Source organism: Thermobia domestica, chromosome 6 (genome assembly GCF_964235325.1).
Source record: "Thermobia domestica chromosome 6, izTheDome1.hap1.1, whole genome shotgun sequence".
In the NCBI taxonomy this organism is placed as follows: domain Eukaryota; kingdom Metazoa; phylum Arthropoda; class Insecta; order Zygentoma; family Lepismatidae; genus Thermobia; species Thermobia domestica.
The window spans coordinates 248,762,526-249,050,883 of record NC_137459.1 but is presented as its reverse complement, the minus strand read 5'-3'; the positions used below and the strand labels follow the sequence as shown (position 1 = coordinate 249,050,883).

General features: G+C 36.4%; 2 protein-coding genes across 5 annotated transcripts; one reads left to right on the top strand and one right to left on the bottom strand.

Moving 5' to 3' along the window:
• Positions 1 to 55,155: 55,155 nt before the first annotated feature.
• Positions 55,156 to 57,329, bottom strand: LOC145687490 (uncharacterized). The gene is made up of 2 exons (XM_081760950.1): positions 57,081 to 57,329; positions 55,156 to 56,736 (listed from the first exon to the last, which is right to left on the bottom strand). The coding sequence occupies exons 1-2, from the start codon at positions 57,327 to 57,329 to the stop codon at positions 55,156 to 55,158; spliced, it is 1,830 nt and encodes a 609-aa protein (XP_081617076.1).
• A 17,202-nt stretch (positions 57,330 to 74,531) lies between these two features.
• Positions 74,532 to 287,417, top strand: Nipped-B (Nipped-B cohesin loading factor). 4 transcript variants are annotated; one of them, XM_081762740.1, is made up of 32 exons: positions 74,532 to 74,678; positions 80,133 to 80,245; positions 168,331 to 168,499; positions 182,613 to 182,728; positions 189,221 to 190,117; positions 202,849 to 202,985; positions 204,176 to 204,404; positions 206,765 to 206,929; positions 207,894 to 208,070; positions 210,529 to 210,719; positions 211,835 to 212,066; positions 214,987 to 215,222; positions 217,015 to 217,281; positions 219,880 to 220,095; positions 221,001 to 221,207; positions 221,923 to 222,166; positions 226,461 to 226,753; positions 227,930 to 228,175; positions 228,967 to 229,093; positions 231,040 to 231,209; positions 231,601 to 231,903; positions 233,601 to 233,835; positions 236,500 to 236,654; positions 237,034 to 237,231; positions 239,137 to 239,233; positions 247,786 to 247,976; positions 249,156 to 249,464; positions 250,738 to 250,884; positions 253,517 to 253,737; positions 256,432 to 256,606; positions 259,677 to 260,015; positions 285,350 to 287,417. In XM_081762740.1, exons 2-32 carry the CDS (start codon positions 80,182 to 80,184, stop codon positions 285,554 to 285,556), a joined length of 6,960 nt encoding a protein of 2,319 aa, XP_081618866.1. In that variant the 5' UTR covers positions 74,532 to 74,678; positions 80,133 to 80,181; the 3' UTR covers positions 285,557 to 287,417. The 4 variants fall into 4 exon arrangements, with proteins under 4 accessions (XP_081618866.1, XP_081618867.1, XP_081618864.1 ...); XM_081762741.1 differs by lacking the exon at positions 74,532 to 74,678 and adding an exon at positions 74,713 to 74,992 and having other exon boundaries at positions 239,167 to 239,233; XM_081762738.1 differs by lacking the exon at positions 74,532 to 74,678 and adding an exon at positions 74,713 to 74,992.
• The last annotated feature ends 941 nt before the right edge of the window (positions 287,418 to 288,358 follow it).

The following is a 288,358-nucleotide window of genomic DNA, read 5'->3' as shown; positions in this document are numbered from 1 at the left end:
CAAATATTTCATTTTATTTTGTTACCTTTTTAGATATCAGAAGACACAACCAAATGAATCAGTGTCTTGTGTTGTAGCTGAAACATTACTTTATCTTATAGTACAATATTTATAATATGTACCGTTTCATTGCGCAGTAGTTAAAGGAATAAGCTATAATATGTACTAACTTCCGGGTGGTGATCCACCTTAAAAAAGCTTAGCATAAAACAAAATTGCTTTCATTTACATTTCAATGCGATCATGGTAAACCGTTACGATATGGATAGGAAAATTTTTGTGTTTGCAACAAGAAACATCTTCTCTAGAATTGTAAAGGTCAAGTAGACCAATATGTTTGTTAAATATCACGTGATACGGACAGATTAAGTAAAATCATTATTCCACACTAGTACGTAAAAGCACAAATGACAGTGGAGATTTCACAGGAGAAGAAATTTACAAAACCTGGATAAAGCGCAAAGAAACTTAATTGATATACAGGGCTATTGTAAATTTGCTTCCCGATTTCAAAGGTTAATAACTCACGTTTGTTTAGTGACAATGACATGCAGCTTATGTTAAATGTGAGAAAACTCAAAATTATTTTTTGTTTATAAACACATGCGTGTTATATTCCTTGTCAAAGTTGCTCAAGATGAGTGCCGTTTGTAATTCAACATACATCAGTTAGATAGGCTAATTCTTGGCATACTCTTTTTTACATCCCAGAGTCAGGAAATCCATCTGCTTCTTAAATTCGTTCTCAAAGTTCAGTTAAATTGTTAGGTAGGGGTGACTGATACACTTGGATTTAACATAACCCTAACTTCGTTGAAAATTCCGTTTTACATGAAAGTAGAGAATAATAATAATAAAAAAAAACATTGACCTATCTTCGTTTCCTGCTATCTAGATTCACTGTTACCCTAGTTACGGAATGCACAATTACACATCAGCTTTACCAGCCACGTAGTGTTTTCCCATTTTTTTCGAAGAACTTGATTATCATGAGTCTCCTTTTCTGTCACGACTTGGTTGTCTAAAATTCTCAGATGAACAAATCATAGCTGATGTTTCAAAACATTTGCTCAAACTGCGGGCCTTTCTTGGTCTGACAGTGAGCAATTGGTTGGTAAAACACAAATACTGCATTCCTGATGACGTCCAGTTCAATAAGTGCAACTTCATCAATAACCCTTTGACGAAGATTATCCAGTGGCAGATTATTAAAGTGTTTGGCATTGTTGAAATACTCGGATTTTTAGATAAACCCAGAAAATGTAGTCTAGTGGCGATAAATCAGGGGAACAGAGAACGAGCAAGCCACCCAACATCACCTCTTCTGCCAACCCGTCATTTAGGAAAATCTGTGTTAAAAAATTACCGTATATTTACACCGTTGTGCGGTCCTACACATCTTGCTGAAACCATCTGTGAGGAAAATTGTCTTCTGTAGTGTCTCTCATTGCGGGAACTATTTGATTTCAAAGCATCTTCTCTCACAGTTCAGAAGTTCAAATTGTTATTAATAAAAAAAAAGGATCAATTATTTTATACTTAGCACTGCCGCCCAGGTATTTAACTTTTCAGGATGTAAAGTGTGTTTGGAAGGACCAATGAGATTGCTGTCAAATCAAAACCTTCAATTATGTCTATTAACCGCTTAAAGGTCGAATTTATTTTAGAGAAACGTCCCAAAAAGGTCATATTATTTTATTTCATATTTTAAATCTATCAAAAATGCGTGCTAACACGATTTATTTTAATTGTCATTCAGAACCAAATTTCGAAAGTTATAACCCCTCAAAATACTACTTCTGGATTATCCAGAGTTTTTTCGAGCACAATTGAAAATAAAATAATTGTAAGATTAAATGAATTTGCGTGTTGAAAAAATATGTTTTATTTAAACAAAAGGTTTATCTGCTAAGTCCTGAACAAAATCATGGCAAAATTTCTATCGTCTTATAAGTTGAGGCTATTTAAAACGTGGAAACATTCAATCGGGATTATCCCGAAATATTTCGGGCACTGCAGGAGTAATACACTGCCGCCTGGTGTAAAAGTCAATAAACCAAAACAAAAGACGGTTAATTTGCTTGTTAAGATTTGCTGCCTGCACCTTTTCTTCTCACAACGAAACATTTCGCTTAAATACAGATTCGAACGGAAAAATATAGTTTCAACGTAATAACTCGGGATAATCAAGATTTACATATTACCCTTGAACGTAATAATTCGCGTAAAACCGTTAAGCGGTTAATGCAACCGGTTAGGTGGAACGTGCCTTCATCAGGGAACACAATGCTGGTAAGAAAAGTAGGATCACCATTGATTTGTTTCATCATATCTTCACGAAATTCTACACGGTTATCAAAGACATCTTCATTTAGCTGGTGTATCAGATGAATTTTGTGTGGGTGGAACTTCATTTTCTTCAACATTCTTTTCGCGTGACTAATGTCATATTATTCAGCAGCTTTATGAATGCTAAGTTGAGTATTTTCAACAAATGACTGCAACATCAAGCTGTTTGCCGATTTCGGTCGACCAGGATTGTTACAATCCTTTGTACTTACCGTTTTCTCGACGCGTCTTACGATGCACTCGACAGTAGATCTCGAAATGGGATTGTTTGGAACACGAATCTTTTCGTTAAGTATTACCCTTACTTCAGCACATGGCCTTTGGTGGTTGCCCCATCCTCGTATCATTGAGAGCGTTAGAATTTTACTTTGAGAGCTCTAATCCAGTTGAAATACAGCTTGAGCATTCAGAGGTTCTCTGTAATAATGCTTAATGCTACCAATATCTAATGGTTTCTACGTTGTTGGACCGTAATTGACAATCGATCATAAGTATTTACAGAACATGACATAGCGGTGTCACATATGTGTCTTCTGGTCAAATGTTATTTGTTCCACTAAATTTATAAGAGCACATTTGCTCTCTTAGATCTACCGATCAACTTTACATGTTGATATTTACTTCCACTTCTCAAATGGAATTATATGCAGTTTCAAATCAAATCGTAATTATGCACATCTACATAACCATAACAACAAAATAATTATGTCCTTTTAAACTTTAATAGATCCACCGATCAACCTTATGTGTTCGCTTTCAATTTTACCTCTCAGGTAGAATCACATAATCTGTATTCAAATCAAATCGTAATTATACATATCTACATAAACATGACAAAAATGAATAACTTAATTTTCTTTTGACACTATGTCCGATTATTAATTGAAACTTCATGTCCCAACGGAGAGCTAGAGTTAATCAACTTTCATAGTGTCCACAAGCTCACAGAAAAATCTCAGTTCTTGAAGAATATTGTTACAAACGTGTTCTAACTATTTTTTTGCAAGTCTTAGTACCAACATCACACAGTATGTCCAGTTCTTGAACCAGCTTTTCATTTATCAATCTCAGGTACAACAGTATTATTATTTTTGCGATTTATGTGTTATCTAGGAGGACAACGAAAAAATACTTAAACTAAAAGTTGCGTATTTTCGGTCGCACTATCCGAATCTGCATTAATGTCGAGGATTTCTATTTGGAATTTTGGGAAGATGAAAGCAACTTCATTTTATGTTACTTGAACAGACTTTTTAAAATGATTGGACACGTACTTAAATTGCAAGTGTATTTCTCGAGATATTTAGTTTATCCTTAGCCTTAGGTGACGTACGTGCGTACGATGATGTTCGTTTTTTTTTTTTTTTTTTTTTTGCTAATACAACTCCATCTAGTAGAATGACGAAAATGAGCTTCAAGTAAACGTTGTTTATTTTCGATCGTAGAATCAGAATCTGCAATAAAAATAGGGGATATCCATTTAAAACTTTCAATTTCGCTCCCGACGCCCTATGATGGGACCCCTAGGGCCACTTGTTGTTCACAAAATTTATAGGTCCCTGACATGGGTACAGTGTCCCGTAACTAGATCTGTCACATTTTTGTCATTTCGGAAATATTTTAGGTCGCAGAGTTAGGGGACGTATGTACGATGATATTCATTTTTATGCGATTGAGCGCCATCTAATAGGGTAACGAAAAAGTGTTTCAAGTAAAATTTGCTTAGTATTCATCTGAAAATCAGAATCTGCAATAAAAATGGAGGTTTTCTATTTCAAATTTTCAAGTTGGCCCCTGGGACACTTGCCGTTTACAGAATTTTATAGGCCCCAAACATGTGTACATTCTTACATAACTAGATTTACTATATTTTTTGTCCTCTCGGAAATACTTGAGGTCGCAAAGGTAGGGGACGTACGTACGATGACCTTCATTCTTTTGCAATTACAGTGCCATCTATTAAAATAACGACAAAGTGCTTCAAGTAAAAGTTGCTTAGTTTTGATAGCAGAATTAGAATCTGCAATAAAAATACAGGTTTCAGTTAGAAATTTTCAAGTTGGCCCCTGGGACCTTATGATAGGACTCTGGGGGTACTAGTTGTTTACAGAATTTTATAAGTTCCTGACATGGGTACATTCTTGAATAACTAAATTTGTCGCATTTTTTGTCATTTCGGAAATATTTGATGTCGCAAATTTAGGTAAGACACCCTGTATATATATATACAGGGTGTTTCAAAACAACACCGATTACGTTTGGGGGTGATTCCTGACACTAAGATAAGACGAACACTGTAGACCAACCTAGGTGCACAAATGCTTCCTTTCGGAGTTATAGGCTGCCGAAACTCTGAAAAATTGAACTTTAAAGGTCCATAGCTCCAAATAGCTCCAACACTATGGGACATACTGTACTGTAGTCTGGTCAAGACTTCACTTAGGAACTAATATGTGCACTATCCAAAAATACATGTTTCGGAATCCTGCGATACTCACGCAACAATTTTTGTAGAGGCAGATTGGATATGGGCATATAATTTGCAATACTCACCAACTACCTCTATAAAAATTGTTGCGGAAGTACCGCAGAATTCTGAGACATGAATATTTGGATAGGGCACATACATAAATATGGAAAAATCTTCTATTACTTAATCAAAATTTGATCAATAATCTAGGAGTTGTTACCAAGTGGAAATACAATATGTATCTTTATATTCTATTTGGAAACATTCGTTAAGATTCAAAAGAAAAGTAACATTTTATGGTTATGACACTTGTGCTAAGGAAAACAATGGTCAATTCATAATGAATTTAAAGAGAATTGTTACAATGATGATGTGGGATACATCGAAGTATGCTCCCAGTCTAAGAGCTCAGTGTGGGAGATCTGGGTTCGATTCCGGGTAAGAGCTGATTTAGTTCGAGATTTCACATTAATATGTAGGTCATGTCTCATATAGTCTCTCTGCTAAAAGGGACACCAAACGCTCAACTAAACAAGCCATCAATCTTAGAGCTCATAAGATTGAGGGAATATATCATATTTGTGATCCGTGAAACGTTGAAATTAATCAAAATACCATACGTGGAATAATTTCTTTAAAACAAATGGATCGAAGTCACAAATCTGAGTATAAAAGGTGACTTCTCACTGAACCATCGTGACCCATGATTAAACTTGGTGTGTTTAGTTCACAAAATTTTCGCTTCGAAGTTCCTAATATAGGGTTGAACCATTCTCTTTTATATTCTAAAAATCATGAAATAGAATAAACAATTCCTTGAAAAATATTGACTGGCTAAATCTTAAAAAAAAAAAAAAACGACAAAAACTAGTTGAATTTCCCGTTCTTCCCAAGAGAAGAAGCAAGCTTTGGAAATACTATTTGTGAAACATTGAAATTCACTGCCCCAATACAAAATTTAAACACAAAAATATCCATCTATATACAAGAGAAGAACCATCAAAGAAAGAGAAATCTATAATAGATTACATATTAGTGCCTAGAGAAAAATGGAAAGAAATCAAGGATGTAAGAGTTATGAGAGGACCAGAAATAGGGAGCGATCATTATCTTTTAGCAATGGAAATAATAGTTACTAGAGAAGAAACAAGAAAACCAGCCATTAGAAAAAGGAAAGTTACAGAGAAAATAAAGATTAAGAAATTGGCAGAAGAAGACTCTAGAAGAGCATACACACAAGAAACAGAAGAAGTATTCGAAAGGTTACTACAAAAAGAAGAAATAGAGGACGTAGAAGAACTTTGGGAGCAATTTAAAAAAACAATCATAAAGAAAGCAGTACAGGTATGCGGGAAGTCCAAAATTGGGGGATCACAAATTAAAAGAACAGCATGGTGGAATGAAGAAATTCAAAAGGAAGTCAGAGAAAAGAAGAAAAGATGGAAAAACTATCTATCAACGAAAACGGATAACGACTATGAGAGATACAAAGAACAGAGGAAAAAGGTTAAGGATCTAGTAATAAAAAGTAAAAAGGAAGCTTGGGAAGACTTCGGGAAAAGATTACAGGAGAATTATCAAGGAAACATAAAGTTATTCTATGGTACACTAAAATCAATGAGAAAAGAACAAAAAGAGCCAATAATTAAAAGAATATATGATAAAGAAGGGAATATATTGGTTAAGGAAGATGAGATAATAAAAAGATGGGGAGAATACTTCGAAGAAACACTGAAAGAGAAGGAGGAACCAATACAAGAAAGAAATAGGAGAGTCGAAAATATAAGGCAAAAGTTAAGGAAATATGCGCATAGAGGAACCGAAAAACAGTCACAAGAAGACGACAGACACAAAACAGAAAAGACGGAAAATAACATCCAACAGGAAGAATTGGAAAGGGCAATAAAGAAAATGAAAGCCGGAAGAGCATCAGGACATGATGGAATTGCTCCAGAAATGATAAAGCATCTAGGTACGTTTGGAAGAAAAATGCTGTTAAAGTTATTTAACTTGATTTGGAAGAAGGAACAAGTACCCAGTGATTGGGAAATCGCAGTGATAGTACCCATTTATAAGAAAGGTGACAATAAAGACTGCAATAACTATAGAGGGATTTCGCTCCTGAGTACAGTAGCTAAAATCTTTGCAAGGATTCTTGATGAAAAACTAAGGAAGGAAATTGAACCGCAATTGGAAGATTCTCAAAGTGGATTTAGACCAAACAGAAGCACACAAGATCAAATATTTTCGCTGAGACAAATCATAGAAAAAGGAATAAATCAAAATAAAGAAATACATCTTTGCTTCATAGATCTAACGAAAGCATTTGATACCGTCAGAAGAGAAGAAATATGGAAAAGCCTCAAAAATAGGAATGTAAATAGTAAGTTAGCAAATGTAATTCAGCGTTATTATAGACAAACAAGGAACTACGTCAGGACATGTAATGAAACATCAAAAGAATTTTACACTACATCAGGAGTAAGACAAGGCTGTGTACTCAGCCCTATTTTGTTCAACCTTGTATTAGATGACGTTATGAAGGAATGCCGCAAGAACAACAAATGGTATGAAGTAGGCTTCTGGAAAATGAAACCAATAAAAATTGCTGAATTAGCATTTGCAGACGATGTAGTACTAATAGCCAAATCAGAAGAAAATTTGAATTTTAACTTAAAGTTGTGGGAAGAGCACTTGAAAAAGAGAAATTTAAAAATAAACATAGGCAAAACAAAATCGATGATAATTTCTAAAGAAGACAAAAAGCACCACACCAAAATCAGAAATGAAACAATAGAACAAGTGGATAACTTCAAATACCTCGGAACCTGGATAAATAAAGAAGGAAAACTAGACACAGAAATCTCAAACAGAGTAGCAGCTGCAGGAAGATGTTTTAATGGGTTAAAGACACAGCTCCTGAACAGAAAGGAAGTAACAAAAAGAACAAAAACAACAGTATTCAAAACGATATATAAGCCAATATTAACATATTCTTGTGAGTCTTGGACCTTGAATACAAACCAACAAAAGAAACTACAAGCAACGGAAATGAGATTTCTGCGAAAAATAGAGGGTAAAACTAGAAGAGACAAGATAAGGAATGTAAAAATAAGAGAAATGCTTAAAATAGCTCCATTGGAAGATGAAATACAGAAAATAAAGTTGAGATGGTTTGGTCATTTAACAAGAATGGATGAAAAGAGAATAGCGAAACAAGTATACGAGGCAAAAGTTATAGGAAAGAAACCAAAAGGAAGACCGAGGAAAACATGGCTGGAAGATATTCGAGAAATCGCAAAGAACAAGAAGGTTCCATGGAAGACGGTGCAGACAACAGCACAAAACAGAGATGATTGGAAAGCTCTCTGGAAACCCCTCTACACTGGAAGGTAGAAGAGGACGGCTTAAGTAAGTAAGTAATGTAGGTCATGTCTCATATAGTCTCTCTGCTAAAAGGGACACCAAACGCTCAACTAAACAAGCCATCAATCTTAGAGCTCATAAGATTGAGGGAATATATCATATTTGTGATCCGTGAAACGTTGAAATTAATCAAAATACCATACGTGGAATAATTTCTTTAAAAAAAATGGATCGAAGTCACAAATCTGAGTATAAAAGGTGACTTCTCACTGAACCATCGTGACCCATGATTAAACTTAGTGTGTTTAGTTCACAAAATTTTCGCTTCGAAGTTCCTAATATAGGGTTGAACCATTCTCTTTTATATTCTAAAAATCATGAAATAGAATAAACAATTCCTTGAAAAATATTGACTGGCTAAATCTTAAAAAAAAAAAAAGACAAAAACTAGTTGAATTTCCCGTTCTTCCCAAGAGAAGAAGCAAGCTTTGGAAATACTATTTGTGAAACATTGAAATTCACTGCCCCAATAGGATACGGCTTTCTAAAGGTACGGGAGAGGTTTGTGAAATGCCATCGAGTCTCATCCTAAACAGGGGCGTCATTTAGGAGGGGCAGGAGGGGGCAATTCCCCCCCAAGAGTTTGAGGAATATATATATATTAATAGATTGTCCACCAATATACTAGTACAAAACGTGAACGTCTTATGACGGTGGTGCTCTTGCCCCCCTCAAGCGAAGTCTGAAATGACACCCCTGATCCTAAACGAAGGCAAAAATCCAACCTACATCTCCTTGCGGGAGAAAGCGAGCAACGTCTTTGGCGGCTAACGTACGTGGGGACCTACTTACTTAAAAGTAATAATAATAATAATAATAATAATAATAATAATAATAATAACAATAATAATAATAATAATCATATGAATAACAATGAACAAAAAGTGGTAGGTGGGTCTTGTTTCAACTTTTGTTTTGAGACCAGTAATGTTTTCTACCGTAAATGAAATTCCATCATACCTTTGCGCAGTTAACTTCTCGTCTATTGCATTCGTACAATGTTAATTTATACCAATGTCACTTCCCTCAAAAGTCACCTCTGTTACTGACGTTGGTTGTCATTCCGTACCAGTCTTCGCAAAATTTCTGAGTATAGCAACGAAACGCAAAACTGCAGACAGTCATTATAATTGTTATGTCCATTATCGCTACCAAATTCGCAAATTTTGCGTTTTGTTAACGCAAACGGTTACGGAATGTGCCCGGTTATCCCATAAAGTATTTTTCGTTCATCAATTTGCATCACGAAATATGTATAGTGATTTTGCTATTTGTTTTTAAATCCATTAGTGTATTTATTTTAACCTTACAAAAACCGTTTGTAATCAATTTACTTTGTAAAATAAATGAAAATTGATAATTTTCTTCGTAGCATTTCACTTTTCCCGCTAAATATTACTCACAATGCTCACCACAGTAATAGAAATTAACACATTCTCCAATCTACAATACTGTCTGCGAGTCTCATTTCGTAATGGTTGGCGCAAAATACGCGGATTCAACTCAATGCAAACAACGCAATAAGTAATTATAACTACAATAAGAATAGCAAAGTGAAACACAAATTGTGCATTGCGTTGACGCAAAACGTTACGAAATGATGCACCGAAATTCTCAAATAGATCCATAATGGCTGCTATGTCATTATTCTTAACTTTGATTTACTCACTCCGCCTACAGAAACCGCTCCACAGAGAGGAAACCTACTTAGTTTCCATCCCGTACCTCGCTAGTATACTGTTACGGGAGGAAACTACGTGGGTGCGCAAGCAGTTACATGTTTCTCTCTGCTGGCAGATGACTGCGGTTTTCCGAAGTTGTTAAATCATCAGTGTTTACGAAAGTGAGAAGGATTGCGTTCTGAGCGTTAACGGCTGCCTTAGTGTGTATTCATGTTTGCGAAAATATAGAGAAACTAGTACCATGAGAAAAAGATATTAAACTGTAAACGTATTGTTTTAAATTAATTTATACGTGTTATATTAACTTCCTCTATTAATGTTGCAGGGCTACCGCCGGTATCATCAGTTGCTCACAATGCACGCCACTACCTTCTTGTCAATAGGAGAGGAAACTGTCCTAAAAGGCAGATGAACCACTAGGTGGTCAACGGCATGGAGATATGGAAAGGAAATGGGAATACTAACATATTAGTTTTTTCCCAGGAGAGACGAAGGAGGGAAATAAATAATGGTGGTTCTTCCTGAGTTAAAACATTCCGGAAGTAAAATAGTCCTCTGTTTGGATATCTGGGTGGGGACTACTTTCGGAAGAGTCATCAGAAGAGCAAATAACAATAATAGCTTTCGTTTCAGCATGGAAACCTGGAACGTACGAACTCTACGACGTGAGGGTAAACTTGAAAATTTAAAAGTGGAAATGGACAAAGGTAAAGTGGACATGGTGGGATGGCCAGGAAAAGATGAGATAGTATCGGGAAATTACAGAATATACTATTCGAGTGGCGATAAGGCAGAGAATAGTGTCGCGATAGCAATGAAGAACGAAATAGCAAGAAGTTTAACCAAAATGGAATACTGATGGACTGCTTGATGTTTGTAAAACTACATGCAAAACCAGTGGATATTGTGATAATACAAGTGTATATGCCAACAATCGATCATGATGACAATGAAGTAGAAGTAATGTATGATGAAATTAGTGACATATTGCATTAGGAAGGAAGATGTAAGATCAACGCCATAGTAATGGGAGGCTTCAACAGCGTAGTAGAAGAAAGAGCTGCGAATAAGGTAGTGGGACCATAAGGTAGTGGGTAGAAGAAACGAACGAGTTCAAATGCTTATCGATTTCTGTAAGCAACACGATCTGGTTGTGATGAACATGTGTTTTAAGAAAAAAAAAAAAAAAAAAAACAAGCTGTACACTTGGAAAAGTCCAGGAGATAAGGAACGCTACCAAATCGATTATATTTTTGAGCAGCTACGTTTCAGGAATAGTGTACGAGACGTGAAGACAATGCCAGGAGCGAACATTGACTTGAATCGCGATTTCCTGTGACGAAAGTGCAAACCTGGTTAAAGTCGATTAAGAAAAATGGGAGGAGAAATCGAAAATAGAACATAAAGCGACTAAGAAATATCGAAGATGATGTGAAAGAAGAGATTGAAGAGAAATTCTCTGCAATGGGCGATATGGTCGACAGTATAGAAAACAATTCGAGAAAGATTAAACAAATTCTACTTGACACACTTCACAATCGCATTGGCCGGATGGGAAGAGCACCGAGGATACCACGAATAACTGAAGCAATGGTTAAGAAAATGGAGGAACGAAGCAGGGCAAAACACACGGACATCAAGGAATACAGAAGGCTGAATAATGAATTGATAAGAGAGACAGACAAAACCAAAGAAAAGTACATGGAACAGATATGTGAAGAAATAATGGAACTTAACGGCGCGGCAGATATGATCTGATGTACCAGAAAGCACAATAATTATGAGGGAAAGTTAACAAAAGTATAGGAACGTTTGGCATCGAAGATAAACATGGTAATTTCCCATACTTTAAGATGTTTCTCCCCTTTCGTAATCATCTGATGCTCTCGACTGATTTCTCCACTTGAATTCAACAATTTGTAGTGGGATGCTATCAAATTCGGGTGAGCTTTTACATGTCTACTTACCAAATCAAACTTTTCGACAAAATATGGATGCTATCCGATCATTTTGTCTCAAATTCTAAATTTGTGCATGTGACTGTATCTCTTTCTCATCATATTTGCATCTCTCGTTCTCCAATGTCATCAGCTATGGCATGAGATGGCTTGGGATCAAAATTTGAAATGATAAAAGTGCTATACCAATAGGTTCACTCTCACTAAGCATTTCATTAAATGTATGTGTTTTCACACTGAAGGAGAGGGGGTATCCGTTCTTCCTACCCTCCTGAAGTGACAATATTTATTCAGACTCTGCAAAGTCATTTCAGATCAAACGACTGAAAGAGTGTTCTTTCCAACAACAACAGGATTAGACTTTATTTTTATTTTATTTTATTTTATTTTATTTATTTTTTTTTTGTTTCAATTTATCTCCACAAATAGGACAAGTATCAAGTAATATGTTTGCCATAAGAACTACACGTCTAAGATTAATTTCATCTGGAGAAATGATGCTGTAGACTGTAGTGGGAATTTCACCCAAGTGTACGGGAATTTTCAGTGTCTGGCGGTTATGCCGCCCGCCTTCCTTTACAGCTAATTTGGTTGCATACTTCCCGGCAAATGCTTCGGACTCAACTGGTGGAGCACTTTAGCCGTAAATCTCCATATGGCTGTACCATCCAGAAGTGTCCCTTACTGTACAAGGTTTAAGCAGTCTGTCAGAAGAGAGAAAGAGGAAGAGAAAACATGCATCGCCCGAATGGAATTGGAATCCAAGACACCATTAGTTCACTAATAGTCACTTTGTAGATTGCGCCAATAACAGGGCAGGCAGAAAAATAATTTTACATATGATTTCTAGGGTTTAACTTAAAGTTCTCGATAGAGACAGCTACTGATATAGGTAGAGGTAAGGAAATTCGATAAGGCTGAAGACTTATCAAACTTCCGTTTCGAAAATTTACTATCCGGGACTCGAATGCCTTCGAATATTTGAGATTGTCGTGAAACAAACCTTGAGAATTTTGGGTGGGAAGCTCCCTATTACAGGCCGTCCTGTCTGTCTATTTGTATGTGGCATCCGACGGTAATTTTCAAACGGATTGTCCAATTTTGATGGAACTCATTTTAAAATGCTCCGTTTGCTTTCACCAGACACCTATTGTTTTGGTTGCCATACAACAAGGGGATTTTTTTTCCGAATTCAAGTATTTGTTCTTACTTTGAGCGTAGGCATGTGAAAGCTACGATAACTTTCGAATGAATTGTCCGATTTTAAAGGGGAGTGGTCTAAATACATATGACAGGTATCTGTTGCTCTTGGTTACTTTACGACATTTGATTTTGTACATAAGATGCCGTGCGACTCTGGGGCATTACCAACCTCAGATTCAATGGCTACCTGGGAGGGGGAAGGGATGCGGCCGAAGCGTGTTGCCAACAACACCACATTCATCTACGACTGAGATCAAGAAAGTTTGGAGAATTAACTCCACATTCCCTATATGCCCTCATAGCATGGTGCTATCCACAAGGGAGAATTTTACATAAGACAGAACAGAGACTAAAGGAAAACGAAATGAAATGAAATCTTCCAGTTTAACCTCCAATGATTATGCCTTTTAGGCTAAGGGAGAATAATGATTAAGTGAAGTGAATGATTATTGAATAATTTGTGGAATAAGAATTTGGGAGTAAACGGGAGTACGCCGAGAAAACCCACGGACACGATTTTTTTTTTTCTTTTTTGCACTTTTCTGAAACTGTCTTTGTTATGCAACTACAATCTTAATGCCGTGGTGTAGATAATGTTTAGCTTCTTAGGTCACTATGTTCTTACGTACTAAGCTCGGGAATGAAACCAGACCTCTCGCGCACTGGAGATCAGCATTTTACGCAAAGAACACGCATACCATGTATATACAGGGTGTTTCAAAACAACACCGACAACGTTTGGAAGGTGATTCCTGAAACCAAGGTAAGACAAAAAGTATAGACCATCTTCGGTGCACAAATGCTTCCTTTCGGAGTTATAGGCTGCCGGAAACATGAAAAAAATGAAATTTAAAGGTTCAAAGCTCTAAAACAATGGGACCTACCGAATAAGATAATAATCACAGTGCGTGGTTGCATACCTCCTCAAATCGTACTAGGAAAGACGTTGTGCAAGATTTCACTGGAGACGTCAAGTCGCACCGGACTGATCTCGCTCAAATTTTCACTATAGATAAGGTTCGAGACTGGAGCGGATTTTATTATTTCACTTTGACGGAACAACATAGGGTAGGAGGAGGGGGAGATATATAAAAATCAATATAAATAAAAATAAAAGTGACTAAGTTTGTGACTTAATAACTCTTGAACCATCCGACCGATTTCAATCAAATTTTCGACATAGATGATTTTGGAACTAGAATTTTTTTTATAATTTCACTTTGACAATAGAACCTAGGTATGGGGGAGAGGAGGATACATATATATATATATATATATATATATATATATATATATATATATATATATATATATATATATGTGTGTGTGTGTGTGTGTGTGTGTGTGAAATTAATAGAACTTAATAACTCTTGAACCACTCGACCGATCTCGATCAAATTTTCAGTATAGATGAGATTCGGGCCTGTGATGACTTTTATTATTTTACTTTGACGGTGTAACATAGGGGTTGGAGTATATATATATATATATATATATATATATATATATATATATATATATATATATATATATACCGGGTTATTATAAATGATGGACCCATTTTTAAAAAATCGTAGTAATTAAAGAACAAAGCCAAAATAAACAATCTTTATACCAATGGAAAGAGGAAGATTGAAAGTTTCGGTGGGCGATTATGGTTCCGGAAGCGGGCGGTAGAGTTTGCGCGGCAATAGGCCGCCATTCGCGCTGAATAGGTCGCAGGGGAAATGAAGACCTGGCTCTAAACTTCTGGCCACCGAGATCTCCTGATCTCACCCCGTGTGCCTACTTCTTATGGGGTTATGTTAAGGAAGTTGATTTCGTCCCACCTCTACCAATAACTCTGGACGATCTGCGGAATCGTATCGCAGCTGCCGTGCACTCAGTAACAGTAGATACACTTGCTCGTGTGTGGGACGAGTTCAGCTACCGCATTGATGTTTGCCGTGCAGCAGACGGTGGACACATTGAACATTTATAATGTATTGAAAAAAAAAACTTTGAAACTTCCAATTTCCATTGGTAAAATAATTGTTCATTTTGGATTTGTACTTTAATAAATACACATCTTTAAAAATGGGTCCATCATTTATAATAACCCTCTCTCTCTCCCTCTCTCTCTCTCTCTCTCTCTCTCTCTCTCTCTATATATATATATATATATATATATATATATATATATATATATATATATATATATATATATTTATATATATATATATATATATATATATATATATAAATGAAAGTAATTGTCTTTTCGACCTCATCACTCTTCAACCAACCTTCCGAACTCGATGAAATTTTCATCATAGATGAGGCTCCGATCTGACAAGGGACCATTCCGATTTGGTGAATTCAATTGCTAAAAATGATTGCTTGTACTGGGTTCAGCACGAAATGAGATAGAGAAAAAGAGGCAGACCGTATACAGGGTGGGAGATAAATGAAGGCGATGTGCGAAGATATAACGTAGAAAATGTCTACAAATGCCATGTTAATATTGAGACAAGTACAAGGATTGAGGTCAAATATTGGATATGAGAAATTCATGTAGAGCTCCACTGAGTAGGTGTAATATGAATCATGGGGGAAGGGGCATCGGAAAAGCCGCCTTGTTAGACTTAGCACAAAAAGACTATGCGGAAAAGGGGTCATGTGACACATGGCTATTGACGCACTCCGTCTATTGAAATCAATAGTGGCCAATATAGTTTGAGACCTTTGTAACAGGAGGCCTTCCACCCTATGGCAATGTATCAATACTGTCGTAAAGGTGACGTGAGTGAGGAATTAGAGACCCTGTAGTACGGTCCATGAGCACGTTGCATGCATGAGGGATAGAAAGAGATATAAACGAATCCTGGGACACCAAGAAGAATGTTAGCAAGGTGTAACAGAATGAGAAGTAGTTCCACTGGATGACTGCTCCGGCGTGGTACCTTGCACAAAGACAGCTGTCCCATTCAGGATTCTGATATGTTAATGACCCTCCAACAAAATGTGCCGGTTGTAACACTAATGACTTTTCTCACAACCAGTTACACGCAATTAGCATTTAAAACACTGTTCGAATTACGCCTATTTAGTGGAGCTCTAAATGCATTCCTCATATCCAACATTTGACATCGATCCCTCTACTCGTTTCAAAATTAACATGGCATTTCTAGACATTTTCTACGCTCTATCTTCGCACTTTGCCCTCATTTATCTCCAACCCTGTATACGGTCTCCCATAAAACACCCTCTTTTCCTCTATTTCTTTTTGGTGCTGACTCCAGTGTTAGCAATCGTTTCCAGCAATTGAATTCACCAAATCGGAATGGTCCCTTGTGAGATGGTTTTGTCATTTTACTTAGCGGTGTTACTTAGGGGAGGAAGGAGGGGGAGGAACATTTATAAATGATGGAAAACGACCAATATTAGTGTCGAAACTATTGTGTTCGGGGTCGTTGAGATCCGCTTAAATCCCAATACAGCACCGCAACTTGGGGAGGGTATATATATTAGTGTGGTCCTTAATTTTTGATTTCCTAATTTCTTTGGACTCACCCCCTAAAATGGTTCCATATGGGACTAAATTAAGGAAGGAGAAAAATTAACTCCATTGAATAATATTAAGTGGTGCCCCAAGCGACCTAAAATTTTGAATCCGATTACAGTACATAATATATGGGAAAAATCTGGAATAAAATCTTGTAATTTAGAAACGGCTTTAGGGAACGCAAAAATACCCTGGATAATGGAACTAGAGGAAAAAACACATCTAATGTTGTATAGTATTGTCACAGCGGTCATTTTGAAGTCCGCCATCTTGGATTCAGATCAAAATTTTCAAATAGGAAGAGGGTCATGTGACATATCTTTTTGCGGTGGCGTTTCACCAGAAACACAAATCTGGCACTATTTTAAAGATAGCCTTAGTCGTCTAAGAATTATTACCTGTGAAAATATTTCTCTTTTTCACATGTAATAACTCTTACACAACTAAATGTAAAGACATGAGTTTGGCTCGAAAAGAACAAGAGGGATATGCGCGGCTTCATTAGAAAGAGAAACGCAAAAGAAAAATGCACTTCTGAAAATGATTTGTATGAATTTTACACCAAAATACACGGAGGTAAGCATTTCAAGAAACGAAGAGGAAAACCCAGTTGAGTATGTAAAATAAAATGTAAATATGTGCCTGTGTGCGCCCGGACCCTGCAAGAGATGTAAAAGGGGAAAAACTAATTTTAAAACTCCAAGACAGGTTGCTGTTCTTGATCGATACAAGTCCACTGATAGAACGAGAATACATATTCTGACAGCGACGGCAGAAACATTAGACCATAATGTAAAGGAACTAGTAATAAATATGCATCGATGCTGAGAGAAAATCCGTAGCGAAGTTGCATAAGACCACGAAAACAATTTTGGAGTGCATCAAGTGCGTTAGTTGTGCAATGAGACGGAAAACTACTGCCGAATTTGACTAGTAGAGAGACTATCGACGGGTTATCAATATTTATTACAGGAGATGCTCATGAAAGGCTAATTGGTGTTCTCAATTTGTCATCATGAAGAGGAGAACGAACATATTATTTCTACTACAGTTCATTAGCTTGAAGAATGGAACTTGGTAAAGTTCGTGCAGGCAGTTTGTTGTCACACTATTCCCTGCAATATGTGTCATGTGAACGGTGCTTTCATTCTGCTAGAGCAGATGCTCCAAAATGATCTTCTATACCTTCCTTGTAGACACTACATTTATGAATTGGTTTTAAAATGTGTATTTGACAAGTGTTGTGTTTCGTTTGCATCTGGACCGGACGTTCCCCTATTTAAGCATTTTCAGAACGATTGGTCTAAAATAGATTGTACTAACTTTATTCCAGAATTGATGATGATAATGACGTAAGGAACAACATTTCAGATGTAAGAAATGAAGTATTGAATTTTGCTATCAAACTTGTAGAAGCAGGACATCGCATAGAAGATTACAGTAAATTTTTAGAACTGACATTCTTGGATGGCATACCTTCTCGAAGAGTTAGTTTTCTTTCGTTTGCCTGGAGCAATTCACCATGCAAGGTAGGTGGAAAAAGCAATATACTGTTTAAAAATATTTCTCTTTCGCCAACATTTTCGTTTAACGAAGCAAATAGAAACGGGTCTTCGGAGAGCATGAATTTTTCTGATACGACTATATGTCCAAGCTTGATTTAAATGTGGTCAAGTATCCCATTCATCATTACAAGACCTGCAATTTGTGAAAGCTTTGTACAGTTATAGGCAAATAGATAATGAATTATCTGAAGTGGCTCTTTCTAAATTTTCTCGGCATCTCTGGTACTTGCAGGAGGAATGCGTAGCATTGGAGTTTTTTGATGATGAAGTTAACATAGTGGAAATCCAAAAACAAAAATTGGTTAAAGAATTAAAACTGTAAGGAGAAACCGTGAAGCAGCAAAGAGGCTTGACGCAAGGATAATACAATAAAAATTCTTGCGAAAAGAGAAATCAGTGATTTTGATACAACAAACAATTTTTTCTCCTGAGATTTAAAATACCCAAAGGGTTTCTTGAGTGTGATCCGATTTCATGGTCAGATAACAATGACTATCTTCAAGGAAAGACAATAGTTATATTCATCTCCATAATAAACGATGCAGCAGAAAGGGGAGTGAAACTAACAGAAGATTACAACATCATTTTTACGAAAAACGAGTATCAGAAACAGTTTCTTTTGCACATAGTGAATTCTCATAGATAATCTTTTCCTAGATGTGACAAAAGTGAACTGTGTAGTATATAAGATTGAAAACCTATTGAAAACTTACCCCAAAGCTACAGTACTACATAAATAAGGGATATTTCAATTTCTTCCATGTTATATTTTTTTTTCTTTTTCCTCATAATGGTCTATGAATCATCTTGATGGAAAACTTATTGGTAGTTCATGGGGAAACAAAGATTTAACTTTCTCTAGGAGTTTGTTTCCAGTTTATGTAAAATACTTCCAAAATTCTTACAAATCTGTGGTCCATAACTACAATAAAATAACATTACATCGAAACATTTCGTTTTTCATACGTAATATCTCTTACAAGATTATTGGTAGCTTAAAAATAATACGAGATTTGTGCTTCTGGGAAAACGCCACCTCAAAACGATATGTAATATGACCCCATTCCTATTTGAAAATGTTGACCTGAATTCAAGATGGCGGACTTCAAGATGGCCGCCATAATAATGCTATACAAAATTAGGTTGTTCATTTCCTCTAGTTCCATTATCCAAGATATCTTTCCATTCCCTTAAGCCGTTTGTAAATTACAAGAGTTTATTCCAGCTTTTCCTCATATACTATGTATTGTAAACGCATTCAAAATTTTAGGTCGTTTGGGGCACCATTTAAAATTATTCAATGGATCTAATTTTTCTCCTGGCTTAATTTTGTCCCATATGGAACCATTTTAGGGGGTGAGTCCAAGGAAATTCCTAAATTTATTTTTCCCCATATAAATAAGGACCACTCTAATATATATAAAAAATGATCAATATCAGTGTCGAGTCCATGGTTTCCGGTGTCGCTGAGATGAACAATGACACTTTCAATCCCGTTTACATCCAAATTCAGCTCCGAATCTTGGGGGAGGAGAAAAGAAAAATACATAAATTGATCAAAAATAACCCATATTAGTGTCGAATCCATATTTTTCGGGGTCCGTCAGATGAATGGTGACACTTCCGATGCCGTGTTTCGCAACATGGAGGAGGGGGAGGAATATATAGGGGAAAAGTGAGGCAAACGGATATGCTAATGAGATATGGTTGTAAATTTTTATGCATGTTATATTTGGAAGATAGATACATATGGTATTGGAAACTACAGTATTTCACATAATAGGAAAAATTGTAAACGAAAAGTGGTAGTTACATTTAGTCCACGAAGAAGTCGCAAGAAAAAATAACTCCAAAGTGTCCATATGCCCCCGACAATGGGGCATAAGGAAACTACAAAGGGGGCAAAAGGACACTCTGCACATCTGTCATCAGAATCATCATCACAACGCATACACACAAGGTACTGCCCATCTCTATTGGAAACACATAAAATATGAAACTAAAAATGACATCTGAAAAACTGAACTTAATTTTCCCCCTTTCTTTATACCTTACTACATTCAAACAAACATTACTCATATCGAATGGTCGTTTTGTTGGTGAATTGGATGCTTCACTCTTTTTAGATATCGTCGGCAGGAAATTTTTCTTAGTTTTTGGATTGGAGGATTTATTTGCAGCTTCACGCAGAAACACAATCATGACACCAGGATTGAAAAGTATTCTTGTTCCAGCATTGTTCTTGTTGCGGTGCTGTCCTAATGACGTTGCACTAGTCGAAGTACTTAGGTGCGAAATGTTCATGGTTTCTGGCGAAGCGGAATCGCAACTTGCTTCTCCTCTTGGTAGATGTACACCACCTTCATCTCGCTCTGTAGCTGCAAGATATTCTCCATCCAATGAAGACCCATTTGCATCAGACTCTACGTGCTCCAGGATGGTGCCTGTTTGAGCAAAAATTTTTAGCCTTATCTCTGGTTAAGTTTTCCTTCAGCCAGTCGTACACTCCGAGTTCTATGAAGTGGCAGAAATCCTCTAATTCAGTTAGCACCAGCCATTTGTGTGTTGTTGCTGAACGGATGCTTGTAATTATTTGCCATAGCAAAACAATACACTAAAGAGCGAATCTCCGTCGTAATCAAACCAAATCCAATTCCTTCAAGATCTAATAAGAAGGTTTCTAGTTCGTTTCCTACATCAATCGAAAATGTGGTGTGCTGTCCTAACTTAGGAAACGTCTCTATCAGAAAGAAAACGACGCCGCAATGTATTGCGAGGAATGTTAAATGTCTTTGCTGCTGTTGGCAGTGTCATTGCACTTTCCTTAACATCGTTAACTGCAGATGACATAGACTCCGCGTTCCACTGGCATCTGTTTGTTCTCTTTTTCCGGTGCCGAACCATGACTAAAAGAAAAATGAAAGGCTGTGTCAATTACCGATGAGTTTGTTTAACATTTTGCTAGACTTAATTGCTTATCACAGTCTCTCAAAATAACTGTAAATGTCATTGTCCGTTTGCTCCCACGACATGCTGCCCGTCTGCCCCAACATACAGATTTCCAATGAAACACCAATTTTTATCGAAAAATGGCACATGCTATCCCACGACTAGGTTGCAGCGTGGCATGATCCATGGTGCAAACTATATCTGATTCTTACGGTTTTACGCCCGCTTGTAATACCTTAGAACCTTACGGTAGACCTCGCAAATATTATAAATAGTGATTAACGTGTCGTACCTGATATATACAGATGGTGATCAGAAAAATGGAAACAACTGAACGAAATTGCAACTTACCAGATTAATATGGTGTCGGGCCACCTTTCGCCTTCAGAACAGCCTCGATGCGACGTGGGATGCAGGCATAGAGGTCGTGAATGGTAGCAAGTGGAAGTTTACACCATTCCTCGTGCAGGGCATCGGCCAGTTCTGTGAGAGAGGATGGAGGTGGAAATCGTCGCCAGAGTCATGTTTCCAAGACGGACCACAGATGTTCAATTATGTTGACATCTGGGGATTGGGCGGGCCAGGGGAGGTGTTGAACTTCATCCCGATGTTCCTCAAACCACGCTGCAACAACGCCAGCTGTGTGAATGAGTGCATCATCATCCTGGAAGATGGCGTCATTGTCCGGACACAACATCCGGACCATAGGATGCAAGTGGGCTCCTAAAATTGCGACATAATCGTTGGCAGTGATTTGTCCGCTAAGTGTGACCCCAATGAAAATCATGATATGGCGGCCCACAGCATCACCGAACCGCCGCCATGTTTCACACTTGGGCGGAGAGACTGCAGATCATAAGCTTCTTTGGGCGTTCTCCACACATAAACACAGCCCGTGGTAGGGAATAGGGTGAAGGATGACTCATCCGACCATATCACACGTTTCCAGTCCTCAACGGTCCAAGTTGCATGGTCGCGGCACCATTTGCGGCGTGCGAAAGCGTTATGGTGCCTGAAGAGCGGTTTGGCCCGTGCAACACGACCCCGTAAGTTCATGTCATGTAATTCGCGGCGGACTGTGATTGTCGAAACAGGATGGGGGAGGTGCTGATTGAGTTCCTCCGTCACTTGCTCCGCAGTGGCACGACGGTTCTGCGTGACAATGCGCTTTAATACCCGGCGTGACCTGTCACTCATGATTTTCTTCCGCCGACTGTTCCGCTTCCCCGATGCGGTTTTCCCGCGTGTGTTGTGTAGGCCGTCATCACCTTCGACACTGTCCCACACTACACACCTAACACAGTAGCCACTGCCGTCACACAAACTCCACATAACCGCGCACCAACAATTTGCCCTCTTGGAAAATCTGAGAGGTCTCCCATTTTACACTACCTCCGTCTGCTGCAGCCACTGGACACTGCTGTGCCACTGCGCCTGACGTAGTATGGAGACCGACCTAACACACCACCACCAGCGGTCCGGCGCTGCGGGCGCAACGAGACCACTGCCAACCGATACATCTGACGTGTTGTCAACTACAGGTGTTTCCATTTTTCTGATCACCATCTGTAGATGATCACTTGATGTCGTCCTATCTGCAACTGTTCTGACTTCAAGTGGATTTGTGGACACAGTCAACCTATCAACACACAACCTCAATCGCCAAGTACACTCACTTTAATGTTGCTACTTTCGTATTCCGATAATATACCGAAATGTTACGACTTGTCCGTTTGCCCCACTTTTACTATATATATATATATATATATATATATATATGTGTGTGTGTGTGTGTGTGTGTGTGTGTGTGTGTGTGTGTGTGAATGATCGAAAATGGCTGATATTAGTGTTTAATTCATAATTTTTTGGGGTCGCTAAGATGAACAGTGACACTTCCGATCCCGTTTAAAACCAAATTCAGCTTCGCAACTTGGGGGAGGGGAGATACATAAAAACAATCGAAAATGACCAATATGGTTGTCGATTCCATAGTTTTTGAGATTGCTGAAATGAACAGTGACACTTCCGATCCCATTTACATCCAAATTCAGTCCCACATCTTTGGAGAGGGGGAAGGAAAACTGATCAAAAATAATCCGTATTAGTGTCGAATCCATAGTTTTCGGGGTTGCTGAGGTGAACGGTGACACTTCCGATGCTGTTCCCCGCAACATAGAGGAAGGATATATATATATATATATATATATATATATATATATATATATATATATATATATATATATATATATATATATATATATATATATACACTAATTGTTGAGTTTGAAAGCCGGTCTCGAAACTAATTTGGGAGGAGTGACAAACAAAACTAAATTAGTCAATATGCATCTGACATATAGGCCTGTTTTCATTTTCGGACCGTAAAACTGAGTTGAGTTGATTTTGAGTTTAACGTCCCGTTGAGCAGCGAGGCTATATGAGACGTGGACCTACTGATTAACGTGTAATCCGAACCACATGAGCTCCCGCCGGGAATCGAACCCCGGTCTCCCACGTCAAAGGCGCGTACTCTAACCGCTTAGCCACGGAGGAGCTCGATCGAAAAACTGACATTTGTCTACTTTCCAAATATGGAGATAACCTTATATGTCAGATACTTATTGATTAATTTAATTTTGTTTGTCACTTCTCTCAAATTAGCTTCGATGGAGATGACCGGTTTTCGAACTCGATTCATATATATATATAATGACCGATGTTAGTGTCTAATCCATAGTTTTTGGGGTTGCTGAGATGAAAAGTGACACTTCCACTGTCTAAACCCAATTTCAGCCTCGCAACCTTGGGGAGCGAAAGATATATAATGGTGATCGAAAATGACTGTTATTAGTGTTGAATACATAATTTTTGGGGTCGCTGAGATGAACAGTGATCTTTCTGATATTTAAATCGATGCCACTAAGAACGAAAACAGCATATTTCACGGGAACGAAGCACAGGAGATACGGATTTGTGCATTTAAATTTTCATTTTAACCCAGTGAAGCGGTTTGTGTGCTGTTTGTGTTTATGATATATATGACTTGTTTGTGTGCTGCAGAACATTGCTACCGTATCTCTATTTTGTACCACAAATTTAATACTTTGAGACATGCTAGTGTACTATTTCTGTTTATGCACATTATTCCCATTTTTATAAATCGTTTTCTTTCAGATTCACTTTAAATAAGGTTTGCACAGTGAAGAAAGAAAAACAAAATCAAATTTCGGTTTAAAAAACGAAACTGTAAGTCGATTTTGAAAACCGATTTTGAAAGCAGAAATCGAAAACGGTTTCCAGAAACCGAAAATTGAAAATCGATTTTAAAAGCTGAAAACAAAGTTTCGAAAACTGAAACCGAAACTGGATTTCCAATTCCGAAGTTGAATTCCGGTTTTGGAATCCGAATACCAAAAATTGATTTTCAAAACCGAAACAGAAAATCGGTTTTGAAAGTTGAAATTCGATTTCTGAAATTTCAATTCTTTCAAAAGTCGATTTTCGAACATGGTAACGGTAAAACGCGTTATGGTTCATAGCAGCATTCCTAGCTAATCGTCTTGGTGAGATTTGGAGATCCATATGGACTGCAGCAAGGATGTCGGGAGACAATTTATCCTGAACACGGCGCCTGATCTTCTGACGTTTGGAGTGGTGAGGATGAACTTGCCCATTCCTTTGCAAACGAAGTGCCAAGTGCCGAAATATTTTTCAGGCTGCTGAGCACGATCGGCAAACCGTTCACCATATAGTCTCGCAGCCTTGCGATAATTCTGCCGACATTCACCCACACCATTAACATATCAAAGGTTTTGATATTCGAAAACATTGTATTGGTTCCCTCAAGCACACACAATAATAGGCAATGGGAGCTGAAATCAACAAACATTCAACTGTTTATCTTTTAACAGTTACAATGAACTGTTTTATATCAGAACTTTTTCGTTTCTTTTTCTACTTCGTCACACTGAGAAAACTGATTGAGTTGAAATTGACCTTATTGGTTTATTTTAACCCAACAAGGTGGCTAAAACTACTCCGACCCAAATAAGGTCAAACGTTTAGTTAAATTGGGTTGAAATAATTTCAACTCAACGTGTAGTTAAATGTAGGAGTCCAACCCAATGACCCAATTGGTGTGAAATCACATAACCAGTTAATAAGTTTAACCCAACTTGGTGTACAACATGACCCAAGAAAGTGTAAATTCCATAAACCCGGTTATGCGTTTGACCAAACGTGTAGTTAAAAGCAAACAAGCGGGGATCGCTTTGAGGAGTGCAAATAACCCAACAATGAGGTAAAATTGACCACAATGGAGTTAAAATATGACGAAATAGTGGATTAAATAATCAAGGTAACATTCACCGTTACAGGATTTATTTAACACAACATATGGTTAATGTTAAACCGTCAGTGCTTACGAAGATGACCCAACACTAAATGACTACCCCTTAAGCCTGTTACTTGAGTTTTTAATCTACGAGCGATATCGCCTTTCGAGCATATCAGGTATAATTATTTACTGGTTTTGAGTATTTGCATTGCTCACAGCCAGTACACAGTTATTTCAAAGCTTTTCGCAGTATATATTCAAAGCTTTCCGCAGCAAAGCTTTTGGCATTTATGCCATGTAACAAGTAACGTTCTACGTTTTCTGTAATTGGTCACAATAATATTTTTTAAACTTTTGAATAGTCTATTTACACCAGTAACAGTTGTGCCATCTGTTGTTCTTATGTGGTAGGACATAAGAATAACAAGGAGAAAAGATGCCAGCACTGCTGTTCATGAATTGTGGTTTCGATGCAATTATTTTTTCGGCGCTATTTTCTTCCTCTGTAGCCTTCGCTTGGGCCGAAGCTAACGCTGCTATAGTAATCGTGCTCTGTCAAGATATAACTCTGTATAATTTCGAGTAAATAGACAGTAAATAACAAACATATGTTGTAATTTTTGCAGTACTAAATTGTCCACGTAAATCAGCTTACTTTAGACTATGTGTTTCACGCATCATGACACTTTCCGTTAACCAGGTATGACCCAAGTGTTGGTTTAAAATATTCTACAGTAACATATAGTCATTTTGTTGACCCAACGGTTAATGCAATCGGGTTGCAAGTGACCACCGATTGTTCCCAAACAACCCAATTTGGTTTAAGACTTTTTAACCACACTGCGTGATCACGTTTCTACCTAATCATTTTTTCAGTGCATATGGTACCAAGTAATGTCGTTTTCCTACTAATAACCATCATACAAAGATTTCTTCTTTTTTATCTCTTATTTGTACATCTTCTTCGTATACTTCTTTTTTTGGACAATACTGTGCAAAATGATTTTATTCGTTGAAATTCCTACATTGCAGCCCCTAGCTGGACATTGATATCTAAAATGTTGTTTTCCGCATGCTACACAACCATATTGATAACGCCCGCATTTTCATGTGATATTGTTTTTGAACGAAATCTATTGATTTCGTGTAGTTATCTTGGTACGAAATTTGTATCTTTCGTTGATATGTTGCAGCACTCCTTTATAGCGAGAAGTAAAAATGCTTTTGCACACTGATTTAACAATGCACATCGTACAGATATAGCAAATCAGGTAGAATTGTTGGAAAAGGAAGTAACCATTTGGATTCAAGAGTGGAACAAGTGAGTGCTGTATATCCGACTGCATTATGGACCTTTATTCGGGCCTAATTATCTGTTCCATACTGGCAGTATGTGGTGAACGGATACAAAAGCTTTGAAAACATTGTCAAGCCTGCATCAGGAATCATAAAACTCGTAATGGCGTAACAAGAAGGAAGGGAGATGTAAGGGAGCATTCCTCCCCCAATTGCAGGTGGGGAGTTTAAAGGCGCCCAAATTTTTGTTTTGCACAAATTAGTACTAAACTGAAGAGTGCAAAGCATTTTCCGAAAGTAAATCTAGAAAGTTAAACATGCGAATATTAGTTCACATCCTTAGGGGCAAAGGGGTAGTCCCGGACATTTTAACACATTGAGCTGCCTCTTGGTAATAAAATGTAAAATTGTTCCAAACTAAGCCTGAAATATTTATCTGAAATGTCAACTTTATTGCCAAACCGAAGATATCGGCATAAATAATGAAATAAACAAATGACAATACATATAGCTACGTTTCACATATTTGGAATATTGGCGGGTACCACCGGAAACGTAAGACATTCGGAAAACATATTCTACACTAGAAGGAACAATAACAAAACCTACCCACGAAGTTAACAGTAGTAATATGTGAAATGGATATCTGTTGATTCGATAGAGGTGCAGTTTCATGAGCCCAGGCATCGCAGGATTCACACTACACCCAGCCTTCATTGAACATTTCACCACAAATTACGCATTCAGTGGTGCTTTCCTGTTCGTCTGGTCGTATTTTCTCTTTGTCAGTATGGTGGTTTATTAGTTTCTTGCGACCTTCCTTTGGTAGATCGTGTGCTGAAGTCACTTTTCTTTCAATTTGCGTTTTATATCGTGAATATGTTAATATCGCACTCTCTCCAGTTCTTCTGTCTCATGACGTTAGACGCTCTTGCGATTTTACGGCAATGATGAAAGCTGTTCACTAATGGAAAGTCTTTTATTAGTTGTTGGACGAGAAGATTCTTATTCTCCGGTCATATGTGGGGAACGTGGATCAGCTGCAACATCTTGCAACATAACAACTTGCAACACGATTTATGTTTGTGGACAGATAGTCGGTGTCTGTGAATATCTGAGGGTTCAGTGGATATATTCCGGTGTACGCAAAATCAATTGAGAGCAATATCCATGCGACATATCTTTCGGTATAAATCTGAAATTAGTTGCGCTACATCGTTATCAGTTATCTTTACTCCAGCATTCTTGCGCATCTACAGTGAACAAGCTTAATTGTATGCGTCTTTAAACGGTTTCATAAAACACCTGTTAATGGGTTGAGTCTTATGAGTGCTATGTGAAGGAATGCTGAGCAATGAAAACTGTGATCCCTTGCATATTGAATCAGTTTCAGTTTCTTATGGCTGCCGTGTCCATCAACAATTAGAACTTGGTTCTGAGGGGAAGGATGACAGAATTTTACTGAGTATTGCAACCAAGTTTTAAAAAAACCAAAACAAAAACAACAACAACAAAAAAAAAACATCGCTCGTTATCCAACCAGTACTTTGTGCTACAGCAATACTGTGGGGTGGAGCATCAACCATCTGTCTCTCACTCATTCTCTGGTGCAGATATATGAAGAGGGGCGATACATGTTCTGGCCAGACTCATGCAGAACATCAATGTTATATTCCGACATCTTTCGCCCGACGTCAACTTACCCACAACTCGTTACTTTACGATCACTTCGTTAAAAATAACAATAGGTATAAAAATCTTCGCCGTGACTAGGATTTGAACCTAGGATGGATAACAGTGTGGAAATTGAAGCACTTCGAGGTGGGGGGAAGTTAGTATGGGCCTAAAATATACTTGTACTAAGAATGTACTCTTGCAGCAGTGGCGTACACTTGTTTGATGCCTTAGGCTACCACTAACCTTTATAAAACCTGTACATTATTATTATTATTATTATTATTATTATTATTATTATTATTATTATTATTATTATTATTATTATTATTAGAAATAAGAAAAATACTTACCCCATCCTTTTATCAACAAATATCATTTTCTCTTCACTACATTTCGCATTGGATAGATGGTAACCCTACTCTCCAGATCAAATGGAAGTTGTCCGAGTAATAATGAACGCTGAAATAGGTGATTAGGAAAGAAGGAGCCTCAGTCTGTAAGAGCTACGCAAACTAGTGTAAAACAAAAAAAATCGTTGCGTTAACTCAAATCGCTACGGAGCAAGGATCATGATGTTTAAAACAATTTCGAGAGACTCCCAAAACGCACTGCCAGTACTCGTATAATTTCCTTTTATTCTTCACTCACGCCCAAGAAACCGATTTCTCTAGAGGCAACTGCTTTTACCTGGCGGCCTGTTCGTACGCTGTGGGCAGAGGTGGATCGAAGGGGAATGCTCTGATACGATTCTTACTGTAGTATTTAGAGAGTGGTTTCTGCTGCCTCGTCATATTGAAGACCTCTTAAGTTTGCGAGACAGGCTGCGTGCAAAGAATTCAGTGTATCTTTCTAAATACATACAATTCTCAAAAACTTTTATCATTGAAAGAAGTTACTAAAGTATAAAATTATTAATATAATTTAGTTTACATTATAACTTTATTTTGTAATATTCTAGGGCTGCTGCCGGTAGTCCACAAAATATGCCACTGTCTTGTAGACTGTGTTAATTTCTCAACACATTCCAACAGAAACTTGTACTCGCAGGAAAATACCCCTGTACAATATGGAACATATTATAATTTCCCAGTTCACAGTATTTTTCTCACAAAAGACTTGCAAAATCAGTTTTTCTAATGTACATAGTGTATAAAGGATCTTGGGTATCCTCTATGAGAGGTATCCATAAAGTGTGCTCATAATTGTAAGTTGTGTAATCACTAGAACACCACGTTAAATTTAAGTTACAAATATGCATAACTACAATTATTATGAATATTCATTCAAAGTAGTTAACCTTCTAGCTTAAAAGAGGTGTATTATACCAAAAATGTAGAACAGATATTTGTTTAAAGAAACTGTCTTATATTCATTGTTCACAGTAAAATAGTTTCCAAAAAACATAGAACTAAACCTGAGAGACTCAAACACACCTCAATCTGTTCACTGTTCAGGAGATGCTACTTTTCAGCGTTTCGGATAACTCACTGTACCAGTGGCGTATTTAGGATTTTGTTAGGAAAAAAACGTGAAACTCGTATGTCGGCGGAGAATCTTACCTCCCAGGCAAATCCGAAATGACGCTCCTACAAACACACGTTGAATATTTGTAATCTCATTTCAACTTAACTGGTTTCAATTTAGAGAAAAAATGGAAATATTTAGATTCATCTGTGTAAGTTTTTAACTGAAAGAAAATGTTGAGACAAGTTGAAGCTGAAGTATACCGATTGCAGTTGTAATGGCAAGAATTGTAGACTGTTGAATCTTATGTGATATAATCCACAGAAAATTTTAACAATCTAACCTTTTATTCTATTCATAGAAGAAAAAGAAAGCATCTTCTTGACATACCTAATTTCCCGGACTACGTATTTCTCCTCTTGCTTTTCTTTAATTCAAACATTTAGCTTTCTTTATAATTAAACGATGTAAATATTCCTTAGCTATAATAGCTGAAGTCACCTTATGTTGATATCCGTGCAAGTTGGTGTGTAACATCAGTTTCGCTTATCAGCTTCTCTTACTTTTGGTGTTACTGACGACGGCCGACTCAAATCACAACCTACGACGGTCGAAACTATGATAGGAGAAATGAAAGAAAGTAACAACTAAGAAAAAGAAACAGAAAAATAGAATGGACGAAAGATAGAAAAAAATGAACACAGTTCTGACATGGCATGAAATTTGACAAATACAATATTATTTGTGAACAAAGAGCATAAGAAAATGGAAAATCAATGACATTTTTAGAAATGGTGAGAAGGATTATTGTTGTAGCCCTACATGGAATGCGAAAAACCATCAAATTTATTTCGGGAGGCGCTTGAGCCCCATAGCCCTCCCACTAAATTCGCCACTGCACTGTACTAAAACTTCTCGGAGTAGATTCTATTTCGACACAGAGTCCTTATTAGTAAGTTGAAAAACTGATGATTTTTATTTGTATATAAATTTAATTTTTGTAATTACACATGAAGGTTGGGGTCATTACCAAGTTCCCCCTAGAAAGCACAAAGTGAACGAGGTTCCGGGGAAGTGTTCAGAGGTGCCTTCGAATTTCCCCTCTTTCCCCTTTAATTACCACACTGATGGATAACTGTACTACTTGTAAGTCTGCCACGTTACCCCTACACTATCACGCAACATGAAACTAAATGCCAAATATTACTAATTTCCGCATTGGAACGAACAGGCTTCTTCTTGTAAGGTTGTTTACACAAAAATGCAAATGAAATTCATTTATTTGATGACCTCGAGAAAAATTTGTGGCCATTAATAAGCAAAATAACAAAAAATCAAAAAAAAATTCAGAAATAATAACATATTATGCAGTAATTTCGCCCAGTAAGTTGAAAAGTAGGCGAATAATAATAATAATAATAATAATAATAGTAATCACCTTAACAGTATAGTTGTCAATTATATTATTATTATTATTCGCCTACTTTTCAACTTGCACAGCGAAATTACTGCATAATATGTTATTATTCTCTAATTTTTCCTGGATTGTATGTTATTTTGCTTAGTAGTGGGCACTAATTTCTCTCGAGGTCATCAAATAAATGAATTTTATTTGTGCAGTTTGGTGTAAATAACCTTACAAGAAGAAGCCTGCTCGTTTCAAAGCTGAAGTTAGTAATATTTGGAGTTTATTTTCATGTGACAAGATAGTGTAGGGATAACATAGTGAACTTGTAATCAGTACAGTTATTCAACCTAGGTTCAAATCCTGGTAACGCCGAAGTTGTTTTTTTAACAAAGTGATCATGAAAAACCAACTTCTCATACTAGACGAACAATCTTTAAGAATGTGAAAGCAAACATATGTATCATCATAGAGATGATTTACGAATGTTGGTTGGGAAAGGACAAGGAAATTACCAAGACATTCGAAACACTTCATTGATCTGCAGCTCCTTTTGCGTTATCGTTCTCAGAAAGAAACCGCACACCATTTGTTAAGCAAAGTTTGAGTAGAGCAATCGGTGGAGTAGTGGTTATCGTACAAGACTTGCAAGTGGAAAATCTCGGTTGGTTTCCTTGCCAGGTAGTATCGTTTTTTCGCATAAAATAATGGCTGCAACTGTGCGAATTACATCGTTATATCCGCAATAGATAAAATCAACACTGGATGTTCGGAACAGATAAATCTTCGGTGATGACTAGAAAATGGCCCTACTCTTTGGTTATTTCAGAACAAAATTTTATTTCTATTAGTTTGACACAAAATTTGTTTCCGTCCTATAATTCAATCTGCTTTATTCACATCTGAAATTTAAACCATGCAAGGTCTCCTACATCTACAAGGAATATTCAACTTTCCTTTTAAACATTTGCAACTTTTCATTATGCTACAGTTTGGAATTTTTAATATAGTGTGTTTCCGATAGAAATTTATCAGTAAAATAGCACTAATTCATTTTCTCTTTCTTTCTTTTTTTCGTTTCTTTCCCTTCTTTCTTTCTTTCTTTTTGGTCATTAGTAGTTAGTCTGGAAAGGAAGGTATGAGCTACACTACCTACTGGGTTTATTAGAATGTATTTCGGATCACTACGTCCAAGGAACACTGCCGAATTTGCAACCGAACCACGCGGAAACAAAGCATGTGTTAAACGTTTGACATTATCCTAGATTTCTCTCGGAGATCTACAGTTCCACTGGAAGTTGAATATTTTATTTGACCATCAAGTTTCGTATTTATTTTGAAAGTGACTTAATGAATGTTTGAAGCATCCTCGATTTATCCGTATTATTATTATTATTATTATTATTATTATTATTATTATTATTGCATCATTTCTCGGATCTAGGCCTGTGCAATATGTCGATATCCATATTGACATTCGATGTAGCAAATATATAGACATCGATATGTCAACATCATAAATTTTTGATCGATATTCGGAGGTTGAGTATAGGTACCTCTAAAACTTGCAATGGATGAAGACATAAAACTGAATTTTTACATGTGGTAGACAAACACCGTGTGCGTGGGTTTTCTCGGGGTTCTCCCGTTTCCTCCCACTTTCTTCATTCCACCATTTCATTCATCTCTCATCATCACCGTCTCCTTTAGCCTAACCGGCATAACCGTGGGACGTAAAACTCAAGAATTTCATTTCATTTTGAATTTTTACAATAATGTCTTCTAATGAAAATATCTTTATGACCACAAATTGCAATATAAATAAATTCACTTGCAAATTTGCAATATTCAACCAACTTAAAAAGTTCGTTATTGAATTATCTATGTCTGTGTGTCTGTGTGTTTATCTGTCCGTCTGTCTGTTATTTGCGATTTTTTCAATTTTGAACATTGCATTCAATAGAGCATCAAAAACTGTGAAAGTGATTAAATTTTTCGCGCCACTCTTACGGTTCCTCAGATATTGCCCCAACAATGGCCAATTTCCTGATTTAAGGAGCCATATGTCGGGAACAGTCCGTCATAGAGAGATCTTATTGGCGTTGGTTAATATTTAAAAGGATGGTAAATATTTTGGTACCAAATAGTAACCGGTGGCCACAATCCAACTGGCCACTGGTTTGGCCAATGGCCAGTTGGCCAGTGGCCACCAATTAATATCGATACCGAAATGTTTACTATCCTCTTAGGTATTGATTGACACCAATGTCATCTCTCTATGACTTACCGTTTCCGTGATATTGGCCAAAAATGACCAATTTTTAGCTATTTAAGGAGCCATAGCTCCGGAACCATAAGTAGTAGAGACGATATTGATGTTGACCAATACCTAAAAGGACGGTAAATATTTTGGTACTAAATTAACCGGTGGTCACTGTCCAACTGGCCACTCGTTTGGCTAATGGCCAGTTGGCTAGTGCCCGCCAATTAATATCGGTACAAAAATGTTTACCATCCTCTTAGGTATTGATTAACACCAATATAATCTTTCTATGACTTACCGATCACGTGATATTGGCCAAAAATGGACAATTTCTAGATTTTTAAGGAGCCATAACTCGGGAACCATAAGTTATAGAGAGATGGTATTGATGTTGATCAATACCTAAAAGCATGGTAAATATTTTGGTACCAAATAGTAACCGGTGGCCACTGTCCAACTAGTCACTAGTTTGGTCAATGATCAGTGGCCGCCAATTATTATCGGTACCAAATGTTTACCATTTTCTTAGGTATTGATTAACACCAATATCATCTCTCTGTGAGGTACCGTTTCTGTGATATTGGACAAAAATGGCCAATTTCTGGATATTTAAGAAGCCATAGCTCGGGAACCATAAGTTGTAGAGAGATGATATTGATCAATACCTAAGAGGATCATAAATATTTTGGTACCAAATAGTAACCGGTAGCCTGGTTTGGCCAATGGTCAGTGGCCGCCAATTATTATCGATACGAAAATGTTTACCATTCTTTAAGGTATTGATTAACAGCAATATCGTCTCTCTATGACTTGCCGTTTCCGTGATATTGGCCAAAAAGGGCCCGTTTCTAGGTATTTAAAAAATGAAATATTTGTTCTTTACGTTCCACGGTTATGCGGGTGAGGCTAAAGGGGGCAGTAATGATGAAAGATGAGTGAAATGGTAGAATGAAGAAAGTGGGAGGAAACGGGAGAACCCCGAGATAACCCACGAGCATGGTGTTTGTCCACCACAAAGTCTACACGGCGCGAGCTGGGATCGAACCAGAAACCCCAAGCACCGGAGGTGAACGCTCTACCACTGAGTCACCGCACCCCTTCTAGATATTTAAGTAGCCCTAGCTCGGGAACCATAAGTTGTAGAGAGATTATATTAATGTTGATCAATACCTAAGAGAATGGTAAATATTTTGGTGTCAAATAATAACCCGTGGCCACTGTCGAACTGGCTACTGGTTTGGCCAGTGGCCATCAATTAATATCGGCAAGTAAATGTTTATCATTCTATTATTGATTGATTAACGCCAATATCATTTCTCTATGACTTACCGTTCACGTGATATTGACCAAAATATAGTTCCGATTTCGGGAGATTTAAGGAGACAAATCTCGGGAATGGTAAGTCATACAGAGATCATATTGGTTTTGATCAATATCTACGAAAATGGTGAACATTTTGGTACCAAATAGTAACCGGTGGCCACTGATTAACTGTCTACTGGCCAACTGGCCACAGATTCCAAGATATTGGCCAATAAATTTCGAATTACTAGATATTTATGTAGCCATACTTCGAGACTGTAAGTCATAGACTAATTTTTGCGAGAAAGAGAAGGTGCGGATGAAAAGATTTAGATCTAGAAACAATGACAGTTATCCTTCACGCTCCATCTCTAAATTCTTTTTAAGTTCGTTCTGTCAATGCTCTTGGAGCATTCTCAACTGGTTTATACTGTAACTTCTTAGCCGCCAGAGTATTCCTGTTCCAGAAAAAAAAAGCACCTGTTAGTAGCAAGTGCTTCAAACTTTGACCTAGAATTTATGTTAAGAAAGTTTTTTTTTATTCCTCTCTCTCTAAGGTTTCCATTCCTTTTGGAATTTGAGACCGCCTATTGACAAAAAGTGCACGCATGACCAATACATGCCGACATCCTCTTAGCAAGAATCAGAGATTTTGAAAAAGGAAACGAGTTGTTAATAATAATAATAATAAAATTATTATTATTATTATTATTATTATTATTATTATTATTATTATTATTATTATTATTATTATTATTATTATTATTATTATAACAATCGGGTTTACAACTAGGGTCCCATCTCTTATATTGCATGTGAGGGCAGCAAGTCTGCTACGCTGCTAGTGTCCCTTATTCTGTGTTTGTCTCTACGTTTAGTGTGGATGTTTATTGTTGTGCTGTTAGACTTTTATATTAAGCCTTTACATTATATAACCTTTTTCATTTTTACGAGATTTTTTTTTAAATTAGAGAAACTACTTTCCTCTGATATCTATTTCTTACTATTGGTCTCGTTTAAACTGCTTAAGTAACGACATTTTGTAACTTTTTATGTCATCCATTGCCCTCACGATAAAAAATTCGTCATTCTTAACAATTTATTTTATTCTTTTATTCGCAGTTTGCCACACTGCAATATTTGCAACAAAATTGAGGTTTCGTCCAACGCTTTTCTAATTCTCAACCATCCCAACGACCCTGACTTTTTGCTTGCCTACTATTGCAGGAAAGGGAGGATTGCAAGAAGTAATGCACTTTTGGAGTTGTCCATACAATGTTTCTCTCCTAGCCGAGTCGTAAGCCATTCTACAATCAATAAATAATTGATGTACAGGGTATTGTATTCTAACTTCTTTTCGAGTATTTGGCGAATGATAAATATTTGGTCGATAATTGATCGATTTCGTCTAAATCCGCACTGATAATCTCCAACAATTACATCTTTGTATGGGGTCAATCTTGCTAATAGAATATTTGAAAGGATTTTATAGGACGTTGACAAAAGAGAAATGCCTCGATAATTATTACAGTCAGTTTTATCGCCTTTCTTGTGAATTGGAACAATGATTGATTCTCTCCACTCTTGTGGCAATTCTTCCTTGTTCCAGATAAGGAGAATGAGTTTGTGTATCTTGTTCCACAATTTTTCGCCTTCTGCTAAAATTAATTCAGCTGAAATTTCATCTACACCCGGAGATTTGTTGTAGATGGCATGTATTTGTAATTTTAAACGACCGATATTAGTGCCGAATCCATAGGTTTCCGGGTTGTTAAGAAGGGACGTATGCGAACCGTGACAGTTAAATATTTATGAAAATAGGTACCCTGACTATTTATGGATCCCTAACCATCGTGGTGATAGTTACTCAGTGCAGAAATGCCTTGTTTATCCATTACGTATAATACATATATGAAGCAATGACCAGGTGAGACCATGCCGAGTTATACCATATAAACGCCGGAAAAAGGCATAGAATGAAAAATGTGTGCAGGTAACCTGGTACCTAAGGAAGGGAACACGTGGCCTAGAACAAGGCAGTGGTGTCACACAAGCACTGTTTCCATCCCAAAACAAACTTATAGTTTTTTTTTTTTTTCAAATAGAACTATACCATTTTATGGCATTAAAACAATTGGCATAAACGGGAAAGGAAATATAAATTGCGTTTATCAGTGATGCCGAATAAGGGAGATATGAGGCTCTAAACTTGAGAAAGTGTGGGCTCCATACAATGAAACGGACAAATGTACAACAAAAACAAGACTCCAGAAGGAACAAATGTACAGTAGGGAGTAAAGCACAGCATGCACAGCATACAGTGACTAACGGGCTTGATTCGTCATATCGATTGTGCGGCTATGGCGGAAAATGTACGTATTTTGACATACTATCTATGGATTTTTTGTTGTATGTATTGGTGTATTATGTTAAAATATTTGCGTCTGAATATTACTGGTAAAATGAACGCAGTGTGTTTTGCCCTTATCGTTGTCCCGCATGCTAACGCTTCCTATACTCTCGACTGACACCTATCACAGTTCATTCTTTGTTAATCGATTCTGATGAACCTTCTTGTCACATATTTATTACCTTTCGTGCCACATCTTTTCTGTACTCCTTTCAGGCAGTACGATGTCGTTTCTGTGGTTTTAAAGGCAGGCAGGATTTTATGTAGTGAAGACGGTTCGTTGATAGCTCTCGCGAACGGTTCAAAATATCAATTCCACGCAAACACCATTAGAATTGCTGCGCTGCAGGAAGACTTGCTGTTAACATTTCCGCATTACTGTATGTCACATGAGACTTCTTATTTTTACAGCTACCCTAACATGTGTCCTTTTTTGGATGAAGCCTGTATCAAACCCGTTAGTCACTGGATGATGTGCATGCTGCAGCGCACTCCCTACTGCACATTTGTTCCTACTGCAATCTTGTTGTTGTTGTACATTTATTCGTTGCTCTCTACGGACCCATAACTTCTCAACTTTATAGCCTCATATCTCCCTTATTTGGCAACACTGATAAACCACTTTTACTTATTCTCTTTCACGTTTTATGCTAATTGAAGACTTTGGGGCGAAAACCCCTCAAGTCCAAGAAGTGAAAGTGTAAAGGAGATAGCTTTACAAGGGTTTCTCGTCATCCGATTTTCTACAAACTTGGCACATATATACTAGACCAAAAACAAATCGACACGTACTTTTTTTTTTTTGTTTGTTTCTTTCGGAAAATGGGTAGAGGAGGCGAAGGTCTCTTTTTAGAAGAGGGTTCCATTGATTAAAAGAGCCATCTTAAAGTAACGAAACTCCACCGATGCAAAGATGACTTCAAAGTAGGAAATACGTGTTTTGTTGTCTATAAAGGTAGTGGGGGCAATGGCAACCTTCAAAATAACAAAGGACTCCGCACAATCCTCACGGAAATCGGATTTCAGTGGAATTGCTTGAAACCGTGATATGTTGTAAAATTCTCAATGGGCACAATCACAAATCATTACCGGTTGGCCACTAGAGGACCACTCTTCTGAAAACATCCGAAGATAAAGACATTTTGGGTTTCGGTAAAAATGACTAAAACCGTGATATGTTGTAGATATTGTGATTCTGAAAAAAAAAGTCTTAATGGGCATAACCACCAATCACTGAACATTTGCCAATACAGGGCCACTTTTTTAAAAATCAACCGAAGATAGTGAAATTCTGGATTTCGACGAAAATGACTGAAACTGTGATATGTTGTGATCCTGAGAAAAAGTCTCAATAAGCATAACTACCAATCACTGACCGTTTAGTCACTACAGGTTTTTTTTTTCTTTTAACAGAAGGTAACGGTATTCTGGATTTCGGTTGAATTGCTTGAAACTGTGATGTGTTGTAGATATTGTGACCCTAAGGAAAAGTATTAATGGGCACAACTACTACTTATTGACCGTTTGGCCATTACGAGTCCACTTTTTTGAAAGCAGTCGAGCCGAAGATAGTGATATTCTGGATTTCGGTCAAAATAACAGAAACCATGATATGTTGTAGATATTGTCATCCTGAGAAAAAGTCTCAATGGACACAACCACAAATCACTAATCGTTTGATCACTACAGGGCTACTTTCTTGAAAACAGCTAAGTATAACGATGTTCTGGATTTCGGTAAGGTTGAGTAAAACTAAGATATTTTGAAGATCTTCTCATCATGAGAAAAAGGCTTAATGGACACAACAATCGAATTATGATCGTTTGGCCACTACAGGTCCAGATTTTTTAAAACAGCCGGGTATGACAATAACTTTGATTTCGGTGTAAATGAATAAAACTATATGTTGTAGATGTCGTGCAGAGCGGATCCAGGACGGACTTCTGGGGGGGTTGCAACACTGCTAGTCAGATGTACTTTTAAGAGCTCCAAACTCTGGGATTGGTTTTATTTATATATAAAATAAGAAAGTTTCCTCTTCTGGGAGGTGATCGTCCCGATCGCCCCCCGTGAATCTTCCCCTGATGTCGTGATCCTGAGAAAAATTGTCTAGGGTTTTCCAGAGTTTTCCTTTGTCCCGAAAGATGAACATCTTAATGTTGTATATGATTAAATGATGTTAGCCGCTACTCAACCCAACCCTTTTCCAGGTTGTGGGATACTACTTTTCAGGGTTTCACACAATTCTACCAAAATTCCAGAGTATCCTTACCCTCTGTTGTTTTTAAAAAAATGTGGCCCTGTAGTTGCCAAATGGTCACTGATTGATGGTTGTGTCCATTGAGGCTTTTTCTCAGGATCACAATATCTAGAACATATCACGGTTTGTAGCAATTCCACCGAATTCCAGAATACCATTTCCTTCAGCTCTTTTAAAAAAAAATGATTCTGTAGTGGCCAAACGGTCAGTGATAGATTGTTGTGCAAATTGAGACTTTCTCTCACGATCACAATATCTACAACATATCACGGTTTCAAGCAATTCCACGGAAATCCAGAACAACGTTACCTTCTGCTGTTTTCAAACATGTGGCCCTGTAGTAGCCAAACGGTCAGTGTTGGTTGTTGTGATTGTTGAGACTTTTTCTCAGGATCACAACATATCACAGTTTCAGTCATTTTCATGGAAATCCAGAATTTCACTATCTTCAGTTGTTTTTTTAAAAAAGTGGCCATGTATTGGCAAATGATCAGTGATTGGTGGTTATGCCCATTAAGACTTTTTTTTTTCGGAATCGGAATCTACAACATATCACGGTTTTACTATTTTTACCGAAACCCAAAATGTCGTTATCTTCGACTGTTTTCAAAAAAAGTGGCACTGTAGTGGCCAAACAGTCAGTGATTTTTGGTTGTGCCCACTGAGACTTTTTCTCAGGAACACCATATCTACAACACATCACGGTTTCAAGCAATTCCACCGAAATCCAATATCCGTGAGGAATGTGCGGGGTTCTTTGTCATTTCCAAAGGGCATTGCCCCTGCAACCCTTTTCTCGCCAAAACGACAAAATCCGTATTTCCTACTTTGAAGTCATCTTTGCATCGGCAGAGTTTCGTTTCTTTAATTTGGTCCTTTCATTCAAGGGGACCCTTTTTTGAAGGGTCTAGTGCATATGTGCCAAGTTTGAAGAAAATCGAATGACGAGAAACCCTTGTGAAGCTATCTCCTTTACACTTTCACTTTTTGGACATGACGAGGTTTTGCGCCAAACGTCTTCAATTGTTTTAGTGCCATAGGATGGTGTACGTTCTATTTGAAAAAAAAAAACTATATAAGTTTGTGTTCGGATGACAAACCTGCTTGTGTGACACTACTGCCATGTTCTTGGTCACATGTCCCTTTCCTGTAGGTATCAGGTTATTTGCATTCATTTTTCATTTTCTGCCTTTTCCCGGTATAACTCGGCACACTCTCAGCCAGTCACTGCTTGGTATATGTACAGGGTGGTCCAAAAGTAGGTATACATCCCTGCATTGATCAAGTGTAACATCTAGTTTCTGGATTTATTTGTTTCGACCATTCCGGGCTTAAGTTGTACGTAAAAGAAAAGGTTAAGAACAAATAATAAAGAAACTATGTCTATCTGTTTGATAACAATAAGAAATGATATAAAATTCAGTACGGGACTGTATACCTACTTTTGAGCCACCCTATATTATGCGTAGCGGGTAAACAAGACATTTCCGCACTGAGCGACTATCACCACGATGATTAGTGATCAACAATTAGTCAGAATACCAATTTTCATAAATACCTAGCTGTCATGGTTCGCATACGTCCTATGTAAGATGAATATTAACATTCCAATGCCGTTTAAGCCCAAATTAATCTCCTATCGGCATCAGTTTGAGGGGTAGTGCGGGGAGGGGTAACGTGCAAAAGGAATCGCAATCAACTTATAGTGGTTGCAGGATGTTCTCAAATATTGCAACCCTAATTTGACTCATTTTCTCACCACCTTATCTTAAGATGAAATTTTGCATAGCTACAGAAGTCGGGTCATACAATATTCCACCCGAGCAATCAAACATGCTCAGGAGTTGTCATGCACAGTATACAGGATATCTTAGTAAATTACGGTTAAGATTGTGAAAATGCGATAAACTTCTAGAATTGATTAAATGTGAATGTATTTTATAACAAATAATATAAAATAATGAACTTCAAAAATAGGAAAATTAATGCTTTTATAAAATGCACAGAAATCCAGTAATGGGGATTCCTTTGTGGGGGAAAATGAAGAAATGGGTCTAAGACTATAAAAGCATTGAGTGCAGTTGAATATAATGGATTGTAGCGAACAATTTAGAGCAGCTAATGTTTTTTAGTCTTATGTTAGTTCCATTCCTTCATTTTAATGTAGCAAGAGAGAAAAAAGTTTTTGTGTAATTATCAAATCTTCGGATATACTAATGTAAAAAGACACTGAGTCTCAGCAAGCATGTAGGAAAGAAAAACATGCAATAGAAGACGTCCTTTAAATTTTTTTAAAAAATACTAAACTGTAAAAAATAATATAAATTGTAATAAAAGGTGAAAAATAATTCTGTTGACTAAAACTTTACTTAGCATGGAAAAGTCTATTTATGCATGACTAAAAAAAAAAGCATGGAGAACGATCTCATATACAATCAATTTATAAAATTTTCAACATGTAACATTAAATGTGTTATCTTTCACCAAAAAAAAATCCATGTTTTTCTCGAGATAGTACTTTTCCCCTCACTATAAAATCGGTATGCGCAGCTTTTAAATACCTCGTGATTTCATTAAACATTTTAAGAGTATTAAAGGCCCAATACCTAACAAAATCGATAAACGAATTGTCTTTCTCTTTGTAATTCACATGAACAAGAGACACTATAAAAATACCATAAAGTTTAACGAAAAGAAGAAAATAAAACTATGTTCTTTCACAACTTGAAGTTTATGGCTATTAGCCACATATTTACAAATATATGAGCTCTGCTATGTGTTGCTCTGTGGCTCATTGGATCCGTACAGGACTCATATTCACATGACCAGTGTTCGATTCTTGTTGGGCTTTGCCTTTTTTCATTGATCAGGTGGGACAATAGGATAAAGAAAAATATTATTACAATTTTAGGTGTGATTTGAATTTCTGCTTTTTCTTTTCTTTCCTTTTTCTCTTTTTTCTTGTTTTTATTGTCAAATGAAAAGGATGAAGTAGGATTTTACAAGCCTAAATGCCGTTCTAGTTTTCTCTATTAACAAAAACTAGGAGTAGGTTTACAGCCGAAAACCAAATTAAGTTATCTTGTATTATATAGTCTATAAACAGCCATGGTCAACGAGATGGATTTCAGTTACGTAGTGTGTAGTCAGCACATAGGCTTCCATTATCTTTACTTCTGGAACAAAATATTAAAAAATATTTTTCTCTTTAGAAATAAAATACTCGTTTTTAGTTCTAAATAAAACAGAGAGCGTAATTAAAAATGCCACTATACCATTACATTTCGTTACATAAATAGATGGAATAGATGGAACATTTATACTGGTGCTTGAATATGTCGAAGATAATGTGACAAATATTATGAACAATTCTGTAATAAATTAAGCAAAATGAAATCTTTGAGTTTTACGTTCCACGGTTATGCCGGTTAGGTTAAAGGAGACGGTGATGATGAGTAATGGATGAAATGGTGGAATGAAGAAAGTGGAAGGAAACGGGAGCATCCCGAGAAAACCCACGCACACGGTGTTTGACCACCACAAAGTTCATTTGGCGGGGGCCGGGATCGAACCCGGGACCCCGAAGCACCAGAGGTGAACGCTCTACTACTGAGCCACCGCGGCTCCCAATAAATTAAGCAATTATTCGTACTAAAGCAGACTACAATGAAGTGTAAGTTATTTGAAGTTGGCAAAAATCATCTTCCCTATATGCTGAAAAGCAAGTTTCTTGAACAGATACGTGATATTTTATCATGAAATATACCTAGGCACATCTTGAATTCGATTCTCGACAAAATCTGAAGTATACTAAGACCTTTAAGCCTTGAGGAACTCTACATAAATTTTACATCCCATGGCTATAATATTGCCGTTACAAACTGATTAAAGTAGCGATAAAACCATAGAATGGCTCATTGAACCACTGCCTGTTTCCGGATTTGTTTATAATTCAACATAACTAATTACATTATTATTACATGTCGGATTTTAAGTCAAAACCTAACTTTACTTTGCATATATCTCAGAAAGAACAAGTAACGTCCGTTTTATTAGCGAATGTATCAACTGAATAAATTTAATAATGCCTCAAAAGCATACTTTGGTTGTTAAAACCTATTTTTTGTAGGAACATTTATATCAAACTTCCATTTAAGGCTTTCGAATATTTTTTAAGGTTCTACAGAATTTCTATTGTTATACGTATATAGGCGTTTGTTCTGTTTGATGCGAATAAAATTTGATTATGAAGAAAATGGTCTGCAGAGCCAATTTTAGAATATTCGTTTTTAGTTGTTGTTCTAGTTGATTTGAGTCTAGCGTACCGTTCAGCAGCGAGGCTATATGAAACGTAGATCTACTGCTTAACGTAGAATCCGAACCACGAGCTTTTGCCGGGAATTGAAGCCCATTTTTAGAAAAATTCATCTGATCGCAGTCAGTTCTTCACATTGGGGTTTTATTATATTTGGTATTGGTAAGTGGTGACGCTACAGGTTACGAATTTCGTGACATGGAAGTTATCAGACCCGAACGGACTCAGAAACGACCAAACATTGTTATAAATATGCAGAATTTGTGAGGCTGTTAATGAAATTCTATCTCTAATGGATCGCGCAGCTTCCCGCTACTCTAATGGATCCTCTCAGGTTCCCGTGAAACGAGAGAGAGGCAAAATTTCTTCAACACTGACCTCGTACAGGCTCTATTTAATGGTCCCAGCCTCTGTAACTTAGCTGGAGATTATAATTAAATTTTACATCCTATTGACTAGACTTGCCTAATTTTTCTCCTGAATTCCAGGACTAGACACACACAATTTAGTCGATATGTGGTGCCATTTTCGGCCCTGTAACCCGGGATATTCATTTTACACGTTCCGATCCCCCGGGAGATTGAACCGCATTTATGTCAGTAGCTCACTTATTAATCAAGTACAAGACATTAGGCTCGATCCTGTTTGTTTTAGTGATCATTATGTTGTTATTATGAGAATAAATTTATCAGTGGCTAAATTTTTGAGAAGAATTCCACTTTTGTTGTTGGATCAAAAGATCCAATATATTTCATTCAATCAAAATTTTCTTGTGCGTCTTATATCTGCAGTACTACACTTAGTGTAGCCAAACCAAAACTATCATTAACTTAGCATGATGCACTTATTCCGTAAAAAGTACGAAAACTTGATTTGGGGGCCATTCAAAAATTTTGTGGCATAGGATCCAACAGATCCAATACATTTCATTCAATCAAAAATTTTCTTGAAACTCCTTCTATCTGGAGAACTACACTTAGTGTAGCCAAGCTGAAATTATCACTTAACTCAGTATGATGTGCTTATTCCGTATATATATTCTTGTACGCCTTATAGGCTATCTGGAGAACAACATATAGTGTACCCAAACCCAAAGTATCACTTAACTCAGCATGATGTGCTTATTAAGTAAAAAAAAGATACGAAAACTCGATTTCGGGGCCATTAAAAAATATTGTAGCCCGTGATAAAAAAATCCAATATATTTCATACAATCAAAAATTTTCTTGTACGTCTTATAAGTGAAGAACTACATATAGTGTAGCCAAAATCAAACTATTACTTAACTCAGTGTGATCTGGTTACTCCGTGAAAAAAGAAAAAAACGAAAACGCGATTTAGGGGCCGTTCAAAATTTTGTGGCCCCTGATCCAAAAAAAAAATCAAATATATTTCATTCAATCATAAATTTTCTAGTACGCCTTATGGGCTATCAGGAGAGCTACATACAGTGTATCCAAAACAAAACTATTACATAACTCAGCATGATGTGCTTATTAAGCAAAAAAAAAAAAAAAAATTACGAAAACGCGATTTGGGGGCCGTTCAAAAATGTTGTGGTCCCTGATCCAAAAAATCATATATACTTCAATCAAAAAAAAATATCAAACTATCACTTAACTCACAAGTCAGTATGATCTGTTTATTCCGTAAAAAAAATACTAAAACTCGATTTGGGGTCAGTTCAAAAATTTTGTAGCCTTTGATCGAAAAAAAATCAAATATATTTCATTCAATCAGAAATTTTCTTGTACGCCTTATAAGGTATCTGGAGAACTACAAATAGTGTAGCCAAAATCAAACTATCACTTAACTCTGTAAGATGTGCTTATTCCATTAAAAAAATACTAAAACTCGATTTAGAGTCCGTTGCAAAAATTTTGTGGCCTCTGATTAAAAAACTAATTATTGGCTAAGATCACAATCTTTTGGTGCATTTTTTATCATTCCTAAAATTCTTGGCCAAGATCGCAATGTTTTGATTCATATCTTTGACCATTCCTAAAATTATTGTTTTAACACCTTTATACTTATGGAACCTGACTATCAACATTTAGGGAGGATGGTGGATATTAGTTTCGGATGGTAGATATTATCAAAAACTTTCAGTACTTTTTTTTCCTTTTTCTGAGACTTCAAGGGGGTCCGAATAATGATGAGAATCTTGAAATTATTTTCATTATTTCGATCACTGGTTCTTAACAATGGCTTAACGCCCCCACAGGCGTTTTCCTTTCTAAACGAGGCTTGGAACAAACAGGGGCGATTGGAGGGTGTTTGAGATTTCATGACATGTTATAGACTGTTTTCTTATTATTAGACGAAAACTATGACTTATTTTACCAATACACACAAACATACACGTATAAATATACAGAAGAATTGTGTATATATAAAACAATTATGTTCTTTATGTTCATTATTTGTCAACTGATTTGACTGTATTTAACACTTTTTCATTATTGAGATGGCAACATCGAATTAAACAACAAACATTTTCACACACGTTTTTGCGAGCGGAGGCAAGACCGACTGCGATGCTAACTCCATCTCTGGACGGAGAAATAAAACTCGTGAAAGTCCTTGGCTGTTAAAGTCACACTATCGTGGCAAATTTATGTATGTTTGGGAAAATGAGTCAAAGAGATTTCGCTTACTAAGTAAACCATACTGTATTCAAGGGAACCAAGCATGCAATATTCAGTACAACTATTATTCGAGGCTTCTTAAAGAATACATGCAAGAAAAGTTACGATTCGTCCCCAAATTAAAAAAAAAAAAATCCAAGTCCGCTTATTATCATTGCACAAAGGATGAGTGGGTTCTTTGTCCAATGCAAATTGTATTGATGACACGGAACAATTAAACATCGCACAAACTCAAAAAGAACCACTCAGAGGTAAACAAAAGTTGATTTCTTCTATTAAAATTAATGATGGTCGATATCTTATGTTAAAAGTACAAGTCTATTCCCAATTTGCTGAATATTATAAAACCCTGTATGCAATACCTAGGTTTAGGAATGTGGATGAATACCGTTTAGATTTTATTCCTACAATCTTAGATGTAGATCATCAATAGTATCTAATCAGTCCCTTTACAATCAATGTAGTAAAGCTCTCAATTCAATTAGAGAAACGTAGCAATTGAAGACTTTGGGGCAAAAACAGGTTAAGTCCAAAAAATGAAAATGTAAAGGAGGTAGCTTCACAACGGTTTCCACTCATAAGAGTTTCTTCCAATTTGGCACATATATAGTAAACCGAAAATAAATCGACACGTATTTTTTTCTTTCGGAAAAGAGGTTAAGGGAGGCAAAGATCCCCTTTTCAAAAATGGGCCCTCTTGATTAAAAGGGTCAATTTAAAGAAACGAAACTCTGCCGATGCAAAGATGACTTCAAAGTAGGAAATACGGGTTTTGTGGGTTTTGCGAGGAAAGGGTTGCAGAGGCTATGGCCCTCTTCGAAATGGGAAAGGTGCCCGCACAATCTTTATGGAAATTGGATTTCGGTGGAATTGCTTAAAACCATGTTATACTGTAGATATGGTGTTCCTGAGAAAAAGTCTCAATGAGCACAGCCGCAAATCACTGACCGTTTGGACACTACAGTGTCACTTTTTTGAAAACAGGCGAAGATAACGATATTCTGGATTTCGGTAAAAATGACTAAAACTGTTATATGTTGTAGACATTGTGATCCTGAGAAAAAGTCTCCTTAATGGGGATAACCACTAATCACTGATCGTTTGGCTACTACAGGGCAACATTTTTGAGAGCAGCCGAAGATAGTGATATTCTAGATTTTAATGAAAATGACTGAGACTGTGATATGTTGTAGATGTTCTTATCCTGAAAAAAAGTTTCAACAGGTTCAACCAGAAATCACTGACCGCTTGGTCACTACAGGGCTACTCTTTTGAAAGCAGCCGAACATAGCGATATTCTGGATATCGGTGAAAATGACTGAAACTGTGATATGTTGTAGATGTTCTGTTAGTGCGAAAATAATTCAAAAAAAAAAAAGCTGAAAGAAGGAAGAAGAGGTCTGCATCATAAACAAGTATTTCAGATACTAGTATGAAGAGGAGGAGGACCGGATCTCCGGTAAAAGAAGACTCTTCAAGTGCAACTGATATTTCTGGAGCAAGTGATTCGGAGTTTGAGCCAGTGGCATCAGCCTCAAAGTCAGGAAAACCACAGAAACGTCTAGATCTAAAAGCCGTTGCTTCAGCTGCTTATAGAACAGTGGCTTCGAGGAGACAAGTTGCTTGCTCTTATAGTATCTGCTACTTTGGAAGATGTGGGAATGATTTCACATGCCAACAAAGATAATGTTGTTAATAAAAACAAAGTGGCGCGAGAAATGAAAAAAACTTCGAGCTGAAATTGAGTCTACATCAAAACCAGATCAAAAACCTATCAGTGGACTTTACTTTGATGGGCGTAAAGATAAAACTTTAGCAAAGGAGCAAAAAGGAGATCGTTTTTACCGAAAAGATGTCTTTGAAGAACATGTGTGTTTAGTAGAAGAACCAGGGTGTGTTTATTTAGGGCACACAACGCCCTCAATTGGAACTGCCGAGGAGATTAAAAATAGTATTTTTCATCTCATTGTAGAGAACAACATTGATTTGTGTGATATACAAGTGATCGGATGTGACGGCACACCGGTAAATACAGGATGGAAAGGTGGAGTCATCCGTTTGATTGAAGAAAAAGTCAGCAAACCATTCCAACACGCAGTTTGTCTTCTTCATTTGAACGAATTGCCGTTTCGCCACTTATTTACAACATTAGATGGCGCCACGAAAGGTCCGTCAAAACTTTCAGGACCAATTGGAACAGCCATACAAACCTGTGAAAATCTTCCAATTTGTAAGTTTGAACCTATCACAATCCCCTGGGTGAAAGAAATGTCAGGTATAACAGATTTAAGCACGGATCAACAATATCTGTTGGATATCTCTTCAGCTGTTTCGAGCGGCGTTTGTCCTCGCAGTCTAGCGAGGAAAAAGCCTGGGCCACTTGTCCAGTAACGATGGTTAACGACAGCATGCCGTGTTCTTCGGCTGTATGTAAGCACAACCCACCCCTCTGAACAGCTGCAACTTCTTGTAAGGTATATAATAAACGTGTACGCACCGGTGTGGTTTGAGATCAAGAAGAAACCCTTGATAACTGACGGAGCCCGACACCTCTGGAATATGATCCACTTGTCCCGATTTCTTCGAGACCACTTGAGAAATCTGACTGATAGGGTCATTCAACAAGAAGCATTTTTTTCTCACCCTGAAAATCTTCTGCTGGCTTTAGTAACGGATCAAAATCCAGACATCAGAAGTCTTGGCTGGAGAAGAATTAAGAAAGCAAGAGGATTGACAAATGGAAAGAGAATACGAACTTTTGTTTTAGCAGTCATCAATTTTAATGCAGAGCAATACTATGAGATGATTGATTGGGCTTCATGCTCCCTCCGCGAGCCTCCGCTGACTAAGAAGATGACAAATGAAGAAGTAGATGAATAAATTAAAAACAAAAAAATAGTAGAATTTCAAGACTTCCCCTGTCGCACCCAAGGTGTCGCACCCGACCTTTTTTCAACTTGCGGCACACTACGGGTGTTACTTCGATTCTCGCGGCACACTGTAAATATAAAACACAGTGGTATTTTTTCTGTGATTATTGATCTCCTTCTCACAGAGAAGAAAGCTCTATCACTGTTTTTTCCCCGTGGTAAATCATTATGCTTATTTTTCATTCTAATTTAAAAATAGAAAACAATTGCAATGAAATATTGGACTCAGGTTTTTAAAAAATACGCTTTCTCTTTAAAAATTGTATCCAACCTTTCACTAAGAAGTAAGATCACTAAATAATGATCGAACAAACACATCTCTTCTACTTTTAAAACACAAATGTAGGTAATTTTTCGAAAGGATTGGATGATATTTTAAATTTTCAAGTTTACATTGTTCTGCCACTGACACTTTGGTACTGTTGAAGTCTGCAGCAGTAAAGAAGCAATAATGGTCATAACAATGATAACAAATACTTTTTTCAACATTAGAAATGTACAGAACAGTAACCCGGTATGAAACTTAAAATTGTAGATTCATAGTAGAGGTTCATAGTGATGTGAAATACAAATATAAATTTTCCCTACATTTGCAATTTGATTGTTACAAAATTAATAATTTTGTTTCTATTCCTCGCGGCACACCAGTGTGCCGCGGCACACCGGTTGGGAAACGCTGGTGTAGAGCGACTTGTGAAAATTGTTACAGAGACTGCTTCTTCCGTTTTCGGCGCCAGCGCGCGTGAGGGCTACATCAAAGCAAAATTGAAATCTAGAGGACATATGCCGACATTTCAAACAAAAAGTGACTATAAAGTTAAAGAAGAAAACTAAAAGAAAATCCTAGCTAGCCTCTTAGTAAACTTCTGTTTACTATGATAACTTGGAGTGGGTGGGTGGGTGGAGCTCGCAGTCCAGCTACCTCCTCGTGGTGAGCTCTGGTTTATTTTCATAGCACAATTAGCAATGAAAATAAGCGAAGAGCTGGACAGAGACTGAGAAACGGTAATAAATTTGAACGCTGAAAAACCGTGTTTTAGTGTTTTATATCGAGAAACTATCGAAAAAATTCAAACTGAAAAGAAATTAGGAAAAATCCATAGAAAGAAAGGAATTATAGCCGAAAATCACTTTTCTAGCCAAAAATAATACGTAAATAACATAGGACCCATTGAGGCACAAATTTAATATATTTGCCAGGAACAAATGAGAAATTACTTTAACCTACAAATAATTACATAAAATAATCAATTATTAAGAATTTTGTGAAATGGTTGTGCGTGGTTGCATAACCAAAACTTCAAAGTCGATGCGCGCCACCTAAATGACCTCCAAAAAATCTGAAAAAAATCTGGCGTCTTTTTGGTCACAAATGGCCACTTTTCCGCACTACCCACCTTAACATTTCGAAAAAAAGTTTTTTTTCGGTACACCCTAATATATATATATAGTTCGCGCGGAAAGTATTGACGCCTAAACTGTTGTCACTCGCTGGCAAGAAACACTCACTTGTTATGTTGCTTACTGTGAAATAACAAGTTTCAACTTGCTTTGGTGGTCGACAGGATTACTTGGCGTGTACACGTACTCTTCGTATTTCGTGTAATTTTGTTGCTACTCTGCGTTTTTTTTTTTTTTTTTTTTTTGTTATCTACTTTCTTTGTGACAAAATGCCTTACTATGTGCTGAAACCTGGTGAAACTGAGGCGGTCATTACCCTGTCTGAAGCTGGTAAAAAATCCAAAGATATCTCTAGGCAAACGGGTCTAAAGCTGAGAAAAGTAGTATACAACGTTTGGTGGAACGCATTAAGAACGAAGAAGTCAAAATGCCCAGTCCAAGACCAAAGTCTGGTAGGCCTAGGAAAGTGTCTCAAAGGACGCTAAAGATCATCAAAAGGCAGCTCCAGAACCAACTTTCTTTATCAGCTAGGGAATTAAAAGAAAACAATCCTGAATTGCTTGGTAATGTGACCCTTCGGACGGTGCAGGAGAAAATTCATGACGACTCGGGGCTACGAAGTTACAGAGCTTGTCGGAAACCCCTTCTTACAAAGAATCATCGAAAAAAAAGGACTAGCTTTTTGTAAAAAAAGATAATAATAATAATAAAAAGATACCTGGACTGTTAATGACTGGAAAAAAGTGTTGTGGACTGATGAAGCCACGTTTTTGTCAGTGACTATGGTTGCCAGCGTATGCACCGTCCTCCTGGTGCTGATCCCACCCTTCCCCCCAGTACACCTGTCCATTTGTAAAACACCCAGTCAGCATCATGGTCTGGGGTTCCTTTAGTTATGGTGGTGTAGGATAATTAGTTGTAGGGTAATCAGTTAGACCATGAATCAGTTTGTCTATTTCGAGCTATTAAACGATGTATTGGAATCGTCATTTGCAAAAGTGGAACGTCTTTTTTTATGCAAGATGGAGTTCCTTGTCATACAGCCAAAAGTGTGGTATGTTGGCTTAAAGATGCTTCTGTCCCATTTTTTGAAGATTGGCCAGGGCAAAGTCTAGACTTAAACCCCATAGAAAACCTATGGTCTATCATGAAGAGACGTTTACAGTGTAGGGACATCTCTACATTGCCTCTGCTGAAAGCTGCCATCAGGCAAGTTTGGGACAATTTGCCACTCGTTACCCTCCAAAATGTCGCCTTGAATGTTCCACAACGACTGAAAGTATGCAACAAGAAGAAAGGAGGTTCAACAAAATACTGACTATTCGGTAAATATTCTAACTTTTATTTTGTAGTATGTTCGGTGTCTTTTTATTTGTGGTTGCAGTTTTCACTTGTGTCGTTGTGTCGCGTCAATACTTTCCACGCGAACTATATATATATATATATATATATATATATATATATATATATATATATATATACAGAGAGAGAGAGAGAGAGAGAGATAGATATAGATATAGATATAGATATGACACCAAGATAGGACAAAACGTATAGACCAACCTGGGTGCACAAATGCTTCCTTTCAGAGTTATAGGCAGCAGAAAACTTGAAAAAATGAAATTTAAAAGTTCATAGCTCCAAAACTATGGGACTTATTGTAGTCGGATCAAGACTTCACTTAGAAACTAGTATGTGCGCTATCCAAAAATGTATGTTTCAGAATCCTAAGGTACACACGCAGCAATTTTTATATGGATAGTTGGTGAGCACTTCAAATTATATGCACGTAGGCAAACTCCCTTTATAAAAATTGTTGCGTGGGTACCTTAGGATTCTGAAACATGTATTTTTGGATAGCGCACGTAGTAGTTTCTAAGTCAAGTCTTGATCCGACTACAGTAGGTCCCATGGTTTTGGAGCTACGGACCTCTAAAGTTTTTTTTCATGTTTTTGATAGCCTATAACTCCGAAAGGAAGCGTTTGTGCACCCAGATCGGTCTATACTTTCTGTGTTATCTTGGTGTTAGGAATTACCTCCCAAACGTTGTCGGAGTTGTTTTGAAACACCCTGCTGTATATCTATATCTATCTATCTATCTATCTATCTATCTATCTATCTACATATATATATATATATATATATATATATATATATATATATATATATATATATATATATATATATATAGTAAAAACTTGTTCAAAGTAGAACCTGAATATAATGTAAACTTGCCTATTGTGAAGAAATGTCATGGTTAGTTTCTACTAAATTTGATTGTCCTAGCAATTATCAAAAAAGTTATGGCCCATTGTGCAAACCTTGTTGAACCCCCTTTATACATCTAGTCCAATATACGTATAAAATTGAAAATAACTATGTTTGTGACTTCATAACTTTTGAACCACCCAACCGATCTCGATCAAATTTTCAACATAGATGAGGTTCGGGCCTGGGATGGCTTTTATCATTTCACTTTGACGGTGCAACGTAGGGAAGGGGAGTCATGGACTGTATCACACAAACGCTGGTTCGTTCTTTAATAATTCGGTTTAATAATATTGTTAATATTTCTTGCAATTCCCGAGTTAAAATAAAATGCACATTGAACACTACGATGTTGCAGCTATAGGCTACGCGCTCACTCACACACTGCTGCTATGCACAGTTTCAACAAGCAACTATACCTTGCTTCTTCTTCTTCTACAGATAACAAGTTACATTGAACAAACATCTTTAAACAAAACTAAACAATTTAAATAAACAAATTAGGACTCAGAATAGCCCCCACCCTTGAACGATCTAGTTCAAGATACACAAAAGAAATGAATTGGTACAAAATTTGAAAGAACTGTAAAAATTGAAACAATATATAAATGGAAAAGTTCTGTTACTATAAGTGGACCTGTGTGCTTGTTTCCTTGCGACACACGACAATTATTACTAAAGCGCTTACAATATGCAACAGTTCGCTCAAGTTTCACCAACGATGAACAATTGTCAATAATGGAGGTATCAACATAAACATGCATACAAACTATATGTTTTCTTTCCTCTTGGTTGACTAACTTTGAATCCACTGTGAGCCACTTCACTGATGGCAAAAGAGTTTGAATCTTTGCTACACGATTCGCGACAAACACTTTCCATCTGCTTGAATCCGAATTCAGCCACGATAACACAACAGTAGAGTCAGAATAGGCAATTACATCATGCACTTCCAAACGTAATGAATTTAATATGAGATTCATCATTTTAGCTAATAGCAATGCACCACAGAGCTCTAATCGTGGCAAAGACACTTGTTTGATTGGAGCAACCTTCGTTTTCCCCATAACAATGTTCACACTCACTTGGCCGTCTTGAGATACAGACCTCATATACACCACTCCACAATAGGCCTTTTCGGAAGAATCACAGAATCCTATTAACTCTCTTCTCGTAGCTTGAGTGATACTGATACACCTATTGATTTTGATGTTTTTCAATAAAGAAAGCTCTGAGTAGTAACTCCTCCATTTCTCAAAATCCATTCAGGAACTGGACTGTCCCATTCTAAATTTAGTTTCCAAATTTCTTGCAATAATATTTTCGCAATAATAGTAGTTGGAGAAATCAAACCTAATGGATCGAACACCTTTGCACTTTCTGATAAAATGTTACGCTTAGTTACAACTGACTTAACTGACACAAGATTGACATTATACGAAAATACATCATTTAATGGGTACCACTGAATTCCTAACGTTTTCACTGAATTACTACTATCAAAGTCTAAACTGCTCGTCGCTTATTCCAAATGAGAGGGTACGGAGTCCAAAAGGTTGGGACTGTTAGATGCCCATTTTCTCAGATCAAAACCTCCTTTCTGCAATAATACGCTGAGTTGTTCTCGTAACTGAATTGCTTCACTAACTGAGTTGGCACCACTGATTAAGTCATCAACAAAAAAGTATTGCATTACTACAGCCGCTGCAATAGGAAATGATTGTTCTTCATATTTCGCTAATTGCTACAAACTTTTCACCGCTAAATATGGTGCTGAAGCTGTACCATAAGTTATCGTCACAAGTGTGTAATCTTTGATCGGAAGATTAGGTTTCTCACGCCACACAATTCGCTGGAAGTCTCTATGCTCTGGTTGGATTCTCACCTGTCTATATATTTTCTCAATATCAGCAGTCAATGCCACATTATGTTGTCTAAAACGCACAAGTAATGGAATTAAGTCACACTGCAACCTAGGTCCGACAAGTAACTTATCATTCAATGACACATTTGATGAAGTTTTACAACTACCATCAAAAACTACTCAGTTTTGTCGTAGAACTGGAATCTTTTAGCACTGCATGATGTCGTAAATAACACACTTCACTGTTTGGTTTCAGTATTTCACTTTCTGGAATAATCTCCATATGCCCAAGTACCTCATACTCGTGCATAAAATCTACATATAATTGACGCATTTTAGGCCTCTTCTTCAAACGACTTTCTACTTGCTTAAGACGTTTAATTGCCACTTCACGTGACTCACCAAGTCTTGCACTGTTGTCACGAAACGGTAACTGCACATGAAACCTACCTGTCTCATCTCTTTGATGGGTCTTCTCGAAATAAATTTCACACTGCTTTTCTTCTGACGACATTATTTTTTGTGTAGGAATATCTTCCAATTCCCAAAACTGTTGCAAAATTCTTTCACTGTTGCACTGGATATGATATATTGACGCTGTGAATTCTTTACGTCGCACTTGATCGTCGCCAATAAAACCAAACAACACCCATCCTAATTTGGTATTCACTGCTACGGGAGAACCATTAACACCACTACACACACCCACCAATAGTAATTGAGGGTAAATATCTGCACCCAATAACAGATCAATTCTGTCAGGAACATTAAAATTCGGATTTGCTAATGTTAACTTGTTAACATGCGACCACTGCTTGCTTTTATGAATATACCGTTTTGGTAACATACCTGTTACCTTTGGCAACACTAGCGCTTCTATAGAAAACTCTGATTTAACATCATAACTTGATGTAAACACAATATTAACAACACCTTTTGCCCGAGCAACATTACTGGAACTCAGTCCCGAAACATGTACATAAATCGGCTGTTTTTGTAAACCGAGTCGTTGTATGCAGTTTTCTGACACGAAGCTTTTTTCAATGGCTGAATCTAACAAGGCTCTCACAGGTTGTAAATTACCATATGAATCCTTCACCATCACTACCGCAGTTTGTAATAACACTGCATGTTGCACATTAGTTTCACATGTAAAATGAGTCCCCACTGAAACACCTGTGTTCTGTTTATTTGGAAAATGAAGTAAAGTATGATGACGTTTGCCACACTCAAGATACAATGCTGATTTGCAACTGGACAGTTTATGATTAGATTGTAAACAATTGAAGCATAATGCTTTGTTTTTCACTAAGGAATGACGTTCGTCAACTGACAGCGAAAGAAAGTCATCACATTTATGCAAAGGATGATTTTTACATTTGCACTGGCAACACGAAAATTGAGCTGAAGTATGGTGCGCTATTGTTGATCTTTTATTACTCTTGTTTGGCTCACTGGGTGGGGTCGATTTTGCATTTGAAGTGCTACTTGCTAATGCGCGACACCTATGATCTATGAATTTCACCAATTGGTCAAATGTTTGTAGTTCACTGTCTGACAATGAAAGTTCCCAATGTCTTTTTGTTTCACTGTCTAGCTTCTCTGTTATATGAAATATAAGCAAAGGATCCCATTCGTTTACTTTTATGTCCAACACTGATAACGATCGCACACACTCAACACTTGTATCCAACAACCGACGCAACGTGCCAGCTGATTCTCGCTGCACTTGACCTTGACTTACAAACCGCTGCAAGATAGACGTGACTAATTCTCGTTTATTTTGATACCTTACATTTAACAGGTCTCAAGCTTCTTTATAGTTATCGTCAGTTATTTGTATTGATTGAATAAGTGTTGCTGCTTTACCTTGCAGACTAGTTTTTAAGTATTGAAGTTTTTGTGCACCCGTCAATTTTTCATTATTATGCACTGCTGCGATAAACAAATCACGAAACGAAAGCCAATCATTTAAGTTCCCGCTAAAGCATGGCAACTGCAATTTTGGAAGTCGAATTTCTGTTCTGTTTTTTGACTATTCAAATCACTAGAAGAAGCGTGAGATAATTTACCCTGCACTCCCACTAATTTCACGTTAAGCTTTGTAAGTCTATCTTCAATAGCAGCAAGCTCTTCTTCTTGCACCAAATAAATTTCTTCTTCGGCACACAAGTTACTGGCTAGAAACAAAAGCTCATTTGTTTCACGTGACAATTCACTCACTTTGTTTTTGTAGACCTGAACTACACTAATGTCTTCCTGTTCTGTTATACTGTTTATGCAGTTTTCAGCACGAGTGACCTTTCCTTTTAAAACACACTTTCGGGAATTGTAAGCTTCCATTGTCGTCCACACTGTTTTTTCTTTCTTGTTAATACACAAGTCTTAGCACGTAGGTCACATAAAACACATAAACACGTATTAACATCCGGCCCGGAGGACCAAATCTTTATGATGGACTGTATCACACAAACGCTGGTTCGTTCTTTAATAATTCGATTTAATAATATTGTTAATATTTCTTACAATTCCCGAGTTAAAATAAAATGCACATTGAACACTACGATGTTGCAGCTATAGGCTACGCGCTCACTCACACACTGCTGCTATGCACAGTTTCAACAAGCAACTATACCTTGCTTCTTCTTCTTCTACAGATAACAAGTTACATTGAACAAACATCTTTAAACAAAACTAAACAATTTAAATAAACAAATTAGGACTCAACAGGGAGATATATAAAAATGATGGAAAATGGCCGATATTAGTGTCGAATCCATAGTTTTCGGGATCGCTCAGACGAACAGTGACACTTCCCATACCGTTTAATTCAAGATCAGCCCGCATTGCACTGTATGTCCAAAATGAAACATATTCTCTCCGTGCGAAGAACGGGCAATTTGCTATTGAAAATTTCGGTAGAAACTATGCGTATATTTTGCAAATATTTTCAGAATATTCCACAATAGACTTATTTTGGACTTTTTGTTAAACTTTACAAAACCTCATTTGGTTGTATACAAATCCACTTGAAGAACAGTGATGAAAATTTACAGTACAACTATTTACAACGTTTCATACTATAGATAAGAAATGAAATTTCAATACACTAGAAACTATGTGCTTTTAAAATGTTCGAAATGGGTGACAGTATTAATTTCCACTAATAATTGTAAACTTTTGTAACTTTATTCTGTATGTGACCACACAAAAAACTTCTGAATTTCGAATCTTTCACTGTAGAAAATATTTTGTGAAATGTAAGGGAAACTCAGAAGCTTTCTTCGCGAATTTCTCAATATTGATATATGGAGGTGAATAATATGTTTAATATTTGTGTTTAAAATCCAAAATATACTTTGGCTACTACCAGTGGTGAGGCTTGAGGGGAGGGGTAGACAGCGTCTATCCTTTAGAATTTAAACCTAGAATTTAATCCATTAAGCCTAAAATACTAACTTAAAATTTTGCAATTTAAAGGTTCTGAACTTAAAATTTCCTATAATTTATTCTGACCGTTTTTTAAAAAATGCTTCCATATGAAAGACAGAAAGCAAAGCGTCTCGCGAAACCTTGAACATTATTCCTCTGCTGCATTCATTTAACTTGCATCAAGCTATAGAAGCATAGGAGAAACAGCCACGTGAGAAGTTAAAGTCCAAAGACTTGCGCTGTGTAGTAGTAGTACCTGCGAAAAGACATTTGCAGTTCTGTCTGCATTTACAGGGTTGTCTATCTTGTTTATTTTAAGCTGGATTTGTAAGTGACAGAAACAGACTGCTATTTCTTATTTGTTTTTATTTTAAACCATCTTTGGAGCTCCCTCTATAAAATGTTAAATTGTTATAACATACCCTTGAAGAATTAGTATATATATTTTGCCCCTATGTGTCTTCAACATCAGAATAATAATAATAAAAAAGACTCCTAACGAAAAGTTGAGATTGGTAATTCTATCACTTTTATGTTTTTCGCTAGTGACAAGTACATTTACATGTCCCGGTCAACACCCCCTGAGACCCCCCTGGTTCGAATTAGAAAAAAAAAAGATTCGTCTTGGTCTGAGGCCTAGACCAAGGTACCCGTGGCCAAATTTTGGTAACTCGGTCCACTAGTCTGATCCTCAGACCGCACACAGGCAGAAAGACAGACAAACACACAAACAAACTCTATTTTATTTATATTAGATTCTTCGCTCAATAATTGTGCAGATGAAAGATTTTAAAAGTACAAAAATCTTGCCATTGTAGAACTAATAAATTATAGAAAATTTAGTATGTATCAACAAATTCTTCCATACGACAAACTGAATGACTTTATATCCACCGTTCCAGGGATGTAATGGAGGGTATACGCGGGTATACGGTGTATACCCACCTCTAAGTTTTGGAAACTATCGTATAACCACCTAAAATTTAGGAAGTACGTGGGTATACGCTACATTCGATTCATAGTATACTGACTTAATTAAAAAGAAAAAATAATAATAATATACTTTTCATGTATTGTATTTCAAAACAAAAAAAATCACTGAAAAGCTAGTCGTCAGGCTGTGGTCGCGAATCATGTCTGGATTTTTTTAAAAAAATGTTTGCGTTTGCGGGATGTGGGAATCAAGTTTTCTGAGAATTCCTTCTGTAATGGAAAACATCACTCTGAGCTGCAGTCATTTTTCCTCAAGATGTCACATGCGCTGTCCTTACCTTCTCAAAGTTGACCTCTGGTACCATAATAAAATAAAGCCAAGCTGTTTCTAAATGCTTTTCTTGGAAACTTAGAATTTCTTTGTTTCTAAAGATCAGTGGGAAATAGAGTTGAGTGGTGAGGAGGGTAGGAAAGACCTAGCGTATGAGCATGCCACATCAAAGTAGGGCGTATATCCAGATGGTGGCATTGAAGTTGTTCGGTTTTGACATAGCAATGACCACAGTTTTCACGCCCTCTTTGATCCAAATTCGAAGTCTACCTATTGGATACAATTTGAGCAACGCAATACGGGATGGAACCAGTTTCTTTCCAATCGTGTAAAGAGGCTCTGAAGAAACGAGTGTTTATTTTAGTTCAAGGGGTAAGAGTAGTGTTGTAAAAAAACGTTTTTTTTTTTCTGTGAAGTTTTTTTTTCAATAAAAACATCGTTCTTTTTCATGTTTTTTCAAATGTCTGTTTTTTTTCTGGCAACTATTATTTATTGATTTATGTTGCAGATTATTGAAATAATCAACAGAACTTGAGTCAGAGCCCTCGTAACTTAAAAATCGTTTGTTTCTTTGTACCTATACGAGCAAAATTGTGTGATTATTCCTTCCGGACCCAGGTCATTTTTGGCGTTTTCCTACATTTTCAGTTAGTGACTTATTGCTCAAAAACCATTCATTCGATTGATATAGTTAATGCCTTGTTTTTTAGAAAATAGATGTGGCTATTTTTGGTGTAAGTTACATTGCAGTCTTGCCAACGGGTGGGAAATTATTGAGGGAAATGTAGGAGTAAAAATTTACAAAAAAATCCCTAACCGAATTTCATTTTTTTGTATCTAGCACCACTGCTGCTATATGGGTTCAAGTCACTTAAAAAAATTCTTTGGCGTGTTGACAAGGTCTAGTGAAATCCTGAAGTTGGTGGCTTCAATTCAAAGAGGGAAAGAAAAAAATTTCTGTCATCATACACATGAAATTTTGACACTTTTTACGCCTCAGAAGCAAAAATCAACAGATATCCCGTTGCTACAGCTTCTCTAATTATCCTATTGAAACTTTTTATGTTGCGTTCTGTTGGCCAAAGAGGAAGCTTTCAGGTAGTGGTACATTTGATTCAATGTAGCCAGCAAGAGGGTAATAATAAAGGGAAAAGGGGAAATTTTCCGAATTTCTCACCTAAAATCGGGAATTAATTGTTTTGGCTAGAAACACTGCCATCAGACAGACGAAAACTATCTGAGAATAAACCTTGATACTCCAAAAACATACCCGACAAGTATCATGGCGATATCTAACAAAGTAAGCATGAAATTTTAAAAAATATCTCTTTCTATCTCAGAAATTCGCCATTTTCTTACCATTTCCAGAAAATGGTTTATTATAAACCTCAACTGTACTTCTTCTAATTATTCTAGTGAAACTTTTTATGGTGCGCTGTGTAGATTAAGTACGAAGCTTTTAGACACTGGTACGTTTGTTCGAGTGTAGCCAACAAGAGGGAAATAATAGAAACAAAAAAGGGATTTTTTTTTCAAAATTTGCCCCCAAAGTCTGGAATTAAAATTTTCTGTAGCTTGTAACACTGCTATCAGACACACACAAATTATCTTAAAATAAGCTTTGGTATCCCTGTAATATATCCTACAAGTATTGTGACGATATATAATAAAGTAAGCATGTCAATAAAAAATCTCATTCTACCTAAAAAAATCAGTTATCGTTCCAATTATAGAACAAGGTCTAGTGTAAACCTCAACTGTACTTCCCCTAATTATCCTACTAAAATTTCTATAGTGCGTTGTGTAGCGCAAAGACGAGACTTCCAGATACTGGTACGTTTGTTTCGATGTAGCCAACAAGAGGGAAATAATAGAGACAAAACAGATAATTTTCCCAAAGTTTCCCTCTAAAATCCGGAATTAAAATTTTCTGTATCTGGCAACACTGCTACCAGACAGATGCAAACTATCTTAAATTTGGCCACCTGGTGTACATTTGATTACATTACTAAACCGTGTTGTTGTTGTAGTTATAATCTCGACTAATAATAATATCGTTGTTGTAAACAATAAATTTATAAGGAAAATTTTCTCTCCTTTTACATCTTAGTTCTAACACTGTTGGTGAGAAATGCAGGGTGTTTCAAAAGGAATATCGGGGTTTTAAGTCTTCGTAGTACTTATTACATTTTACGTACAATTATAAGCAATGCATCCAGTAAAAGAGCACCTCAAACATTCTTTGCTACAAGTGTTCGATGTGAGATTCGTTCGTCACACGGTACACATCTAGTCGATAGGCGAGAAAGGCCCATAAATTTTCCGCAATATGGGACAAAACACATTCAATTTAGGGGAGTCTCGTTTCAACTGTACCATCTCCTGAGGATTTGCTGACGGCCAGATGCAAACATTATGAGTGTTCACATTAGCTCCTAGGTGAAATATCGATTTATCACTGAAGACGACACGATCCAGAAAATCTTTATTGTTATGCAGCAATATTTCACTTGCGAAATTGGCACGTAAACCGTAGTCTGTAGGCTTTAGACCTGTAGCAACTACAAACGATAAGGACGTAGTTGCAAGCGTCTCCTTAATATTCTTCACACAGACAGTTGCACTGTACAGATTCAATCTTTATTAAAACACAAAAAGCTTTCTGCTCTCTAGTCTCCATCTTTGCTACTTGCTCCTTCTAACGGCAGACAGAAGAAACAATGTATGTACATGCGTGCGTACAAAACTGTTTGAGTTGCTCTTTCATTTGATATAATATTTATAATTGTAAGTTAATTGTAATAGATACTACAAAGTTTCAAAACCCTAATATTATTTTGAAACACCCTGCATTACTTCAAATTGTGTCATCATACATTCATGTCTTGTATATACATATACAAGAAGTGCCATTATTATCAACTACCAACTTTCATCATCATACACACGGTCGGCCCTAGGCAATTTGTCACCCCGTGCTTGGCATAATTTGCCGCCTCCCCCTTTCTCCAGAAAAGAAATCTTCAAAGTCATCATTTTGAGTATGCTACTTCAGCATGAACAATGAAGGGGAGGGTAAGTGCAGTTGCACTCAGAAAGACTTAAATACTTACTAAAAATGCAATCCCGTTTTGTCTGTTTTTTTCTTTTAAATATAAATCTATTATGTTAGTGAAAGATAAAGCAAACACACCTGAAGAGGAAAGATGGTAATCCTTTTTATAGAATTCAATATCCAGCTTCAATCTCAATGTATCAGTTTGCAATTTCAGTGCAACTAGCTCTTTTATCTTTATTTCTTGATTTTTCTTCTACATCTGTTAACATTTTTTAAAAAGCTTGTTTCTATCTTCAATGATAAGGAACTTGTTTCTGACAAAAACAAGATTAGTTGTCATATCAAAACTGTGATAACTTACTAAGTGGAACAGATATTCGCTACTATTCGAGAATTGGATTTTTGCATTTGAAAACAATCAAGCAATTGTGCTCGGATTGATTCGACTATTTGCTTTAACATTGTCCATGTGACCTTAAACTAATGCAACCTAAACAAATGAAGGTAGTATTCAAATAGGTCAACTTAGTAAGTGTAACTATCATCATCATGAAGTCTGTTTCCAACAAGAAATATTTAATTTAAATAATATACTTATAACTAGAGACCGGATGTTAGGCAAAATGTTCTTTAATGTTCTTTAATGCTAAAGATATGATCAAAAATAACATTTTAAATTTTATATCGGGAATTATAGTTTCGATTTAAGCCAACTTCATTTTGCTTATTTTGCCTATTTCGGCCCTCACTGCCTAAATAATTGCTTTAGTGCCTAATGTTGCGTATTCTATGCATTTTCTTTGAATAAGACTTAATTGGGAAATACATATAATTTATATACTGTAAATAACACAAGCACATGGTACATTACAATCTCTCTCTCTCTCTCTCTCTCTCTCTCTCTCTCTCTCTCTCTAGCTTCGTTTTTTACATATAGAATGAAAAGAAGACATTAACAAACAGGTATGTTGCTATATTCTTTGAACACTATTTATGACGAATCTATTTTTTAAATTGTATTGAGTATTTATCTTCATTATTTCGAGTTACATTTTAGTGCCTATTTTACTGCTTTTTTTTTAGAATTTTAAGTGCCTATTTGCCTGCCCATTTTCCAAGTTTTTAATCCCTAAACATCCGGTTTCTACTTATAACAGATTTTGCCGGACCCTCCAAACTTGCCGCTCTATGCAAATGCATGTGTTACAGATATGGCAGAGCTGGCTTTGCATATCATATATATCTAGTCGACAAATTATTTATATATGATATTTAGAAAAATACTATTAAGCAAATTAGTATTAGCTTTTACCTTTAGACAAGTTGTTTGAATTTTACACTGTTCGTGACATTATTTTCGTACATATTAAAGGCCTGCTTTCAAGAAAAAACAAAATTTCATTTCTACTTTTATTTCTTAGTTGATATTGATGAAAACTGCTGAAATCCGAATTGTTAATAGGTATTTTATTCATGTAAATTGTAAAATATTTGTAGCGTATCAGTGTCTAGCGTTTAATTTATGTTGCATTTTACGGTGATTACACCTACAAAAAAATATTTCATATTTAAATAGACGTAAGATGCATTACAAATGACTATTTAAAAAAAAACGAAATTTAGGAAAAAAACGAGAGGCAATGTTTTTTTTCTAAAAAAAACGAACGGTTTTTTTTCTATTTACAACACTAGGTAAGAGGAAATTAAATGAATATATTTCACCAAGAAATCGAACAAAAATATCGAAACAACGTGACCTATCGTCGGTCTAGTTGAAGCTATCACCGCCGTTCCCAATACCATGAAATACAACAGCGAACTTCGGATTAGTACTGCTCATTCTTAGCCGCAATTGGCATCAAAGAAAGTGGCGATTGATTTTCATTAATACTCAGCAGCTAGTACTAGTAGTAGTTTTTCCGCAACCAACTGGACAAAAAAAAAAAAAAAAAAAAAAAAAAGCCTGGAGTAAAAGTAAACATTTCTCTTTGTTCTTTCGGTTTCGTTCAAAGAAAAAATATTTGAAGAAAATTTAACAGGAGGAGGTAGAAAACAAGTCAAAAGAGACCTAGCGTGTGAGCATGTCACAGCAATCTTTGAAAATTTCAGTAGGGCCGTCACTTGTAGTAGCCGAACTCCATTTGCTTAGTAGTGTTCAAACTTTCTTTTTTGGTTTGATGAATTAAGTGTTGCTTTGCAATTTGCAAGAGATTCAAAAAGGTGTTAGAAAATTGGTTAAAAAGGAAAAGGAAAAAATTGGTTAAAAAATTCCGTTGGCGAAAATGTAAAAACAAAGTTATCGAGAAATAGGGAAGAAAACTCTAAAGAACAAGTTAATTTGCCAGGTACTACTTCAGAAAAAGACATAAGTACATTTATTTATTAATTTATTGATTTCACATTATAAAGGTTGTTATGGCAACTCCGGCTTGATGACGAAGATATCAGAGGGTCCTTCATTAAAGACATTGCAAAGGAGACTGACTAATTGTGACCTACAAGTTACAAGGAGACAAGGAGACTAATTGCACTATTCCGATATTTGCGTGATGCGAATGAAGAAAAACCTGTCAAGATAGCTGATCTGCAAAGGGTTTCCACACTTTCTTCACCAATTTATTATTATTATTATTATTATTATTATTATTATTATTATTATTATTATTATTATTATTATTATTATTATTATTATTATTATTATTACAGGAATCTACACCTGTGTGAACGGCCCAGGTTCAAATTTAGCTGAAAACAGCATTCCGAGTAATTCTAATTTAAAAAAAAAATTGATAGTCAGCCATCTTCACTCTTCTTTCCAAGCTTTTCTTTGACAGATTAAGTGAATGCTGGAATAGTACATCAGCTTATAAGTTCGGGCAGCGTCCTGTGCAAATCCTTTTGTCTGACAGTGTGCACAAGTTTTAATAATTTAATAAGCAGTGATGGAACACCTTTCATTATCTGAGAAAATGTCTCATCACGGAAGTTGTAATCTATTTAGAAGAGCTAGACTTGTGGGGTTTCTTATTTGCTTCCTCGGTTTTAATTTCTAAAAAATCTTAAAAATTCAAGTTTGAATTTAAAAAGTGGAAAAGCTCCCATTTTTTTAGTTTACAACTTTATATCTTTTAGGAAAGACTTAGGAGGAGAGCATTTTTTTATCTTTATCTATTTTTCGTTTTTCCAGGGTATGTAATTCTTTTATTTTATTTCATTTCATTTATTTAAGAATCACCAGATGCAGCTAACAGGCCATTTTATACCTAGGTACTGGATACCTAACAACAATAATAACAATGGAAAGAATTTTGGAAGATATCGGCCATGGCCTGTTTAGTAGGTACTATCCCAAGATTTGCTTAGTAGGACTGAGGAAAACCCCAGTCAGGATGGTCGGCAGTGGGAATCGAACGCACGACCTCCCGAATGCGAGGCGAACGCTCTAGCAATTGAACTACTTCGCTCGATAAGATTGTCGTTTGCGATTTTTTTCTTTTTGAATTGCTCCTGCGGGAAACTTGAGCCTCGACCCGAAATAAATTATTGGACTAGAGTTCTAGATGGGTATATCTATACTACCCGACTCTAACTTCGGAACTGGCATTATGGTCTTAAATTAACCTGTGATACTGTAAGTAATCTTTTTCTTAGTCTCTGGTTGATAGATTAAATGGTTCGATAACTATTCTTCAAAAAGTAGCTTTGCATCCACATTTTTATTTTTGTTACTTCACATACATATCTTGCTTGTTCGAACCTTAATAGCACAAAAACTAATAAGTGTTAGGGTAAGCGTTGTGGTGAATTTCAGAGGAAACCACACCTGTGTTGTCTGAAAATACCAAGTTAGAGAGTATGGGGAAAGTAGATACAGAATTTCACAAATTAAGTCAAGGTCTCATAGCTAATTGTGGATTAAATGTAACAAGGTTTAATTAAGTCTTGCGTAATTCCCAAACATCTTAAATGTGACATTTTTCGAAAATACAAGTATGATGTCCCCTGAAATTCACCACACTACAACTTCTTCTAACAATATTAGTCTTTGAGGAATTAATGCTCAAAGTTCAATTTTCTGCACTTTCCCTTGCTTGTAACTTGAAAAGGGTGCCGCTTTCGAGTTCGGTGTAATAAATTTTTTCTTACTTTTTTCGTGTCTAGTTACAATCCCCAAGCACTGTAATAGGAATTATGAAACACCTCTCTCTCTCTCTCTCTCTCTCTCTCTCTATATATATATATATATATATATATATATATATATATATATATATATATGTTTGTGTGCGGGTGTGTGTGTATGTGTGTGTAACAAAGGATAGAGCGTATACCCACCTAAAATATTAGCATTACATCACTGACCGTTCCTAATATTTATTGCTCAGATCAGCTTAAGAATGAACTTACCAAGTTATGTTCCGATAGTGACCAACACATTTCTCTTACCGAATACTTGAAATATATTCTCAGTAATGAATTTCAAAGCGTATATCAGGAAACAGCAAAGCTGCTAAATATAGTATTGAGCATTCCATCAACTTCAGTTGATTGAAAACATTCAATGAGTGCCCTGATAAGAGTGAAAACTTACTTAACGAACAGCATAACAAATTCCGGACGCTCTTCCTGAATTACGGACACTCTTTTTGAATTACGGACACTTATAATAAAGAATTTGGTGTGGAGATTTGTAGGATACCTGAATCCAAAGAAAGAGCTATTAATATTTTCGCCGAAATGAAGAACAGGGTATGGAGCTCATTTACAAAACGGTAAGGTATTAGGTAAGGTATTTGGTATTAGGTTAGGTGTTTTACTTCTATCACTTTTTTTTACTTTACAGCTCATTTCTAAGGTATTTAGACATGACTATCCCTAAAGAGGGCATGGGGAAGTAATGGCCCCATTTCTAGCAAATGTGGTACCATTCAGAAATCTATACTTCGGGGAAAAATACTATACACCAAATTTCATTAATTATAAAATTTTATACTTAAAAGAACAGAGCAAACATATATTGAAAACTTAAACATTAATACTATATTTATGAATTATCAGGGATCGTCTTACTTGGAATAGTGATTAGTGTATATCACCATCCTTAATACAGTACGAAATATCAGAACTAAAAATAGAAGTAAAAAACAAATACCCTACACACACACACACACACACACACACACACACACACACACACACACACACACACACACACACACACACACACACACCTATATATATATGTTTGTGTGTGTGTGTGTGTGACTGTCTACCCAGTTTTTTACAGCACGCTGCGCCACTGGCTACTACATATGTTTGAAATTATGGAAATGACTTGAATGCAAGTTCTGAATTCAAGGTTACTTATTATTAATTAACATATAAAAATTCACTAACAATTCATTCAAATTGAAATCATTTCATATGTCAATGGAATGAGAAAAAACACTGGTAGTGGTTAGTCTTTGAAAAAGACGAAATTGGTTAAATTCTGACCCATTAAGCTCCTATTCTACAACTGTTTGAAGTTCGAAACTGTTATTATTTACCTTATTTACCTTCATTTTTAATATTCCTGCGAAAACAGCAGCTTGCTTGTGTCTCTTCACCTCTCTCATTTTCGTACCTTCATTCTCACCGTGGTGATTGATCCGATTGGGTAGAAAAGCATGATTAACTCAACAAACTCATTATCATCAAAACGCCGAATACGTATTTCAGACTTTGACCGTTTCTGATTTTGAAAGCGCCCCTATGTACACTATAAATCATTACTCACCACCTTGTATATTACATCGACATTAACAAACCACATATTGTAACTTTTTTTTAGTAATAAGTAAAAGCTTTTTGTGACTCTTATGGAAACATTTTGGTTCCGAGCGGAGTAGGGATGGGCACAAGTCGAGCTAAAAATCGACTCGACTCGAATTCAAGTCGAGTTTCGGGTCGAGTCAAAAGTAATTTTCTCGAGTCGAGTTCCGAGCCGAGTCACTGGTTTTTAGGTCGAGTTTTAAGTCGAGTCGAGTTTGACAAATGGCTTGCTTGTTCAGCTCGTTTTGAAATCATGGCCTGATTAGACTGGATAGCGAAAGCCATGAGAAATATATACAGTAATGTGGAATAATTTTAGTGTTGCTCACGAGAGGGGACACTGCTCGCATCTCGTCTCGTCTCGTCTCGATAACGAGACGACAATAGGCTTTCATAACGAGACAGCCTCAAGTGTGGGCACCAATATAAGTATATACTATAGTTCTCACCATCAAGGCTGAGACATGCATGATCGAATTTTTGAGCCCAAGCAGAAGCACAACCCGGGTGGTGATGTCAACCGGTTGGGCTCGGCTTAACTGAGCGAACAGCTCGAGCTGGATGGGTTGTTATGAGCCATCGGCTCGGCTCAATTGAGTCGATGGCTTTAGCCATCTCGGTTGAGATGAGCCATCGACTTGGCTCAATTGAGCCGATGACCCAAGCCGGCTCAGTTGGGATTACCCGCCGACTCGGTTTGACTCGGCTCAGGTACGCCATCGGGTCGAGCTGGCTCGGTTGAAACGAGTCCATCGACTTGGTTCGACTCGGCTAAACTGAGCCGGCTTGGTTGGGGTTAGCCATCAGCTCGGTTTGGTTCAGGTCTAGCCGGCCGGTTGGGATGACCTATCGGTTTGAGTCGACTCGGTTGGGTGAGCTGTTTGCTCGGCTCACTACTTGGTTCGGCTCGATAGTGAATGAGCTGTCGTTAACAACCCTAATCCGGGGCATAACTTTAAACAATTTTTGGTTGAGTTGAGTTGTTGAGTTGATTTTAGTTTAGCGTCCCTTTCAGCAGCGAGGCTATATGAGACGTGGACCTACTGATTAACGTGGAATCCGAACCACATGAGCTCCCGCCGGGAATCGAACCCGGGTCTCCCACGCCAAAGGCGCGTACGCTAACCGCTTAGCCACGGAGGAGCTCAAACAATTTTTGGCTTCAACCCGAATACTCGCTCCTGGAACTCAAACCCAGAACCTCATGAGCGATGTCCTTGAATCCTAAACTTCACGACTATCGAGGTCGGCAGTCAACTAGTTTTTAGTATTCAGATACAAACCGCCTATCCTTCATGTTCCTACACGATGTTGTTATAATAATAATAATAATAATAATAATAATAATAATAATAATAATAATAATAATAATAATAATAAGTACTATTAATAGTAGTACATTGATACATTGATAATAGTAGTATCAATAATGTAGTATCATTGATAATAATTATATTGTCTATTTAGGGTATTTGAAAAGAGCTGAACACAGCTGACTCGTTTTGGCTCGTCTCGAGTTTCGAGTCGAATTGGAGGAAATTTTTCGAGCCGAGCTCTCGACTCGAGCTCAAAGATGTCTGTGTTGAGTTGAGTCGAATTTCAAAGAAAACTCGCGCGTGCTCATCCCTAGAGCGGAGCGATCAAGATAATTTTAAAAAATCTATTTGTTTGCAAACCAAGAACAATATTGATTTAATAGGGCGCCAATACTTTTTCGGGGCGATGCGTCATTTAGGCCTACTCATTTCTAACACTTTCCCTTTCTATTTGCTCGTTCATCGCCCTCTTGCTATCAGCGCCTGAGGGGCCGCTCCGCTCACCCCCATCCTAGTTATGGCTCTGCCAACAACTCTAGGATAGATGAAAATGGAAACGACTAAATTCATGTAGAATATTCTTATTAGGCCTACTAACCCTACAACACAATTGATTGACATGTTTACACCTTAGCGAACTAGTTTGTTCTCAAGATTTAAATATTGAACATCATGGCTAAGTTGTCTCATCTTTCAATTATAAAGTTATCAAAACTAGAAAGAAGCACGAACTCTCTGTACGGGAAATAATGATGGATTTGAGTGCGGAAAGATGATGCTCTAAAATGTATGATGCTCCATGTAAAATGATATCTAAAATGTATGATGATGATTTATGATGCTCTAAAATGTAAAGATAAAAAAAGAATTTTAGGAATGATTCAAAAAAGAGCACCGAAAGATTGGGATCTTGGCCAATAATTAGTTTTTGAATCAGGGGGCACAAAATTTTTGAACAGCCCAAAATCAAGTTTTCGTATTTTCTTACGGAATAAGCACAACATCCTGAGTTAACTGATAGTTTTGGTTTGACAACACTATGTAGTTCTCCAGATATAAGACAAGAAAAAATTTTTGATTGAAATATATTGGATCTTTTGATCCAATAATGGATGAATGGCTGCAAGAAAATGACCAAATCAAGACAAAATGAAGGAAAACCGCCAACAAGTATATTAACGAAATCGTTTGGGAATGGTTCGCTAATGCAGGATCAAATAATATGAATTTATCTGGATCAATGCTGCAAAACAAAGCTCCTAAAATGTATTGCATTATAGTTTAAGGAACCATAAAGTAGTGGAGTGCAGTGAAATACGGTATGAAATCTAGTGTTCAAGTGTAATAAATAATTACTTGATTGGTAATTGTATTACGGGATTTTACATGTATCAGTATAAGAATGAAATCAGCGAGAATCTATTCTCCTAAAAAGACATGCATTCCTATTGTTAAAAACTTAAAATTAGTATAATTCAGATTTATAGTAATCTTTGTGAGCAATTTTATGTAATGTGGAAACTTTAAGAATTTGAAAAGATAGTTCAATCTCTTGCGATTCCGTTTTGAACAAGTTGTGCTGTATTTGGCTAGCTGGGGGCTCGGCCCCCACATAATCGCGTTTCTTATGTCTCAGCCTTTGCATCACGAGTGAATTTCATTCATTTGCTCTTAACATTTCCTAAATTTGGCCCAGCTGGGGGCTTCGCCCCTGACCCCCTCCTTTACTCAACCTACAGCCTCGCACCTTTTAAATCCACAATTCTACCGAATTTCAAGTTTCTTTTCCTATTTCAACTATCTAAAAATAAGATTTAGTATCTCAAGAAAACGCATATTTAAATTACATGGGAATTTCTTCATCTCCTTTAGACCCCTAAAAATGGTAAATATTCACTTTTGGCAATTTTTCTATGAGAATTCTGGAAGGCTACAATTATGCCAAATTTCATCATTTTAATCCTGCCGGAGGTGCCTAAACATTTTGGGCTGTAGAAAATGTCACATATACATGGGGAATATTTCAGTTCCGCATAAGAACACCCTAGGATTGGAAATTTTTATTTTTACTGATTTATTTAGGAAACGATAACAAAAACGTACAAGCATACCGAATTTCAAGCTTTTATTTCAATTCCAAGTATCTAAAATATGGGATTATAAGTCCAAAAAAGGACCATTTAAATAACATGGGGAATTTCTTCCTCTCCCCTTTAAACCACTTAAAATTTAAATATATTCCGTCGTTTAGTCACGGAAAGCTACAATCATGCCAAATTTCAACTTTACACATCAACCAGAAGTGCCCCTTAAGTTATGTCAGTTCTTGTAGTTTTATATATGGTTAGTATATATAAAACTGCCTAGACGTCATAAACGTGGGATGTGAAACTGGAAGGTCTCTCTCCGTTTTTTTTTTCGCAAATGAGATAGATGGAGTAATGCATATCCAAAGTACTCTTAGCGTATAATACTATAACCATGATACGACGGATTTCGAATGAGTACGAACAAAGTTACAACAATTTGGGGCCCCGGCGTAGCGTAGCCGCTAACGCTGGCACCAAAGGTGCGAGCGGTCCCGGGTTGGACTCCCGGTGGGATCACTCGGTCGAAAAAGTGTAAAACGCCTTTTCAGGCCAGCCACTCTGAATGAGGTTTTCCTCATTCACACCAGGCAAATGCCGTGGTAGTACCTAACTTATAGGTCCCAGGCCGCTTCCTTCCTTCCCCCATCCTTTCTTCCTGCCCTTTCCCCGGATTGTGTGCTCGCCGAGGGACGTCATCCCTCAAAACGTGAAAGGCTAAATGGCCTTAGATGCCGAAAGCCCAGAAATCTAAATCCTAAAATCCTAAGAATTTGAAAATGTAACTTTTACGAAAAGTCTTTATTTCGGAAAATTGTTTAATTTAGTACCTCATTCAATTGCATAGATGGTTTTCAATAGATATCAAGATCAAAACGCCGATTACAGCAATTTGATATCTCAAATCGTTCTGAAGATACGGTAAAAGTCTTAAAGTTTGCAATACTGCTTAAAATTATGTAATTCCCAGAACTAACTGTAATTACACCTACTAAAAATTCTTGTTGTAATATTATAGCAGCAAAGTATATCTAAAACAGTTTTAAAAAGTTCCTGCAAATACGCCATTTTAAGCAATACATTAAATTTTACATTTTTTTCATGATTTTGAGTTTAGCATCTCTTTCAACAGCAGGGTTATACGTGACGTTGACCTACATCTTAACGTGGAATTCGAACCACATGAACTCTGCCGGGAGTTGAACCCAGATCTCGCACGGAAAGGCACGTACGCTAATCGCTTAGCCACGAGTGATTTCAAATTTATACATATTCAGTAGTTATAAAACGTCTCTCCCAACGGAGAGAAATGTTTTAAAATTTGTACATTGCTCACCAATCTATGGTTGAGGAGAGAAGAAAGACATCTCCCGAATGGATTCAGATATCAAATTGCTCTAAACGGCATTAAGATGGTTTTTATGTCTGTCGAAAACCATCCACAAAATTGGATGAGATACTTATCTCAGCACTTTTTCGAAATAGAGTCCTTTGAAAAAAATCGAGTTCTCAATTTCTTGTAACTTTGTTTCTAGTTGTTCGAAGTCATATGACCGTGGTGTTCAACATTAAGGTACTTTGAATGTGTTACTTGCGCCATTACTGTTGTATAACCCTCCAAAATTTGGTTGGTTTTCGATGTTTGTGATATAGTATTGTCCTTCGTTTGCAACACTACATAACAAGTGTGTAATTGTATGTTTTTCTTTTATTTGTAAATTTGAAATATGTAGTAACCTAACATAGTGTCACTTAAAAAAATAAAACTTTATGTTGGTTTGGTACAGGGGCGGATCCAGGACCGACTTTTGGGGAGGACGGTGGGTTGTCATACTGCTACTTTTAAGGGCTCCGAACTTTGGGATGGGTTTTATTTATATTTATAAAATAAGAAAGTTTCTTCTCCTGGGGGGGGCGATTGCCCCCCTCTGGATCCGCCCCTGGTTTGGTAACACTGTCATCCTTGTGGTATCACAGAGTATGCCAAGCAGTCCCCTGTCGATATTTGCGTGGTACAAAGTTTTCGTGTGGTTTTGTCTATTAGTTTAAACGTTACAAGGGCGTATCAAGATAATTTGTCCACTATATATATATATATATATATATATATATATATATATATATATATATATATATATATATATATATATATATATATATATAGATATAGATATGCATTCGTCTATCAGCAACTGACTAATCATTGCACTGAAGTTTTAACAATAGATTGCTGTTCTCATGTGGAATGTCTTAAAGTTAACATTGTACTTTGGGAAAGCGTTGCCCTACCTGAGCGTGTACTTTTTATTCTTTTCAGTGCGTTTGCAGAGGGAAAAAAAGTAAAGAACGACATTTTACGTGCGTTAGAGTGATCGCCGGAGTATTTTAAGCAAAGTAATGAAGTAACAACTTCACCTTATTTTTTTATGCAGCTGGTACGATTTATCTATCAATAAAACAATTATTACATAATTGTCACATGAGTATTCAAGCCTTCGAAGTGAATGAAAATAATAAATAATACCGTAAGGTGTTCTCAAGAGCGTAGCAAAAGATCACTCCGTCCTAATGCGCAGTCTGTAATCTAACATACTGTTACGGCGAAAGGCCAGCAATGACCTCTGGGAAAGCTGATGGGACTAATTTCTTATTATCGGAGAGGTTTGGTATCACAGCGCTTGTACTGGCATGAGCAACCTGAATAATTCATGGATTTTATACGTAAGTACTGTATTCACGACGAAACTTTGTGTAACTCTCCTCTAAATGACATATCTATTATTGTACTTCATTCAAGAAGAGCATTGATGAACTACAACTGCTAGCGAAAGAATTTTGAATGTGGAGTAAAGCGGCAGCACCAGTATTTGGCGCGTCTCCCCCTGTTGAATGTGAGAAAAGTGTGTTATTGTTGTGATAATATTATAGAATATGATGTTTGTGAATATTACAGGCATGAAAAACATGCTGTATTATCTTAGGATCAAGACCGGCCGAAAAGTAACGAGAAGTGTATATGTGGTGAATATGTAAAGGTGCGTATAGTTCATTTGTTGACGGCTGGCGTAATGTATCCACGAAAATAATATGTAAACATATATTTTTGTTTTATGGCTTTGACAGTGATATGAAAATGTTTGATTTAGAGTGATGTTGTGTTATTAGTGCAGTGCTTTGTGCAAGGCGCAGTGGAAACGATAGTAGTTGCTTAGCGAAATTTTCAAATTTTATCTCGTCCCGGGCTATGCAGTGGCCTGTGCTGTTTGTAATGGCAGCTCTGGTGGCAAAAGTATGAATCAACTCGGCTAGCCGTAATTTCTGTTTCATGTTATTTTGAAAAGTGAGAGAGCTTTTTGTAGCATTATTGTGACAAAATAGCTGTATTATCACAAATAATAGTTATATCCTACGTAAGCAGTAGAGTGAGAATTGGTATTTGTAAACGATGTCTAAAATTCGACTCTGTACGTAATTCATACTTTGATCGCTAGATGGGGTGAGGCAACTGTAGCGACAGCGACAAAATGGGAGTCATTGACATAATGGCTGTGGAGCTTACCAATGAAATTGTGTACGAATATTTTAAAGTTTCCAACATATCATGATTACCTGAGCGGTGTAGGTGAGTTATAATATCCGGAAAATATATTGGTGGATGATTTGCGAGCGACAGGAAATTAATTGAGTGACCAGCAATTGACCTACTATCTATTTCCTGTTGGTTGCCAGTGAAGTATTGGCATGTATTTGCATGGAATATACACAAATTTGTTACGAAATTATGCATAATTTGTTCTCTAGTGTAAATATTTTTACATAAAACTCTTCTAGTATGCTTATTAAACACGAATCATACACATTCCGTGTTCTATACGTGTTTTCATGTTCGTGTATGCTGTAGTAAACATTTGATCGTAAGTAAATAAAGACCAACGCGTCTGAAGTTACACTCGTATGAGTTATACATGTACGAGAAAAGTTAAGAAAATTGTTGAAATATCTTTTATTTGTTTATTATTAATTATGTGTAAGAGATTATGTAGGCTTAAGAAATAATAGCAGTAAATCTAGCTGTATTTTTTTTCCATTTTTTTGGAAAATAAAATAACCGAAATTTCGATAACTTCAAAAAATCTTGCAATAAATTTCTGATAACACACTTTAAAGAAATTATAACAATATGAGGCGAAAAATATACGTGACATAATTTGGTCGTACTTTTAGGTCATGAGTATATTATTGTCATTGAAATTGAGTTTTTGTTTTGGGAGTGAGTGAGAAGTGTTACTGGATGTGGGTGACCTTCGTATTTAGTTACTGTATTATTATTTTTTTATAGAGTAGCTTTATAGAAAACAATTCGCAAAAACACTTTAATGTACATGTACTTGTAGGAACGCGTAAAGGGGCTCGTTTCAATTTAAGTAATCCTCATGCAGTAATCAAATCCACTTGATATAATTTATGACACACGTATTTAACCTTGCGTAATTACTTGGAACATAACTTCAGATATAAACTTTATTGTACAATTTGAGTCGTTGAATACTACTTATGGAGCTACGTACGAATGTGAAAGACCAAATAAAACTCTGGGCCATACATTACTTTTGATATCTTGATACTATTGTCTAATTTGATACTTATTGTTGGAAAACAATCTAGAAGCTTCCTTTTTTGCATGTTCTTATTTTCCCTTTTTCCCTCGTATAGCGTAAGGGTTAAATTTGTAAACTGCTCGAGATTGAATCCTCAATGAATTTCCTCTATATACTATTTGTTAGTGAATATAGTGAATCACTAGCTGTTTTTAATAGTTACAATTGGTAGGCGAAAGTTGTACGGAGGAAATGGTGTCTTTATATATATATATATATATATATATATATATATATATATATATATATATATATATATATATATATATATATATAGTTTCCTGGTAGTCGTTTTTATAGAGGCAAAATTAGTGGGAAACAATTTCAAAATTTATCGCTTCTTCCACTCTGTCTTCATACACAAATTTTATATCTCATCCACGAATGTTAGCCAATGCATTGTTGTTGAAGATATTCGAGCAGCTAGACCGCCATCTATATGTACAACTGTCCGTTTTTTCTATGTTTGATAGTATGTTGGACCGGGTGGTAAGGAAAAAAAAGTTAATTTGATGCCATATTCATGACTGCACTTTTAAGTGGGATTTGCAAAGGCTTTAAACATAAATAATACGGGGGTATATAGCTTGGTTAAAAAAATGTTACGCATTCATCGCGATAACCATTTTTTAATGTTTGTCTTATATTTATTGTGTCAGCTGCACAGTTGCGATTTAAAATAGTTTATTGACCTTATAACTGAATACATTAACTTTTCTAGATACGTATAATTTCAGATTTATGGATGTGTTTATAAAATGACATCTAAACAATACAAATATTTTTACCCTCTCATATAGGTAGTAACGATAAAAGTTATTCATTAATGTTGTTTTTATGGGATTATGATTTGCTCCGTTCTCTTTGTACTTCTCCGAACATTTGTAAGAGATAGTGCAAGTCATATCTCGTAATTGAATTTGTGCAGTTTCGGCGTTGTTGTTCTGAAAATTTCTTCGTTTCACTGAGTTATAGATCTTGTATGTTCATTTCAAGATTAGCTTCCTTTTCCATTATCAAAACTATGTCTGACGTGAAGTTGTAGTTACACATTGGGTCTGAATCACAAGTACTTCCGCACAGTGTTTCTTCCAGACACGTTTTTTGGGGGGCACTGACCCCCGGAGCTCTGAGGGTGTCCCCCGGAGGAGACCAAAAAATACTTGTTTAATATAATAATAAATAGAATAGTACCAGCAGTGCCCCCCTCTCCCCGGAACCTTGTTTCTGAAAGAAACACTGCTTCCACAGGCGCAAATGAATTACGGCACTTGTCTTTGAATTGTAGGGAAAAACACCAATTGATTATTTCCCTTTTGTTAATGCATGTATCTCTTCGTTGTAGTTGACAGAGGTCAGAAATCTTATTTGTTATTGTCCTCATTCATTTGTGATGTGTTGTCGAACGAGAATTAGTTCCATATCAGGGGATAGTATGTCCATAAGATTTCCATTAATGTATATTTCTTCATCTTCCATTAAATTGTAGTTTGTAAGAGATTCCACTCTGAAGTTATGGTATATACGCGGGAAATAATCCCTTGTACTAAGAGGAAATATTAAGTGCAAGGGTACAGTTTTTTTTTTTTAGCTTCAGAACCACGTGCTCCTAATATCGAATATAAGTTAATATTTGTGAAATATATTTCATATTCGTTTCAAAAAAAACTTTGGACTTCTTTTTTTAAAAAAAGAAAAGTCTTGATATATTACGTTAACTTTCATTTATATTTGAGTAAATCCAAACATTATTGTAGTTTTGCGGTTTCTCTCTTTAAAATACGAACCATATGTGAATAAATTCGTACTTTCTTCACTTTTTCTTAAGAACTTCAATTTCGCAGAAGGCTTTTGTATACACAACGAATTGTTAGTGTTATATCCACCACCAATATGATTTCATGTTCTGCAAAAATGTGCTTGTGTCTTCGGAAAGTATCGATACTTTATGTGCCGACTTCCGTTTATGTTCTTTCCTCGATGCTTTATGTGCCGACGTACGTTTATGTTCTTTCCTATTGAGGAAATTTACTTAATTATTAGGATTACAGGCTAAGATTTCTCAGGGAAGGACAGCTCTCATGATGACTTGTAAAATCTTGGGCATATATAATATCGGTTAGGTAGCTTTGGTCTTTGTACATATATTGTTCATTGTAGTAAATGAGGTTACGTTTTATGTACAAGGGCACTTTTCACATGCCTTGCATTGGTGAACTGTGTCGTCTTTTTAAGTTCAGCAACTGATAAATAGTATATTTCTTAATTACATTGAAGTGCCTTTTCAAATATATATATATATATATATAGGGGATTTCGCAGAACTGATCATTTTTACCTATCGATTTCGGTCTTCTGGTTTAATATATTTTCCAAATTTTACGAAATGGTAGTTTATATTTCCGTTTGCTATTTTTTTTTATTTTCCATTTTTTAAACTATTGTAGATAGATGTAATGCTCTGTGATATTTATTATAGTACTTGATGCTAACACATTTTATATATTAAGCCATGAACATTAACTTGCAACAAATCATTATACTCTGTTCACCAATATGAAATGAACCTGCGATTTTTGACTAAACGATTTTTATCGCTGAATTTTAATTCGAACTTCTTCTGTATATGGTTACTAGCAGTAATTTGGTACTTTTTTTTCCTACTGACGGAACTATTGACAAAAAAGGCAGCATATAAAGTCCATATTAGCCATCTAGTATTACATGTTTGACATACTACATATATGGTATGAGTATGTGAACAGGTTGTAATGGTTGTACATCACAGTAGGTATACACATGCCTGTGTGAAATATTTATTTGTCATTTCCTGTAAGTGCAGAAACGTTCTTTGTCAATGATTTGATTTTGACTTTAGCGTCCCTTTCAGCTGTAAGCTATATGAGACGTGAACGTACAGTTTAATGTGGGGTCGGAAGCACTTAAGCTCCCGCCGGGAATCGAACTTGGGTCTCCCATGCCGAAGACAGTACGCTAACCACTTAGCCACGAGGAAGTTCTCTTTCCTCATGAATATGCAATTACTTTGTGTGTTCAGACAGATAGCTTTTGGGTGAGTGATAAGCACATTGGTTTCCATCGCCTTTACTAGCCCTGTATGGACTGTAGTACTAGAATTTTTAGCTTAGCGACTGTGATTCTGTGCGGAGAGGGGATATGATTCTGTTTTATTTAAATGTAGAATTAAGATGAAATTGTGAGGCTCTTTTGGTCAGGTAACAACAAGAGATTTTATGTCGTTGAATTTTCTTCCGTGGTTGTGCCAAATACTCCGATATTCATTTAACATTAGTAGTCGAGTAGAAATTGGATGTTACATGTTTGTGTATCTGAATCTTAATGGTATTCACTCTACTGCTTACTATTTCATGTTGAAGTTCCACTTTCAATCGTACATAAGCTTTTTTTATGGAAATAGTTGATCGTTTTTTAAATTTGTTTGAACATGATTTATAACGCAGTATGATTCATTTACTTATTTTCTGTTCTATTTTAGAGGACATGTTCCACAATGTGCGTGAAGTAATATTCACAAATGCAGCACAATGAATGGTGAAATACCCAGTGTTCCAATCACCACATTGGCTGGCATATCAAGTCTTACAGACTGTAAGTATTGCATTCATTTCTTACGTCTTTTAACTATCAGTGCCTTTAAGAAACCCGGTCTCTTACACCACTTATCCATATTATGTAACTGCGTAATCTGTAACTCTTAATGATTTCATTTCACATTTGTATTAGGAAAAATTCGATTCCAATTACTCTGTGATAGTACTTAAAGTGCTTTAATTTTTAGTCGGTTATATATGTAGATCTTTGCAATGAATCCAACTACAGTAAGATAAAAGAAAAAGTTAACTTACTACACGGCGTGCGATAATGCGTATGTACCTCTTGAATCATGGGCTTCGTACTGAAAATAATTGAAAACGGGATTAGTTTTAATAGAAAAACGTCAAAACAAAATTAAGTTTATAAATAAGCACAGAAATATGTTTATTTCGAAAAAATACAAAAAGTTTTGAAATGTTGTATTAGCACATATTAATTACACTACTGTAGATAACTTTAAATTTGCCGATATTTGTTAGCCATTACGCAGCGAAAATTCAATACGAGCATTAATAGCCTTTAAAAAAGTGATCCCTCGGTAATTACGATCCTTACTTGTTTTTGTTGTGTGTATGTTGATTATTGGCGGTATACTGACTTGAGTTTTGGGATAGTGCAAGGTTAATCTAGTTCTTTGAAGAAGATTCATATTTTTTTTCTTAAATCTATTTATTTATTTATTACTGGGAATACTTACTGTCTTAGAGATTTTTTTAAAAAAAAATTGTATTCATACAAATCATATATATTTTGCAGAAAACTACGCATCTTTGCAATATTGAGTGAGTAATTTTGGACGACAGTGCTATTACATTTATTAGCAGCGCTGTCATTATTACGAGTAGAAAAAAGGATATAGACTTTCACTTTCCCCTTTTTCTACTCTAAATTTGTCTACGTTTTATTTTTACATGTTGTAATTTTCATTCGCAATCCTAAATACGTACTTGTTTGAATATATGTGTGTGAAGTCTCCGCATTTAGATAATTTGCTGCTCAAATACCACCTGGAATACAGACTATCAACTTACAGGGAATTGTGAGTGGTGATCTAAACGTTCAAGGCTAGTTATGATGCTATACAATTGAATGTTCGAAAAAACCCAATCCCCTTTTCAGAATCCTTGTAGTTAAATCAATTTAGGAAATTGTATATAATAATGATAAACATTTTATTATATTCGGATGCAGAATTTGTTCCTTTAAATGTTTCACGTACATTTTGAAGGATACGTCGAAATTACTATGGATGCATATTAATTTGTAAGCACAATCTGGAAAGCAGTACCTAACTACGCCTGTGCATATTGAAATACATACCTTCATTGAAGTTTCTGTCATGGAAGTAGTTCGCTTATGATATACTTTGATTTATTCACAGTTTCTTTTTTTAAATGATGGAAACTCAAAGGACTTATCCAAAATTTGTGCTCCATAGTGCATAGACGTTCATTTAGTCCGACCTCACTCACCCTCGCCATCGCAGTGGCAGTTGGCCCTCGTCCTCACTAAGGGAATTGTCCATTACCCCCGCGAAGGGAATTGTTCATTATCCTCGCGCACCCTCGCCCTTGGAGTGAAAGTTGTCCCTCGCCCTCGCGAAGGGAGTTGTCCATCACCCTTGTGCACTCTCGCCCTCGCAAAGGGAGTTATTGATCACCGTCGCGCACCCTCGCCCTCGTGTTGGAAACTTGTCCTCGCCATCGCAGTGAAAGTTGGCTCTCGTTCACCCTCGCCTCGCGAGGATGGTTTACCATCGCCCTCGCTCTCGTACTGGAAACTTCTCCTCACCCTCGTGCACCCTCGCCCTAGCAGTGGCAGTTGGCCATCGCGAAGGGAGTTGTCAATCGCAGGGTAAGAAAGCCCTAATGAGGATCAGATTCTCCATTTTCCAGCCTATTTGCTGAATTATTTCCTTAACATACGTCCTAAACAAAGAAAACTAAACATACCATCGTATAACTTACTCCGGATCACCTAAAATGGAACAAATCATTGACTACTCCACGCTTAATATTAATATGAATATGTTAAGAGAGTTTCCTTTACATCTTTTGGTACAAACTAGTGTTGCCCATGAGACGAGACGTTGCGAAAGATAAGGTTTATCATCTCGTCTCGTAAATTTTATAGAAGTCTGCTCTCGTCTCAATTCTCGGAATCTTCTTTATTGTCTCGATTCTCGACGGCTCACTTCTTTTCTCGTTCTGTGAATTTACGTACAAAATATATTTCCTTATCTAGATGTTCTCAGAATCCTTCTGCGTCACAAGAGGCGTAAGAAGGGTGTATATAACAACATTTAAACCATATGTATTATTGAAATATATTGTGTAATGATTTGAGTATCTTTAATCGTTCATAAATGCTCTTCATTGTGATCAATTTTTCCAATTTATAGGTTTTAGGTACGGATTATTTAACACTAAAATAGTGTTTGAAACCTAAGACTTGGGTGAACTAGTGTTGCGCACGATCTTCGAAAAAATTCTTGTCTTGTCTCGAAGTGCATAAAGGTGATGAGGTTTAAATAAGTGTTGTTTTCAATATATTGTTTCTTATAATTATTAACATATAAGGAGACAAGATTGAGCTAGTTATTTGCACGAAATTAGTTTGGTGAATTGCGTTTACAAATCCAACACACACACACACACACACGCATGCATATATATATATATGTGTGTGTGTGTGTGTGTGTGTGTGTAATATGCGGGTGTGTGTGTGTCTTTGAGCATATAAAACTTGGTTTTGGGTGGGAGAAGAGAAGAAAAAAAAAACATACAAAGAAATCGCACTGAGGCTATACCATCCGGGTGTTCATAGACGTATCATGTCACTTAATGTCTATTTTTACAACAGAAGTTGGAAACGTAAAAAATAAACTACTGCTCAATCAGCTTAACAACATATTGCTTGTTTCCAGAAACTTAATACAAACTATTCATTTAATAATTAAGCGCGAGCCCAGTCCAAAATGGCCATGTATGTATGAACAAAAGTCATTCCATCAAGTCTTTTTCCGTTTGATCTACTGCATTCTGTTGGTTCTCTCACTGATTGTGTTTTTTCAGATATCAGCGCTCTTAAGATTATGTCATTTACTGCTGAATGACGTGAGTGACTGTCTGTCTACCAGTACTCTTTAAACATGACAGTGTAGACACTTCTCATCTAAAAAGTCTCTAGCACAGACAGGTTGGGCAAAAATGAGATACACTTGCTTCTAAACATAGCGCTATTCCTATCCGGAAACTTTTCATGAGAAACATGCCCATATTATAAATTCATTTGCATTATTATTTTTAATAATTATGTAGAAGTACACAAGAGAAATTGTCTACTGCAATTAAATGAAAGGAAGAATATGACGAATCTATAATCTTGCTATGACGCCAGCTTTTTATCTAGGGGACATGGCAGATGTTATTGTAAATATTACGGTACCTCCCTTCAAAAATAGTCAAACAGCAAACTCCAAAATAGTTGTTGTTAAGGAAGCTTGTTCTTCTCCCTCGCGTGCCCTCGTTCTCGGGAAGAAAATTGTTTTGCCTCGCGCACCCTCGCCCTCGCAATGACAGTTGGTCCTCGCCCTCGTGAAAGCAGTTGTCCATCGCCCTCGCGAAGGGAGTTGTACATCGCCCTCGTTCACCCTTGTCCTCGTGTTGGGAATTTCTCTTCGTCTTCGCAAAGGAAGTTGTCCGTCGCCCTCGCGTCATTGGGGGCGAGGGAATTTGAGGGTGAGGATGCCCTCGCGAGGGTGAACATCTCTGCCGTAGTGGTCTGCAACGGGTGGCCAAGTTACGCGATAATAACCTATTCCTCACACGCTTACCGTTATATTTCGTAATACATTCTAATTATTTGATAGCTATGATGCCCAAATTTCGATATTGTGTTGGGTTTTCCATAATTTGTATATTGCTACACCCTTAATGGATTACACCGCACAGTTCATTCATTTAGTGAAGATAGTTCACTAATATGCGAGTCTATGAGAAGAATGTGATTGAAAATAATCACAAGATCGAAATTTATTTATTTGAGAGTTGTAACACATGGATGAACTAATTTCACTATCAACAAAAGTGTAAGGTCCCAAAACTCAAATAATAAGTTGGGTTCAAATAATAAGTCTTCTAGCTAAAAGCATAGGCCAATATATTCGCTTTCTTTTCGTTCAGAGTGGTTCAACGACCACAGTCCTAACGCTTCTACCTTTGATGCAACGGTCCCGGGTTCGATTCCCGGTAGAAACATTCGTTCGAGGTGTAATGGCTTTTACAGGTCAAGTATTCTGAATGAGGTTTTTCCTGGGTTTCCCTTTCATATCAGGCAAAGGCCAGTATGGTACTTAATATATAAATCCCAGGTCGTTTCCTTCCTTCCATTTTCCCCGGACAGTGTGCTCACCAAGGAACGTCATCCCTCATACGTGATAAGCTTAATTTCATAGATGCCGGTAATGGCCAGCAATATGTATATAAAAATAAATTGATAAGTTTCATGCAGATACAGGGCGAGCGATATTGATAGGATATATTTAAAATATATTTGTGGAGCATGTTGAATGCAACTTTTATTACCAACTATGTAGAACACATTGCCAAAGGACGATGAACATTTACATCCCTTACATGGGCACTACTTTGAGGAGAATATTCTTTGGTCCTAACAGTCATGTTTAGCATGGCTACTATCTCCTTTTGGATGCTTTCCTTCAGTTTATTGATGGCAGTGAGCTTTGTGGTGTACACTTTCTTCCTTAAGTGGCCCCACAGAAAGTAGACCTGTGGAATTGGATCGGAGGATAAGGGTGGCTGATGGATATAAGCATATCTGGATGTGAGGTGTCCCGGGAAGTGTCTTCGAAGAGTTGTCATTGACACTACTACAGTATGACTGTTGGCTTCATCTTGCTGCATCCACATGACCCTTAGACCAAGCCGTCTTATTTTGGGAATGAAAAGTGTTCGTAACATTGGGTTGTACCACTTGGCGACGGTTTTCGTTATGTTTATTCTCAAAAATGATAGGGACCAGACATGACTCACTGCACACCACAGAGTAACTTTGGCACTGTGCATTTGCTTGTAAGTCAACTGTTGCGGAATTGTTCTAGCCCAGAATCAACAGTTTTGTTTATTGGCATAACCACTAAGGTGGAAATGAGCTTCGTCGGGTGTTTGCACAAAGTCATCACCTTTGCTGATTAGCCAATCACAGAATTTGATTCCTTGAACTTTATCTCTTGGTCGAACAATTTATGCACTACATTTAGCTTGTACAGATGCAGTTGTAAGTCCTTTCTAAGGATTCACCGCACACTGGTACGTGGAATATGTACTTGACGACACAATTGCCGAGTTGACTTCTATGGACATTGGTTCATGGTATTGGAGATACATTCTATGTTTATTGCACTAAGCGACAATTGAGGTCTTCCAGGGGACTGTTTTCTGTTCGCGTTTGGTCCTGGGTTCGATTCCCAGCGGAAGCCCATGTGGTTAGTATTCCACGTTAATCAGTAGGTCCCGTCTCATATAGCCTCGCTGCTGAAGGGGACGTTAAACTCAAAATCAACTAAACTCTGTTCGCGTTTGAGGTCTCACGAAAGTTGTGAACTGCCGGCAGTATCACCTTTCGGATGGTGCTACCCATTTCTTAAAATGTTATTTGAAACGCCGTTGTGCTGTGATGATGGAGCTTCCACTACTGAAGAACACGTCTACGAGTACTTAGTTTCTACAGTGGTCCATATGACGATGAATCCCTGCAACAGTGAAAGAAATATGTATCAGTAGCTCCCACCTTTACACTTCCTGTGAAACTGTATGAAAGACATGCGTGACTGTTATTGCTCGCCGTATTCAAAATAAAAAAATATGTCCCATCAATGTGGTCCACACTGTACATTTGTTTACCTTCCTCATCTTTGTCTATTTATTCTTTAACGTTTATTGTTTCGGAAATTTAAAGAAAGATTTGAATTTTCTCGATCATGGGGCCGCGATGGCTCAGTGGTGGAGTGTTCACCTCTGGTCCTTGGTTCGATCCGAGCTCGCGCCAAATGAACTTCGTGGTGGAGAAACCCGTGTGTGGTTTTTTTTTCGGGGTTCTCCCGTTTCCTCCCACTTTCTTCATTCCACAATTTCATTCATTTCTCATCATCACCGTCTCCTTTAGCTTAGCCAGCAATCGTGGGGCGTAAAACTTAAAGATTTCATCCTCATCTTTTCTCTCTATCATTGTAATATTTATAGGTCAACCAAACTGTTGTTAAATTCCATATGCAGCATGTGTCTTTGAAACTCATTGGAAACAAATGACGCCGGTGGAATTGACGGAAATACATTATGCTTGACCTGTACCTTTCCTTCCTACAGCCATAGAAAACTTACAATTGCTGCTTGCTGAGAGTAATGGTTTACACAGCAAACTAATCTTGGGTTACTTAGGAACATGTTTCAACTTTAACACCTATGATATTGTATTCATGAACCCTTATGTATAAAGTTTCTGTACATTGTATCTTGCTCTATATTTGTTCGCTGCTCGTGAAAGTAATAAATTATGGTGCTACAGTTTTCATGGAATTTACCCATTCTTGACATTCTAACTGATTCGTAACTGGAAATCATATATTCCTACGGAGTTTTAAGGGAGAGAAGAGAAATGCTAGGGATACATATAAAAAGAAGAATAGCATTAAGGTGAGTAAAAGCACGGCTCTCGCCAATACATGGCAACACGTTTTCCCTATGTTTTCAATGTACAATATTTTGTGTTAAGAGACAATATTCAAAATAGTTCAAGAGATGAATAGTTCAAAATAGTTCAAGAGATGAATATTCAAATGTCCTCAAAAACAAATTGAATTATTAATCAGGGAATTATCCGTGCAGTTGTTGACTATTTCCTTTTATTTATAGTTGAGAGCACTTAATTTCTCTCTCCATAAATATGCTTCCAATAATGAAATTTTCTCAACGGAGAGAAAAAAACTGCACGAGTTGTTCCCTGTTTAATGAGTCTGTTTTTGGGCAATATTTGAATGTTCTCTCTCCACATAGAATACATTGGAAACATACAAAACGTGCTGTTATCTATTGGTTAATAGGGCTTCTTTAAACTACCCTTAAAAAGTTATTTTAAAAGATCTTACATAGAGGTAATAGAACAATGGTAGAAGATCCCTTACAGGGATGAGAAGAATACAACGATTGATGAACGACGACGAATTAAGACTGAACTCCAGGCAAGAAGACTCGAAGGTTTAAACCGACTATAAAGGTGGTAATTCTTATGTAAGAATTAGAAGATTAGTGGAAGGCCGTTGTTTAGAAAAGTTAATAACAACAAATTATTGAAGATGTTAACAATTATGTACTAGAAAAATGCTAGTAGTATTGATTTGTAACAACCATAAATTTTTTTTGAAATTTTCATTTGGGTGTCGTGATAGGCGTGGAGTAATCTACTGGCTATTGTAATTATGTTCTAGATTCATCTAGACTAAAAATGGAGAATAGCAGTCCTGCTCAAATAACAGTTTCTCTGATACCAATAAATACCAGTGCTGTCTTTAGGCGCTAGCCACTTTCTTTCATCTGTTGTATACCCGTCACAAGATGGCTTTTACATAGGAAGCACCTAAGCCACTTGATATTTACATGCATACCCATTGCTGTATTGAAAGCTGTGACTGATGAAAGCATTGTCTCAAAACCAGTCTTAAAGATTTACACGTGGCAGACCATTTAAAAATTTTTAACGATATGTCTATTACTCGCTGAGATACTCAGATACTCGCTAAGATACAAATAAAGTAGATTCGGGACATTGAGCTCTTTACTACTGTGATTTTTTTTTATTGTTTATTTATTTATTTCGGTACTGTTTTTACTTGAGAGATATGCAGGAAACTACATACTTATTATATGAGATTGAACCCGGGTCTCCCAGTGGATGCGGCAAGCAGTACGCTAGTCCAGTCACATTTTTTTTTCTAGGTTTGTGCTTATCCATTCAAAACAAACACATTTAACAGAACTACTGTTGGATTGGGTTACCTAGTGACCATACTAAAGAAAGCCTGGTGGCTAAATTGATATTGCATGAGGAGCGAAGGGAACAAGAATTTTTTTCTTGTACCATATTACCTATACAAAAACACTAAGGTGCGACTAGGCCAGGTATCGAACCGTAACTATGACTTATGGTACCAGCGTGCTGGCCATCTAGTTGCATGCAGAGCAGGGGTGGCCCAAGTTTTCAATTTCGATGACTACTTTCCATTTCAGAAATGACTGGCAGTCTACTTATTTTCATATAGACCAGTGGTATTCAATTATAATGAACCCAAGGGCCGTACCGTGTTTATGTTTGTAGTAAGGCGGAAGGTTGCAGTTGTGATTTTAAAAAGTTTGCTTTTTCTTTTTTTTTTCTCCTCTCTTACCTTGCACTCAACAATGTTTATTCAAGAATCACCAATGCAGATTCAAATATACATACATATTTATATGCAAATAAATCATATTGACGTGCACTGCAATGTTTTCTTTAAAAAAACACTTTTATCATCCAAAAATAAGTTTTTCTGTAAATATACGTAGAGAAATATTTCGCTTCAAACAAAGAAATAGGGTTGGCAGTTAAAAAAAAAAAATAAAAAAAAAAACATTGTGAGAGTCTGTTACTGGTATGACCGTACTGGTATTATGAATGAATAAAATATTCTTAGATTTAAAACTTTTTAATGTACAAAATAGTGATCAAATGATTGCAGAGGCCACAGTGCCATCAGCGATAGAGCACTCACGTCGGGTGCGAGCGGTCCCTGCTTCGATCCCAGCTTCTGCCAAGTGGGATTTGTGGTGGACAAACACTGTATATATTGTTTTTCTGTGATTTCTGTTGTTTCCGCCCACTTTCTTCACTCCATCACTTCGTTCACTATCATCATTACCTTCCTTAGCCTCAGTGGATAATCGTGGAACGTCAAAAAAAAAAAAAAAAAAAAAAAAAAAAAAAAAAAGTAAATTAAATTCAGAGTTAACAGGCTCTTATATGAAACTGAATTTATTCTTACTTTAAGCTGTACAAAGTGTGAGTAATACCTTTATAATTGTTATTTTTAACGAGAGTTATCCAATTCTTTACTCGCATTGGGATCAGCAGTGCAAGGATAGACCACTATGGGCTACATCTCACGACTTGCTCGTTGAACGCGTTGTCCATCCCTTATATATGTAAGAGTAACTCGTTTTTTTTTTCTTTCTTTCTTCACTCAATGTATTAATTCAGCTGTGACAAGTGTTTTTGAATACAAACACAAGTTTTTTCTAGCACAGTGATTATGCTACAGTTGGTGTGTTTTGAGTAGATAAACACCGACCTGAAGAGTGAAAATGTTTTGCTGATATAGAAATGAACTGGGTGCCGTAATGGTACGTGGACCGACACGGTAAGCTGAAAAGCCTTTTTCGGTACACGGTCCAGTCACTTCTTTTCAGTTTAAATTCCGCTGCTTTTATTTAGCGTTCATAGGAGTGCGTGAATATAACTATGAAAAAACACTGTGCTGACTTAATATGTATTTTTCGACACAAACTTATTTATACGGTCCGTTAATATGTAAAGAGTGCTGAGTACTTTATCCTGTATGGTATGTTGCTTTCTTTAGAGGTATAGAAAGACATACTTCATTTGTAAACACTTAGTATTATTTTTGCACAATATAGCGAGACATGCTCATAAAGAATCAAATATTATTTTTTTTTTATCAATTTATTTTTGGCAATTACGTAAGTAATATTGGATGATTGCGCTAAGTTTTCTGTAACTTTGAAATGCAGTTCGATCCAAAATTAAAACTAATAACTTGACAGAAAATAAATGAATTCTGCCAAGTTAATTTCTACATGAATTGTGTCATTCCAGACATACAATTTTTGTGGAGTGCGAGAAATATTTGATGGTTAGATGTTCTGTAGTTGGCCATGAAGTTTTGAGGCATTATCCTGTTTTCAAAATCATTTCTTGTGGTTGTTTCAGTGACTTGTAGAATGCAATTACAATTCTTTTAAATATATAGGTAGATTGTTTTTCCTAGGAAAAGAAATTAAATCAACAATAAATATTTTGATAGAGTACATGTGTATAACGTCTGTAACAGTGTTCTAATACTTTGGAAACAGCCTGGTGAAATGAACAAGATGTTGGAAAACATGGTAGTCGCGTGTAGAATTCATAATTTTCCTTTCCCTTCATTTGTCGATTGAGGTAAAGAGAATCATAGTTAAAATATCGACAGTATTTCGGAATAATTTTTAACTTCGACGTCATGATATAGTAGACTACGAGTTGATCATTATACAGTTTATAAGAAAGTTGTGATGTGAAATAAGTTTTCTGAGAGTCTTTTGTGGTCTTGTAATTTTTTAGTGAAAATGGAAAAAAATGTAAGTAAAAACAAATTGAAAGATAACATTGGTAATTAAGAAAGAAAGAAAAGTCTGTACAATTATATTTCATAAAACTACCACTGTACATCTCAAGTTATGAGTAACAACATATTTAACATCAATTTTCCATACGGTACTAGTGTTCCTGTGCCATTTTTCTGAAATTGGAAAATGCCCTCTAAACCTTGTTCACAGTACAAGCGAAAGAACGTTGGTCGCAGCCGTTCAGTTTTATCAATAGTGTTAATGGTTGATCAAGGTACATATTTGAGCCTGTAACCAACAAATGCACTTTATAGTCAATTTTAGACATTCCAAAATACGTAGAAATTACCAACAAGATATTTGTGAACACAATGAAATCTTTTGAGGACTGGTATGAACTCCGATATAATTTCAGATTCACGAAGAGTAAATTGGACAATTCATTTAAAATCAAAGAATCGATGGATTCGTCTTTGGAACAGTTTAGTATCCATTGAGTAATTATTACTGTTCGCATTAATTTCTTGGATATACCGAATCGGCTGGGTCGAGAAAGTTCATTTCAAATATCGAATAGTGCAGGAAAGTTGCGTATTCGTGGCGTTGCACATGCTTATAAAGAAAATGCCGTTAATAATCTTCAGTTTGCGCAAGAGCCTAAAGTTTAAGAAGAAAAAAATAACTTTCAGATTTTAAGGACTAAGTTTTCTGACTTCTAATAGCACGAAATTACTTTATTTTAGTTGTTTAATAATAATGAAAATGTTTTCAAAATAACAGTGGTACGTCTATAATTCGCGAATATGGCCTGAAGTTGGTGAAATTGTGGTGAAAAATTGAACAGTTTTTTCAGGCACACACACTTTTGTACTAAAATATATATACAAGATCATTTTAAACTCATTTTATATATTCAAATTTGAGATGAGAACGTTCGCTTGCAGCTCTTCTCCCATTTTGCAGAATTATTCCTGCTAAAATGACGAAGACCTCACCACGTGGAGGTGACTGTAATTCTAGCTCCATCTACGCTGTACTTAACCATCCAACCATTTAAAGCATGTTCAATTATGTTGAATGGTTAGAGTTGAGTATTCATTTAAGCACTAAGGCCGTATGAGACGTGGATTTACAGCTTAATCTGGGATCCGAACCACATGAGCTCTAGCCGGGCATCGAACCCGTTTCCCGTACTGAAGGCACGTACGCTAACCATATAGCCATTAGGAAGTTCGAAAATTATGTAGATTCAGTGTTATCAGTCAAGGGTGTCATCATGAAGTCAGATTTTCGGCCGAATTTAGGCATCAAAGAGTACAATATTGCTCTTAATACAATCATCTCTGTTATTTTGTTCGCATACTTTTCCGACGGACTCTTAACAAATTTTTACACATCTTTCCACTGATTGGGTGTGACAGGGGAAATTGTATAAATTCAGACTTAGTTTTATTTGCCATAAATATTTTCTGATGTCATGTTTTCTATCATTAGAGGGTATAACAGCATACATTTCGTCCATTCAGTCACGTGAGTATAGTCCTTGGCATCAAAATGTATTGAGGAAGGCATAAAAGTTCTAACAGATTGTCCCTTCATCTTTTGATTCTAGCTTTCAATATCGTACTGTATGTAACCTGACTTCCGTATGCATTGTCTCTCAGGTACTATTATCGGCAACATGTTCTTAGAAGAGCGCGTTTGTCTTTATCCCTGGATCGATGATTTCTTTAATATTGTTCGGCATATACCTCGTTGTTTGCAGGACTCGAACGACGTGTATTTTACTAAGTGGTACCCTTTAATCTTTCAGCCTGGCAGTAAAACTCCATAGTTGTCAGAGCAGTGCCGAATATTTTGATACTCTACATTTAGCGATTGCCTGCCCGGAATTCCACCGACAGGATAGACATTTAATGGCGAGTGCGTAGTCAGGCTCCCAGTATAAACGGTTAATATCGAACCAGGCAGCAGCATACATCTTCAGAATGTAAGCGGCTAATATCTTCAGCTCATTCGTAGGACTCGTTTGAGAAGTAAACATTCTTAAGACCCAGGTGCACATATCTACAATCCAGGATGACTGGTCCCATCAGACCAGTAAGAGGAACGCGTATTTTTGTCATCCTGAGAATATGTCGTTGGCGACGATAGTGGCTGAGACAACAATACGAAAATTGATTTACAGAAAAGTACTATATGTAAGAATAAACAGACGAAGGGGAAATCTGTTAGAAGTTTTATGCCTTCCTTAGTGCATATTGATGCCAAGGACTACATTGAGCTGACTGATTTTATGAAATGTAAGCTGTTATCCCCTCCAATGATGATTTTATAATTTATGCAAAGTAAAACTTTAGTTTACAAATTTTTCTTGTCTCACTCAAACATAATTTACAAACTTTTCTTGTCACACTCAAACAGTGCAACGGTGTGTCAAACTTGACAGAATCCGTCGGGAAAATGTGTGGATAAAGTAGCAGAGGTGACTGTATTAGGGCAACATGGCAATCCTTGGTTCCTAAATTAGATCGTAAATGCGATTTCAAGACTACACTCTTGACTGATAATGGTGAAACAACATAATTTAACATGTTCTGAATGGTTCGATTGTTTGGTAGCGCGAGGGCGTTGGTAGAGCTCAAATTGCAGCCACCTCCACATCGTGAGATCTGAATAATTTTGCGAATTGGGCAAAGAGCTTGCAAGCTAATATTTCCATCTCATATATATATATATAATATATAATAAAAATCAGTAACTTTAGGTCTCTAATTGTACTGCTGTTATTTTAAAAATGTTTTTACCATTGTTGAACAACTAAAGTAATGTAATTTCATTCTGTTAGAAATCGTAAAACTTAATCCTTAAAATTGGAGCGTTAAAGCAATATTGAATACTTGTATTTTTGAAACTTAAGGCACTTTACGCGAACTGAAGATAAAATATATGAATGTTTTGAATATATTCCCCTTTATTAGCTTTCGAATTCTCAATTTTCTTGCACCATTACAATTTGATATTCGAAAATTTGCTTGTTTCGACTCATACCAATACAGAGGTAATTTTACTAAGGTAGCTCAGTGGTAAACTTCTTGGGCCTTATGCAGAGCCGTCCTGACACGTGATTAGTACCACACTAAAGAGTTCGACTAACATATGCTTCCTGCAGTAGTCAGGCCTTTAGTATGACGCTAATAATACATCAAAACGACTCTGCATAAGGCGGCTTGTGTCTGATGCGAAAGGTTAAATCCCATTTCATGTAAACGTACAGTACTTTCCATGTTCATGGGTTTTCTCGGCGTTGTTCTTTATTTTATTATTATTATTTTATTTATTTATTTGTATTGTTCGCACTCTACCAATTATTCCATCATTCATTTATGTTGATCATCCGTATCCTGCCGCATAAGGAACAAAACTGTTGACGTTAAATGTCATTGTAAATTTAGTGAAGCTATAAAAAGTTTCATTTGCAAACTTCACGAAAATTACTTAGTTCATTTTAATATGAAGCTCTCCGCGTATCCTCGTGAGTAGCACACACCATTTATTCATATACGTGTAACTCTGTAGCACATTTTGAAAGGAAAGTCCGTAGTAATGATTCGCTTCAATCTGTCATAGATTCGTAAACTGAACTCTCACATAAAAAGAATTGAAATCGTTTATTATAATAACTTTCCGGCTCTGATCCGTGATGAACCAGTTCTTTAAAATTAATTGGCTAAATTGTTTTCTTACTGTTAGTTTATTACGGATTCTACATCACGCTACTGGAATATATTAAATTAGAGAAACGCCTGAAATGGAATTGCCATGGTATCATATAAAAATTGACAGGTATTGTATTAATGCCGTTAGGTCTACTGTCAAAAATCTGTGCTGCCCACGATGTTCAAACGTCTGGCTCTCCATCTCCGTAGGCCTAATGAGGTTAGCACGAACCGGAGCTCAGTGAGGCTAATGAGTTGAAGCTTGAGTGAGTCTTATTTGAGGATACTAATATCGAGAGAATGCAAGTTTAAGCTAGCGTGAGCTTCATTGAGATAAATGGGCCCCAGCTCTAGTGAGGATAGCCTGAATCCGCACAAGTCCCGATTTGGAACAGTACTAGATAAAATGCAGCAAATTCGCTTGGCAGTACAGCATGGTTCCGCTGTCTTCGTCCCCCACTAGACATTATCAATATGTCGCGAACTCGCATGGAGGGACCGTGGCAGGAGATAGATCAAGTCACATGCCTATTTGGGAGGCTTTATGCCGTCCTTGTTGATCAATATTAGAGATAATGTACAGCTCCGAAATTGTGATCATTTCCTTAAGGTCATATAACTAATGTGTAGTATATTTCAATCCACTTACCCATATGTTTCTTGTGTTGCAGTTTTGAGGAACAAAAGTATCAAAACTCAAAAGTGTATGTATACGAACTATGAACTTTAATCAATTTTCCAGGTATTCACGGCTGTCTGTTATTTCTCCAGTATAGTCAAAAGTAGGAATCGTGTTCTGTGTGTTCTCCCAATAACTGGTTAGATAAATTTCAATACATTTTTCTTGATGTAGAAAGACGTTAATTTCTTTGTGCATTGAGGTCTTAGAGGTGGGAGCATGGCTTCTTATCAGTAGGACGCTCACACGTTGTGCAAAAGGATCCAAGTTCGTTCCCAGCCGAAGTAGAGAGAAGTAGAAAACATTTCCGTAGATTTTCTCACAGTTCCTCGGTTTCTTCCTCTGTTCTCAACTCTTAGGCCGCTCATATGTTGACCAGAGGGCAGAACATCGTTGAGGTTGAGTGCTGTGAACAATGTAAGAAAGCCTCGTACCGCATATTCACTGGAGCATGTGCTAGATAAAGGCTTCTGCAACATTGTGACTGAAACACGCAGTCAATACGCTGAGATCTATTTCCAATCCTCTCGTGCCTCCCACCGACTTGGCTTGGCGGATCTTCCTTTGATCTACATGCACCCACCCTTATTCCTATCCAATTTAGTGTGAACGACGCATTCTTAGGGTATTGAAGTAAAGATTTATGGTTTGGGTTCTTAAAAAAAAAAGTAAATGGTGGGAAGACACTTCTCGGTCATTTTACTATGAATTAGTTTGGATTAACGTCGATATATGCAATAGTTGATGATGGATGATTGCACAAAGGCCAATTTCGGAGCAGTATGTTAAAGCCTCAGTTATTTTCGCCTGATAACTAGGGGCAGGTGTTTTGCGCAAGTTGCGAAGTCGCGAAAGTTTTCCTACAAAACCGAGAGTTGGTTTTCCAACGAACTACGTCAGATTGAGTAAGGAAATCGGTAGTTTGAAGTCGCGACAAAATGCGATAACTGATATTTTGAGCGAAATATGCCGCAAAACGCGACAGATTGCGAATTTTTAAAAACGTCTTTTTTTTTTTTTTTAAACAGCTTGTAATCAATGATAGAAAGCTACAAATGAAAGAAGAAAATGTTGAAACATGCAACATGCTGCACTTTTGATCAAAATAATAATTTACAGACGAGATATACTAGAAGATATGCACTAATGTATTGTATGTATGTGTTTTTGCGCGTATATATGTTTTCGGTGTATAACTAATACAATGTGTGGTGTTTTGTGATGGCAATTGTGATGATACAGTGCTAGTGTATTTTAAGTTTTTCGACTTGTAAAAGGAGAAAGAAGTAATTTGTTGTTAGTAACTGCATAAAGAATAACGTCATTGTCCTAAGTAGCATTATTGATTTATTGCTTATTACTTATATTGGGCTTACATGAGAATTTGTATAATTTATATTAGAGTTTGTAAAATAATTTACTTAGCGACAAAGTGAGAAATTTTATATCTCAAAATGCGACAAAATATGAAAATTTTTAATTTCAAATGCGAAATACTTAATTTCAAATTGGGAAAAACTCCTGCCCCTTCTGATAACGTATTAAGTAAAGTTAATAGAAAAAGATGCAACACCCAGGCTGCTACCTTAAAAACCACGTTCGAACGAGATCAAATTAACTGGAGTTCCTCCTTCCTTCCACAAAGTTGGCCTAAGACTTTCCCCAAAACCAAGACCTAAATATTCTTCGTGTAAAAAGCTTCGAAGCTTTGGTCTGCCCTGATCATGCCGCTAGCAAACCATGTTCCAAGCTGTCAGTCACAACACTGATACTAAGCCGTAAGTTCCTTTTTATAATACCAGTTTAAGATCACCGCATAAAAGACCGGCTTTTAATGGAATATACGTAGCAACTGCACTTTACTTCTGTAACTGAGGGGCTTCTAGTTATACGAGAAAGGACGAACATGCGTCGATCTTCATGCCATTTTACGAAAACTTTTAAGCCGTTGCCCTGCTTTCATTTTTTTTCTACAGACACTATTAATGGAATCTCCTCTAACTCAAGACATTGCTTATTTTTTTTCCACTCAAAAACGCTAGATTAACCCAGCTTTTATCAAACTGTGGTCCGCGAGCAGGTGGTCCACGAAGTCACCCATGCAGTTCTCTTAGATTAAACACTAGTCCATAAAACACAGGGGGAAGGGGGGAATCAAGTGAGTTTCCTATCACGCAATAGTTGGAAATTACATAACGAAGCTGCTTTCAATTTCTCTCTCTTTCCCAGGACTGGCATTTTTTTAACTTATTGCCCTATCTACTGTATAAAATATTGTTGATAGTCTTCAGTCATTAAAAAGAAGTTAAAGCCAATATTAAAATAAGGGAATTTTAATTAATACCACTCTAAAAATAGTAGTACTAACATGTGATTGAAAGATTTTTAAAATGGGGCAAGAGTAGTGTGGTCCATAGAATATTCTGACTTCTATTTGAGAAACGCTGGGTTAGGCAGTTAAAAATGAATAAAAGAAAACTGATTATAGTAGAATTTTCCACACAAATTGACTTTCTTTTTCTGTGTGCTATTGCCAGATCTTTTGTATCGAAAACTTCATTGGATGTAACCTGCGATTCTAATCAAAACTTATTTCGTTGATATTTAAGTTTCTTATTGTTTTTGAATTAACTAAAACTACATTTGTGTTCCGACAGAGAGCACTTGTTTGTCTTGCTCCTTGATGCTACGACCCACGAATGCCTATTGCCAGTCAGACGGCTCTTTCTACGAAAGTTCATTACTTTTCAAGAGTCTTCATCCCGGCGAAATTAAAATACCGCTAATTTTACAGTAATTATGTGACATCTTCAAATAGATAAAATATAATTGAAATATGGAACAAGAGCGCCCTAGACAATATTATTTTGCGTGAGGTACCGTTATCACAAGTCACCTAGTGGCTTTATGTTTTCAGCTGTTTAGAACCGTGAAAATAAATGCCGATTTTCAAAATGGCTCGAAATCGAAAGCAGATAAGTGAGTCGTGATAACGGTTTCTCATGTAAAATGATATTGTCTAGGGCGCTCTTGTTCTACATTTCGATTATATTTTATCTGTTTGAAGACATCACATAATTAATGTAAAATTAGCGGTATTTTAATTTCGCCGGTGAAAGCAGCACCCAATTACTCAATCCCGGCGAGAGCTCATGTGGTTTGATTCCTTGTTAATCAGTAGGTTCCGTCTCATATAGCCTTACTGCTGAAAGGGACGTTAACTCCAAATCAACTCAACTCAATTACTCAAGTCAAGGCACGTGCGTGCGCTAGCCGGTAGGTGAGCCTAGAGGGTTAGGGGCACCGTAACTCATTGATGCAATATTAACCTCTGGTGACAATGTTTCTTGATTCGATCCTAGCCCACGTATGTATATAGATAGCGTCCTGTTAAAATGACTTTTAAGGGATTAAGTTACTTTTTTGCATACTGGTAGGGAGTTATTTGAACATTTTTTTTTTCAAAAAGAAAGAAAGATTAAAATATTGCTTTTCAGCACCTAGGCGATATAAGACGAAAACCTAGAGCTTAGCATAGGATATGAAACACATGAGCACCTACCAAGAATCGAACCCAGGTCTCCCACTGGAGGCAAGTACGCTAACCATATAGCCACGAGGGAGCTCAAAAACAGAAAAAAAAAGAATGGGGAGCATGCAGAAGAGCATCAACTCTCATAATAAAGGCAAAGGTACCAAGTAATGTGAAATAGTAACTGGTTTGTTGTTTGTTCGTTTATTGAAGTTTAGCGTCACTTTTCAGCACCGTGGCCATATAAAACATGCTTCTGTTGTTTGTAAGATGAAAATTCGAACCACCGTAGGGGGCACGGTGGCTCAGTGGTAAAACTTTCTCTGGTGCAAGGGTTCCCTGTTTCGATTTTCGGCTACATAAGTTTGTGGTAGACAACATCGTATCCGTGGGTTTACGAAGTTATTCAGTTCCTTCCCATATCCTTATTTCACTAATTGTTTCATAATCATTAATTTTCGTCTTGAGCCTAAAGCTGGGGTTCTTAACCTTTTCCATTGATATACCGCCAAAGCATATTAATAATACCACCGTTAGTCATACGTACAACGAACAGTAATCCACATACCATCAGTAGTACGCATATAACATTTTGAGAAAATTTGGCCTAAAGGACATTATCATGAGACATAAAACCAGAGATTTCACTTCTAGAACCTTCGGAGTGCTGTGATTCCAATTCTCTCCTACCAGGAATCGAACCCGTAGCACATGCACCAAAGATGCACGCGGTAGCCACAAGAGTAAAAAGTAGCAAAAGCACATACCATGTTTAATGAAAATCGGAAAGTTTCTAGAGAAAATAGTTAAAAACTTTAATAAAAAAAGAGAGAATACACTAGGTGTTTTTACCTCTTTGACTCCGACTAATTTCAACCTAAGCAGTAGTTCCATTGGTTGCTATAAAAAGGTACACACATGTTTTGTATGTTAGGTAAAGATACCGTTAAACACGCATATAGTTCCATCCCTAAAGAAGATATTCTTTTATAGGTTGACATCCCACTATTATGTTTCGGAGGTCAAAGGAAATGGTGTTGATGATGATGGAAAAAATGGTTGAACGAAGAAAATGGGAGGAAACGGAGGAACCCGTGAAAACCCGCACACGGTGTTTGTCGAGCACAAAGCCTTCGTAGGTGGACCTGGAATCAAATTAATAGTTCTTAAGTTTGAAAAAAAAAAATACACGCAATGTTTCACGAAATTCTCGGTAACGTTTACGAAATTTGTCGCTTAACATACACGATAGGGCAAATTGCCACTTTCTTCTTGACTGATTTCAATTCTAAACAGTGGTGGGAAACTTGGTGTTAACACTTTAAGCCAGTAGCCCAAAAACCAGATGTTTTACTTCGGGACCAGGAGCGTCCACTGGCCTATTGAATTACATGTGAAAAACTTGAACATCTTCAAATATTTCCAGTTCTACAAAACGCACCGATCCTACAGTTTTTCTCGGTTTTCTGAGGTTTGATATAAATGGACAAGAGCCGTTTTGCTAGCAGTACCGCGGTGTAAAGTACTTGAATGAGTTAGGTTTGTTACAGTGTACACAACATGAAAACTGAAGATTGATTTTTTTTTTTTTTTTTTTTTTTTTTTTTGTCAAAGACTGCTCCATAATGGAAGTTTCCCTGCCACTGCCTGCCCGTCAACAATTCTTCGCATTTCTCCCGCCCACAACTTCCCCGAAAAAAAAAAAAGCTATATGATATGATCGTGTTTAAAATTTGACTTTACTGAAAAACCTCCAATCAGCTTGCTCTTGAAAGTCCATACATACACTACAGCTCTTGTCCATTGAGATAACAACAAAATTTACAAATATTACTGAAAAACTGCTGTAGGAAAAAAAAAAAGAACTCAAAAGGTATCCCTACACTCATTCGATCCTAGACGAAGTGTTTGTGTGGACAACGCTGTTTAATTAAATAATTAAAAATGGGTATGTAATTTAAATGTATACTTTCGCCACTAGTCTCCTCTCAACAAGCATTTCCCCTCACTAACAATTCCCCATTCAAAAACTTCAGTCATAACAACAGACTTTTATTCTGTTTAAGATTTAATTTAGACATGATGATATTTTCTCAATTAATATTGAAACCGGAAGTGCTATTTGATTTCTATCACTTCCTGTCATAGTAGAGAGATTACAGTGAAGATAGAATATATTAGTAGATTGCAGAGAACTGTACTTCCCGTTATCTAGTACAGTTTTTACTTTTTAGCGATCAACGTTAAAACCGGAAGTGCTTTGTTTCTGTCACTTCCGGTTTGAATATAGGGTTAAGAGGTAAAGGTAGTACCTGTTCTTACAATACTAAATCTATTTTTATAAAAACGCTTCTCGCTATCTTTCACTGTTGCTCTATATAGAACAGTATTGAAACTGCAACTTGAAGTGGATTTCTATCACTTCTAGTTTTTGTGGAGAGTTAGAAATGAAGGTTAAATGTATTATTGGAACGCACAGGTTATCTATTAAAGTTTTTTTTTTTTTTTTTTCTATAGTGATGAACGTTAAAATCGGAAATGCTTGATTTCTACTACTCTTGCTGGATAATTATCTCCATGAACGAATTCGATTCCTAACTTTTGACCCTTTACACTCCGGTCGAAATTGAAGGTGATCCATCAAGTAGTTTAGATTTAGCACCTCCCGAACAGAGTAAATATCTAATGTAGGTTTGGTAAACAGAGATGGATACACGGACACTGATGCATATTTAGTAGAAGGCAGAAGCTCGTCTACGTTATATTTAATTCTAATTATCACTATCGTTAATATATTGCTTATCGCGTACAGTTTTCTATATCCCGCTTCGAAGGTGAGCAATGAAAGGATGTTTGGTAGTTTTCAAAGAATAAACCGGGTAACGCGGTGGCTCAGTGGTAGAGCGTTCATCTCTGGTGCATATATGGTCCTTGGTTCGATCCCAGCTCGTGCAGTGAGCTTTGTGGTGGACAAACACCCTATGCGTGGTAGGTTTTCTCGGGGCTCTTCAGTTTCCTCCCACTTTCATCATTTCACTATTTCATTCATTAGCCTAGCCGGTTAACGTGGGACGTAAAACTTAAAAAAATCATTTTCATTTATCAAAGAATAAACCTGAAATTTTAAATTTTAGTAAGGAAAAAGCAAAAGTAGATATAACAGCTTCACAAAATATTCAAAATATTGCCTCATTTAACTTTATTCAAGCAAGTAGGAGTATCGCGTGTACATCACGTGAAAGAGTTTGGTTTGTATGGCGTAATAATTATCAATGAAACCGGAAGTGGTAGTAGATTTTTACCACTTCCGATTTTACTAGAGAGATTGTAGATTAAATACATTATTGGGACGCCTAATCGATTACAGAAAACCGAATTTCGCGATCTAATACGGTTTTTACTCTTTAGCTATCACCGAACAGCTTCTCGTTATCAGTTACCGTTTAACTCTGTAACGATTAACGTAAAACTGCAAATGGTTGAGGGGCCGCGGTGGCTCAGTGGTAGAGCGTTCACCTCTGGTGCTTGGGGTCTCCGGTTCAAACCCTGCTCCTGCCAAGTGAAGTTTGTGGCGGACAAACACCGTGTGCGTGGGTTTTCTCGGGGTTCTCCCGTTTCCTCCCACTTTCTTCATTCCACCATTTCATTCATTTCTCATAATCACCGTTTCTTTTAGCCTAATCGGCATAAGCGTGGGACGTAAAACTTAAAGATTTCATTTCATTTTTGCAAGTGGTTGATTTCTGTTACTTCCGGTTTGAATATCGCCTCCATCAAGGAACTCAGTTACTACCTTTGATCCTCTAAACCCTGTCGAAATTTGGTGGTAATTCATCAAAAAATAAATCTTAAGTTTTACGTCCCTCGCATATGCCAGCGAGGCTAAAGAGACTGTGATGATGAGAAATCAAGGAGATAGTAGAATGAAGAAAGTGGGAGGAAACGGAAGAATCCCGAGAAAACCCACGCACATGGTGTTTGTCTACCACAAAGTTCACTTGGCGCGAGCTGGCATCTAACCAAGGACCCCATGCATCATCATAGGTAAACGCTCTGCCACTGAGCCTCGGCGCCCCACTACTTCCTGTTTGAATATTGTCTCCATCAACGAACTGGGTGTCTAACTTTGACTCTCTACATCCTGTCGAATGTTGGTAGTAATTCAAGTAGTTTTTGGCTTTTTGTCTCTGGACGGACGGACAGACGGACACACAGCAGGGTAAATATATAAAGGAGTTCTTGTAAACCAAACTCCTTGAAAATACAACTAATCGTTTGTCTTTCTGATGTTACTGTTATTCATTCCGTACTGGGTTCATTCTTAGTACTAAAGGAGTAGTATGAAATAATGCAGTCTTTTCCCCCCTTTCTTTTAAGGCTTTATAATCACGTAACATAATCGCCGTCCGTTACGATGTCATACAATCTACTGCCAACGACAGATGTTCAATCTTTGGAGCCTGGCTCTCGAACTCGAGCTAATTAATTTAGCGCAAACCATATAAGATGATAGCGAACCAGAGTCTCAATGTGATTAGTGAGAGCAATCACGGGCGAGTGCAAATCCTATTGAAGATAACAAATCGGATCCTTTAGTGAACGAGAGATTGAGCTAACGCGAGCCTTATTGATAACAGTGTCCCAGTTGCAAAATGACCAATGGACGCAATGATAACATGTCAAGACATCAATCACTTTTAAGTATTACACCGTTATGAAACCCAAATTCCGATCTTGTACTTCATTTTTCTGTTAGTTTGAAAATGAGAAAACAGCGAAATTACAGAAATTTCCTTGTAACATTCTAAATCTTATATTAGCATGCAATGCAATAACAAAACATTAAAATAGATATGGAACCTACTTACGTTTTCAGATGTTCAGCTAAAGTTCAAATGAAGTCAAGAACACGCCACTATGGTTCACATTGCATTATGACAATTGTTTACACACACACACACACACAAACACTCTTAAGCGTAGTCTGTATTCTTGTTAATTTGAAATAAATTATTCCAACGGCTTCCATTCACCTCTACCAATTCTTTTCATAACAGTTTAAAATACGACTCTCAACAGGCAATCCCGATTGAAACTTAACAAGCAAAACGTTGTATTACAATTCTTCCACCCTTAAATTTACGTCAGAAACCTACATCGTGTTAGGTATGATGTGAGTAATGTGCAGCTCTCATTGTCTTCTAATAAACCTGACTCACCTAGATTGTCTATTGTCAACTTTCCTGCAACTAGCCACAATATTTCTTTCATTTATAGAAATACGTTACGTACGATTATCAACAACTGGCTGCTACCATTATTTACGAAGGGGTGGGAGGCAAGCTTTCAACAATGAACCTAACAGTTAACAATGGCTCTGTATATTTATTTTTTTCGTTTTATTTAATATTTGTTTCTGATAGTTTGAATGCAAATAGACAAGTACAAAATAATTCTTAATTTAATTCTGTACAATAAACAGACTTCCTTCTTTCAGGTTAATACAAAATCGCAGCACCCACTAAATGTTTAGCTCAGTTTGTAGTGTAAATTTGCTAATATCTTGTAGTCAGGCTTTTGGCAGAATTTCATTATTTTCTGTACCTTGTACTGTAATTAAGAAAAAGAGACAATCAATATAATTGTGCCAGGAGTAAAATATTCGTAATCGGAGAGGGGATTATACTGTAGCATACGAAATTTGGTACGTTCTTCAAAACTTGTAGAGAGTTGGATCCATGCTTCTTTAGGAATAGGGGAGAGGGGGGACATTGGTACACGGGGCACATAGGTACGAGGTAGATATTTTTCCACTGTGAAGAAGTAAATGGAACACAGTTTGGTGTTGGCAACTTTGGTGACAAATGAACATCGTGAGGCACAGTTGATGGATGGACGTAGCGTTCTTTTCTCTGTGCAGAAAAAAAAACAACTTGTCTTCTTAGAGCAAAAGTAAGTTTTCACTTAAGTCCTTGTAAGCTTATATTTGTAATAAGCACTGACTTTTTGAAAACTTATGTATCTTGCATGAAAGTGTAATTCTTTACAAATAATTTCATTTATGTTCAATTCCCTTAGTGGAATAATTTTTCAGTTATAGGAATTAATGATTCTGAAGTTTGGTTGGGGCACATTAGTACATCTGCCCCCACATGAGGAAGATTGGTACAGATTGCAGACCTTTCGTAAAATGTAATTTATTCCAGGTATGACATTAGTAGAAACAATATTGTACACTGTAAATGTAGCTAAAGAATCACAGTTTAAGTAGGAAAAAAATCATGTTTCTCAAGCTGACGATATCTTCTAAAATCTCGGATAAATAAAAATCGTACCAATGTCCCCCCCCTCTCCCCTACTACCAAAGAACTCGAAAATTATTTTAAAAGAAATTAAGAACATTTTCCACAGTTTGCAATGTGTATATATATATAAAAAAAAAACACTTGGGGGCTAGTGGACGATCGAATTCTGGTTTGAATTGTGTTACGCTTTAGCTTTGGCTTCACAAGCAATTTTTCTTTCTTACTACATATTAGTTATATTTCAGTCAGCACGATCATTTTCAGGAAAGTACTTGTAAAAGCATTTTGCAGCGTAAAGAAGCAATAAGTATAGCCATTGACAAAAAAGAAAAAAAAAATCGTACTCTGATTTGACCCTATAAGAACAAAGGTGATTATTGCAACGCCCGAGGTTATGGACGACGTATTAGCGTTTCTCAAGTTGGTCGGATAATGCAGCGGTTTGCAACATTTTTGTAGGACTGTGGTGGCTCATTGGTAGAGCGTTCACCTCTGGTGCATGGGTTCCCTGGTTCGATCCCATCTCGCGCCAAGTGAACTTTGTGGTGGACAAAGACCGTGTGCGTGGGTTTCCTCGGGGTCCTTCCGTTTCCTCCCACTTTCTTCATTCCACCATTTCATTCACTTTTCATCACCACCGTCTCCTTTAGCCTCGGCGGCTTAACCATGGGACGTAAGACTTAAAGATTTCATTTTTACATATGTTGATAGTACAAGCTTACAAGTTTCTCTAAAGTAGTGACTATGTAGTACTGAATACTGTTGCTCCCGCTGGAGGCGTTAACTGGCACACTGCCTCAAAATTGATTTTATCTAATTACTAAATTGTTTCATGATTTTTAAATTCTAAAATTTCGGAACGTACCGGTTGGGAACCACTCTGATTGTTGCTGATATCTTAACAAGTGATTTCATTTATCCTAAGTTAGAACAACATCTGTGTCTCACAAGCACTTGTTCCACGGTTCGCAATTTTTCACGCACACATTCGAATTGCTGCCAGGGCCGGTAGCATATTTCTTTGATCTAGGTCCCTTGCGGGCGAGATAGTATGGTGGGAAAGAGCCATGCTATGGGGTTGATCTTGCATGATAGATTCCCGCTAACTGCTCTGGATTCAAGTAACGGTAGTTGTTAGAAACCCTCATTAATAGTAGGTTCAGCCGGTTTCATAAGCTCGATGTTGTATAAGGACGCAAAAAAAAAAAAAAAAAAAAAAATGCTGTTAGTACACAATAAGTGATCGTCGGACAAGATAGTAGCAGTTCGTGGTGTATAATATCCCGAACAGTCCACTAAAAACCGATTATAATTTGTTGGAGTGGCGATTTGTTCGTTAGTGGGTAGATTAGGTGCCTACCAATAATAACCACATCATGATGTATTATAAAGAATTCACTTCTTATTGCACGTCACCATTCAATTTAAATTCTTCCTATCCCGGTGGGGGCACTCGGTCGAAAGTGTGTAAAACACTTTTTCAGGCCAGCCGCCCTGAATGAGGTTTTCTTGGGTTTTCCTCATTCACACCAGGCAAATGCCGGGGTGGCACCTAACTTATAGGTCTCCTTCTCTTTCCCCGGATTGTGTGCTCGCCGAGGAACTTCATCCCTCAAACGTGACGGGCTAAATGGCCTTAGATGCCGAGAGCGCAGTAATCTAAATCTTAAATCAGATTCTTCCTATGACAACAAAGAAAACAGAATTTGCTCCGGTTGCTTTTAGAGCATAGGCAAACTAATGAGAGATCCGTTTTCCTCCTATAAATCTATTTGACTGGTGGTGGTGTCGACGAATGGTTCGGAATTGAGGCAACATATCGAAGTTTTCTTAAAAATGGAAATTCGGTGAGGAAGAGAGAAATGGAATTATGTTAGAGACCATCCCGATATTTGCCTGGTGTGAATGAAGAAAAGCTCATTCTGGATGGCTGGTCTGAAAAAGCGTTTATACTATTTCGACAACGTCTCAACCGGGAATCGAACCCAAGCCCACTCGCACCAAAGGCGAGAGCTCTAGCGACTACGCTATGCGGGAACCATGGATGGCGTGCGTATTGGTCAGTATCGGCCTCAATAGCCGCCATGAGTGTCCATGTATGTGACTGGCTTGGCTGGAGACTTTTTGTGTGTTGTACGCCCTGAAAGAATCCATCGCCATTCTTATGTTTGTTAAACCACAATTGTACTGTTCGCTTATTTAAGCATATCACTACCGAATATTCTTCTTGTTTCACGTTTTCCTATTCCCAGTTTAAGCTTACAAAAAATACAATCTTTATAACAGTGTTCGGGTTCCCTTTTGAACTGCTGTCGCTGAGATCCCCATTTAGCTTTGGTGATCTCATCTAGCATGTTAGAGTAAACATACACAAAATTCCTTCTTTTCCTTGTACCTCGAGAAGAAGTATACAGATGTAGCGTGTTTTTTCGACACTTCTTTCTAGTACTAATAGTATCTAATATAAATAAAATAAAGAGTTCGTCTATATGCGGCCTGGGAACCAGAGGAGTGGACCGAGAGTTACCAAATTTGAGGCACGGGTACCTTGTCCAGGCTCCAGGCCAAGATGAAGCGATTTAAAAAAAAAAAAAATTCGAACCAGGGGGTCTCAGGGGAGGCGTTTTACCGGGACAGGTAAAAGTGGTACAAAATGACCGATATTAGTGTCGAATACATAGTTTTGGCGGTCGCTGAGATCAATGGTGACATTTCCATTAGCGATGACTTTCAAATTCAGCTATCATTGTATGCGGACCGGGGTTCACCTGCGGGGGGGGGGGTACCGAGACATATAAAATTAATCCAGAATGACCGATATTAGTGTCAAACCCATAGTTTTTTTTGCGGTCTCTGAGATGAATAGTGATACTCCCACAGGCGTAGACTTCCAAATACAGTCCCCATGCGAAGAATAGGTAATTCAGCTAACATACATACAGATGGTGATCAGAAAAATAGAAACACCTGAACGAAATTGCAACTTACCACATTAATATGGTGTCGGACCACCTTTCGCCTTCTCTACAGTCGTGTTTCCAAGACGGTCCACAGATGTTCAATTATGTTGAGATCGGGGGATTGGCGGGTGAGGGGAGGTGTTGAACTTCATCCCGATGTTCCTCAAACCACGCTGCAACAACGCCAGCTGTGTGAATGGGTGCACTATCATCCTGGAAGATGGCGTCATTGTCCGGGAACAACTTCCGGACCATAGGATGCAAGTGGTCTCCTAAAATTGCGACATAATCGTTGGCAGTGATTCGTTCGCTAAGTGTGACCACAGGACCAAATGAAAACCATGATATTGCGGCCCACAGCATCACCGAGCCGCCGCCATGTTTCACAGTTGGGCGGAGACACTGCAGATCATAAGCTTCTTTGGGCGCTCTCCACACACAAACACGCCCCGGGGTTGGGAATAGGGTGAAGGATGACTCATCCGACCATATCACAAGTTTCCAGTCCTCAACGGTCCAAGTTGCATGGTCGCGGCACCATTTGCGGCGTGCAAAAGCGTTTTGGTCCCTGATGAGCGGTTTGGCCCGTGCAACACGACACCGTAAGTTCATGTCATGTAATTCGCGGCGGACTGTGATTGTCGAAACAGGGTGGGGGAGGCGCTGATTGAGTTCCTCCGTCACTTGCTCCGCAGTGGCACGACGGTTCTGCGTGACAATGCGCTTTAATACCCGGCGTGACCTGTCACTCATGATTTTCTTCCGCTCACTGTTCTGCTTCCCCGATGTGGTTTTCCCGTGTGCTGTGTAGGTTGTCATCACCTTCGACACTGTCCCACGCGACACACCTAACGCAGTAGCCACTGCCGTCACATTCACTCCACATAACCGCGCACCAACAATTTGCCCTCTTTGAAAATCTGAGAGGTCTCCCATTTTACACTACCTCTATCTGCTGCAGCCATTTGATACTGCTGTTCCACTGCGCCTGACGTAGTATGGAGACCGACCTAACACACCACCACCAGCGGTCCGGCGCTGCGGACGCCACGACACCACTGCCAACCCATACATCTGACGTGTTGTTAACTACAGGTGTTTCCATTTTTCTCATCACCATATGTATATATATATAGTTGTAGACTGTAAATTCCAAGTAAATTTTCTCACTTGCACTAACTACTATTCCGTATGGGTCACTTATGGAAAATTGTGTTAAACTTATTTTGAAGGATTTCCCCGGAGTTCTCCTGTTTCCTCACTTTTTTCTTTCCACAATTTCATTAATTCTCATCACCGTCTCCCTTAGCATTTTGGCATAATCGTTGGGGCGTTAAAGTAGAGATTTCATTTCGTTTATTTTGAAGCAGTTTTGTGTGTTTTCGAATAACAGTGGTAAAACACGCACCTTTGGTGCGGAAGATCTTTGGCTTGTTCCCAGATTGAGAATTGGTGGCGCAGAATATAGCAGTATCCTCAGATTATCTCGAGGGTTTCCCATTTCCTCTTTATTTTCTCATCTTAACATTTTTTTGTCATTTTCTTGCAATTGCCATTCGTCTTTCTTTAGCGCACAGGGCATACATTTGGAGCATGAAAGTACATTTCATTTTAATTTTGTACATTATTTTACGTACATAAAATATCCCTTGAATACCACTTGACTACCTGGAGTTTCCAAACTACAAAGAGACTGACCTGTTATATTGTTAAGTCAATTTTAACCGTCACGGAACAACTGGGAATTTATGTTATTTTCAGTACGGGCAGAACAATAATGTTCCAGTAATTTTTTCCCTCGTAAGTATTGACTTAAGTGTTTACACGAGTGGGCAGGAATTGTATAGTACTGCCTCCTGTGTAACTGTTACAACAATGTGTTTTGTTTTATTATTTCATGAAAATTGGAAAATGTTACACTTTCGCTTTACAGTTAATATTTAAGAGAAGATACGGTAGTAGTAATTTCATAAGATGTGTATAATCTGTCAATTTAAATAGTGGGGGCCGCGGTTACTCAGTGGTAGAGCGTTCACCTCTGGTGCTTGAGGTCCCGGGTTCGATCACAGCCCCCGTCAAGTGAACCTTGTTGTGGACAAACACCGTTTGCGTAGGTTTCCTCGTGGTTCTTCTGTTTCCTCCCACTTTCTTCATTCCACCATTTCATTCATTACTTACCATCACTGTCTCCTTTAGCCTAACCGGCATAATCGTGGGACGTAAAACTCAAACATTTCATATTTTAAAATTTAAATAGTGTGACGGAATGTTCGCTATACAGAGATGAAAAGTACAATCAATCAAAATGGCTAGAATATTTTCGTAGATGGATAAATAATGGTAGTCGTTTTTTTGTTAGGAGACTCGATTTTAAAATGATTTTTGCTATACTTTCTTAGCAGTGCCAAGATTATGACGGATAGGAATAGATCGAACCTCTGTTGATTTTGTTTTTTAAAAGTAGAGTTGTATTGCAAGAATAGTGAACAGTTAAATACTCTTTACTTGATATATTATTATGCGGTTGCATACATATTAGAATAATTTCCTAAAGACGAAGCAGAAGGCAAACTCGTCACTTTTTCGTTTGTACGTAATACCAATCCAGAGTTAAAATAGAAAAGATTCAAAATGTGATCATAGTCCTCGCAAAAATCAGATTTTTTGTTCTTATCCTACGGAAAATCGTGAAGCGTAAAGTTAAAAGGTTAATAAATGATAATTGAAAAAGAAGGCGAATGCTGTATTTTCAAATTAAGACATTTGAAAACTATTAATTCTGCTTCTTTCTTCCCATTCCTAATTATTGTTTTCAAGTTTTCAGTGCAGTATCCCTTTATTATTATTATTATTATTATTATTATTATTATTATTATTATTATTATTATTATTATTATTATTATTATAAGAGCTCGTTCTTCACACGGGAGGGGCCGCGGTGGCTCAGTGGTAGAGCGTTCACCTCTGGTGCTAGGGGTCCCGGGTTCGATCCCAGCCCCCGCCAAGTGAACTTCGCGGTGGACAAACACCTTGTGCGTGGGTTTTCTCGGGGTTCTCCCGTTTCCTCCCACTTTCTTCATTCCACCATTTCATTCATTACTCATCATCATTGTCTCCTTTAGCCTAACCGGCATAACCGTGGGACGTAAAACTCAAAGATTTTCTTCACACGGGAAGATTAAGGATAATTATTAATATAAAACCACAAATTGGAATATTGTAGAAATTTTCTCTTATGCAACGGAGTTTTCCGGATATTCTGAAACTCGTATTTCCTTGTTTTCTTTGAAAATATTATATACAGAATTTCGTGCCTCTTTCGTAAGCAAATTTTCAGGCTGTTTACTTAATAAAGAATCGAAAATTTGCATGTTACATATATTACATCCCTCCCCTATCCTTCTTCAGTAGATTTTTTCGAAAACAATAAAAGGAGTATTCCTTATTTTTATTTAGGAGTTCGTAACGATTTCGCGCCTCTTATTAACCTTCGGGAGACACACTGGGGTGTTTAACACCCCGAAATATTTTTGTTTATTTGTTACTTGTTTATTTTAGCGAAAGAGAAATTTTCATTCCTTTGTAAATTCAGTTGCTATCATTGCATGCAACCACTGATCTTCGACATTGTTCGTTGTGCTTTCACGGAGTAAAGAGTTTGTTTTTCAGCTCCTGTCTGTAACACCCCAGAGTTGGCATTTATCAAGTGTGTCTCCTAAGGGTTAAGTGGATTTTCACATTGGACGTTTTCTGAATAAAGAATCAAAATTTTGAATGTTATAATACTCTCCCTTTTCCACATTTAGGAGCGGAATTTTCGATAACCTCGAAATACGTGTTTGGTTAGGCAGAGTCGTTATGACGTATAGTTTACTTTTTCTATAATACTATAGTATAGGAGCGGCCGTCGGTCTGTAATAGAGCGCTTTACTTTAATGTGTGGAGTTCCCGGTTCGATGACAGCTCGTGTCAAGTGGACTTTGTGGTGGAGAAACTACGTCCATTGGTTTTCTTGGGCTTCTATTTCTTTACACTTTTTTCATTCCACCATTCCATTTCTGATCATCACTGCCTTCCGTAGCCTTGGTGCGTAATTGTGAGTTGGTGAATAATCGTAGGTCAGTTCATAATCATGGGACGTTAACTTGGAAATTTTATTTCATGTATGATATTTTGAATTACCATTATTATTGTTTTCATGAACAATCAGCTTCATTGTAATAGGGCCTTTATTGTAAGGTAATTTCAGCTTCATTATCATGCAGGGTTGTTTTGTTTAAAACAAAATGTTTTAAACAAATTATTAAAACTTGTTTTAAACAAATCATTTTGTTTAATACAAATTTTGTATATATTTTAAACATTTTGTTTTAAACACGTGTATTGTTAAGACTTGTTTTAAACATATTTTTATTTTTATTTTATTTTATTTTTGTAAAAAAATCTGCCAGAGAATGAAAATTATCAAAAAGTGCTCCCCATTCAGAAGACTATTCTCTTCCCATGTGAATGTTTTGATTTCTCGTGGCTACAACAGGTCAATGTAGTGATCTACAATTTCTCTCTTTTTCCCCTTGAACTTGGATCCCTTGTGGAACGTTCAGAGCACAAGGGATCCAAGTCCATTTTCAGAAAGGTTCACTATTGCTCAGCAAACATATTATTTTCGTAGCGAAGGGTATGAAATAAATGAAACAAAAACCAGGTGAAAATGTATGGATTAGAGTTTCATAGGACAACCACTAGACAAGGGCGTTGATGGAATGAGGGCTAATTTCCCCCTCCTTGCTCATAAATTTAAGATATTAACATTATATTGTGTACGCTGAAGCGTGGGAATGATTAAAAAGTCAAGCTCCGAATGTCAGTCAACGATGTATAATTACGTTAAATAAATGCAGGGTGTATCCAAAAGACTACACCGATAGAAACTCTTCGCTGAGCAAAGTCCAACATAAAAAACTGAAGTCCTAACACCGAATGAATACGGACTTTGATCAGTTATAATCCATTTCCATTGGCCGTAAGGAGCTATAGACCTGTGTTGCAGTTTTTTGTATATTTTTTGGCCCAAGGATTCCAAAGGTTTCTCTACTTTCGAGTTTCGAGCCTGCTTAAAATTCTGGAAATTGGGACCAGTTTTAGTCATCTGTATGTTCTCCGTTCTCCGTATTTATTCGGTGCAAGGACCTTAAGCTTGTTCTGTTTGACTTTGTTTATCGAAAGATTTGTAAAACTGACTTTCTGCTCCCAAAATCTGAAATTCAGGGTGGGGAAAGGGGCGGTTGCCCTCCAGTCCCGCTGACGCCCCTGTCTAGCGGCTGTCGTATGAAATAATCCCACACCCTTTCGCATGGTTTTGTTTTAGCTCATGACTGCGAAGACATTACGTTTTGAAATAGAATTCATTTGCTGAGCAAAACTGAACTTTATTGAAAATGGATTTGGAACCACTGTGCTCTGAACACTCCAAATATTACCTTTCTTCAATAAATTATTGACTCAAAAAAATTACATAGGCTTGCAGAAAATATTGTAAGGTTAGCACAACATCAAGTGTGCGTCAAACATTATTTTTCGAAAAATGTATTATTTTAAAATAATTTTATTAGCATCAGTGTTCTGAAATAGTATTCAGATTTTGCAACAAAGATCTCACCGCCTTCATGACACGCGAACTTAGCCACTGAAGGGATAACTAGAAAATTTTCAGAAGCGATAACTCCGAAATGACTTGCTTTAGGGCTTAAATAACAGCACAACCGTATTTCTAGTAAAATTCTAACCTTAAAGCATGTAACATGACTCCTTTTGAAATTTCTAATACCGAGCAAAGATGTTCGCCATGATTCTTGATAGCACCATCTGATGTGCCAGAGCACTTCCAAGTTTCATCATTCTCACTCAACCCGTTGTCAACACACAAGGATGGTGAGGGCTTTTGTTGTGCCATGTATATTGATAGATTGTGTGAAATCTCTATAGTAGACAGACTTTAAAATCTACCTAAAAAGCTTATTACAACCAAGAAAATCCTTGTAAGAGTCAGTGGCAAGAGGGTGTAATAAAATGTGGTCGTGATATAAAATAAGCTGAGAATGACTAATCTATACTGAAATATTCTGTACCCAACACAGAGTAGTCTTAAGGAGAATAAAATAAAAGTTCGGTTGCAAGAGCAAAAAAGTCTAAGAAATACGTTATTACACGATTTTGAAATACGTTTAAAATCATGTTTTACATTGTTCAAAATGTTTAAAACGTATTTTTTTCATGTGTGTTTTAAAACATTTTGAACACCTTTTTCATGTTTTAAACACACATTTTGTTCTTTTTCAAAAAAAAAAAATCTGTTATCATGGCTTTATTGTAAGATAAGTTCATAAAAAAAGTAACAATGTTCGAACCACTGTAGAGTTCGCTGGGCCTAGATTCATACTTTTGATTAATTTTAACATGTGTGGGTCTGCAAACGCAGTAGATGTGATTAAAAAGTTAGTCATGAAGCCACAATGTACATTTATGTCCAAAATGATTGTCGCATATCTATAACTGTCTTATCGTAAGAATATAATTTGATAATGATTTTGCAGGGTGCTTTTAATACTGATACTATGTGTATAATCGGGAAATGTATATTTGTGGTAAATTTCATAGGAAAAGAATTATAAATACGGAAATTAGAATGAGTACATCAAAATGTTGCTAAATGGGCAAGAAAGTTTTATTTTCGTTTTATTGTTCTCATTTACTGCTCTTTTGACATGAAATTTTCCACATACATGTCTTTGCCAATTATACTGACATACTAACTTTATAAGAAATACAAGGCAAATTCGTTATCAAATTATAGTTCTACAACAACATATTTATAGACATGCGACAATAATTTTGGACATGAGTGTACCTGTCAGTAGTTACGTGCTGAGAAAATGCTACATACTCTGGCATGATTACAATATATAAAATGATCACCCAAACCATGACCGTCAGTTACTTTTTGAACAAAGTTGTATTGACGTAAGAGGCACGGTACACAGCAGAACCGCTCGTCAATCTGTGACAGGGACCTGACTCATATTGTCAGTCAGTCAGTGTGATGCTTATTCGTAGAATAGAGAAAGCCGGCGATATATCAGTGTTGCATAAGCCAGATTGTGATGACCAGACGATTGGGAACGAGCATCTCGGAAACAGCGTGACTAGACAGGTTTTCGCGACCTGCCGTGATAGTGTCTTCCAAAGGTGGGGAAAAGACGGCGAAACCAGCGCCAAACCGCGATACATGGGCGGCCACATCTTATCAAAGATGTCGGACATCGTAGACTGTCGAGGTTGCTGCAACAAGATAGGACGCAATTAACAGCACAATTAAGAGTAGATAGAACCAAGTGTGTCTGAGCACATAGTTTACTGTACACTGTTAAATGTGGTCCTCCGTAGCCCCGTTTCAATACATGTACCAATGTTAAGTGCATGGCTTCACAATGCGTTCGCAACGCATTTTTATGGCTCATGCGTACGATTGGAATACGCATACCACGAATTTAAATGTGGATAGCTAACCACAATGCGCTACAAACGCGAAAGCAATAAAGACGCACAGAATACGTCGGCTTAAGCGTATTTTGTGCTTTTGGAACAACAGACCACCTGCTGTTTCGGAATCAGTAAAAGATGCATAAAGAAAGAAAACTTGCCAGGTAAAGATATTTTAGCAAGAAACAGCTGCTTGGAAGATGCTTTGTGCAGAGTATTGGAACTCTGCTATTATAAAGTGTGTGTGTGTATAAGAAAAGAAAATCCACAAAAATTCAAGGACATTCCGAAAAATGAGCTAATCACAGAAAAATCTATGTAACACAATAGGCTTATTTCTCGTGATTCACATGAATGAGAATAAGGGTGTATTAGAAAGGCCTGGAAACCCTGACTGGCTCACAGTATAATTTATAACTCTGACAAAAGTAAAATTATCGAGTAGCCACCTACGTTCACTGCATAGCCATCCTCGAATAGCCATGGTCTAACCGTATGGCATCATCAACAACAACCGGAATAGCCACGTGTCCATCGTTATTGGAGCGCGCAGAATGGTCGTACAGCGTTGCATGGCCCGATGAATCACGATACAGCCTTTATGACATCGATGGTCGGGTCAGTTTCCAGGAAGGCAGTTCCTTGAAACGCCCACATGAATAGTGAGATGATGACGAACCATTAGTGGCTCCATTGTGAATCGGGGAACTTTCATTTTATCAACCATGAGCCCATTAGTGTATGTGAGGGCACAATGACGGATCCTAGCTATCGGCAGGTCATTGCTGATCACGTACACCCCTTCATGTCGGCCATATTTTCAGCTGGGAAGGCATATTTCATCACGATAATGCTCCTTGCGCCACAACGTTGTGACAAGGGTTCGGAAAGCACAGTGGTCAACTTCAATTACTGCAATGGTTCCCAAATTTAAACCATCTTAACCCAATTGAAAATCTTTGGGATGTCATGGAAAGTCGGATTTGAGTTATCGCGGAATTTACGTGAATTAAGTGGCTTGTGTCATGTGTGCGTAGATGTGGTGCTCCGTGTCTCCAGCATCGTACCAAGGCGTCTTTGCTTCTATGCTGAACAGTATTGTTTCTGTTCTGGGAACCAAAGGTGAAAATACCAGATATTACGCATATGATCATAATGTTACACACTTACTGTTCAGAGTTGTAAACTAAGGACGCTACCGTATCACAAACTTGGAAAAATATTTGGTCTAGGAATTAATTCGTGCGGGTGGACAAGAGATGGCGCAACGAACGGAGCGTCCCACAGTTCCGTGTATCCACACATGTGTTTCAAACCCCTGTCATCGCGTATCGTTCGTAGTATAGGGCAGTGGATTAAAGCGTCAACAACACCAGTTTGTAGTTAAGTGAACATGGCGCAATTTGTGCCTGATAAAGTGTTTTTGCGGGGTGTCCTGCTGCATTACTTTAACATGCAGAAAAGTGCGACTGAAAGTCATCGTATTTTGGTGGAACTGTATGGTGACCATGCTCTAGCTGAGCGAACGTGTCAGAAGTGGTTTGCACGGTTTAGAAGTGGTGATTTCGGCTTGGCAGACCAAGAGCGAGCTGGACAGCCAAAAAAATTTCAAGACGAAGAATTGACAGCATTGCTCGAGCAGGATTCGTGTCAAACGCAGGAACAACTTGCAGCAGCATTAGGCGTTGATCAAACAACAGTCTCCAAACGCTTGAAAGCCATGGGAATGATTCAAAAGATGTCACATTGGGTTCCACATGAATTGAAAGACAGAGACGTTGAAAGACGAAAAACCATTTGCGAATTGCTGCTTCAACGACAGAGCAGAAAGGGGTTTCTGCATCGAATTATTACGGGTGATGAGAAGTGGATCCATTACGAGAACCCTAAACGAAAAAAGGCCTGGGTGAAACCAGGTGAACCAGGTCCATCACAACCAAAACGAGATATTCACTGTGCAAAGGTTATGCTGTGCATATGGTGGGATATGAAAGGTGTGGTGTACTATGAGCTGCTGCAACCGGGTGAAACTATGAATGGAGAACGTTATCGACGACAATTAATGCGTTTGAAGCAAGCTCTGGCCAGAACACGACCAGAATGGGAGAATAGACATGATAAACTTATTGTTCAACATGATAACGCTCGCCCACATGTCGCAAAACCGGTCAAAACCTATTTAGAAAATGTCGGATGGGAAGTTTTACCCCACCCGCCGTATTTACCAGACGTTGCTCCTTCGGACTACTACTTGTTCGATTGCATGAACAACGATTTGATTGGACAGCGGTTTACTTCTTCAGAAGATATCGAAACATGGGTCTCTGACTGGATCGCTTCTAAGGATGAGGACTTCTTTCGCCACGGAATCCGTACATTGCCTGACAGATGGGCGAAAGTGGTGGCTAGCGATGGACAATATTTTTCTTAAGGTATTTATGTATTTTGTGTTTGTACTACAGCTTCAATGTGTGCGTACCAACCGCACGAATTAATTCCTAGACCAAATAAATAATCCTTTGAGGCCTCTTCAATAGTTACTACACAAGTGGGGATGGAAGGGGTAATACATAGTACCTTAGAGTCGAATACTACGATCATGATATGACGTATTTAAGTTACGTCCGAACAGTCTGCTGAATCGCAAACATTGGTTTTTCATTTAACAGGGCACCTTATATTCCAACCAGGGAACGAGTGTAGATGGACGGTTTTATAATTAAAACGTAAATAGCAGTGTCACCAACCAGGTAACTTGTAATTAGTCTATCACAGCTCTTATTGTTCTGTTTGTAATAAACCATTTCACGCATACATCCAAGTTAGGACAAAAGTATCGAAAGTTTTGGATACTAAGTTATGAAAATCAAAGCTAATATAAAATGCATAAATATAGAGGATGAGCTTATTATTATTATTTTTTTTAATTGAGACTACAAAATGTTTGGAGAGAAGCGTCGGACGAAAAAAAAAAATCAAAATAAAGTGTTATTATTTTGGAGGAGGGAAGTTACCTGTGATAAAAGTAGCCCATCCTTGCCTCCCAGGGGCAGAGTGAGAGAACACTTTTAAAAGTTAAATGGAGACCTCATTTGCTATTGCAACTTAAGATTGTATGCAAAAAATAAGTAATTGTATTCGATATATATATATATATATATATATATATATATATATATATATAATATTCGTGTTTAATGGCACTGTAATAAGAGGAAACAAGTTTCACTTAAAGTTTCTTCAATTGGGAGCTCCCACATTTCATTTCAGAGTAAAGAAGACCGTACAAAAGCATTGCATTTCCTCGTCTGTCCGATTTGGAAGATTTTTGAATATGTTGTAGCTGAGCACCTCCCGGGAAATTGTTTATAAAAGGTCAACTCCCTATGACCAACCATGTGCCTTCCAGAAGTCACTAAATGTCACACAACGGGTGTTGGTAAAACTGGTTCAAACTTGGCATACAAAAAATAGTTGTGTTATGCTGAGCTGCGGCAAATGAGGATAGTCCAAGTAACGGTGTGACCTTTGTTAACCTCTGGAGGGTACAGGGTTGGTCATAGGGAGTTGACCTTGTATTAAAAAAATGATCGGGGGTCCTCAGCTACATTATATCCAAAAACCACCAAAATCGGACAGACGAGGAAATGCAATGCTTTTTGTACGGTGTCCTTTACAATAAACAGTATTTATCTCTCATCAGAAACGTTTTTCCGTGTAAGATGACGTGAAAGGTGGCTGTGCATTCGGCATGAATTCAGATGATTCAAATGTGACAGTGCCCTTAGGTGCAACGTGCGGTGATAATCGTACTTGGCTACCAAGCACTTTATCGGTTGCATCGCTCCGTAGTCATGAAACTAAACAAAACTAGTCAAAAAAACAAAAATGAATACAGTTCAAAACAAATGAAGCAACTAAACGTCTGTAGTAAAAATTATATCCAATTGAGTGTGGTGTCAGTAGACCCAATATGTGAAATAAAGTACACTTCAAAAGGAATGCAAAATAAACGAATGAAGCGATTGGTAAACTTCTTGATTAACAGTTAGAGTAATATCTTTGTCAATTATAAAAGAATATCGGTAGTCTCTAAGATACCTAGGGGTAGACCACGGAGAGATGCAGCCGATACAATGAATGCCTGGTAGCCAACTACGATTAACACTGCACGCTGCACCTAATTGCACTGCCACATTAAATTATCTGAATTCATGCCGAATGCAGAGCAATTTTCTCTGCCACCTAATTCAGGAGCCGAGAGAACGTTTAAGACTTAATATTGATACTGCAGTGTTTTAAAGTTTATTTATTTTTTTCCCTGCAGAATCCGAATCTGCAATAAAAGATGAAAGTCTCCATTCAGCTTTTGTTTCCCCCACCTCACCCCATCCCACAGGGATGGATTAATCACAGTAATCACATGGGAATTTCCTCCTCCAAAATAATAACTTTTTATTTCGAACTCTTTTTTTTTTTTCGTCCGATGCTTATTTCTCCAGTCTCAAGTTAAAGAAAGTCACCCTGTGTATGTACGTATGTGTAGCCACCTATTATCTTCCAACCGTATGCAGCACATTTTCATAGTTTGACTTGAAATACGCTGGTGAAGTAAACGTCATTTCCGCTTCCTGTTCAGCTAGCTGGTTACAAACAAACCAGCTTCGAGCGGGTTATATGAAGAAGTTTACATGGTACTCGCCTATGAAAATGATTTGTTTCGTTTTCGTATATAACCATAACAGTTTAAGAGGTACATGCAATGTTTTTTTTTTTTTTTTTGTTTTCCCAAGAATGAAATTAGAAATATTGTACTATATAACATATTAAAGAGAAACAAAAACAAAGCCACACTGTACAAGTGATATAGTGATTAATTACTTATTGGGCGAACAGATATAGCTCAATCTTTTTGAAGAACACTTTCTCTCCTTGCATATTCCGCCAGAAAGAAATTAAAATACACATATTTTTCCAAAGCTCCCTTGCTCTATCTTTTTGTTGTTGTTGTTTGTTTGTTTGTTTGTGACATGTTTAGGCTAATTTCGCTGTTTAATATATATTAATACTCAGAACACTGAAAAATCGTTTCTTAGTAAACTGATAATTGAATCACACGCTTAAAGGCATACTATAATCTTCGAACAGTGCCTGCCCCAGCATGGAGTGTGATATCCGCTCTTTCCGATCCTCACCAGCGTAAGTTCGATAGCAATTTTACCTTTGTGATTATATATATGTGTACAAATTTGAAACTCTTGATATAATTGAGATTTGCAGGCAATGGATGATTTTAAAATTGGTAAATCGGCATTACACATATACATATGTAGGACAACCGCATTTAAGCAATCACAATCTAACCTAACCGTACCTTACCGCATATGAATTTTGGTAAGAGTATAGTACAGGCAATATAGTAAAGTTTGAACCGAATTTGTTAATTTGTCTCATCCCGTTTGACATAAAATATAATTGCTCCATCCTATCGTTCTACGCTCAGTACGCATGAAAAATACGGGATCATTATTTGTAAATTTATGTGTAAAATTTGTCTAATCTACGAAAATACTTCTGTGCAAGAAAATTATTTATGTAGAGGGAGAATATAGAAACAGCGTTAAAAAGGTGCCATGGTTACTAAGAAATTGAAATGCAAATCCACTTGTAGTGACTACTAGCTCTGGCTTGTGTACGCTTTTCGTACCTGTCTTTCTTTCACGCATACCCAACTTCACTGATCTGCCGCTCCCTACAGATGCATCCTTACATGCGCTCGAGCTTCAAGCTGCCCTTTATCATCATAAATGTAGTGTTACGTGAAGTGACCACCCAGCGTACATTGGTATGTGTTCTTAAGAATTTTAATATATGTATATGCTGGCATGTTACAAATCTGTACGTCGTTTATGTTAGACGCAAAGAAAATAATTCAGACAACATTAGGACATTATATAGGATAGTTACAGAGTTATACATTTTAAATTATTTAATTATTTCTGGTGGCGCATTTCAACTTTACCAGTGCCAAGCAAAGAATGGACACCCGCTAGCAAAAGAATGAAGAATAAATTAGCAAATTATTTCCACGAAGATGCTAAGTTTCTGAGATTATGTATTCGTAATTGTATCCTTTAAAATGCATTGGTTATTCTAGCGCTGTATTTTTTTGTTCCGAATATCTGATCACTAATTTTATAAACAAGTTTCTTCATATTAAACATTTTCACTGAAGCTAAACAAACAATATGACAGAAGTATATAGCATAACTATTTTCAATAATTTTAATTAAACTACTCAATCTAAAATTATTATTACGGGGCGCTCATGCACATGGTTGGTATTCTCACTCACTTGTTATCCAGCAAGTTATTAGCGATTGAAGGAATTAAAATGTAGAGTAATTTTATTTCATATTATGATAAATATAGCCTTCCTCTACGTATAAAGTAAATATATTCACTGCTATTCGTGAAGATGTAGACTTTTTTTTTTTTTTTTTTTTCATAATTTTAAGTTCGTCTTTCACAAGACTCACAGCTGCCACATACAACGCCATTGAAACTGCCTTGACAACCACCTTAGCAACAGATTGTTTGTAACCAATATGGCTGCGCCCAGTAAAATTCACAGCAGACGACTTCAGCAGCGTATAAAGATCACGACGGTTAAAGATGATTTGCTTTTAATTGAATTCCATCTATGGATAACAATACATAACTTCCGAGAGAGGTTGGTGCGGAAAGAAGAAGTTTTATTAAACAATGCCGTACAGCTGATTTGTGCTTCTAGGCTAAACTCAGTCCTTTGAAGTCAGTCGACAGATGTTATCAAAAAGATGTTCAATAGAATAAGTGCTACTGTTATGTCTAGAAAGACATATACGAAAATAACACTAGTCTCCCAAGCAGTGCTGTAGTCCTAAAATTTTCACAGGATATATACTGCTATGTTAAGAACTATGATTGTGAAGAACTAAAAGACATATATTACAACAGAGCAATGTAAAATTCATGTATTAGTAATTTCATTAAAATATAAAGGCTGCGATACTGCTTTATAGTCTAAAATCATTTTATGCTATTTTCTTTTTTTTATGCTATTTTCTTGATGATACTCCTCAAATAAATCACTCCATTAATAACATAAATAGTTGCAGGTGCGCTGAGTAACTAACCCACTGGGAGAAGGAACAGGGAAAAGCGCGTACCAGTAGAAATTTTAAAAAATGTTACGAGAGTAGGGTGGAAATACAAATATCACAGTTAAACAAAGGTTTCATACTGATTTTCACTGATCAAAACAACACGAACTTGAACAGGGACAGAGCGCATGCAATCTTTCATTTCTTTCCTTTTCTCTCTCTTGATAGCAAAGTAGTGAGAACAATCGGAGTTTATCGCATGATCGATCAATTCGTACTTCAACAGCGGCTAAGAATATGATAGGAAATGGTGATATAGTCGCTTTATCACTCAAGTCATCATCCGATAAAATAAATATGAACGAAACATAAATACTACATGCCTTGAATCAGAAGGTACGAGGTCTGTCTAGAAAGTATTCGACCTTGTTTATTTTTGGGAAAACTACATGACATAGGGTTTCCAAATTCATGAAAAAGGAGTACAAGGTGTTTTTAATCTGCAGATACCGTTACGTTCATTTGAATTTTCTGTTGTAGAGGAGTGGTTATGTTGTGTGCTCTTCTGTGGTCTCGGTGCGGTTAATATGATAAAGACATAGGGTGTACGCATAGAACACAAGAACGAAGTCATAGTAGATTGCTTGCATACATCCGACCTCGCCAAGGCCTGACAAAGCTCGAGAGAATCCAAAGAAGTTCGCGAGCTGTGTAGCAAATCAAGTCAGTGTTTTTCAGTTGCCGAGGTAATGTGTAACATGAGTCAGACATTTCCCATCGTCTACGTGGCGCTCTTTGTCCGAAATGAGCAGATCTGTGGACTTCAAAGCCCCGAAGACTGCACCAACATTATGATTCCATTCATGCAGCTCATGTAGTTGTCTTTTTTACCACAGCACAATTCGATGTTTCGTCAAGCTCCCTACTCTCCGGGTACAGTCTCGTGAGACTTTTGCCTCTTCCCCAAAATCAAAAGATACCAGAAAGGAACTCGCTTTCACACCCGACAAGAGATCTAGTGCAACTCGACGAAGGGTCCAGGTCTGTTTCCATCAGTAGAAAGACTACCAAATTTGGTGTGTGGTAGCAGGAGGAAACTAGTTTGTAGGTAATTAGGACGAAGGGAATATGTCGGTTTTCCAGGACCATGGTCGGATACTTTTCCAACAGGTCTCCTATACTTTAATGACTAAGTTCTAAGATTAAGCAGAGGATATCCACCGTATACCCTCGACTACAGCCTTGCTCCCAAGTTTCAAAATTACATTGGCGTGAAAACAGTTAATAGAACCTGAGTGCTAGAACCAGAGATAAATTTAGAGGAAGTCCATGGAGAATTTCTGTCCTCATGGATAAAAGTTGTGAATTTATTATATCTTCGTCTGAGATTCAATACTGCGTAAGTAACATTTCACCAATTTTCAGGAAAGACAAAAAAAAAATAAATAAATAAATAAATAAATAAAAATAAAATTAAAAAAATTAAAAAATAATAAAAAAAAATAGCTTCAGCCTCAATATACGCAGTATTACTTCGAGGGAGTAACAGAGCCATTTGTCCTGATATAGGTGTACTACTTAACCGGACTGTGCGCCATTCTATACGGATTCTAATGGTATCAAAAACTCAAATTCGCCAAAATTGGAGATACACGGTGTTGAGTCTCAGACGACGATGTGCTAAAGCAATGATACTTAACGCTTACACAACCCATACGCTCATTTTTACCAAATACTCTTATTCCAACACTACGAAAGGGGTAGATTTTGATAATAGTCCTAAAAGAAAGATACATTATAATCAGATTTTACAAGTCAGTCTCGATAAATATGCTATCCAATTCCATAATCCTTTTAAAAATGCAAGGAACATTTTTTGTTTCACATCCAACGGTTAGGCTAAAGGAGACGAATTATTAATTAAAGTAAATGATTGAAAAATTGAATTTTTTGTGCTCCACCACCGGGAATTGAAATCGGGACCATATGTATCAAAAGCACACGCGCTAAGCCACTACACCATCGAGAGGTCTTTCACGTTCCTCGTGTGAAAACGTGTCCGAATTCTTTCTTAGCCAGCACTCAATGAACTAATTTGTGTGTCAAGCAGTAAACAGAAGTTAAAACACTAACGTAATCATTGTAAAGTTTCATGAGCCTTGATTTAAACTTAAAGGATAGCGCATAATTCTCTAAATTAATATATTAGTCATTGACATAGTAAGTTGCCCCTGTTTTGTAATGAAATCGAATAAAAAGTAACCAAGTTTTATATAATCTTGCTTAATGTACGGCTGAAGTTCACTGAATGCTATGTTGTTCTTGCATTAGTAAAATACTTTTCCAGTATCTATTGGCCATGAAACGTAAATCGTTGAAATCTTGAGTTCGATTTTTTTCACAATCACCGTACTTTCGTCGCTCGAAAGTTTAAAAAGAAAGCTGATATTTCGTACCATACAAACATTTACAAGGGGGGACATTCTGCAGTACCTCCAGATTAACAATCTTGCCAACCCAACGTCGTTGTGTTTCTTCAAATGGCAGTTAAAATGTTACGTGGTCGTTTCAAGATAAATGGCCGACCTGTAACACAATTCACTAAAGTAATTCGAAGGTTCATCACCACATTAATATTAATAATCACTCGGTGTTGGATCCTATTCTGCACCACGTCAATCTAATGAGGATTGTTGTCACCTGCCTTCCAAAAACGTTATAGATTTTCCTCCCACCGTTAATGGTTGACCCTAAATTGCTTTTCTTACCGTGTTCTCAGCGATGTAGAATCCTATATTTCATGCGCATATTTCCCATTCATGCATTATGTCCCCCAATTTAGACGCCATATTGTGTAAATTTTCTCGGTTTACCAGTTTATGCGTCCCATTTTACTTTAAACATTTTCTTCTAAATTCAGTTTTCGGAAACCGTTAACTGAACTGTTCATCCCAGTGCGAGTTTATGCCCAGCATTTCTGAATATTTCTGCTTTCAATTTTTTTCGATATTAGTCATAATAATAACTTTTTATTAGTAGTAGTAGCATCACGAGTTTCCCGCCATTAATCTGTTTCTCTACAGTCATTAATGTCCTAGAGCTTAAATACAGCAGAGGTGGCCATTTTGAAATTAGGGTCCCTCGGGTTCGCGCGGATTGAGAATCACTATCCTCAGTTGAGGCTTGCGCTCTTATTAATCTCAGTCAGCTTGATATCCTGCTTATTAACCCCATCGCGATCGCACTTAAGTGGTGTCAGGTTCGCTATCCTCAATGGTGCTTGCGCTCGTTCGTGGCTTGTTCACTAATCACATTGAAGCTCGAATTCTCTCGGACTCGGCTTGTAGCTCACTATTAATTTGACCTCGCGGTTGATTAATGAGTCAAGCCCCAAACCCAGATTCCCGAATTTGGACATCTCTGAAATTCATTAAGATAATCTCTTACTGGAATGAAATGTCTTCACAATATGAACATAACTATTGGTTTTTGTTTCTATCGAGTTTAAAACTCCTTTATAGTACAAAATTTAGGGTCTTTATCAAGGTAGACTATGGTTAGAGTATAAAAGAAAAAAAAAAAGGACGGAAGTGAATAATTAATTGGTTGGAATTTTATGTCCTTTCCAGCATCGTGGCAATGCGAGATGAACCTTATTGAATAAAATGATCTTCGAACTAGTGTTTGGATTGTCCCAATCTCTCACCGGGCTTCGAACCCAGAACTATGCTCAGAGAAGGCACGCACGTAAGCCTCTTCCCAAATCAGAAAAGTACTAAATCAAAAATGTTGTTTGAAAAGTAGGTGTTAAGACAGGTAATAGATTAGAGCAGCGTTTCCTAACCGGTGTGCCGCGAGGAATCGAAAGAAAATTATTAATTTTATAGCAATCAAATTGCAAAACGTAGGGGAAAATGTATATTTGTATTTTACATTACTATGAACCTCTACTATGAATCTACAATTTTAAGTTTCATACCAAGTTACTGTTATGTACATTTCTAATGTTGAAAAAAGTATCTGTTATCATTGTTATTGTTGCATTATTGCTTCTTTATTGTTACAGACTATTTCGTAACTTGAAAATTTAAAATATCATTCAATACTCTCGACAAATTACCTACATTTGTGTTTTAAAAGTATGAGAGATTTGTTTGTTCTTTCGTTATTTAGTGATCTTCCTTCTTAATAAAAGGTTGGATACAGTTTTTAAAAAGAAAGCGTGTTTTTAAAAACCTGAGTCCAATATTCCATTGCAATTGTTTTCTATTTTAAAATTAGAATGAAAAATAAGTATAATGATTTGCCACGGGGAAAAACCAGTGATAGAGCTTTCTTCTCTGTAAGAAGATCAATAATCACAGAAAAATACCACTGTGTTTTATATTTACAAACGATAATATCTATAAGCGTGCCTCGAGAATCCAAGTAACACCCGTAGTGTGCCGTAAGTTGAAAAAGGTTGGGAAACGCTGGATTAGAGGGTCTGGGTGTTTATCATTTGAAACCAATTATTATTTGGTATCTTGATGCCAATTATTATTTGGGATCTTTGTGAGGGCCAGCAGCTCCGCTGTGTAGCAAGGATATCCCGGGAAATAAAATCGGGGCAAAAGAATTGACCTAAAAATACTCACTAGAAGAGGGACTTGAAAATTACTGCCTTGTCAATTTATTCAATGTGAACTTGAACATTTCCAGGGAAGGAATTCTGACCTATATCCTTCTTTGCTAAGCATCGCTGTACAACTACTTTGATTTTCTCCTGATACATGAACTCATACAAGAAAACGATCTTTCGTAGTACCAAATAGATGGAGCTCACATTCTGTGTACTTTCGAAAAATACGCTAGCTGTAGAACTTGAGTGCGTAATTTTTGTAATAAATACCGCCCTATTTGCAATATTTCTCCTGTAGTTCTAATGTGCAGTTGGTGATGCGTTGATCGTCATACAGCGCCATAATCTCGCACAAAACGCTTATTTTTACTACAGCACGTCTTCTAAGACCTGAATTAATGTCCCAGCGTGTAACAAATATTAGTTGGCAGGACATCCACAGCACAGTCGGGATTTCAAGAGATTTTTGGCATCTTGTGTGTGGTTACATATCGCACACCCAGTGGAAGAGTGTTACAAGTCAAAAAAATTGAAATTTTGAGTTATTATCGCTCAAAAGAGAAAGAGAGAGAGAAGCGAGCTCTCCTTGGTGGTATTTTCGCAGAAACGTAACTAAACAAATTAACACCTAGATGGCAGAAATACCAGTATTCCAGGGAACAATTTTGATAAGAGTATCCCAGGGAGCGATTTTGATAGAATAATAAACTTTATAAGTCATGTTCCTTCAAATGTGTATTTTTAACTTGTAACAGTCTTCCACCGGCTGTGCGATATGTATAACTACCGCAGGGAATGAGTGTAGTGTATAAAATTGATGATTTAATTTAACGTCCCATTGAGTATGTCCTTTGGGTTACAGAAGACAGGTGATTAGTCAAAAATAAATAAATAAATAAATAAAATAAAATAAATAAATCTTTCAGTTTGATGTCCTAAGATTATGCTAGTTAGGTTAAAGGAGAGGAGTGATTAGTGAAAATTAATGATTATGGAATAATTGGCGCAATGAGAATGAGGGAGGGAACAGGAGTATCCTGAAGAAAACGGCGGACGACGTTATCCATCACAAACTCACTTGCCCTGACAAGGTACATTAGCGAAGTGTTCCGTCAGGATTCAAATACAAAGTTCTCTGCGGCCCAATGTGTATTGTACTAATTTTAGTGGTCCATACCAGTACTTTGCATATTTATGGGCCTTCATATATCCAGACCTCATTCATAGACTATTATGACGCTCGGACATAAATTTGCTTTTAGTTTCTTTAGATATAATTGGATATGAATGTGGGCATATGCAAAACAAATTGGATCAAGTGTTGCTTCTCCGATACGTGTTACCCACCGCAGCCGCATCTTGGATCCACCGTGTTGGATTCAACTTTCGTCTTTTGCAAATGGGAATAGGGGCAAGTGATACATGAAATTCATGTATAATTTTCTCGATTGGTTTAGTGAGTTCTTCCGTACGTTGTACTATTTCCAAGGTATTGCATGTTAAATGTCAGGCACTTCACGAAATATTGAACCAAATAGAAAGCTGTGCAGGGCCCCGTGTGTATGTGTTAACTTTTACACGATTTATCATTGACGAAATATTCTCTGAACGTACATACGTACAGACACATAGACGTCAACACGGAAATGGTATATCTTCTCGCAAATCTGGCCGTATCTGGATTTACATTAGGCATTTTGACCCTAATACAATACTTTCTTGTCATAATATAACATGGGAGTAATTTGCAATCACTGACAGATATGAAATAAGATTATAACAAGAATGTTGTAAAGAGTTTGTTTATACTTACAGTATTTTTCCATGTAGAAATTATTTTGATTTCTCAACTTCAAGAAACGTAAATGTAACAGATATTACTCTGCAATGTCAATTCGCGAAATGCCTGTAGGGATATAACATGCAATACCTTCCAAACGGTACAAATTACGGTAAAATTCACTACACCAGTGAATTTTCGAGAAAATTATACATGAAATTGATGTATCACTTGCACCTATTCCCGTTGGTAAACCCGAAAGTTGAATTCAATATGGCGGATCCAAGATGACGGCTGGGGTGGGTGACATGTGTTAGAGAAGCAGTACTTGATCGAATTTGTTTTGCATATGCCTACATTCATATCTAGGTATATCTAAAGAAACTAAAAACAATTTTGTGCCCTAGGATTATAGTAGTGTAGGATTGAATTCCGGATATATGAAGGCCCATAAATGTGCAATTTACCGGTATGGGCCATAAAATTAGTGCACTACACACTGGGCCGCAGAGAACTTTGCATTTGAATCAATTTTACATTAATCCTGAGGAGTCAGTACCTTGTGAGACTGAACGTGGTGCCTCTTCAGCAAAGATGAATATTCTATCAATGAGTCACCCTCTCCTTCCCCTGTAGCGGATAAAATAATATTGCTGATAACACATACGCGGTGATGGTATGAAAGCAACAAAATCGGCTATGCAAATTAAAAAAAGAAAGCAGCAAACAGTGCTATGTTATTGAGATAGATATCTCGGAAATTGTGGGTAAATAAAAATTCTTGGGTAATAGTAGCAAAAGAACAGTACTGCTGAAGTGTAATATTATGCAGCATAGAAAAGAGCATAACGCGGCCTGTGCAAAGAAGAGGCCTGTAAACTGAGCCTCCCCGCAGCACTATTGTGGGTATACCCGTAAGAACTGGTTCTCTGTCTCTCTCCCCTAGATACGTCTTTGAATTGTATTGTAAAGTCTGCTTACCTGTATGAGGGAGAGAGGCGAAATGAGGATCGTGATTGGTTTATGTGAGAGGGTAGAAATAATCGCGATCTGTATTCGCTCTTCTGCTTCTTACATCGTTTTTCACAATCACAAGCGAAAGTTATAAGCATCAACACCATCATTGACTCTCGTTCGTAACTTCGAGATACTAGTTCTTTCATCCTCCTGTATGTTTGATCTACCCGACACATAGTGCAAAAAGATGTGGCAAGAGGGAATCCCAGATGATCCGACCCTTAAATTTATCGCCACCCTAGCGCGGGGCATAGACTCAATTTAATCTGATCTTCGCATCTTTGGGACACTGTGTTATGTTCCTTTGTGAGCCACCTGGTGCCACATTTCTGTAGTTGCCCCTGTTACCCTTGAAAGTTGATGTTGATGCTTTTGAGGTTTCACCTCATTAACACAACAGTTTTCGATTTTTTTTCTTTTCTTTCCTTCCTTTTTTTGTTACGTAGTCGGTATTCTTTGTTCCCATGTTTCATGTCCTCATATGCACTGTCAACAATCTTTTGCCCAATACGGAAAAGGGGTGACACGGTGATTCAATACTAAAGTGTTTTTTTTTTTGTGTGTGTGTGTGTGTGTGTGTGTGCAAGTATTCCACATTCGATCACAGGCCAACTGAATTCGTAGTGGATAACATTGTGCTTATTTTTTTCGGGAGGGGGGGGGGAGTAGTATTCTGTTTCTTCCATACTCAACTTCCTATAACGACCTGTTTCCTTTAGCCACAGAACAATAAACATGGAACTTCAAACTAAAATTCTGTTTAGTTTCATTTTATCTGAATCATTAAATTAATTCCACAGTACGTGTAACCATATGCAGTATGCTCATTAAACATAACGAAAACTATCCCTTTCAAAGCGACTGATAAGTGGCACTGAGAAGTGGATTGTCGAATATAACACTGTAGTGCGCAAATGGACTTGACGTGACGATTCGCCACAAATGACATCGGAAGCATTCATCACAGGAAAGTTAAGCTTTATCAGTGTGTTGGGAGTTTCAAATGTGTCATGTTTTTTCGAGCTCCTACCAAGAAACTAATCAACTCGAGAGTGTACTGTTGACAGTTGGACAGTTTGAACAAATCCATAATCCAGAAATGTCCTAGATAGCCTTATACACAATATAAGTACATACTGTGTAACTTTTATAGTCGTTTGAGGTGGTCACACCTCATACTGAACGTTTCTGGCGATGTTAGGTGGAACCAGTGTGCAATCGACAGGATGAACCCATACATGTAGATATTTTATAATCACCATTTGCTGTGTTTCTATATCATTTGACTTCAGTGTGGTTCCTTAATATCAATCCCACATGACAAATTCGGCATCAGTGTGTGTTATTTTAACTTCTGGAAACACTTTCAAGCGACTGTAAGAGTGAAGAAAATCAAATTCGAGACTTGAGTGCTTAAAAATGGAATGTAACCACTGTAGAAGCATTTTAAAACTTTACAAGAATTGAGAATCAAACTCCAAATTACACAATGGAAATAACATGATAAAACTAATTAGAGTATACCATTTGTGACCAATATAAAATAAAGTAATCTGCATTTGTTGATAAATGCACAATTAAAATTTTGCTGTCGAATTCCTAAGATTATTTATGTATGTGTTAATCGTTCAAGTGATCGGTTACATATTGTTTCCTGTACTTTTGTAGGGAGAAAGAGAGAGAGAAAAGAGATAATTGATTTCTTTCCCCCGTCCTTGAGTTGTGAATAGAATTCGTGACTCCTGTAGGGCACAATTTAATTTGGTGTGTATTTGTAGGAAGTGGAATGAAAATTTCATGGTGCATGTTGCTCTTTCCGGGTCTGTCTCTTTTTGAATGAGTAAGATCCATTAAGAGTATCAGTTCGGGAGAAGGTGCCCATTCTTGAAATGTTCTAGAAGCTTGACTGAGTGTAAAATGTGAATTTATGTCATAGCAGTTGAAAGTACAGTAGATAGTAGTGTTTGATTTAATGTAATCTTTATTCTTGTATTCACTAACCATGGAAATCCACAGAAAAGACATTTTCCACCCTAACAAAGCCTTTTCAAGGGGCTATAGTACATTCTCTGTTCGGAAAGTATCGTTACGTGATTAGGATTTCACATTAAACTTTAGATCCTTTCTCAGTATATTCCGTCCAGAAATGTAATTTCTAGTTCTGCATCAAACTGTTATCGCCTGTAGATTGAAGTTAACGGATGATTAATGAAAGTGGATGGTTATGAAATAATTGGTGGAATGAAAATGTGGGACGAAAGGGAAGAACTACTAGAAAACCCATGGACACAATGTTGTGTACCACATATTTTCATTGCTTGAAATCGAACCACTAACCCCTCGTACTAGAGGTGAGCACTCTAACCAAGCCAACATTACCCTATTTCGTGTAGGAAGTACATTGCATTTCATTAGTAGATCGATTCATTGAAATTTAGCGGCCTTTGTCAGCGACAAAGCTAATAAGACGGGACCTTGTTAAAAATACAATCCACTTCTTACATTTGTATTCGCTCCAGAAACCCTCCGAGAAACGAACTAGGGAAACTCGCAAAAAAGGACTCGCTCTAAGCACTTGACTATAATCCGGCGCCAGTTTTAATTTAGTATGTAGTAACGATTAAACATTGCAAATGTTACGGCGAGAGAAATGCATATACTTTCTGTAGAATTACCGGTAGAATGGTGTTATTTTCAACACAAAAATGTCTGCACATCTTTGAGTGAGACGAACAAAAACATGTATAGTAAACTGAATCAATTTTGTCAGTTCTTAATCGGGAGCTCCTCGTGGCTAAGCGGTTAGCGTACGCGCCTTTGGTGTGGGTGACCTGGTTCGATTCCCGGCGGAGCTCATGTGGTTCGGATTCCACGTTAATCAGTAGGTCCACGTCTCATATAGCCTCGCTGCTGAAAGGGACGTTAAACTCAAAATCATCTCAGTTCTTAATCGGAATCGTGTGTCATGTCGGTATATTACTCACAGGAAGATTCTAACTCGCTTACCTAACGTGTCTAAGGGAAACTACTAACCCAATAAGTAGAGCAGAAGAGTTCTTTAAACCGTTTACAAGTTTGAAAATTCAAAGGAGGATGCTTGTACACGTAAAAATATATTGCTCCAACTATGACCGCTCTCAGAATGGGCAACGGGGTAGTTGCTCTTCCCTGGATTTTCAAAATAGAATAACTTGTATAGATTGCTGTGTAGATAGAAGTTTATTTTTAAAGTCAATATTTGAATAGTTTGTGATTCAGTCTCTGGCCACACGAGTTTGTTGTAAACCACATCATGTCTGTGGGCTTTTCTCGAACGTTCCATTTTTCCTACATTATCATTCCACCAATTATTTCATCGTCACTCATTTTCATTAATCATTCATCTCGTTTAGCGTAAGCGGCAAAACTGTAAGACATTAACCCGCGAACAGTAGCGCCACCTGAAGTACTATGATTTGTCGCGTGTATAGATACGAAGGTCACTGCAAAAGTCATAGCAACTTTTATTTTAGGAAAATAAGAACGTGAAAACAAATTCTGAAAGTTGCAAGTGGAAGATTAGTACATATGTAAACGTTACGCGTAGGAAGTTCGATGAACATACATATTTCCATCAGAAAATAGCACGAGAAAAAAATAGTAGAACGAATTGTTCGTTTCATACGTGTTTTACCTCGAATTACAATATTACAAATCATTATAAGTACAATTACAATTGTGCGTAAAGCCCAGAAACACATACCATTGACATCTAGAGTCCTTCAAAGTAGTTTCCGAAGGAGTCTACTAGATGGTAGGATCATGACCCACATAGCCGGCTTCATCCGAGGCTTACGTTGCTACTAGCAATCGATGGGTTTTACAGGCAGGGTGATCAGCCCTACCCAACCCCCAACCTGGAGGACCAGTGGCTGACTGCAGTTCCGAAGAACTGGGCAATGGGAGAGCCACTTTCCGATGCCGAGGCGGATCTGAACTTAATAAAAATAAAAAATAAAAATAACCTAGTTGTGAAGCACTATAATTTATTTAATGCAAAGAAATCAGAAAAATGAAATTAATTTGTTTTGGTGACAAAGTAAACAGAGACGAGTTAGGCCCATTGGGTCAATTTTTATAACACAAGATAACCTAAAAAGTTATTTTCATTTGTAACGTTCCATTAATCATGCGCTCACAGGGGAAATGAAATTATAGCTCGTGCAGTGTCGAATAGAAATGAGCAGTATCGAAGCACCTTGTTCGCGTGTGTGTGTTGCATAACTTTAAAGTGGTCCTGTCGGCTGCCGCATCAAGTCGCAACATATGCCAGGCATTTGCGGAGAATGTCGTGAACGAACGCATAGCCAGGGATTGGTTCCAGAAATTCCGCTTTGGCGAAGAAGGCCTTTAGGATGAACCTCGCAGTGTACGACTCCATACATCTATTAGATGATGAGGCCCTGAAGTCATCCATCGAGGAGAACAATGGTCTAACATGTGAGGAACTTGTAGAAAGGTTCCATATTTCCACTGAAAGTCAGACTGCACCTGTATGAAACAGGGAAGTCATTCATGTTAATAAGCAAGTGGGCCCCCAACACATTGTCGGCAGCCAACAAGAAACGGATGGACGGGACACCTTTGTTCTTGCTGACTCAGCACCTGAACATACCAATCTTTGATCACATGCTTCTTTTCAGACATTGGATGTTGCCACATAACCCTATTCCTCATACTGCAAGACCACCTCTCTACTCACGAAAGGTTAAGTTCTCTGTATGGTGGAATTGTTGGTAAGTGGTGCATTACGAACTTCTTCCACCTGGTTAGACCATCACTGCTGACCTCTACTCTCAGCGGTTGAAAAGGGCGCGCCGTGCATTCCGGCAAAAGGAGCCGGCACTGATGAATCGCAAGGGTGTGCTGATCCTGCTCGACAATGCCAAGCCACATGTGGCAAAAGAGGCCCTGGGATACCCTTCAACTTAGCTAGAAGACATTGTGCCATGCACCAAATTCACCGGATCTTTCGCCAACAGATTACCACCTGATTCATTTCCTCGACAACCACCTCCGTGGGAGACCCTTCACAAATGAGGGAGATCTGCAGAATGCACTTACGGACTTCTTTACATCCACACCAGCCGAGCTTTATAAACAGGGTATTGTGCAACTGCAGGAACATTGGCGACAGGTTTTGGATGCTGACAGACATTACTTTGAAACCTAAAGATACGTACCGACCACTGTATTACTCTTTGTTTATCAATGCTCTCGAACGGTAAGAGCTTTTTAGGTTACATTGTAACACAGTGTATTTTGTTACCTGATTATTAGTAAAAGTGAAAAAGAAAACCTCACGAACAAAAACAAACCATCTATGAAACATTTGTGAAACGTGGAAAAAAGACATGATCTAAAATTACCAAGTTCAGAACAATATAAAGAGAAGATGGTGGGTTAGAAAATACGAGGATCACAACAAAAGTCATTGCAACTATTTTCTTTTTTTTACGAAAATGGAAACGAAGCAAGATATTCTTAAATATACAAATGGAAGGTTAGTACATATGTAAAGGACGCTAAACATACCTATCCCCATCACGACATAGCACAAGAAAAAAATTGAGTACAACAAATCGTTCGTTTTGTATGTGTTTCACCTCGAATTACATTACAAACAATTACAATAAAGCGTAAAGATAGGAAATATACCAGTAGAAATCTTCCAAATAGTCCTCAAAAGAATACCTGTGACCTCACTAATAGCGAATCTTCTGACTTCACAGCTCGCTGCTGTCGTAATGTCTTCACGTGTTCAAAAGCATGTTGCACTTAATGGCTCCTTCAGTTTTGGCATGAGATCGAAATCGCAAGGTTGTAAGTTTTGCGAATATGGTGGATGTTCGAGTACTTCTCATCTCCACTGCGAGAGAAGATTCTGCATACACGTTGCCATACTGACTGTCGCATTGTCATGTAGGATAAGTATATTATGCAGACGTTCATGGTGTTTTTCCCAAATATTCAGAGGACATCGTTGCAGGAAAGTTTGGTAGTAGTACAGTGCGCTCACGGCTGGATTTTTGAATTTTGTACCACTGCTCTGTCCTCGATATGACTCTGGACTGTTTGGATGACGCTCGGACCTGCGATCATGAGACGTCGGAATGAAACGTCTGCGCACCCAGCGGGACCGGATGGAGTGATGCCCTGAAAGGGAACGCTGGGAGTTTGCGACACAGGCATCTCCAATGGAACATGGATCTCTCCCCTAACACGGTGGGACGTGTCTTCTCAAGAGTATCCATCAGTCGGCGGTGCAAGTGGCCCTGGCCCCTTGTCAAGCTTGACTTGGGGTGACGGTTTAGCTTGCTGACAAGGGTCATGCGAGCAGGACCTGCCAGCTTCGTTGGCCGCTATGAGCTCAGACGGGGAATTGAGAAGATTTTAGTAAAGCTCTCGCCGTTTGTTTTGTATCGCCAACTCTGTCACATTGCCACGGGTTCATTCCCGGATGACCATATTAAGAAATTACCTAATGGCACTTTACTTGCCATACCATCAGTGACACAGTTGCGGCGGCTGCTGCAATGTGAGTCCATCGGCACTGTCCCTGTCTTGGTTGATGTCCATAACCAGCTCAATTCCAGCAAGGGTGATTACCTGCCGCGACTTGCAGGATGTGCCTGTTGATGATATCTGTGCAGAGCTGCGCGACTCCCATGTTACAGGAGTCCAACGGGTCCACGTGAAGAAGAATGGGCAACTAGGGGCGACACATTCATATATCGTCACGTTCGACCTGCCCACTTTACATCCTGCTTTGAGGGTTGGCTACCTTCAGTTGAAGGTCAGACTGTACGTTCCTTTGCCGCTCCGCTGCTTCAACTGTCAACGCTTTGGCCATTCTGCGCCTTCTTGTAATAGGACGGTCACTTGCTGGAACTTTGGTGGCCCTCCACATGGCCCTGCTCCTTGCACGATGGATCCCAAATGTGTCAACTGTACTGGTGCCCATCCTGCTTGGTCCAGAGATGCCCCAAGTTCAGGGAGGGGAAAGTGATCAAGGAACTTATCGTGACTGAGAAGATCTCTGCAGCGGAGGCCCGCCGTCTAGCTGCGCCGGTTACCTTTTGGTACCAGTTTCTCTTCCTTGGTGAAATCTATGGGAACTCAGACGACAGATACATCCACGCAGACCGGCCCTGTTCCAGCTTCTGCTGGCTGTTGCACTTGTGGTGCCGTCTCAACGTCTCGTGCGACTCCATCGACTGATGCTGCCTCTACTGGTTTCTGCGCCTCGGTCGCCCGCCAGGGCTACAGCCTCGCAGTCCTGTAGTAAAGCTACTCTTGCTCGCTCTCTCCGCGACCAGTTTCTTAAGTCCTCTAATCCTGGCACACCTAGCAAACCTCTGAAGAAAGAGATGGTGACCCCAACTTCTGTCAGCATCCTCTGATCACACTGGCAAGTCTAAGTCATCCGTAAGCCCTCTCCGAGATCTCCCGACGCAAAGATTAAGCAGAAACCATGCAATCCCTCTGGGAGCGGTGTCTCGTCTATGGAGGTGGTGAAGGATGACAACTTAGATGCATTTCAACTTGTGACTGGTCGTAAGGGGAAGCATGGATCGATACTTTGTTGTAGATTCCGCTTAAATTATGGTTTTATCCAGTCGAATCTCAACGGATATTCCTCTCACTATGAGGGACTTCGTCTGCTCCTGTAAATGTTGGATCCCGTGCTCTTCTGTCTCCAAGAGACTCACTTCACGAATACTGCCACCTATTTAATCTCTGGATACACACTATATCGTCACGACAAGATCAAGGATGGTCGTTTGGCCGGCAGCGTAGCCATTGGAATGTCCGACTGCTACCATTCCTCTATGCTGCATGTTACGAGTCCTCTTCAGATTGTTGCTGTCCGTATCTTTCTGCACCAGCCTATTACCATCTGCTGTGCGTACATCTCCCGCACTGATGTCTCCACTGCAGCCGATCTGGAACACGTCTTTCACCTTCTTCCAGTCCCTATTGTCTTTCTGGGTAATTTCAACTCTTACCGTGCCGTATAGGGATCTAGTCGGACTGAACCTCGTGGTCGCGAGATTGCAGCTTTTCTTGCCCAGACGAACCTGATTTTGTTGAACGATGGTAATCCAACGCACTTCACTACTGGTACAGAGTCCTTTTCTCATCTGGATTTGTCCTTCTGCAGCCCAGCCCTGGGAGCTCAAATTCAGTGGCGTGTTCATCCAGATCTCTGTGGCAGCGATCATTTTCCAGTGATATTTACTGGGCTTCAGCTCCCTCCAGCTGCACAGTCGTCTAGATTCAGTCTGCGTCTAGCTGACGGCACCGTTCTCTTCCAGCTTTGACTTCACCCCAGACCTGCATCAGTCTGTCGAGGAACAGTGTGCGGATTTTTAGCGGAGTATCTTGTTGGCAGCCGATGCTACTATTCCCGTTCAGCATGGCCTTCGTCGCAAGCGCGTCGTTTCTTCGTGGTCTGCAGAGATTGGCCAGGCTATCTATGCCCGTCGACGAGCCTTGCGTGCTTTTCGTTGTGCTCCTAGTGATGCTAAGTTGGAGCAGTTTCGCCGTCTCCGTCCCCGAGCTAAATATGTCATCAAACAGGCCAGACGACGCAGCTGGCGCGCGTGTGTGTCTTCACTATCTGCCCAGAGTTCAGTCTCCGAAGTATGGTCTAAGGTTCGTCGTCTACAAGGGCATTCTTCTAGTGAGATTCCTGCTTTGGTTCTCAATGGACTCTTGGTCACCGACCAAGATCTTTTAGTGTTTGAATTGGGTCAACATTTTGCTGATGTTTCCAGTTCTGCGCATTATCCAGCGGCCTTCCTGCCCATCAAGCATCGTGATGAGCGTGCGCCTCTTGTCTTTCGGTCTGCTAACAACGAGAGCTACAATACCCCGTTTACTGCTGCGGAGTTATCTGCTGTTCTACGCTCCACGAAGGACTGCGCCAGGTCCGGATCATATACCTTATGCCATGGCTTCGGGATCTCCCGCTTGAAGGTCAGCGCCATCTTCTAGATTTCTTCAACCGGCTCTGGCTGGAGGACAGTTTTCCTGCTGCTTGGCGTGAGGCTTACATTATCCCGATACTAAAACCTGGCAAGCTTGCTACGTCTTCTGCACACTACCGACCCATTGCCTTTACCAGCTGTCTTTGCAAAGTTCTGGAGAAGATGTTCAACAACCGTCTCGTTTGGTTCCTTGAGCATAATGTCTTTCTTTCCAACTTCCAGTGTGGCTTCCGGCGCTATCGCTCCACGACAGATCACCTTGTTCACTTGGAGACTGCGATCCAGGACGCCTTTCACCACCGTCAACATCTTGTGGCCATCTTTTTTGATTTGGAGAAGGCTTATGACACTACTTGGCGCTATGGGATCCTGCGCCAACTGCATACTTGGAGCTTCCGTGGTCATTTGGCTGCTTTTCTCTAGACCTTTCTTCGCGAGCGTTCCTTCCGAGTGAAGATTGGATCAACCCTTTATGCGCCATTTCGACAAGAGAATGGAGTTCCGCAAGGCAGTGTGCTCAGTGTAACTTTGTTTACTGTGGCTGTGAACAGTGTGCTGCACGAACTTACACGTTTCGTTCGTGGTTTGCTCTACGTGGATGACTTCACGATCTACTGTCGGTCCCATGATCTTCGCACCATTGCACACCAGTTACAACTGACACTCAAATGCTTCATCAGTGGTCCCTTCGCTCTGGCTTCAAGTTCTCCACTGCCAAGACAAACTGCATTTCTGTCGCCTCCGCAACTGTGCTTTTGATCCAGTACTTTCCTTGGGACCCGATCGCCTCAAGTATGTAGAGTGTATTTGTTTCCTGGGCCTCCAGTTTGATAGCCGTCTTACTTGGAATCAGCATGTTCGCGCTTTGAAATATAGCTGTCTCCGCTCCATGAACTTGTCGCGCCTATTTTCTCATACCACCTGGAGTGCTGATCGTGCTGTGCTGCTTCGCCTTTACAGAAGTTTCATTCGATCGAAGCTTCACTACGACTGTGGGGCTTATAGTTCTGCTCGTCGCAACGTACTACGCCATCTGCACACCGTCCATCATCTGGGTCTGCGAATTGCCACTGGGGCATTTCGTACGAATCCAATCTTTAGCCTATATGTCGAGGCTCACGAGCCGTCTCTGTTGCACCGTTGCCAAGTCCTTCAACTAAGATATCTACTTCATCTGAAGACCATTCCTGATCATCCCCCTGGCTTTGTTGGAAGCTGGTCCTCGCCTTCAACGTTATCAGGCAGAGCCTACAGTCACCAGGCCTTTTGGAATCCATGCCTTGGAACTTCTGGCAGATCTTGCCGTCGAGCTACAGATGGTAATCAGAAAAATGGAAACACCTGAACGAAACTGCAACTTACCAGATTAACGGGCCACCTTTCGCCTTTAGAACAGCCTTGATGCGACGTGGGATGGAGGCATAGAGCTCGTGAATGGTGGAATTTTACACCATTCCTCGTGCAGGGCATCGGTCAGTTCTGTGAGAGAGGATGGAGGTGGAAATCGTCGTCGGAGTCGTGTTTCCAAGACGGACCACAGATGTTCAATTATGTTTAGATCTGGGGATTGGGCGGGCCAGGGGTGGTGTTAAACTTCATCCCGATGATCCTCAAACCACGCTGTAACAACGCCAGCTGTGTGAATGAGTGCATTATCATCCTGGAAGATGGCGTCATTGTCCGGGAACAACATCCGGACCATAGAATGCAGGTGGTCTCCTAAAATTTCTACATAATCGTTGGCAGTGATTCGTCCGCTAAGTGTGACCCCAATGAAAATCATGATATGGCGGCCCACAGCATCACCGAGCCACCGCCATGTTTCACAGTTGGGCGGAGACACTGCAGATCATAAGCTTCTTTGGGCATTCTCCACACACAAACACGGCCCGTGGTTGGGAATAGGGTGAAGGATGACTCATCCGACCATATCACACGTTTCCAGTCCTCAATGGTCCAAGTTGCATGGTCGCGGCACCATTTGCGGCGTGCGAAAGCGTTATGGTCCCTGATGAGCGGTTTGGCCCGTGCATGTCATGTACTTCGCGGCGGACTGTAATTGTCGAAACAGGGTGGGGGAGGTGCTGATTGAGTTCTTCCGTCACTTGCTCCGCAGTGGCACGAAGGTTCTGCGTGACAATGCGCTTTAATACCCGGCGTGACCTGTCACTCATGATTTTCTCCCGGCCACTGTTCCGCTTCCCCGATGTGGTTTTCCCGTGTGTTGTGTAGGCCGTCATCACCTTCGACACTGTCCCACGCGACACACCTAACACAGTAGCCACTGCCGTCACACTCACTCCACATAACCGCGCACCAACAATTTGCCCTCTTTGAAAATCTGAGAGGTCTCCCATTTTACACTACCTCCGTCTGCTGCAGCCGCTGGACACTGCTGTTCCCCTGCGCCTGACGTAGTATGGAGACCGACCTAACACAGCACCACCAGCGGTCCGGCGCTGCGGGCGCCACGACACCACTGCCAACCCATACATCTGACGTGTTGCTAACTAGAGGTGTTTCCATTCTTCTGATCACCATCTGTACCTCCACTTGCTGTTTTGGGTTTCCTGCCACTTCCACCCTGGCAACTGCCTCAACCGGCGATCATTTTCTCTTTGGCACAGTTCTAGAAGGCAACTACCAGTGACTAGGAATATCGCCAGGAATTTTTCTGTCTCATGGCGGTTTTTAGCTGTGTGTGTTTGCGTCTCTTCGCGTCTATTGTGTGATGGGTGCTGAAAGACCTCCGTCGTCGTCGCACCCAACTTTTTCAGTTCAATTCAGATCCGCCTTTCAGATCAGTACCGTAGAATTTAAAATCGGTCTCGGCTGATTTTGATTCTTCCGTCCTTTTCTTGATTCCGTTTCATCAAAGCTTAATGCTCGCAGAAGTGTATAAAATTTACCTCTCAGACGTAACAGCAGCGAAAATTGTGGAACTTTTCCATTTGTAGCCTACATTTCTGGAGTGTTCAATTTTTGTGGATTCATAGTGAATAATACGCCAAGAAAATGCTGGCATTTCATTAGCGTTAGTAAGTGGCCAGTCTCTTGATCCAGAACTGTATGAAGTAGCCATTCATTCCATCTTCTCATTTGTATATGTAACAGTTTCTTGTATAATCGTTTAAAGTACTTCCCAGGAATTGGAAATCGTTTTACAGTTCTTGTCTTCACCTTTCACAGCAGCCAAAGTATTCACTAAATTTTGACGAAGCGTTTTAGTAGCAACTGGCATATGGACTTGTAATTTCGTAAATTTATCTTTATCTTGACACACTCTTGTGCTAGTTTACGTCCAGGTACGATCATCTCATCTGAGCCTTCGTTGGATTATTCCGTGTCTGAGTTGTGTTCAGTATGCTCAGACGACATGTAATTTTCATCAGTACCTTTCAAATTATGTGGGGATTCATCAAGTATTTCATCAATCACATTTTTATAATATATAACATTCTAAAGGATCTTAATTCTTAGCAAGCACTCCAATCGCTCGCAGCACTCCTACTCACACCAATAGTACCGAGACAACAACGAAGGAGTAAGGAAAGCATTTTAAAAGTAATTTAAGTGAAAAAGCAAATTAAAATAATGAAGCTAAAAATGTATTATTGTTAGATGTTCTCTAACTATGCGACTGATCCCAGGTGAATTTAGAAATTTCATTTTAAGGTTTGAATTAGATTGTAGTATATTTATTGGATTGAATAAAGCTATGAAGTATGTGTGTTATCTAAAGTGTTACGTGCACGTGTGTATCAGGTATTATGTATAATATACACTGCTGTACTTATGTGTCGATCTTTTGCCTCCTGCAACTTTGGAAAAAGATCGTACGGCCGTCTTGGTATCAACAACGCACTTTAAAACTTCCTGAGTGCTTATCCGCGACAATAACCTAGGGAGAGGAATATTAGCTGCTGGTTGTCATGTTCTGTTATCAAGCAAAAGTGGTGATGCACAACCTTTATGTTCTTCGGAGTAAGATAACCAATTTTAATTCGGTGTGTAATTATTTGCACCGCATTGAAAACTCTCAGTGAATCAATTCGTATGAAAGATACCAGAAAAGAACGTGTAGGGTGTGTGCGCAAAATTTTGGTCCTGACAGTAGAAATGCATGATACTTTAAGAGGTAAAATATCGAAGAAAATCGGTGATGCGTTTTATGTTGTTGAAGTTATTTTTTGAAACTCAAAATTTAGCTGCCTTGTTTACATGAAAATAAACCAGATTAATCCAATGTGTGCATAATTTAAAAATATGCCGCCTTATGCAGAATCGTTTTGACGTATGATTAGCGTCTTACTAAAGGCCTAACTACTGCAGGAAACTTAAGTCTTTAGTATGACACGCGTCAAAACGACTCTGCATAAGGCCCATGGAGTATAATGTTTTTCATTTGTATGTCCTCTTGGGGCCTTTCGAAGACAAAATGGCGTAAATGCTATGAATAGAGACGGAAGGGCTCGGAAAAAACGGCTTTTTAATAAGATTTTTCCGCGGCTTTCTTTGAGAAAGTTTTGCTTTTAATATTTCGACTTTACTGGAGAGATAAAAGTAGATCTTTGTTTCCCCATTATTACACGAAAAGGAAAATCATTACATTCTGAAAAATCACCCCCTCCACACACAAAACAGAGAAAAGAATGATAAAAAATTGGTCATTCGATAGAAAAGAAAAAATTGAAATCTGCGAACGATGTGGGTTTTCTAGTTCCGAATTGTTTTAGGGCTATTAAATTAACGTTGAACGACAGAAATATTTTAGTAAATATTTCAATAGTTTTTGCAGTAACTGATCTGAAAGCGTAGTACATTTCGTGGAATAAAGTTATCGTTTAAAAGAACTAGCGGTTATTCTACTAGTAAAAACTGACCCTCTTAAATAAATTTATACTTGCACGTTTCATACTAATAAGGATGTTGAATTCAATGTAACTTTTTAAACATACACGTTCAGGGGTTCATAGAAAAATGTCAAATTTGGTACGGTGGCTCAGTGGTAGAGAGCTTACCTCTGGCGCATGGGGCCCCTGGTTCGATCCCCGGACAAGTAAGTTTGCGGTGAATAATATTATGTGCGTGGGTTTTCCCGTTTCCTCTCACATTCCCATTCCACCAAATTATTCCACCATTCACTTATTCATCTCCTTTAGTGTATAGGACATAATTGGGGGACGTTAAACTGAAAGATGTTTCAAATTTGGGATATAAATAAATATCCCAACTTTGAGGTTGAGGGCCGCGGTGGCTCAGTGGTAGTATGTTCACCTCTGCTGCATGGGGTCTTTGGTTCGAACCGAGCTCGTCCCAAATGAACTTTGTGGTGGACAAACACCATGTGTGTGGGTTTTCTCAGGGTTCTTCCGTTTCCACGCACTTTTTTTCACTCCACCTTTTCCTTCATTTCTTATCAGTGTCTCCTTTGACCTAGTAGGCATAACGTGGGACGTAAAACTTAAAAAAATAATTATTCCCTACTTTGAGGTAATTTTTCTCGTTACTCCATTGACAAAAAAAATGTTTGAAAATAGTTTCACTAGATTCAGTATCTTCAAATTAATATAAAAAGTGCAACTGGAAATTAATGGAAGCATGGGCACATTTTACTAGTGGCATGATCGGTTACTTCTTTACGAATAAAATAAAACTTCATTGTAGCTGTATATAACATTTGTTGAGGTTGCTAAAATTAGGAAGAGAGAGCGTTTAAAAACGTTGTCTACAAGTTTCTTATTTCATAATTCTTTTCACGATATAACAGTAAAGAGAGAAGGAATTCTGTAAATAATGATGGTAAAACGAATATTATACACAAAATAGCCATTTGTGACTGATTTTATAAATCTAATTCAATGAAGCTCAGGAGGAAACGTTTTTGTTTCTGTTTCTTCGTTTATGGTACGTTTTCCTCGTCTACTGGATTGAATTTAGGCAACCAGTAAAACATACATCAGGATACTTCCAAATGCTTGATAAAATGTTCATGCAACTAAAGCGACACTTGTGATATGTGGGTTGCATAACACTTGCAGGTGACAACTGCAATGCCAGTTTGAAAATCAATCAAAACAATCAGTCCCTGACTGAATATAGGACTCACAAGTGGTGAATGTTGTAAACGCTTCAACTGTGAAATCTACTACAGGGAAACAAAAATGGTACTTAAGCAAGGAAGTAAAAAAGATTCGAAAAAGCGAAATTTTCCGTTTTCTCTCCCAAAATGCCGGCTCTTTATGGAAGAAAAATATCCAACCCAAAAAGCCAACTATTTTGCGTCTCTAGCTATTAATGGACCAAAGACGAGCGCTCTATTCAGTAGTTCATGGAAGAGCACAATGAATGTGGTGTAATACATATAGCATTAAAATGCGGATCACCATTTTACATCAGGATCAGTTTGCAATAGCATGTACATTTTGAAAATTTTAAAACCATATTATTCAGACATTACTTATACAGTAGCAATTTCGGGGACCTACGACAGCATCGGTCCCACGAACAAATACGGTAAACACCCACTGCCAAGAAGAATACACATAGGAGGCATTGGTTTATGCCCGAAACTTCACAGCCAGAAACCAGGGCAAAACTCGGATATAATGTTGCAGTTCTATTAAGTTAGTAAAATGAGACTTTCTGCTTTCTGTGTCCTATTTAGAACATTTTTGGCACGGGAAACTGTAACACACATACATCCATGACTTTGCTTATGAAGAACGATGAGAGTGAAATTTTCACATCCTTGGGTGTTTAGGAGAGGTAGAAAACATACCCAGGGAAGACACACAAGTGGAAAGATAACACTACACGAACTTCATTTTTTTTTTTAAAAATGTAGGCCTTTTGCCCATTCTTGTGTGACAGGGTTTGTTTTGATTATTATTATTACTATTTAAATAAATCAACCAGCTCCTTTCAGCCCGCTAAAGAAAATAAATTTTTTAGTGAAAATTGAGAAAAAAAAATTAAAAAATTAATGAATAAGGCGAAATAAAAAGAATTGTAGATCATAGACCAATACCATAGCAATGATAAATTTGAGCAGACTGAGTGGCCTAATGATTGTCTCTTACAACGTTTGCAACAAGTTCTATGAAAATTAAAATTAATGCACATGAACTGTCACTACTTCCAACAAACGAAAAATTGCCTCCTTGATTATCAATTTTCGTAATTTGTATATAGTTCCTTATCAAATGAAAGTGATACAAACATATCTCGACCCAAGTGCTAACTATGCTCAAAAATTAATTTCAAATGGTTTACCCGTTTTTGTTTTTTTTTTTTTTTTTCTAAAAAAGGTCACGTACGACGTTGATTTCATTAATAGAGTTATTTTCTATAGAATTTATCTGTGTGTCGTGATTCATCGAAACCCACTGTTGCCTCTGTAGCTTATTTTAGAGAACGATCTTAAGATCTTATAATACATACTGACCAAAGTGTAAATTGGACATGTTACGGTTCATTCGTTGAGTCCATGAAGTCAGTTCATGGGCACTACCTCCATAAACAGTGCCTCTTTTGGAGTTTTTTTTTAATGATTAGCTTATTTCGCCTTTGCTATTACTAATGCATTACCATTAAACATAAATTTAAGTTCATATTTGACAATTGTATATGTAGGGTTAATTGTGGTCCTTTGATGATTACTTTTCTTGGTATATTTCAATTAAAGCAAAATTCGTAAGTAGATAATTTTATTCCTAGACAATTAAGACCGCTACACGTCTTTGGTGCACATGGTTCATCCTTTGATTCCCAGTGGGAGAGCATTGAACTCATTATGGTGGTTTGAATCCCACCTTAAATTATAGACTCCCGTCATGTATACTATCGATGCCTGAAAAGGACGTTAAACTTCAACAAACAGTTACGAGCGCCGATAACGCTCGGCATAATTTTATTTCTTTAGAAATTGTACAGTTTCTGGCAAAATATTATACTGGATGTTCTTTTGTAATTTCCGTATAGAGGAATGGCCTCGCAAAATGTAGTTAGTTCTCTCTGCATTTCCGGGAGTTCTGCCCAAGTAGGTCTATTCGTTCTGATGTGCTGTTATTCCTGTAACAAATCTATATACGTCGAGAACATGTCTCGGCACCGGGAATCTGGCGAACCCATCTCCCAGTTCTTTGGAACTGCAATAGCCACTGATCCTCCAGGTTGGGGGGCTCATCACCCTTCCCGTAAAACCCTGCTACGAATGTTTGCTTAGATCACTAATTTGCCACAGGGGAATGCCATTACTATACAATATGCTACCTCGAATGAAGCATGCCTGATTTTCTGGTGTGACTTGGCAAACATTTTGGACTTCAATTTACTTCATGGACTGGATTTCCATTTTTTTAATTTATTTATTTTGACCTGGCAGTGATTCTTGGATCTGATTTTGGTTGACTTGGTTTCTTGAAAGGCGGAGTGAAACGTGTTGGCGCCTACCGTACTGGATGGAGTGATTCCCTGAAAGAAAGCTAGGAGTGCGGCATGTTGGATCCCCATAGAAGCCTGGTCTCTCCTATGAGCCTGTAGGACGGTGGTCTCCTTTAAAGTATCCATCAGTCGAGGATAGAAGTGGCGGTAGCTCCTCGCATGTTAAGCCTTGAGCCATCGTTCAGCTTTCTGAGAAGGTTGTAGTAGGTAGTACCTACCCTCCTCGTTGGTCCTCCGAAACGATGACATTGAAGTGGAGGATATTATGATTATTTTCACAGCATGGCACAGCTTCAACAAACCCCTTAAAAGGCAGGAATACAAATACTAAATTAGAAAAAGCTAACTAGAAAAAGATCGTGGACTATGTACCACGATATTTGGTTATTAAATATGGAAAGGACGAAGCTACTGGTAGTTTGAATAAACTTTCAGCTTTTATTCTTCTTAAACATTTGCATCATACTACTACTAGAACTTTTCTATCGGGACATATTCGCGAATTTAGAAATTAAACTCTTATACAGTCTGTAAATGACAAGCAATCAAAATTGTTACGCAAATGCATTACATTATACACAGTCCCAATTTGGCATCCCGGACCTACCTGCCAATATTATTGTATCATATTATCACTTAAAGGTGAGACCCTACATTCCCCTCCCTTTGCGCTGTTTCAAACGTCAGTATTTTGGCCACTCATCTACGTCATGTAATTCCTCTGCTATCTGTGGCAATTATTCTGACACAACAGATGTTCCAATACAATGTACTGCCCCGTCTGAATGTGCTAATTGTAAATCAGCACGTTCGACTTTGTTTCGTGACTTCCAACATTCAAGTAGAGAAAGTAATCCGTGAACTTAAGACTCAGGCCGAGCGCCGCATCAAACCGGCACATACTTCTGTGTTCATTTTTTATCTGGTGTGAAATCTAGTTTTTCACACGGAACATAGAATGTTGATGTCAGCACTCATACATGTGATCTTCCTATTGCACCAGCAGTGCATACTACACAGCAGCCACCAATATCCCTTGCTAGAAAAACCACTTCTATTCTGGAGGATCCTGATCAACGATGCTTGGGAGAAGAATTCTTAAAGAGTACATCTACGTCGAAATGACCTTTAACGCCTACTACTACAGAATCGAAATCCTCATCGGACAATGCAGTTGAGCGATATGTTAAATCTCACTCTGTTAAATGTGTTAAAACCTCTACTGTGAAACAAACCTGCACGTCAGCAGTCTGAGTCCTCCGGGTAAGAAGAAACAAACACTCATCACTCAGTCCCGCACGGAGTGATACATCTATGATGGAAGGTATGATGGAGAACGATCTCAATAATTTTCTTTCTTTTCAGAGACAAGAGAAAGGAGAAACATAGTAAGCTTTCAGTTGTTCTTAATCCTAACTCATAATCTTCGAGGTACAATGGAATGTGAATGTCTATTCCACACACTTCGAAAAAATTGAACACCTTTCTAATTGTCATTCAGCCTGTCATTTTCTGTTTCCTATAAACTCACCTTACTGCTATTCGCTCTTCTATTGTTCCCAGCAACACTGTTCACCGCCATGACAAGGACGGCGATTCAGGTGAACAGCGATTTATAGATTCTAGCTTTTCGAGTTATTTTTGGACAACTGATTACTTTCTGCAACATCTGCATCACACCGCCTGAAGCTTTTAAATTGGCTGATCTAGATAACGCATATCGCCAGCTTTTATATTCAGTTATTCTGGTGAGGGACTTTCAAGTCTCATCATAAACTGTGAGATTTCTCTCTTACCGAGCCTAGAGGTTGAGAAGTTGCAAGTTTTCCCCACACTTCACATATTATCTCATTAAAAGATGGCAATCGAACCCATTTTACTTGTCACAGGAACGTATTAACATCTGGATCTTTCTGTTTGCAGTTAATCTTCAGTGGCGTTTCTACCATGACATGTGGCATATCACATTGGGTTACCTGCTTTGCAATTTACTCACCACGTTACAATCTCCGCCGTGCGGACTGGGGCCAGTTTTCTGGTAGCTTCGACTTCATACCAGACATCCAGCTTTTTCTGTTGATGAACACTTTGAGGTCTTTCACGCAAGTGTAACATCTGCTGTTAATGCCTCAATTCCATTGTTAGATGTGGCTTCTCAAAAACTTAGTTTTTTTTGAAGGTCAGAAGAAATACGTGAAGCTATCTTGCACGACAGCGAGCTCTTCATCGCTTTAATCTTGTTCCCACTGCTGACAATTAGGCACAGTTTCGTCCTCTTCGTGCCAGAGCACACTATTTGGTCAAACAAGGGAAATACGTACCTCGCGCGACTATATCTCCAGTGTAACTGTAGGTAGTTCAATGAGTGCTGTTTGGCCCAAATCTCGTCGCCTTCACGGCTACTACACTTTCGTCAAAGTTTCTGCGGCGCTTCTTGTTCAAGACGAACTGAACATTGACCTGAAGCGGATTGTCAGTGAATTGAGCCAGCGTGTTGCTGCAGTTTTTAGTTTGGCTAATTATTCGCCTGACTTCCTACAGCTTGAACAGAATGTAGACCTTTATAGTTTACGTCATTAAATAATGAAAATTATAACTTCCCTTTTACACAGGTGCGCGTATGGAGAAACTTCCAAGGAGAAAGTTGGGTAGGCATTTGTGAGGAAAAACACTTCAGGTGCTGTTTCAGTATGATTTGTTGTTGCTGAATTCATATCTGTCGTATGCCATGATGTAACAATCACTGTTCTGCAGAAATTCACTAAAAACAAAATGGCGGTCGAAAGTAGTTTTTGTAACATACAGAACTCAAAATATGTGTTCGACAATAGTTCCATACCACTCAGCAAAATTTCTATTAAAGTTGGCATGAATATTCGATGCTCTTTAAAAGTGATTGCTGGAATCGAAATCTTCAAGCACTCAGTTGTCAGTGTTACCAACCTATTACAAAATTATATTTTCCGATACATTCCTTGCTGTTTAACGTATCTACGCCAAACTTGGTATGAACGTTATTCGGTTCCCTAGAACATTATTTTCTTGAAATGACACTGCATCAGTTTGTAGGGTATTTGGTGTTTTCTAATGATAATACACATATGTAAAGTATATTATGCATTGTATCAAACTATTGATTTTATAGTCGCTCGAATGTTAAAATTCCGATCAAATTTCAGTTACTGATTCATGCAAGTGTCACTCAACTCCCTACATTTACAGGACACTGTGCATGGGTTTGGTTTACAGTTGCACTGAACTGTCTTGCCTCCAGTGGTACATTTACAGGTAATCAACTCCTCACAAGCGTCTGGAATTGGCGGCAATGTTTAATAAATTAGGGACAAGTGAATTAGTCTCCATTTTTATCCTATTGTTAAAGGGGAAGGCAGAAGTGGGTGCTGGAAATGGACTTGAACGTTGTATGTGAAAGTAAAGAGAATGTCTTGTTGGTGGTGGTTTCTCTATTGTAATACCATTGACGAACATACTAGACCGAACTTGCTTGATGATGTCAGCTTTTACTACGCCATACACTTTGTAAAAGAAGATTTCAGCATTTCTAATGGTGTGGTTGCTAAGGACTGTATTAGATCCTAATCCTCTCAGCAGATGGTTATGTTGTACAAATACATCCCAGCACATTTTCTTCGTATGTGTAGTAATGCACGAAGTTAAGTCACATCCAGTGATAGCTGGAAAAGCGAGAAAACTTGTAGTTTCATATGCAGCTTTTCAACAGTGGTGTTAACTGGATTGTACTTTGTACTCCTTGTTGTCCCTGCTTTCATCCACAGTTTCTGGTATGACATCCTGTTAAAGTAACTAATCGGGACTAAGATGTCAGTGTCTCTTGTCGAGACAACAATGCTTTTTGCTCTGCTTTTAAAGCAGAGTAAAACAATCCTGGTATCAGCCTCTCCGTGTTTAGCCTGCAAGTCATTAGTGTCAAGGGTTGCATCAAAAGCTTCGACCCTTTCCTTGCCACTGAAGCCACCTGCAGCAATTATGGTCCTATATGGTGCTTGCAGGATCAGCTAGTATGAAGGATATTTAGCGAGATATGCTTTGCTGTTATCGTCAGAGATAAAGTTATCCCAGGAAGTTTGCAGGAAGAGACATCTCTGCTATCTATTGGTTTCCTAATTCTCACAGAGCCCTTCCCCCGCTGTTTCCGTGTGCCACTTTTGATTGATTGATGGTAGTAACGATAAAAAATGACATTAATGCGCTGGAAGTGTTCCCTACTTTGGAAAACATTTTGAACAAAAGTATTTGCAATATCTTGGAAAGTGCTGCCTGTGGCTTTCCAGTTGTTATTACCAGGGAATGTCCATCCAAGATTAGCTGTGATTCGCCGTCAAAGTCTTTGGCGTCAAGTTTGTTGGGACAAGGAATATGATCAATCAATATTCCGGCAAGAATTGTTTTTGAGCCTGAACGAAGGTGCCCATTTGCTTCTGCCAGAGATAGAGAAACAACGAACAGTTAATGCGCCATAATGTTGTTAAGGTTGATTGGACGTCTTGCTTCATATACAGCGACTCATCGCTTCAGAATGTTCCTATCAGCTTTCACTATTTTGATCTCTCAGCTTTTGCCTTTGACTGTTTTACTTCATACAGAGATGCAAAGAGTTTGAGGGAGCTCGTCCCTAAATTGTATCTTTTTTTTTTCAGTTGGCAGAAGCCTGTCCTTCACAAAGGCATTTAACAGATCTTGTTGTTTCTTCTACTCTTCCCAATCTGAAATGACATGAAATGGGCACATATGCAAATTTCCTAGGAACAAGCAATACATCTCGGTTTGACACTGCAACAAAGTCATAACAACCCTGCACATAGATTTGAAGCTTTTTCCTGAATGTGCTCTTATATGATGATGGTACCTCAGCATCTGCTTTTACTGCTAAGTCACAGTATTGTATTCCACACTTCATTTAGTTGAATAATGTGCAACTTGTTGCAGATTCTCTTATCTCACTGATTAACTATTCCATAGTAATAATATCTGTTTCAGCCGAATTTTGTTTAATTCTTGATGCATTTCGCCGAAGCTTTTGAAGCAGTTTGGATGGTAATTCCCTTCCGCTGCGATAAGATCAGTAACTCCGGCTAGTCGTGTACGAATGTGTAGATCATATTTGGACAACTTCAGAATATGGTTACTCATATTGAATGTGGTCATAGAGCTTAACGTTCCTTTAATATAGAGTTCTGGCCGAAGATACAAAGTTCCCAATAGATTTATGATGTTGAGCTTCTCAGCTTTTTGGGTGATATGCAACTTTCGGATCCTGAGTTGCCAGCTCTCTTTTGTAGGCGCTGAATCTTAGTCTTGCTTGTGAAGGATGAAAACATGACTTATGACACTATAGTACGTTGACTCCTGATGATACGATACCACTGCTTGGATCCGATTGATTGCAGATCTGTTGTCCGTGCCGTATCAAGTAATTTGTTTCTTGTGTCGGAAGCTTGATGTAACGCCTCTAGACCTCGTTCAGTGCCACATATCAATCCCTGACTTCTTCTTTCTTGGCAGATAAGGCACTCTTCAACATCAGACTTTTCATTCCTCTTGAGGCTGCACACAGCTTCCATGTTGAAATCTGAATAATCTCGTCAATTCAGAAACGCAACAAAATCCGAAACTACCATAATGACACAGCACTTGAATGAAAGAACTGGATACTAATGATAGCGTTGACTTTATTTTCAGTAAACTAAATCAACTCAAAAATATGTTGTAATGACGAATGCGGATTTCAAAGTTTATTTTATTAAAATTTCTAATTTTATATAGAAAACTAGCCTTTGGCTAGCTGGGGGCTCCACCCCAGACCCCCTCGTTTGCTCGGCCTACGGCCTCGCATCTCTTACGTATCAGCATTTGCATCAAGAATGAATTTTCTGCATTTGCTCTTCATATTTCCTGAATTTGACCCAGCTGGGAGTTTCGCAACTTGACCCTCACGTTTACTCGGCCTACGGCTCCGCACCTCTTTAATCCACAATTATACCAAATTTCAACCTTTTTTTTTCTATTTCAACTATCTAAAAGATAAGATTTTGTATCCGAACAAAACACCCATTTAAATAGCATTGGGATTTCTTCATCCCCCCTTTAAACCACTTAAAAACTAAAAATATTCACTTTTGGCAATTTTCCTGTCGGTTAGTCCTGAAAGGCTACAATCATACGACATTTCATCATTCTAATTCTGCCGGAAGTGCCTAAACATTTTGGGGTGTAGAAGACGTCCCATATAAATAACATGGGAAAGATTTTTCAGTTCCCCATAAAACCACTCTACGGTTGGAATTTCTTATTTTTAGCGATTTACTTTGTTAACACTAACGAAAACGTATAAACATACCGAATTTCAAAATTTTATTCCAAGTACCTAAAATATGAGATTATAACTAAAAAAAAAAAAAGTCCATTTAAATAACATGGGGAAACTCTTCATTCCCTCTTTAGACCCTCTAAAAATTAAAAATATTCACTTTTGCCACTTTTTCTGTGGGTTTGTCTCGAAAACCTACAATCATGTCAAATTCAATCATTGTAGCCCTACAGAAAGTGTCCAATAATTTGGGGATGTAAAAGGTGACCCATATAAATAACATTGAAAAGATTTTTCAGTTTCCTATAAAACCCCTCTAAAGTTGGATTTTTTAATTTTTACTGATCGACTTAGGTAGTGCTAACAAAAACGTACAAGCATACCGAATTTCAAGTTTTTATTCAAATTCTAAGTACCTAAAATATGAGATTATAGGTCCAAAAAAAAAAAAAAAAAGTCAATTTAAATAACATGGGGAAATTCTTCATCCCCTCTTTAGACCCCCTAAAAATTAAAAATAATCATCTTTGGCAATTTTTATGTCGGTTAGTTCCGGAAAGGTACAATCGTGCGAACTTTAATCATTGTAGCTCTACAGGAAGTGCTCATTAATTTATGTCAGCTCATGTAGTTTTATATATAGTTAAGATTAAGATTAGAAATCTGAATTATTTTCTTTTATTTTATATTTTATTTGCCCTTGTTAAGGCTGTTGCTACCTCTTCGCTGAGTCGAGTTTTCCCCTATCTAATAACATTGGAACTTTTTTCGTGTTTTTCTCAGCAAGCAATGAACAAATCCTTATAAAAATTTGCATAGAGTCAGGTCGATAATAAAGAATTCGTTATATGAGCTTATAATTTTACTAAAAGCCTCCAATTAAGTTTTTCATTCCCCCCTTTTTTTCATGTGAAGATTTGCAACAGTGCGATCTCTGCTTCTCCCTGTTTGTATTAGCAGCGTGAGGGAAATTCGGGCTAGCCATTTAAAACAGGTTTTTAAACTCTGTCCATATCACATCTGTGGAATGAAATTTTCTAGCCCTCTCGTCCTTTTCGAGGACAGATTTATGGCACTGAGAAGGAGGGGGCGCTCTTTATTTTCTTTGCTAAACCTATTGCTTTTAGTATATTCGTCTAGTCTCATTCGGAGTTCTTGTGGTTACTTTCAAACATAGCAAGATGCCTCTTGCGTCTCATGTATTTCAGTCTTATACCTGGTGATTGGTTATACAAATATAAATTAGCAGACGATTGTGATAGCAGATAAATTTCCTGTGTGGGGGCCGCGGTGGCTCAGTGGTAGAGCGTTCATCTCAGTTGCATGGGGTCCTTGGTTTGATCCCAGCTCGCGCTAAGTGAACTTTGTGGTGGACAAACATCGTGTGCATGGGTTTTCTCAGGGTTCTCCTGTTTTCTCCCACTTTCTTCATTCCACCATTTCATTCATTACTTATCATCACTATCTCCTTTAGCCTAACCGGCATATCTGTGGGACGTAAAACTTACAGATTTCATTTTATTTTCAAATTTCCTGTGTGTAATAATAATAATAATAATAATAATAATAATAATAATAATATTATTATTATTATTATTATTATTATTATTATTATTATTATTATTATTATTATTATTATTATTATTATTATTATTATTATTATTATTATTATTATAGGAAATTCTTGGCACAAGAGATTGTGACGAGCAAGGAATATCAATGCGGCTTGGCACTAGTAATTTAGTTAAAATTTGTGGTCATCACATCGGTTCCTCCTTGCCGGTGTTTCCTTGACCAGAGACTGGCCGCGCTGCCGACACCAGTGGGGTTTTCACATTGAAAACACCAGCGCTCTTTGACTTTTGTAACCTCACGGAAACAGGTAAACCAGTGGAGATAGCATTTTGGAATAATTATATATATGTATATGCAGACCCGTATTCAGGAGGATCTAGGGGTTTGCCTCCCTAAATTTTCGCTGGCCTCCCTAAACGTTTCACGGTAGGCTTGCAAATGAAATATAATATGGTGATAAACTATGATATGGTTGGATCGGGCTCCCCTAACTTCAGCCGCCCCCCTACATTTTTGGGCTGGCTACCGGCCTCTGTATATGTATTTGAAACTGTGAATAGTAGTATAGAATGTTTATGCTAAATAATAATAATTTCATTTTTACCACATACGAAGGAAATTTAGAAATAAACTTTTTTGTTACACAAATGTGTTCTTAGCGTGAATGCTGTCGAATTCTATTCCTAATGATGACAGATTTTTCGGTGTTGTTTCAGTATAGTGAGGCAACTGGGAAACTGAAGAACTGACCACACATTACCCTTCTAACAGAGCACATTTGTAGGAAAAGTTAAGTGTAATACCAGGGATTCTTTTACTAAACAGAAAAACATCTATACATAATGAAATATGTAGTGTTAATGTAGATACAAACGTCATTTTCTTGGTAACGTCTTTTCTTGGTTATTACTTTACGAAATATGAATAGGGACTTATTTCTTGGTAACAGGGAATAGTGACTTATTAGTGTTACCTGCTAATAATAACCTTGTAGCTTACGCATTCTAAATAAGAAATATTTATTTTCCAGATGGTGAACGCGAAATTTCATCTATAGCTACAACATATATATATATATATATATATATATATATATATATATATATATATATATATATATATATATATATATATATAAATAGTACAACACATATTAACAGAATAATTTTAATTTTATGCATTATTTTTTCATGCTTCATTTTAAAATATAGGGCTTTTTTTTTTAGGTACACCAATTTGTCACTGTCATACATATTAAACTAAAGCACTACCGTATGAGTATAAAAATATGTGATGGAATACTTCGTTACATCAAGCCACAACATTATGTAAATGAAGTTATTAAAAAATAATAAACAAGCAGTATAATCAAAATGCTAAATATCACCGAAGCACTATTCACAATTTAAATATCTATGAGCATACTCCAAAATCCCTAGGTAAGTTTCTACATTGAAAAAAAAGTAAACAAAATTCACAAGGCCACGCTAAACATAAATACAGGAAAAGTTAAATAAAAAAAATGTTATCAGTAAAATTTCTACTCTTCCCCTCCAAAATTATGTCTCAAATCAAGTAAGTAACTTGCTTAAATTATACTGGTCTATGACTTTTTAATTTTGTTGATAAGTGGTCAAAGTTACATTCGAAGTATTGACTTCAATCAATACAAATAAATCAAACAAACACTAATATTTCACATTTATTTATACAATGAGTATGTCATAGTTGTTTTAAAAAACAATTTCCATTTCATGTATAAATTTTAAAGAAATAATTCGGTTTCAAATGTTACTTTTACGCAAAAAAAAAGAAAAGAAAAAAAGAAAGAAAGAAAAAAAAGAAAATATACTATGGTAAATTAAAGTGAGATTACAGTGTTACGTTAGTTCAAATAAGATGTTAACGAAATTTTGCGGACAACTCTCGAAACTTATTCAGAAGCAACTTTAAAAATTGACAAAAGTTATAGATATACTTCATGAGTGAGTAAAGAAAGAATACAAATGTAGATTAAAAAGAGATCTTTTTAAAAAAATCTGCAGTTAACAGGAATATAGTTAACAAATCTAAAAGATTCTATAAAATAGATTTAAACAAATCTTCAATCAGATCAATTGATTCCCTAAATTTTCTTTGTATCACCTTATATATAAATATAAAAATACATATAAAAACAAGAATTTTAGGAATAATCCAAAAAATGGATCAAAAGATAGCGATCTTGACTAAGAATTTTAAAAATGATCCAAAAATGCATAAAAATATTTCGATCTTGCCAAATAATTAGTTTTTGGATCAGGGGCCACAAAAGTTAGCAACGGTTCCTAAATCGAGTTTTCGTATTTTCTACGGAATTAGCACATCATACTGAGTAAATTGTTAGTTTGGGTTTGGCTACACTACCTGTAGTTCTCCAGATATAAGGCTACAAGAAAATGTTTGATTGTATGAAATATATTGAATTTTTTGGATCAGGGTTCACAAAATTTTTGAATGGGCCCTAAATCGAGTTTTCGTATTTTTTACGGAATAAGCACATCATGCGGGCTAAGTTGTTACTTTTTGGTTTGGCTATACTATATGTAGTTCTCAAAATATGGGACGTACAAGAAAATGTTTGAATGGGTGAAATTGATTTTTTTGGATCAGGGCCCACAAATTTTTTGAATGGCAGCTGAATATTTTTTTTTTTTTACGCAATAAGCACATCATGCTGAGTAAATTGTTAGTTTTGGTTTGGCCACACACTTTGTAATTGTCAAAATATGGGGCGTACAAGAAAATTTTTGATTGAATGTAATATATTGAATTTTGTGGATCAGGGCCCACAAAATTTTTAAATGGTCCTTAAATCGAGTTTTTGTATTTTTTACGCAATAAGCACATCATACTAAGTTAAGTGATAGTTTGGGTACGTTATATGTAGTTCTCGAGATATAAGGCCTACAAGAAAATTTTTGTGTGAAATAGATTGCATATTTTGATCCAATAGGGTCTAAATGTATACAATATATTGGTGTTGTTGTCCATTATTATGTTTGAACTAAATCTATAGTTGACTGGTAATAGGTGCTGTTTTGAGCACTATTCGTTGTTACAAACGATACACTTTATTTTAAATTGAAATATAATAAATAAAATACAAATAATACGTCACTATAAAAGTAGCTTTTCTTTTAGCAGTATAGAAGTTTATTATAAATACCTCATATATAGATAAAATGGGCACTGGAGTCAAGAAAGGTATGTCTCTTCATGTTTTGAAAAATGTAATAATAATAATAATAATAATAATAATAATAATAATAAAGTGACATTCGCTTTCGTATACATTAAAAGTATCTTTATTCAATACAGACAGTTCGCTTCTAATTACTTATAACTGTCTATACTTGACGGGGGAAAAAGCTAATGTAAAGAAGAATGGATCTGTTCTCGCTGTGTTTATTTTTTTCTGCTTTCAGCAAAGAAAACGTACTCCAACGCCTCCTCACTGAAATGCCATAAATATGTCATTGTTGAAAAGGGTCCCCTCACAGCTGTGGACAATGTTGAAACTTCAAAGTAACCCTCAGTTACTCGTCGCAACCTGCTAGAAGAGAGAACGCAGTGTCGTCAATGCGTTGTTGCAAATCTTCACATGAAAAAAAGGGGGGAATGAATAATTTAATTGGAGGCTTTTAGTAAAATTATAAGCTCATATAATGAATCCTTTATTATCGACCTGACTCCATGCAAATTTTTGTAAGGATTTGTTCATTGGTTGCTGAGAAAAACACGAAAAAAGTTCCAATGTTATTAGATAGGGAAAAACTCGACTCAGCGAAGAGGTAGCAACAGCCTTAATAGAAAACTCTTGTGAATAATGTTAGTTTCAATGAACTTTAAGTTCTACGTCTTCTGCCATCTAGCGATTTTCATATAACTCTGCAATGTACACTCATGCCCAAAATCATTGTCGCACATCTATAACTGTCTTTTCGTAAAAATATAATTTGGTAATGATTTTGCAGGGTGCTTTTAATACTGATACTAGGTGTATAATCGGGAAATGTTAATTTGTGGTAAATTTAATAGGAAAATAATTATAAATACGAAAATTCAAATGAGTAAAATAAAATGTTGCTAAATAGACAAGCAAGTTTTATTTTCGTTTTATTGTTCTTATTTACTTTTCTTTTGACGAAATTTGCCACGGGCGAATTGGCTATGAAATTGTATTCCTAGAACAACATATTTATAGACATGCGACAATAATTTTGGACATGAGTGTACCTATCAATCTCGATACACAAAAGATTACGTAGTGCCTACATTTTTTTCTGATGAACATTACAAAACAATGGAGAAGTAAACCCGGTGGCATACGGTGGATCTGTATTATGTAGACATTGAACTTTGCGAAAATGCTGTATGCCAACTTTTACTCGAAAATGCCTACTAGGTTAGAGGTTCTCTACTTTGATGCCAGAGTATTTTGTTGGTGCTGAACTTACTACTGCTGTCTAGCATTAAAAACACTGAGCAAGAGCCAGACTCCATTCATTACGCTGTACTTCGCAATCTTGTTGCCACTGGCAGACAACATGTTTTAGACCTTTATAATCCTTGTTCATTTTGAGTGCAATCCAGGAGCTTTGCCATCTTCCATTTTCTGAAGGCTTGCGACGCCATTTAACGTTATGGAATTTTACAGTAGCTACTTCATTGGCGAGTACGAAGCCGCTTTCTACACTACTTTCTTGGAGATCGATACTTCCGAGTCCGATTAGGATCCTTACTCTCTGATCACTTCTTGCACGAAAACTGCGTTCCACAATTCAATATCTTAAGCCTCCCATTCATGGAGTGTTGTATGTAGACTACCTTGCAATTTATTGCCGCTCTTTTGATCTCCTCGCTGCTGTACAACTGCAACACATTCTAAAGAGGCGTTTACGTTGTCCAACGACTACTTGATTACTTTCTACATCGACAAGGATGTCCACTTGTCGCTTATGCAACTGCGCATGTCATCCAGTTGAGTTGAGTTGATTTTGAGTTTAACGTCCCTTTTTAGCAGCGAAGCTATATGAGACTTGGACCTACTGATTACCGTGGAATCCGAACCACATGAGCTCCCGCCGGGAATCAAACCCGGGTCTCCCGCGCCGAAGGCGCGTATGCTAACCACTCATCCACGAAGGAGCTCGCATGTCATCCAGGTCTTTGCCTGACGTGAGCTATACACGCTTGTCTTGTTGACAACGTCCGACTTCTAGGCCTTCTGTCGGTCTACGAGAGTTAGAATATCGCTGTCTACGAGCTCTCAATCTTCTAAAAGTGTTGTCCTATATTTATTGGAGAGCTGATCGTATTATCCTTCAACTTCTGTATCGCTCCTAATCCGCTCAAAGTTGAATTATGGATGCATTGTTCATGGATCCACCAGACTTACCAAGTTACGCTAACTAGACACTGTGCATTATCTTGACATATGTTTGGCGAGTGGTACATTCCATGCCCGTTTTATTCTCAACTTGTATGTTGAAGCGCACGAGAAATCTTTAACTCAGCGTCGTCATTGCTGTACTATATTGCTCATGCTTCACCACCCTTCATGTTTTGCACTGGAAGCTGAAGAGCGCTACCGTTATCAGGCACGACCCAACGCTATTAGGCCTGTTGGAATTCATGCTTTGAAACTTTTGGATGACCTTGCCGTCGACGTTTCCCCTTTAGTTGGGTTTTCTACTTACTCCCCTTCGACCAGCTATTTCCTTCTATCTGACCCAATACAAGGAGCCAAGCACCAGCCCTCACGAATTTCAACAAGATCTTTGCTTCCTCTTACAGCAGTTTCAAGACTTTATTGTCCTTTTTACTGATATTTCCAATGGTACTGAATCTGTTGGATGTATTTTATTTATTTATTTATTACGTTTTTTTCAACACATAATTACTGTTTAAATTTATAGGTAATTTCTTCGACATTCACTGTTGGACTGGTTACAGTTTTACAAATTTTACGTTGTGTCTCTACATGTCATATATATGTAGGATCTTGATCTGTTGTGACTCTTGAAGTGCTCTGACTGTGAGTAACCTCCTTGATGTGAAAAGAAAACAATTTATAGCCAGCAAATCCTCTTGTCATGTTATAGATTATTAGCACAGGGATGTGAGGTACAACTCTGCTAGGTTCTGAGCCGTGTTGGCATAGTTGGCAATGAAGAGGCAGACCGTGCAGCAAAAGGAGCTTCCATCTCTCCATGCCCAGCACAGATCTGCGTTCGCTATTCAATGCTGAGTTGCATCAGCGCTGGCAAATCAAACTGGACCACGCTGTCAACAATAAATTACATACACTTAAACGTGCACTTGATGTCTGAAGGACCAGCTGAAGATCTCGACAGGAGGAACGAATTCTAAAACTACTTCGCATCGGGCATTCACACATAACACATGGGTTTCTAGTTCGTGGCCCCGAAGACCCACCATTGTGTGCGGCCTGTGGAGCTAGGCAGAGTTATTTAACATCTGCTTGTGGATTGTTTTCTCCATGCTCAGCTTTGAGCTGACTTTGTCCTACTAGCAGACTTACCAACACTGCTTGGAGATGACCACCGAATAATCTCTATAAAGTTTTCATGTTTCCTCACCTCCATGCCCTACTCGCATTGTGTTTGTCCCTTGCGTATTGTCACTAAACTCATTTTTCGTTTCCAGTTCAATTGACAGTTGAAAACACGTAGAAATTTGTGTTGAGAAGAGAAGCTGCGTCACGGGATTATTGTGGTCGCCGGAAGAGGGGCTAATCATAAACCTCGTGGTGTTAGTTACAAGTGGAGGTTTTCTGTAGAAAGAGACAACAGCATTACAATGTTTCCGCCTTGTGACACATGTTCTGAAATGTTTGGCAATCGGAGCGGGGAGAGCAAAGCGGAATACACACAGTGTCGTAACAGGACAACACATACTCCTCCAAATGTCAATTCGTCTCTTATTTTAATCTAAATATAACTTAGGGCTGACTTTACCCTTCCCTCGTAGCTCCAACAAAATAAGATTAATATTCCATTATGTTACCAATTATATATCAATGCTTTGTTCACTGTGTTTGCATGTTTTCTATCTTATATTTTCTGTCATTGCAGATTTCTTATGAATTTAGACACCGATGGGCGCATATAGAATTTTGCACTCTAACACACACACTCCCAGTCTGTTACTCTTACTCAAGAATATTGTATTGGGATAGTGTATTATCATATTCTCCCGTTGTTAATGATTTATACCGACAAACCATAAAAAGTGATTCCTCACATCAAAATAAGAGAATAAGCTCTATGGACCTGTGGTGAAAAGTGTATACGGTAGTTTCAAGACTAGGGCTGCCTAAGATATTGGAAAAGCTAAATTCCAACACGCGGTATTTCAAATTCAAGAAACCTTGGAGTGGCTGAGACACCGTGAAAATGAGAGCCTATCTGAAAATTTTGAAATAAGGAGAAAAGCTTTGGGAGTTTCATTTTATTTTATCGTCCTTTTCAGTAGCAAGTATATATGAAACACGAACCTAAAGCTTGGCGTGGTATCTGATCCAGATGAACTATCATCTGGAATCGAACCCGGGCCTTCCACGCCGAAGATACGTGTGCTACTCGAAAGAAAGAAAGTTTTCTCGGGGTTCTCCCGTTTCCTCCCACTTCCTTTCTTCATTCCACCATTTCATTCATTTCTCATCATCATCGTCTCCTTTAGCCTAACCGGCCTAACCGTGGGACGTAAAACTCAAAGATTTTCGAAAGAAAGAAAGAAATAACATATGTGGATCCTTTACTTTAATTGCACACATTTATTTGAATGTTGCATTACGGTTTCAAAATCTTGATAAAGTGTTGAACATCTTCAGAATACTACCCCTCTAGACATTTCTTTCTAATATGCATTTGGTGATTTACTTAAATAGGTTCTGCTATACATTTACAAGAAAGTTTTCTGTCCGATGTACACAATACTATAGCTTTTCCTTCTTTTGGGAACAATATCAATGATGGTCGTTCGCTTTCCTGAATTTCTTTAGCATTACCACCTGTACCGTTACATGGTCAAGATCATTTATGCTTAGTTATATGATCCTGATTATACGTACTTCTTAGTACTGCGGATCCGTATATATATCTCGAACTGCCCTGTGTTAATTCATTACGGAGCGATCCAGTTTGCCTCTGGACACTGATAGTGTGTTGCGGATACTCCACTTTATTAGATACTTCACGTTTTGTCACGTTGATTCCGATGGCAGTAATAAAAAAAGTTTCTCATTTTACAGTTATCTGATATGTATAATATAATAACGTAATTGGAAAATATATATTCTTGAGAGAAAAAAAAAACTAATCTACTCGTAAGATAACGTTTCGGTATTCTGAATTAATAACTTTAAAAGATTTTTACTTATGACCGTGATAGTTTGAGCACTCAAACCCCTGATAAAAAGAATTACAGGACGATTCCAGGCCATGAGATCTGAAACAATAGGATTATCGTTTTCTTGTGTTTTTTCAAGATACTCCGGTTTTCACGATATTCTTGTTTCTGTCAACTTTCTTCGTTGTTTTCCTGTCAGCTTTTCCATTTTTCACAAAGGCCCACTGCGCGCAATAATCTTCAATTATACTTGTCTGTCATGTACTTCGCAAAAAGTACTTTATGTTACTTCTTGTCCATAAGTTCTGATATTATTATTATTATTATTATTATTATTATTATTATTATTATTATTATTATTTTACCACTTGTATACGATTTCAGGTTCTGTAAACATATTGTTTAAAACAATTTATTAACACATTCTTCCGCCTTCAATTTAAACCGTCTGATTTTTTAGTAATGTTTTTTTTTGTTGATGTACTCTCTCTGCTCTTGATTAATATATCCGTCTCTGGCCATGATTAATATGTCCAGCATAGTACACAACGCTTCAGTTGCTGTGTGGTATCCGAGAGTAATCTTGCAATTCTCCACCTGTCGTACGTGTTCTGTTGTACTGTATGTGTGAAACGTTTCTGCCACTCCGGTACGTCAAATGATAACGCGGGTTCTTATCAAAGAATGACCTCGCCAGTACTACTTCAGATACAACTGCAAAATTATCTTTGTGTCTATGATTCAACATGCAAATCCTCCGTGGATCTTCCTGTTCTGTCCCCCTCTCTCTCTCTGTTTTTTGGCTCCCTATGTTGCAATTAATGTCTCCTTCTATGATTCCTCTTTCTTCTGCTATTAGTCACATCTTTTTCTTCATTAGGTTCCAAAAATCCTAATTTTCTTCGTTTGTTCTTCGCACTTAGGTATATGTGCTTACGATTATTATTCATACGTCGAATTTAACTAGTATCGCCGTCACGCTTGCATCAAACTTCTATAGTTTACCCCGTAATATCGCAAGAAAATATAATTCCTACTCGGTTTCTTTTCCGTTTACTTGGTCTATTGTAGGTAGTTTTATATCCAACTCTAGTTTTCTTTTATTTGTCCCATTTTCAGCTGGTCTTCCTCCCTCTGATCATGATTCTTATGTCCAACGATCCTACTCGTATCTCTTCATCCTCTTATTTCGTTCCATTTTAAATGCAGAAAAATCGTTGGACATTAAACTCAAAATGTTAGCCTGGCTTATTTCTTTTGTTAACTGAATCATGATGCAAATAAGAAAGCAGAGGTGTGTGTTGGGTGGGACAAGTAGGTCACCGCTGTGGCCACCAGTGCCAGAGGGCGTAGAATGCCATGCCATACCTGAAAAATACCGTCTAACCTCAACATCAGTTGCTTTGTTAGTCAGTGCTCTAAATGTTAACATTTCTCAACTGTCTGATTCTCTTTAGTGTTGCCCACGAGACGAGAGGGACTAGAATTTTCTTCAGTCTTATGGGCAGCACTAGTTCATTCAAATGTTAAGATCTCAAACACTGTTCTAGTGTTGCTTGCATGATTCAGAAAAAGCAGTATAAATTGATAAAGTGGTAATAAGAACACAACGAAGGGCATTTGCCAATGTTTAAAGATGTATAAGTCATTACACAATATACTTTAATAATAAATATGGTCTGGATGTTGTTACATCACATCCTTCGTGGACTTCTCGTGACACGAGAGGATACTAACTCCTAGATAAAATTAAGAAGAAAATCAGGCATAAATTTTGTACACAAATTTACAAAACGAGACGAGAAAACCTTCTTGTCTTGTGTTAACACTAAAATTCTTGTAGAGTCCTTTACCTGATCACACTCAATTTACTTACCTCTTCTTGTGTCATGTTTCAATTTGGCGCTGTTGATTGCTGTTAACTGTAAGCTCAAGCTTGTCCTCAACAATAGCGTCCCCATAACACACAGAAATGCCACCCGTCGCGGTAACAGAGTAAGCGGAGTAACATTTTATTTCGCTGATGACAGCCATTCAATTTTTTTCTTATTGTCTTTTTTCTTATTTTCTTGTCTACTTTGACTTCTAGCAATTATGCTATTCCTATTTAATCAGTATCGATATATGCAACGACGAGTGACAGTTTGTTTTCAACTCAATTCACGATAACGGTCAAAAACGACAGTGATATTTCTTCCGTGTGTGCTTACAATGTACACTGGGTGATCATTGAATTCCGACCACCCCTCCACACAAGAAAGTGTGAACAGCAGCCAAGCTTACTATATGACCACTCCGACTGGTAGTATTGCAGAGAAAGAACACACTCGAAGTTACATGTTGGTAGACAGCACATTGTTATAACGGGAAGTAGGCAGGATTTATCCGCATTTTAATAGGGCATGATTATGGGTACCCGAGCAATAGATGCGTCAATAACCCAGACAGCAATAGTTGTCGGATGCCCCCGTTCCTGTGTACAAGGAGGAGGAAGAAAATGGAGTATCGGTCTCCAAGAGACGGAACTATGAAGGCGTACGGAAGTTCAAAACTTGGGGCAAGCGTCACGTCAAACAGCTTGTGACAGCAAAACGAACCATCAGTGTTTGAGAATTACGTGACCAATACAATGGTGGATGCACAATATCCATATCCCACGCAACTATACGGCGTACGCTGACACGCATGCAGTTCTACAGCGACTACACACTTGTCACCCACTCCTTACCTCTCGTCACCGCAGACTTCATTGCGCTCAGGCATAGGAACACGCTAATTGGACCATGCATAATTGAAAAAGGGTGTATTTGTCCTATAAATTGCGATTTGTGCTACTCCTCTCGGACGGGCGAGACCATGTGTGGCGTCAACAGCACAAAGATATGGATTCCTCCTGTATGGTGCGTACCGTACAGGCACGTTGGGGCGGATCTATGATTTGGGGATGCTTCTGTTGTCATGGTCTGGGATCGTTGTTGTGCATGGGCCACTGCGAGACATCTGTTGTGTACCTGCAGGTGTTAGAGAATCACGTATCCCTATAATACAACACTTCCACCTACACGAAGACGGCATTTTCCAGGACGGCAATGCATTGTGCAACCAAGCCAGGACTGCATTTGCTTGGCTTAAGGAACATTTCACGGAGCTGCAGTGTATGAATTGGCCCCCTAAGTCACCGGATCTTAATCCTATAGAACATTTATGGGATGTTGCGGATCGAGCTCTTCGCACCGTGACTCCTGCACCAACATCTGTGGGCTCATTGTGGGATGCCGTCAGGAGTATATGGTGTCAGATCCCTGTTGAAACATATCAGCAACTACCAGAATTCATGCCACGCCGTGTTCGGGCCGTTCTATGAGCAAAAGTTGACCAATAAAGTATTAGGTAGGTGATCGTAATTCAGTGAATACTTAGTGTACCTGTAGTTGCTACAGTTTTGAATAACATTTAAGTAAGTACAAAGAGCATAATAAATAAGAAATCCATCAGCCACTACAACTGGCTTTATTTTCTCCTTTGATCAATTGCAATATAGTCATAATATATGTGGTTGGACATAGTCCACTCCATCTCGGCTGCGGATGTAATCCAACAAGACATATAGGGTTGAGAGGAAACGTATATTGTGAGGACTGGTTCGTAAGAGATCTTACTTGTTGAAATTCACCGTTGAAGAAAGACGTGTATTTCTCTTTTTTCTTTGGATATAAGTTCTCCCGGACAGTTGTGGTGTTAATAAAAGACTCACTTGGAGTTCTTTCAACTGTTATCTGAGTTTCGACACAATGAATCCCTCCCATAGTACGAAAAGTATCTTTGCTATCAAGACTTCACACATTTACGTCAACATAATCAAAAACTTAGGAGTAATCTGTCTGAATGAATAGCTGGGGAGCCAGCGTTAATGATCGATGTTAGGTAGATTGTGGCTTCGTGGTAAGATGCTCGCACTCCCATTGATGAACTACGTTTATGGAGTGTTTGAACCGTATAATCGATGTAGGTTTAGAGCAAGGTTATGCTCTAAACGAATATGCTTTATACGAAATCGCAAGTAGCAGAAAAACTATGCGAATTTTGGTGGGAATGCGATTATGAAAAGTCCGAACTAAGTAAAACCGAGCAGTTTGGTTCTGTTGTATATGTATGAAGTTTTGCAGAAATGAAATTACTTTTATCAGACAGTAGGCTTACTTCGTAAGGTCCACATGAAACTCGTCAAAATTACAAGTCTCAACTATTTTTGATGTCACATTTAGTGTTCGTTAACGTTGAACACTAGGTATGTATATTCTCTTAATGTGCTTGTCAGTGAACATTATGTCTGATGATTTAATTGTGAGCTTTCATGTAATACCACATCGTCCCAAACCAACCAATTTGTTTGTATTCCGAGGTGAATGTGTATATTTATAAAGTTCCTATGTGAATGTAGAAACTTACAAATTCATTGATTAACCGTATTTATGAATAATATATATTCATTATGTTTATTTTATATATTTACAGTGTTGCCAGAAATGCCTCTACCGTCACCACTGCCGCAAACATTAAGTAACAAATCACTGCTGTTCCACCCACGAGTTGCCGAAGAAGCTCAGCGACTTCTGAGTGTGCGTGATGATGCGCTGGTTCCACAACTTATCCAGTCACTGGGACAGACATCCGCTGATCATATGTATGTGTTCATTTTGTTAGTTAATCATCGTTAAATGTAATTTTTGTTAAATGTTTTATCGTTATATTGTTGCTCTAGGTTTCTTTAGTTTCAAAATATTTTTCATTTCATTATCTTTTGCATTATGTTTATGTTGCTTATTTAAGACTTAACAGGAATCAAGACAAATTGCTTTTGAAAGATATATTTTTTTAAAAAATACAAAAATTCTATGCGAGATATTATTTTATTTTAAAAAATACAAAAATTCTATGAGATACTATTTAAAAAAATACAAAAATAGTATGTGCGAAGCCTGTCAATTTCAGTTACTGGGTACAACTTACGAACAAGGTATGATGGAATGTAATTTAGACCAACAGAATACTCTCAAAGTATTTTCGGCTTACCATTGTGAGGTTAATTCAGTTGACTGTTTTGTATTGTAAGTATTGCGCAGAACAAAACAGGTGTTATACCTGTAGGAGTACAGGTAACAGTTGGAGCTGTGAATCTTGACAAATACGAACTTGTTTCTGAATCCTCTGGGTAATTTACAGAGGCTGGATGAAAGTAGCCTCTCACATGAGAGGCATGAATCAGATACCCACCGGTATTCGATAAATGATAACGAAAAAGTGGACGAGCAAATATGGGGAATGGGAACGGTTGTATCTTAATTTATTTGAATACTGTAGTTTCATGAAGTGAAAGGGAATGTTTTAAGTGTCTTAACGACATATTTACAAAAGTGGAACTACGTTCAAATAACATTTGAAGTGAGATGTTCTCGTAGTGCACAAGACTGTTTTCAGGATCTTCATGAATCACGTGGTGAAGAAGCATTGTTAATTAGAGCAGTGGCGCAGGAGTGAAAGTGTTTTAGGGCGGCATGGATGCTGTTCACGAAAACCCTCACCCAAGATGACCCCAAACTAACAACCACACGATATCCTTATTTCTTCTTCGTTGAAAGTGGACCGAAAATAGACAGCGCGAGAGTTAGCCGCGGAGTGGATACACTATTAAATTACCGAGGTGCAAAAGGACAACATTATGTAATTACACAGGACTTGCTATAATCGCTACGAGAGAAAGCGCTATGACTTTCTTGGATGGGGTCGCAGGTGTGAATCACGCTTCAAGCGGCAATCTAATAAGGAAGCATCCTTGATTTCCTCATCCAAGAACAATGCGTCTAGTAAAAAAATATGGTATGAGTGTTATGTTCATTGTGGCATCATTGTGACATCCATAGGATAATCTTGCACTATTCTGTATGTCACGGCCAGACAGTCGAAGCAGCCTACCACTGCACTTTTTGCAGTATCATCCTCGTCCCAGGTTCACAAACAGTCGTTCTGATAGGGGCAGAAAAAAACTTTCTCTTCTTTGTATTTAGCATGTCAAAATAAGTGCCTATGCAAATTTTCGCAACATTACTTGACCACCATTGGTTTGGAAGAAAAATATATTTAACTTTTCCGCTCCTTATAAGATTCCCCCCCTTCCCTCTGACAAAATGTAGACTTTTATTAAGACGCATATAACCCAACCCTAATTAAAGTAGAAAGATGAGTTATATCTTACTTGAAATACAGCTAAGTGGACGCTCGTTTGGTATAAGTATAGTTTGTATATACTACCAAAAGCAGGGAAATAATGGATAGAGAGTTTGAAAGCTTCTTTACAAAAGCTTTTGTTTTCTCATTTTATTCGGTTATAACTTGAGTTCTTATATAATGTTTTTGAAATAAATAGGTAAATATTCGAATTTTAAGAACAGTGTGTACGGAGATAGTGCCCAGACGTTGAAAAATGAACATCTTTGGAAGAAGGAGCTTCTTATAAATTATACTTCAATAACGATTCCTTTTAGTAGTAATGGAATTTTGTAAACGGGCTCTTGTCTCTTATCTATTTATTATAAAAGAAAAGTACATGTCTGTTTTGTGTAAGCGTGGTAGTTGTGTAGTTTTAAAATAATATATCTGCTGTGTTTAAAATATTTCTGTAGAAATCGAAGATCATGTGTTCAGGAATAAATTGTATAGCAATACAAAACAGCTACTAAAAATTTCATATACAGTTTTTATGTGAGGTTGTTATGTTTTCGCATTTCCCTAGTGCAGTTGGTGCAAGTGTTTAAAACTTCATTATGAACATAAATCGGAACATATAAATATTCCGAATGTGTTTATTGCGATTGAATTATTAGGTCAAAATTTGTAACTTCTACGTTTGTTGACCCCACATTTATTGGATAGGATAAACTTGAAGATATACTATATTGAGTTATAGATTCTGTTTACTTAGTCGTAACGTGATTTTACTATATGTAATAAGGTTGCAGAGTAGTATGTATTGCTAAACATTTAAAACAAAAATATTGGCTAACAGTTGAAAGAAAAAAAGTAATGTGCTATTTCTTGCTGTGTCGGATTATATGAAATTAGATTTTATACCTTGTTATTAATGAGAAAGTAACCGGTGTGATATTCCATACATCCAATACTATCAAAAATGAAAATAAATTAAAAAAAAAAAAAATCTTGTCGGGCATTATGTTAAGTTCAGAATTGATTTGCAGCACATGTTGAAAGTGAAGGAACTAAATGTATAGCATAATAATAGGGGGGGAGTCCGGATTTTTTTTTTTTTTTTTTTTTGTTAGTTTGTGTTGTATATAGAAGTACCGAAGGTGGGGAAGAATGACCTATATGAAATACTATTCATTGAGCTGTATGAACTAAGCTTTCTGAGAATCCACTGATTATTTATTTATTTTTGTCTCAATGACACTTCTAGGTTTCTTGAACAGTGACACGGTGTTCACTAAGTGTAAACGATGTTAGATGTCACCGAAAGGAATAATTTTACACCGACACTACGAATCTACCGCGTCGTTGGGAATAGTGAGCAAAAACTACCCCATATCCCATATTTAACATCGGAATAATATAATCTTTGACGTCGCACCATCCAGTTCAATTTTGTCGCAAGAAAATGCTTCTCGCAGCAATCTATTTCCAGGATCTATTTTCGCAGCCTTCCGATTGAGTTAATAAATTTAGTGTATAAGACATGCCTTGGTGCTAGTACATATCTTAAAACAAAAAGTGAAAAAAGTCGATAAAAAATCTATGTAAATTCCATATTTCAAGTAAATTTTATATTTGGTATTATATGTATATACAGTGAAACATCTCAGTAGCGGACACCAATGGGACATGAAGTTTTGTCCGTTACTGAGAGGTGTCCGTTATAGAGAGGTTACAGAAGTTTAATTTCTCATAACGGTAATTGTATGCTGTAATATATAGTAAATACATTTTGTATTAGCGTAAATACGTAAAATTCAATATGAAAATACTCTTATTTAGTACACACTTGAATTACTGGGAGAAATGAAGGAGAAATTCATTTCTGTTAAATCATATTATTGCTGGGCAATGTTTAACGAAAAAGGCATGCTTTTTCCCCTACAACGGTAATAAAACTCATTAGCAAGTGTCCTCTAAAAATCCTCAGTACCATTGCAGAAGAAACATGTGTGTGTGTGTTTGTGTACTGGCGCGGCATCTTCGTTGACAGAATGGATGAAAAGGCAAGCTATTGGGGGTGCATATGTTTATTGACCCAGGCCCAATCACAAAGAATATCCTTTTAGAGAAAATGAAAAAGGAAGCCGGGAAAACTCTAACACTTGTTCCAGTATCATGAGTAAAAGAAAAAAAAATTTTTTTCCGAAAAAGTAAGAGAGGAAACATTGCTCGTTGAAAATGTTATCGTAAAAAAAAAAAACAATGTTTGTTTTATCTATGAAACTGTCGGTAAAGATGCAAGTCCAGACGAAAAGGATTAAATTTGTTAGGGAAGGGAAGATCTTTCGCATAGAATTCCTGGCCTTACGACTAACCCTGCATGAGTGTTATTGCCTATTCAAAATTTTCTAGGATTTCCGCCAGAAAGCAGTTTATTGCGGGGAAAAAATGCAAGTTCAGCTGTTCTGTTTGATGGTTCACTCATGAGAGATACACTTATGGAGAAAAGACTGTAATATATCGCAGAACCGAGAACAATTCCTGTCCGTTATGAAGAGGTTATTGAAACGTTTGAAAAAAAAAAAAGGACTGTCCGCGTCCGTATCTGAGAGTGTCCGTAAAAGGGAGGTTTTGTTCCGTAAGAGAACATATATTTTTGCCGGGACAAAAAAAATCTGTCCGTATTATAGAGGTGTCTGTTATTGAGAGGTGTCCGTTAAGGGAGGTTTCACTGTATTATTTAAAAAGAGAATGTTCTAAATAGACCTTACAGAAGGTTACAAAATACCTTTGGATAGTTTAGTAAACAAAACAGGAGAATTTTCCTTTCACTAAATTTAGAAAGCTAAAAATAATCTACGAAAACAGTAGTTTCGTACTTTTAAAAGAGAGTTGAAACTTCAAATCAAAGGTATTCTCGATCATCATTATATTGTAATGTTTTTTGGTAGAAACAATAATAGGTTGGTATTTATCTCCTCACCAAATTTGTTATAAGGTAATTTTTATAGAATAAAATACATTTTCTTTTTGTAAAATACAAAGAAAATAATTCAGTGTTTACTTTTATTAATGTAATATTTGTGTGTAAAATAACAAAGTTGCAGAAGTCATATTTTACAAAGCTATCAGCAACTTATCCTAAGTGTAAACTACTTCTTGGGATTATTCTCATGGAAATTATTTAGGAAGTATTATAGGAATCTTAATAAAAATATTTATTTATGAAGTATGAACAAGATCACATGAGTCGTTTTCGAGATTGTAGTCTGAAAAGAAATTCATCCCAAGAGTAAAGTACCTCTTGTGAATTTATTCGTAATGAAAAATATTCCCTGATTCATTTTTGAGGAAATCATCCGGAAAAACTCAACCTCAAAAATAAATATGAACGAAATCGCCTGAGTCGTTTTTTGAGAAAATAGTCCGAAAATGAAACTCACCCCAAGAATAAACCATTCCTCGTACATTTATTCAGGACAAATGAGTTATGCCACATTGTCAGGTTAGGTTATTAGTGAAATGTTTCTTTATGAAATGTGAACAAAATCACCTGAGTCGTTTTTTTGAGAAAATTGCCCGAGAAAAAAACTCAGCCCCAAGAATAAACTACCTCTTCTACATTTTTTAAAGACAAATGAGTTAGGCCATATTATCAGATTATTTTATTTATATATTATCCAGGCATTTGCCTAGTGTGAATGAGGAAAACCCAGGAAAATCCTCATTCAGGATAGCTAGCCTGAAAAAGCTATTAAATCTTTCCGAACGAGTGTCCCACTGGGTGTGAAACCCGAGACCGCTCGCATGGGGCCACAGTTACGGAATACAGTGTAAGCAGTACAATTTCTTGCGGAGCTGAAAGTGTTCTTCGCCCCTCTTAAAGTACAGCAAAGTATTGAAGATATTAGTTGATCATCAGATATCTTTGTGGGAATCTATTAATAATGTTGATTGAAGACCGCGGAAATATTAATATGAGAGCTATTTTTAATATTAGAGAGCAACTTAACATGTAATTAGAAAACAACATAGTTCGAATATAAAAAAAGAAAGAAAGAAAGAAAGAAATTTGTATAGAACAACAAAGTAGTTTCTTATAGGGATTTATTTTTGTAGTCTGTAAGGTATTAAAGATTGACCACACATCCTTGAGAAATGGAGGCGGTGACACCTCGTTAGAGTTAGCAGTAAATAATTACAGTTTGAGCGTTTGTAAATTCTTTTAGCTTAATTTTGCACTTCGAGAGTAATTAGTTAGTTTCATTAGTTGAAACCATCAGTTAGTTAGTAATTATGTTCTATGTTAATCAAGTATAATGAAAGTAAACAATTCAAGGAATTTCTAATTTCTACAAATATTATTAGCGTTTAAAGAAAAAATCCAAAGATGAGACACATACCAGTCGATAGATCCCACTGTGTAGAACAAAAATGAATTGCATCAATGTAAAAGCTCTGTGAGGTTTTCTAGAAAATTGAGGGAAAAAAAATAAAATAATTACGCTGTACGATAATGACGCCAAGTGTTAACATGTAACTGATCTTGAAATATGTACTAATCAAGCATTTCGTTGTGACATTAGCAAGAGGATAGTGCACAGTATGAATAATGAATTATAGCTCAAAATTATGTTCAACTCGTATAACAAAACTATTGTCCAAAGATAAGACATATATCAATTGATAGATCAAATCGAGATGAACAAAATTATATGCTTGAAAGTGAATTTTCAAGGGTAGTTTCCCAGAAAATCAAGATAAACGAATTTTTATGGCTTTAAAAAGTATGTCGTTCATAGCTAATCTGATGCAGTTGATAGTTTTTATTGTCCTGGAATAGTGGGTTATTATTAATTTATACACTCTATAAGAAAAATATGAACCATTAATACCAAATTGTATTTATTGATATATTTTTTTTAAATTCTCTTAATGGTGGCGCATATACTATTTGTAAATATAGAAAGTAAACGAGTGAATGAACTCTACATTTTAGACATATTAATTAGAAGTATGATTGCAGCTTTCTCTTTTATTTGATATTTCCAGAGAATTTTCGATGTAACATGTGTCTTTAGCATTCCGTTGAAAGCTCAATATAGTACTCTTAAATCTGAGACAGTTGTTCTGAACGCTGAGCGAAGAACATTATCAGCGTTAGAATTTGAAGACAATGTTTTCACTTCACAATGATATTTTTGTATCATGCAATATTAAACATCAAATGAAGCTAAAAATACAGTTTTACACACTGAGCTTTCAGACCAGTGCATAGACCACATGCAGCGTTGCCTCCTGTGCTACTCCTATGGCTTTCATATACATGTTTTGGTCATAAATAGATTGTATGTAGGGAGTTGGCAGGTGTTACGTAAAGATACTACGGAACATGGTTAACAGTAACATTTTAATTAAGTATTGCACTTGTTTTTCGTTGTTTGAAAGACAGGAACGAAATCGAGAAAGGAAGTCCATCTAAAGTGGCAGGTTAAAAATGTTCTTAAAAATAAATCATGGAAGAAGAATATAAAAGGGGATCTTGGGGTGGTGGGTAATAACAATCCTGAGTGAATTAACTTGACACAGTGTAGAATTCAGTTAAAGTTTTATTTCTGCTCCGATGAACTTCCGGATTCCTTCAACCGCAGAATTAGGATGGTTAGTTAACAAAGTGTGGACCATTTATTCCCTTGTCCGAAGCGGATCGTGTTCATAAGATCAAAATGTTTCGCATTGTTACGATTTCGTTGAAACATACATAAATATAGTCTACCAGTTTTAAACATTAACCTCTTAACATCACAAGCTAGGCTATAACAGTGCAGCTTTAGCAACAACAAACGGACGAGCTCCCGCTAATTGGGCTTTGTTGTGGACAAACACCGTGTGCGTGGACTTTCTCAAGTTTGTTCCTTTTCCGCCCATTTTCTTCATTCTACCATTACCATCCATCTCATCACAGTCTCTTTTAGTCTCGGTGTACGGTATAAACGTGGGATTTAAAGAAAGAAAGAGAATTCAGGAGTAGGTAGGTGACTAATCAGATTGTCTAAATATTATGCACTAGAAGAATTATGTAATTTGAGGTTAACGGTCTGAGAGTCCTGAGGTGAGTAAAGCGGTAAGATATCGTGTTTTTCATTACAAAACGAACCGATAGTTAATGCTCTAATAATAGGTTTGCAATAAAAATGGGACACTACTCTCTTGAACCAGTTTGGAATGGGAAATTTTTCAAGTTTGCTAAGAATAATTCATATAAAAACTGTAAGAAGTGTTTCAGAACGTACATATAAGCTTCACAATTGAGATTCAATACTTTCTAAAAAAGTAAGGTTTTATTATTAACTTAAGAAAAAAGAAAATAGTTATTCCTCAACTTTCTTTCTTTAAAGGCTTAGCCTGATTGGGCGTGGAATGATTCAAAATTGGCTTGACCTAAATTTTGGCCCACTCAGCACGCGAACTCTTTCGGGGAAGCAGATTTTGGAACATGTCATTTCACTAAGTCAACCATAACCCATATAAGTTTTTTGGGTTATGTAAGTGCCCCGTTGAAACTTATGTTGTCTTTGTTTTTGGTACGCTGTGAGACAAGAAATCATAAACAGAGATAATTTTGTGAACCCATCTGTGAATATTGGACGAAGGCTATTCTTTAATATGGCGATGTGCTTTGAGTTTTTAATATTACTTATACATTTCATGAGTCAACATTGCATCATGAGCCAAATCGTATCCCCACGCCAACGGAATATTTACCCTACCTAATGGTTACAATTATGGCTACCTAATGGTTCATGCTGAATGACTGAATTTTGACCAAACATATATTCGGCTTCTGCATAAGTGAGCAAAGAACGATTCGTCGTCTACGTGAAAATTGAGCCAAGTATGACTGATCTGAGCTGACACTATGCCGAAAGCTTAAAGAGTGTCACACCATCTCCGTGGCTCAGTATTTCCATTGCGCTCTATTAGCTGTGGTTGATTGATTTGGAGTTGAGCGTCCCGTTCAGCACCGAGGTTATATAAGACGTAGACCTACAGCTTAACGCGGGATCCGAACGACATGAGCTTCCACCAAGAATCCAACCCGGGTCTCCCGCACCAAAGGTGCGCACGCTAACCATATATTCACGAGGGAGTTCATATTGGCTGTTGTGAAAACTGGTTACCAATTGCAGCTTTCCCCGGACAACCTAGCTGATAAAGGTACCTGATACCTTACTTGAAATATTCTGGCAAGTCTGTAACCCTGCAACGGAGCTTTCCTTTCACCCTTATTTGTGGCCCTCGTTTATCGTGCTGTTCATTCAGGTTACCTAATGTGACGTAGAAGTTTTATGTCTCACTTTGTTGAGGTGGAGCGCAATTGGTAGTGAGCAGCGGAATCTTCAACTTGAACCAGTTTGTCTCTGGCTTATTTCACAAACGTATTGTTTAGCAATACTTCTTTGTAGGAAGTTTTGCAGTTTTGAGATGTCAGGGATTTGACAAATATACTTTGAAAATACGTCACTACATACAAATTTCAAACTGCAGATTCACGGTCATTAACGTGAAACAATTTTTTTCTGGCATGTAAGTTGTCGATTGAGTGGGTTCTCTCTCTATGTTGGGAAGAAATGATTATACATGACATGAAAATAAATGTAGAATGAGCCTGTTCCAGGCCCATCGACGGCATTGGCGATAGTAGTTATCGGTCGTATATCATTATGAAGCTGTGGGATTAGAATATCCTTCTAGACTGTTAGACGCTGAGTGAAAAAAATCAATATAGTTTGCAGAGTTGCGACGATAAAGGTAACTGGAGTACCTGAAAAAGTTAGGGAAATCGTAAAATCTTTAAAAAATCAGGAAATTTATAATAAAACCAATGTTACATAACAATATAACTTTATAAAATGCTAGAGCAGAAGGCAGTGTGCCCAATATAGAGAAATTATACCGAATTATAGAAATTATTATAATCTTTGTGTTTCCCTTTTGTATGTATAAATATTCTTGCTATTGTTGACATTCCTTTGATTTATTGAAAAATAATGTTAGCAATAGCTTCGTGTGAATTGATTGGACCATAGACATTACTGATAGACTGTCATTGGAGAAAGGAGATGAATTATTCGTTCCTTTTTTAGATTATGAGTGAAACTTTCAAATATTTGTAATCCTTGATAATAAAAAGCATAATGCTTCCTTGAAAGATTCTCAGACAAGACTGTCAAGAATTTTTGTAGATATTTTATATGAATATATTCAAATTTCACTATATTAGAAGTTCTGGGGAATAGTACATGGAAATCTGGAAACAAAAGAAGTGTTGTTTATAATTGCTTTGACATTTTTCAAAAATAAATATTTTGGAATATAACCAGACAAAATAAGAAAACAGCGTAAACGTCAGACATATGCAATACAAAAATGCATATTTCATCAATATGCAACGGATGTTCAAGAGATACCCTACAGGGTATAATTCCCTGTCATGCTTCCAACAGTAAGATGTTCTAATTTCAAGGTGAGTCCAAAGTAGGCAAAAGGAAAGCCTTGACAACAGAGGACACGGAATGCGTCGGCGGGAAGTCGGAGGTGTTAGGAACCACCAGTTCAACGGTTCCACGTGTTCGGAAGAACGTGTGCTGCGATGTATTTTGTCACATTATACTTCATGTTTTTTCACGTATAAGCGAGCTCCTTCGTGGCTAAGCGGTTAGCGTACGCGCCTTTGGCGCGGGAGACCCGGGTTCGATTCCCGGCGGGAGCTCATGTGGTTCGGATTCCACGTTAATCAGTAGGTCCACGTCTCATATAGCCTCGCTGCTGAACGGGACGTAAAACTCAAAATCAATCAATCAATCAATTTTCACGTATAAGCGTAAAGGAAAACATTGGAGCACGAATATTCCGAACACGTGGGACCGTGGTGCTGGTGGTCTCTAACACTTCGACTTCCCGCCGAAGAATTCTGTGTCCACTGTTGTTAGGTTTTACTTTTTGCCTACTTTGGATCGACCTTGAAATTAGAACTTATCTGAGAATTTTATTGAGAGCATGTCTGGGGATAATTGCAATGTAGAAAATTCTCTGCACAACCATTACATTTCGATGAAATACGCGTGTTTGTATTAAGTATGTAGGACTTAGCTTACACTGATATGAACCGCCACTCCATGGCTTTACGAATTCGAAATAGTGCGTGTTGAAATTGATCTTTCTTACGATTTTGGATAGCCCTAGCTTTGAAGCTATGCACTTTTCCCCACGGGTCTATATGAAGTTTTTCTCTTATTTTGATGTGAGGAATCACCTCTTAGTGTTTGTCGGTATAATTCAGTAATATTATGTATATAATGATTTTTAATTTGGAATTATTCACAGTTTACAAACCATTTGATAGAAGACGTTCTTAACTTTGAGGAATGGTCTCAAGACTTGGGAATTTAAAACACAATATGTTCAGTGTGTGATACTTGCTTGACACGGACATGGCGCAACCTGAGAACAAAATTGCGCATCACTGTGAATAATGTGTCTCCAGAAATGTCGGAAATTTCTGCTTCTATTCAGTTCATGAATTGGGGTTCGTCTTCAGCAGTTGCCCTTCAGGTAACCCTAAATATAGCCACATGGAGTCATATCCGGTTGATATTGGTGGCCATTCAAACCCCTTTCCATGCAAGAGGTGATAACAGTTGAATAACACACATTTATCAAACATCTTACGAAGATAATCGAGGACTATCTTTGTTGTGAGATCTTGCACTTTCGTGTTGAGACCAGCAGGTGGAAGGACCATCAAGCATACCAAACAAAAACGGAACACATTCTTCCTGGAAAATCCTGAGATACACTTCACCCGTGATGTTACTATCCATGATCACTGGACCAAAATTACAACAGAATATATTGCACACCATACGGTAACAAGTTCTGAATGTAAAGATTATCAACAACAGCATGTGGATTTCCCAATGTCCAGATTCGTGAATTTTGTTTCTTAACGTATCTCTCTGAATGAAAGTGAGCATTATCTGAAAACCATTGGTTGCCCAACACATCGCGGTCATTTTTCAGAATTTGACTAAAAGAATTGGAAACTCAAGCCATTTGATTTTTGCGTCAGATGACAGGGATTGAGTGAGCTGTATTCTATATGTATGATGACAGATCATTGCGATAGATTTTTCTAGCAATACTGTATGACACGGCATCTGTTGTAAAGTTTTTCGCAAAATTTTTGGAACTTAAGTGATAGTACTTCTCGCGCTTCTGCAATTCCCTCTGGATTTTTTAATTGTTTTTTTGTAATAGCAAAATTTTGGTTTATGTTGCTGCTGCAAACAAACATAAACCTAATCATTGGGATTATGGTTCAAATTACTTTCACCAACTCCCTTCGTTTAATATATATATATATATGTATTTATTTATTTATTGTAAGTTTTATGAACAAAGCAAATTGTTCCATGTATTAAAAATCGATATATATTTGTATAAACAGAGTTGATCACTTACGTTGAAACGACCTAGTCATATTTAAACCAATAGATACGCCGAAATTTTGTATGATCAAAATATTAACAGTAGAAATGGTTTGACATTCTTTGCACTGCGTCACCAGTTTATCAGTGTTCCGAACCTAATATAAAGTTGTATATTCTCAAATTACACTACGCCAGATTGTTAACGTATTTGAAGTCAACGTGTTAAACTAAAACATACAATACCACGTTTATTATTTAGGGTTAGAAAATAAGGGCGCTGCGTTGCAACAAACATCCAAATTTTAGAGGCCTAACAACTGAGACGGACGGGGCAGTGCATATCCAAAGTACACTCATGTCCAAAATTATTGTCGCATGTCTATAAATATATTGCTGTAAGAATATAATTTGATAACGAATTCGCCCGGTATTTCTTATAATGTTAGTGTGTGTATAATCGGCAAAGACATGTATGTGGAAAATTTCGTGTCAAAAGAGCAGTAAATAAGAACAATAAAACGAAAATAAAACTTTATTTTCCATTTAGCAACATTTTGTTTTACTGATTCTAATGTTCGTATTTATAATTCTTTTTTTATGAAATTTACCACAAATATACATTTCTCGATTATACACATAGCATCAGTATTAAAAGTACCCGGCAAAATCATTATCAAATTATATTCTTACACGAAGACAGTTATAGATATGCGACAATGATTTTGGACATGAGTGTACCTAAGTCTCAAATAGTATGATTGTGATACGACGTAGGCCTATTTGATTTCTTTTCAGAAGGCTTTATTTCAAAAAAAAAAAAAAAAAAAAAAAAAAACAATTAGACGTATCACATCAGGTGACAATTTTGAATAGACGTAAAGATGATAATGCCGTTTGCAGCATTTTAATACCTCAAACTGTTCCGTAGATACAAAAAACATAGGTATATATTGCTATACTGCTTAATATGACGTATTTGTGAATTTTTAAAAATAGTTGTTGCTTTCGTCTGTTTGTATAACATTACAAAAATAGTTTTTTATAGTTGTAACTATAAGTTCTTGTAAGTACACGATTGTAATCAGTGTTGCAATCTGTATCAATGATCATCTTATATTCGGAACAGTTTCAGATACAAAATTGCTGTAAACAGCGTTACGAGCTTTTTCATTTATTTAAAACCACTTATGAGATTGGATGTAATACATATCTAACTGATTTTTTCGGAATAAAGCCTTTAGAAGAAAGTTAAATTTTCAATCCCGTGTAACTATGTTCCTATTTATTAGAAATACGTCATATACTAATGATACAACTCGACACTAAGACACTTTCGATGTGCATTGTCCTGTCCGTCTCAGCTGCGTCTTTTACTGTTTTAGAGGTGATCATTTGGATGCTAGTGATAGTTTAGTGTCATAGTCTTGGAAAGAAATGTGGTATTTTAAGTTTTCGTTTAACAGTACTTGCACCCCCAAGCTTTTGGCTCACTGTATGGTATAAGTAAATATCGTGCTTAATCAGAATTTCTAATTGCTTACATTGGACTTATTTTCTTTTAGTTTGCCCAGCAACTAAAGTTATGGTTACACAAATATTAATCCCACATATAAATATGGTTACGACCTTTGTCCTATTTTGAAGTAGTTAAGTAATGCAATTTTGCGAAGTATCTGACACAATCTTGCTCTAATTGATATTTGCATGGTACAAAATTTCAACGTTTTTTATAAGGTGTACGCTTAAAAGTTACAAGATCATTACAAGATAGATCGTCCCCTTTTCCTTTCCTTTTGTTGATGAAGACGGGCAAAAATTCGGTTGTTGGCAAATTCATGTTGTAAGACACAAACTTGGGTTAACAATTAAAAGCAGGAATGTAACCTCTACCCGCAGCTGTGCAGTTATTAGCCATATCAAAGTACAAGGTCCTTTTTTGTACGAGACAAACTACAAAGTGTAAGAAAGTAAAAATCAAAATCAAAATATGATTCCCAGTAAATATTTGATAAATTTGTGTAATGTTAATTATTTTGGCTTTAAATTAATCCTTCACTTCTTAAACTGTGTAAACAATACTTGCTCTTAACTTTACAGAGAACTTAAAGATCACTACGCCACTGTTGAGTTGCTGGTGGAGCAGCAGCAGAATATTCCTGAATTGCTTAAAGCAATTCTTCTGAGGAATCCAAATGTCTTTAAGGGACCACAAGGTAACTATTTCAGTATCAGGATAATCTTCTGCTATAGTTTAGATGAATAAATATGTACAATTTGTGATATAACCGAATTGCGGTTATTATTGTTATATGTACTGTAATAGTGTTTAGAAAGAATAAAATTGAAAAGAAAACTAATTAATGCCAATGTCAGTAATTGTCTCCATTAATGTAAGTGGTAAAATTGAGTGTACATTTGACACTAAATTACGTACTTTTTTCTTCAACCAAAGGTTGGTGGCAACATGAAAGGATTAAATTTTCTCAACTCAGTGCCAGTAAGTTGATCTTTGTCATAACATTATCAGAAAATGTAAATGTACTTTCTCGTACCATTTCCTGTTTCTAAGAAAGAATAAAAAATATGTATCGATAGAGTATAAGCATTACCTTACATACAGTCACCTTCAAACATACCTCGATCTTCTCACGCAATTGAAGAGCCACACCGGTATGGAGAAGAAATAAATTTATTTAAAATCATATAATAAAGGTAACAGAGACAAACAAGAAGCGATTTGAAATGTGCAATTTTGCAACATAAAAAAAAGCAAACACTGTATTTTCAAAATTTAAATCCAGTTGTTTTGAACGTGACTAGAGTATTATATCCGGTAAGTTACAGTAACTGGCGAAATTCTGTTATATTTTGTTTTTAACCCTCACTCCATCCTCACACTTTTTTTTTAAATATATTATTATCATCATATGAGAAATGGTAGGTTTCTGCCTTTTGTAGAAGTAAATAAATGTTGCTGCTACCTATCTGTTTAAAGCTCTGTATTCATTTGTTCGACATGGTTGCACGGCTAATCGATTCCTTTGCAGTTGCTACTAAATCGAAGTGACTACATCGAATCCATTCTTTGTATCCTGTTCAGTTATTTCAACCAACGTTGAAGGCTACGTTTCGAGTTGCTCTTCTTGGACCGATTCGAAATTCAGACCAACAATTTCAATTCAATCGAAAAACTACGTAACAGTATGTTATGTTATAGCAGAATAATTACAAGACGAAATTAAAATAGCAGTAACAAGTGAAAAGTAAAGAAAACCATATTGCGTAACAGAAAAATTGATTTTTGAGGAAGAGATAATAAAAGGATCACATACTTGTGAAAAAAATATCAATAAAGCACTCAAAACAACTGTAAAATAGCCAACCTATTATTAACGAATTCTATTCCATACTATCAGTTGCACCTGTCCTTTACACTTGTCCCCCTATGTTATTCTTCTGCCGTGCTATACTGTGTATTCCCAAATATGAAATGTTTCGTAGAAATGCTATATCAAAGGGTTCAACTAGAGAACAGCCCAGCATTAAAATAAAATTTTTATAACTAAAATCTATTGCTTCTTAAAGAAAGGGAGCGCAACTATGCAAGCGGTAAATTCTTCCCAAATCTCTGGTCTTTTGGTTCTAAGATTTCCATCTCAGCCGAGTGCAAAGCAGAGATGCCTGACTAATTCAGGAGATCCAAAGCAATATAATATTTTGTAGTCATGCATTGAAGAAAGATGCAGATCTCAATTCCCTGTTCGCACAGATGAGACAAGTGTTAGCAAGGACTCTTACCGTCTTCCAATACTGCGGTACTACTTTGAATGTCGGACTGGAATGTTTCTTTGAAGTATCAAACTTTCTAACCTGGAGATAAGATTTTCACACTTCAAGGTAGATACAAGTTCTTTGTGAGCTTTTGTAATATCTACCGCTAATGAACACTTCAATATGGAGTTTAGAATTACATAATAGAACCTCCTGTATGTCAGGGTGCTATTCATAAAAAGCTTCTTCATACAGGGCAAAAAGAGTTATGAGTGTAGTCTTACGAGCATCTAATGTTCTCCGTATGTGTCTTCCTTCCAAGATTTGCTTCACAGTTGCAGGGCTGTATGTCAGACTCAATCCACAATTCAGGGATACCTGTTCCATCAGTGTATTTACTAATGGTTCTCAGCTGTGCCATAACAAAATATGAAGCTCTCCAGGCTTAAGAATCCATTTGTTTTGGTTATTTGTTTGAATTGACGCTTGACTGGTCTATAAAGTTCCATATCTAGTGTAATAACAACTTTCTTTGCATTGCAGTTCACGAAACTATTTGTTTTCTCCAATGTCTTCATGAATGCAATTTCAGTTTGACTGTTCGTAGGGGATGCAGGAATGAGTGGAGCACAGATACCTCAGTTCTCTTTCTTTCAGAACATATAAGGGTGTTGTACGCCGACCAAGTGCATACGTAGTTAGATTCAGAAGGGGTCATATTATCTGAGCCTTGATGAGAGGAAAATTCTTTTGTATTAGTAACTTGATAATGCTAGATCAGGGACGATAGTACAAACGTCTGTAATACAAACCATACAGTGTTATGTAATTTTGCTGTTTCCATTTCAAGGTTGTATGTTTTTGTATTTGTTTCTGCATTAAGAGCAGGCATGGTTTAATTTTGAGGGAAACTGTACACGGTTCTAATTGTTGTTCTTTGAAACCTCTCACAGAACTTTCACATGACTGTTTGTTTAGCATTAAAGATCTTTTCTCATCATATCTCAGCTCCTGGGAGATTGTAAAAACAGTTCAATCTAGAGTTCTATTACCGTCTGGTGTATCTTCTTGGAAGCCAATATTATCGGCTACACAAAATATGAACCTACCTTTTGTGACTTCAGGTGGAAGGTAAACTCCTCTATTCTTTGCATTTCTTTTGAAACCTCATATGCTATATCATCTAGGCGTATAATCCGGTGATAGTCCACACAACATCGAAAACCATCAAGAAGTTTAATAAGTTGTTTGCTTCGTGTTGTCTTGTGAACTGCTATACCAATTGCTAATGGAACATGAATATCACGAACGTTGCGAGATGCCTTGACGTCTGTTTTGCTACTTAGTGTGATGTCATATATTCATACATCAAACTTTGTGATAACCGAACAGCTCTTTTTCTCTCTTTTGTTTTATTTTTTTCTCATTTGACAGCTTGTTAGCGCTGACACTGGTCATGTCTGCTTAAACACCACTTGAAGAAGAAATAATACAACTACATTAGAACAATATCATCAATATTGTCCTGTATTAGAGATTCTGTCAAAGTTTCATTTTTTTGCTTCCATTATCAATTTCCTGATGTACAGTTGTTGGCCGCAAAGTATAAACTCCTCATATTGTTTCCAACATCAGCTTTGCTTGCGTCAGTGCTATATCTTTTGCTTCTTTCAGTGACACCCTCTTAGATTCTTACTTGCGTTTCGGAGTGCTAAACTGCACGTCTAACTATAAGTTCTTCTTCAATTGTATTCCCAAGTTGCCGTATAGTTTTCATTTCGCTTTTAGGAACGCCATTTGACAAATATTTTTATACATTGTTTCCACTTCGACCATATTTGTTACATTCCCGTCTTCCAAGAAATATATTTCATTCCATTAATGCATTCTATATCTGATGCTTCATTACATTCATCTTGTTCTCTATTTGAAACATTTGTCAGCCTTAAACTTCTTGTTGATGTGCTTGTTCTAACAGTTCTTGTGATACATTACATCAATTGCATGAACATTGGCAGAGTTTATACTCTCATTTACTCTTACACGTAGCCTGTCGTCTTGGTTAAGTTCCATAGCTCTTAAAAGCCTTTTCTCAGTAGTAGCAGTTTGTACCAGATGCAATTGATTGTGCTTGGTTGCTCCGTGATAAAAAAAATTATTTAACTTAAGAAGTAGTTTTCGCTCTTGGAAAGAGAGTTTTCAAGGAAAGATTTTCTTCATGTTCCCACTGCTACAAGCTTTGACACGGCTTCAGAAACATTATGTCATATGTCCTTTGTGCGTTGCCCTTTGATAGCAAGAGCGATGTCGTCTTGCCTTTCTTGCTTCCAAGTCATCTACTATTTTACACATTCTATGTCACTCCATGTTGCTCTGTCCTTGATGCATTTGTATAACTTTCCTTAGTTTTGACTCCGATACACTTTTCTTGTTCCCTGTTGGCACAACAAACACAGTGTTCGTATGGTGTCCGATGGATGCCGCCTCTTAACCGACGGTGGAAACTTATACTTGGTAAATGCTTTCATCCTCTCTCTTACGGCTTCATCACTCCGTTACCTGCAATAAAAGAAAATCAGTTTCGAGTACAGCAGTGTAAAATATATCTAGTCAGGAACGTGAAATTATCGCATGACAAAAATATTGAAAACGTATATTTTCACAGACTTGTCTACTATTAAAATATAAAGTAAAGTAAAAAGGTAATCATCAAAATTGGAGCTTGGAGACTCGAAATGTCGCACATTTTATGAAAACTCCAGCTGCTAGTTTGAAGCGACACCATTGTGAAAGTAGTATCAAAGCATAAATTATTATTATTATTATTATTATTATTATTATTATTATTATTATTATTATTATTATTATTATTATTATTATTATTAAAAAACGAGGGACCCGACGTATCGCATATTTTATGAAAGTTCTAGCCGTCATTTTGAAATCACGCCAGTGTGAAAGTGAAACCATAGTATTTTGATATCCTGAGACATCTGGAAACTCATGAGAAATAGTCCTTTGCTTTCTTCAAGAATGAGCATACGAAAAACCGTATGGTCCCTGACTAACGTGAATGGTCTCAGATTCAGTTGCCGATTGAAGCTGTAATTTAATTGTAATCTTGTGACGTTAATGATTTTATTTATTTATCGTAAAAGAACCACTTCTTATTAGAAACTTAGAAATCCCAGTTCCCAAGACGTTAGATGTATAGATTCTCGAGTAGTAAGGGTCAGGAATACTTATACTGTTTTACTACCAGTATTTGATTTTGTACTATAACTATATGTTCTAATGTAAGTTCATTCTATACTACAACTATTTCATGTATAAATAAGCTATCAGTGTACGTTAGTTTAATTTGAAAAGTGAAACCGTACGTGGAGCGTTCATTGCAAGGCGTGACTGAAGTTTATTCCGATCACTGCATTAAAATTTGCGCGCGTGTACTTCGTGAAAAAACAGTGTAAATTTTGAAAATCACTTCTTGCCTAAGTGAGTGAACATGTAAAATGAACTGAAGGAATAGTTACCATAGCTGTGTTCATTGGGAAACAGAAAATATACAGGAGCAGAAGGAAAGATGTGTTACGGTTATCTTTGTATAACTTGACATTTGCTTCAAGGAAGTCATTGACCTGTACTTCTTGAAGAGAATATTACAAAAGAGTTATTTTTATTGTTACCAAAAAGTAACATTCATGATTTTAAAGGTACCCATACTGTTTGTCAGCAAAATCATGCTTTGTTATACCTTTTTCTGGTGTTCGGGAGTTTTGTAGCTACTTTCGCGAAGTGAATGATATAATAAATTGTAATGTTCGCTCTGATATTCGAATTAAATTCTTGCATTCCATTAATTGATAAGGGTTAGGTGGTAGAATAGCAATATGCTGAATCTCGTCCTCTTGAATAAAGCCTTTTTCAATTCAATTCAATTTATAGCCTAATATGATTCATATCTTTGGTTATTCACTATACTCTATTCGTGTAGTTGCTTACTGTATGTTATATAAGCGCTTACTGCTTTAAGCACTTGTGTAATTCATTTTGGTAACTATTCTTGTGTTTATTTCATTCCTACGGCGTAAATAGACTAGCTGGCTTTTTGACTAATCAGTTCATTGTCATTCGTGAATATCAGAGGCTCGTAACAACTTGGTATTGCTATTGCTACGTAATTGAACGTCGTACAATTTGGCCTTGATTCATAGTAGAGTTAAGTTGATTTTGAGTTTAACGTCCCGTTCAACAGCGAGGCTGTATGAGACGTGGACCTACTGATTAACGTGTAATCCGAACCACATTACCTCCCGCCGGTTGATTCACAGTAGAATTTTCTGATCGTTTTGTAATACTAGTTTGTATTTGGATATTTAATGCGCAGTATTATTAACAGTATAAACTTTTAATGACGTTTTTCGCTTTTTTTTCGTGTTTTTCGTATGTTGTGTATGTATAGGATAGTTTGTTATTTAAACTTTGTACATAACTTTTGTATTCTTTTTGAATAAACATATAAGTTATTTGGTGCCATTGTAGTGACTTACGAGTACTCTGGTAGTGTTTTTTTTTTTTTTTATATATATCAACTAGTTAGTCTGTTTAGTCTCATTGCTTGATAGACGAGAGCTTCAGGAACGATTCTTGCACTATTCAACATTTCTGTATCAATAATAATTTAATTGATCCAAGAAGTCAAGAGAATTAACCATCCAATTCAATTTATTTTTATAAATTTTATAAATGTTCACATGAAAAAGAAACATCTTTGTGAAATTTGTGACTACTATAGATAAAAATCTTATCGAATACTCTCTGCGAAATTGTCTGAAAAAATAAAAATATAACTTTTGTGAGTATTGTATAATAATTAATTGAATTAGAAATGTCTGTATTTTTGGAGTAGCACTAAACGTGTTTTTATTTTCCAGCTAACTCACCTCGCCAGCCGCAGTGGAACCAAGGACCATTATACAACAGCTTCAATCAGGCATCGCCACCGAGCTATGGTCAACCTTCTCCATCACCAGCAGCATACTCGTCACGTGTTAGTCCATACCCTTCAGACCCATCACCATCAAGTTCACGTTACACTCCACAGGGCAGCCCCGCTCAATCTTCTGTTCGCCTTCCTATATCATCAGAAATTCAGGGATCTCCATCTCAGTATCATCCACAGGGAAGTCCGTATTCAACCCAGCCCCACCAACAAGGAAAGCTTCCTGTGCAGAACAGTACGAGCACAAAACTCGTTGCAAATAAAGCCTTTTGTGGGCAGAACTTTCATGGTAGCCAGATGCTGATGACAACCACCATGACAACCACAACTGCAGCTACTACAGCGTTAACAACAACAACTACTGCGACCACTACGTTGCATGGTGTGGGTTCATTATCAGCATCGTCGGTTGGTGTAATCCAGCAAACGTCAGCCCAGGCTGGATCTGGGTTATCGTCTTCGTTAAGTGATCCATTGGTGAATTCAAGTAGGACTACACAATCACCAAACGCGGCAGTGACGTTACAACAGAGAGTGTCAGTGATTACAGAACCAAGGCTTGATCGTAGTAATGACAATTCGAAAAATCAAAGTAGTGGTGATAATGAATTGAATTTTAATAGTCACCAGCAAAATTTGTGCAATGACGTCAGCACGAATAGTGATAGTACAGTGAGTGAAAGTACCTGTGCGATAAAAGGGAGTGTAGATTGTTCTGTAGTGAAAGTTGAGGGTGAATCAGTTGTAACTAACAAAACGTGTAACGCAGTTAACAGTGATAAGTTATCGAGTGCTCCAAGGACATGTTCAATAACATCATCTCTAAAAGGTGAGTTGCTTTCGTTAATAGGCCACGCAAAGAAGTATTTAGATTACACAAATGAAATTGGTTACTTTAACTTAAGACTGTTTGAAAGCGAATTCAAGTTAGAAAAATCAAGAATGATTTTCTTGAAGCCATGCATGAAGTAATGTGAAAATGGTACGCAGTTATTATTATTATTATTGTTTTCTCCACTCCTCATCGGAGCAAGTGATATACGGGCCACCCAAGTATATTATTTTCCTTTCTGTTTTCCCTATATTCTGGAGCTTACAGGAAGTTTCTTACAATTGTGTGTGTCCAATATTACGGTCACCTTTGTTTTTTCTTCAATTCCAACTGTTTCAAGTGCATTGCTCAACGTCTTGTAGACCACTCCGGTATCCAGCATTACTACTGGTATTATTTTTACATTGTTGGTCTTCCATTATTCTTTTATGTTTTAGGCTAGTTTGTACTTTCTTTATGTCTTCTCTGTGTGCTTTTTGCAGGTTTGTTGCGTTTGTTATTGTGATGTCTCTTTCTCTTTGTTTATTACTGGGGGGCGCGGTGGCTCAGTGGTAGAGCGTTCACCTCTGGTGCTTGGGGTCCCGGGTTCGATCCCAGCCTCCGCCAAGTGAACTTTGTGGTGGACAAACACCGTGCTCGTGGGTTTTCTCGGGGTTCTCCCGTTTCCTCCCACTTTCTTCATTCCACCATTTCACTCATCTCTCATTATCACCGTCTCCTTTAGCCTGACCGGCATAACCGTGGGACGTAAAACTTAAAGATTTCATTTCATTTTTCTTTGTTTATTACTGTGATGTTCGGCCTTTTATGATGATTCTTTATCACTGGCGTTGTTCTATCCCAATGAAGTTCGTGTTTATCTGTTACTAGTATGGCTTCCGGTTGGTACTACTTCTGATATCATTGTCTGTTTCATTGCTATATCTTGATGTATGATTTTTGCCACTTTGTCGTGTTTCTCCTTCTAACCAGTTTGTGTTATCATTGAGCATCCAGCTGTGATATGTATTGTTTCTTTATATATTTGACATCTTTTGCATTTGTCATCTTGTATGGTGATGTTTTTCAGAATGTGCTTTTTATATTTATTATTGTCGTCTATTCCGTGGATGAAGCCTTCTGTTTCTAGGTGTAAATATCTTTATTTTCAACCACTGAAATATTGTAACCCTATCTATATGTTCCTGGGTTACTTGTTCCGGGAATCGCCCATGTAGTTTTTCTTTTCTTTTTTTTTTCTCCTCTTCATTGGTTCTTTATGTCCTTTGTTCTTTGTAATGCTTGTATTACTTTCGATTCCTCCGTCTGGCTTAAGTGAAGTGCTGTATATTTGTGGTGCGCTTTTACATTACTTTGTGTAGTTCTGAATTTTCCTGTTTTTCATAGAAATAGTTTCTTAGTATTTGAATTTGCCTATAATGTAAATTTCGGATGTGAGTAGTCTTCTTCCTCCTCCTTTTCTTGTTAATAATACTTTCTTTAGCAGCTCGTGGGTATAGTATTCTGTTCTCTGTCATTACTGTTCTAGTTTTCCTTTCGAGGTCTGTTAGTTCGCTCTCTGTCCATTCTATTATTACGAATGAGTATGTAGAAACCGATATCGCAAACATGTTAGTAGCCTTACGTATGTTCTTATTGTTGAGATTTGTTTTGCATATATCTTTCAAATTTCTGTTGGTAATTTTATTTCCTCCTTTATCTTTTAGTATTCTATTCTGGAGTGGTTAGAACTTAGTATACTTCTTTCGTCTTCATGAATTCTATTGTGTCTTCCGTGGTTAACTTATATTCTTTGGCTATTTGTTTCTCTTGATTAACCTTCATTGTTTTGCATTTTTCTATTCCAAACTTCATTCTTACATCTGTCGGGAACATTTCAGTGATCTTCAGTAGATTCCTCAATTGATTTTCCGTGCTTGTGTATAGTTTAATATCATCCATATATATTATGTGTGTTATTTTAAGTCTGTCTGTTTTGGTTCAGTTCAATCCATACTTCTTGTTGACTAGCAACGCTCAACAGTAGTTCTGACAATGAATTGGGTCCTAAGTAGAATAGCAGCGAAGTTAAGCTATTTCTTTGGAATATTCACCACTTCAATTGCATATCTTCTATCTCTGGTTCTATGTAATTATCTTTTGTTTATAGTGTTGTATTCCATCTGCTAATGTTTTGTACAAACAGTATAAATTTCTTGTTTACTCCATACATTTTCAAACAGTACAAGATCCAGGAGTGCGGTATTGAGTCGCATGCGTTCTTGATAGTCTATATATGCTGTGTATATGTTCCTGTTTTCATCATGAACCTGGTTTGTTATTACCGCGTCTATTACTAAGTGCTCTTTACATGCCTGTGGGTATCTTTTGCAACCTTTCTGCTGCACTGCTATTGTTCACTTCGCAATGTTTTGTTATTTTATTCGTAACACATGCTGTCATCATTGTATATATGGTGTTTAGGCATGTTATTGGTCTGTAGTTGTTGGGTCGATTATCTTTGTGTTACTTCTGGATTAGGTATTATGTTCTTCCTCTCGTGAAAAAATTCGGCATTTCTGCAGGATTTTCTGTGAACTTTCTGATATAGTTCAAAATTGTCCCGGGAAGTGTTTTGAGTTGTTTATACTAATGATTATGGATCTTATTATTTCGTGGTGTCTTCCAGTTGCGTATTTTTTCTTATTACTTCTCTAACTTCTCGATCTGTTATTTCGTAATTTTCCATTGGTTTCCTTGTTTTCAATGTGCTAATCTTTATTATTATTATTATTATTATTATTATTATTATTATTATTATTATTATTATTATTATTATTATTATTATTGTTATTATTTTGAACATTTTGCTTCAGTATTACGTACGTGTGTTTCGTTTTCCATAGTTATTTCCAGTAGTACTCTATTTTTGTTTCTGTATTTGTTCTGTTTTCTAAGGGATTTGCTTTGCTGTCAGTTTCGTGTGATACTTCTCGTTCAGTGTGAACAGTCTGTTATCCTTTCTTGTTGCTAAGCTGTTGTTATATCTTTTCAGTCTACTGTTATATCTTTTCAGTGTAAGTTTTTGTTTTCCAGTGTATTTTCGTATTCTGTTATTTGTTTGTTGTGTTCTTCGCGTCCCGTGTGCCTTTGCTTTGTTGAAAATTTTCTACATGTGTTCTCATTGTTTTCCTCTGTTACCGTTAATTGTTACCCTCTGTTACCTCTTTCGTATTGGTTTCTTCCTAAATGTTGCTCTATATTTCTGTTAGGCCTTTTTTCCCATGGATATTTCTTCTGGGGTTTGTTAGTTTATTTCTCTAGTTCGTCTTTGTTTTTGTTTCTCTCCTCTGTGGTTCTTATGGCTAAGGCTGTGCAGTATATTATTGGGTGGATTTTGTTAAAAGTTTCTACTTTGTTCGCTTTCTGTGACAATAATTTATTCATTTGGTGTGCTAACTGTCTTAGATTTCATGATTTGGATTGTTCTCGTTATTTGTGTCTTCTGTGCTATTTATATTTTCTGAATTCTTTGCTATGTTTCTGTCGTTTTCATTTTCTTTCTTTGTTTTCGTAGCTATTGCTTTTGCTGCTGCTTCTTTAATGGTATTCGGTTATTTACTTTTATTATCCGTGTCTGATCTGATATTCTGTGATCGTTTTTATTATTATTATTATTATTATTATTATTATTATTATTATTATTATTATTATTATTATTATTATTTTCTTTCTTAGTTTAATCTCTTCTTTACAGTCTTCTTATTACGTGGTGTTCTTGTGACAAAGTTGCAGAAGATACGAGACAGTGATAATAAGTTGTAGCGTAATTTAATGTTTGCATGTTAATTATTTGTATTAAGCAGTAACTTTCGAAGATGTTCTAAGTTATTAAACACATATTACCTAGGTACGCTTTCCGTTCATATTGTACAATCCGCGGCAAAAAACCTGCAACATGAGGATGTAAGTTTATTGTGAAACTACGCCTAACAGCACAGGGAATGAACATAACGTCTAAGTGCAACGAATCACGCCAGCATAAACCTCGGCCTCCTCCCGTGCACACTTATTTTGGAACAAAAGACTTCGTCATTTCACAATAAACTTATATGCTCATGTTGCAGGTTTTTTGCCGCGCATTGTACCAATATATATATATATATATATATATATATATATATATATATTGGTACAATGTGAAGAAGAGCAAGAAGAGCTTCGTTTTCTTTGTGAAGAAGAGCATGCATCCTTCGTGCAATGTACTCGTCGTGGGAGGTGTCAAGTATGAGTGGAGGCCTAAGTATATTGCAAAACGCACAAACAATTCGCACATAGTCCCCAATAATGGAATCTGGGTATTAGGCATAATATGTTCAGGGACTTAAATCTCTTCATTCTGGAATTGGTGGATTGGACAACACATTTTTGTTGCCATACGAGACTGGTTGGCTTATTTCACGTAAACATCTGGCTTCAAGTTCTTGTTATCGAAGTGATGTGCGCATCACCTGGAGCTGTCTGGGACTATGACATTAACCTTCATATATATATATATATATATCTGCGCTTGTGCCTGAGCGGGAATTACAATAAACTGTGAACTGTTTGGGCAGATAAATGCACTTGTTGTGAGCAGAAGTTGTCTTCGTCAAGAGAAATGTTACCGTTTATGGGCTTTTACACACTTTTGTGTTGCTTCTGGGACAAACTCTAGATCCTTAGTCGTCTTTTATGAAATGTCGTTTGGTTGACTGTTCAGCGTGACTTCCCGCTGGTCTGCCTCTGATCGGTGCTGAGGTTGGATCTGCTGGTTGATTATGGATTGTCGTTGAGAGTTGGCTTGATGGTTTATCTTTGTTTGGCGTGGCGGTACAGACTGATGGCTTCTTTTGGGCCGAAGATGCATTCTGGTCGGATGCTGTATCCTGTGTAGTAGTTTGTAGGATGCGGCAGATCTCTCGAACTTCCCAGTATTGTCCGAAGAAATGCTGCGTAAACTAACTATCGACGTTTTCCAACTCAAACAAGCATAAAGCTATACTAAGGAGCATGTGCACACTGGATTCGCCCATGAATTCTTTCTTAATTAGCAAAAGGATTATGTCAGTCGTGTTAAAGTCCAGTCTCGCCACACGGCTTCCCGCACCTACACTCTCTGGATAAAATAAGATGTTGCTGATATTCTGGAATCGTACTCCCCGTGTAAGGCCGGTGCCAGGGTGATAGGCTTCTGTGCTCACGTAGCTTCGGTTTTGTGGTATCTAGGGTTTCGCACGCACAACCCAACCGCATTCCATAGTCCAGCATCTTAGGAGGATTACGTTAAAGATGCCCAGGGTAAAGTGGATGATGACTGAACTGACGATGCAGAATACGATCAAGCATTCTTCAGGACGATATTTTACACAAAAGCCTTTACATATTTTCCTTTGATAGTTTATTGTTTGCATAATTGATTTTTTTTTTTTTTTTTTTTTTTTTTTTTTTTTTTTTTTTGTGCTTTACTGTGGATTCATATCATACATGCGATTTCAAGTGCAACGTTTTGTTTTATATATAGCGGACTTCAAGAACAATCTGAATCTCTATTATATTCAAGTAGACATATCAGACTACAGTTTAACACTTTTGGTGTTGTTCTGAGTGTCCGCTCTATTGTTACTACAACTCCGAAAACCAATATTGATAGCGAAATACAGGTTGACCGAACACGCTTTTTCCTAAACAAATTGCTCTCATGATGTAACAAATCAACCTGTGGTCTTGCTATTTGGTTATTTTATGTGCCTTTATCAGCAGAACAAAACATTATTAAGAATTTTGCCATAATGTTGGCGCTTTCCACGAAAATCCGTTTCTCACGCACCTACGTCGGCTTTTCGAAGGTTTGAGTTAGCGGTAACTTCCGGACGCTCTACAGGGACAACCGGAAATGATCTCAACATAATCTAAACGACCTTTGACGCGGAATATTGTGTAGTTAACAGGTATCAATTTTCATAAAACTCCATTGATAGGCAGAAATCGGCCCTTACCATGACCCATGCTTTTCAACCTAATTAGGAATGAAGTCGTGTTGTCTAACTCTTAGCGTAGCTTAAAATGTTCCAGTAGAATCAATGTACAACGTACACAAGAACAGGGCTCATAGCGAGTCACTTCTTTTAACTAAAAGTTACTTTTTTCAAGTTGGTCACTAAAGGTTACTTTTTTTTTTTCAAATTTGTCACGAAAAGTTCCTTTTTTGGGAGGTAAAGTGACTTTTTCGTGTGATTTATGTTTTGCATTGGCAGTTTTCTAAGAAAAATATAAAAATAAATGGAAAAAGGCAGAAACTTGTTACTCATCACTCTTCTGAAAGCTTCAGTACCTACTGCCGCATGTGAAACAGTCAGCTTTATTCACACTTCAGCTTTTATTCTTTCTAAAGCACAGTGGATGGTTGGTGGATGCTTAAGCTCTCAAGGTGGGGTTGAGAACCCTTCTGTGTCTATTCTTTCTTCTATCATAATAGTCTTTTAGTTTTCTCTCGTGATAGTTAACGCTCCGCTAAACGTTGTGTGTGTGTGTGTGTGTGTGTGTGGTTCATCATGTTCGTCTTGTGTTATGCTTCTTGTATGTTCTTCTTAAGAGTAGGTGATGAATTTGAATATTTCATGGCTTTGAGAACTCTCAGTGCTAAGTTAAATATAATGTCTGGGATGAAAAAATTCAGAAATTCGGCAGAACTGGTTCCACTTACTCAGAAGCTTCGTACATCTGTTGTCTGCTTACCGTAACTACAAAGCATACTTAGAAAACCTAAGAAAGGATGAAGCTCAAAAAAGAAGAAGTAAAGAGGAAAAGATGAAACAAAACAACAAACAGAGAGAGAGGTGATGGAGAAATTGACAAAGGAAAAAAGGGGTATGATGAGATTTTGGTCACTTTTTCGTGTGCTTTTGGTCATTTTTCAACTATTTACAAGAGACCAAACCAAACCACCATGAGCCCTGCAAGAACAATATTACACTTTAAGTTTTAATCATGTTGAATTTTCGTACCAAATGAAATAATATATGTAAATCAAAGAAAAGTAGCTTTATAGAGTATATATATGTTCTCCAGAACTTTGAGATTTTTTAAGGAGATAATATTTTGAAAGAGAAAGTAGATAACGGCAATACGTTTGCGTGAAAATGTGCCGATGTGAAATAGTATAAATGTATTTTCGCAAGGTGGAAGAATGATGGATTTACGATTCTAAACCTCATTTCCTGTGTCATCCTTTCAATACGTTTTCTATATATGTTCCACTGTACGAATTAAGCTGACAAAGCGTGTTTTTTTTTTATTGTGGAAACATAACTGGAAAATACCAACCATCATGATTGAATTTACTTCTTGTTTTCTTGAAATTCCTTAAGATAATCACTTGAAAATGTACAGCGTCGTTTTATATATATATATTTATTTGTGTATTCCAGAGCACACACACACACACAGTGCAAAAATAACTTTTCTTCTTTTCCTATCTCGGAAGAAGAGATACGCTGAATTCTTGTATTATGTTGCGAGAATAATGCACTCGAGATTGAATCATATATTGAATCGCTGAATAAAAGTACCACAACCAAAGGGAGTCAGTGTCAACCTCTGAGCGACTAAAATGATGATCTCGTTCATTTGGGATCAACATGGGATTTTACTACTTGCTTTCCAGACAAAGGGACCACAATTACCATTATATACTATGCCTCACTGCTGCGTGCGTTGAGGGATTCTGTGAAATCTCAGAGCATGGCATGCTGACAAATGGTGTTTGCCTCCTCGAAAACAACCCACCCGTTCACTGCTCGAATGATGGCCAGACAAATGCACGACCCTGGGTCAGGGTTTGCCCAAGTGGGTCCAGCCCGAAAAAAACCCGGTGTTTTTTTCGGGTTGGACCCACCTGAAAAAAAAACTTTAAAACCGACCTGATTTTTTTTTGTTAGTGTATTATTGGTACAACTAAGGTGATCACATTGAAAGTGATTTTTTTTATCAGATTTTAGACTTTCTTTGGGAGAATCAGGTGCTCTGACGTTAAGGTATACAACAACATTCAACATAAGACCTTTATAAAGTTCTGAATGCACTAAATGAATTAAAAGAAAGAAGAAAGAAAACTTAGCCTGAGATAGTTATAGAACAAATTAATGTATGGATTATGCTTATAGCCTATTCGAAGTAAAATATGCAATTTTGTACTTTAGAAAATACTTTCTGTAAATAGTGTGCTCGTGGACTCGGCGATACCGAGGGACGTTATCACTCATACGTTTGACGGGTTTAAGGCCATAGGTGCCGGTATTAATAATAAATAAATAAATACATTAGTAAAACTATTAGTATTATTTCTTAATGTAAAATACAAGTATTCTTCAGTAAAATTTGGTTTTCCAACAACAACAGTTTAGTTCAGTCATTTGTTGCTACTCTCCAAATAAACATTCTGTAGAGTCAACACCAGCAATAGCGTAAAAATTCTTCTCAAATTTAAGAAACTTAATGCTCGGAGTTCCGAAGACAATGTAACGCTTACTATTTCATGTGCTGAATTCAATTTTCCGTACTAGTGGAAGTTTCGATGTTAAGTAAAGAAACCTGTATTTTCGGAAAAAATCTGCCTTGTGAAAAAAGCGCTTGGGAAATTCCCGCAATTGAACGCAGAAGCATCGGAAATGAATACTTCAACAATAAAACTATTTATTTTACGCTGGAAGATTTTTAATTTCATTTAAGACATTTTGAAACAGTTACTTTATAAAATATGATATGAATTATATCTTTGTTAATTGTTTTAAATTAATTTTCAGGAGAGAACCGTCTTGCAACAAATGCTCGACAAAATCCCGTAATTGAACGCACAAATTATCGGAAGTGAACTTCAACAGTAAAGTCACTTTTTTTAACCCTGGAAGATGTTTATTTCATATAAGATATTTTGAAATATTTATTTATTTCATACAACATGAATTGTATCTTTCTGGGAGACCTGGGTTCGATTCCCGGCGGGAGCTCATGTGGTTCGGATTCCACGTTAATCAGTAGGTCCACGTCTCATATAGCCTCGCTGCTGAACGGGACGCTAAACTAAAAAAAAAAAAAAAAAAAAAATCAATCAAATGAATTGTATCTTTATTTTAAATTAATAGACTCCTTTTGGTATTCATATTTGGGGAACGTCAGTCAGACTTCTGGGATACTTGATCTACATTTGTTCGTTTGTCTGCCGAGCTCCTTCATGGCTAGGTGGTTAGCGTACGCGTCTTCGGCGTGGGCGACCCGGGTTCGATTCTCGGCGGGAACTCATGTCGTTCGGATTACATGTTAATCTGTAGGTCCCCTCTCATATAGCCTCGCTGCTGAAAGGGACGTTAAACACAAAATCAACTCAACTCGTTTGTCTGCCTCTGCCACACACACTACAGGGTGCAATTATCGGTCTTTTAAGTTAAAATTTTCCGAATACAAGCACGAGACACACTAAATTTCCTGTATAGATTTTGGCGACATACCAACGTAAAATTTCAAAATAGCGAGTATCCACGCTACAAATCGCAATTTTCAGTCTTTTAAGTTGACATTTTGACGGTGGAAGCAAGAGATATGCTAAATTTGCTGTATAGATTTTCTCGGCGATCCAATGTAAAATTTCAAAATGGCGGCCATTTTTCCAAAACAGCAGTGAGTAGAAAATTGTTGCAAGTTGTGACAATGTCAATCTTGAAATATAAATCACATTTTAACACTTTTACCCCAAAGACATTTACCCCAATCTTGAAATATTTCGAAAAAAAAAAACGGTTAAACCCGAAAAAAAAAACATATGGGCCCAGGTGGGTTGGGCTCTTTCAAAAAAGCCCGGGTTTTTTCAAACCCAGCCCTGCGTATGAAATCCGTCATAGTTCGCGTTTTCTCTTGACCACAAACTATCTTCATTCCACCTCTTCCAAACCGTGCAGTTTTTTCCTAGAGGCAAGTGCTTCTGCGATGTTGCCTATCTGTTTTTTGAGGTGCAGTAATGAATTTTGGACCACTACACTTTACTTCATGTTCGGACCTATAACAGCAACGACAGGGCTCATAGCGAGTCACTTTTTTTTTTTTTTTAACTAAAAGTATTTTTTTTTAATATATTTTTTTTTTTTCAAATTTGTCACTAAAAGTTACTTTTTGGGAGGTAAAGTGAAATTTTCGTGTGATTTATGTTTTGCATTGGCAGTTTTCTAAGAAAAATATAAAAATAAATGGAAAAAGGCAGAAACTTGTTACTCATTACTCTTCTGGAAAGCTTCAAAACTTGCTGCTACATGTGAAACAGTCAGCTTTATTCTCACTTCAGCTTTTATTCTTTCTAAAGCACAGTGGATGGTTGGTGGATGCTTAAACTCTCAAGGTGGGGTTGAGAACCCTTCTGTGTCTGTTCTTTCATCTATCATAATGGTCTTTTAGTTTTCTCTCGTGATAGTTCACGCTCCGCTCAACGTTTTTTTTTTTTTTGTGTGTGTGTGTGTGTGTGTGTGTTTGTGTTTGTGTTTGTTTTTTGTTTGTTTGTTTGTTTGTTTGTTTGTTTGATTTGGGTGGGTGGGTGTGGGGTTCATCATGTTCGTCTTGTGTTATGCTTCTTTTATGTTCTTCTTAAGACTAGGTGATGAATTTGAATATTTCATGGCTTTGAGAACTCTCAGTGCTAAGTTAAATTTAATGTCTGGGATAAAAAAATTCGAAAATAGGGCAGAACTGGTTCCACTTACTCAGAAACTTCTTACATCTGCTGTCTGCTTACCGTAACTACAAAGCATACTTAGAAAACCTAAGAAAGGATGAAGCTCAAAAAGAAGAAGTAAAGAAGAAAAGATGAAACAAAACAACAAACAAAGAGAGGGGGTGATGGAGAAATTGACAAAGGATAAAAGGGGCATGACGAGATTTTGGTAACTTTTTCGTGTGCTTTTGGTCACTTTCTCGTGTGTGTTTGGTCACTTTTCAACTATTTACAAGAGACCAGACCACTATGAGCCGTGAAACGGTGCAGAGTTCCGAGCTGTACATTACCAGATAACCTACACAGGCATGCAGGATTACACATGTAAAATTTAATTTCTCTACGACAGGGTTGGCTGGTTTAAACCCAAAAACGAAAAATGTCCGTAAAAGTGTAACTATTCGTAAAATCTTGATGAACACCCATTTGTAGATTATCACGTTTCACTCCCATATATTATTCGTACCATATTCAGACCTACATTCCCCATTCTTTACTCAAAGAGATTATATTACAAAAGCAACTTTTTTTTTATTTAACTTTATGGATGTTTCTTTTGGGATTTTTTAATAGTTTGTTATTATTGTTATGCAATCAAAGGAAAATTATAAACATTAATTCGTTTTAATAATGTTTACTATTGATAAAATACATCGAAATGCTGTAATTTTTGGGAAGGGGGTCATACAAACCCCACGATAGGTAATTATTGAAATAACAAGAATCTTTTGTAACTATTTATGTATAAATGTGTCAGAGCCAAAGTGGACTCAAATAATTCGTATCTTCATTCACTTTTCCTACTGATATGCAAAGTAAGTTGTTATATTTCTTTAACTTGGACTAAACGTCGTAGTGAACTGACTTGGACTAAATTAGTTCTTCTGTACTCTGTAGTACTTTGAAATTGTTCGTATGTAATTCTGTATAATGGATCCGCTTGTGCAATTGTTTATCTTTTTGTCCTTCTGTACTAATGACTCTTGACGATTATATTAACAAATATGTAAAGATCAGTCAACATATTTTTATCAGGAGTCCTTCGTGAGTGAGTCGGCAGACTTATCGCATTTGTGGCCAATTAGTCCCGGTTTCGAGTTCAAATGGAGGACAATTTCTCTCGGATGTAAGCCGAGAAGCGGTTTGAATTCCGCTTTAAGCTTATGTGACCCCTTCCAGCATAACCCGGTTGTTGCATACTAACACTAAGGAGAAACAAGCTTACTTCTTTCTATCCATATGTGATACAAATACATAGAGCAAATTATTTAAACATTTTTTTTTTAATAAAAAACATGGTTTTTGCCAACCCTGCTCTACGATGTAGGGAAGTGGGTCAGGGTAAAACTTTCTCGTGCACCTGATGTTAGCCAGCAAATTTCAAACAAATCATAAATGTGCAAATTACTCAAACTATTGATTTGCGACCCCCTTTTCCTATAGGTGAAAATGTTTTAAAATAACTGTAGAATATCCCCTTGCAAGGAATGCATCAAATTACCAGTCACCCCGTATATATATAATCTTCGCACAGGTTATTGAATTAGTATTATGTCGGATGACGTAAGTTTATATATTGTGTAATTAAAAATCATATACAGCTATTCTGCAAGAATATTTGTATGTTAAACTCAAACTGAATGTAATTATTCGAATCAATTTCTGCTAAGCTCCCATTTTGTTTCCTAAGTTTTGTTTTATATTTCAAATTAAAATGCGCTGCTTTCCTCAAACCCGTAGTTTTGATCGATGAAAGCAACACTACTCAAATTCTGACTTGAAAAATTAAACCAATGAAAATAATCATATGTGATTGGGTCTTGTGTACTTATTCAGAAGAAATTGCATGTTTTTTTTTTCTCTTTCTGTAAATATATATTTTTTTTTCCATATTTATATGTTGGAATTGATTGATAATTAATTTGTAATACTTACTGTTATTCTGGATTTCCAGGATCTTCCCCAAGCAAAGAAGCCAAGACAAATTTACTTAAGAAAGAACAGTCCAACCTTTCATCAGAAAATGAAAAGAAACAACAAGATATGAAAATGAAAGAACCTGTCGTTAGGTTGAACAAACTCTCAGCGGAGGTATGTGGTACACAAGTTATTCTAAAGGTAAAATCCATATTTCGTTTATGAAATAAAATTTTGAGGTATTGTAAGAGAGGTCTACATAAATATATAACGCTCTAGTTTGATTGTGTTTTGACTTGGTTTGTGTATGCCAAATGACAAGTTATTTCTTTTTTGAACATTTACCAGGAAAATTCATGAAATGAATTTTTGTGGCTCCGTAATTGATTTATAGAGTTTGTTAACCTTTTTGGGGTTTCGATCTACAAGTATACAAAAACTGCAACTTCTAATATTTCAGCATAAGGCCCAGTATCATTTCCATGATCATCTAAATACACATCTAAATGTTTAACTTTAAAAATAATCATTGTAAGTTCACAAAAGCTTGAAATTATGAATTTCCAATATTGAACGATATGGACTAATAGGTTAATTAAATAATTATAATTATTTCAATCATTTGATACCAAAGAGGAATGAAAATCAAACCTACGAGGAAATTGAACAAAGTGATTGATGGTGCTATTAATCGCAAAAGATTTATTCAGTTAGAATAAGTAATATATGATCATTCTTCAGTCGTTGGGGTGTTGTTACTGGTTATATTTGCATTATAATGATCTATTTCTTAGTATAATTTTTATTGTATGATTGACTCTAATGAATAATCGAGCACATATTCATATTTATTTAATATTGATTAATAAATATCAGGTTTTTCTGTAATAAAAATATTTCGTTTTAGGACTGAAAACAATTGAACGAGTTACGACAATGTATAGTCATATTCACGATTTTTTAATTTTATTAATTTTTAAAAAAATAATTCCTAAGCTCTTGTTTTGTTTAAGGTAGCAGCAAAGATAGGAACAGCTGCTCACTTCTTTGATTTTTTTTCCAAAGTTATGTATCAGAACAAGTCTCTTACGGGTGAACCGATTGATCTTTTAGAATTAAGGTGGGTTCTCAAGGTGTTCATATACTTATTTTGTAACATGACTGTATGTTATAGGCCATACAGTGAAATAAATGAGTAGAATAAAATATGTTGCAGAGAGGTAAAGTACTTGTTCTGATATATTAATTAATCCAAGCTGTGAATTTTATCTCAAATCAAATGGATAAGTGTGTTAACTATTGAATGTGGAAGTTGCTCAATTTACATTTGCTTTCATAAAGTATGTTCAATTGTGAATTTCCAGGATCAGGCACTAATGCAGAAAAGCTTGAAAGCTTTTGCTGAAAAGTCACCACTTCTAGCAAGTAAACTGGGGTTAACATCTAACCACAAAATATCGACACGTAATACTAATATTGAAAGGACAAAGTATAAAGAACTAGACTCTGGTTCAGAAAGTGAAGGTGAAACGAAAAACAAAACCAAGTATTTTAAAGCAAGAGAAAAAGAGAGGGAACTACAAAGGAAGAAAGGTAAGTATATTTTCTTTTCAAGTGTTAAATATAATGTTTACTAGTATTTGTTACTTACTTATCTTGGCAGGAGAGCTTTACACAAGCGTTTGAAACAAATATTTTTGTAATTAATTTTGTACTATATGAAATTCTCAATTTGTGATATGTAATCTGCCAGTGATTGTAGAATGGTGATGGTTTCATATATACAAAAATAAATATTTCTAGCTTTGACCGTAGCGTGTAGATTCTGAAAGTTATTGTTTAATAGTGTGATTGTAATCTAGCAGTACTATTTGGTGCCAGTTAAAATTTCAGCTTTAATTAATTAGTAGAGGACCGTGGTGGCTCACTGGTAGAGCGTTCACCTCTGGCGCTTGGAATCCCTGGTTCGATCCCAGCTTGCGTCAAGTGAACTTTTTAGTGGACAAACACCGTGTGCGGGTTTCCTCGAGATTCTCCCGTTTCCTCCACTTTCTTCATTCCACCATTTCACTCATTTCTCATCATCACCGTCTCCTTTAACCTACCCGACGTAAACGTAAGACGTAAAACTCAAAGGTTTCATTTCATTTTCATTAATGTGTAGAAAGAACAGTAACTAACAAAATAATAATTTCATGTATAGTAGTATAGTCTACGTGATATCAATGCTGTTGACACATAAGTTTTGCTAAATTTACTTTCGTATCAGTATCTGTTGTTAATCTGAATATTGTCTTATAACAGTATGCGGTGTAATTGTTTTACATTGTTGTAAACTCGCCAAAAAATATTTGCAGTTCTAATTGCTAGATATGGTTGCGATATATATGAGAAAAGTGAAGAAAATTAATTGTTTGTGTATAGAGGAAGTTCTTTCATCACAGTTTCAGTGGATCCGTGGTTACTAGAAGTGTCTTTATATTCTTGCATACAAATTCTAAGTTTAATTCAGCAAAAGGATACATAACATGATATTCGTTAGATCTTAAGAACACAAGAAAGTTTCTTTATCACTAATTGTTCCATTGCTTTCTCCTCCGTTACACAGGTCTGCCTCTTAACAGGAGGGGCACTGAATTCCAAACATATTTACATTTTTTTATATATAAATTAAAATAATAACTAGGTTAAATATGTTGTGTATGTATATAAATTTGTAATTATTTTAAACTTACTTCCAACATGTAGTAATCAAGCTTGTTGCAATGATGAATCATTTGAAGGGGTTATTTATATAGATACATGTAATATAAATTATGTTACGAACATTTAAATAATAAAAGCTACAATTCTTCTTTGTGTACTAAACATGTTAGAAATATATTTGGAGTGGACCGTGAAATTATTTTATTAGTATGTAACTATTCTACAATTTTTATCTCTGTCTAGTGATAGAAATGCCGGGTAATCTTGCCTGCTCCCTGTCGGCTGTGTGTTAGAAAAGAATATACGTTTGAATGGTTAGCTGGACTCCCGCAGTCTCAGTTCTTGTGACCCTGCAAGACCGTGCAATGCAGCCTAACCTGCCAGGAGCTGACAAAAATTCGTTAGATCAACAGATGTAATACTTTAAAAATGAGTCTTTGAAATGTATAGTTTGCGCTTGTTTTATATAAATAATTTATTTTCCTTCTTCAAAATATCAGCTTACTCTACCTATTGTGAAATTTTACTATTAATCGTAAGAGTAGGATCTTCTAGTGAGTGTATGGCGTCTTGAGGTGTGAATGTTTCCGAACATGATGACGATTTTCGTGACGGGTATACACGTGATGAATAAAAAGACTCGTTGGCATGAAATGTTTGTTTCAGGCATTTTACCAGTATTGTGATATCAGCTGTCATAGATGTTCATTAATATACAGAGACTGGCTCCAGGCACAACAGGAGGTGTGGACGAGCCAGAAAGCGAACTAGGTAGTGGTTAACGCACTGATATGGTAAACTAGATGCCCGGGATCGATTCTTAGTCCAGTTGTTTATTTTATATTTTGAATTTAATTGAATTTGCATGAATAGAGAATACGGTGTGGGGAAAGGAACAACTTGTTTAATCAATTTATCATACATAGTGTAGTGTCCCATTTATAATTACACGTATAATAACTATTTTTAACACTTACTTTTCATTTCGTAGAACCAGCATTCTTTAGTTACCCCTGAGTAGTAAAACTTTCTGTTTTCCAGGTAACTTCGTTGCTAGTAATAGCATTTTTAAGTCCAATGTTCTTATAATTGACCAATTTGAAAGTTAATCTTTGTATTCAGTGATAATTTGAGGGATGCTCCATGGGGAAATGTGAAATCATCATCATTCGTGTTCCCCTTGGTTCAGGAGGTTCTTAATTCATAAAGTCGAAGCATATGTTAAACTTTGGTATTCTTATCCGCAGAAAAAGAAGAAAGGAGAAAGAGACGATCATCCGAGGATGATGATGAGTACGTACCAGATGCGGAATTTGGAACGTCCCTCTCAGAAAGGATCAAAAAAAGAAAACGAGGAAACCAGAATCAACGATCATCGGATAACCATGCGGGAATAAATGATAGCAGTGAAGGTAAGTATAAGACGATGATGATCAGCATTTGTTATCTGATACCAATTTATTTTCTTCCCTGTTACAATCATTTGGATCTTCCATTATGTATTCCAAAGTACCTAGTTGTCCAGTAGATCTAATCAATTCGACAAAGGTTGATCGTTACCGAAGTTGGAGAAATGTATGTCAGTTAATTCATTCACCCGTTGAAATATGTAGACTTCGTTACAAGTTTTTGTTTCATATAGTCTCGCTTAACTGTTACGAGGTGTTTTATTTTTCTTTCTTCGTACATCGTTTTAAATATGTTGGTATCTTCCACTTTTTCTTTTTTGCCGAAGTGGTTTCAGTCCAGAGGCTTTTAATGTTACAACACGCTGTCTCACAAAACCCACAGTTTCTTCAGGTAAGAGTAAGAATTCTTGATCCTGATAAATAGTAGCTTCAAATATTTGAGACAAAAAGAAACATCTTTAAATTCAGTAATTCTACATAAGAATAAAAGTACAGAATTCAGTTGTATTCCAGAGGTCTGTAGTTCTCGAGTTTAGTTATATTTCAGCATTTGTTAGCATATGCAGAAGATGAAGTAAAGTTATATTTTGGACTAAGCCAGTAGTTGTTAATTTTAAATAAAATAAAGGCAGTCTTGCTCTTCTTAAGTAAGTTTTACAGAGGAAATTCAAATGTGAGGTGATATAGCTAATCAAGCCAACACTCTGTAGAAGCTTATACATAGTGTTAGTGTACGATGAGAAGTGCATTTAGCATATAGAGCCGCAAGAAATGTTTTTCTAAGTTCAAAAACATGTTCAAATATCAGTATGCAGTTAAAATATTATTTTTCTCGATACCTCACACGAGACTTCAAAATCGGATTAGAGAAAAGATAATTCGTAATTATTACAAGTGAGATTTTATGTTTAAGTAAGATACATAAAATAATTTCATTCTCTCCTCATAAGAAGTATTGCCCTTTCAGATGTATCAACGTTTGTGCCAAAGAAGAAAGTAAGAAAATTAGAGAGGAAGCTGGTACCAGTGTTGGAGAAATTGAGCGTGGAAGAACTTATGGAAACAAATACCTACCAGAGATTTAATCGTTCGATTGAAATGATCTTTGATAGTACAGAAGATGTTGACCTAAATGCTGAAATAGGTAAGTATCTTCTATAAGTTTACGTAAAATTTAGTGGAATACCAACTATATCTAAAATTACTAACCATCTTTAAGATTTAAAATAAATAAATGAATCCGACCAAAGTATGTTCAATAAGTTAGAAGTTACGCCATTTCAAACATTGCACTGCAAAAGTCACTACGACATAGTGTTGACAAAAGCATGGGAAGAAGGGGAGGTCACTACCACGTAGGTAGTTCGGCACTGAAAAGTTAAATTACTCTAGAAATTGGAGTAAAAATAAAAATAGGAATGAAAAGATAATAAAAGGAATATAAAATGATAGTAAAAATAATATAGGTATATAAGAAACGAAGACGGTGTTATTAATGGGGTCATTGTAGACGATAGTTAAAATAGTCCATCCCGTTATTCTAACTATACATTGATATTTTCTAAAATCAGAATTATTGTTCGTCAAGCTTTCACATCGTTATCACTATGGAGACAAACTTTATAGAGGGTATTTTATATATATATATTTTGATCTAGATTGTGAAGTGAGAGTACTGCTGCTTTCTTCGTTCTTTCTTTAATGCAAATTTCGAGGAGGTAGTTCTAAAAGACACCAGATAATCCGCTGCGCCCCCTTAAGCTTTGGACCACCTGGTTCTGAAATCTAAATGTGTATTATATGTAACCGTTCTCGAGTCTAGTTTCGTTATTTCGTTAGGTCTTCAAAATTAAAATTGAAATCAACAGAAGTTATTAGAATAAAATTATCAGTATTTATTTGCATGAAGGCTGAAGGTTGATCATTGTTTTTTGTAGTTCAGTCTTGTGCTTTGTGAATTGGTGTTTTCTTTTACATTAAAAAAATCTTTAGCACGTGACGTAACAACGTAGTTCATCGTACATTAGTATCTAGGGAGAATATATGACTGTAATTGTAATGTATAAACAAAACCAAATCCAAATAATCGAAAATACAAGAAAAAAAGTGGTTAAAATCCGCTGTAGTTATGCTATATAAACAATGCCAAATTGAAATATTCCTATTTATATCACACACACACACACACACAGAGTATAAAGTTACTTTCCCGCCACTACAACAGGCTTTAATTTAGCATTCCGGCGTTTATGCGTGTGTAGGCTAAAACATACGAATGATAATATATTTTACGGGTGCTTAATTTGAAATAGATTTTCAAAGAAAGCTGTGTTGTCGATAAGAATTACTTGGGCTGTGTCTCATTAGTAGATCGGGTACTGGAACTGGACGACACCCGTTTCAAAATAAAGAAATAAAAAATGAGGATTTCAAGATATTTGAAGAGAGAGTGTAGGTGAGGGAAAGAAGGGATGAAATCTGATATTACAGTACCTGTTGTTTCATTATCTCTGCTGGGCTCCTTGGAGTCCCTTTGATGATTGATCGGTGATCTGCCGTTTTAGTTATAACGTAAACTGATTCTCTAGCCATTGAGCTAGATTCTGCCGTTGACCGAATTAAAGATTGTTCGACTAGTTTTCTAACTAACTGACTTTGACGTTCTCCAGCCAAGTCCAAAGACTGGCCCCGACTAACTCTGAAGTCTGGCTCCTGACTGACTCCAACGAACTCCAAAGATTGTCGCCGACTGACTCTTCGTTTCCGGGTTGAACGGAGTATTTAAGGATCCAAATCTTTTGGTGATCTTGCTGACTCCAGACACGTGTCGATGAGATGATTTCATTTTAACAAGTACTTTTGACGTTGGAGATGGTTAGATAATCAGGAAAGGAACTTTCTCAGCTTTATTACATAAAATACACATTGACATAATACATTACATAAACGTAAACAAACACTTTCACGATTTAGCAATGAAGACACGAAATACGGAAGAATGCATTAACCGAATTCCTAGACGTAAATGGATTTTATTAGCTAAGTTTTCCGAATGTCTAATGTTATTGATGTGTACTAAACAGCTTTATGCAATCAGAAAAAAAAAATAATATCTTTACAACACTGATGACAGTCCTTAGTGAGAATTACGTATTTTAGACAAACAGTAAATGAATGAGTGGGTAATTAATACAAATTAATAATTAATAAATATAGATCTTTTCACACATAATGTTAAAAGAATTCGTGGGATGAGAAAAAGGCAGGCATGAAACTGATTAACCCGAGAAGACATACGTCCATGATGATGATTACATGTCCTGAAGTTATTTCAAGGGAGTGCGCTATCTGAGATTTTCCTTGCTGACATTCACAGTTTTATAACTGGATGTAACATAAAACAGGTAATTTCATATAGAACACCACAAAATCATTCGGGGTGTAGTTATTATTATTTCTTAAGGTTACTTGTAAATGTTCATTAGTTCTAAAAGCTTTCAGGTTGCATGTGTTTTGATTATTATATATATATATATGAATTGATAAAAGTTGTGTCAGATTTTCTAGTTGATACCTGCTCACAAATCTCTCTTACTTTGTAGATGAAGAAACGGACGTTCCATCAGAAGCCCTTATTCCTAAGTATCAGCTACAAGACTTGTGCAGTGAAGCAGCTAAGCTGAAAACGTTAGGAGCAATGGAATCAATTCCTCCTGAACGATTGGTTCGTTTATTAAACATATTGGAAAAGAACATCAGAGATGGAGTAAGAGTATCTCCCATTGCGGATCCTGTAAGTTTATTTATTATAAATAGGCCTCTAATTTACAAGGCGCATGTCAAAGAAAGGACAGTTTTTTTTTATTTATTTATTTATTTATTTATTTTTTTTTTAATTTAAACATAGAACTGGCAACTCTAACCAAGCTGCGCTTGCATACAGTTCCAGTTTTGCCGCTGGTAATTTATTTTGTCTCTTTTCTCCTCGACCTGAAAAGTGACTGCTGCGCAACTTTCCAACAGCAGTAAAGTTCTCACGATATCAATTCACGGTTGGCTCAACTCTACAGCTGCAAATTTCTACATAGAGGGTCTACAAAAGCTTGTGCTACGTTATCAAAATTCCTTGGAGCTTCATGATGACTATGTAGAAAAGTAGTCAAGGTATATACTTCTATAGAATCAACAATAAAGTGTATCTCTTATTTTCTTCTTTGCAATAACCAAACTTTTTTTTTACATGCACCTTGTAAATGTGAAGTATCACAGAGTAAATGTGCGGGGCTACAACATTTCTGTATTATCTTACGTTTCTTTTGGCGAATCGATATATATATATATATATATATATATATATATATATATATATATATATATATATATATATATATAATATTTAATTAATTGTACGAATTCAGTAGAATAATGTCCAATTATTGACTGACATTTGCTAGCCGTACTGTAAATAAATAAACATTGAAGGCAACAAAACAGACCAAATATTAATGACGAATAGTGAAAATTTATAACCAGCTTCTTTTCTGAGTAATGCTTTACACAATTGTCACATTAAATTTTCACCGAGGATATGCTTTCTTTATGTAAATTGTAGTTCAAAAAATTGGATATTATACTAGAAAATTAAATGAGAGGAATATGGGCTGTCTCAATATAAAATAAATATTAGTAATTTGTTCAGTAAGGAAAGTGACTAAGTTGTACATGTTAATTTAATAATAAAGCAACAATGACAAAATTGAATTTACTTCTTACAATAGTTTTGATGTTATAAATTATAAAAATAATCATATTGGCTGGCGTTCCTGAATGCAATGGATATATTAAGCTTTAACTTGTTAATTGGTTAGAATCATATTAATGTTAGCTATTGATTTTTGCCTTTTCAAGGATGATGATGAAGAAGAAAGACAATTGTGGTTGGAGTTAGCAATGGAGCGAGTAATGCGTGCAGTGGATGCTTCGCTGACTTCTCTGTATATCATGACTTCCCCTAATATGCCAAAAAGAATATACTTAGAAGATGTTATTGACAGAGTGGTGCTTTTCACAAAATATCAGCTCCAAAATACGATTTACCCGTCGTTTGATCCTGTATATAGGGTGGATTCTAAGAATAAAGGTAAGGTCTTCTGGGAACATTTTTCTAAAAATTTGGGAACTTGTTTGTATAATGGCGTAACCAGTTCTTAGAATAAAGAAATCCATCATTCCCCTTTACAATATACATTTCAGTAAAAGTGTAATGATAAAAGCCCGTGAGATATTCTATTTTGGGCATACATTTTGAACCCCCTACCTCTCTTAGGATAAACCCTTTAACCTAAGTGACACGATAAAAACTCAGCGTAAGGTAGGTTTTCTGTTCCAAAAGTAATTTAAACGGGTCGTCCGTTTGACCAACCCCGAGACCTATGGATTCGATACTAATTTCTGTCATTTTGGACATTTTGTTTTTCACCCCGATGGGGATATGAACTATCACTTGAAAGCATCTGAAGTGTCACTATTCATCTCAGCGACTCTGAAAACTATGAATGGTGAACTCCTCATGTGTTTTAAGTCCCAAGTTAACTCCCATTAGCCCCCCCCCCCTCCGGAGGTGGGGTGGGAAGGCGACACGTAAAAATAATCGAAAACGGCCGATATTATTGTCAAATTCATAGCTTTCAGAGTCCCTAAGGTTGATGATAGGTTCGATGGCCTTTAAATCCAAGCTCAGCCCCCTGTGTCCCTAAGGGTGTGGGAAGGAGGTGAAATGTGAAAGTAATTGAAAACAACCCTTAAGGAGGGCCGTGACAGTCTTGATGCCGTTTATGTCCTCGTTTAACCCCTATTGAAACTCCTTAGGGGTCGGCAAGGGGATGAAATATAAAAATAATGGAAAACAATCTATATCAGTGTCGAATCCCATTCCCTATAGCATGAAAGTCCAAATTCAGCCCACATCGGCATAGAAGGGATGAATATTAAAATGTCAGATGACCGAGATTAGTGTTGAATTTATAGTTTTTGGTGTCACGAAGCAGTTAGGTGACAATTCTGATGACATTTAAATTCACGTTTAGTCAAGAACGGATATATCAGGTGGGAATTTACAGGGACAACGCCGAAGTTGTTCTTCGGGCATTTATATATAATATTTAAACGTATCAATATAAATGTGTATTCCATCGTAATTCTGAAACACCTGGAGCAATTTCAACCGGACTTGGTTGATATATGACTCACAGTCTGGAAAAATATATACTAGGAATAGGTATAAGACATTCCAAGGTGTGAAAGTTGGAAGGGGTGATATGTAAAAATAATCCAAAACAACCGATATTGGTTTGTGATTCATAATTCTCGGGGTCGCTGAAATGAATAGCGACGCTCCGAATGCCGGTTAAGTCCAACTCGAGCCCCATTGGCAGAGGAGTGAAAAATAAAATGTCAGAAATGACTAAAATTAGTGTCAAATTCACAGTTTTGGGATCGGGGAAAACTAATGACCCTTTAGAAATGACTTTTGGAACATAGTACCCACCTCAAGCTGAGTTTTTAAATCATATCAATTTGATTAAGAGGCGTGTGCTATGAGGGTAGAGCATTTCAGAATTTAAGCTAAAAGTAGAGTATTTTCTGTATTTTTATAATTACACTTTTATAGAAATACGTATCATAAAAGGAAAAGGGATTCAGATATTTTCCATAAACCTATTCTTCTCGTGCAAAGAGCAAGCATTTCAGCTATATATATATATATATATATATATATATGTGTGTGTGTGTGTGTAAAATGTATATATGTGCATTGGGTGTTCTAAAAATGGCGCCCACGGAATACAGAGCATTATTTTACAAGCCAAAACAAAGCAAAAATTATATATAATTATATACCTTGCGGGTCCTAGTCTATAGACACATTGTACTATGTGGCAACGTTATAGATTAAAAAAAAAAAAAAAAAAAAAACATAGAGTAGATCTACCCGTCCATCAAATAGTTACATCAATTCTTTCCAAATAGCAGTTAAAATCTATACACGTTGACACTATCACCACATATTAGCGTACCAATCGATGTAACTGTTCGATGGATTCGTAGAGCAATGATAATTGTTGTAAGTTAATATGCGATGTTGCCACATAGTGAAAATTTTGATTCCCTATAGCGGCTGAAGGAGAGTCCGGAGGGTATACCAGTATATAATATTTTAGCTGTATTTTGATCTGAAGAATAGCACTCTGTTTGTCATGGACGCCAATTGTAGAACATTATATATATATATATATATATATATATATATATATATATATATATATATATATATATATATATATATAGAGAGAGAGAGAGAGAGAGAGAGAGAATGAGTGAGTGAGTGAGTGATTCGTAATTGAAACAGAAAGTAGATAAGGCAACTACCGATCTTTGAAAAATGTCAATAGTAAATCCTTAAGTTGCTTTTCATCAAATTTTATTTCACACGTTTATTATTGTTACAATTCTGATTAGAAAGCTTTTAAAGGAAATATTAAAAAAAAAAAAAATTAAAAATGACCAGATTCTGTAAATTTTGGTGGTATAATTGCAAAAATTTCAAGTAGCAAGTAAATTTTTAGGTAAAAAATACACACCCTTTTGAATGACCAACAGTGAAATTGTTCATATTAGTTTATATAGTGTAATGGAACAAAAGTTTACTTCACCTAACTAATCCCATTTGTTCTTGATTTATTTAATTTTCTTAAGTAAAAAAATACATAATGCCATGAGTAACCCTCTTTCGTGTTGTTTGATCGGTGCTGTTGTAATTTGTACTCAGTGTAACACTTCGACGCAACTTCACGTATCTTATTTGTGATTTCCTGTTCGTAGTCGTTTCGGTCATATAAGAAATAATACTTTTGTATTCTCATTTCAGAAATTGCTAAGAGACCAAGTGTAAAATGTGAAAATGTGATGTTTACTTGTATATACACACTTAAGAGGAGGTAGTTGTTAGTCATAACCTCATACTTGTTAGAAATATATTACGTTATTATTCTTTCTCGCAGAAAAGTACGTAGGCAACGCAAGGAAGAAGCGAGCCCATGCCAAAGAAGTAAGGGAGAAAAGTATTCTTACGTTGTATAACAAGTTACATGAACTTGTTAGCCTGCTTGCTGAGCTTCTTAACATTCAGATACTTACAGATACCGCAGTTTTACATGTCTCGACGTTGGGAGTATCTCCATTTTTCGTCGAAAGTGTTAGCGAACTGCAGCTGTCAGCACTTAAATTAGTTACAACAGTAAGTACGAGTAATAAGTATATACTTTGCATGAAGATTTATTTTCAGAAAAGTGATATGTGATTTTTTTTTTCTTTTAATTATATACATTACTGAAAGTTCATTGATGTATTGAGCTTTATTTCAGATTTTCATTACGAATATTTTTTCATACGTTTTTGTTATTACGACTCTTAGACTTATTACGTGAAGTTCTACAGCTAAAGTATATTATGTAAAAGTACAGACAGAAGTTACTATGAAGCCTTCACAATTCTCCTTACTTTTGTTACGTTTTCGAAGTCATGCAAAACAAAAGCAGTTTTAAAATGTTACTTTCTAGTCTCCCATCATTTTTAAAAAACTGGTAAAGATGTTGGTCATAGTTAAAAGAATGCCTGAAATGTGTTGTAACGTAATTACTGTTAACGCATTTTTCAGTAGTGTGTGAAATCTCGAAACCGCCTGGCATTTTAGCACAGAACCTTTTGTAACCGTTATGAAGTCACCGGGTAAAATCATATTGAACAATATTTTCTCTATGTAAAAATTTGAAAAGTAAAGTTATGATCGATAGACGTTGACTGAAGGAAGGAAACTACTCTTTAAATGAGATAAAGTATTTTAAAATTTGTTTAGTCAGTAAATTATGTTTCAGACTTCAAAACTGTGGTAATATGCTTTCCGATTGTTGTGAAAGTAAGTCTGAGAATTCGAAACTGTAAAGAGTAAGCGTTATTACCATATTTTTTGTGATTATGAGCATAATAAAGGCACTGAATAAAAATAGAGCAGTAGTAGAATTTTGAAGTATGAGTATCGTTGAAATTAATCGAAAATAATGCCATACATGTTCAATAATTGATTTAACAATTAATCTATAATTTAATTTAATGGTTCTTTGTGAAAATGATTAATGTACAGCGTTTTATATAGTGGATTTCTTGGTTAGGGAGTACCTAATTCGTAGACGTTGGAACTAAGTTACGGTTGAATTCTTCGATACTGCTCATGTGTATTTAGGTTATAGGGAAAAGTATAGATTATTGTACCTAAGTTTAAATTCATATATTTGACAATTTTTAAACAAACTAGACTGGTTCAATTTAGATTAATGTATTCAAATATGATCTTTAAAATTAGTGATAAATGGTTGAATTTTGAATGTGCTTATTCAAAGATAACAAGTAGATGAAGTTGGTTCATGTGACATTTGGCATTAAGAATTGTTGTGCTTGGAAGTTGTTTACTGATGGAGGAACGTACTATCAGTAAAGTACAAACTAGACAGCTGTTGTTCTAAATCTTACTAAATATCTTCAGTATATTGAATTTAGTGATTTGATTGAGATTTAGTGTCACTATAAAATTTGAAGAATCAAAATTTCACTGTTGAATTCTTCGTTTCACGGAATCCTTGATGTTGGTACAATAGACGTCTTTCTAATCGAAGAAAATTTTGTATAAACATTACATAAGCATTCGACATGATCTTTTCATATAAAACCAGAAGACAGAAAAGAAACATACACGCGAACTTTTTCAGCTGTTGTGATTATCTTTGCTCAGAAATATGTGAAGGTTGATTTTCTTTGTTGGAATCAGTATTTCTAGCCATATTCAATGGTATCAATTTGTACTTCCGTACTTTTTTTTTTTTTTTTTTTTTTAAACTTTATTCTTCATATGTTTGCTCTCCTTTTGCTCTAATAGTGTATTGCAAATGACCTTTTAAAGACAAAGAATTAAAAACTGATCGTTACTTTTAATGAGAAAGAAAATATTTTTATTGTTGTTATTATTATTATTACAGATATTTACGAAGTATGAGAAACATAGGAGATTATTGTTAGATGACATCCTAGCGTCAATAGCACGCCTGCCAAGCAGTAAGAGGAGCTTAAGAACGTATAGATTAAGTTCAGAGGAGTATATTCAGATGTTAACGGCATTAGTTCTTCAACTTATTCAGTGTGTTGTTAACCTTCCCGAAAGATTACAGGGAGAGGCCAAAGAAAAAGTGAAAGTGAAAGAAGAGGATGTCAAAGAAGAAGAAGAGGTCAAAGACAAAATGGTTAACGTAAGTTTTCACTTTGCTCTCAGCAACAATTTTACCCTCGTCAACTGAAGTTCTAACCCCTCTGCCGTTCTTGACGGATATACACGCACATTTGCTAGTTTGTGTTGTGTGTGTGTGTGCGTATGTGCTCTGGAATGTATTGATGTGTGGGGGCTATACATTATCCATTCTCTTCTGCTCTTGCAAAAAAGCTATTCAATAAAGAATAATATGTTATGTCTCGCACACCAAATTTCAGATAAAATAGTACGGCTTAACTGGCACAGAACGCGCGATAAATATGTAACAGCAGGGCGATTAAATCCTTTTAGTGTATCAAACAGTTTCAGAATACTTTCTTTTCTGCATTTTAATAATTATGGCACCAACAAGGAAAACTTTCCCCACTTCAAGCATACATTTACATAATGTGCTTGATGTTGCAATAACTATTTTATGATGAAAAACTCCCATTAGCACCTAATGGTCTCAGCAGGGCGAATATTTGGCTAATAAGTGATCAGTTACCAGCCGTATCAGATTTTACAAGATAGTTCCGCTTTTCACGGTAACGTCTCTCGTTTTGCAAAAAGTGCAAAGACAAATTGGCTGACTTTATATAGTGTTGCCGAAGGCGGTTTGCGGCTATTCGTAAACTTGCATATGCACGTCCTCGTTAATTAAATAAATCTATTTTTATTACAGAATGTAGAGTAAATTTTTAAATAATTGATAAGATGTAATTTTTCTTTAGATTAATCACAGCACGGTTTTCGACGCGCTGTGAAGGAGGGCAATTATGTTTATTCTTCTATATACTGGGAGTCGCATTTTCAGAGATTTGATAATAAGCACTAAAAACTTCAGGTATCTGAAGGAGACAGGACAGATAATATCTTTTATCAAATTTATTCCTACTGGAAAAACTGATCAAATCAACCGTTAAATGTGTACGTGTTTTTTTTTCTTCTTCTTCTTCGAGAGTATAAGGTATATTATAGCCTTATTGCAACTATACAATATAAATCGGTAAGTTTAAAGCGGCTTGTTCATATTGGACATTTCACGATCAATCCGTTTAAATCGCTAAGGTACAAAAGCAAAATTAAATGTTTCTTTTATAAACTGAGATAAACACTTAATCCTCCAGATTGGTTTCAGACAATCAATCATTTTGCCTTTCCAGTGGAATCTATGTTCATAATACTTGTGCACAACCCTTGGTTATTCGGTGCTCAAGATGTTAAACGGAGGTTTGTTTTCAGTATTTAGTATATTCTGGTTATAATTTTACTTCTTTTAGTGATTATATATCATAATCGTAATTACATTACATTGATGTTCGAATAGAACAGAATTTTGAGATACGTTTTTTTTTTTTTTTTTTTTTTTTTCTATCTCAAGCTGTATGATTCATTAGCAACTATTTTTCTCATATCATCTTGGTATAATGTAGCAGTTCTGCTAGTAACATCAGTTTCTGCAAAACTCTGACCCCACATGGGAACGTCCCTTTTTAAGATTGCACAGACGGGTACTTATTTCTATGTAGTCTCACCAGATTGTTGAAAATAGACGAGGAAAGGAAGAAGTAGGGAGAAAAACGAAAAAAAATAAAGAAGATGCAATTGAAGCGTCCAGTTGGACGCCATCTGGTCTTGAACCACTTCCTCTTCTTTAATACATTTTTATCTTGGTTTTCGTATTTTCCCCTCCCTGTCTGATGAAGCATTTAGCAAAAGTGATTATGGTAATCAATTTTTAATGCCTGCTTTGGAATTCTTTAGTTCCAACCATATACATATATCAGAAATGGGACAGTGTGTGTGTTGAATATTATGAAATTACGGAATTTAATACTTCTTTACACAATTTTTGTTACTCAGCAACTTTAAAATAGGACATATATAACCCAGGTTCTAGGCAAGTTATTAAAAAAATAGTAAAATAAAAATAAATAAACAAAAAAGAAACAGAACGAAAAAAAAAAACACTCTGAAAGTTCTGCCAACATTCAAACAGAAGATTATAGCTTTCTGATTACATAGAGAATTGTCAATTTGCGCCTGTAAGTGAACAGACGAGATAAACATCTATTACAAATTTTGATATATTTTTTGAAGGATCTTACGGAATTTTGCTAGTTTTTAAAATACATGTGATTTCTGCGGTCCGGTTTGAAAATAATTACGGTCCTACGTTCTAGCATAGTATTTTTAAATGTACTATTTAGTAGATATTATACGTAGATGATAGCGACTGTTTATTCATAAACTTGTTACAATATAGTGACATGATGGTTTTTCATCGTAGTAGTTCGTATCTTGTGAAGTTTAGAATAAATGAAATGTCGGTTGGCCATTACACACAAAATCTCTAACTTCTAGAAGTTACCAACTTATACTAAATAATAATAGCACTTGAATATATCTGCTGTTAGTAATTTCACAGGTACACAATTATATTAACCAGTTGGACAAATAAGGGAGATAAGCAAATTGAGAAGCTTTACTATAATTATCTTTTTCAAGATTACAAATGCATAATGTTTGTTACGAAGGACTGACGGTACAGGTAGTTTATGTAGAAATAACCTTCAGAAATTGTTTTACTTGACAGGTGGATCGAGACGTCCTAATCATTAATAAATACGAAACCGCAATGAGAACAGCAGGAAATTTTCTCTCCGTGTTCCTTAATAAATGTGGGAGTAAAAACGAAGAAATTGATTACCGGCCGTTGTTCGAAAATTTTGTCCAGGACCTTCTTACTACTGTAAATAAACCAGAATGGCCAGCAGCAGAGTTGCTTTTAAGTCTACTTGGGAAATTATTAGTAAGTATATTAAATGTCTGTGTAATGTTGTTTACAGTACTTTTTATTATTATTTATTTATTTATTTATTTTTATGAAATAGAAGGTAAGTGCGATCATAGTTTACCTGTATACATTTGATGGCAACTTAAATATCTAAAGTTACACACTAAAGTTTTTGTAAGTATATAATGTGTACGTTGTAGAATACTCTGCATGCAATGATAAGATTTCCTTCTTGTTTCTCCATTTGTTTTGATTGTAATATCTTTCATCATGCATAATATTTGATCTCGCTTCCTTTTTGTGTTTGGGGGTGTTTTGCTTGTCATAAGATTAAGTGTGCATTTTATGTACTTCAATTTGTTGAGCTGAGCGAAGCGAAGCTCTTATACTCGGGTTAGCCGTTTGGTTGTCCGCGAACTCCTCCTAGACCGTTTGGCCGATCTCAACCAAACTTAGCACGCTGATAGAGTATGTCGTGCTGAGTGACAACATAGGTCGAAATCAAAAATCCGATGTACCATCGAGGAATAATCACCGAAAAACGCTTCCTCCTAGACCGTTTGGCCGATCTCAACCAAACTTAGCACGCTGATAGAGTATGTCGTGCTGAGTGACAACATAGGTCGAAATCAAAAATCCGATGTACCATCGAGGAATAATCACCGAAAAACGCTTCCTGATTACGTAGTTTAAGCTCGCTCAGCTCATTTCATTGCAATCGGGTATATCCATTGCATTCCTAGTTATTTAGTTTGTTTAAAGTTTACGGTATTGGTGTGTGGTACAAATTGTGACTTTTGTTTATGTTATGTTTTTCGAGTCATCAAGTCTATTTTTGTCATGGTTTGGTTCTTCCTCTACGTGGCGCTTCAGCTTTTGTTATTTTTCCTTCTGTTCTGACGTTTCGTATTTCATTTTAGGTACAAAACTTTATAAATAAGGGCACAGATATGTCGCTTCGAGTTGCATCGCTGGATTACTTGGGAGTTGTTGCTGCTAGATTAAGAAAAGATGCTGTAACATCTCATTTGAAATTAAACACCATTGATCAAATAATACACGAGATCAAAGAAGAAGAGCTAAGGGAAGCGGAGGAAAGTGGATTGTCAGATAAAAAGAAGAAAAAGGTAAGTTACGCTTTTATATTGTTGCTGTTTCTAACAAGTAAGACGTTAAAAAAAGAAAAAAAAAAGAAGTCTGCATAAAAGCAATTCTGTTTCGTATGTACGTAATATTATTACATTGGGATTGCTGTTGGTGTATTTAAATTGTGTGTGTGTGTATTTTTATTTATTTATTTTATGAGCATTTTGAGAACAACCAAACTACGTAGATTCGAATAAGGTATCCTCTATTCATTTGTTTGCTTTGTCTGTAAAATATTAACTTACGAAACATATTTATAAATATTTATATGACTAAATGTTGATTTAGAAGTATTTTAATTTAGAAATCTCCCATATCGTTACTTATGGTGAACAATGCAGAAAAACATCCCTATTACTGAATACGTGTAGTTGAAATAGTTAATATGGTATCTAACAATAAAGCTATGTTAGTAAGAAATAGCGTTAAGAGTAATACAAAGTGTGAAGAAACCTATCGTTATGCAAACTTTATAAGTTGTATTTTATTTTTCTGATATTTAAGTCGTGTTAAAAACATTACGCACTTCTATTTTCTTACTGTATCGATGCAATGAATACAGTGAAGTGCAGCAGTCTAAAGAGACTAAGTATTTGGAAACGGCAACTTGAGCTGTATTTTTATTGCTTTAATCTAGCAGTAGTTGTAACTGTTGAAGTAAGACACTTTGCATATTCATCCTTTTTGTTTTCGCAGAAAGAGAAAAGTACAGAAGAATTGGATCCTGATGAAGAACGAACGCAGTTTCTCCAACGAGTATTGCTTGATTATTTGGCTGTAAATGGCCAGAGTGACCAGTCCTTGAGCTATGCTAGGCACTTTTATATTGCGCAGTGGTACAGAGACGCAGCTTCAGACACCAGTAGAACATCAGGTGGAGGGAAGCAGTCACCAAACAAACTTATGAACAAGAAGAATAAAAAGAAGAAGAAACGAAAGGGTCAGTTGAATATTTTCGTTTTGCCTTTATACCTCGCAGAAAAGAAGCTTCGCTGAAAATACAATTAATTTTTCTTTAACCAAACTAATAAGTTGTGTTAGTTTTGTTTTAGTGGTAATTTTACTTATTAAAATAAAATAGCTTATGTTTTATAGAACCTACTCTTTAGGAAGGATCTTAAAAGCCGTAGTGGGTGGTATAGAAAATTGACCTATTAGCCTTCTTCTCCCACTACATGGTAGTGAAACAGATATTTTCTCCGAAATTCGTGTTGCCAACAAAATTCAAACTGGATGACAACTCTCGGCGAGAATAGGGGCGAGCAAAAACTGATCTTCTCCGTCACATGAATAAGGAATGGTATGTCTCAAATGTTTTGGCGAAGAAAAAAGTAGTCTGGAAACTCCGAGTGCTTGATGTTGCTTTGTTATTTCACACTTTCAACCTGCTTTCAACAGAATATTTCTTCTTCTGTTGAGAAGGAACGACCCATATATGCAGGCAAGTTGGTCAATGTTTGTTCATTTCCCCCTTCTCTACAGAGAAAGAAAGAACCCACATGTGTAAGTCATTAATCACAGTGTAACCGGGACCAAAACTATGGCAACGTCGTTAGACACACATTAAGTTACAATGTCACTAGTAAGAGGATATGACTGTTCGGACAGTTCCGATTACCACCCACTAAGGTTTTTAAGGTTTTTAAGATCTTGCCTAAAGAGTACAGAATATTGAGAATAAAACTTAGTTTGATATAGAGAAATCTACTTAAATTCAACAAGGAATTAAATCCATATTAAGTTAAAACAGGCGTGTCTAGAAACAAACAAACAAAAGGGGACACCGTGACTCAGTGGTAGAGCATTCACTTTTAGTACAAGAGGTTCCTGGTTGCATCCGAGAGCTTGTGGTACAACGCTGTGGCGTTTCTCCACTTTTCCCATTTCCCCCACATACTTTCATAATCACTCATCTCCTATAACTTAAAGAGCATAATCATGGGACATTAAATTAAAGGTTTCATTGTTTTTTTTTTCTTTCAAACAAACAAAATTTGTCAAAATCCTAATTAGTCCAGCAGGATATAAAATCATTACTTCTTTAAAATACTTCCTTAATATACTGCACTTACAATGGGAAGTAGGACTGAAAGGTTGGTGCGATGCTGTTAACATTGGTCATAACTGTTCTTTAATAGTGTGGGATTAAATACCTGTATGTACGCGTACATGTGGGCTTTTGTAGTTATTCATTTTCACAGAAAAAGAAAGGATTAATCAATACTTAATGCATTGGGAAACATATCACATAATTTAATATGCGTTTACTTTTTGGGAAACCTATCACATAATTTAATGTGTTTACTTTTATATAGAACTTTAGAAATGGAAAAGAAAGTCTATTTAGGAGACCGAGTTTTATTTTTTAATTTGATCAGGTTTTTATATTTTTAGTATATTGGTAGTAATCATCTATCTATATCTATCTATCTATATCTATCTATCTATATATATATATATATATATATATATATATATATAATGTAAAAATGCTAGACGGTTAACTCCTCCTACACCACTGGAATAATTCGGATGACTTTTGGTACATGAAAGGACCATGGCCTACCTTAGGCTTTTATTACTTTAGTTTTTTTTTTTTTTTCTGAAGGCCATATTCTAAGGGGGATAGAGGAAGTTCAAAAATTTATGACAAAAGTAACAGTATCTCACAAGTCCGCCAATTTAGAAAAATAAAACTCGGTATATAAACCCCGCATCAGAAATAAGGGGAAACATGTATCAGCATTTTTGAAAGTTTTGGTTTTAAGGGAGAGGGAGCATTTTTTATAAAATGAAATCTTTCGGTTTAACGTCCCAAGGGAGATGTTGATTAACCTTTACACGACGAAGTTGGTCGTTTTCGACCAATAGCGATTTTGGCTGAAAATACGGTTTGGTCCTTTTTGACCAAAAGAATTATTCAGACCAATAACTAATGTAGCACTGGCTATCCTGCATCAAACCTTCCGCTGCTAGCATCTGTGTGTTCTAAAACGATCAAAGAAACACGTGACTGAAATATGGTTCACCAGTTGTAACCCAAACAAACCATAAAATTGGTTACTTTTCCTCCCTTTATTTTTTTTTCATTTCTTCACGTTGACTTTTGTGACCGCTTGTTTATCAATTATTTCTGCTGACACGAGGAGATTGTTTCTCTTGTGAGGAACTCAGCTTACACTTCGAGGTGTTTATTACCAATGATGTTGATGAGATAAGGGAAAATGTGTGTGCGTGAATGCGTTTGTGTGTGTGTGAGAGTGTTTCTGTCCAGACAGTCCACACTCTATCCCTTTTGTGTGTTTCATGGTACATTGCGTTATAACTCTTCTATTTGAGCTTTTTCGTCCGGTTTTTTTTGTTTTTCAAGTCAAGAGGCATTGTAGAAGACCTTACGTATGGTTTCACACCTTCCTGCGTCGAGACATAGGAGGTGATGACGTCATAATTCTCAAATATATATATATTTTCTTTTATTAAGCCTATGTTCATTATTTTTTGGCGGGCTTATTTTTGCACGTAGAAGATTGAAATTTTGCACAAACATTCACTCCACCGAGTAGTATTTAACAGATTTTTTTTAGATTTCTGCGTTAAAACAGGGGGGGATCCAGAGAGGGAAAAAGTTGAAAAAAGGGATATTTTTATCAAAAAATCCTTTTCTTCGGGATTTTCCCGTCTTAGATACATGGTGGAGACATGTGAATGGTACTGCCTGAAAGGCAGTTCTATTCTGAAGAAAACGATGTGCAAACCATGATTCTAGGGTAATTAGGGATGTCTCAGGGAATTTTCAAAAATATCCCTCTGTATACGGGAATATGGTACATTGTCAGTATATATATATTTTTGGCAGGCTTACTTTTGCACCTAGAAGATTGAAATTGTGTATAAACATTCAGTAAACCTAGTAGTATTTATCAGATTTTTTTTCAGATCTCTGCGTTAAAACAGGGGGGTCCAGAGGGGCTAAAAGTTGAAAAAAGGGATATTTAGACCAAAAAAATCCCTTTCTTCGGGATTTTCCCGCCTTAGGTACATGATGGAGACACGTGAGTCGTACCGTCTGAAAGGCAGTTCTATTCTGAAGAGAATGATGGGCGAAACATGACCCTAGGGTAATTAGGGATGTGTCAGGGAATTTTTATCAAAATATACTTCTGTATAGGGGAATATGGGACGTTGTCGGTATATATAATTTTTTGCGGGCCTATTTTTGCACCTAGAAGATTGAAATTATGCACAAACATTCAGTCCACCGAGTAGTATTTAACGGAATTTTTTTTCAGATTTCTGCGTTAAAACAGGGGGGAGCCAGAGGGGCTAAAATTTGAAAAAAGGGATATTTACACCAAAAAATTCCTTTTATCGGGATTTTCCCGCCTTAGATACATGATGGAGACATGTGAATGGTACCGCCTGAAAGGCAGTTCTATTCTGAAGAGAATGATTGGCAGATTGTAGTTCTAGGGTAAATAGAGATGTCTCAGGAAATTTTTTACCTGAGATCATGGTGTTTTGCGGTAATTTGGGGCATTGTGGGAATTCTTGATAAAATTTCTCCCGCCCTTAGTATTCAAGATATAAACTTGAAATTTAGCACACACATTCAGTATACCAAGTACTATTTACCAGATTTTTTTTGAGATCTCTACGTTCACACAGGGCCGTTCCAGAGGGGCCCAAAGTGTGGAAAAAAATTCCCCCCCTACGAAATTTTATATTTAAAATCATTTTCCCCTCTCCTGGTATATGATACGAGCATGCAAGTGGTACCATTTGAAAGCCAGCTCCATTCTGAAGAGAATGAGGTATGAACCATGATCCTAGGATAAATAGGGGTGAAGATATGGATTTGTTTGTAAACTCTTACGAAAACGCTTTAAATGGCGCCGTATAAAAAGGGCTGCGGCATTTAAATCCCTCCGTCGTTTAAAGGTTAAGGCGTGTGAATGATGATGGAAAAATTGGCGGAATGAGAATGTGGGAGGAAATGGGCGTACCCCGAGGAACAGGTTGCATCTTTGATCTTATTCCTTTGTTGCACCTATAGTTATAGATGTACTACTTCAAATTTGAGTATTGAATTCACATATTTTGTAAGTCTACCGTAATTTCACACTGTCAAACGAAATTCACTTATTTTGTAGTAAAATTAGTGGTAATGTATTTTTATCAATACTGTGTATTAATATCGTAAAGAATATATTGAGATTTTTACATTAAATTTACAGACGAGAGCAGTGAGGAAGAAATTAGTGAGCCTTCTGAAATTGAAGACGAGGAAGATGGGAATAAGAATCAGAAACAGTCTGATGAACAGAAGGATGCTGAAAGTTACAGACTGATAGAGAAGCGAAAGTTGTTTCTCATTAGCAAGATTAGGCCATTCGATGATTCTGTGAGTGTTGGGAATAAAACTCAGGTTCTGCAGACGTACATAGACTACGAAAGTGCCGAACTTATTTCCAGATACCTAGCGTCAAAGAGGCCTTTTTCCCAAAGCTTCGATGCGTACTTGAAACAGGTAAATATTTACTTTAACAAGCGAGGTGGCAAATAAGATCTTACCAACAGTCTGGAGTTTTGTGAAGTATACAGGGAATGTGTGAAGTGTTGTTTGAGTAAACTCACTAGTTTGTTCGTAAATGCTTCATTTGAGTGATGCATAGCGGAAAAGTTGACTTTAAGGAAAGTTACTTATTGAACCATTGCATTTACTTTAATACAAATGACTGGCATAGAGTAAATTAAAATAAACTTATGCGAGTCATACTTGAATCACTTAATGTTTTATAAAACATTGCGGATGTTCAGAGGGAGTTGCTAATGACCTTATTACATATTGTAAACTCCCGCTGCAGATTTTGACGTATCCATTGCAAAATTTCTCATAATGCACGCATCTGTGCAACTACCTCAATTCTTTGTGTTTGATCTGGCTGTACTGGAGTCTTGCATAAAGATGTTTATAAAACTATTGGCGTTCATTAGTCAGTCCTCCCATTTCAGTATATTTATTTCGTACATTATTCCCAAATTTAAGTGAAAGAAGAAAATACACCTTACTGATACAACATTTGGCGACACATTGTCGCTACATATCTTTCATGAGCTCAGGCAAATACATCTACAAGAAATGTAAAGTACATTTTTTTAGTGTATGCTACATGAATATTAAGGGCCGGTTAGTTGCTCGTCAAATCAACACCCATACTGACAGTAGCATTTAATTATAATTATGTCTTCTCTTTCGCATATTCTTAGAGCCAGGTGTGTGAAGGTGTGTTTTGAATTTGTTGTATGGTGTTAGGAATAACGCGGATTTCAATTCTGGTGAGATAATAAATCAGTTACGAATGTATTTGTGTCTTAAAGCATGTCGTATAGCACGAAAGTGCATTATATCACATAAGGGGACCATTAGATTTTGCATTTTTGAAATTTTGCATTCTCAATCTTATTTCAAAATAACCTGTTTATGTGCTTTGTAGAGAAAACTATTTCACTAATTTTCTGTAGTAGAATATTTGAAGCTAAGTTTAGTTGCAAGGACATTATTATTATTTTTTATAATGGTTTAGTCATTCTGTGTACGTCTATTTAACACGTGTCTAATGAAGTGTAAAAAATTGTTAGTTTTCTTTTGAAACTTGTTGCAGTTTATTCTCATTTTAATAACTGATGTCCGTCTTCTTTGCAGATTCTTCGTGTTTTGACAGAAAATTCGATTGCGATTCGCACAAAAGCGATGAAGTGCTTAACGATGGTGGTAGATGCAGACCCCGGAGTTTTGGGAAGATCTGATATGCAGATGGGCGTTCATCATTCTTTTTTAGACCATTCCACATCAGTAAGAGAAGCGGCGGTTGATTTAGTTGGAAAGTTTGTTCTGAGTCGCCCTGAATTGATCGATAAATACTATGACATGCTTTCAGCTAGGATATTGGTGAGTATGAATTGCATATATTTTACGGAAACAGTGTTTTGATGAGAATATTAAAAATACCATCACTAAGACCCTTGATTTTGAAATTCAGGAAATGTATCAGATAATATAGTGTGTAAAACAGTGTTGTTCATAATTTAGAGGTAATTCACAGCAATTGGAATGTTAGCGCAAAGAAAATTCAGAAAGAAAATAATTACAATACTTTTAAATGGTTTTGAAATTTATATACTAATGAAAAGAGAAAACAACCAACTATTACACACCAGAATTCTCTATAGATGCGAATTCTATGGCACACAAAGAGTGGAAAAGTAACTGACTGGACCGGGAGTCGAACCCAGGACCTCCGGCATACCGTGCCGATGGGTTAACCACTACGCCACCCAATCCGCTTCTCGGAACAGCCACTCTCGAGGTCGGCGCTCGCATCTCGGACCACGTGGGTTGTACCACAGTCCCCTGCTCTGATTGGATAATTCTGTGTCCATACATCGAGTACCTTATGACGGTTGTGATTTCATATTACTAATGACAGGAGTAAATAATGATGTCCGAATTTTTACAGACCAAAAGGTACAGTTTTGAAACTGGACCTTTTATTGTTACCTGCTAAACTTTCAGTAAACTCTTGTATCTTTCTCATACTTAATAGTCATTAATCAATCACTACTGTTTGTGTTTTAGTGTGTATTACTTATTTTATAAGCTCAATGTGGTTGTCTCTTATTTCTGTAGTTTTTAAATATTTGTTATATAATACAATATGTTTCGCTTTTTTATTTTTTCAGGATACCGGAGTTAGTGTACGGAAGCGTGTAATAAAAATATTAAAAGACATTTGTATGGAATGCCCCGAATTTCCGAAAATACCTGAGATCTGTGTAAAAATGATACGACGTGTAAATGACGAAGAAGGTAAGAAAAAAAGTTTTCCAAAACTTTACGAAATAGGGGTGCAAACAAACAAGATCGCTGTCTCCATGTAGAATATATTTTGTGTAGTAACTTGATGAAGCAGAAATCCGTAGTATTTTTGCATATTATGAAAAATAGAGTATTTCTGACGTAAAACTCTTAAATTAGTATTAATTTCTGAAGAAGTAATGAAGGGTTGCGTGTCGGAAAAGTGATAGTTACCCTTGCTGCTAGTAGTTCTCCATATCTTTTTCATTCTTGTTATTTGAGTTGTGTAGTGTTTTGGGTTATTTTGCATAAACACTTCAGATATCAATATGGTATCTTAATGATTCTTGCTATTTGAAATCTATTTTTTTTTTTTTCCATCAGAATGTTTAAAAGCATGAGAGAATTTTGAAGTTTAATAATAATAATAGGTTAAGAAGCCTATGCTTCGGTGAATCATCAAATGTGGTAAAACAGATTAGTCGAAGCAATACATTAGATCTGGGATCATCACTCCTTCCCTTAATTCTTCCCTCATATAAAATAAGAAGTAAAGACATTTTAATTGTGTTCGTATGAAACAAACCATATAGTTGTCCAGGAAGTATTGCACACATTACGAACCAACATTACCACCAATTGTTTCGCAATAACACACTCATCAAGATTACTACATTGATTTTTTCCTCTTTAGTTTTTAGAAATGCTTTTTATTTACCCTCAACTTCGTACTTAAACTTTGTTATACATCTGCATAACATAACAAAATAAGTGTTCAAACTAGCATGAAATTACCGCTGTTTCCACTGAATACTTTCCTCCCTTTTGTAAAATTTTCATAGCTTATAAAAGACCATCGTTTGACTATCCAGTGACACTAAAACTTCATCTTACTTTCAGTGCGTTGTGAGGTGCGCTGAAGGAAGGGATAATGTACTGTTCATTTTTCTGTGAGTCTGTGTTCCATAGTCGTACTCTCCTGAGGGTAAACAGAAATCAAGGTTTATCTTTTTGTCGTTTTCTCGTTGAAACCATTTCATCTCGGTAGATTTTTTAAAATTATTATATAAAACATTACTTGATTTTTATTAGGTTTACTTTTCCAGCAGCTATTACTTAAATATACTGCTCTCTATTTGTTATTTATTCCTTGATAAACTTAGAATCGTCCAATTATGATTCATCACACAGTTTCGGAGGAGACTGTTTCAAATATCGCAAGACTCATTACCCGCATAAGACACACTATTTGCTGTTTTAGTATCTTCTGCTTTTAAGGCAAACACGTGGTTTCCAGGTGAAATATGTATAGTCCTAAAAAAGTCGTCCATTTGATTTTTTGTGTGTGTGTGTGTGTGTGTGTGTGTGTGTCCAGTGCGAACTTTTAATTGATTTTTAAATAGCATTTGATAACATTTTTATTATGCCCAATGAATTCATTTAGAACTTGGATTGTGCATAACTTAGGAACTAGAATCCTGCACACTATAATATTCACATGGTTAAATAGCAGACCAAAAATCTATGAACGTACCATTTTTGATCTGGATTAGATGAGTTCGGTGTATGCTGCTTTTGTTTTAAAAATGTAACTGAAATTTGACCGCCCATAAATCGGGAACGGAAACTTGCACAGCATATTATGTCACACGCTTATATAGCAGATGAAGTTTAATCGTGATCGGATGAGTTCGCATGCTATATCTTCCTACATCATCTTTCTGTCTTATAGTGTCAGTGCTCATCAGGGTTTTCTTTGTGTTTCGTGATACTGATTTAATAGTTTGTTTTCATGCCTGCTTTATGATTCTTTGGTTCCAACCTGGAATTCGCACTGTAAATATGAAATTTCATATATTTTTTAGTTCTATACCTGAAGATTTAATTACGTTGGTAATTTTAATATTGTTTTATCGAAAGAATGTATCATTGCAACTGAAAGTGTCATATTGTTTCAGGGATTCGCAAGCTTGTCATGGAGGTATTCCAGAATATGTGGTTTACTCCTGTCCGTGAACGTCCAACAGTAGATTCTGTTGCACTTTTAAGGAAGGTTATGAATATTACGGACGTGGTTGCTGCTTGCAGAGATACTGGTTTGGATTGGTTTGAGCAGCTGTTGTTAAGTGTAAGTATAGTCTCATACACTGTTGACAGAATATTTTCTTTTTTCGTGTATACGTGTATGTATCCATGTATTAAAGCAATTATATTTAATGCGAATATTAAAGAAAAAATAGTTATATATAGATATTGAATTCCAGTATAAATGTTCGAGTACAAAAACAACTGTATTTTAAAATATTCTGTCTCTACATTTCTTCAAGTGGTATCACTTTAAACAATCCTGACATTTAATATATATTATAGTTTCCAGTAATTAGTAGATAGTGAAGGGCTAGAATGTACCACCGTAATTTCTTCTGTATATTACATGCATAGGATTCAGACTTAAATGTTTGCTACTTTCATTTTAATTTTAGTAGTACCTGAGTTAACTACTTAATACGTATTTACAGTTGTTCAAGCCAAAAGAAGACAAAGAAGATTCTACGAAAGTTCAAGTTGAGCCACCAAAATCATTACTTACTGCCTGTCGTCAGATAGTCGATTGCCTCATAGAAAATGTTTTAAGATTAGAAGAAACAAGTCTTACACAAGATGATACTGGAAATGGTGAAACTGGAGAAGAAGAAACTCGTGGTGCCTCTCAACGTTTAGTTGCTTGCCTTACAACGCTATATTTATTCGCTAAAATTAGGCCTCAGCTTCTGGTGAACCATGCGATTACGTTACAGCCCTACCTCAGTCTTAAATGCCAGGTAAGAAAAGTCACTATTTTGCTTGCATTTCTGGAATTAGTTGATACATAGTAGACAAATGAGTCTTAACATTGAAGACTCATATTTTGGCGTCTGTTGTTCTAAATACTTAAACAGAAACTAATGAATACATATAAAGAATTAAGAATTGAGAAATAATAAATATCAGTTCAAAGTCCATGTGTGAAATCTTAAGAAGTTAGGATTTTTCTTTAGTCTCGTATATCATTTTCGTCAAATAAAGAAACTTTGATTCTTGGTAATTATTAGATCTAATTTGAAGAAAGAAAGAAAGGAGAAAAATACAGAGTTACATTTCGTATAAGTAAATAACTAAAATGTCAAAACTAACAGGTTTAGCTTCAAAATTTTAAGTTATGAAATACTTTAAATGTGTATAAAGATAACCATATATTAAAAGTATTCATTGATTTCATATTAACTGAAAATAACATCTTCTCAATTTTGTTCATACAAAGGTCGTTCAGTAAGTTTTGTACAGATGAAAATAATATTTTTATTAGTTGCAATATGATGATGAAATTTTAGGTGAACATACTTTGATCCTTTGGCTACAAGACCATGTCCCTCAATGTAGCCTTCATCTGTTGTGACGCATCTCGTCCAACGTTCTTTGCATGCCTTGAATGCACTTTGGTAAAATTCAGAGGCTGACTTCTACACCATTGTTTCACACAAGAAATATGAGGGCTTTGTCACCGTCGAATGTTTTTCCTCGCAGGTGTGCCTTCACACGACCAAACAGTAAGAAGTGTGAAAGGAGCCAAGTCTGGACTATGGGGAGGCTGAGGGACGACTTCCCATTCCATTTTCATGAGTTTTTACCGTTTCATCATGGCAGTGTGAGACTTGGTTGGCATTGTCATGATAGAGTTTTATGACCTTACCTTTCAGCTCCGGTCTCTTGGTCTGCAGAGCACGTCTTACCTTACTCAGTAAGAAACAATAACGCTCCTTGTTAATTATGACCGTCCTAAGAGGTCTATGAAAATGACACTGTACTGATCCCAGAAAAAGAAATACATAATTTTCTGGCCTGGCCTGGAACATTTTTCGAGGGCAACCAGCATGATAGTGGCGCGGTCCAATGTGTGATTCCTGTAAACCGGAAGCAACTTTCTATGAGTTGATGTGGCTGATTCGTCATCGGTTTTGAACAAGAATTCCATTAACGTTTGTTGTCAGGTCCTGATGTCTACTTCAGTGTCCATTGTGGTCTACCTATGAACAATAGGAAACAATTGTTACCATTTTGAAGCCAGATGATGAAAGTATGTTCACGTAAAGTTTCATCATCATTTTGTAACATAAAAATATTATGTGCATCTGTACAGAACTTACTGAACGCCTTTTGTATTATTGTTAATGCAGTAGTATCATTTCCATTGTGAAATAAATGTAAATACTTTCACATTTTTATCACGGTTCGCTTTTTTTTTTCTCCTCAGAATATTTAATTTAAATAATGGATATCGCTGTCCATTGGTTTGGAAATACGTTTTTCTTATTGTGAAAGAGAGTGTTTTATTTCGGAATACAGTTTATAATACTTTCAAAGCTTTATCAAATTGGCTTGTCTACAAAGATCTATTACGAGATACACATAGCATTGTAGTGCTATTCCTATAATACGTACTTTATATTGTTAATTTGATTCTTTGTATGTGATCTTTCAGACGCAGGGAGATTATCAGATCATAAGTAGTGTGGCTCGAACTTTGGAATTAGTGGTACCATTGATGGAGCATCCAAGTGAGACATTTCTGGCACAACTGGAAGAAGATTCCGTGAAACTTATTTTACAGCATGACAAAACTGTGGTCGCGAGTTGCCTTTCGTGTCTTGGATCTGTTGTTAATAACGTTACCCACAATTACAAACTTATACGGGACTGCTTTCGAAAATACTATGGTAAGTGTGAAAGAATGGAGTAGATATTGAGCCTGCTGTGGGTAACGTCTTTTTGTAGATGGGCGCGTTAGTTGTTTGTGTGGTGGTAGATATTAATTACTGAAAAGCTAATTTCAGTTGCGGAAGCAATTTTTGTTGGGGAAATCCTTGAGGTAAATACCAGTGTTCCTAATTGGAAATAAGTGTTGCATTAGGGTTAATTGATGCATTTGGGACTGAATTATATTCATATCTAACGATTCTAACCTCATTTCTTGCATCTCAAAATGTGCACGCGAGTGGTAATAATAATAATAATAAAGGTAATAGTTGTGATTCTTAAATATGGTAAAATCGCTTCGTTCGTTCCTTTTTAAGAAAGAATGTCTTGGAAGATGCAGTGATTTATATTATTCGTGTTGATATCCGAACAGATACAGTGTATGTATTACAAAACAATAAGTTTCCACTATCTACATATTATTTTAGAAGGTATATCCATTTCACTGCAGCAATTGCATGAACACCGAGACACCATAAGGTAATGTCGATCTTGATGCATAAATATTTCTGTTGATCAATTTACGGAGCATCGAAATATTACACAGTGACAAAACACAGACGATTATTATGTGAAAATGGACAGGTAGAGATCTAGCATACCATGAAGAGCCGAATTCAGATATTAATTCTGTGGTAGAGTATATATTATAATTATTTAATTGGTTTTATTTGTGTCATACAACAACAAGATCTTGCTTGAATAATATATATTTCTAACATTTCGATTTTGAAAACATCAGCTTGGTCATAGCTGTAGTGCAGGATCGTTCATTCTAAAAAGACAATCTTTTATAGCTGCCCAATCGGTCAGCCACCGAATCTAAAACAACCCTATAACTATCTAGGTAGTAAAGAAATATTCACACCTGCATATCGTTTTTCAATGCAGTTTTTGACATGTTTAAGCGACAGCATACAGTAAATTTCATTATTGTACGAAAGTACCTTTAACTTTGCACGTTCATTTGGGATCTAAGAAAATTGTAAGGCATTTATATTATTTATTGTAGTGACACTTTTATTTTTATGTGTGTTCATTAAACACTCTACAGGGAGTGATTTCGTATTTGAGCCACCCATATAATACCGTGTATTTCTAATTCCAAGGCGAGTTTTTTTTTCTTTAATAATGAAATTTCGTGCCCAAAAATGTGGGTTAGTCTTGCTTTCGCGAAATATGCTGCGGAGTTTTTCTTGACAGAGCAGAACCATTAACTTCCAGTAAGCTCTAATTTTATTCTCTTCCTCGCCTACCAGGGGGCGCGGTGGCTCAGTGGTAGAGCGTTCACCTCTGGTGCTTGGGGTCCCGGGTTCGATCCCAGCCCCCGCCAAGTGAACTTTGTGGTGGACAAACATCGTGCTCGTGGGTTTTCTCGGGGTTCTCCCGTTTCCTCCCACTTTCTTCATTCCACCATTTCACTCATCTCTCATCATCACCGTCTCCTTTAGCCTAACAGGCATAACCGTGGGACGTAAAACTTAAAGATTTTCCTCGCCTACCACTTTATCTTTAAACGTTTGCAGACTCGGTGAATCTTTCCTTTGATGACTAAGGGAGGGCTGTATCTGATACGATATTTAGTGAAGTTTTACAGTAAGTTTTGAAAGTATATTCAATATGTGCTGTAGATTCTTGTAATCCTTTGTTCAAAATGGGAGGTTGTATTGAATTCAGAGTTGTTGTGGATTCAGAAATATACGTATTTGCGTCTACGCTTAGATGTTTTCATTCTCTAATCAGTAGTATACATTGTACTGCGATACACATGATCCTTTTGGTCCTTTTTTAGATTCTGATTAATACTTCAGTTTTCGCTATTTCCGTGTTTAATGGGATAAAGTACAGCAATGAATTAGGTTAGATATTTTAGGATTGCATTTAGGATTTTAGGATTGCAAGACTGTAATACTAATGTTATTAAGAGAATATAGGCAACATTCTGTCACTTGGAAGAGACTTCTAGTAATCATTTCCAAATTAAAAACTATAATTGTACGTAATTTATGTTAATATGTTTCGAATGATTTTAGTTTATTTCTCGTTACTTTTTAAATTCAGATTTTTTTCGTTTACCCAAGCGTCGTGGTCTCAAGCACATATCTAATACACCTTAAAAATCTAATGACAATTGATTTAATTATTCATGCAGTCTTTGCTGTTTTTTTTTTTTCCTTTTTTTTCTCCAGTAGGTAAAAGAATACACTTGCTTAGTTGAGAGTAAAAGTCGAGAAATATATGTTCATAGAAAAGCATTTAAGACAGGTGCTGTATTAAAATAATAATAATAATTAACATTGGCATGAAATCTAGATCACTTAATATAATTTAACATTGGAATGTAGAAGATGTAACCAAAGTTTTTTTTTTTTTCTTTTTTTCAATGTGACATGCATAGTGTACAGTAAACAGCATATCTCTGGAACCATGTTCTATTATTTCTGTAAGTTCGTTTGTTTCAATAACACTAGCAGTTTCCAACGTAAGTGTATGGAGTAATGTGCAGCAATATAACGAAACAAAGAATAAGTTATTTTGGCATAGATTAATATGAATACTATTAGATGTTACCAGGAAAATTATATACATATTTTATAACACTAATTATTATTATTATTTTTCAGGTCATTTAACGGAGTTCAAGAAGCTTCATGAAAAGGATCCATCTGATCCAAGGATCCGCAAATACCTTCCGTTTTTTCGAAGAGCTGTTTTTACAGTTGGCTTATTACTTCGACATTTTGATTTTACAAATCCGGATGTAAGGGAGAGCTTGCCCGTAAGTATAACATTAATATAAGATGAAGTTATTACAGTATTAGTAGCCGTACAAGCAATTTAATAGATTACATTAATAGAATATTTTTAAAAGTAGCTTCATATACGTACATATATATCCTCGAGTTGTGAATATTACAACGGTTGGAACATTCTGTTTAGGCATTTGGAACAGGTTTACATTAAAAACATTGATTTAATATCGAAATAGTAACAAGTCATAAACATTTATTTTGTATTAGGAAATAAGAATTGAGTTTTTAATATATGTTGTTTGACGAGATCTTTTTTGTATATATAAGTGCAGCTTCCATTATTCAATTCATTATCTGTATTTATTACTTCGAATTATTGCAATGACTTTTTCCTCCTCTTCGTAGGAAGACATTAAGGACCAGGTGTTCGAGACGTTGATGTATTTTGTACATAAACCTAACCAAGATATGCAAACAATTACATTACAAGCTGTGGGATCTCTTTGCATTAGATACTACGATTTTATGCTGGGGACGGAACTTAAAACATTGTATCATCAACTGTTGATAGGTGAAGATGCGCCTTTACAGCTTCGAATTCAGGTAAGCTCATGTAGTCATAATATTTTGAGATATTTTATATCAAAACTTAGTTCTTTATTCACTGTTCTATTCATGTAGTATAGGTGTAATTTTTTATTCATGTAACACAAATTAAGTTGGAAACTCTTGCTTATTATGATGCATAATGTGGGTTCATCATAGAATAGCGTTTCAACATAATTCATGTAATATTCTTAAAATTCAGTAAACACTCAACTCTGTTGTATTGGAATTTATATATGATGATTTTATTTTTTTTAAAAAAATATCTAAATCAGAGTAGTCCTTACCCATCCAACATAATCCATTATTTTTAAGTGATGTACGAATACCTTGTATTCTCTTTCCTCTTCTTCTTCTAGCATTTTGGTGTCAATTGTGTAATCTTTATTTACTTTTATTAATTTCAATTGTTTTAATAAAATTATCGTTTTTTTTTGTTTATATATTTATGTTCTTTATTGATTATTTCTTATTATGCTAATGAATGTATCCATCGAATTGTCTGAAAGTGTAAGATAGCGCTACACATTTCATCTAGGGAGGTCATACATATATGATCGTGTTTTAAATACATACATGTATACATATATTCATGATCAATACATTCGTGCTTGCGAATACTAGATAATTTGTATTCATTTTCAATTGCGTATTTTTAATGAATAATCTGAAATTCATCGTTGTTTTATATTATTTTGGAATGTATTTCATATGATCCGACTATTTCTGGAATCGATTTATTATTTACGAACAGAAGAATCGTACGTGAAGACGAAGGGGTTAGCAAAAGATCATGAAGCATAGAAGCTCTCAGTTGGGCAAGTGACCTGCCAATAATGGCAGTATACCTATGATAGTGAAGACGAAGAGTTAATCTATGAGATAATCTTTGTATTGGCATAGTCTAACCACATCATAAGACAATTTATTGTTCAAGTTGCCTTTAGAGTACTCGTACCCTGATCTCACTCATTAAACATTAAAATCTCAAGTAAACTACTGCGTACAATAGCAGCTTTCTGTGACGCGTATCCAGTTGACAACGAAATATTCTTATGTTTGTTGTACCAAAGTAGTTCACAACACATAATCGTACATAATCGGTTGGAAATCTTACCCTGACGTTTACAGCCGAATTAAGCGGTAAAACAACCTTTGATTAAATTTTTAGTGTTCATGTAGATTCTTTTTACTCAGATCATTTTAATTAATCCTATCGTTGTAATTGTGAATATCGAATATCTACCTTTTAATGTCATCGTTTCTGCTTTTGTCCCAGAAAGGGATTACCGTGAGTAATTGAAATCGTGGAGTTCAACTGGTAATCCATCCTTGAAAGAGCGTGCATATGGTAAATGTAAGTACTCGAAGTTTCTAATTAATGGTATTAAAAGAAGTCGCGTTTTTTTTCTTTATCCAGCTCGGTAATGCATAATACAAAACCAAAAGCAGTGCAAAATAATGCAGCAGACTTTCTATGATTAGGCTATCCATACTTAGCACGCAATACTTTAAAAGAATAACGGGAATAAAGAGCATTAATGGAAAATACATAAATATAATCTTGATAATCTGACACATTTTAATTTATTTATTTCATTCTTCTTCCTTGGGTCAGTTCAAGATTTTACAAATACTAGGATTCCATATGCCATTTATTTGTTAATAAATATTTACACTTGTTGTTTCTGATAGGAATAAGTGAAATCTGTTACTTGAGATGATAATCAGGCAATTCGAGGGAACGGACGAAGCCTATATTGTTTATGGCAAAATTTCTTAATGAGTTAATTTGTTGCTTATTGTTCTCAAATATTGTTAAATCTTTATTTTCCTGGTGAAAAGCACCATTTGTTTTAAATGTATGTGTATTTGTGTAATGTTACTGACAGTGGTCTTCAGCACAAGGATTCTTGTGCATTGCTTTTACAGGTTTTGAATAATATAGAGACCTACCTCCAGGAGGAAGAGATTAGGATGATAAAACAGGATCAGGAATGTAAGTTTACATCTTAATATACTTTTCAAAATATGTGAGAGAACAAATTTTAAATTCGCATCTTGTGTCTGGCTTCACACGATTCTTACCATTCCAAAGTATATAAATAATGATGATGACTCACATGTATTTATATTTGTTTTAGATTCTAGATATATTCAATGTACCATGATACTTTTTATAGTTAATTGTTTGGTAGTATGATGGCAATGTGACTGCATGAATAGATATTGTATGTGTTTTCAGTTGTAGATAAGTACGTAGTGCAGCAAGTTAAATATTGGTTGCAAAGTATTTTGTCAGTGTCATTATATTTCTTGTCTTTGTAATTAAATGAAAAGGCTTTAAAATATACTTACTCTACATAGTTATGACGGAAATAATTTTCTTTTTTGATTGCATGTTTGTAGAAGTTAATTGCTGTGCCTTAGAATTTAATGTGTGTTGTGTGTTTGTACCTCAGAATTTTAGAACAGAAATTTCAGTATTCAAGTAGTAACAGTGAAATGTCCCTTAGACACCTGCATAATACGGACATTTTTGTCCGGGCAAATGTATTATTATGGAAAAGAACCCTCCCTTTTACGGACACTCTCAGATACGGACAGTCTTTTTTTAACCCTCAGTGATTTGGTAGCTGCTTCGTACAGAAATTATTCTCAGCTCGTAAATACTTTTTGCATTTTTTCTTTTTTAAAAACAGCTTGAAATATCCAGTAGTTACAAGTAAATTTCGATGAGAAACTAGTGTCTTAAGGACTACATGGTAGTCAACTATTGCTGAATTTTCCCAAGAAACTTATAAACCGTGTCATAATTGTTTTGTCCTCTTTACATTGTCAGTATTTCATATTAATGATGGTCTTAGTACATCACTTGTACTTTGAATAAGTCAGTGAGCAAATTAACACTTTTTTTAGAAATATGACATGTACTTGAGAAGAAATGCAGTACACGCTATAACATATCCACTAGGGATACTTTTATTCCTTCACAAAAGGAGCTTTCCTTCTAATTCTCCCACCAATGAATACAATATTTTGATATTAGCCTATGTTTACGTGTATAACGTATGTATTTACTGTTTACAGTAAAAGAACAAAAAATAAATGGTAGGGGGCACGACATTAAACTTGCTCTCTTCCATTTGTTAAATCATGTTAAGCTATAGTTATTTCCAAAACTTTTTTTTTTTAAAACGTGGATAAAATTATAAGGCGTTTTCGAAAAACTTTGTCCGAACAAAACTCACCCCCTAAGAGTAAACTACTCCAAGAGAATTTGTTGATGAATAATCACTTACGCCACGTTATAGAGTTATTAATGAAATATTTATGTATGCAACATTACCAAAGTTGTGAGTCAGTTTTGAGATAATCGTCCGAAAAGAACTTACACTCAAGAGTAAATGACACTTTGTGGATCTGTTTAAGTCAAATCAATTATGTCACATTTTTGGGTTGTCAATGAAACTTGCATTTATAATGGCCCTTTCTCATTAGGCGGCAGTTCACCGCAAGCGGCGACGGCGAACTGCCGCGCAGGGTATAGACATTGCAAGCAATCATATGCGCGGTGGTCGCCGCACATTTACGCGGCGAGCAAAAACAGCTGCCTTTCCCTGCCAGAAAGCGGTTGCTGCCGCTCGCTGCGTATAGCCAAGTGAGACATTAGAGCCAATGGAGCTCTTTGCATATAGGCGGCGATCAGCCGCTTGGGTGTTAGGGAGGAGAGCAAGTGTTGCCAGGAAAGAGTAGCGAGTGGCGGCGATAATATTGATGTGTGTGTGTGTACGTACGTATATATATGTGTGTGGAGTGTGTTTGTGTATGTGGTTATGTTCTAGTCTAGCACACCAGGAGTAATTTTAACCAAACTTGTTACAAACAATATATGAGAAAAGATGACATGTTAAAATACTCGAAAACAACCGATACGACCGAAGTGTCGAATCCATAGGTCGTTAAGCTGATCGAAAAGAGTCCAAATCAATATAAATTACTTTTTTCTATGTAATAGAAGAATGGGATAAATAAATGTCTGGGCAGCACTCGGCAAATGAGCTTGTAATTCTATAAAATTGTGATGTCCCAATATATATATATATATATATATATATATATATATATATATATATATATATATATATATATATATATATACAATCAAATATTTGTAATATTACATATTTCACAGTCTTTTGCTATATATATATATTTATGTACTATTTTGATATATGAATCGACCAGAGGAGAGCGAGTCGACAAGCAGCATTCAATTTCGGTTGAAACAATTGAACACATCCATCGATCTGATTCGGCCTAGTTGCTTCGATTTAGTCGCAAATGCAGCGAGTCGATTTAGTGACTAAATCGACCAAGTGTAAACGCCCCATAACAGTACACCTTCCCTATTGCAAAATGCCGTAAATTTTGCGGCAAACATGATTTGCAAGTATATTTTTTATGTGCTTTTTTATTATCTTTTTTTTTTTTTTGTGTGTGTGAAGGGGAGGGGTGAGTCCTCACTCCATGTATTGTTTTTTGTTTTACAATTTAACGTGCTTAACTCAAGCCTTGTGGATCAACCCAGTAATAATACGATTAATAAGAGAATCGCCATCCTTGTTATAGGTCTCAAGGAATTTCAAGGCAGCTGTCATCAGCTGAGTTTTTGTTTTTCCAAATTTTTGGAACCCATCGTGCACAAAATGCATGGTAGCCTAACTTTTGGGTTACAACTTCATGCAATATGCTTTGTAAAATTTGCGGAAAATCAAACGAGAGCTCTGTTATCGTAAAATTGCGATCTTCACGAATCTTGTCATTGATTCAGTTAGTTAATTTGTCACAGTGTTCGGTGACCCACTTTAATTTTCATCGTGAACGTTTGTGCAGCTGTCTTTAAACATGAGACACCAACATCTTACTCCACTTTCACTCATCACATCCTTAAAGTAAAATTCACAGTGTTGTCGATGAATGCCAATCGGAGTAGTGATTTTCACCAACAAAAGCAAATATGACTGTCCTCACTTCACAACTGGCAGAATTTTGAATCGGAGCACTCATGTTAACAGAGCAAAAGCAACATGAACTTCACACGTCCACAGCTGGTTGCGCACTGAATGGGCGGAAGTCCGTGTACAAAACGGCGGCGCTTGCCCCGTTCCTAGTGCAATCCCTCAAAAACGTGAGTGACTTTCTGGATAGCCCTCGCGTATATATATATATATATATATATAGTAGCGTTGCCACTGTAAATTCCTAAGATAGCTGACATGCCCGTTCTTGGCTTAACTTGAGCTTAAGTATTATCGAGGTTGCCACCTAACAGCTTAGTGACTCCGAAAACCATGGATTCGACACTAATCTGGGTCATATGAGACATTTGATTTTTACCCCTTCTGATCCTCCATACCGATGAGGGCTGAACTTGGACAACGCTATTGGGAGTGACTAGTAATCTCAGTGACATGGAAACCTATGGACTCGATACTAATGTTAGTCGTTCTCGAATAATTTTATATGTCACCTCCTCCTCACTGCTGTAGGGGTGGTAATGGGGGCTGAGCATGGACTTGAACGGTATAGAGAGCGGCATTATTCATCTCAGAGACCCTGAGAACTATAGATTGGAAACTTTACGTCATTTTTTAAAATTTTATTTTTACACGTTCTCTACTTTCTGCGCCCACTAGAGTTCTTACTCTCCAATGCATGCTGAACTTGGACGTAAAGGGCATTGGAACTGTTAGTAGTCAACTTAGGGACTCCGAAACTGTGAACTCGACAATAACATTGTTGGTTTTCCATCATTTTTACGTTTCACTATTTCCTTCCTTCCTCAGGGATTCTGCTGGAGGCTGAACTTGGATTTAAACGTTACTGGGGGTATCACTATTCGTCTAGGCTACCCCGAGAACTACGGATTAGACACACATATTTGCTGTTTTCGATTATTGTTTGTCTCCCTTCCAACTCCCCCTAGGTATGCTAGAAAGAGTCCTAATCCCACTAGGGGCTCAAGTTGGACTTACAGAACTGTAAGCAGTCAACTTAGAAACCCTGAAAACTGTGGATCTGACACTAATACTGATTGTTTTCGATCATTTTTATATCACTGCCACTCCCTCCTAGGTGTGCTAGGAGGTCTTACCTCCGCAGTATTATTTTTCAGGTTATAGGTTATCTGTGTACCAAGGTTGGTTATAATTGATCCCGCAGTTCTAGAGTTATGCGGGAACATATATACACACACATTCATTATATATAAGACGAATCTTGAGTTTTCTCTGAGATTATCGTCAAAAAATAACTCACTGTAAAAGTAAATTACATCTGAATTTTCTCAGAAATTACCAATTCCACAGTATAGGTTTGCTAATGAGATATTAATGAATGAAATATAAGCTAAGTTGTTAGGGACATTTTTTAGAAAATTGAAATTTTCATTTTAACTCTAGTAAACTACTCGTATTTTTTGGCATAGGAAGGTAATTCGAAAAATCTCCCTGGCGAATCTTATAAAAATCTTAAGTTTAAAATTTGGTCCGGGTGCGCTGAACGGAATGGCCTCTAAGTTGAGTGTATATACATCAAACCCAACGGACAGACAAAGTTCGTGAACCGTGTAAATTCTTTGAGAAATCTCGAATTCGATCTTTTTCACGATCACCATATTTTTTCCTTTCTTTCCTCTCGTCACTCGAGAGTAATAATTGTATTCTACATTTTTCGTAATATTATAAAAATTTCGGAATGTTGCTTTGGGAAAGGAGGTGTGAGGTGAATTTTGGGGTAAACTCCGTTCATGCGAAAGCACTCCATTTAATGTTATGGAAGAATATGCGTAAAGAAATCCTAGAACTTTTAAATATATGCAGTAGAATAATGGTATAATAAATAGCAGAAAACTTATCTTAAGACGACATGAATAAGTTTAAAATTTTATGAGTGCGCATTCATCTCTCGATTATTAACTTCGTCCCTCGTCTGACACGGCAGATAATAATCTATACAGTTCTGTTTTTTGACCTTAAGAGAAATGTTCAAATAAATGTGGCTTACTCTATATAGTCTAAACTTGGAAATTTATTAGTTCTAGACGTACAGTATTTAATTTTCTGAGTTCGGGCTAATGTCAGCCTCGTTCCAACATTTCACTCTGTATGTAATACAACTTCTAAAAACATCGTTTTGAAGCTGATATCTGAAGCTAAGAAAATGAACAGAATTATCTATGTTGAGTCTTCGCCAATGTAGGAAAAAAATGAACATTAAGTTTTGTAAAACTTGCGAAAAGTACATTGCTAGGGCAGTAGGTAGAGCAGTTAGCACACGGGATTTTGGACTTTTTTTTTTTTTTTCAATCTTTTATTATCAAAATTTAGTTATATATAAATATAGAACAAATTACTATAACTATGATCTGGAGATCAAACCAATATTTTTTAAAGGTTAGTTCGTAAATGGATGGTCTTAAAGCTCAGGCAGCAAAGGAAAGGATACTCTAAGAGCTCTAGCCAAGTTAAGAAGTTGTCGTTAGGAACTTTTAGTGCCTTAAGCAAGCAAGGAGGGTGTGGTTCAGTACCCACAGAGCTCGAGACAAGCTTAAATGAGTAAAGAACCTCAGAGCTCTAGGCAAGCTAGGCAGTATCTTGGAGCTTTAGGCAAGCTAACAAGTAAAGGGTCCAAATGGATGAATCGAGTTGCGGGATGAGACGTAATGCGCCTGATAAAGAATGGGAAAATATGTGTTTGTGCAAAGTTATAGCGGCTGAGCGGCATAGGAAACGGAGGGGGAGGGTTATACTATGTTATAGACATACATCAAATAAACTGTTGAATCGTAAAAATAGTGAAAGATAGGCAATGCAAACTGCGGTAGTTTCACATATTTGCAAAAGAAGAATGGGCAGAGTAGATCATGAACCTCCGCCGCCACCTTATAATCCACCATTTTGAAATCTGTGATATTTTTGAACTGGAAAAGTAGTCATGCGGCACATGTATTAAGACTGTGTTTTGATCAGGAATGCAATGTTGCTGTCTACTTTATCATATATCTAACCGTTGATGAATTATGGCTTGTTTTATTCCTTTGAATACCATCACAACACGTGTCAGAAATGACTACCCTGTGCAACAATGGTGTGTACCGCACGGCTCTTCCACTCCTCATGCACAGCCAGCAATGTTTTTGGACGCACAGAAGCACATGCATCCTCAGTCCACTGCATGAGATGTAAATTCGGGATCTAATGGATGATTTTTATTTAGAAGCATCTTGCTGTTCTAAATTATTATCGGTATTAACATCATCATCACCATCTTTATCCGGTTCTAAGTTGTCATCGTTTACCAATGTTTGTATCTCTTTTACTGCACTTCCGTTTCCTTCCAACAATTTCTAATTCTTTCAAATGGATCATCATTACAAGTTCTGAACTCGCGAACCAACATTGTCATAATAATCGAAGGCTTCATATTTCAAACAAACCGATCAAACATAATGCGACACGATAGTCACTCGAGAAAGCCACCTCACAGGATAACTGATATTTTCCGCTACAACTTCATTGCTGTATTCGACTGCAGTAGTCCACTTTTTATCCAGATATCACACACTACGTTAGCCCCACGTTACTATTGCTTACGAAGATGGACAAAGAAAGATGAGTGAAAAATATAGCAAGCGGTGAAAAAATAATGGTTTACGTACAGTACGTAATAATTGCATTCCAATATATCAGATTTTTGTGGTATGGTCTATATTAGTAAGAATGTCATTTAACAAAAGGTAGCTATATAAACTGCACATTGTTTTCCACCAAAAGCGCAAAAGATAAATAAATAAAAATAAAAATAAAAAGCGGAAGCGGTTCTTCCAGACCGGAACAGTTCTCTTTGGCACTAAATGAAGCAAATTGGAAGTAATGTTATAAATAATAATGTAATTGTATAAAATTTGGATATTAAATTTCATTGTTAGTTTTCCTGGCTTGTAGATATGTTTAACTTACATGTGTTTTCGTGATAGTCCAAACTTTCAACGTACGAGTATCAGTCTCCTAGATTTTCGTAAATAACTAAAAAAAATGATCTAAATCTTCCAAATAAGTACAGATAACGATCTCTGAAGTTCATAATTGACTTTTTGAGAACATGCTGACCCAAATTGATATATCACATGACTACCTTTCCATTTCAAGAAATATATGGAAGATTTCAAGATGGCGGTGGAGGTTCGTGATCTACTCTACCCATTCTTCTTTTGCCAATATGTGAAACTACCACCATTTGCGCTGTCTATCTTTCACTACTTTTATGATTCAATAGTTTATTTCAATAACATAACATAGTCTTTCCCCACCAACTTTGACTCCCTCCCCCACCGTTTCTTATGGCGCTCAGCACGTACACATATTTTCACATCCTCTATCAGGCGCACTATGTCTCATCCCGCAACTCGATTCATCCATTTGGACTCTTTACTTGTAAGAGAGAGGAGTGACCAGTTGAAACTGATGCCATTGGAGGTCTTGTGTCGTTTTTCATACCTTTTTTTTTGGGTAGTGGGGGCGCTAGGTTTTTTTGGTGTGTGTGTGTGTGTGTGTGTTTGTGTTTGTGTTTGTTTGTTTGTTTGTTTGTTGTCGGTAACGATAGTATCCATCGTCTGCTTTCTTGTAGTGGTAGTAAAGATGCACGTTGCTTTATTTACAGATACGAGGCACGTGTAAGATACAACAATATATATACACATTATATTATACATTTAATATATCCAGTCATGTCCAAAAGACTTAAAACTACAGCATTTTATTTTATTTTAATATTTTTTTTCAACTCGATGCTCACACCCTTAGCTAATTTCTTCTAACACAGAGCTTGTAAGCAGTGCAATAGACGATGAATATACAGTTATCTGATAGTGCTGCTTATGAGTAAGAGTAGAGAACTTCTGAAAGAGAGTTTTTTTTAACCATGACCTGTATAACCATGGGCAATGGATTATATCAGTTTTCTGTAAATGAAAGATCTTTTATTTTTTTTTTTATTTTTATTTATTTATTTATTATTTAAAGACGGACGCTGTTTGCTATGTAAGTTCATTTAGCAGCTGTTGATAAAATAAATTTCTTCAGAGGAAATCTATGAAAGTGAGTTAAAACGAATTTAAGGTTCGTTTTAACCAGATTGTGTGTTTCATACATATTTTAAAGTGAAGGATAATCTTAGATATTCACCTTCCTTTATATATATATATATATATAAAACGAATTCTTGCTACATTCATAAGAATTAAAGACGTGTCGCTTTGCTATGAGAACAAAACTAGCAAAATGTGTTTTTCATGCTTGTTTTAAAGATTTACATGTGCTTGTTCTAAGTGTTGACTAGTAAGAAATTAGTTGTAATGGCAAAGACTGATCATAAATTTATGCAATTGCAGTGAGTTCCATTTTGGTGTTCTTTTCTTCTTTATATTAACTTGTAGTATACTACAAGTTGTTATTTACATATATCTAATTCAAAATGTGTTTAATTTAGGGGCCAAGCTATCAAAGCAAGAAAATCTAAAAGAAATGGGAGATGTTTCATCAGGAATGGCAAGTACAGTTATACAGTTGTACCTGAAAGAAATATTGGAGTCGTTTCTCCACCCAAGTATAACTGTACGGCATGCAGCGCTTCGCGTGATTCAGCTCATCTTGCAACAAGGATTGGTCCATCCTGTTCAGGTAAATGTCTTCACGTACTTTTGCTTTTATTTTTAACATACAGAAAGAGAAATTTTCGGAGGACGACACTATAAAACGTAAGAAGTGCTGCATTAGGGCTTTGAAACAGTGTGAACGGAGTCTCGTTTCTGAAGAGCATTTTGTTCAGTGATACGGCCAACTTTTTCATGGCAGTAGGGAAGTTAACTGTTAGAATCATACGTATTAGAGTGACAGTAACTACACTGTACGGACACTTCTAAACAGGTTGCTTCAGACAAATTTATGGTGTGGTGTGGAACATAGAACATCCATCTACTTGAACCAGTATCCATCGATACCATCCCTAGTGCTGATCGGCTTTGAAAATCCTACAGGAATCGGTCTTTTTTTTCCCCTATATTTTCAAAATTCATATCAAATTTCCAGTAAGTAAGGTGAATTTCAAATCTTTAGCTCCATTCACGGCCTTGTATTATTTAATTGAAATCAGGCATGTCGTTCTTTTCTTTCGCCGCATCGCTCACAAAACCTTTGAGCACAGTAACCTTTCGGAGATTGTAAAATATTAAGTAGAGGTAATATCGGAAAAATTAAAGATACGAATTCCTGTATTTCCTGTAGTTGCTATATACCAGGTCTCGTGAAAATTGGAGTTGGTGAGGTGGACACTCAGGAATAAAATTACATGGAATAACCCATGTTGGAGCTTTAATTTTATAATGTATGCTTTACGTCTTACTATGTCTGGAAGCTTGAAGAACAGCAGGCAAACTTAAAAATAAATAAATTGAAAATCTATAAAGCTGGAAGAGAGATGTTGACAGTTAACATATACACGTTTGGTATGCGTGGTCGTAAATTAGGTTCCAAGTCTAAGCGGACTCAGTTGATGTATAGGGCTAAAGCGCATTAAGGTAAATGTTTTTCTTCAAATTTTCTAATTGTCCGTAAATCAAGACTCCAGGAATAAAAATAATTTCGGTTGATTTTTTTTTTTTTTAATTTGAAGTAGAGCTCGAGATTCGAACCACATACACTCCCACCAGGAATTTCCAGGAAGGTTATGGAAAGTGGTAACCACTTAAGTTACTAATTTACTCGTCTCGTGTTAACTTACTTTAAATAATAATAATGCTTATGAGAAATATGGAGTAGAGTGCTAAATATTAAATATTATTTGTGTATTTTGTTTTATAGATTGTACCCTACTTGATATGTATGAGTACTGATGCTGAGCAAGTGGTGAGTCACAGTGCTGATAGACAGCTGCAGGATATTGAGAAGAAATATCCAGGTTTTATTCATATGAAGTCACAGTATGGTATCCGTCTTTCATATAAACTGCAAAAAATTCTACAGGGTGATGGCATAGTGAGAGGCTTTAAAACAAAGGAAGGCGAATATCCGTCTGCATTAAATGGCTTTTTATATTCCATCCTTCGAAACACGAAACAACAAAGAAGGGCTATTGCATTGTCTATTCTGAAGCAGTTTGACGAACAAGGGGTAAGTTAATTTCCCAATTCAGCGAAATTCTGTTATTTGAATCTTAAAAGAATTCAAACTTTTCCTTTCTATATATATAACAGGCAAAATTTCATTTTTCATTCCTTTTGTTCTCTATGTTGATTTACGTGTATATGGCATGTTGTGGTTGTTGGGTGGGAGGAAAATAATTAAGGTGACTAAATTCCTGTTATTCCGATTAAGCTAGTTCTAAATTCCTAAATTTTAAGCTCATATATTTAAATTTTAACTTTAATTATAACATGATATCTGGTTCTAACTCATTCATTGGAAGGGTATACCGTAAAATTATGTTTGAAGTTAATTCCACTTTGAAGAAAGAAGCAAAAACAGAAAATTGATCGTGACTCCGATAACTTCTTCAGTGGCGAAGCATTCGTTCGCCAAACGGAAGATCAAAGATGGAGTCCCTTCCAGTGCAACTACTGGATTTGTCACCTTTCTTTAATACTGCAATATAATACAAATGGTAAATTTTAACTTAACACGTAGTTCTGTGTGATTTTTGAAAAGCTAGATTAGTGTAAAGGATTTTGACAGTACTTGAGTGTCTGGGTAATTTTATTCATCTTCCAAGGAATGTTTTGACACAAGCTATTTCGTTTCATTCTATTTTTTTCTTGTTTTATGAAGTAAACTAAGTTAGTGTGTAATACACTATGTGTAAATTCTTGATATTGATAATCATCAACGTACGCATTAATAGTAGCATGATAGTGAAATAGAAGTGATAAGCATTTCATCGTAAAGTTTTAAGTATGGAATTGTTTAAGATGAAATATTAATGGCTATCATAAGTTTTGTCTCCGTGAACTTAATGGGCACCGGTTGTAGTGCTAATTTCATTTGTGGACTATCTGAGCATACGTAACGGTTTAACGATTGTAAAATAAATGAAGTCTTCACCGTGTTCCGAACAAGTGTAGTTTCTATAAAAACTTAAACCAATATTATTTATGTTACAAGACATTTATGACAGAAATTGTAACGATTAATAATCTGCTATAATTGTTGTGTATTACTGTACACGTTTGAAGTCTCCGAAATAGAGAGGATTTTTCTGTTAATATAGAGAAGTAAAATATTACAATTATGTTTACACCTATTTTGATCTGTTGTTTGCAATTATTCTAGAAAACTTTGTAACTAATTTCGTAGAATGATGGCTTATTTTTAAAGACTTGTGATATAATTAAAATGTTAATATGCTTGAGATAAGCAATGAAATCCTTTTCTTTGCCTGGTTTTGCAGAAGACGACGCTGTCACAAATGTTGTACCTGGCAGACAACTTAGCTTATTTTCCATACCAAGTACAAGATGAGCCCCTGTTCATTATTCACCACATCGATATCATGATATCGGTTTCCGGTACGAATCTCCTGCAGTCCTTTAGAGAGGTAAGTTGTGGTTCTTGGTTTGATAAACGTCTGTGTGTGGTTGATGAATCGTTTCGGAAGTGACCACTGTGTTTGGCATGTACGATTGTAAAAGATTATCAGTTTTGATCAGAAATTCCGAAATTTTATGATGATAATCGTATTTTACGCGAGTAAGGTAAAAAGTTCTCGGCCTGGCAGTGAAAGACTGGTTTTTACTCTAAAAATGGACGTACTGTTTTGTGTAGTCATCTTTTAGGTCAATGCATTTTGTTCAACGTTTATCCAGTGAGTAAATTTCATTCGTGAAGTGCGATTCTGCAAGGTCTGAATATACTCATCTACGGCTCCCATAACTTCCTAATTGACTGAAAACGTTTTTCAGCCAAAGTTTTCTTTATAGGTGGGAATAAGTGGAAATGAGAAGGTGCGAAATGAGGTAAGTGGGTGAATATTGCAGCAATTCGTACTCCAAATGCCCAGTTTTCTCATTGTCAGAGCACCTTGTCATCTCCTGATGTTTTTTTTTTCTCTTTCTTTCTTTAGTAATCCAGGCTTCTTCTTTCTTTATTCATTCATTCATTGAATCAATTAGTCCGGAAGACTAGAGTAGTGTTTAACAGTTACTTTTTTATCTTTTGCAGCGTAATGAATAAGAAGACTCCTTGTGCATCCTAGAAAACTTGGCCAGCTTTCCGGAACATAAAATCGGTTTTTTGAAGGGCTATCGGCATCCACCTACTGCTTTGATTGCGGTTTCTTTTTTGACATGTAATTGTGAACCTATGTCTTATCCACAGTAACAAGTGGGTGCACAAAATCAGCTAGATTCTTTTTTAAATAATTTAAACGTTGCTAAGAAGTCTGTTTTCACTCAACATTCATTAAATGCGGCACCCGTCTTGCACAAAGCTTTTGTCATATTTAATTTGTGGTGTACAATGTACCGTACTCTTTGTTCTGACATGCCTATGGCATCAGCTATTTCATACATCTTTGCCGATCTTCTAGTACCATATGTGCACATTCTCGATGTTTCCATCCGGGTTCACTTTTGGGATGTCCTTCATGTGGATCATCTTTAAGAGAGATAGGGCACGTTTCAATTCACCCATCCATTTCTTTACTGTTGAAAATGAAGGAGCAGACTTCGTATAAGTCTTCACCAAATTTGGATGAATCCGTTGGCTGTAAACCGTCCAAAACGAAGAATTGTATGACGGCACTATATTCCAGTTTATCCATTCGAACGAAACTAACCGTATAAACAAAACTATCTGATAGATGAAGTTGATACGTAATGAGGGCGCGGTGGCTGAGTGGTAGAGCGTTCACTTCCGGTGCTTGGGGTCCCTGGTTAGATCCCAGCTTGCACTGTGTGAAAATTGTGGTGGACAAACACCGTGCACGTGGTTTTTCGGAGGTTCTCGCGTTTCCTCCCATTTTCTTCATTCCACCATTTCATTCATTTCTGATCATCATTGTCTCCTTTAGCCTAACCGGCATAACCGTGAGACGTAAAACTGAAAGATTTAACTTACGGTATTAAGAAACATATACCAACATAACAAAAGCAAAATTTTATTGATATCAACGCCATCTCTGTGCAAGGCCGAGAATTTTTCTTCTAGCCCACGCATTTCCAGAAGAACTTCTGAAGTATTGTAACACGTTCTGTTGAACTTTGCTTAAAGTTCAGTTTTTCGTAATAGATCGATAACAACGGATTTAACAGTATTCACTGAATGCAGTGTTTGGATGTAATATATTTTACAAAAATTATAGGAAAGTACACATCTTCTGGTACAATTCTTAATGTAGTTAAGGCCAGAGACACTTTTCTAACAAGAATATAAAATGTAGTTTTAGTTGAAGTTATTGTTACAATTTCTTCCTAGTGAAAAAGTCTGAATTGAGATCGTCGACGTCTTGAAGTGAGAATACCATACTTATCTAGCTTAATACTACGTACCTATGCGCATTTTCATGCTGTCAGTATTACGGGAAACGAAATGGAGGTCAATTATACTTCAGAAGTAATTAAACTTTATATAAAGACCTTGTTAAACTTTATGTAAAGACCTTGTTAAAGATAAATTTAACTTAAAGATAAGATTTTGAAAATAATATCCTTTTTTACTTGGACGAGTAGCAGCAGATAATTGTAACAACGAATGAACTTTCCCATTAGTTAGTGATATGTCGTCCAGACTAATCGTAAAAGTGATTAAGGGAACTGGCGTATCTTTACATCTTAAGAGTTGTGGATTTCAGGTTCGATTAAGAAAACAGATCCAGTTTCCTTTTAACTTACTGAACGTAAAAATTGGATGTGGAGATAAATAAATCAAATTATTGCTTTGCGTATATATTTCTTTTGAATGGTAGAAAAATGAAATGTTGGTTACACTTGCTATTATTCTGTTATGAAATTCTTTTCCTATGAGTTTTTTTCCACTTTGTGTAATGCCCTCTACCTAGAAAAATATCAGTGCAATAGTAAGATTTAAATACGAGATAAGGTATAACCCTTAACATGAAGAAGTTTGAGATAGGAAGAAAATAAGAAATTCGGGAATCTTGAAGTTACTTATGTTTGAATGAAAAGAATGTGTGAGAGTAAGTAAATAAAACTTCCCTTCTGTTTTTCTAGGCTCTGCTTCCACCACCAAATCATGAAACTAGAATTAATCCAGAGACAGGAGCTCCAGAGATCGTGTACGATGAAGAAGAGGATGAAGACGAGGAATCTTTATTTAATCGGGTTCCTGAAGACACAAGTGTTTTAGAAGAATGTATTACTGCTTCTCAGGGGTGTTTGTTACTTTTGGTGCTTAAACAGCATTTGAAGGAATTATATGGAATAAGCGATGCGTAAGTATTTGTGTACTGCAGTCTACCCAAAATAAGAGGATCAAGATACATTGTGCTGTAATCTGAATGTCCAGTAGCGACTTACTACGTTCTTTTTAAAATGACCGAAGTGAAGTTCCTACACCGATCAAAGTATAGTTATGTGAAAATTAATAGCAGCTCCATGTTTTTGTATACATTTAGAAGGATTCAAAAGAACTTTCTACATGAATATACATAAACACACGATGATATATACTTCAATTTACAGGAAATTTTATGCAAAATACAAACTAAGTTACCAGAATTTCTTAAACTGCAACAATGGATAATATTTAACAAAACGTGACGTATATCTTAAGTGTAATTTAGGTATGTTCCGAAATAACTTTGCCGTAAGCTAATAGTTGATTGGGTGTTCACACGATTAGTAACTTGGGGCATTGCGTCGTTTCTGCACGAAGTTCTTCAATGTCTTTGATTAAGTGCAGTATTTCAGTCGTCGTGTATTGTTTCAGCTCACTTCTTGCTGTAGTCTTTCTTGTTCGAACCGTATTCTACAAAATATTCCATAAGTTTTCGACTGGGTTTAAGTCCGTCAAATTACCAGACCAAGGAGATGCAGTAACATGACATGAAAATAACGCGAAATTCTTTATAACTCTGGTACGGTGGCAAGTGAAAGAATCTTGAAAAATAAAGGATTCACCATTGAATAAATCTCTTCCTGACAATGGTATACTCACCTTAAGAATAATTTTGTATTTTGTGCATTAAAGCTTTCCAATGCTCCTATATTTCCTATTTTTCCTATATATTTGCGTCTCTTCCTATAAACTCTTATATTTCCTATATTTTAACGAAATCACCTACATTTTCGTGGCATTGCTACTTCCACATGTGAAAATAACATAAGGAATTAAGGTATGGATGGTTCACAGTAGGATGGTTGAATGGAGATTTCTGTGTTTTTTGTCCTTTCCTGCTTATTGTCTAAAGATAATTACACCAAACAATATACAGTTACTGCTGTATACAAACAATGTACTGAAGAAAATGAAAGTGTAACTGATACTTTCACTGTTGTATATGTTTTCTTAGATGCACTAACTTCTGTATGTAATTGTGCATTTAGATAGTTAACAGACCAACTCTTTGTATCATGTGTTTGTTATCAACGAAATTCTTCGTTGTTTGCTACTGAATTCTGTATGTCCGTGTGTGTCTATGTGTATCTATGTCTGTCTGTTATTTGCGATTTTTTCAATTTTCAACCCTCTATTCGATAGCTGACAAAGTGATGGAATTTTTCGTGTCACTCTTACCATTCCCGAGATATTGGCCAAAAAAATGGCCGATTTCCGGAGATTTAAGGAGCCATATTCCTGGAACCATAGGTTATAGAGAGATGATATTAATGTTGATCAATACCTAAGAAGATGGTGAACATTTTGGTACCATATAGTAACCGGTGGCCACTGGGCAACTGTCCATTGATTTGGCCAGTGGCCACCAGTTAATATCGGCACCAAAATGTTTACCATTCACTTAGATATTGATCAACACCAACATAATCTATCTATGACTTACCGTTCCCGACATATTGGCTAAAAAATAGTTCCGATTGCGGGAGATTTAAGAAGCCATATCTCGGGAACCGTAAGTCATTAGAGAGATCATATGGATGTTGGTCAATACCTAAGAGGATGGTGAACATTTTGGTACCAAATAGTAATCGGTGGCCACTGGACAACTATCTACTGGCAACTGGCCACCGTTCCCCAGATATTCGCCAAAAATATTCAAATTTCGTGAGATTTAACGAGCCATGTCTCGAGAACCGTATGTCATAGAGAGATGATATTTTGCAAATTTTTGCGAGAAACAGAAGGTGCAAATACTTTAAAAAACTTACAAACATTAGACAATATAGACGTTTTATGGTGTCATTTGTATGGAGATAAATCTCTCGTTATATTATAATATTAGTAAAAAAACAAACTTTTTATATTTATTTTTACTTCAGATAATTCATTGCAAAATTTGATATAAATGAATCAATTTTATTTATAAAGTTGCTTAAAGCAAATAATCCTCTGGAATCAAGTAGTAGCTTAAGCCAATGTAATTTTGGTATGTACCTCAATTTCACTTAGTTAACAATGTACGTCACATTTTGTTAAATATCTTGCGTTGTTGCAGACATAAAGAACTTCTGTAACTAGATTTACATTTCGGATAAAAATTTTCTTATAAATTGATGTGTGTGTATATATATATATTGTTATATGTTTATGCTTATTTACGCAGAAACTTCTTATGAATTCTTCTAAACACATAAAATTGAGTTGCCATTAATTTTTCCATGAATGTATCTACATTATAGGTGTTTGGAAAGAAATGCGACATTTAAGTGAGACTTGATGTCAATTTTTTTTTTTAAAAATAAATCTTTACAATTCGTAATATTATCCATTCTGTCTTATGTGTTTACAAATTCACATAACCACACCTGACGCTTAGAATTTAGCACACATTTTTGTCGTAAATTTTAGATAGATAATAAATTTATTTTACTACTATTAATTTTCTCTAAATCATCAAGCTGCGCCCTTATGAGATCATTTCATCCGTCAACCGTATGGTGTTAAAAATATTTTAAGGTCATTTATATTTTTATGTACTAATGTATACATATATTTTTTTTTCCAATAGGAAAATAACACACTACTCCCCATCAGAGTCCGCAAAAGTATATGAAAAGGCTGTGAATCGGCGATCCAATTCTAATTTTACCCCAAAAGCAACTCTCCTAAAACTGAAAGAAGGTACACCATCAGGTGCTCTGGATGCAAATGCGAAAAAGGCACTAATAGATCAATACTTAGATGTAAGTATAATCACTCAATCTTGTCTTTTATTAATTATTGACGACTGTATAGATCTTAGTTTTCGTATACAGCTACTCATCTTACGGATGAAGTTTATACTATTATATTCAAAATAGTACATGCTAAGATATATGGATGATGCAGGTTTCCCGCTGTTCAACTAGATGATACTAGTAACTTGTGTAGGAATAGGCTAATGAATAAAATGGTAGGAGGAAACGGGAGAACCCGAAGAAAACCCACGCACACAGTGTTTGCCCATTACAAACTCCACTTGGCACGAGTGGTATTCAACAAGGGACCCCACGCACCAGACGTGAACTCTCTACCACTGACTCACCGCAGCCTCCGACTTCCAGCGCCTACCTAAGAAAAAGCAGCAAGAGAGGCTACTTGCACAATACGGGAATTTTCATAAATTAACAGGAATACAAAATGATTTCTGTTTGTTGCAGTTACGCATCCAATGTAATCGTAAGGTATTGAAACTAGTGAGTTCAAGCTCCGTTCACACCCTGAGGATCCTTTCTAAAGTGTACATGTCTTACCTTTGATGTATACAAATACAAGTCGAGAAGAGAATGTTAAATGGGAATGAAAACCTTATTCCTCAGAGCGAAACATTTATTTTACTTTATTTTGAGTTTAGCGTCCCTTTCAGCAGCGAGGCTGTATGAGACATAGACCTACAGCGTAACGTGTGGTCCTTACCACATGAGCTCCTACCGGAAATCAAACCTTTTGGAGAGAATGTTCAAAGTAGCAGCTTAAGTAGTACTCAAGAAGGTTAAAAGACGTATTTAAATGTAAAAATCGAAGAAAAATAGCAACTTCTTGTTGACTTTTAAGAGAATTTAGTGCTGGTAATTGCAGAGAAAAAAAATCGTAGTGCATGAGGTTGACATGTTACCGTTAGTTAATGGTATCATGAGGCTAATGGGTCACGAGGTTGTACTGAGAACATATGTAGAACGTAGTAGTAAGGAATGTTGTGTTTCCTTGCTTTTCCGTATTTTCCTATGGATTTATCCCTATTATTTGTTCTTCAAGCTGCGTCAGAAATTACGTTAAATAGCACGTTTCTTACGAAAGCACGGACATTAATTAAATATAACCTGTTGCTCATTCACAAGAATAACCATGGGATAAATGAGGTCAGCGTTGGAACTGTTAGCTCAAGCTAATGGTATCTCAGCTTTGGAAACAGAAAAGCTGGAAGAATAATGCAGAATGCAAATCTGGCGCCTTACTCTTATCTAGTGTCTGGTGCGCGCGCCTTTGGTGCATGCGGTCCTGGATTCGATTCATGGTTTGTAGCTTTGAAGTGTGAACGCATTAAGATTATTCAGATTCCACCTTAAACGGTAGGTCCACATTTCATATATCCCTGGTGGTGGCAGTGTCGCTAAACGTCAACCAACTGACCAATCAAGTTCTGCCAATTCGGACATATGTAGAAGAATTTGAACTTTACAGAACTGAATGCAGATTGGATGAATTTTATATAAACATAACTTCACCAAGTGATAATGTACACCTGTTACAAAATATACTATATGCAAAGTAGAGAATGCTTGCTCTCTCTCTCTCTCTCTCTCATTTTTGTGTAGTACAGTACTTGCATTATCTAGGACCATGTTCTTGTGTTAGTTCTCTCTGTTTCTCTTCTTATTTTGTCTTGATTTGTGTTCAGTGCCTCAAGCACGAAAATGGATCATGAAAGTATTTGTCATTCTGTAAATAACAAGTATTCACAGTGAAAGGTTTTACTATGTTATGAAAAAGATAACCTTTTTCCTTTCTTCTAGATTTCACTTCAGTTTACAATAATAAGATTTATAAAATGGTGTTCGTGCATTGGAGAGTATAGTATAAGGGCATGTTAATGATTAGAAATTATAATAGGTGACTTGTAACTTCAATCTGTGTAACCGTGAGAGATTAGGACTAGATTCCAGACTATCAGATTCGAAAGTTTGGGTTGTTGTTTTTCTTTTAGTGGAGATAGTGTTCAGTAGACAATTTTTAAGGAAAGTAGTAATAGTTTTGTATTCATAGATTACTTTGTGTAATCATAGGCATATGCTATCTTAATTTAATGCTGAAAATTAGTACTAGTTTTTATTTATTTATTTTTATTTTAAAATTGAATCTGCACCACAGTATATACCGTCCTCACCGAGAGCTACTCCGAACGTGATAAAAGCGAAATGTTGATGACTTACAGAGTAATTTAGTATCGTCATTTTCAAAATGTATTCAAACCTTTTACTCCTATATCGGGCTGGAACAAAAGAATCCTAATGCGGGCATAGATAATGAATTATTTAGCAGAATATAGTAGACATTTATCACACACAAAATCAAAAAATACACTAAGCGGTTTCGATAAATGTTTTATCAGATTGAGAGAGGAAGAAATAGGAGGAAAGAAAGAAAAGGAAACTAGAGAAAGAAAAATAGTTGTGAAGTGTTACGCTTACATGTGTTACGTAAATCGAGATAGAATAAAAGGTACAATTACGGACAAAAGCGCTTTGAGAAGACCAAATATACACTTTCGAGCTTGTGAGACTCATCTCGTCGTCAGAGCGTAGGAAAAAATGATCGATTGTGATTCTTGATGGATATGATTTTTTCTTTCTCCTGAGGGAGAAACGACATTGTCTAAAACTTGTCTTTTCGGAATGTTTTCACAACAAATACATATGTAGATCATTTTTATGTTTAAAAAAATCGTACTGTCAAAAACATGAGCACAGGTAACTGCAACTAAACTAACCGAATCGTTAGCACGCATTCTTTCATCACAGCCCAAAGCAGAGTCATGATTCTTACAAATGGGCAATCTGTTTTTTTAAGTGATTTTACGATAGTAAATTTTGTTCTATTTCTTTACACTGTGATTATGTGTAGATTTTGTAAATCAGTCAAAGCTAATGTATGGAGGAAATATGTAAGCTGTATGCGTTTGTATTCATACACGAGTCAAATTGTGAACTAGATATAGATAAAAGATAGTTGTTAACATTACGTGTGCTAATGTTAATTCATTATTTTCCCTTCTAGTTCAAGCAGTTGATGCTGAAATTTGATCCTGACGATCCCGACGACGATGACGACTTGCCAGGTTCCAAATCGTCGGCGAAGCCAAATCAGGGTAGTGGTCCAACTCAACCTGGAGCTGGTGGAGAAGAAGGTGGTGGACAAGGTCCAAAACCTGATGGAATTAAGGACTCCTCAGAAGGAGACAAATCAAGCCTTAAAGACAATTCACAAGAGAGTGTTAGTGTGGACAGTACTCAAGTGAGTCCAGGAAAATTAGAAAGGACATTAGCTTTACATGAGAGTAGTGCAACGGGGAACATTCAAAGAGGAAGGCATGCGGTACAGACAGGAGATTACAAGGTGAATATTGAGTGTAAATATTTCTACCACTATGAAGAGAAGAGTCGATTTTGTTTAATGTGATAGTAATGAGTAATTGAAACGCGTGAACAGTTGCGGGAAAACTTTTTGTTGGCACCTATAATAATGTGGAGTATGAAGTACGACATATTACTTCATTTGAGGAGAAATGTTCTAATTTAATTACGAAAAAGGGGTGAGGGATAAATTAGCGGCATAAAATGTGAACAGTAGATCTTCTGGGACAAAGAGATTAGATTGCAAAACTCACATTCGTTCACACGAATCTTTAAAATGATGCGGTTTCTTCGCATACACTGAAGTCGTACAAGACAAGAAAGCAAATAATGCTAGCCTCGAAATTTAACACGAATTGCGTTTTTTGGTGTTGTGATCTTAATTAGCATTAGATTTGATCTTTACTCGTCTCTTTGCTTTTTCTTCTATACGTGCTTTTAATTACTGTGTATTTGTAAATCCAAGTCAACCCCGATATTTTTAACAAAGAATTAAAAAAAAAAAAAATGTACAGCACATGCTGGGTATATTTTCAGATCTTACTATAAAACTTCACTAAAAATCAAATCAGAAACATAACGCCCTACTCTCCCTCATTGGAAGGATACACTGAATCTACGAATGTTCATGATGAAAGCGGTACACGACGAAGAGGGAAGTTAATAGAAGCTCATGATTACGTTCAGTAAAGAAAAACTCCACATCATATGCCACAAAAGCAATATGATCGATCATCTGGGCACGAGATTGAGAATCTAGAATCCATGAATCAACCGTAGACCTTTCCACATCAAGGTTTCAATAGGATTTCTTTGCCTGCAAAACGTTCTGTTTCACTTACAGGTTTTACAATTCCCTTTCAAAAAACGACTTCTTGGAAGTTCTGTCGTCTTAGGTCGAAACCAAAAATACTAATTTAATACGTAAACTGAAGCCATAAAAGTTTTGAGCATTCAAAAATTATGCATACGCGTATCGTATTTTGTTTAGAAACACTTCTTTTTCGTGAGGATAACGATAAAATTTGCTTATGTGTATGTGGTAGGATAAAGTCACGTGCAAATGATTACATCCTGGAAGGCAGTTTTTCCGTGTCAGTAATTGAATTGTTACGGTTTACGGGAGATTAAGGGAAAAGAATGTCAGTTTTCAAGAGGACCAAGTACTTAACATATTAGTTTATACATTAACGATATTTGACTTCCACCAGCAGTCTTCAAATCTAGAATCTTGACGTGGCACAAAATTATGTGACAGTATAGTATCAAAACATTCCCCCCAGCACATTTCAATATCTCTCAAAAATGATAAACATGTATAGAGAAACGACAATACGAAACTTAATTTGTTTTTACTTACATCGGCGCAATACTGTTCAAGGATTTTCTGTAATGTCTTTGACTTCATGGACGTCATTGAATCGCTTCCCTTTCAGATTTTTCTTCAGCCGCGGGAACAAAATAAATCAGCTAAATTGAGTGTGTACGGGGGATGGGGCACAAGTGCAATGTTGTTCTTTGCCAAGAACTGTTACACTGACATGGCTTTGTGGACTTGGACGTTATTGTACAGTAACCACATTTCACTTCTCCAGCAAGTAAAATTTCTGATTTACTGTTTGTTCTTGAGGAACAAATTCCTTGTAGACAATCCCATTTTAAAAAAAAAAATCACATTGGATGGAACGTGACGTGCTTTTTTGGAAGGTGATGAATTTTTGAGTTTTCCACTGGCAGGATGCTTGGTTTGGTTCAGTATCGTACCTGTAGCACCAGAACTCATCCTCAACCGCAATTCGTTGGAGAAAATTTGAGTCATTGTGCAGTTTAGTCTTCAAGTCGCGACAAACATTCATGCGAATGTCGCTCTGCTCGTCTGTCAGCAGGCGAGGCACAAATTTGCGGAAACCTGTCTCGTCTTCAAATCGTCAGTTAAAACGGACTGGCAATTTTCCAGGACAACCCCACTTCTGACTGTCTTCATTAATGACATCTCTTAACTTTTCCAATGTTTTCTTCATTTCTTCCATTCGAAAGACGGCCGGGCCGTGTCAAATCTTCAGTTGACATGTTGCCATCTTTGAAATGAGAAAACCACTCGTAGACTGCTTTTCCAAAGCAATATCATTAAAAGCTTGGCGAAGCATCACAACGGTCTCAACTGCAGTTTTTCCCAGCAAGAAACAAAACTTAATACAAGTCCTTCGCTCGTTGTGGTCCGCCATCTCAACAATCAATCTAAGATTGCCATTCTTGCCGCAGTACCACAAACAATACAACACTACGAACGAATTTCTCAGCACAGAATAATGCCAACTTGCAGATTGATGCAAGATATCCCATACTAATGACACCTACCAGTAAAAATCTAAACTATATCGGTAATCCGCTTAATATTATGTTTTCGTTTTTTTTTTTGGGGGGGGGGCGGTACTCTTTGTATAGTACACAATATACTATTTTCTGTTGTTGCAGACTGTACTACCAAATAAGCTTGTGTTCGTTCACAGTTTAGTTATTGTTCATTGAGAAAGTTGAATACGTGTCTGAATATTGAGTTCTGCAAGTGTTTTCTCGTAATGATTGCTAGACTCATTGTACGTAATATTTACATGAGGAAGCAGCTAGAGATTTGTCCATTAACACTGTCAATGTAAAGTTAAGTAACATATTGTGAATGTTAGGAAACAAGTTCAATGTGTTTTAAGCTTAGTATATGGTATAAATTGATGTAGTTGTAGCACAAATGGAAGAAATTTTGCAATGCCGTTCCGTAAAGTTAATGGCGGAAATATGGACAAGCAAATCCCGCAACTGCAACATAAGAGGGGCAGGATCTGAGGAAGTAGTGCTGTAGTATTACTTGAAGAGGAGAACTGGAAGCGTAACACTTGTACTTGGAATGGGTGCGATAATGCTTCGCGCCACTGCTGTAGGCTGCCAATATATACAGAGTGGACCATTTATCTTGAAACACTTTTGTAACTTCTAAACTAATGCACAATAAACATTGAAATTTTACACCATACAGATATCGACAGAACGATATTTTTACCTACTACACAATATCACCATATTAATAGCGTTGCCAATTCAACATAAAATTACATTTTTTAGTAGCATTACTTCAAGTTATTACATATTTTAAATTTACATGTTAAAAATAAATTATTCTGTGTTCCAAACTAAGGACGCTACAGTATCTCAAACATCCAAATTTGGAGGCCTCTACAACAGTAATAACGCAACTGAGCCAGACGAGGAAATGCACGTCTACAGTCCTTTAGTGTCGAATATTATGAGTATGATTTGACGTGCTTTGAACAAATAGATACAAAATTACAAGGGATTGTAAATTTGATTTTTTTTTTTCAAGAGCTTTATTTCAAAAAGTTGCATAAATAAATATCACATCCAATCGCATAGATAACTTACAATAGATGTAAAGATCATGATACCGTTTATATTAGTTTTTAATATAGCAATCCGTTCCGGAGATGTGAAATGTATGTATGAAGTTGGCAACGCTGCTTAAAATTCCTTTGCTCGAAATTTTAAAAATACTTGTATCGACCCTAACAAAAACCAAAACAACATCAACAAAATATAAGTAACGTATGTAATACGTTGTGTTAGCTTAACGTAAGTAGTAAGACAAAAATGTGGTTTTAAAAGAAGAAAAGGAATGTACTCTCTAAAAAAAAATGAAATGGGTTATACAATAGTTCGATTTTCGACATTTCTTTTTCTTCGACTACTTCTTTCAACAAACATTTGTCATTTGAGTCTTATCTAAACAACGAAGAGAGCAAGTTTGAAATGAAACCTTGACATTAATGATCAGAAATGTGATTGTAAAACGAAAAGTAACTGAATGAAGTGTAACTTGGAATTCGTTGCATGATTTAAAAAAAAAAAAAAAAAAAAAAAAAAAAAGTTTTACCACGGAACATTTGATTCATTGGTTGGCCTTGATTTTACAATCGAAGGACCCGAAGTCAGATTCCGACTTCCGTTTTTTTTTTTCTCCTTAAAAAATAAATAAAATGTACTAACGATAAGAATGTTTTGTTAACATTTGTAAGTACTTTTTTCTTAACATTCAATTAAATTGGTGTCTGTCTAGTGATAGTGTGATTCTAGGATGAAAAATTAGCAAGGTAGATTAAGTTAACATGAAACAAAAGGTTATGACAGCCCATAGCCATCCTAGACTGGACGTGCTTATCGTTTGAAAGGTGTATGTTTTGCGCTCCCTCTCTCTTCGCTGGAGTCGGCCGCCCGCTCGATATAATAATAAAAGTCGTCCTACTGGTCTAGTGGCTAGCGCATGTGTGGTTTTAGTGCACACGGTCCTAGGTTCAATTCCCGGTTGGAGGGCATTAAACCTTAATTTCACAATCATTTACTTTCATTAAATCATCCGTCTCCTTTAGCCTAAATGTCCTAACGTGGGACGTTAGAACTCAGTAATGGTTTATTAACGTGCTGAGAAGAGCTGAAAGCAAAAATATAGCGCTTAGTCTAACAATTCAATGTTATAATTGTAGTACTATACATAGATAAAAATATAAGCTCTGAAATATAGTCAGCGTCAACTCCTAAAATATATTATCAAATGTAATTCTAACATACACAGTTATTACAGTTAGTTAAAAGCGTTGTGATTAAAACATTTTTCCTGTCATTCGATGCAAACAATATTCTATCCCGTGTACCATTTTTGGGACTTTGAATTCAACATTTTTTAAAATGAAAATATAGTCTGCATAACAGCGGTTGTCAAATATTTTTTCCATAAAATTCAATTCCAGCAGTTTCCTCCTATCTTATGATGGTTCAATTTTAAAATATTTTCTCCAGTAGTCTGACGAATTGGTCAAAACCTAACTTAAAACGTAACATTTCGATGAAACATGTTTTGAATCATTTCAGTTTTCTTCAGTGGGCAAATTAGTTTTAATTTTATGTCACGAATTAAAAGTTACCTTTCATCCGGTCACCTTTCGTTTACAATTACTTCTTGACTGTTAATTTTAAGGTTTCATTTCAAACTTGCTCTTTTCATTGTTTGAATAAGACTCAAATGACATAAATGCTTGTTGAAAGAAACAATCGAAGAAAGAAATACATATAATCGAACTATTGTATAACCATTACAATTCTTTTAAAAGCACATTTCATTTTTTTCTGTTGTTAACACTTTTGTCACTACTTACGTTAAGCTAAGATAAATAGTACAATAAAACTACGTATTTCATACATTACTTACATTTTGTTGTTGTTATGTTTTATTTCATGTACTGCTATTGATAAACACATTTTCTAAATTTGGTGCAGAAAGAATTTAAAGCAGCATTGTCAACTTCACGCATACATTTTATATCTCCGGAACAATTTAAGATAGCAAATTGATGTAAACAGTTTTATGATTTTTGTTTATGTCTACTGAAAGCTGTCTACGCGATTGGATATGATATTTAAGCAATTTGTCGAAATAAATCCTTTTGACAAAGATCACATTTTCGATCTCGTGTAACTTCGTATCTATTTCTTCAAAATACATTAAATCATGATCATAATGCACTGTGTACTATAAGGTGCTGTGAATGTGCATTTCCTCATCTGTCTCAGTTGCGTTATTACTGTTGTAGAGGCCTCCAAATGTGGATGTTTGAGATACTGTAGCGTCCCTAGTTTGGCATACTATATAATTTTGTTCAACACTTAAAATCTTAAATCATCGGAAAATCATACCTGACGTAATGTTATTTAAAAAATGTGAATTTATATTGGGTTGGCAACACTGTTTATCTGATGCTATTGCATGGTATGTCAAGAAATATCCCATATTAGAAATTTCAGCGTTTTTTGTGTATTAGTTTAAAGAGCTACAAATACGTTTCAAGGTAAATGATCCACCTGTATACTCTTACATAAAAGAGAAGTGGTGGAAGGCCATACTACTGTAAGTGGAAGTGTGAAATTTGAACAGAATACTCCTTTTGTCAGGAAAGCAAGGGATAAAGAATAACTTTCGGGAGTACATATTCCGAAGTGGAGTAAAAAGGAGTTCAAATTTTTCACCAAGACTTGTCAGAATCACTATAGTTAGAGATATGAAACGTGACATAAATTCTTAATTAAAAATAAAGGAAAACATGTTTGAACGTTCTTGAAACTTTCGCTTCTAAGGCAGGAAACTGTGATATTTTTAAGATATTCAAATTTCCCTTTATTCATTCACAAAGTGCCGAATGTGAGGACTCGCTAAAGCTGGAGATCCGAAATTCGGTATGTAGACTTTAAATTAAAAATAAGAAAACACATTTCTGAAAATTTCACTTCCGAGGGGAAAAATAGGACAGTTTCAGTATTGAAATTTACTTTCATTTATTTACAAAGTGCCTAATGTAGGGATTCACTTAAGCTGAATATATGAAATTCAATGTATAATTTCTTAAATAAAAATAAGAGAATATGTGTTTTTGTGTTTTCGAAAATTACGCTTCTAAGGTGAAAATTGGTAAATTATTGAAATTTCCCTTTATTCATTTTGAAAGTGCCAAATTGTAGGGATTTGCTTAAGTTCGAAATGTGAAATTCGGTATACGAACTCTGAAATAAAAATAATGAAACAAGTGTTTAGCCTTTTCGAAAAATTCCACTTATTTGGGAAAAAGGGATCATTTCTATAATATTAAAATTGCCCTTTTGTTCTTGATGGAGTGCCCATTGTGTGGATTCGGGTTAAGTTGGCTATAAGGAACTTGGTATACAACCATTTATAAAAAATAATGAAACATGTTGTATCATTCTCAAAATTCCGCTCCTGAGATTGAAAAAGGAAATATCCACATTTCGTTTTCTTTATTGCAAAAGTGTCCAATGTTAGGATTCGTTTAAGTTGGAGGTGTGAAATTCGGTATATGAACTCTTAAAAAAAAAAGTGAAGGAATACGTATTTCTGCGTCTGCGTAAATTTCGCTTCTAAATAGGACAATTTCTATAATATTAAGATATCTCACTATTTATTCATAAAATGCTTAATGTAAGGATTCGTTTAAGTTGGTGGTGTGAAATTCGTTATATCAAGAAAACATATATTTCAACGTTTTCGAAAATTCAGCTCTTGATAGGAATAGGGGAGTGTGTACTACTAGGTATTATATGAAACATTGAAAGTAAGATCATATTAATGTATCTAGAAACGTGAGATTTGGATAGGAAACTCCTTTTGTTACGAGAGCAATAAAAAGAAAGGGGGTTCAAATGTTTTGCCCAGAATAGAATACCACATGAATCCCTGATGTTAGGGAGAAATGGAACTCGGTATATAAAATCCTTATTAAAAATAAGCGGACACGTGTCCCAGTGTTTTTGAAAATTCTCGTTTTAAAGGAAATAGCACGTTTTCTTCTTTTCTCCTTTCACATTACAAGCGATGTTGTCCGTTGTTTGTGATCACATCACAGGAACATCATTGAAAACTTTGAAATGAATTTTGGACTTACTTAACACCTACCTCGATCTAGGCTTTAATCATCACTTTAGGGCTATCTTAAGGAAGGGTATTGTGTTCAGAATTAATGCAAGAAATATCTCACAAACCACTTAAGGTGGATCACTACCCGGAAGTCAGTATAAGCATTAGTTTATTGCCTTAACCAACGCGTAAAGAAATGTCACATATTATAAGTATTACACTATAAAATAGAGTTATGCGTCAGCTACAACTTGAGATACTATTTTCTGTGCTTATGTATTCTGTTAGCTAAAAAAGTAAAATATAAGAGGAAAACTTGATCAGTTTTAAGATGAGTACGCAAGATGGCGCTTGCTGTTAGATTTTGCTACTCCTGTGCTCAGTTTTATGAAATTTTTACTTACAAGCATAAATTATTTTACAAGTAGTTGTCTCATTACGGAACATGAATATTATATTACCGTTTTTCGTGTTATGTTTTACATTTTATCCAAATATTATTTTGTGTTTACGGAAATAGTTTTAGCGGCTGAATCTCATGTTTACGCAGGACGCCATAATGCTTCGTTGCCAAACTTACATGTGTACTGTTGCAGTCACAGTAGTAGGGCAATTCCTTGTTAGCGTTTGAAGTCCAGAGGCGGAACCTGTGAACTGTGACAAAACTATTACAAATAATAAAAGTGGAAAATGGGGAAACGGAAGGAATCATACACAAAAAAGAAGAATCCAACTCAAAGTAAAAGATCGAAGAGCCAAGGGAAGCGAAGAGAAAGGCAGAATAATTCGAAGAAACAGCTAAGCGCTTTTCAATTTTTAACTGTTTGTTTCCACGTAAATATTATACACACGTGTAATACGAAGATAGTTTATTTTGACGATCATTTTGAACGTTAAATATGTAATATGTGTTCTTTCATTTTCTTCTTTTCTTTTTTTCTTTCTTTTTCTTTTTTTCTGAAACTCATTTTGCTTAGGTAAAATATTATAGCTTCTTGAAAATAATTTATATATGTTTTTCAGCTTTCATACATACCCGTTAGTGTCTGAACCCGTTAGTGGAAAATAGTAATTAATTCCACTTACTAGGGAAGTCGTGGGGTGTTACTCTGACTTCATTTTGATACTATGCTCAGTCGACTCCTTTTACATATGAAACAATTAGGCAACCGGAGAAATCCTCGATCGCAAGCTTGTTCGAATTATGGACCTTATAATTTCAAAATTGAACAGATTTTGAAAAAAGTTTGAAGAAACCATTTTTTGAGATACACGCTTCATTTTTGGTACTGAAGTGTTTTCTTGGATACTCGACGGAATGGTGAAGTCAAAACGTACGCATTTTGGAAGATAAGGGAACTTATTGGGGAAGGGATGAAGGGTAATGGCGTCTTACAACTTGCAAATAGCATCCTATTTGGCACACCGGATAAATAGGCTAATAAAATTTATTTGAAACCAACTGTATTGTCATTCAAATGTCACTTTCTGTGTGGCCATCTAAACATTAAACAATGACATGTGTCTCCGAAACGCTTTGCCGCGGGACTAACTTCAATGCGACACTCAACCAGCCGGCCTTTGTGCATTGTGGAAAAAATAAAATATTTCAGTTTAAGATCCGATGATTATACCCTTTAGGCTAAGGAAGACGATGATTAAGGTAAGTGAATGATGATGGAAGAATTGATGGAATGAGAGGAAGGGAGGAAACAGGAGTATCCCGAGAAAACCCATGGACATGATGGTATCCATTGTGGAAGACGGTGTTTCAATATTTCATCGCTAGCCATTTTTTAAAATTTTCAACGGATTTCAATGGCGATTGTTTGAAAATAGTGGCCAAACTTCAGACAATATTTTACGTATTTCGTGAGAAATGTGACCAAAAAACAAACAATCGGCTAGAGGTGATGTATTGAAACAGCGGTTTTCTCGAGAATAAAAGTCACCTAGTTCACAACTTTGAGCGCACATTCCCGTTAACCATTTTTTTTCTTCTTTAAATTTTTTGGTCTATTTTTTCATTAATATCTTAAAATATTTCCTGGAGTTTGACCAATATTTCCCAATAATACTGACATTCTAATTGCTGAAAACTAAGCACATGGCTAGCGATGATGTATTAGAACACCGTATTCTGCGATGCATAAGCATAGGCCGACAGGATTCGGAGTACCGCGGCAGGACGAGCCTGTTTGGCGCTGCTCGAGCTGTTTGAACCTAGCTACACAAGGGAAAGAACCAGGCCAGTAGTCAGTCTAAAAATGCGGGGGAGAAGTTAGGGGGGCAGATCCAACCATAGATCCAGGTTCATCATCATATTATTGTTCATTTGCAAGCTTATCGTGAAAATTTTAGGGGAGCAGTAAAAATTTAGGGGGAGCCCGGCCCCGTAGATCCCCAGGAATACGGGCCTGGGAAGAACCACAATATAGATAATCACAAGTTTAATCATGAATATCTTCATTGAATTTTGCACGCCTGGCAAACCGTTCCCAAGACAAATGTGATTGTTCAATTTGAAGGTGGACACACAGGATGGTGATATTTGAATAACAATATAGTCGAATAGGAGTATCAAATACATTTTATTAGCATATTGGCCCCAGGGGTAAAAGTGAAAAAGAATGGGCGGACGCCGTACCCCACCTCGAAAAAAAGTTAAGGCGTCCCCCAGTTCTGAAACAAACTATAATGGGTATAGATAGGCAGGGGAACGGCGTGGCGTCATGCCACTACCTACCGTCCTCCCATCCTTTCAGATCCACTTTTACCACTGGTTGGCCCAGTATGTCAAATGGGAGGCAATTTGCATGGTGTAAGACGCCATTACCCTTCACACCATTCCAAATAATTGCCCTTATCTTGCAAAATGCATACGTTTTGAACTTACTACTGTGTTGGGTATCCAGGAGAACTCCCTGATATCAAAACTGAAGCGTCTATCTCAAGAAATGGTTCTTCAAACTTTCTGCAAAATCTGTTCAATTTTGAACTTTTAACGCTCATAATTCGAATACGCTTGCGATCGAGGATTTCTCCGGTTGCCTAACTGTTCCATATGTAAAAAAGCGTCGACTGAGCATAATATCGAAACGAAGTCAGAGAAATATCCCGCGACCTTCTCTAGTTAGTACTTAAAAATTCATAAAACCGTAAAGCTTGATTTTTTTCTGAAAGTATTCAGACCCTATAGCTTCACTTGAGAAACGCAACCACTCATATAGAAATCCTTTTTCTACTCTGGAGCTGCAGTGACCCCGTGGTAGAGGATTGACATCTTGTATGTGGGGTCACTGCTTCGATCCCAGCTTAGCCAGGTGAGCTTTTTGGTGGACATACACCATGTGTGTGTGTGGATTTTCTCAGAGTTTCTCTTTGTGCTCCTACTTTTTCATTCTACCATTTAATTCATTCTTATCATCACCGTCTCGTTTAACCTATATGGCATAACCGAGAGACATGATTTTTTTTTTCTGTAACGTCCTATCATTGTGCTTCGAAGGAAAGATAGAAGGTGATGATGACAACGAATGACATGGTTGAATGAAAGGAAGAGAGGGACCCGGAAGAAACTCCACTCATGGTTTCTTCACCACAAAGTTCACTTGGCGCGAGCTGGGATCCAGCCAAAAACCTGACCCACCAGAAGTGAGTGATCTATGTCTAGCTCTTATTGATCCAATATTCTGACGAATATTGTCCGTGAATTCCGATTTGTAAGTGATACATTTACCGCTTGCGGTTTCAACATAAGAATAAGGAGCGGAGATGGAACCCATGCTTGGGACGCTGAATGTATATCAACAAATAATGTCTTGTTATCGCTTACCGTTTTGCTCTATGTAAATTGAAAGTGTGATAAGGGGCAATGCAGAATGACTGGATGAAGTAGCTACAATCATTGGCATATAGCTTGGTTCAAAGCTAAACCAAGTTTTCTTATCAGCAGTAAAACTGTCATATGGTTGTTAGCGGCCACGTGCGGTTTGTCAACCAGTTGGATGTTGCCGGTATTACAAAAGCTTAGCCGCTATCCCTGTCGCCAGGGCAAACAATGAAGTCTCGAACTATTCTTTCTCTGAGTGTTGCAAACCAATAAGCAGATACATAAAACCAGAATAACCATTTAAAATAGGGATAAAATACGTACAGGTCATTCAACAAGTAATTTGCTCTCCTATTAAAATAATAATAATAATAATAATAATAATAATAATAATAATAATAATAATAATAATAATAATAATAATAATATAGTAGTTTTTACGCCCGAGCCGTTTCGGGCTACTGTGCATTTTCGGTAATGCTCGGAAAATAGAATCGATTCTGGACCGCCCGTTGGACCGATATTGTATTTTTATCCGTATGAATCGGGTTTGCCCGATTGAACCGTACTTGAATGGGGTTGGCCTGATAACCCCGTTTTTATTAAAACAAACAAACTAATTTCCTGTGTGTACTATCCTACTTCGCAGTTTGTCCAGTTTTTATACACGTGATGCATCACATTAGAATAAAACTGATCAATTGTTCACCTGCCTAACTATATCATAAAGTGATAAATAATGTTCTTATGAGCAGAGCAAACAAACACTCAGAATCTTTATTAAGCCTACTGTAATATTATTATTAGCAATAATAATAACTAAATTCCTTGCGCAACAGCCCTTAGGAGGCCTGGACTTATGGCACTGATGACTGTGGGATGATGTATTGTCAGCACATCGGCTATCATCGCCTTTAATGCTGGCTTCATAGACTGCAGTTCACTACTTTTTTCTTTCAAGTGGCTTCCATATTCAGGGGTATAGAAGCAAAATCTGCTAAATCAATTTTTCAATTTTGTCAGGAAACGAAGAAAAAATGACGCCCGTATGTTTCAGAATTGTTGATTTTTTTTAATGGTCACAGATGAGTCAAATCTACCACAAAAAAAAAAAAAAAAAAAATCAATAATTCTGAAACATAAGGGCATCACTTTGTCTTCGTTCCCTAACAAAATTGAAAAAATGGATTTAACAGGGTTTGCTTCTATTCCCCTGAATTGTCCTCACGACGCTGGGTGAACGCTGCAACGCCAACACAATCTGGTGACTACGAATGGTCACACTTATCTTTCCTCTGACCAGACCCGGCACTGCTTAACTTCGCTGATCTCACGGGTAGTGATATTCCAGTGTAGCTAGGGCGTTAGTAGTAAAATAATAAATGCATATTGAAATAGTGAGGAAATTTGCAAGGAAATATAAGGAAGTGCTAAACTGACTCCCTGGAGCTACGGTTCATGACGGATTGTGCCTAACCAATGGCGCATTGCAACAACCATCGAGAGCTCCTCCGTGGCTAAGCGGCTAGCGTACGCGGCTTTGGCGTGGGAGACCCGGGTTCGATTCCCGGCGGGAGCTCATGTGGTTCGGATTTCACGTTAATCAGTAGGTCCACGTCTCATATAGCCTCGCTGCTGAACGGGACAAAAAACTCAAACTCAACTCAACAAAACCATCGGCCACACACTGAAAATATTCGAGATAGGAAGATATCGGCTTTTAAACTGTGTTGCTATTTCTTTACGCAGTGCTCGAAGTGGGAGATCTAAAGAAGTATATCATGCATACCCCCCCTCTTCTATTTAGATCATTGCCTTTACATCACTTATGGAGGAAACATAATGCAAAGGCTTAGATCGGGAGTAGAGAAGTTTTGCTCTATTCGGTAATATTTACATGCTTCCCGACATAGTTTACATCAAAGTAATTTGTATTTTAAGCTTAAACAAGTAGAATAAAATAGCTTTATTCTATTTCATATGACGTGGGCTGATTGCAAAGCCTCTTAAAAGCTACGGATGCCAGACGGAGGAACCGCAGTACAATGCTACTATGATAACCGTAGTGGGGTTAGCCATACTGACAGCTGAAAAAAGTTCAATGTGAGTTCGAGCGGCAACGCCGGATTCTAGTTACAAAGAAGGATTTATGGTAGGGACAAGTGAACCCTTAGATCTTGACCTTCGAGGAAAAAGTTGGCGATGTTTTGTCGCGTAGTATAAGTCACTGTTCAATCTGTAATATTATCCACGCTGTACTCAGATTTCGGAATGTGTGTGCCAGGATGGTATCACGCCAGTCGATAGACGAACTGAAGCAGCGATGTGTTGATGTGTCACGAGATTTTGCTACGCCGTAAACGAGAAGGTAGTGACTTTCAGAAGAGATTCGTTACTGGGTATGAAACATGGGTGCACTACTACGTTCCAGAAGTAAGAAAGCGAGCATGCAATGGCAGTATCCATTATCGGACACAACCATCTACAGGGAAGTTAGTACTTTCTTCTGGGACCAAAAGGGTGACATTTTGGAGCGTTACAGCATAGGGAACCCATAGTCAATAATATCTTGTATTCCGATCGCCAAAAAGGTCCTAAACTTACTATACGACGTAATACGGACTTCTGAAAACAAATTTCCTCTATAACATAACAATACTCGGCCTCATACTACTGCCTGTGCAATGGCTGCGATCATTGAAAATCTTCATTTCATCCTCCTTTTGTACTGAATCTCGCCTCAGTGGTGAAAGGCACTAAAGATAAAGAAGTTGCAATCTGATGAAGAGGTGCAACGAATGGTGTATGACTGATTGCATATCCAATCAAAAAAAAAAAATCTTTAGAGGCATTGGGACACTTTGGAAGTAATGGGAAACTTATATTGAGCGTAGAATGGATTATGTAGAAAAATGAAATTCATTTGTTCCATGCTCTCTCAATATTTTCCTTTTATAAGTTTTAAAAGGTTTTTTGACACCTCGTAACACTAGAAAATTGTTGTTTCCGTAAGTACCAGATATGGAAGTGGAGATACGATTTTAACAACCGGTTCCAAGAACCTGAGAAATTTTAATAACCGGTTCGGACGAACTAGGTGAATGACACCTTTGAGTAAAACAATAGACCCGTATGCTCTGTCAACGATCAGACTATGAGCGTACGCAGTGGAGACAAGGGGACAATCGCTTTGCCCTGCACTTTCGAAAGGTGTTTGGTTGTTTCAAAACGCTTTTACCCAGAAACACACATGAACGAACATTATATTTGGTTACACATACTAGAATATTTAACATAGACCTATTTAATGTAGTCCACAAAGATATACAATATGCCTGAATAATAACTGTTTTGCATCATGCGTTATGTGCATCAATGTATATCGTGCTTTTGCCCCTTCCACGGCCTTGGGAAAATCCTGCGGGTGTTTCTGGATAAAAGTGTTCTTATTCGGAACTGTTATTATCTTCAGGTGTGCATAGTATCAAGTATGAACCAGTACTAAAATATAGCGTGAAATTGTTTTGAATAGCATGCCACTATAAACAAGAATCACAGAATTCATACTTGAGCTTATTATTGTTGAAGATCGTGTTATACTATATGAAGTACATCAATCAAGGTTCAAAAGCAAATACTTGCAAAACACATGGAGAAATGAAGTAGGTTAAATATACTAGTAGATTTTAATAAAATTAGCTGTAAATAGCTTGGTAGGTAGAACACCTGGCGCACGAGACCGCTGGTTCGATCCCACTTTTCGCCAGGAAGACTTTCTGTAGGACCCATAGTGTGCGTGGATTTTCTCGGATTTTTCCCCACTTCAGTCCACCATTTCGATAATCATCATCACTGCTTCTTTTAGATTCAGACTATAATCGTCGAATATTAAACTAGAAAATTTCAAATAGCGCCTTCGGCACCCTAACACCCGTGCTAATCGCGTAGTTTTACTCGCTGCGAGAATTTATGCAGAGTCATTCTGACGCGTGATTACTAAAGAGTTCGACCAATATATGTTTCCTGCAGTAGTCAGGCCTTTAGTATGACGCTAATCATACGTCAAAACGACTCTGCATAAAGCCCTATCTCAGTTTCCTTATTCCACCTGGATTGTGAAACAAATCTGTATGTAAGTAAGGAACCTAGTAAAAGTTGGTGATAGTTTTCATTTAACGTAGCCATGTTTGGTCCAGAAAACGCTGGAATTTTAGCCATAATGAATATCATCCCGGTAGCCACTCCAAAATTGTAGGGGGACTCGGCTGAAGTTAGAGGGGGCTCGATCCAACAATATTATAGTTCATTTGCAAACCTACAGTGAAAATTTTAGGGGGGCGGCCCGCCTAGACCTCCCTGGATACGGGCCTGATGCTTATGCCATCTAAAGTAAAGTTACACTAAGACATTCAACTTACAAAATATATGCACTGGGGAACACACCTTACAAAATACCTGCACGGGAATACAACTGACAAAATACCACGCTTGAAAGAACTGAGTCTGTTTTGTTGAAATGATCGGATTTGTTTAATAGTTTTGTATTTGGATACTTATTCTTAATTTGCACCTTTGAGACATCTAGTTATAGATAAACATATATCTTTGTAATTTGCAAAGAAAATTTTACCATGCAAATAGTTTTCGTTACCCCTAAATGCAGTTTGAGTCGAATTTTGCCCAAAAAACGCTGGAATGTTAGCCCCTAAAGTAAAGCTGCTCCAAGGATTGCAACTTCGCCTATAAAATAACATTTTTGAACCTACTAAGAATATGTTTTGTCCTATTTACCTAGGTAATGAATTTGTATTTGTACACCTATCCTCAATCTGCACCGTAGAGGCATCTAATTATAAATAAATGTATAACGTTTAACTGCCGTTTTCTAAGAAACTATTACCATAGAAATGATATTTCCCCCTAAATACAAATTGAGTTGCTCTTTGACCAAAAAACAAGGAGATTTTAGCCATGATATATTAAATCTCTAAAGTAGAGATAAGTTTTACACCAAGGATTACAATTAGGCGTATAAAACACCATTTTTGAGCGTACTGAGAGTCTGTTTTGTCCAAAAGATGAAATTTATGTAATGATTTTGTATTAGTATAGGCATTCTTAACCTGCACTGTAAAGAAATCTAGTTTGAGAGATCCACATAACGTTTCATAAGTTAAAACTCACTTTTGATCAAAGAATATAATTAATTCATATTTTAAAGCAGGCAGTATTGAGTAAAATGGAAATAAAAGCTCTCATTTCTCTTTGTTGTAAATCATGTATAAAATGCGGCCGTGTCTAAACACTTTTCTATCCGTAACTCATGTGGCAACATCGCATGTATCGCAATGAGCTCTGCCATCTAGTGAGAAAGTTTTACCCTAAAAGTGACTAGCGATCCAGCTTAAGTTAGGACGGTGGATTCTGTACTGCAAATTTGTGGACACGTGACCTAGTATTTTCCAAAATTCAAGTTTTAAGAGAGGAGGGGCAGTTTCTATGATTTTTTGCCACATTGGAATTGACGCGTTCTATCGTGTGATCGGCTAGCTGATCGCAACATGGAAAACTGCTTAACCGTTTGAAATGGATTTTGGAACATATTTATACTTTCATCAAGGGTATCATGCTACATTGCTTAACGTGCATATCCTAAGGGGAGCTCAAAATTTATGACAAAATAGATTATTTTCTGTGTTTATATCACATTACAATTTCATTGAAATCTGTATCGTAAGGGAGGAGGAAGGTTTAAATATTTTCAATAAACCTATTTTCCCCGTGCGAAGATAAAGTATTTCAGCTAATTTATATGTATATATATTGAAAGAATGCAGTAGCTCAGATGTTGTTTCATCATTACAGACTTTATTAACATTCTTCAGGTAATACACATAGAAATGAATATTCATTTGCTTTCATGTTTGTCCGGAATAGAAATGCATACCGTTGGCTTGCAAACTTCTAGGTAACTGTATCAAAGAGACTGAATTTAGAAATTTTTGGCACATATCCCAAGCGGGGCGCAGAGAGTTCAAAGGGAAAGAGGTGGTTTAACATTTATGCCAAACATAGAGTATCTCACAAGCTCCTTACGTTATGAAGATGCAGCTGGTGTGTAAACTGATTTTTAAAAGCAAGTCGATATACGTATATAACTTACAATTTGGAAAAATTCTGTTGGAGTAGGAAGGGTAGGATGGGGTGACAATTTAAAAAGAAAAATAATCGAAAACGACCAATAGTAGTCTTGAATCTATAGTTTTCGGGGTCGCAGAGATGAATAGTGACACTCCAGATGCTGTCTAAGTTCGGTTTCCACTGCCGTGGGGTATGACAAGGAGTGAAGAATAAAGTGTCTAAAATGATGAGATTAGTGTTGAATCCATCGTTGTCGGGTTCGTTAGGTTGATTTGTGACAGTCTCAGTGACATTTAAGCGAAAGTGTAGCTAAGAACTTGCATGTCAGCAGGCCTGGGAGTTTGAAGGCGTTGCTAGTCGTTATTTGTTGTACTTAGTTCTTTATTTTCAAATATTCTGCATAATTATTATTCTTCCCGTGCGAAGCCGGACACTTCTGCTAGTAGGTAAATAATAATGACTTAGATAGAAAAAAAATTAATAATAGCAACAAAAACTTAGATATTGTCGGTCTCTTTTCTTCAGCACCGGAATATATGTTCGAAATTATTACCTTAGCTCTGCAAACATACTTTCGTTCGAAGTGAATAGCGCTGTAGTTGCACCTTTTTTTTTTCTTTCTTTGATCTCTACCGTCGCTATCCTTTTCTTTAAATTCGGTATTGTAGGGTGTAGTGGTGCATAAGGCCTGGAAATCGTTTTTGAACTTCCTTTGAGAGCTGTGCACTTCCTAATAATGAACATGAATTACTCAACGTTATAAAACGTCATTTGTTAATGTCAGCCACTTTTATTGCCTAGCATAACTATGTACGCAGATGTGAACATTTTAATTGAGATTTGGAATAAGCCATTATTATTATTATTATTATTATTATTATTATTATTATTATTATTATTATTATTATTATTATTATATTATTTGTGGAGAATTTATTGAAGTTTGTATTGGAAAAGCATATTTTGGTGCACCTTTTATGTCATAAAATATTATTACAAAAAACCAAAGGATGAATAAAACTACCATACATTAAATATCATAATCATCAGATAAGATAATTGGAAACCACTTGTAATTTAACCTTACACATTTTCGTGGAAATATAATAGCGACTAAGTTTTTTTTTTTTTTTTTTTTTAATAACTTTTCGCGCTCTCGCTCTATATCTTGCACACAAGTACATCTAGCCGTTCTTTCTGATCTTAGTGACTAAGGAGTCTCCTGCTCTGCTTTTGGTGCACATGGTCTCGGGTTCAATTTTCGGTGGGATAGCATAAAGAATTGAGTTTCACAGTCATTCACTTTCATTAATCATCTGTCTCCTTTAACCTAATGGAGACAACCATGGAACATTAAACTAAAAAGCTTCATTTTTATTTACACAAGCACGCACGCCTTATAGAAAGCATACACAGTCTTCGTTCTCACAAGAATTTAATATTTAAACCTACTTGATTTGCGTTTGTTGTTCGGATTCAAAACCTGTTTGTCCTTGTGCCATGAACTTCACAAAGTAGACGAAGAGATGACATACGTAATAATCCCGGTTCTGCAATCAGTAGGAATAGTTGATCATCTGGGAACGCGCAGAGACGGAACATTTCTTAATCGTCGGTTATTTTTCTCCCCAGTAATCAACAGTTGCAGATACATACTTGTACATATGAAAGAAGTTGGATCTTAGGTGAATAGTAGCCCTTGGAAATGCACCTACATAACGCCGGGTTTGGATCAAGTCAGGGGTTTTAAAACCAGTAAGTTGCTGCTGTTATTTTCGGGAGGGACCGCGTCCCGTGTATAAAGGAGCTACGAATATTTCAGTCGTGTAATCCTAGGCAATAAGTAGAAGGTGTATTGTTTTGAGTACGAATATGCTTAACACTACTTTGCAGTCAATTAGGTATTTTCAGTCAGTTTTGTTAAATATGGTATGTTCAAATGTTACAAGTTTTAGATTCTTCTAAGCATTCATAAAGCACACAACATGTATTCGTTTCTTTATTCATGAGTTCACTTCTGGCTTCATTGTTGTCTTTACAGCCGCCACTTCGAGGGTCCAATTTGTGTAGTTAGGCATTACATAAGGTTGCTATCTCAATAAGCATCAATTTAATTGCAGTAAAGAAGAAGAATTGTAGTAATTTTTAAGAACTTGATACTATTAATTTATCAACATCTATATCGTTAATGACGTTCATTATATCTTAAGAATAATGATGATAATGAAACAGTGTGATTGAAACGTGGATTGACATTAAGTGATCTTATGAACTAATACTCAAACTGGATTAATTGTTAAGTCAGTATTTGTTGTATCTATAGATGTAATAGCGTAGCTATGATACCTAAATTGGTAGGAGAAGGACAAAAGAACTTTCTTCACGTCTATCAGAAGTAGTAAGGACGGAACTGTAGTCTATTATTAAGATGGCTCTTAAGTTCGGGGGGGGGGGGGGGAGAAGCACGAGCCTACTCGATATGCAGTTGAGATACAAAGTATTTTTTTTTAGTTATTTTCGTATTTCATGTCCAAAAAATGTAGAAATTACGTAAAGGTTAGTATGGTGATTAACTAACCTTATTTAAGAAACATAAAGAAACTAACGTACTGTACCAAACGGAACTGAAAATAACACAAATCTTCGAGTAGCATTGTAGTACGAAACTAATGTACTGTTCTGAAAGTAGCAAAGTATATTGTGGTAAAGACAGTAGAGAGGAACACGCGAAACTTATATGTAAGATATAGATAGCCACCGTTATCCGTTAAGACATTAACGGATGAATTCCATTAACAAACTCAGCCAGAATAATCTCTGGCTATCTATTGCACAAGCCATAGTTCGAAATCTTGCTTACACATACGGAATATTGGGCATAGATAACCACTGTTAAAACCACGGTTACCGATTAAGGTTTCAACAATTACTACATTAAAAACTCGACTGAAATAAACGCTCTAGCCATCTATTAGAAAACTAGAATTCAAAAATTTCCTTGCGTGTATGCGTATCCGTAGATAGCCATTGCTAAAGTCTGCATTACCCATTAAGATGTTAATGGATTGACTCCATTAACGATCTCGGGCGAGATAATTCTTTCGGTTATCCATTGCAAAAAAAAAAAAAAAAAAAAAAAAAAAAAAAAAAAAAAAAAAAAAAAAAAAAAAAAAACAGAATTTAAAAAAAAATCGTTTTCGTTCAAGTTATCGTGCGAAATAACGGGCATACAAACGTACAAACAACCACAGTCTTATAAAGTCTCACTGCGTGATCCTAATAACGCATAGAACCACTTTCTGACTGGAGGTGTAGAACGGAAATAATGCCGCAATGTGTATTAAGCTAAAACAATGTACCCTCACTGACTCGGTAATTCACTATCAGTAAGCAACAGTATATAATATATGCTTGTTGTGATACTACTCAAAGTATATGAGGTTGTTGTTTTGGCATAATGGTAATTCCTTTTCGAAAATGCACAGATAAAATTTCGCTTCTGGAACATTTAACTGGTAATGTTAAACAGGAAAATGTAGAAATATTTAGAAAGAATTGTCGAATCCAACTGATGGATCACCGAGTACGAAATCTTGTCATCACTATCATTTGACACAGTAATATTTTGTTCTAGCACAAATAGTGAGTGAAATACAAATAAAGGAAGCTAATATAATCCAACTTTGATACCTAACCGAAGAGCTACGAGCAGTTCGTTCCTGATTCTGAGATACTCAGACATCGTTTACTGTTGTAGCTACAGAAAGTTATGGTAAATGAATCCTACAAATTTATTTCCTTAAAAGGGATAGTTTTTATATCATGATAGTTATGAGCATTATTGCTCAGTTTGTTTGTTACGATTTATCACTCGAACATCATTTATACTTACAAACACATACAATTGCATTTATATGTTTAGGAGTGCTTATTACCATCTGTACAGTGTGACCATAAGTAAGGGGTTGTAGATGGATTTATATGCATTCGATATTGAAATGTAAGACAAGAATTTGTTGTGATACAAAGTGACATATGAAGCATGAAACTTCCCACGGGTGACAGATGTAGGGAAAGTTGATCAACTTGAAGAACTATGTACAATGGACCCCGCTAACTGAAGCAGATGCCATCGTTGAAGCTTAATTGCAAGTCAACAATCCCGCCCTGGGAAAAGAAAAATGTCAAGAAATAAGCAGATACCGTTCTACGACTTTTGCTCTAAATACTGGATCAAAATTTTTAAAATCGATATCATAAGATAATACGCATTTCAACGTAGCTGTATTTGTAGCCCCATATTTGAGTTTGTTCTGTGGCATTCCATTCGGGATTCTTTTGCGGTACTTCACTACGGCACCGTCATTTCATTCATGGCTACTTGGGGAATTGTTTTCTAGGCTTAAACCAAAGTGCAACTATTGACACATCCCTGCTGTTCGTCGGACTTCACAACTTGCGACTACTTTGTAAAGACGAGAATATGTTACAAACTTTCAATGCAGAAGTCAAGGGTATCCTCCAGAGAAGTAGAAAAACTCCCTCAGAAGCCAATGTTCTAAGGAGTGAATAACTGTATTACTTTAGAGAATAGGTCACGTTGAACGTTTTTCAAGTTTTGTAAGGTTTGGGCAGTTACTGGGTCGCATTTTCATTGCAACCTGAATGCAGATGCGAATTAAGTCATCATGTTTCTTCGAAGAATGTTAATCAATTCTGTCCTTACTTTTTCAAGAGATTACAGAAATTGAGAAAAAGTATTAAACATTTTGTGCGTGTTTTTCGCTGAGTATGCTATTCAAATTTTTTGCGTTTTTGCGCAATTTCTTCCGAACCCTGCGACGAGGTAGAGGAATACATTGTCAACGAAAACATAACCCTGTAGTATTATGTAATCGGAGAACTTTTACGATTATTATGTGATTTTCGCAACTAGCAGCCTTTTGTGTAATACCAAAGTATGACTTGTATGATACCAGAAGGTGGCTTGAGCACTTCAGTACAAAAATTCTGCATAAGAACGTTTCTAGGTTGAGCTGATATATACATATTCCATTTCTCCTCCTTCCATTCTTTATTATTATTAATATTACTATTGAGCATTTTAAAAATAAATATTCCATCTCTCAGAGAGAAATATTCTGTCCCATTAAGCTTATCGGACGCCTAAAATAATGATTCTTGCTGCGAAATTTACGGTTCACAGTATGATTCTTAATCCAGAAATTATGCTTAAGAATCATGATAATTTATTTGCTCTAATAACAGATTACTACTTTATTATGAGAAATAATTTCCATTGTTTGTTTATGCTGTTTCGTTTAACAAATATAATTTGACAACCAACTTGGAAATTTAGTCTGTTTGCAGGGCTTAAAACATTTAACTGTGCCATTAGTCCACTTTGTGCTGCATACTATTATATCAGAAAAGCTTATTATATAAAATTAGAGAATAAGATTATAGGTAATTAAGATGCAAAGCGATTTAGGACACGCAGATTGTTATGAATTTAGACTTTGGTCGTCATTAGCATGCTTACAAAAGTAATGGTGTAATTTCAGAATATTTCATAATGCTTCATCCATAAAAAATAAAAAAATAAAAAAATGGAAAATTGACTATTATTTTCACGTATAGGCGTATATATCAGTTCATATTATTGCGAAGTTTTTGTCTTTGATTTCTGTAAAGCTTTCCTGCTGACTTTTTCTCACTTTCCTTTAGAATATCTAAATTCAACAGTGCATGCAGCCATTTTAGACACAAATTATTAAATAAACAATGTAAACTATAAAATGTTTCAATCTTGTAATTTACGTTTCCAGCCGGCTTATTTATATTTCTGCGAACATTTTTTTTTTTTTTTTTTTTTATGTAAGCATTTCTCCTACAGGAAGCTGTTCCTATTCCATCTAGATGACGTTTCATTTGCAGTATTTTGCACATACAAACTTAGCATATTGAAATCGTTCACATCACTGCTTTTTGTCCGTCTTTGCAATTCTCAAGTCGTAAGCACTGGAGGCATTCTAAGTCATTTACACATGCTGGTAAATTCGGATTTGCATTTGGTAGCAGGGAGACTTATAAATGTCATTCTAAAGACTTTGTGATTTCTGCAGCGATGAGCGTTCGGGTTTTTCAAGCTTTAGGCTTAGGCAATACAAGTAAATACCTTTCAGCTATTTGTATAACAGGGAAGAAACAACGATCTGAAACTGGACTTGGGACGGAAAGAAATTAAATTTGCACGTTTGGAATTATCATACAGACCTGTAGTTAAGTTTCCGCATAAAGAAAGAAACAAAAAATCGTTGAAATTATTTTCTTTATGAAATAACTGTGCATGCATAATTTTGTGAGAAGTCAAATTAACGGGTGCATTTAGTAGGCCTGCAAAGCTAGAGAATGTGCAATTTTTGTGGCAACCCTTCTACTATACGGGAAAAATAAGAATTTGCTGTACCAATCGCGCTTTTTTAAATCATTGAAACCCCAATTCGTTTATTTTATATGATAGACACACTTCTAATTAGCTTTTTTACTGACAGTTTACGGTAGTGAACATATCTTTCTGCTCACGTCAGTCACATAGCGAAAGCTTCATTGTTATTCTCGGACAGATTTGCGTCCATCTTCATATATATATTTTTTTTAAAAGTACTTTTGTTAGGATAAATAATTTTCCAGTGAATTATCTTTGGAGAACTCATGATGCAGCACGTGATGAAACTGAACGTACATCATTGATGGAAATAATTATATATTTTGAAAAGTGCAAATGCACTATAGCAGTAGCTCTCTTTTAACATACTGCAATAATTTCGATATTTTCTTTGTGTCGCAGAAGTTTAAGAAATGAGGTAAATTGCAGGTATCATGAGACCAGTTTACCAAGGAAGTAAATGAGGTTTGTGTCTGTAAGTTCTGTGGAATAGGCTGCTTCTGATAAGGTGTATCAGGTGAGAAATGAGAGACTGAATTCAGGAAACTATCGAAACGTTGTATGGAAGAATTGAACTCTTCCAAATACTTCGCATCACATAGTAGTTAGTCATAACGCAATAATTGGCAAACTCAATAATACATTTTAGTAATTTTCGTCTTCCTGCTCAAAACATTAACAACGGTACATATTTTATTAGTGAAACAAGTAGTAGAAAAAAATCCGGAAAAGTGCGTCTACCAATTTAAATATGTCGGGACAAATATACTTCCATTCTTCTCTATCGTTTGGGTCACAAATATTCTACGGAGTAGAATATTTGCGATTTTACCGCCGTCACAAACTTCAGGCAAATTTGCTTTTAGTATGAAGAAAGTACATGTCCTCCTCCTTCCCCTTAAAACGGGAATTCTCAAAATTGCTGAGGACGTGTCCACTTATTTTAATGAGGAGTTCATATACAAAGTTTCATCTTCCTAACTTGAGAGGATCGTGAGACACTCAAGTTTTTCTCATAAATTTTGACTCCCCGCTTCCTCCCTTAGGATACACAGTTTAATTAAAGTAACATGATAATATACCAATTCGAGATACGTGGTAATTATATCTAAAAATTGACTTCAGATAGTTTAGCTATTTTCCCGTCATGCGATCACGAACAAGATCTTTTTCATTTTTATATAATAGATAAGCCACTAGATGGCATAGTCACTGTAAAATTGGTACATTTGTGACATTCCTCGTCTTCATTCGACTTCTTCAAATGTTGGTGCCATGTCTATTGTATGAACTTGCCACTTCATGTTTGGCAAATATAGTGCATTTTAGAATATAAGTTTAGGAGATTCTTCAGTTAAATATATTTAAATTCTCGTTTGTTTGTTTATGCTATTTTGTTTAATTTTTCAGGATGTTCCTCAGAAGATACCAAAGTTAACTATAGTTCCACCAAGACCACCAGAAGTCAAAGACTCTAAACACCATAGGTCCCATAAATTGCATAAATCTGAAAGACATAGAAAGCATAAACACAAAAAAAGAAGAAGAAAGTTCAACAGTGGGGATGAAGATGAAGACAGTGAAAATGAGTACAGTGATCCAGACTTTTTAGTGTAGTGTGAGTGAATTGTACATATTTGAATGAGGTGATGTGATTCGTGTGGTTTAATGAAAATGCTATTGATTTAGCTGTGAAATTGCCGCATCGTATCACACATTGTGAAATTAAACTTAAAATAATGTACGATGAACATAACTATTGATCAAACATTTTATGTAAAGAAAAATATTTCAATGAAAAATATATCTTTAAAAGAACTTTATATTAATCATCACTGCGTTGTAAATATGTTCATTTGTAAATAAAAGTGAAAAAAATTACTAAATTATAAAGTGTTCAGAAAACTGTTCACAGAGGTGCGATTCCAGAGGGTGTTGGATTTGAAGATATTCAAAGAAAAGGCATGATACAGTTCCCTATTGTGCAAGAGTAATATGTGAAGTATGTTATACTTCATAAGTGCAATGGATTGTTTTAATATTTATTTCTAGCACAAATATGAACAGTCCTTAATGCCTAAAGAATAATATAAAACTTATTTTCAACAAATATTAGAGTAGTTTATAAGAAATATACAGAAGATCCAGTCACTGTTGAAGATCGGCGACGAATAAATAATGAAAAAAACTACTATATAACATTTTATAATTTGTGAGAAAATTTGTTGTTTACACACTTAGATAGTTTCTGAACTTCGCGTGCAGTAAAGAATATTGCACAGTAAATCTAATTTTTGTCAGGTACAAATTGTGCATACGCTGAGCAATACTAGATATGAAGGTTTTTGGTAAGTAGAAATAGTGTTGAGTTTGATTTCACATTTAATGGCGTAGAAAAAGAACGAACGAAAAAAATATACAAGCCATTGAGTTTGAAATGTTCTCTTTGAAGAGAGTGTCCAACTCAGCACGATCTATTTTTAATCAATTAATTTGTAAAGAGATGAAATGCATTAAAAAAACTGAAAATTTGTACAAACATATGTAGAAGTTTCTCTCTTTTGCTCTCTCTCTCTTTTTCCCGTTCTTCTTGAGTTCTTTCTGTTCTTTTTCTCTCCGAGAAGGTACTTTTATTATATTATTCTGTCAAAATAATTTGAGATTGTTTATACTGAGAGAATCATTTTTGCAAAGTTATTTTTTTAGAGCAATATTTCTTTAAAAATTGTACAATATATGTGGATTCTGCTTTCCGTTGCTTTGAAAATATTTAGTATTATAAAAGAAGGCTTAAGTCGCTTATATATCACCAGAAACGTGCCACTTGAAGAATAAGAAAAAAATTTTAAAGCGATACTTTTTTTAAAAGGAAAGAAAAGTGAAGATGTATTAGTTTCTCAGCGAAAAATTATATTTTTTTATGTGTCAGTGAGAAAGTACATTGACAAAAATGTAAAGAAGTGTGGATTAATATTTTCAAAAACAAGAAAAAAAACTGCTTTCTTTTGAAATCGATTATTATATCAATTGTTTAGTGAAAAGAAATCTGTGAATCGAGGAAGAAGTCTGAATTAAATTAAATTATTAAAAATTAAACAAATAATGTTATCATGTGTCCCAGTATTGTTTATTTTCAATATTTGTTCACGCTAATATTAAGTTTGGTAGGTTGTGTTGAGATCTCGTATAAGAACTGGAAATGCATTTGCTGTTAAAGTAATTATACCTACAACCTTCATACTGCGCATTGTCTTTCGTCTTACGTCATTTATCATCATCAGACAGGTAAAGTGAGCAACAAAAGTTATTTCTACGAAAGCATTACACATCAAAAATGTTTTTCATGTGGTGGGACGGACTTTGCTTTCATATATAAATATATAAATATATATATATTGAGTCATTAACTTATTGTCATTTGCATTTTCTAGAAAAAATATAGAATAAAACTGTGTTGATTGTATTTTTTACAACGTGAGCATAGATTTTTTTTCCACCTTCACCTGTTATAATTTGTATTAAGTTTTTAAGAAAGTATGAGTAAATTTATTTTTAAGTTCTAAGCTCCAGGATGTGATAGACTAGCCCATTCTGTTGCAAACAGCAATATTTGTGTTTGGTTGATAAGAATTTATTTTACGAAATCAACATAAATGCAAACTTATTTGCGGGTTGTGTTTTTCTAGAAAAAGAAAGTATTGTAAAATCAGAACTAAACAGTGTAGTAGCTACTAATCCTGCGTATTGATAGTCATAAAAATTGAAAGATGCGAAGTATTTTAAAGTCGGAATTGATTGTTTTTAATTTAGTTGCTGCTTATATATAGAGATACATATTTTACAATGTTACTCGTGTAAGTCAGAGTAAAGTTATTTGTGTAATTAATGAAATGGCAGACATACATATTTGAATTATTGTCCATCGCACTAACTTCTCAGTTACATATGTTTATTTCGAGCATATTAACATTTATTTAGTTTACTTACTTTTTGTCTTGCTTCAGAAGTAATCTTGTTTAACGCTTTTACATTCCCAACAAAAGAGATTTTCCGCCTAAGAAATCCCATATTGTAAATTTGGACATACAACTTGTGAAACAACTGTTTGAATATATGTTCGTGAAGCTTAAGGAGGTCACCATTTTCTGACTGACTCAAAATGCCCCACTCACTGCAGATTTTTCGAAGAAGCATATTATGAAGGTGGGTAGACTGCATGCGACCGTACTGTCTGTAGCTGAGAGAGAATCCTACGATGAGATACTAAATATTTGCAAGAAAGACAAGTAATGTAGTTAATTTAGAACATGAAAATACACAGACCTAATTGAAAAAGGAAGATCGTAGGATATAGAGAAGCTGGGCAATAAAAGTATGTACGATGATAGTTACATGAGATATTGTTAAAGCATTCCAGTG

What these genes read in the sequence shown, in the direction of transcription:
- LOC145687490 (XM_081760950.1), bottom strand. Translation starts at nt 57,329, where the DNA reads ATGGAAGCTTACAATTCCCGAAAGTGTGTTTTAAAAGGAAAGGTCACT. An exon ending in ATAGACTTACAAAGCTTAAC is followed by an intron (nt 56,737 to 57,080) that starts GTGAAATTAGTG and finishes TCTATCTTGCAG; the next exon opens with CGGTTTGTAAGTCAAGGTCA.
- Nipped-B (XM_081762740.1), top strand. Translation starts at nt 80,182, where the DNA reads ATGAATGGTGAAATACCCAGTGTTCCAATCACCACATTGGCTGGCATA. An exon ending in ATGTAAGGGAGAGCTTGCCC is followed by an intron (nt 236,655 to 237,033) that starts GTAAGTATAACA and finishes TCCTCTTCGTAG; the next exon opens with GAAGACATTAAGGACCAGGT. An exon ending in TCCTGCAGTCCTTTAGAGAG is followed by an intron (nt 250,885 to 253,516) that starts GTAAGTTGTGGT and finishes CTGTTTTTCTAG; the next exon opens with GCTCTGCTTCCACCACCAAA.